This window comes from Nannobrachium achirus (genome assembly GCF_963921795.1).
Source record: "Nannobrachium achirus genome assembly, chromosome: 12".
Lineage (NCBI taxonomy): Eukaryota > Metazoa > Chordata > Actinopteri > Myctophiformes > Myctophidae > Nannobrachium > Nannobrachium achirus.
The window spans coordinates 33,474,076-33,746,610 of NC_137832.1; the positions used below are offsets into that span (position 1 = coordinate 33,474,076).

At 42.0% G+C, this 272,535-nt stretch overlaps 14 protein-coding genes across 17 annotated transcripts; 10 read left to right on the forward strand and 4 right to left on the reverse strand.

The window, feature by feature from the left end:
- Window positions 1-5,040: 5,040 nt before the first annotated feature.
- Window positions 5,041-5,988, forward strand: LOC308295536 (hydroxycarboxylic acid receptor 2-like; the record flags this gene model as incomplete). The annotated part of the gene is made up of 1 exon (XM_080738588.1): window positions 5,041-5,988. The coding sequence occupies one exon, from the start codon at window positions 5,041-5,043 to the stop codon at window positions 5,986-5,988; it is 948 nt and encodes a 315-aa protein (XP_080594714.1).
- A 5,165-nt stretch (window positions 5,989-11,153) lies between these two features.
- On the forward strand, window positions 11,154-47,607 carry hip1rb (huntingtin interacting protein 1 related b). Its single transcript, XM_080739299.1, has 32 exons — window positions 11,154-11,441; window positions 31,525-31,588; window positions 32,142-32,284; window positions 32,794-32,850; window positions 33,043-33,123; window positions 33,222-33,298; window positions 33,693-33,754; window positions 34,510-34,650; window positions 34,811-34,868; window positions 35,554-35,629; window positions 36,335-36,505; window positions 36,657-36,715; window positions 37,110-37,182; window positions 37,680-37,863; window positions 37,955-38,043; window positions 38,152-38,268; window positions 38,365-38,466; window positions 39,096-39,290; window positions 40,308-40,455; window positions 41,309-41,395; window positions 41,504-41,611; window positions 41,938-42,074; window positions 42,270-42,380; window positions 42,477-42,535; window positions 43,091-43,121; window positions 43,238-43,300; window positions 43,444-43,544; window positions 44,672-44,777; window positions 45,137-45,260; window positions 45,354-45,415; window positions 45,768-45,998; window positions 46,421-47,607. The coding sequence occupies exons 1-32, from the start codon at window positions 11,349-11,351 to the stop codon at window positions 46,427-46,429; spliced, it is 3,219 nt and encodes a 1,072-aa protein (XP_080595425.1). The 5' UTR covers window positions 11,154-11,348; the 3' UTR covers window positions 46,430-47,607.
- Window positions 47,608-48,127: 520 nt separating this feature from the next.
- LOC308296027 (RILP-like protein 1) lies at window positions 48,128-55,573 on the forward strand. The gene is made up of 8 exons (XM_080739141.1): window positions 48,128-48,684; window positions 49,186-49,336; window positions 51,567-51,685; window positions 51,798-52,073; window positions 52,224-52,415; window positions 53,491-53,654; window positions 53,746-53,844; window positions 55,007-55,573. Exons 1-8 carry the CDS (start codon window positions 48,379-48,381, stop codon window positions 55,098-55,100), a joined length of 1,401 nt encoding a protein of 466 aa, XP_080595267.1. The 5' UTR covers window positions 48,128-48,378; the 3' UTR covers window positions 55,101-55,573.
- A 1,314-nt stretch (window positions 55,574-56,887) lies between these two features.
- Window positions 56,888-60,354, forward strand: rilpl2 (Rab interacting lysosomal protein-like 2). The gene is made up of 4 exons (XM_080739142.1): window positions 56,888-57,316; window positions 58,255-58,406; window positions 59,340-59,474; window positions 59,987-60,354. The coding sequence occupies exons 1-4, from the start codon at window positions 57,014-57,016 to the stop codon at window positions 60,006-60,008; spliced, it is 612 nt and encodes a 203-aa protein (XP_080595268.1). The 5' UTR covers window positions 56,888-57,013; the 3' UTR covers window positions 60,009-60,354.
- Window positions 60,355-61,342: 988 nt separating this feature from the next.
- On the reverse strand, window positions 61,343-66,035 carry kmt5ab (lysine methyltransferase 5Ab; the record flags this gene model as incomplete). The annotated part of the gene is made up of 8 exons (XM_080738589.1): window positions 65,908-66,035; window positions 65,612-65,700; window positions 64,957-65,095; window positions 64,422-64,629; window positions 63,609-63,696; window positions 63,301-63,360; window positions 61,731-61,921; window positions 61,343-61,553 (listed from the first exon to the last, which is right to left on the reverse strand). Exons 1-8 carry the CDS (start codon window positions 65,915-65,917, stop codon window positions 61,343-61,345), a joined length of 996 nt encoding a protein of 331 aa, XP_080594715.1. The 5' UTR covers window positions 65,918-66,035.
- Window positions 66,036-70,759: 4,724 nt separating this feature from the next.
- On the forward strand, window positions 70,760-130,936 carry LOC308296256 (membrane-associated phosphatidylinositol transfer protein 2-like). 4 transcript variants are annotated; one of them, XM_080739458.1, is made up of 26 exons: window positions 70,760-71,384; window positions 94,953-95,235; window positions 103,591-103,805; window positions 104,939-105,060; window positions 106,449-106,682; window positions 106,993-107,331; window positions 108,566-108,661; window positions 111,741-111,845; window positions 111,946-112,010; window positions 113,597-113,838; window positions 114,758-114,947; window positions 116,028-116,147; window positions 116,289-116,503; window positions 116,640-116,815; window positions 117,333-117,503; window positions 118,599-118,751; window positions 120,228-120,392; window positions 122,621-122,944; window positions 123,593-123,741; window positions 123,925-124,041; window positions 124,252-124,368; window positions 126,275-126,423; window positions 126,812-126,961; window positions 127,128-127,308; window positions 127,557-127,685; window positions 127,927-130,936. In XM_080739458.1, exons 2-26 carry the CDS (start codon window positions 95,158-95,160, stop codon window positions 128,302-128,304), a joined length of 4,380 nt encoding a protein of 1,459 aa, XP_080595584.1. In that variant the 5' UTR covers window positions 70,760-71,384; window positions 94,953-95,157; the 3' UTR covers window positions 128,305-130,936. The 4 variants fall into 4 exon arrangements, with proteins under 4 accessions (XP_080595584.1, XP_080595586.1, XP_080595585.1 ...); XM_080739460.1 differs by lacking the exon at window positions 122,621-122,944; XM_080739459.1 differs by lacking the exon at window positions 118,599-118,751.
- Window positions 130,937-131,108: 172 nt separating this feature from the next.
- arl6ip4 (ADP-ribosylation factor-like 6 interacting protein 4) lies at window positions 131,109-133,558 on the reverse strand. Its single transcript, XM_080739622.1, has 5 exons — window positions 133,290-133,558; window positions 132,360-132,680; window positions 132,098-132,215; window positions 131,915-131,984; window positions 131,109-131,831 (listed from the first exon to the last, which is right to left on the reverse strand). Exons 1-5 carry the CDS (start codon window positions 133,471-133,473, stop codon window positions 131,775-131,777), a joined length of 750 nt encoding a protein of 249 aa, XP_080595748.1. The 5' UTR covers window positions 133,474-133,558; the 3' UTR covers window positions 131,109-131,774.
- A 1,495-nt stretch (window positions 133,559-135,053) lies between these two features.
- mthfd2 (methylenetetrahydrofolate dehydrogenase (NADP+ dependent) 2, methenyltetrahydrofolate cyclohydrolase) lies at window positions 135,054-138,949 on the reverse strand (the record flags this gene model as incomplete). The annotated part of the gene is made up of 8 exons (XM_080738135.1): window positions 135,054-135,202; window positions 135,315-135,440; window positions 135,587-135,679; window positions 135,768-135,875; window positions 136,068-136,220; window positions 136,419-136,541; window positions 136,662-136,846; window positions 138,870-138,949. 8 exons carry the CDS (start codon window positions 138,947-138,949, stop codon window positions 135,054-135,056), a joined length of 1,017 nt encoding a protein of 338 aa, XP_080594261.1.
- A 988-nt stretch (window positions 138,950-139,937) lies between these two features.
- Window positions 139,938-150,906, forward strand: mob1a (MOB kinase activator 1A). Its single transcript, XM_080739196.1, has 6 exons — window positions 139,938-140,182; window positions 140,844-141,010; window positions 141,922-142,015; window positions 145,150-145,283; window positions 146,581-146,744; window positions 149,203-150,906. The coding sequence occupies exons 1-6, from the start codon at window positions 140,169-140,171 to the stop codon at window positions 149,278-149,280; spliced, it is 651 nt and encodes a 216-aa protein (XP_080595322.1). The 5' UTR covers window positions 139,938-140,168; the 3' UTR covers window positions 149,281-150,906.
- Window positions 150,907-153,188: 2,282 nt separating this feature from the next.
- On the forward strand, window positions 153,189-162,711 carry trafd1 (TRAF-type zinc finger domain containing 1). Its single transcript, XM_080739203.1, has 12 exons — window positions 153,189-153,579; window positions 154,083-154,135; window positions 154,223-154,358; window positions 155,900-155,953; window positions 156,070-156,508; window positions 156,902-157,210; window positions 157,336-157,400; window positions 157,549-157,809; window positions 159,491-159,623; window positions 160,296-160,512; window positions 160,631-160,688; window positions 161,918-162,711. Exons 2-12 carry the CDS (start codon window positions 154,101-154,103, stop codon window positions 161,954-161,956), a joined length of 1,746 nt encoding a protein of 581 aa, XP_080595329.1. The 5' UTR covers window positions 153,189-153,579; window positions 154,083-154,100; the 3' UTR covers window positions 161,957-162,711.
- Window positions 162,712-164,109: 1,398 nt separating this feature from the next.
- On the forward strand, window positions 164,110-197,296 carry LOC308295538 (smoothelin-like; the record flags this gene model as incomplete). The annotated part of the gene is made up of 6 exons (XM_080738590.1): window positions 164,110-164,160; window positions 186,708-186,865; window positions 188,984-189,062; window positions 189,629-189,707; window positions 190,171-190,238; window positions 197,162-197,296. 6 exons carry the CDS (start codon window positions 164,110-164,112, stop codon window positions 197,294-197,296), a joined length of 570 nt encoding a protein of 189 aa, XP_080594716.1.
- On the forward strand, window positions 197,167-225,792 carry LOC308295852 (smoothelin-like). The gene is made up of 15 exons (XM_080738919.1): window positions 197,167-197,258; window positions 200,954-201,678; window positions 203,477-203,534; window positions 204,472-205,104; window positions 207,033-207,106; window positions 218,707-218,898; window positions 219,209-219,284; window positions 219,532-219,564; window positions 220,411-220,590; window positions 220,860-220,922; window positions 221,081-221,159; window positions 221,263-221,436; window positions 221,539-221,665; window positions 222,005-222,156; window positions 225,520-225,792. The coding sequence occupies exons 2-15, from the start codon at window positions 200,968-200,970 to the stop codon at window positions 225,674-225,676; spliced, it is 2,709 nt and encodes a 902-aa protein (XP_080595045.1). The 5' UTR covers window positions 197,167-197,258; window positions 200,954-200,967; the 3' UTR covers window positions 225,677-225,792.
- Window positions 225,793-228,078: 2,286 nt separating this feature from the next.
- On the reverse strand, window positions 228,079-230,874 carry selenom (selenoprotein M). Its single transcript, XM_080739028.1, has 5 exons — window positions 230,667-230,874; window positions 229,535-229,570; window positions 229,335-229,369; window positions 229,130-229,208; window positions 228,079-228,872 (listed from the first exon to the last, which is right to left on the reverse strand). The coding sequence occupies exons 1-5, from the start codon at window positions 230,763-230,765 to the stop codon at window positions 228,690-228,692; spliced, it is 432 nt and encodes a 143-aa protein (XP_080595154.1). The 5' UTR covers window positions 230,766-230,874; the 3' UTR covers window positions 228,079-228,689.
- A 6,693-nt stretch (window positions 230,875-237,567) lies between these two features.
- inpp5jb (inositol polyphosphate-5-phosphatase Jb) lies at window positions 237,568-263,134 on the forward strand. The gene is made up of 13 exons (XM_080739198.1): window positions 237,568-237,787; window positions 248,953-249,452; window positions 250,834-250,941; window positions 251,243-251,351; window positions 254,559-254,675; window positions 258,999-259,174; window positions 259,824-259,935; window positions 260,946-261,055; window positions 261,170-261,377; window positions 261,741-261,878; window positions 261,980-262,063; window positions 262,154-262,258; window positions 262,437-263,134. Exons 2-13 carry the CDS (start codon window positions 248,965-248,967, stop codon window positions 262,767-262,769), a joined length of 2,088 nt encoding a protein of 695 aa, XP_080595324.1. The 5' UTR covers window positions 237,568-237,787; window positions 248,953-248,964; the 3' UTR covers window positions 262,770-263,134.
- The last annotated feature ends 9,401 nt before the right edge of the window (window positions 263,135-272,535 follow it).

The following is a 272,535-nucleotide window of genomic DNA, read 5'->3' on the forward strand; positions in this document are numbered from 1 at the left end:
ATTGCAGGGTAGAGAAAATGACGTTAATGACTTTTCCTTTCAAGACGTTCATTGGAGAAACCTACACACCCAATTTGTTGGGGGAGGAAAAAACTGGATATTTCACTCACACATTAGAAGGTCCTTATAATGCGTGAAGGGGGCTGTGAATTTTTCATTTAATATATATATATATATATTTAATATATGTGTGTGTGTAGATGGAAGGAATACAATCGGACAAACACTATAGTCTGGTTGCACACTAATAAACGTTATTTTGCCGCGCTACTTCTCCCACAGTTGTGGTGGCACTCACTTGGGCCATATGTCAAATAGACCAGCTTTATCAGGAATTGATTCCTTGCATTTTTCGAAGAGATACCTTACATAAATTAATTCACAAATTAATGTATATAATATATAAATTAATATTCTCCATGGACTTTAATTACAATTTAGACTTTTCCCAAATATGGAGATGACTGACATCATAGATGTCTGACGACAGACCACACGAGACACATTATGTCCATATATGGGCATTCCAAGATAGGGGCTTAGTATTGACATCAGTGATCTCCATATGAGCATACTGTAAAAGGGACAAGGACGTAATGGTTAGCACTATTCAAATAGGGACAAGGACTGACAGACACAGATATTTGCAAGTATGACTCGCATCACAGCAGAGAGAGAACCAGGTAGTACGCTGTGCACATCTCAAAAATTCTCCAGGTGCTGAGCAAAAAATATATACGTACAGATAAGAGGAATAAGCTCGCACACCGTCTTAAGGCTCCCAGGTACTTTTTATTGGTGCCGTTTTCACCCTAGATGGGTCTTCATCAGGCATGACAGCAACACAGCAACCACACTTGCGATTTCCAATTTCATTTTTGAAGCGGTGAAAGCCGCTTCCAAGGAGTGGCTTTGTGTGTCCCGTAGATGTCCATATATGGTCATTCCAGTCCAGAATGAACAGGCTTTGTCTGTCCCGTACATGTCCTGTGCATGCAGAATTGAGGATTGGTCAAGCTTCACATGACAATTTGGCCCTCCAGATAAAATCATTCATTCATTCAGAATTCATAAAAATATAGAACTAAAGCACATAGAAAGTATAGATCTAGAACACAGAATATATAGATCTAGAACACAGATTTCATAGCTCTAGAACACAGAATAAAAGTTCACCGCTTCACTTCGAACCGAGGTTTGATTATTTTTCTAGTTGTATTTGAAAGTGAAATGTCTTTATCAGGAAACCATAGTGTTAGTGGTCTGAACTTGGCGTTGCCTGGTGTAAATGATGCCATGCGAATGATGCGATTTAGTTTCCTGAACTAAAGGGAACTGAATACACAATTCAGAGCATTGAACCATGTTGAATAGGGTGTTTCTTTGCACAAAATATGTCACACATCCTCATGAAAAACCCATGCGGTTTCAGTACCAGTCAAAGACCAACCAATGGTGGTAAGCAGTGTTAAGGGATATTTCACTTTCAATACAACTTTTGGTCATTTTATCGTCTAATCAGGCTTTTATGAATACCCTGAACAGTTTTTAATTAGCTTCATTCAGTTTTTAGATATTTGATGTTATCAGGCCCTCCCCGTCCAGCGCTCCTCCCCATACACACCCATTGTAACTTAAACTCCATTTTAACCATGATAGATTCACCCATAGTTTTTTCTGGTGACTCATACTACCCTCCTAATATGTGAGCTGGCCATGTTTTTTTCATTTATTTTTTTCATTTATTTTTAATAATTCTTTGGGAGAATGGGATGTGTGTGTGTGTGTGTGTGTGTGTGTGTGTGTGTGTGTGTGTGTGTGTGTGTGTGTACATACACATGAAAAAAGGTTCACGTATTAGTAGTAATAAATAATGGGTATTTTTTTAATGAATCTATCATGGTTAAAATGGAGTTTGAAGTTACATTGTGTGTGTATATACTGTGAAATTTACATCAAATATCTAAAAACTGTCCAAAGTGTGTCAGGCCGGCATAATGACTGAATCACCCAAAAAGAGTATCCCACTCAAAATGTCAATTTTAAATCGTCCATTTTGTAATTTTACAGCTACAGCTGCTTTAAAATTACATTGAAATAGCAAGGGGGCACAGTGGTGCAGTGGTTAGCACTTCGCCTCACAGTTGGAAGGTCCTGACCTGGGTTCGATTCCTGCCGGGGGAAGCTGGGGGCGTGTTCCACCACCCGCGTCATCAGCACCCACACCCTAGGTGGGGTTGGCGATGGGGCCTCTCTGTGGTGAGTTTGCATGTTCTCCCCGTGTCTCCTTGGGCAATGGGCATAGGCCCTCACACAAAAACATGCAGTAGTCCTGGTTTCTATACTACCCCTAGCCAGCCGGGTGCTCCCCAATGTCCCCTGGCGCGGCAGGGGGAGAGCGGAAACCAGGACTACAGGTTAGGGAGTCACCGGGTGAGAAAAATGGGTTGCAAAATCGTGGGATAAAAAACATTAAAAAAAAAAGAAAAGAAAATAGCAATAACAGAGCTTTTCAATTATATTTCTATTAAATTGTATACGTCTGGTCACCCTAATAGATTGGGTTATTCATGTTTACAATTTAGGCATTTAGCAGACGCTCTTAATCCAGAGCTATTTACAATAAGCAAGGTACTGTAATACATCAACTTCAATACATCAAGGGTTCGATCAGGCTTTGAAGGTATGGAGGTGCCATATCTTTGGCTGCTTTGAAGGCCAGCATCAGTGTTTTGTATTCTGTGCAGGCAGCAACCGGGAGCTAGTGGAGGGAGCGGAGAAGCAGGGAGACGTCAAATTTTTGTCTGGTTGAAGACCAATCGCGCTGTGGCATTCTGGATCATTTGGAGAGGCACATGCCCGGAGGCCGGTGAGGAGAGTTGCAGTAGTCGAGTTTTGATATACAGTATGGATGAAGAGCTGGGCTGACTCCTGGGTGAGGAAGAGTGTGATCCTACGGATGTTATGGTGTGTGAAACAGGATTGGGTGACTGATGCAATATGTGCCTTGAATGAGAGCTTCCAGGACAACATCAAGGTTTTTTTTAGCAGTTGCAACCAAAGTCACCAGGGCATTGTCTTTGGAAATAGTGAGATCCTACATGAGGCATGACTTATAGCTGGGAAGAAGAGAAGCTCTGTCTTGTCTGGGTTCAGCTTAAGGTGGTGGGCTGACATCCACTGTGAAATGTCAGCAGGACATGCTGCAAGGCCCTTTTCCACCTGGGTGGCGTAGGGGGGAAGGATGAAGTGTCATCTGCTTAGCAGTGATAGAATAAATATGGTTATTTCTAGTCTAGGTGAGGTCAGGAAACTGCCTGGGCCATAGAGCTGCCAGCTCCAGCTCTTCAGATGCCCCATATACTGTAGCTTTGATAAGGCAGTAGTCACACATCCTCTTTCACTTTCATACATTTCATTTCTAGGAATTCACATTTATAGACACTCCCACTGACTATAATTGTCTAACATTGGCCACAATTTAAAACTTTGACCATACAAGGTCTTATGCTGGGGGGATACGTGTTCATGGTGCGTGTGGCCTCCAGTAATTACATTTAACAATAAGGCACTTAATTCAAAGAGTGATAGCTTTCACGACCCTACTAGCTAGGAGGTTAAAGGGATATTACACTTTCAAAAAAACTTTTAGGTCTAATCAGGCTTGTATGAACACCCTGAACAGTTTTTAATTTGCTTCATTCAGTATTTAGATATTTGATGTAAATGTTACCAGCTCCAACACGCCCAGGCCCTCTCCACATACACACCCATTGTAACTTCAAACTCCATTTTAACCATGATAGATTCATTAAAAACACACATTATTTTTTCTGGTGACTCATAATACCCTCCTAATACGTGAGCAGACCGTGTTTTTTCAATAACCTTTTTCTTTTATTTTTAATAATTCTTTTGGAAAATGGAAAACATTAAATACAATAATATTTTATTGAAAATAAATGAAAAAAGTTATTGAAAAAACACGGTCTGCTCACGTATTAGGAGGGTATTATGAGTCACCAGAAAAAATAATGTGTGTTTTTAATGAATCTATCATGGTTAAAATGGAGTTTGAAGTTACAATGGGTGTGTATGTGGAGAGGGCCTGGGCGTGTTGGAGCTGGTAACATTTACATCAAATATCTAAATACTGAATGAAGCAAATTAAAAACTGTTCAGGGTGTTCATACAAGCCTGATTAGACCTAAAAGTTTTTTTGAAAGTGTAATATCCCTTTAATTCTTTTAAATTGGATACATCTGTAAAGTTACTTTCCATCCCTCATATACTGTGTGCACAGTGCACACCCCATAACCCACACACTGCACATCATTTCAGAGCTCATATCTTTGAACGGGTAATTAAGGCCCCAACACACTGAGCAGATCCTAGTCTAGGCTAAAGGAGCAGAGAGACCCCCCCCCCCCTCCTTCCCTCTCCCCCACCTTGGATGAATGTGTTTGTATGGCTGTGTCCTCTTTTTGTTTTACTTTTAATCTTTATTGGAAAAAAAGCAGACATGTAACTTTATATGATTTATCTATTGTCTTGTTTATCTGCCAAAAAACAATAAAGACATTTGTAAAAAAAAAACTAAAACAATAAGGCACTTGTAAGTTAAACCTCTGTCTAATATTAGGAAAAAGAGCAAGATGACTGCAGTGATGGTGTTGTATGTAAGAGTGTTTAATTAGCCATTATAGAACTTTTCATTTGTTCATTGCAGTTTGGTGCCACCATGCCAATCTGTCTCTCACCTTTCTCTGTGGCTACCTGCATTTCCCCTGTCCTTGCAGATGCAATTCACTAGAAAACAAAAGAGGAAAGAGCACTTATGTGCATGCACTAAGAATTCAGGGGTGGTCCTGCATCCTACCAACATCTTCTAATATGGGTTTCCTGTAACTGACTTAAAGCGTCATCCTTAAACCACAGTGCTTCTTAGCAAGTGCCACCTCTTATAAGTAGCCTACGCAATAAGAATTTGCTTATTTAGTGGACCTGTATCCAACAAACCGAGACATACTGCAAGTGAAAATGAACAACACTTTTTATGAAGATTTGCTCATCCAAGTGGTACCTCCAGTACTTATCACTGAGTTTATTCTGGGTTTTGTCGGTAATGGCCTGGCTCTCTGGATCTTCTGTTTCCATCTGAAACCCTGGAAGAGCAGCACTGTCATTGTATTCAACCTGGCACTGGCTGACTTCCTGCTCATTGTAGTACTGCCTTTCCGTGCAAGCTACTACATCTCTGAGATGAAATGGATGTTTGGAGACACTTTCTGCAAAATATCTCTCTTCATGTTGGCAATGAACCGCACTGGAAGTATCATGTTCTTAATGGCTGTTGCTGTGGACAGGTATGTGCGTGTGGTGCATCCCCACCATCCCATCAATTCTTTAAGTATCTGCAAAGCGGTTTGCTTTGCAATTGGACTGTGGGTGGTCACCATCTCAATGACGGCTCATCTCCTGGTTATACCAAGAAACACAACTCGCTGTGAGAGCTTTACAGGTGAATTCAATCCCAGCATTCTGATGTGGCATAGATCTGAGTTTTTACTCTCCTTCTGGCTTCCACTGGCTGTGATACTCTACTGCACATTCCGAATCATTGGTCATCTGAGAAGGGGACGGCTTGGTCAAAATGCCAAGATCAAAAAGGCTCTGTGGTTTATAACGGTAGTGGTGATCGTCTTCGTTATCTGCTTCCTCCCAAGTAATATTACACAGCTACTGATCTGGATCAAGAGTCACAGGCTTGGAACTGAAAGATTTCATGAGCTGGAGGACACAGCATTTTACATTACCATCACCCTGACCTATCTCAACAGCACGCTGGATCCTATTATTTACTATCTCTCCAGCCCTGCATTCCAGAAAGTCTTCAAGAGAGCTATTCGAGTTCGTCAAGCAGAGGACAATACAGAAGCAGGAGATAAAACTCGAGAAACAGGCTCCAAGTCTCTCAGCCAATTATGACAAGCCACTGTCAACAATGAAAATGTTACACATTGAGTTAATTTGTACATACAAATCGTTTTTCTTTTTCCTTTTGTTTATCAGCTGTACACAAGTGTTGCTGATGTGCTTGTTTCCCCTCAATTTGACAAAATATTTGTAGCCTACCTACATTCCTCTTCTTTCCCCCATATGAAGTACATTTAATTAATACATTTAGCATCTTTCCGGATCTTTGAAGACTGAAGGGTGTTATAAGATTGAGGAAGTTGGTAAAAGGAGTGTATGTGATATTTTTTGTGTGTTTGTTTTTAAATAGATCTACATTCCAATAGCAATCATTTGCAGTACTGTATGTGTTATAAGATTGAGGAAGTTGCATCATTACACCATGTCAAAACAAGATGGACTGTTTTGTATTGCTGTGTGTACTTGTCAGTGTTGCTTGTGTGATTATGTCTGTACCATAAATGTCCTTTAATGGATAATGCAGTACTGACCGACTTATTGTTTTCTTTTCATCTTTTTAGCCTCGCTTGTCTACTCTACATTCATTGGTTCTGATAGGTTAGGCATACTGTATATATTTTAACATATGGCTACAGCTATTCATTGAAATGAAGTAAATACAACATGCATATAAATCAACTATCAACCTATACTGTGACCTTATGTTAAAATAACTTAATAGGGGAAAAAGTGTTTCACAAGAAGAAGACACCTCCATAGGATACAGGAACCTTGTTTGCTTGTGTAGGATATAAAAGTGTTGATTTTAATCTGTAATATAATACAAGTATAGTCAAATGTCAATATTCAGTAATCAGTATATCGGCAATAAAATGATATTAACTAAGTCACTTTTGAAAGAAAGCTCTTATCAATTCAGTTCCAGTGGCCAGTTGCATAAAAGCACTTAGGCTAAGGTTGCCCTTAAATTTATGAAATAAATAATTGCCTTAAATGTATGAAATAAATATTTTTGCATATGGGACAAACAAACTTAATGTATGCAAGTGGAAACGGAGTTTAGCTCTGAGTTTTTATCTTAATCACTTAAGTGCGTGTGTAACAATGTTTGAAAGAGCTTTTATTTTACCAATACTTAAAGAAAAATTATCAAACCATTATTTGGATTGTCAAATTGAATATAGAAATTGCACAAATCATTTAATTGTTATAACAATAAATAACAAAAAATAACATTGAAAGTGAAACAGACAACATACTCTGATACTCATAAGAGGCTGCAAACCTCTACTGCTCTCTAGTGATTCACATATGAAACTACAGCTTAGTACACTTAAGCCCTGACATGAACCATCATCTTGGAGCTTAGAATATGTCTGAAATGACTAGTAATCAGAGGTTATGCTGACTTTTGACCAAGGTTTATTTTTAAGAGGTGAGAATGGAAGCAACATGTTGTGCACAGAATGGTGCCAAGCAAACATTGTTTTGTAGATTGATTAAGGACACCCAAAAATGTAGGTGCAGGCCATCACTTTTGTGAGAATGGAAAAAAAATGTGAAGACGTTTCACCCTGGCACACATGATGACACATCATGTTGCTGCATCCATGCCAGGGACGTCCTGGCTATTGGGAAAAGCGGGACAACTCCCGAACGGCCGGTCCATTCCCGGCCTGTCCAGGCCGGCCTGGCCTTAAAAAAAATAAACAAATATAACTCATGTAATTGGCCCACTGGCTTGTCTCTCATGATCTGAAAAGGCCAATCTTTGAGTAGCAGCAGCGCTATAGAGAGGGATCTCTCTATAGCGCTGAGTAGCAGCAGCCCACAGAGCCATGTCTATCATCTGAATACTCCCTAACTTCCTTGACTACTCCTAGATGGTCTACATACAACATTATTAGAATCTCTTTATACCAGAAAAACGATGAGACCTAAAATCACAGTAACTGCGCATCGGTTAGTATTTAGGGCCTCACAGCGCGCCCAGAAGGCGGAAAAATCTGGTGCGCGGCCGATGGCTGTGCACAATGAGGGCCTCTCCAACTCCTTTTCCGAGTCTGAATCAGGGGCCCAGCTCGTCCCTGATCTATGCAGTATATAATGTATAGCCTATCCCGTTTGCGTATTTCTTTTCCCATTATATTACCTATAGACTATATTTTTCCTCTGGCTGTACCTCAGGCTGGGATCATGCAATTCCAAGTATTATGTGTTTTGTCTATCAATACTGTCGTTTCGTTTTAGTTATTTTACACAAATAGTGTTATGTTAGATTATTTTCTGCACCTCAACACACTGTACACACGTTACACCCCACTCTTCACTTTATAGTTTATTATTAGCCTATATCTTGTTTCATTTTTATATCAATAGTCTATTTCACTGCTCATATTTGGATGTGTGAGTGAAAAAAAAAGTGGGGAAAAAACTTCAATCTTTAATCCTTGGCTGCATATGTGCACATGTATTCCTTCACCCAGAGTATAGGCCTATTTGCTGCAATGACAGTCTCACTTTTAAAAGTAGAACATAGTAACATATAGGTAATAGTAGGCTATTCTGTCATTTAACCACGATGTGATTTGGGCCATACCAGTTTAACCACTTAAACCATACTACTTCCTCCCCTCCCTTTTCCCTTCCTTTACAGTTTACACCAAATGTCTTCCACGTCAACATCTTTTCTACAAGCTCACAGTCACAACAACAAATCATGTTACAACACATTATGAGCTTGTAGATCTGCTATTTATTGTTTGTCAGATGTTTAGCTATTTTTGCTGAATGTTCCACTATATGACATTCCCAGAATAGGGATGCTATAGGGTTCATTGGTTAAAGATAGTCTGTCAATGTGGCCTGTCAATGTTCGGCCATGCATGGGTAAGAATGTGAGAGAGCCAGTTTGGCCAGTGGTGCAAACACATCCCTTTGTTCCATTCTCCTGTTGTCCCATCAGCCCTTCGATCTGCTTCCTTCACCTGCATACCTTGGAACAGAATGCCAGGGTGACTGCTCCAACTGGCACTGTGAACACGAAAATCCAGTCTAGCGAGCATGAAGATGCTACAGGCAGGGCCTAACCAATAATCAATGCTTTTACATCCATTTTAAACCTTATTTTGACTCCATCAAATTGTCACTAGATAAAGACATGGCAAGACATTGGCTTAGGCTTACACATGTAGGCCTAATTTCAGAATAAGCAATATTGTTCACTTTCAATAATTAAGTTAAGTTTACCTGTTGATCCCCATTCCCCTTGGTGAAATGAATCCTCTGTATTTGACCCATCCACCATCCACCTATCCTACCATCCACCTCCACCAGTGAACATTCATGAAGTGCAGGGAGCAAGCTCCAGCTCTAAGGCCAGTGCCTCTTTGGTCTAACTCTTATTTGTTACGATTCTTTCCATTTCTGTGACATGGCTATGATGTTAACATTACCACATTCTTTATTTACTTAATTTTTGCATCCCTATTCCCTAGTCAAAACAAGGGAGACTGTCTTCAAGCACGCAAAGCAATTTCCCCTGGGCCCCTCTACCCTTTCAAATGTGTTTTCAACTTTTCATACATCTTGGCTGTCAAAACTGTGTGTGTTGGCTGTCAAAAGTCAAGTGTGTGTGTGTGTGTGTGTGTGTGTGTGTGTGTGTGTGTGTGTGTGTGTGTGTGCGCGTGCGCGTGTGTGTGTGTGTGTGTGTGTGTGTGTGTGTGTGTGTGTGTGTGTTGGTTGGGGGGGGGGGTTGGATGAGAAAATGTATCTTTTAATACAGTCTACTCCACTCTAGAGCCCGACCGATATATCGGTCAATTCGATATATCGGTCGTTTTGGAGATATCGGTATCGGTGAATTATTCCACCGATACCGATATTTTTTTTTTTTTTTTTTTTTTTTTTTGATTTTGACCCCATTAAATCTAGTAAACATGATTTCAATCGCGATTTTGCATGTTCCACCCCCCATACAACCCCATCTTTCATACAGGGCAGCCATCTTTGCTTACATAACATGAAACGTAAAACATAATGGCTATTTTCTCAAGAATGCCTGAACGGATTTCCAATCTGATTTTTTTGTTTGAAAGCTGTGAACAGCCTGCACAAACATGGTGCATGCTCTGTGCATGGGCGTGCATGATCTGTGCACTATAAATTACATGGAAGTCTATGGAGATTTATGGCAGGGAGAACCCAAAGAAGGCATATTTAATTGGCAGTAACTGAGTTAATTGTCTGTAACGTGTCTGCGGATAGAGCATGAAACCCTGAGTTATATAGGCCTATGTGTGGGCAATAGCAGAATTATCCAGCAGAGTGCAGTATAATAGTCCAAGATGCAAGCCAACACTACTGGAGCTGCTGCCTCTCGTGTGTCGTTCACTCACCACATGCACTGTCTAACTCTGATTTTTCATGTTGCGGTGGAGGAAGGTGTGTAGGCCTATGTGAAAATCCACAGAGAAATATAGATGTCTGACTATAGACTATAGAACTTGTGTTGTTTAATTGCTTGGCAATGCATTTACGTTTGGATAAAAGACACATATTAATTCATAAACGAGACAAAACACAGCAGAACCCCCAAATTAAAAGAGTATTATTATCCAACAAGCAATAGAAATTGATAACTGCGACCAAACTTAAAGTTTGACATGAAAAGCACAAAAAAAGCAATAATCTGACCATTTATCCGAGGGGCGAGCTGTCAATTAAATGATCTTAAATGAATATTTTTTTTTTTTTACAAAACATCGGTATCGTATCGGTATCGGTGCTCTAGCACTCTCCAACATCGGATATCGGTATCGGTCGGAAAAAATGGTATCGGTCGGGCTCTACTCCACTCATATCTACCCTATGGAGACTCTATTGACCCTATGGGTCAAATGCTGACTCATTTGAAATTAGAGCAGTTTGACAGATCAAAGTTGTCACGAGAAAATGCTGGTGGGCAGTGGTGTAAAGTATTGTATGTTGTTTTAAGTAACATTTTGAGGTATTTTCCACCACTGGAAAATAATACTGGTTTGGGTAGAATGTTCGCATTTTAATTATATTACCGTAATAGTGTTGCCCTCTGGTGTAGGCTCTGCCTGCGAGCTGTAGGCACCTTCCACGATTTAGGGGAGGATCCATCCACGTAATGCAAACACGTTTGTCTCGTTCCCACTGCTTCCCTGGCAGTCACATACCGCTTTTCTTCCTTCAACTACGGTGCATCATCTGCAATGAATCCAGTCTCTGCTTCTTCCAAATGACTGAACGACTGAATCGTTCGCTCCCGTCTTGCTGCCACAGGAGATAAGATACATCGCACGTCGCTTGGACAGAATAATACGCTTGGATTTTCAACGTTTTCATTGCTAGATCCGTCGCTATCTTGCGATAACCAACTGAGGATGAATACCATAAGACAGGTGCCTTCGAGGGTGAAAAGTAAGAGGACGGAGAGCAATTTAGGTGCGGAGAGGGAGCATTTTGACAAACAGCAGGTAAATGAATGCTAATATTGTTTGCTTTGCAGGCAGATGTGTTGTTGATTTGGTACCAAAATGTAGCTTAACACAGCAGGTAATACGTCGGGATATTTTGGCCTATTTTGAGACTGTGTGTGTGTGTGTGTGTGTGTGTGTGTGTGTGTGTGTGCGCGCGCGCGCGCGTGTACGCTATTAATACATGATACAGTACGTATGTATTTAGTAAATGATGCTCATTTGTATTGCCTAGGAAACATAACTTAGGCATATTTATACAAACGTAGCCTTGATACAAGAAAGACCGTCTATCCAAGGATAATACAAACGCATTTAACGCAAGGCTGTTTCAAAATTGACAGGAACCCTTAGCTGAGTAAAATGTCAGTGTGCTGTACTAAGCTGCATTATTTATTGTCAGCATTGTGGCTTCTTTAATTTTAGCTAGGCTACTTGACATGCTGATGCCATACTGTAGTGTAGATGAATATTATTTGGCATCTGACTGAACATTACTTTCAACATTTCAACTGCCATTATTACATAATGAACTGAATGGCAGTGACGTTGAAGAAGCCACTGTTAAGTAAGGCATTAGCAAACATCACAAAATGATCCTTTGTCAGAGGTGTGCTTTGTATGAGTTTTTCCCCTGACTGAACATTTCTTTAGTGTTTGACCATATGGATGATGTTGGTTTTCAGCAGCAAAGACAATCCATATTAAGACAACCCTCTTCCTCTGGAAGTTTATTAAGTAGGCTACCCAAATCATAGCCTATTTTCATGTTGTCCTTCCTGTTTGACAACCCTTCCTCCATTATCAGCCACCTCTTTGGTGAGTCCTCCATGTAACCTGTATACTGCTGGTTGGATACCGAGTCAGACGATAATAGAAGTCATGTTCTATTGTTGTACTAGGTGTCCACTGTAGGAATGGGTGTGTCTCATTACTCATACAACTTTTCAGCCTCTTGGCAACTTCAGTCAGTTTAGTCAAAGTCAGAAGGCTCTGGTCAAAGTAAGACTGACTTTATCTCCAGAAACGGCCTAGAGAAAACACTCAAATGTACCTGTTTAGCTGAATGAGACAGTTTATATCATTGGGGATTTTTTGTATTTGTCCAAGATAAATAGAGGGCCATGTCCTACTGTATATCACATATCCAGCTTGGTACAAATATTCAACATTCTCATTCTCTTGACACCACAGCCTCCTTAACAATCAGGGGCGTCACACCAAATTCTGGGCCCTGGGTACAAGGATTCACTGCGGGCCCCCCATGAATGTTAACTATTGAACAAATAGCAGATATACAAGCTCACAGCGCGGCACCGAGTGCCGCGCTGCAAGCTTGTATATCTGCTATTTTTGAAAAATCAGGAAAATGTGTGCAAGAAACCTATGTCAATGACCCCCAAGATGATATGTATTTGGCCACGGACCCCGATCTCAAAATATTTAGTTACAGGGACCCCCCCAGAAGCAAAATTTGAGTTAGAAATGTTCGCTTAAAAAATACATATATTCAAAGATTTTCACACATTTTCATAACTTTTCGAAAATAGCAGATCTACAAGCTTGCAGCGCGGCACTCGGTGCCGCGCTGTGAGCTTGTATATCTGCTATTTTTCAATAGATAAAGTTACTAGGGCCCCTCCACCTTGGGCCCTGGTAACTCAGTCCCACTTTCCTACCCCTTGTGACGCCCCTGTTAACAATGGTTCATGGCATGACACTTTTCAAACAACGAAGTTGTTCTAGTACAGTTACAGTACAATGTCATGCCACATCTTGAAGAAACTTGACTTGTCCTGAGTTAGGAGTACATTAACCTCAGTCAGTCAATCCATTTACCTGATCATCATATTTTAATAAAGGTCAATTCTAGCTTGGTTATAAGACCACAATATTTTTGTGCGTACTGACGAGCCAGTTTATTACTGCTGATCTTATCTTGTAGACAGGAGAAATGTTGAAACAAGACTGGGCTGTCTGGAGAGGCCTTCAGGCGCTGTCTTCTGTCCGTAGATGGTGCTACTGAGTTGTTAGGTGGTGTTTGTTGGTGCATGATGTGTCTGCATATTAAGCTTATCAATTTCTGGGTTTGTTTGTTATATCAACAGAATGAAGCAGGCTTTTGTGAATGCAAAATAAAGCAGATTTGTTCTGCTGCAAATGTGTGTTCTGCTGCAGATGTGCCTTTGAAGTTGCATCGAACCAATATTAGATATTAATATTAAACAATATTAAAGGGCGCTCAGGTGGTGCAAGGGTTAAGTACCTGGCTGTCCACCACTGCCGAGGGAAGCGGGGAGGGTGATCTTTGTTACAGCACATAGTATACTCCTGTGGACTGGGGCGGTGACAGTCAGCTTTTAGGGTGTTCAATGTTAGGAGTAGGACTATGTTCTTCTCACGCTGGTGGGGGCTCCCCACTGGCAGGTGAGCCAATAGGGAACAACAACAGTAGTATTGGCAACAAATGTGTGGGGAGGGCTTAATTGGCATAAGAGTACATTGGAAGAAAAAAAGGGGTAACTAGAAGAAGTGCTCTTCCGAGCACAGGTCTCCACCAGCGTCCTGGTGGTGCTATAATAATAGGCCAATGTAAAAAGAGTGGCATGTGTTCTTCACCAATCTTAGACATTTCATGGTGCCACCATGAGGCTGAACATTTTGTAGTGTAATTTCTTCCTTGGCCTTTTGCGAATGTGCGTGCACAATTTCATTACAATTGCACACTGTGTTTGATTTGAGGCATTTTGTTTGAAACGGATCAATCCTGCAAAGTTTGGAGGCCAATCTTAGCCAATCAGGATGGAATATTTAATATGGGACAGATCTGTCTTGATCATATGACTGTAGAGATACTGTGTACTGATTTTTGTTAATTTAGGGTAAAATCTGAAGGAGTAATATCCAAAAATGTGTCTTACATAAGTTGGCCTCCTGGTGGCGCTATAAAAGGCTGATGTGAAAAATGCAAGGAAATGGTTTTTCCTTGGCCTATAGGGAATGTGCTTACAAAGTTTGAAACTGATCGGTGGAGTTATCGGTAAAACCACAAATTGGCCTGTTATAGCGCCACCATGAGGCTGATTTAAAACATTTGAAGTGGCATTTCTTCCTCGGCCTAGTGGGAACGTGTGTGCGCAATTTCATGTCAATTGCACTCTGCGTTTGTGATTTGAGGCCTTTTGTCCAAAACGGACCAATCTTACAAACTTTGAAAGCCAATCTCAGCCAATCAGCATGGAATATGGACAATCAGACATATCCATGTCAATCACATGACTGTAGAGATACTGTCTACCGATTTGCGTGATTTTTGGACAAAATCTGTTGGAGTACTGGCCATAAGGTAGTTTTGCACAAATTGGCCTCCTGGTGGCGCTAGAACAGGCCAGTGTGAAAAATGTGGGGCAGAGGTTCTGAATTGGAATCCAGGGAGTGCGCTTACAAAGTTTGAAACTGATGGGTGGAGTTATAGGTAAAACCACAAATCGGCCTGTTATAGCGCCACCATGAGGCTGATTTAAAAAAGATTAAGTGGCATTTCTTCCTCGGCCTAGTGGGAACGTGTGTGTGCGCGATTTCATGATAATTGCACTTTGCGTTTGTGATTTGAGGCATTTTGTTCAAAACGGCTCAATCCTACAAACTTTGGAAGCCAATCTTAGCCAATCAGGATGGAATATGCAAAATCGGACAGATCCATGTCGATCACATGACTGTCGAGATACTGCCTACCGATTTGTAGGATTTTTGGACAAAATCTGTAAGAGTAGTGTACAGAAATGTGTTTTGCAAACATCGGCCTCAAGGTGGCGCTAGAACAGGGCCATTTGAAAAATGTGGGGCAGAGGTTCTGAATTGGCATTCAGGGAGTGTGTGTGCTCATTTTGGCAGCGACCGGGCCAACGGCACCGGAGATTAGCTGTACACAAACTCGGAGGACGGACGCACGGACGGACAGGGGCGAAAACATACTCTCCCCCTGCCTTCGGCTGGTGGAGACAATAATAATTACATCATAAAATGGAACCAAACTGGACTAATACTTTTTATGCAAAATATATATATGTGCTTAATATTCAATCATCTTTGAGAGGAGACATACCTCTTCTTCAATTTGATTGATCTCACTTCTTGCAGAATACTGCTGAATCACTCACTAAAATAATTTGATGCTTTCATGCTCTTTTTCTCTTTCTGTCCCTCCCTCCCTCCCTGTTCTTCTCACTCCCTGTTTTGACCTCCATACCAAGGTCAAATGTCCCACACAGTGCCTGGTGTTTACACTCTGTATGTGTGTGGTGTGTTTGCTTTCCCTCATTCCAGACTCTCCGTTGCCTGAGTGAGTGTGTGTGTGCTCCCATGAGAGGAAGGGGGATGGGAGCACTGAGTAGAGGAACACACTGTATTAACAAACTTGATTTTAATAGATACTCTGTGGCACGTTGAACGAAAGATTTTAAAGTTAATTAACGAAATGACGCATCAAGAAGATGCAATTCTGCTGTCAGACTGTCTATGTTTGCATAATTTATCCCTTTGTCATTATAATATTATAGTGACTGTGACAGTGGTGTCAAACAGGGTACATTTCTGTCCTTAGGTCGAACACCCTTAAATTGCTTTGGTCCAACCACCAAAACCTAACCTTAATAGTAGGGCAGGAGAGAGGGGTCTACCAGCACCCCAATGACATGTTTTCGAAACCTGTTTTTTTTGGACCGTTATGATGTCTAGTTATGATTTCTGCTTGTTGCCGTCGCCAACTAATACCCCATGGGGTTCATTTTTAACCTTTTCTCACAACTATTCCCAATCTGAACCATACAATGGTCATAACAGAAAATGCCATAACGCTTGATGTAAACAACCTACAGGGACAAATGAACACACTTTTCTATATGATTTTGACCCAGGGAATTCATTAAAGTGGTTATTTTTTACATTTAAGCACATCTTGACCCTATTTCAGGACAGAAACGGCGAAGAATAACCCAAAAATGTTCAAAACACGTCTATACTTCTCTTTGTACAGATGAATTAAGGTGTATTCTTTTGATACCACAGGTTTTTTAGGACCCTTATGATGTCTAGTTATGATTTCTGCTTGTTGCCGTGGTCAACTAATGTCCCATGGGGTTAATTTTTAACCTTTTCTCACATATGCCCAATTAGTGTGGGGATTTAGGGGAGCAAATGCTAAATTTGTGCAATTTTGACTTAAAGCGCGAAAATTTGCACAGATGTAGCCCAGGGCTTGCTCTAATGATTTAGCTAGGGCGCCCGAGTCTGCGACCTTCGGGTCTCCACAGCGGTCAAATCAAGTTGGGCTTCCATTGACTTTCTATACAGGAGGAAAATACCCAGAAAAAGATTTTTTTCTGGGTATTTAAGGAGGATCTGAGGGGTCTAACTAGGGGTTTGTCATGATGCTGAATCCATTGCAGGCATTTGTTTTGCACAAAAAACATTCTGTGGGCTAGAAATGGCCTCAGAAAACAATACACGTATGGGTGAGTATTCATGTTAGTCGGAGGCCTTAGGGTTTTTTTTTCTTGTGCTAATCAGTCTAAAAGTTCAAAATTTTGCACAGATGTAGCTCAGGGCATGTTCTAATGATTTAGCTAGGGCGCCCGAGTCTGCAACCTTCGGGGTCGCCACAGCACCCACACAACTCTGAAAAGTGATGACTCATCACTTTTCATCACTAAAGTCGATGGGAGCCCAACTTGATTTGGCCGCTGTGGCAACCCCGAATGTCGCAGACTCGGGCGCCCTAGTTAAATCATTAGAGCATGCCCTGAGCTACATCTGTGCAAAATCTTGAACTTTTAGACTGATTAGCACGAGAAAAAAAAACCCTAAGGCCTCCGACTAACATGTATACTCACCCATACGTGTATTGTTTTCTAAGGCCATTTCTAGCCCACTGAATGTTTTTTGTGCAAAACAAATGCCTGCAATGGATTCAGCATCATGACAAACCCCTAGTTAGACCCCTCAGATCCTCCTTAAATACCCAGAAAAAAAATCTTTTTCTGGGTATTTTCCTCCTGTATAGAAAGTCAATGGAAGCCCAACTTGATTTGACCGCTGTGGAGACCCCGAAGGTCGCAGACTCGGGCGCCCTAGCTAAATCATTAGAGCAAGCCCTGGGCTACATCTGTGCAAAATGTCGTGCTTTAAGTCAAAATTGCACAAATTTAGCATTTGCTCCCCTAAATCCCCACACTAATTGGGCATATGTGAGAAAAGGTTAAAAATTAACCCCATGGGACATTAGTTGACCACGGCAACAAGCAGAAATCATAACTAGACATCATAAGGGTCCTAAAAAACCTGTGGTATCAAAAGAATACACCTTAATTCATCTGTACAAAGAGAAGTATAGACGTGTTTTGAACATTTTTGGGTTATTCTTCGCCGTTTCTGTCCTGAAATAGGGTCAAGATGTGCTTAAATGTAAAAAATAACCACTTTAATGAATTCCCTGGGTCAAAATCATATAGAAAAGTGTGTTCATTTGTCCCTGTAGGTTGTTTACATCAAGCGTTATGGCATTTTCTGTTATGACCATTGTATGGTTCAGATTGGGAATAGTTGTGAGAAAAGGTTAAAAATGAACCCCATGGGGTATTAGTTGGCGACGGCAACAAGCAGAAATCATAACTAGACATCATAACGGTCCAAAAAAAACAGGTTTCGAAAACATGTCATTGGGGTGCTGGTAGACCCCTCTCTCCTGCCCTACTATAACACTAATCCTAACCTCAGTAAAACTATGCTTAGCCTTAAACCTAACCCTAACCTCAGTAACCGTGATGCGGGTGATTATCTAACCCATTCAATTATTTGGACGCACCTGATTCCAATAGCTCTAATCTGTATTCATGTGATCTATATGGGTGGTGCATAGGATAGCCATGGGTTGTCACGATTAGGACTTTCTCGATTAGGACTTTCTCCAGACGATTAATCGTCATACAAATAATCGGCGATTGACGAATATATCGTCTTTTTTCCCCCCTTCATTTTATGCCACTATGATAATAGGCTTTGAGCTCATACTCATACTGTACCTTAAAAAGCAATTTAAACATCATTTCAGTGGTGTAAACTGTAAAGTAACTATTAAGTATATTTACTTGCTAACTTTAGCCCTATTTATACCGTAGCTATTTGAAAATAGCCGATCTACAAGCTCACAACGCGTCGCGGTGCGTTGTGAAAATAGCCGATCTACAAGCTCACAGCGCGTCGCGGTGCGTTGTGAAAATAGACGATCTACAAGCTCACAACGCGTCACGTTGCTTTGTGAAAATAGCCGATCTACAAGCTCACAACACGTCGCGTTGCGTTGTGAAAATAGCCGATCTACAAGCTCACAACGCGTCGCGGTCCGTTGTGAAAATGGCCGATCTACAAGCTCACAAGGCGTCGCGTTGCGTTGTGAAAATAGCAGACAACTGCAAAAATAGCCGACAGCTGAAAATAGCGACAGTAGCCTATAATGTTTATCACGACACGATCCAACATCTATAGCTAGTCGCCGACCCGTCTATGTGTAATCATCATCATCATCCACTCCACAGCATAGCAGCAGTGCTAAGCTAAGCTGCAGTAAAGGCATTGACTCCAGTCCTCTGTGTTGAAACGAAAGTGAACGCCTTTTTCTGTATCGTATCAAAAGGAATATAGTCCCGGGATCTGTATGGTACATGTGTCTGTTCCGACCGTCTGTAAAAAGTAATTGATCTAATCGGTTGAAACAAACTTTTAAAGCATTTTTAGTTAGCCAGCCAGCCTGCCTGTGCTGTGTGACGGCAGTGCGTTGTGTTGACTGACTGAGGAGGACCAGCATTGAGCGCTCACGGGTCCCCGTGGCAACAAGGAGGCGCACGCATTCAAGAATGCAAGTGTTGACGTGAAGTTTAACTTGTTTAAGAATGGTTTTATTGTCAAAACTCACTACTTTTTTAATTAAATTAGATAATTGACGATAATCGCGAATATGAAAAATATTCGCGAATATGAAAAATAATCGTGATTAGACGATTATGTATTAATCGTGACTGCCCTATGTGTAATGATCAGTTTGACAGGTGAGGTAACACCACTGTCATGCAAACATTGACAGTCTAGGCTAGGGCAAGCGAAATGGCTCTTCAACTGCGGTGAATGGGCCAGACAGGATAGGTGAAAAGACTCTCCTCCACGGCGAAAATGCCATGTGAAAGGACCAAATGAATTGCAAAAAAATGAAATGCGAAAAAATCATAGGCGAATGTGCCTGACACCGTTTGAGGCACCAATTTGTGCCATGAAAGCTAGTAGGTCTGAATCTTTTGTTAATCTTGATTCATAGATGAAATGGTTATTGTCTTACTTTTGTACTTCACATAGGATATAACAACACATGTGATTGTAATTCACAGTTTCTATTCATATTATTATTGTTTTAGTGTTCAAGTGGCATGTTCCCCATGCCTAAATTACTTAACATCTGTATTGCTATGCTTTTTTAATCCTCAACAGCAATCCTAGAAGCATACTGTATAACCTACAAATCAGTTTATCTAGTCGGTTTCCAAATCCCAAGGGTTGTCCCCATAGTAACTAAGCATCCAGTCCTAAAGTAAAAGGAAACATTCAAGCACCAATAGGGCTGTCACGATATGACATTTTACATGACGATTAATTGTCACTCAAATAATTGGCGATTAACGATTTAATTGTGTTTTTGTCGTTGATAATTACATTTCTGTTTGGCTTTTAGGCTTTGAAGTTGTACATGGTAGATATGACACATAACCTAAATACACAAAGAAATTACTGACATATTTGACAACTTACTATTTAAAAAATAACTTTGGTAGTAGAAATAGCCTATCTACAAGCTCACAACGCGTCGCGATGCGACGCGTTGTGAGCTTGTAGATCTGCTATTTCCACTATTTCTGTCATTTTTCAACATTCACGATTATGACAAAACAATTGCGATAAGGTCAAATAATCACGATTAGACGATTATGTAATAATTGTGACAGCCCTAGACAGAGAACACACACTGCTGAGACTGTTTGAGAGTAAGGAACACATCATGTCAAGTCATGACATTGGCATTGAGTGTTCACAAATTGGGTGCTGGGGAGCGTGGGATGACTTAGCAATTCATAAGGGTCTCTAATAGAGAGCGTAGTCAAGACAGAGACTCAGACATGCTGAATGCGCTCGTAATATCAGATGTTTGGTTTCTGCTGGGAGAGAATGGATCAATTTCTGTATTGAAATTCTTTGTATTAGCACGTAGGCTAGTATATTGAAGGAAAGGGGCAAATCTGATGTTGTTGCATGTTGTGTTAGGATTATTGCCTTAATGGAAGGTTTACATAAAGCCATGTCATTGAACACAGGTAATTTGTTAGGGGGTTTCCAATAAAAAACCTTCACATACCCTGAGGAAGGCTCAAAGAGCCGGATCACGTGGGTGATCCCATTTTTAACCTTTTTTTCAATTATGATTTAGCCAAAACGTATTAAAGGCTTTTTAATATCTAGAAAAGTGCCTTGGTTTTTCCTTTTTTCATTTGATTCTTCAGTTCCCCCAAAAAAGAGCACCTTCACCACACCTTTCTTTATACTTCCGAGCACCCAGTTTTGTTCTTTCTGAACAAAACCTTTACAATTGACAAAATTAAAGTGCTGTTTAACTTGCCAACATGTTTTTGTTTTGCCTGTTGCACTTGATACTGCCATGCCACATTCTGCTGTTGCTAGAGTCAGATGCTAGTGAAAAATACAATTCAAAAGATTATTATTAATAACAACCTCATTACCATTGAAGGGCATCATATAGGTAATGTGTGATAAAGGGTGCTGTAGTGTGGTGTGACCTTGTCAGCGAGCGCTTTAAAGGCAGTCTGTTGAATTAAGCTGATAAGGGTCTACAATAAGTGCTCTTGCTGTAGCGCATTACAGTATGACCAGTGTGAAGTACAACAGATGTAGAACTTCTTGACTTTGTTAGCTGCACACATATATTTCCACCAAGGATGTCCAAGCACATGGACACACTGCTGAAAAGCAAAGACGACAAGGTATGGAAAGACGCTTCAAGGATAGTGTATTAATGCAGGGTGTGATGTGTGTTTGTGTAGTGTCTGTCTGCACAGTAACACTAGCTGGTACTAGGCCTTATGTCAGGCCTCAGGGATTAAGGCAGGCTTTCCATATTTTTCACTGTGTCAGGGGAGTGAGACTGCTGCACTGGACACAAACCTAACTTAACCTTAACCTAACTTGTTTTGCAGCCAGCGACACTGTCGACTATCATTCATTCTTTCTAGTCTAGAAATTCTGGATCACGTTTTGTTAAAATGTTTGGCTTTCACCTCTGTGACTTAGATCTCTTGGCCTGAGTGTGGTTATGATATTTGAGTTTTGCGTTAATTAAGTTGGATTAGGCCTAACGGAGGATTTTTATTCTGAATTCTCATTCATTATTCTTTGTACATTTTCAACATGGTCTCGTAAACAATTGATAGTTGACCACTTCAAATAACACAAAGTACTGATATATTCAGAACATTTTGATTTTGTGCGTATTAAGTATTTTATATATTAGGTAATATAGTATGTATTTTAAATGTGTAATATAGGCCTCCCGTAGCAACTAGAGCGCTAAGAGCGGTACAATGGCAGCACTGTCGACTTGCATATTACCAATTGGCTGAACTGGGAGCCAGTTATAAATTACTTCCAACTTGCATAGTACAACTGTTAAAAATGAAAAAATGCATATCGTACACAAGCAGAAAACATGGCGCTTTCAGCTTGGCCAATATTGCCGGGGTTGTTGGGCAAAACGACAGGTTGATCAGCGTGTTTAGGTTTCGGCACAAGGCATTGGCCATTATTGCATGTTGATAATTAGTCTAGTTACTCAAGCTGTGCTACTTATCAACCTTGTTAATAAAAATAATATCTCAAATGTATATTGCGCCTTTCCCTTTCTGCAAGTACTCTAAATGGGACACTAAATGGGAGCAGGAGAAAAGAAAAACTTTATTAGGGTGGGAAAACTATTATACGAAAATGCTAAGACTAAACAATAAAATAAATTAACTGTAATAGAAAAGGGGGGTTGTGGAGTTGGCTGGGGAAAGCCATATTGAAGAGGGTGGGGGCTTCTCTGAGACTAGTATTGGGGAATGCATTCGACGGGGTTGGGGCAGCAAAAGCTGCCCCAGGTACGGTACTTGGTCCTGGGGACCTCAAGGAGGTTGGCGTCACCAGACCTGAGGGAGTGGGAGGGGATATGACGTTTGAGGAAGAGCCAGATTGTTCAGTGCTTTTTTCTAGTAGTATTTTGAAGTGGATTGACAGGATTCTTTGTTTGACCGGGAGCCAGTGGAGGACTGGTGTAATATATGGTCTCTGGAACGGGTAGTACGGTACTGGTGAGCAGGCCGGCAGCTGAGTTACGGACATGTTGACATTTATTGAGGACTTTGGAGGTGGTGCCATGGAGGATACTGTTGCAAGTCAAGTCGGGAGGGATGTGATGAAAGCATGGATGAGTGTTTCAGCTACAGAGAATGCTGTCATTCTCCAGAGGGCTGGAGATGGGCAATGTACTTGAGGTGGACTGGAAGGTGGTTTACATGGAGGAGGAATGAAAGTGGTGGGGTGATGATGCATCATCCCACCCTGTTCCCATCATCCATGCTTTCATCACATCCCATGATGTGCACCCATGGGTGAAACAGTGGAGCCATCAATATTGAGTGAAATATTTTGGGTACAGCGCCTGATGGAATTTGGGCTGATGGTGATGATTTCCAATTTATAGTAGTTGAGTTTGAGAAAATTAGGATATTAGTTTATGTGGTTGCTATAGGCAACATACAATTGTTCTAGCTCAGAGAACATTTATGCCAGCTAAAGTAAACCGTTTGTGTTAACTGTTAACACAAACTGTTAACTGAAGTTATCTGGGTTGTAAGGCCAGATATCTTGGAAAATATAATGTCCAATCAGACAGGATTGGTCATGCTTCACTTGACCTCGAAATGGTGCCCGATACAGTCAGAAACCCCCCCAAAGCAAGTGCAACAGAAGCCCAAGTTCAAGCAAGAACAGCACATACCCATATATCACAATAGGCCTGCATTTCAGTATGTCCTTGTTGCTGTACCTGCCTATATGTACTGTAAACATAAAAAATAGTTGGAGCTCTTTTTTTTTTGAGCGAAGTTAACCGCTCCTACATTTGGCTTTGTGTTTATGTATGTTCGTCCGTATGTTCGTCCTGCACTTCGCGGGACGCTAAGCACACAACTATAGATAAAAGGCACACACACCCACTCCTACGTCTGGCTTTGTCTTTAGGTCCCTATATCCCTATGTCCGTATGAGCACAAGACTAACGTCACACAAGACCAATGTCATAGAACGTACGCGGAGACCGACAGCACCACAGCTGATGTCACGGACAGAACGGCCCATGCAAGGAGATATGCACGTGTGTCATGTTTGATACCATGCGAAGTGCGCTCATTTGGTGTGATTTCTAATCTATAAAGTATACTTCATGTAGTGTAGTGTGTGATCTGATCACCCTCTATTCCTCCACATGTACTTACTATTCTCTGGACCGATCTCATAGCCCTCTTCCATTCCACTCTGAGTGACAGCCATTCTGAATTTATGAGAGTTTCCCTGTGGCCATGCTGCTCAATGGCCATCTGCTAAGGCCTCAGTGCCATGCTCTGTGTGCCAAAGCGTGGGCCCCATCCAACCCAATCTTCTACCCCAGCTGTCGGCCTTCCTCCCCCAACAAACCCCTCATTGTCATAGAACCCTCCATCCTAGACCGTTGTACTTGCCCTGTGGAAGCCAGAGACTAGCCGTTCATTTGCCTCAGGAGGGGCGGCGAGTCTACTCTCTCCTTTGTCACTCTCACTCTATGCCAGTTGGTTTTGGCCCACAGGAACCCTTCTGTGCTTTGTTATGTTACTGTGTGTGCGTGCGTGCGTGCATGCATGCTTTGGTGTGGTGGTGGTGAGGAGGACTGAGGAGGGGTTGTCAACTTGTGGTCTGTGGTGACTTTCATGTTTCTTGTAAATGAGGGCTTTATGGGTTTTTCTGGATTTGGGGCATGTGCCCCTGAATATCTGATTGCGTATTTGGCTACAGTACACCAAGACATGGCATGAGTATACCAGCCTATGTTTATGGATTGATGACAGTGTTTGATGGATTTATTGATGATGTTTGGATTTATTGATGTTGTTTAAACATATTAAAAACGGTAATGTGTAAACCATTCTTATACAAATGGAAGTAAAGATGCAAAAAGAAAGGCAGAATTAGAATAAGAGGATATGCTGCTAAAAATACTTATGCTGTTATGGTTTGTTTCATGTCACTGTATCATGGATTACTCGGTTATATAATGATTATCTCAAATTAAATTGTGGATAATGGTAGCAGATATTTTAGAGTACATACAGTAGACTAGACAGCAATACAACACTAAAATATTACAAGATGATGAGTCAAACAGAGCTTTTCCAGTACATTTGTTCACTGTCGGAAATAAATGAACATGCTGAAAATGTCAGCATGTATGTAGGTTTCAGGTGGGCACTGTTTGCACATATAGAATTGTAGACCATCAGACTTTGTATAGTTACTGGAAAATATATAAAGGTATGGTATGGAACTTAAGAGGAGATTGAACTGGAGAGGTTAATATTATTGTCATTAGAGATCATCCAATGTGGAACTTTCAAGTCTGAAGTTCCTTACACTGGGAGCGTTTTTTATGTGGTAGAGTTTTCTGCGCAAATCAGTGTGCATGAATGAGGCATTACCAAATTCATTGTTTGACCCTTTCTTGAAAGATATGTTGGAGAACAGGAAAGCCCATAGACCGATATATCAACAGATTATTTTCCTTCTGTCAAAGAAGATAATGTATGTTTAGCAAGTTTGTTTATTGTTTACCATATTTTACATTTCAATCACTTTACTGACTATAATAGCCTAGGTAGGCCTATTTAAAAAGAAACAAGAATTGACACAGTCAATATATAAGCTGGTCAGATGAAAAAAAAAAATGTTTTTTGAAAAAAAAAAAAAATGTTTTTTGGAAAAAAAAAGTTTTGAAAAAACTCGGGCGTGCTCAAACAACAGTAATAACTGCGTATTACCTTACTGTACTTTACTGTACTGTATACTGTACCTCACTGTACTGTACTGTACATATTCTGTGTTCTATATCTATGAAGTCTGTGTTCTAGATCTATGAATTTTGTCACTCCCCCCCCCCCTGTGTGTGTGTGTGTGTGTGTGTGTGTGTGTGTGTGTGTGTGTGTGTGTGTGTGTGTGTGTGTGTGTGTGTGTGTGTGTGTGTGTGTGTGTGTGTGTGTGTGTGTGTGTGTGTGTGTGTGTGTGTGTGTGTGTGTGTGTGTGTGTGTGTGTGTGTGTGTGTGTGTGTGTGACTTTTACTTATAACTGAGTACATCTACAGTGCAGTATTGATACTTTTAAGATACTTTAAAAAAAACAAGTGTAAAACATTTGAGTACTTTTTCCAACAGCTACTTTCCCCCATAGCCTGGAGGACTCCTGCTAAGTTTACAGTTGCCATATAGCCTATTACTCTATAAATCTATCTGTGATGTCTGATTTTACTAAAACTAGCATGCTTATTAGGCAGTAGTGGGAAAAGTACTCGCATTCTTTACTTAAGTATCATACAAGTGGAAGACTTGTATTCAAAATTTACTTGAGTACAAGTATAAAAAGTATTTGTATTGAAATGTACCAAAAGCAGAAAGTACGCATTATGCAGAACTTAATGTAACCAAGGTGTTCAAATAAGTGTATTGATTGTAGGCATTTTCCAAAATCTTGTGGTATTTCACTGCTACATATCGTTCTAAATATATGCTTTCTTGTCATTTAGTACAATGAATGTGTTACCGTGTCTCTAGAAATGTGCTCATTATTTGTGAAGATACTAACTGTAATTCTCAAAGACTCGCATTGGTTCATTCAGCACATCGTTTTTGCTCTGTTTCATTTGATATTAAAATGCAACTCGAATTAATCTACTGTGTGGACACTGATCAGATGACAGGAAGAAGCAGCTCATCAATGAATGTACTTTGTGTTGCTTTTGTAAATTGTGTAGGGTACGATATTTTCATGACTTCACACCAAAGCCCATATCATGGTCATAGAGTTAAATCATTGACAACTTGCATACTCGTTCAGTTCATATGTTAATGCAGATGGTATGCAGATGGTGTGACACATCACCTACTACAGCCTACAACGATGCCCAGGCCAACACTGCATATTGTCTATAAATGGCTCACAGTTTAAATAACGTACGGTTTATTTGGACAATCATCTGTAACAGATGAAGTATAATTAAATACGACGTGATTAACGTTTGTTTGACATCCTCATCACAATTAGCCGATCGCTATGCCCCTCCTAAAGCCGTCCTTGCCCAATGCCACGTTTAGCGACAGGTTACTAAGGCGGGTGCCTTGGCAAGCTGCCATGGCGGCGTGCAGCAATAGCACCCAGCTGCAGACTAACCTGCCACAAACGTCCAGGAAGAAAACAATAGCCTATACTAAAGTCAGATTAACATACAGTACACAAGTGTTACCAGTTATATTTTCTCATGAAGTGCTCCTAAATTATTCCCGTGGGTTGGTTTGTGTAGGTCAGTGCAATCCGTTCTGTTTTTGTTTCAGTGTTTGTGACACGGAAGCGAGTGGGTGGGACGTTCGCGAACGAATCGAGTCTTTTGAACGGCTCTTTGAAATGAACGATATGATTCGGTTCACAGTAGGGAGCCGTTCCTTTCTATGAACAGTGGTGGGAAAAGTACTACATTTCTTTACTTAGGTAAACATATCAATACTGCAATCAAGTTTGGAATGTTATTAATGTAGGCTACTAGAGTAAAAGTAAAATAGTATTGGTATCAAAATGTAGGCTACTTAAAGTACCAATATTAGAACGTACTCATTATGCAGAATGTCCTGTTTCACAGGTTTTCTAATGAGTAAAATGTAGAAAAATCATTTGCAAATAGCTGATCTACAAGCTCACAATGCATCGCAACGTGACACATTGTGAGCTTGTAGATCACCTATTTTCAAATGCCAGAAATGTATCCAATGGCCAAAATGTACAGGCCTATTTGGGTGGAAGTGATTTACAATCATAATCAAAATCTACAAAGTAACCAGTAACTAAAATGAGCCAGTCTTTTGAACGGCTCTTTGAAAGGAACGGATCTCAGAGATCCGGTTCACTTCAAAGAACCATAAATCCCATCTCTATCTAGCAGCCAGACTAGCGGTACACCGATGCGCGCCGCCATGGCAGCTTGCCAAGTCTGCTGCGTTAGTAACCTGTTGCTAACTTGGCATTGGACGAGGACGGCTTTAGGAGGGGCATAGCGATCGGCTAATTACATTGGATGCATCGCGTTGATTAAAGTGAATGGCTGCTATAGTTTTGCTAGTTTTCATCACCTAATCACCTTCCTTTCATAACCTAATCTCTACGTTTAGAATTGAAAGAAGAAAAATAATGTTAATGTTAGTATGAAGCTAATTATAAAGCTTAAATGGATGATGATGTCAACAATGACTTGTGAAAATCAAAGAATGATAGCCGATCTACAAGCAATCATACAAACATTTTGTACTTTGATGCCAATACTTTTGTACTTTTACTCAAGTATAGACCTCTCTTTTCTTCTGTTTCATTTATCACAAGCAGGCTGGCCACAGGCACCGCCTCAGTGTGAAGGAATGGTGCTCCCTGCTGGACAAAATATGTCATTACAGCAGTACAGATCTGGAGGGCCTGGCCAATGGATCATGAGCTCGGTGACCATGTGACATGGACAGCCAATCGGCAAATAGGTCCCCTAGGTCCCCTGAATGTCTCAGGATAATGTAATCTGTTTAAAGAGCTGGTCCTGCTGACCAGCTAAAAAGAAATGCATGATAAATCCTCCATATATGGGCATTCCTGTTAGCAAGTCCTGTTAGATATGGGCTTAATATTGATGACATCAGGGATCTGATCTATTGTGTGTTGGACTAAGGAGCGTTTCTCTTCGGATTTCATTGTGCATTGTACTATGCATTCCAGAATATGTCACAATGACTGACAATATCAATGATCACTTATTTTTTATACCGTTAACTTGTGCTGAACATTTTATTTGCATTGTGATATTATCATTTCATACATTGAATGGCCAATACACGGATGACGTGCCCTCAATCCTTATCTCATGGTGGTGAAAGTACTCTGACATGCACTGATGTTGGCCACAGGCTGAAATGCAGAGTCTTGTCAAGAATGTCAACCCATCATTCACAAGACTGTGTTTAACAACAACATCCATGACTGCAATGACTCCATATTTGGGCAAGAATTTAGCCCAATCCAACCACCATTGGCTTATATTCTAAAATGTAAGTTACATATATAAACTAGACCAGGTCAACCTGGTTGTGCCAGACCCCCTGTCTGTCATCATCATTTATGACATCATGCCTTTTGTAGGCATGTCATCATCATGTCATCATCATATATACCCTTTATATAGAAAACCCGGACAGACCGACATTTGCTTATGTAGGCCTACCCATTTCATGGGTCTGGCAAATATTAAAACAAAGCATATTTGAAAAAGATCCATGGAGGTAGTAGGTACGATACTTCCTTAGCCCACTGGCAGTGTGTGCAGCCGTGCACAAGAGATGTGATGCTGATCAGTGCAGCGGTTTGCGAGCCCCAGATAGACACACCTATGTCTAAATGGCTCACCTCCTACAGAGCGACATCATAAAAACAATGTTGGTCATCTTTTTCATCAAAGTTCTTGCTTTTCAGATTTCATGACCACAATGTCCTCATGTAGTCGGTACAATGGGTTTTGTGTGCACGTCATATTACGTCATATGTTGTGGCCACACCCATGATACAACTAACAGAACCACGGCAGGTCATATCACACCTCCGTTGAGAAGTGTTTTATTATTTTACAGTATGAATACTAAGGCAGGAAACCCCATAGCCTCATTTGCCTTATAAATGATGATGATGATTTGCAATTTTGCATATTGATTGACAGGTCAGTGGCTGGTGCCTAAGTAAGCACTTTGAAATGATTTTACAGACTGACTTAAATCCACTCTGCTGCTAGACTCATCGCCTGTCTCTTATGGCCTTGGTTGTCTGTGAGCATGGCCTTTTGTATTTTCAAAGTCAGGGATTACATCATTTATGCTTATGGTATTGATAGAATTGGGGTGACCATGACAACCAAACTGTAATGTAAGCAGACATGGCTGATGTTGATTCAGGTATTGGTCTTTGTCTATCTATGCTGGTTGTTGTTCACTTAAAGGTCATGTGCTGTGGTGGACACATTACATGCCCACTAGTTTTGAAATCTTGTGTCCCTTCTTCCTTCCATTAATCTACACCTGTCTTACCTGCTGGACTAGGTGCCAGAGAGACCAGTGTAGAGTTCTGTGTCCTATTGTATTGGCGTCGGCGACATGAAGTCTCTTTTCCTTTTCAGTTTCCTTATCGGCTGAATAAAGCAGCCAGATGTAATCTATCAATGCCCACTCTATATATATACCCCCTTTATGTGGTTGTATTAATCTATCAATGCCCACTCTATATACTGTATACCCCCTTTATGTTAGGTTATATTAAACAAATGTAAGTATTGTTCAAAGCACTGGTGTGGTTTTAGGAACATGGGAGCAAGGGGAATGTGCATGTCATGTTTTGTCATACTTTTCGCTCCTATAGTCTGTGTATGCTCAACACAAGGCTATGCTTGGAATGCTATTAACAACATGCCTCATCTCTTCAGAGATAGGGACACACCCAAAGAAACAAACAAACAGGCGATCAGCAGCAATCTCAGCCTACCTTACTTGCGGTGTACTGTCTGATGTCTATGTGAATGTGTACTAATGTACAGGTTCGATCTGCCCAGTTATAGGTAAAATAAATGTGAATGGGCCTGTTATAGCGCCACTATGAGGCAGATTAGAAAAATGTAGGGTGGCATTTCATCCTTGGTCTAGTGGTAATGTCCGTGCAAAGTGAGGCATTCTGTTAAAACTGGCCACTCCTGCAAACTTTGGAAGCCAATCAGGATGTAATATGAAGAATCTGACAGATCTGTCTTTATCAAATGACTTCAGAAATAACATTTATGTTTGGACAATCTGTAGGAATAATATATAAAAAAGGTTTTACAAATATCTGGTGACGCTATAACAGGCAGATGTGAAGAATTTTGGGCAGAGGTTCTGCTCTGGCATCCAGGGAGTGTGTATGTTTCACGCCGATCGGTGCTGGAGATTACCTGTATGTGTGGCTCCCCCTGTAATTCCTTGTACATAATATGATGCAAACCTAAAAGCAAAACCAGGGATTGCCATGTCTACTGCAAGCAATCCACTTGATAATGTGAGGGTGGAGACTTAAAGTATCACATGCTTGAGGAAAACACCCTGCCCCTCCTGTTGTAGAGTCAGCAGACTTAAGTGTACACAAGCGTGCGGGTCAAACAGAGGTGTTGTCTTTTAAAAGTCAAACATGGCTATAGACACACAGGGTGCCTGATACTGACCACATGCTCCATGTAAGTTGCGAGGGCAAATCTGACTCCCGCCTTGTTTTGTATGTCCCCCCTCTCCTTCTGTCTTTGGTTTCCTGTTTCTCTGCGGTTTCCTGTGTCTGCATTCTCCTCTCTAATTAAAGCAATAATTGCCAAAAACATAAAAAGACACCAGATTAGGTGCAGATTTGAGAAGAATCATTAAATAGGCTGATAATCCATTTCCTTGTCCTTGAGCACTCTGTTTTGCTGGATAAAGTAACATGGCATATTATTATAGTATGTACAGTACATAAATGTATCTGGACCCAAAACATTTTGTATAGTTTTTGCTCTAAAATTAACTAACTTGCTTCTTCCCTTCTCCTCTCTCTTCCACTGTAGCTAAGCAGCATCAGCAAAGCCATCAATGCTCATGAGACACCTGTGAAGGAGAAGCATGCACGCCGTATCCTTTTGACAAAGCCTACAAGCCCAAAACTAATCATCAGCTACAGTAGTCCATTGTCCATGTTTTGTTTTTTAAAAGTTAAGTTATAAAAGTTTATAAATTGCCCTTTTACATTTTAAGTGGTTAGATGTCTTGTTAGCCCAATATGTTACTGTATGAACTGTGTTTTCTTTTTAATATATTACGTTGATTTTTCTTTTCCTTTTTAAAGACTGTGACCTATAAATAGACCAGAACTAAGCGGCATATAAACAAAACCCTGAAAATTCGAAACAAAAATAAAATATCCAAATACAATATGGATCTGATATCTGAGGCGTCTACACGGCCCACGTCAAAAAGTGTTTATCTTGAGGATCGATCGAGTCTCGGGATCGAGAGAGGTGTGGAAATACAAGGTTGCCATCGGTTGTAGAAATGGGCAGTAGAACTGTTAAAGGTAATGAGAGAAGACACTACTGACTGTTTCATCTGACCACCTTGATTCTAGAATAAGAACAGAGTGAGCTCTCTTTTGTGGCACTCGTCCTTTCCTTTACAATGAGCACAGGAATCATCCTGGGGACACACCGGGAGAAGGGAGCGTACACCTTCTGGTCCTACGCCTTAGGCCTTCCCCTGAACAGCAGTTCCATCCTCAGCTGGAAGTTTTGCCATGTGTTGCACAAAGTCCTGCGGGATGGCCACCATAACGTAAGTGCTGAACCGTCTATTCCAGCCAAATATGTTGTTGTGGTCGTTTGGCGGAAACATTTGATGTCCAAAACCCACAGACAGGCTTGACCACTCTCAACCTGATGTCCCTATTTTGGGCACGTCATTATGCGTGAAAATGTTCAACGATGTTCTGCATTTTAAACATCATTCAGAATGTTTTAAAATGAGTGGATCTTTAATCTTTATGCTTTTGTGTAACACTGTCATAGGAGTATGAGGGTATTCATTAAAAATGCAACTATAGAAATGCAGTACAAGGTTTCTTCTTGGCGTCAGTGATGATGGGACATTCTGAATGGTCCAAAGTGTACTACGTCATTGTTTTGAATGAACATTGATATATAATAGTTCTTGGTACTTTTTTCTGTCACTGTCTGAGTCTTAATTACTAACATCCGATGGAATTAAGGAAAGGATTATGTTGTATTGGATTATTCTAATGGTGCTATTATGAAATTAATTGACACGTTATTTTACTCTAACAGAGTCTACAAGACTGCATGAGACATCACGGTACTCTGATTGAGATCGGAGCACTATGGGTGAGTTTGTGTTTGTGTATGTTTTTTTCCCCCCACTTGCTTCCTGCTTTGCAAAGAGTTAATTTGAATCTGAGAGAGATGAGTTGAGGCAGATCAAATTGGTAGAGACGTATGAGACCTAATGAGAGATTCTTCTTGCTGTTGATATAAAACTCAACTTAATGAATGTTCGTTGTCTCATCTGCTTTCCAGGGCAACCTCCATGACAGATATGGACAGCTGGTTGCTTTATCCACTAAACTCATCTGTACAAAGATGGAATTCCATGTGAAGGTAAGCGCACCCAGTGCCATGTCGGTGGCACCAAAAATATACTGCGATATTGATATGATGAACTTCAACCATGATACCAACAACGTACTTCATTGCAGCATCCCGAAATACGACCCAGCCTGGAGACGACAGACGAGGTCTTGGAGCGCACTGCGGGGAGTGACATCAATAATGTGTGAGTCTCTCTCTTTCTCTACCCTTCAACACCCCCAGCCCCACACACACACACACACACACACACACACACACACACACACCTGACATGCTTTTGAACGCCATTCCAGTCATCATTCACTGTGCTATGAGGGTTTCTTATAAAATGTAATTGTATTCCCACTTTTGGTTTCCTGCTTCAGATTATCATGACAAAAAAAATACACTTTTTAAAGTTCAGCAGTAAAGTCTCAATTGCATTTATCCCACTACATACGGAAATGTTACTCCCAAGTCCTATTTGTAAAATAAAGAGACCACCAACACCACTGTTATCATTTAGCAAGGACTCATCAGCATTGTGCTTGAGTGGAGCGCTTCTCTGACTAACAAGGGTATCAACTTCTCTCCTGCAGGTTCCAGCTCACAGTGGAGGTATTTGATTACCTGGACACAGAGCTGAGGCTGGCAGAGACAGGTAAAAAGGCCCTTCACCTAACTTGCCTCCGCCCCTCCACTCTACCTATCCAAGGATGGGTAATCTGAGCCACATGGCTTGCTGGCATAATTATCTATTTATGTACCAAGGGCCAGTCAAAGAAAGGTTTATTGTGAGACCTTGCTTGTCCTTATATATTTTCTCACATAGTAGTCGTCATTTATAAATGACCAGGGACTCAAGTGACCAACATGGTTTTAACAAATATTCTTATGTTGATTTGGCATGCATTTGTTTTCATCAAAAAGGAAATGCCTGTAATTAGAGGGCATTAAGTTGATTCCCTTTGATTTGGCAGTAATGGAGTGATTCTCCCTGCCCCAGAGGATTTAGGAACAAGACCCCATTCTTAACAGCCATAAACAAACCTTACAACTGAACTATAAACAACTTCTGCCAGCCCTTTTTACTGACTGGGCATGCTGTTTTCTGGAAGTAGACTGCCTTATTTATTCCTTCACACATAATGCACACCCTTGTGGCATAGTAGCGCTGTTTTATAACCACTTGGAGTGGGTGATTCATTGCCTCAGTACAACATTTTGGTCCAGAGGGACTTTGACCAAAGCATACAGTATTTTGGCAGTTCTTAACTATGTAGATACTAATGTGTGTGTGTGTGTGTGTGTGTGTGTGTGTGTGTGTGTGTGTGTGTGTGTGTGTGTGTGTGTGTGTGTGTGTGTGTGTGTGTGTGTGTGTGTGTGTGTGTGTGTGTGTGTGTGATGTTTTCACAGTGATCCGACAGCTGAACACGTCTATTGCCATCTCCACCCTCCAATCAGGCCAGTGTCGCCTGGCCCCTCTGATCCAGGTCATTCAGGACTGTAGCCACCTCTATCACTTCACTGTCAAGCTGCTGTTTAAGCTGCACGCCTGTAAGACCACCTTCTATTTACTGCACAAGATATACTGTATATATTTTTATATCACTCAAGAAAGGCATGGTGATGGTATAATTCAGTATTATGAATATGTATTTCTCTAGGAGTTTCTCATAGTGTCAACAGATAATTAAATGCCATGTTTCGCATTTAGGTCTCCCCGCCGACACTTTGCAAGGACACCGTGATCGTTTCCATGACCAGTTCCACAGGTACATTTTCCAAGGCCTTAGGCTACAAGCGAATGAGGGCAGGCGCCTCAATAGGGAGAGAGTCATTATACCATAGGGAAGCTGCAACATAATCCTGCCTCACCCTGTCACTGCATCACTCCAATCCAATGCAAATGCTCGCTGTACAGCTGCCCATCCCCCACTGTTTGTAGTGTCATTGGGCGTCATTGTCACAGACATTATTTCTCAGCTGGTAAGCAGAGAGAGAAGTTGGCAGTTCGAGGGAGTCAGTGACAACTTGCAATAAACTCATATACAAAGATGTGAAAGCAGAAACAGTAGTCTGTAGTGTTCTTTATTAAGTGAAAACAATTTAACACATATTTTCTTTTCAGTAATAGAAACTTGTGTGATATGACATGTTACTATACTTTGGTACCAATTTGAACCATAACGTCCATATTCTGGGCTTTTCATAATATGTGAACATTTGTCGAAAATAAATCTACAAGCTCACGCATTGTGACACGTGAGCTTGTAGATTTGCTATTTCCAGCAAAGATATTTGATATAGAGGGGGCAAAAGAAAAAGGAGTCCTAGTATAAACTCCTTGGGGATCCCGGTCAACAAAGTATATTGGGTTTAAGTGGTTCTATGTGAAAATGATTGTGATATGAACATATAATATATGAATAATGTATTTCCCCCCTCTTGATCCCACAGCCTTAAGAGCTTCTTCAATAAAGCTAGAGACATGCTGTTCTTCAAGAGGCTCATCCAGATCCCAAAGCTGCCTGATGTAAGTGATGGGAAAGGAGTGGCATGACCCTATACAGGAACACAGCCTTTGTCTTAGATCAGTGGTTCTCAACCTTTTCAGGCCTGCGACCCCCAAAATAACCATATTTTAACTGGGGACCCCCTGCACTGTGACGAGCACTAAGAGTTGAGGCATTACCGGTACATTTTGTATAACACGGTTCTATTGTGAAAATAGCAGATCTACATGCTCACAACGCCTCGCGTTGCGAGCATTTAGATCGGCTATTTTCACAATTTCTGCCTCTAATATTTGACCAATGTTTAATTTGTCCTTTTAGAGGTATTAAAAAGTCCTTAAATTAAGGACTTTTAAAATTAAATTGTCACTAGAAATGTGCATATACCCTCTATCTATACACTTAAACCTTATGTTGGTTTCTTTACTGTTGAGTGAGAAAACAATGTTGCACATTAAGTTAATCATCTGGGGACCCCCCCAAAATAATTTTGGGACCCAGGGGTCCCGACCCACAGGTTGAGAACCACTGAATTAGATTCCCATGGTCTTAACGTAAACTCTGTATCACCGCTGATAGTTTATAGACCTTGTACAGTATATCCAAAACACTAAGCATATGAATAATTAACAAAATGGCTTTTGGTATTTCTAAACCAACTTCATATCACTTAAAATCAGAGTTGTGGTTGTGATCGATATGTTCTTTTGCATCTGTCCTCCTAGTCCCCTCCTAACTTCTTGCATGCAGCCTCGCTGGCCAAGCATGCAAGGCCTGTGGTGGTCATCCCTGATGAAGAGGAACCAGAACAGCAGGATGACGATGATGATGACCCTGAGCCTCTGATCGAGGTCAGCGATGTCACCACATCCAGCGTGCTGGTGCAACAACCGCAGGTACACATATGCATGCACGGCACGCACATTGTCGTGTGCACACACACACACACACACACACACACACACACACACACACACACACACACACACACACACTGATTGCATGCAGTTGCATTTTTGTGTGTTTTATTTTTATTTTTTCTCCTAGGAGACTTTTGACATCTTTGATCAGACCTTCGGACCCGCCAATGGAGGCTTTGATGATAGGTGAGAATATTTGCTGTCCATGGTATCCTTTGAGTGACTATTAAATATAAAAATTGTTTCAGAAATATGCTACAGTTTGTAAGCTTTATGTCCAACGGAGAGAGAGGTATTTGCAACGTCCAAACTAAAATATGGCAGCGCATCTAGTATTCACTCTGGTGCAGTGCCTACTTTATATAACATTTAAACTGATTACGGTATGTTAGAAAATTTGCTTTAAAAACAAATTTTCAAAGCTATAAAGATGCCACCATTTTGTTACAGTGAGATATATATATATGGTTATTTGATTTATTGCCATAAAGTTATTTGGATAGCCTAATGTTACTTACAGTGATCACGTATGCAAATGTTCATGTCAGACTTCAGAATTTTTTGTCAAATGGTCCTACAGGGATCTACAGATTGAGAACCTCAGACGGGACATGGAGCAGTTGAGATCAGAACTGGAGAGGGTCAAAGCAGAGGTATGCAGACATAGATCGGAGACCGAGTCCTAATAACGCAAGTCTTTTCAGGCTTGTTGTCTTTGTCACAGACTTATGATCACAGAGGAAATTATTAAGGTGCAAGTATTTAAGGATATTTTGGTTATATGATGGGAGGATGCAAATAGTGGCTTTGACATGTGGAATGTAGCAAGTAGTCTTAGAATGGGAAATGACGAGGGTGCCCTGTTCTAACTATGTCCCACATTGAATGTGATTCCAACTGTCTTTTGTTGTGCGTCTTCCCTTTTCTGCCCTTTTTACATATCCTCTGGCAGAGTTGTATCAACGTAGGCATTAGAAATTCCAGAAGAAATAATCTTTCAAAAAGAAAAAGGGGAGCAATGTCTATCGTATAATAAGAGGGATCTTGAGGGTGTCGGGACAATACCAATACAAACAAATAAAATAGCATAGATTGGATAATCACAATGTAATTCATTGGTAGGCTAATGATTTCCCTCACCTCTCTTCAGGCTCAGCGCTACATCACCCAGCTCAAATCTCAGATTAACAGCCTGGAGGCGGAGCTGGAAGAACAGCGGGCGCAGAAACAGCGCGCCCTGGTGGAAAATGAGCAGCTCCGCATGGAACTGGAGGCTACGCGTCGTCGCAACGCAGAACACGAGAGCCTTCAGACCACTTTCGTCGAGGCAGACAGTGAGACAGCCACTTAACTGTTACACACACACACACACTCACTCTCACACAGAATGTTCCAAACGCTAACATTGGCATCTCTCCACTGCAGAAAAAGCCCAGGCCACTGAGCAGCGTTACAATAAGCTGAAGGAGAAACACACAGAGCTGGTGGCCAGTCATGCAGAGTTACTCAGGAAGGTACAGACCACTAATCAATCCAGACCCATTAATTAATTCCGATGTCAACACCTCACTGTGTAATTTGTGTGTGGGAGGTAATGGTTGAGTGTGTTAATGTCCTGACAGAGTGCAGACACTGTAAAGATGCTGTCAGCGACACAGCAGACCCACGAGGAGGTGGAGAGAACCAAGCTGCAGCTGTCCTTTGAGGTGGATCGGATCAAACAGGAAGCTGACATGAAGGTTGGTCATGGGTGATTTTTGCCTTTGCCTCCCAAACCCTATAGCTTGAAAATGTGTGTTCTCCGGATGACACTGCAGTGTTTGTCTTCATGACAGCTGGAGGAGCAGAAGTTTGAGATAGAGAGGATGAGGCGGGAGCTCGAGGAGAGACTGGCAGAAGTGACGCGCATCAAGGCAACCCTGCAGAACACAGAGAAGGTGTGTGTGTGTGTGTGTGTGTGTGTGTGTTTAGATATGGGTAATTTAAGGTTTGTCAAGGTAACGCTAGGGTGACCAGACGTCCCAGTTTTCAAGCTGCGTGTCCCGGTGTCCCGACAAATATCTCTAAAACACTAATATGTCCCGGTTTTCAACATTCACTACAAAATTGTCCCTGTTTTCGCCAGAATTAAAATAATAGTAGCCGTTTTCAGTGGTTGCATAGACGTTTATCATGTTCTTTTCATGAAAACATGCTCACCTAACCAATCAGAAAACATGAACAAATTCATTGTGTGTCTGAATTCAACGCTGAGGCTGTTTGTCAATCACTCACTGCCTGTATGCAACCCTGCGTGTATGTGCGCGTGCGCGAACGTTAGAGAATGGGCATGGGCAACAGTGGTTTGTGTCCCGGTTTGAGCGGCTGAAAATATGGTCACCCTAGGTAACTTATTCTACGAGGCAAAATAGTTCAAATTGCAGGAGTTTCCTTCTGTGGTTCTGGACTTTGAGGCCTTTGGCACCTTTTTGCTTCAAGAGGTAAATTAATCCCCCGGTCAGTATTCTGGTCCGTCTTTCCTGTGTTTCTCATTCCTCATCTGCCCTCCTCTGTCCTTTTGTCTCAGAGCGGGGAGCAGATGAACAGTTCGATGACTGCTCTGCAGGCAGAGAAAGAGCGTCTGATGCGCTCTGTGAGCGAGAAGGAGGCGGAGCTGTCGTCACTGCGCCAGGCTGCGCAGTTGCAGCAGTCATCACTTCAGCAAGAGAGAGAAAGGAGCAGCAAGGAGCTGGGAGACCTGAATGGCAAACTGCAGGAGAAGGTCAGTCAGGACAAAACGGAGCAGCTGGGTGTTGTGAATAACAGTCATGTTTTCCATCCACTACACTTCTGATTTGACTTCAGCAGCGTTTCACCTCTGTCGTCTACCCCGAAACACTTTGGCAGTATGCTCCTAGGTTTATATCGCTACTCTTCAGGCCAGTAGAACTGCTTTTTCGCCCATAGGGGGGAAAAAAATCTACATTAAGTGCATTCATTATTTCTGGGAGAAATGTTGAAAGAAATAAATGCCCCTACAAATTCACAGGAAACAGAGTATAGGATTAAAGGAACGGACTCATTTACATAGACAGATTTGTAAATCTCCCAACTTGACCCACTTGCAATCTGTAATCAATGCAAATAAACGTAGGTGTAGTAGGTCAGGACACATGCATGCTTTGTTTTAAACGCTTTGTTTAAAATAAACTGAGCTCTCAACAGCATGGCACAATACATGAGATGCAGCAATGCTTGAATTGGAATAAAAACGATGCCGGTAACAGTTGGCGGAGCTAAAGGATTGCTCAATATTTTGTCAATCCGTTAGGCCTGCAGTATGTCATCTTTCACTCTTCCATATGACAATAAATGGCAATAAAAACGTTTTTTTTTGTAGAGCAAAAAGATCATCATACTGCTTTTCTTAATATATAACGTATTTGCCACCGCAGGAAGTCTATTATTCCATTTGTGGCTAACTTGGCACTTCTACGTTGACTTAGTTTGGACCACAAACCTATATAATATGGACATAGTGAACGTAAATATGCAGTCATAATGAAATTAATTTAAAATGTTAGCGATACGCTTAGGATTATTGCTTACATATTCTGATGTATAGCACAACTTGTCTAAAAGGTTAACAGAAGCAACTACTGGTCCATTCATTAACGACGGCACAGGTTGCATCGGATCTATGTGGATCTCTGTAATTCTTTTGTTCTCAACCTTTGTACCATGTCTCTGTCCTGTGTCTGATTGTGTGTGTGTTTGTCTGTGTGTCTTTATACTGTAGATGAGTCGCGAAGAGCAGCTGAAGCAGAAGCTGCTGGAGGAACAGTTCGTGTTGTTACAGGGAACAATTACAGAGGCTGAGAACATCATCCAAGATGCTGTGGCCAAGCTAGACGACCCCCTCCATATACGCTGTACCAGCTCCCCAGGTTGGACACCAACAATTACACTACCATTAACTGTTCATAATCATTAGATAGTGCTTATAGTGCTTATAGAGCAATATGATAAAAAGTCTGTAGTGTTTTTACAGTTAATGATTTAGACCAGGAAAACAGTAGAAAGCCCAGAAAGCTGTGCACCCTTGAGTGCAGGTCTCCGGCAGGCCGGGTTGGCAACTCTAACCACCTCGAAACTTTAGAAGTCAATCAGAAGTCGGAATGGAATATGAAAAATACATCTTGATCACATGACTCTAGAGTAGTAGTATTTTTTTTAATGTATATATTTTTCTGACTTTTTCTGCCTTTGTTGATAGAATACAGCAGACTGATAGGAAATGGGGAGAGAGAGATTGACACGCAGAAAAGGTTTTCGTGATCAGGATTCAAACAAGTTGTCGCTGTCAGGCATTAGCAGCCTAGGTGCCCAGACTGCTATGTCAGCCGTCTGGGCTTCAAAAAGGGTGTTTTGAAGAAAACGTCCCGAAAAGATAGTGGCCTGCTGGGATTGTGTGCACATTTTCAGGCTGATCCGTCCAGCACTGCCCGAAATTAGCTGTTCACACATGGACAGACACGTGGACGGACAGGGGCAAAAACTTAATTTCTGGCCTATCCGGCCTGGTTAAGATGAAAATGGTATATAGAATGAGAATAGATGTGGATTCTATTAAATATAGCGTATACAAAATAAATAAATACATTACAGGTAAGTATGAGTTAGACGATGAAACAATCTAACTCTTGTTTGTTCTAAAGCTAAGAGGTTTGAATTGCCGTTTTGTACTGAAGGTATAATTCCTTCATGGCTTTCTTTTTTCACTCTCACTTGTAAACACAGATTACCTCATTAGTCGGGCAGAGGCCACATTGGGCTCCATTGACAAAGTGCAAAGGGGGCATGCAGCCTATCTTCAAAACATGGGAGGTAAGTGTATCCATAGAGCTTATTTATTACTGACCATATAGCAGTTGTCTATAGTTGTGATTGTGACACATTCTCGCTTTGTTTCCCTCTCTGTGTTCTTGTCACCAGATGCTGGAGGACTGCTTCGGGGTCTAACCCAGTTCTCCCACTTAGCTGCTGATACAATCATCAATGGCAGTGCCACTGCACACATGGCACCCACTGATCATGCAGATCGTAAGGCATAGCTCTCACAGCTTTAAATTAGTTGTGTGTGTGTGTGTGTGTGTGTGTGTGTGTGTGTGTGTGTGTGTGTGTGTGTGTGTGTGTGTGTGTGTGTGTGTGTGTGTGTGTGTGTGTGTGTGTGTGTGTGTGTGTGTGTGTGTGTGTGTGTGTGTGTGCGCGCACGTGCTCTGTGTATAACCGTAATGTGTATATTTAACATCAACATGTATGGGAAAATGTTTTCATTTCAATTGTATTCCAAATGACATGGTGGAGTAAAGGTTGTGTACATATTATGAAGACTGTAGCTGATAATTGTTCATCTACACCCCCTGCAGGACTGACTGAGAACTGCAGAGGATGTGCCACTCAGAGTCTGCAGTTCTTAAAAGACCTAAAAGCAAAGGCCACACTCCAGAGTGCAGACCCAGCCTCCATTCGCATAATTGTCCAAAAGATCCTTCACTTGGGCCAGGTAAGTGACTGGGGCTGCAATCTTTCCTGCAAACAGAATTCACCAGAAATGTCAACATTTGGTTTTACTCTGCTTTGAGGTAATGTTAAATATACATTTCTTGGTGCAGAATTCTCTCATCCTTTTGAGGTAATGTTAAATATACTTTTCTTGATGCAGAATTCTCTCATCCTTTTTTAAAATGTTATTATCTAGGAACTGCGGCCAAAGGGCATGGATGTGCGGCAGGATGAGCTAGGAGACATGGTGGATAAGGAGATGTCGGCAACATCAGCAGCTATTGAGGAAGCAGTCCGTAGAATTGATGTAAGTGTTATAACAAGTAATATATAGTACCCAGTCCTATAATGTTATATGGTATATCCGGTGTATCTGATGATTCTTGTGTGGTTCTTTGTCCAGGAAATGATGAATCAGGCACGAAAGGACACGTCAGGGATTAAACTGGAGGTCAATGAGAGGTTGGTTCTTTATAGATCTACATTGTCTCTAGCAAGCTATTCAATAGGGATGTAACTGTTAATTATCGATGCAAACGTGTGTGAATTAAAATGGGTGAATTGAAAAATGGATCGCAACACTCTTTTAAAATATTGATTATGCAGAGTACCTAATCGAGTTTTGAGTTTGATCTTTCACTGCCTGCACTCCCTGTTCTCAGTACTACCCTGCACTCCCTGTTCTCAGTACTACTACTGTTTACTAGATGTTTCGAATCTGGTGGAGCAGTATGTCTGCCTGTGGACTAGGAGGGAGTCCTGTATTCAGCTCAAACTATGCTGTTTTTCTTTTAGGACGTTTCTTACAGCAAGACCAAAGTTTAGTTTGAAAGGGCCTAATGGGAATGGCAGTTATAACAGATTTCTGTAATGACCATGTAGCAATCACTATAATCAGTATACATTAACATTAAGTCTTGACTCTCTAACATTTCTTTGTTTCTCTACATGAATACTGTTCTGTTGACACAATATATAATGATTTGTTAAACTGCATTACATTTTTCTCTGTTACAGAATCCTCAACAGTTGCACGGAACTGATGAAGGTAGGTTGTTTAGTATACAGTTATAGGCATATATACTGTATGCATAAAAGGAATTTCCCCTTTAATGAACATGCTTCTTTTTTTGCCCTAATATATTGCAATCCTTTGTTCCTCAGGCCATCCACATGCTGGTCCTGGCATCTACAGACCTGCAGAAGGAGATTGTTGAGGGTTCGAGGGTGAGTTCACACTGTTCTAATATTGTTTTCAAAGCCAGCAGTTCACACTAGATTGTGTGATCAGATTTCTTCTTGGCAAATTCATATTGGATGTCTCTGCTATAGCGCTCCACAGGGACTAACTTTTCTCACCACCTCTCCAGGGGGCAGCCACCATGAAAGAATTCTACGCCAGGAATTCCCGTTGGACTGAGGGACTCATCTCTGCCTCCAAGGCTGTGGGATGGGGAGCCACACAGATGGTGTAAGTTCTGAACCATAGGCTGTTTTAATATTCACTAATCAGAGTGTAGAAGTAATATACTGGATTTTGTAATTACCTGGTTATGAACCTTGTTATTTTGGTATCCCATTCACCCAAAGGGGAATACAATTTAGGCATTTGGTTCAAGCTTCAAGGTTGTACTTTATTGTTACGTCTTTTGTACAGGTACATAAGAGTAAAATTGTTTTTGTTTGGCATCCTTCAGACAATGCAGTGGTATATCTAAAATAACAGCAAACAATATAATAACCGCAATTTGCAAACCATATCTAAAAAATAATATTAATAATCTAAAGGGGTAATAATAATAAGACATAGAAAGATGAGAAAAGAAAGCGAGTGCAAAAAAGCAACGCGAAAAGAAAAGAGTATCCTCAAATGTACATGTGCATAAAGTTTGGCATATTCTATATGCCAACAGCATATTTTTCCAGTAGTTGCTACTGTACTGTTCTTAACTTTTTTGTAAACATCTTCACAGTATGTTCTATGTGCAACAGGTTAGTATATTCAACTTCACAGTATACATTTATGTACAGTAGGTGCAATTCAACTTCACAGTATCTCTTTATGTGAAGTAGTTTCACAAGGAGGAGACGAAAGGGGGGGCTAGCGATTCCTTTTGCCCTGGATCTTTCTCATTCTTGACAGTTCGTTTATGTGCCTGATTATTCGTGGAAAGAAGCTTTTTTGCAGTCTGTTGCTAGTAGCTTTGAGACTGCGTAGATGTTTTCCATGCGGCAACATCTTAAACAGACTGTTTGGGATGGTGAAGATTTAGGCCATTTAGGCATCTAGTAGACGCTCTTAATCCAGAGCCATTTACAATAAGCAGGTTCTCTCAGCTTCCCTGTGTTGGCTGAGCGGGTGGTGTTGTAGGGATCGATCAGACTTTAGGAGGTATGGTGGTGCCATACCTTTGACTGCTTTGAAGTCCAGCATCAGTGCTTTGTATTCTGTGTGGGCAGCAACCAGGAGCATCCCCTGGCAATGTGAGATAATAGGCTTCTGGGCTACTCTGCTACATATTTCACAGTGCACTAACAGATGTGCAGTTTTACACAGAGAGAAGAATTAAGTGACATGATTTCTCTGCTCCCACATAGGGAATCTGCTGACAAGGTGGTGCTGCACACTGGAAAATTTGAGGAGCTGATCGTCTGCTCTCACGAGATAGCTGCCAGCACAGCTCAACTAGTCGCTGCCTCTAAGGTAAATTAATGTGATCTACTAAACATTGTGTGTTGGAAAAGCAGTAAATGCCACCTGCATCTTTTTAAACCAATTTTGGTAGCACTCCTTCATTATCCAGAGGAGACACGTGTGATGTTCAAACTTGTCAAAATGAAAATCTCATTCACGATTTTCACTGATCACGAGACATGGAGGAGACAAAGACAAACATTGCTTCCATTGTTGTGATCATATTGGAGAATTAACCACTTTTATAACAACAAAGTTTAAAATAGAATGCAGAGCATGCTTCCAAATATGACTCTTCCCCCCGATATGACCCAGGCATTTTATATGTTGTGTCGTCATACAGTATCTGCCCTCTAATCTGTATGCAGGTGAAGGCAGGCCGTGACAGTAAGAAGCTGACCCTTCTCCAGCAGTGTTCTCGCCGTGTGAATGAGATGACAGCCAATGTAGTGGCCTCCACCAGGACAGGCCAGGATCACCTAGAGGAGAAAGGTGAGTTTGACTAGATCTATGTGGAAGACCATGGTTGGCTGTTAGGATTTAATAGGATTATGCAACTTTTTAATGTGTAATTTTCATCTGCAGAGACAATGGACTTCTCTGGCATGTCTCTGATCAAGTTGAGGAAAGAGGAGATGGAATCACAGGCAAGTACTGTTTTGAGAGGGGCTTTGAAAAGCTTACACAAATGTGAACCATGTTTCTTTTACGTTGTGTTAGATCTTCACAGACTTCAGTTTAATGTCTCCATTCACGAAATGCAGTATTATGAAGATGCTTTAGTAAAATATAGCATTAATTTGGATAAAGATTTGACAAGTTGTCAGGTGTGTAATGAAGGGTAGAGAGTGGCTACCTATAGCGTTCTATTGTGCCACAATTTACAAATGTTAGGGTATCTGCAAAAATGGCACGGCATGTATCCAACACTAACACGGTAAAGTAGTTAAGTAATTGCTGATTAATTTCCTGCCCCTTGTATGTGTATTTGCTTCACAGGTTAAGGTGCTGGAACTGGAATCTCATTTGGAGAATGAACGCCTACGTCTTGGAGAGTTGAGGAAGAAACATTATGAGATAGCAGGTGTTCCACTGGCCGAGATCGCCGAAGGGAATGGCCTGACTCCCTCACCAGCTAGTGCTGGCCCTTCCTCACCTAAATCCAGTAAACCTGCCACCATGAGGAAGCCTGCCTTGGCCCAGAAACCCTCTATACCACCCAAAAACATGGTAAGACCCAGGAAGACACAGCTCTATATTTTTATTCAGGAAGTAATTGCAAAAGGATTAATTTGATCATTTATATGCTTTGAAACTGTAGCATCTATATAGTTTTTTATTCAGGAAGTAATTGCAAAAGGATTAATTTGATCATTTATATGCTTTGAAACTGTAGCATCTATATAGTTTTTTTATTGTGTGTGTGTGTGTGTGTGTGTGTGTGTGTGTGTGTGTGTGTGTGTGTGTGTGTGTGTGTGTGTGTGTGTGTGTGTGTGTGTGTGTGTGTGTGTGTGTGTGTGTGTGTGTGTGTGTGTTATATATATTAGTTCCCCATTACACATTATTATAAATGTGTTATTCATTTTGATTCACAAGTTAATTTGTTCATATTCTGCAATAAAGTCAAACTTTTAATCCTCTTCTGTGTATAGTTCAAGTAGATGGCCTGAATAGAGGAGGAGACATCTTCACTGGTGGACGATTGGATTGATCTGAGAAGGACCACCTTTGTGTGAACACAAGGTCCTCTTTAAGCTGCATCCTGACAATCCGCTGTCTCTACTTTCCTGCTCTCCTTGTTTTCTGTTTTGCCAAAATGGAACTCCGCCTAACTATTGACCCTTGATGCCTATGAGCAACTGCTGTATGTAATGTTGTTGTTTTTAAGTTTTTTTAAAAATTTTAATTATGCTGCAACTTGTGCCACCAAGGCAGGCCCCACGTATTTTAGTATATGGCATAAAGAAAATGCACAATTGTTTCTGACAGTGCAAACACCATTGTATCACTGTGGTATTAGATTGATAGTGCTACTGCTACTGCTTTTAGAATAATGATGTTGATTATACAGTACATTTACAATGGCAGCATATCATTGACTTGATATGTTGAATGAATATCAAATATTTAAATACAACGTGTGGGACAACCTATTTTTTTTGACAGCGGAGGCCTCATTATGGAGTGTCACATTAGTTTCTCAATGCACATGTATGTTTATTTTTTGTTGTGTCGGGAACAAACCTTTGGAAGCATGCCACGAAAGTCCAGGTTGTCACAATAGTTTTAGATAGCGCTGGTTTTGCCTACATGAAAGATGACATTCCTCTACGCACATGTACAAAAATAGCTTTCATTCACTACAGTACATTGTTGTCCCTTTTATCCCTTGAAATGCACTGTACAGTACTCATAGCTTAATATTTTTTATCTCTGAGGAAGCACAGTCCGTGAAGGTGTCCACACATCAGTTAATACTGTAATTTATATAAAGTCACTTTATAAAAAAGGAATGTCACTCTGAAGGAAAAAGGGATTATGTAAACACGTATGGATAGAGTTATAATGAAGGCATAGTTATCTCCTAGGCTGAAAAGAAAGCAGGGTTAGTGTATGTACTGTACACCACATTATGAAGGTGGTGAACTCCTTTTGCATCTGGGAGCTTTTCTTAAAGGGTCATAAATGCATCTTTTTATGTTCTGTCCTTTCCTCTGTATGAAACATGTCTTTATACTCTCAGATCTATTAATATATTTTAGTAAAGGTTATGGTGGTTTCTCCTTGTATGAAGTTAATGTCAAATAAATACAATTTAAAATAAACATGTTTTATCATTTATTGGTTCAGTTTGTTTATTCTGTTGGTGTTGGTACATCTCACTGACAGCAAACTTTTCAGGTCGGGACCCAAAAGAGAGACTAGATGTTTGCCTGGGATCCAGACTAGTGAAAATAGCAGATCTAGAAGCACACAATGCAGAAGCGACGTGTTGTTGTGAGCTTGTAGATTGGCTATTTTCACTACTAAATTATTAGGCTATTTTTATTTATGGAAATTCTTAGATTTGTTTGTTAGTTTGTTTTAAAATGTAATTTTATTATTAGGCTAGTATACAAAACATCTTTTGAAATGTCTTTATTTGATGTAATTTGATTTTATTAAAGCGCAATGTCCATGGGCACAACTTCTCCCTTGTGCGTGTGGGGCGAGACATACAGTATAATTTACTCTGGTGTCTGTGGGGTCAGTGAGTGGACTTCACTGGACGCAGATAGAATATGACATGCGCAGTTGCGCCCTAACAATACAAGTTGCAGACTGTAGACCTGCAGTAGTACTTGTGTAGAGTGCAGGCGGGGAAGGGTTTTGCAATGCACGAGTCGAGTACAGGACGAGTTGAGAGACGACGTTTAGTTTAGACTGTCGACAACAAAGTGGAGTTGTGGACATTAACACGTTTTATGGTATGATTGCGACAACTGCGTCAAGTCAGAGTGTCATTGAAACAGCTGGGATTATAATAACATGTTAAAACGACTATCTATGGCTATGAGGGGAAAGTTCTAGTATTTTTTTTAAAGTGTTAAAAAGGCTCGCAATCAAAGCAATGCAGAAAACTGGCATGGAAGGCGGCTGTGTATCTGCCCTGGACAAAACCGCCACGGACTTGACAGTGATGGATGTGTATGATATCGCCGCGGTCGTGGGTCAGGAGTTTGAGCGGATAATCGATCAGTTTGGCTGCGAAGCACTGCTCCGGCTGATGCCCAAAGTGGTGCGGATCCTCGAGGTCCTGGAGGTGTTTGTCAGTCGCAGCACCGTCAACCCAGAGGCCGAGGCACTGCGGCGAGAGCTGGACAGCTTGCGACAGGAGCGAAATGACAGGCTGGAAAAGGACAAACAACACCAAAAGGCATGTGGAAGCCAGTGGTGTAAAGTAACTAAGTAGATTTACTCAAGTGCTGTACCTAAGTAGGCCTACAATTTTGAGGTACTTTTAATTTAGAGGAGTATTTCCAATTTTCAGTGCTTTTACTTCTACTCCACAGTCTCCACTACGGCTCAAAGGCAAATATTGTAATCTTTACTGCACTGGAGTAAAAAGTACAACAACAAGTAATTTACTATTATTAAAAAACATACAATAACGGTTAACCACAATTGTTTGTGCTGTTTTATTATTGCTTTGTTTTTGTTTAAAAATAAGAACATCCAATAAATATATAAGCTATTATTTAAAAAATAAAATAAACGGTACAGAGGTAACAATGTAACAATAATTAGAAATGCATGCAATTGCATGGTCTCAGGACATTCACATGTAGACTCTCTCTTTACAGACATGCATACACACACACTTTATTGTGTTGTGATGTTTATGTTTGTGTGCCCTTGGCCAATATCCATCCTTCAGGAGCTGGAGTCAGTGGAAGATGTGTGGAGGGGGGAGGCCCAGGACCTGCTCCTCCAAATCACTCAGCTGCAGGCTGAGAATAAGAAGCTATTGATGAACCTCTCCCTCAAAAACTCACCCATCACAACAGAGGAACTACAGCAACACGAGGGTAAGGTATCGGCTACAACAGGGGTCTTCAACGTTTTCAGGCCAAGGACCCCTTAGTCGAGAGAGATGATCATGAAGCAGGGACCCCCGACAACCCATAGATACCATATAGCTTCATCGTTTGACAGCACAATCATCAGTGTATTTTGGGTTCATGTAAATTTGTGTTTCCAGATATTTAACCACTTGAACCGTCAATACTTAATAAACTTGACCTTTCACTCGGTACTTAGTCTGCTCTTTTTCCCCTCTACACCAAACCTCTTTGCGAGGCGTTGTGAGCTTCTATAACACAAAGATTTGGAGGACCCCCTGTTTAAGACCCCTGGGCTATACAGAGGACACAGAATAAAGCTATCAAAGACATGTGAACATCTTACATGATCTGTACTTATGTACCTATTGGTACAGAAATTCAAGTTCCAAACGTATGCATGATGTGTAAGTGAGTGCTTGAAATGCTGTCATAAAATGAAACGTATGCGACTTTAAAGCTTTGATTATGAGGACGGTTAGTTAATGAAAAATACTTTTATGAACTGACATTGCGTCCTGTAACATAACATTATTAAAGATGTGCTCATCTCAGTACATAAACGTTTTACTCAAAATCACTACATACTGGACTGGTATCAACAATCTGCTCTGTCCTTTATGTGGGATTTATACTAAAGGGTGACTTTATAAATCACTGATTTATAATTAGTCATGTCACTCAACAATAAATCTGGCTTTAAGATTGAGAAGAGACTTTGGCTGTCCTTCACAAGTCCCGTAAACTCAATTTCCACTTGGGATACTGAATTACACATAGGTGCTTACTTTTTTTTTTTTAAAGATTTGTTTGTGGGCTTTTTATGCCTTTATTCGATAGGACAGTAGACTGACAGGAAATGGGGAGAGAGATGGGGAATGACATGTGGCAAAGGTCGTCCGGATCGGGAATCGAACCGGCGTGGCCAGCAGGCTTCATAGCCTAGTATATGGTACGCGCCTTGACCACCAGGCCAGCGGGCGCCCCCATAGGTGCTTACTTTAGCACTTACTGTGATACTGTAAGTTGGACAGCAATATGATATTAATAGTGTAATTACAGTCTTATAATTCACGCTGCAGCAAATCAACCTTTACATGTTATAATGTATAATGATTCATATTCTCAAACTACATGTCTAATAATATTGAGGACAGTATGCTTTCTGTGTTGTATCTTGGTATACACTACCAAGTGCTCAGTGTATTACTGAGTTGTTGGAGACCTCTATTTAGAGTCTAAAAGAGTCCAGCTGCAGCTGCACCTAATAGAATAAATACATAGGCTATTTATCTATTTATTTTTGCTCAAAGCTGCAATCCATAATTTATCTGTGTATAGGCTATAAAACGGTATTGAACACAACTGCGGTGGTATAGATGTACAGCATATCCTATGGTCTTCGGGTAGGACTACGATTGACGGTTGACAAGGTATTGCATCAAAGTCAAAACACAATATATCCTCTGCTCAAACAAGCTGTTTGTTAAAGTTGTGTTCACACAGTTTGAATCCCGAGTGGATACTATATTTAACTTGTGGATTGTAGCTATAACTAAATTGATCACACACTATATGAACTTGTGAGTGGAATATTTACATGCAAGTTGTGCTAGTGACTGATCCTATGTGTCTCTGCATTGATTTGTTCTGCCTCTGTTAAGGGGTCTTTAGAGACAGGAACTGAGAATGTCTAGCTTGTACATGTTATAGATTTCTTTTGCACTTGTGATTCATCTGACATGCATCCTCCTATGCACTCACGTGCAATTGTATATGTTGCACACTTAAATGTTGACATAAGAAGGGGGGGGGTGTCAGTAGCAGCATCAGGTGACATCTTGTAAAGGACTATTTTTGTACTGGACAAAAATATAACCCTTGTGTGAGACTTTGATGGTGGCTACAGTTATATTTACTCTCATGGGTCAAATATACAAAGCAAAAAGAAAAAGAAAAAAAAAAAGCTCTGAAATTATTAATTTGGTATTATACTGTATGCATTCAGGATATGCAGTAACAGAGAACCTGGAAACCAAAAAAAAAAACTTTTTTGTGGATTACATACATGTACATTCTTTTGCACCGGATGTTCTGTGATACTACAAACTTTAGTGCTTTGTTACAGCTTGTTAGATTGTAAGTGTATATACAGTACTTTTGTTTTCAGTTTTTGTCCTTTACATAACATCCACAGGTATGTCAGAGAAAGAACGACAGATGATGAACAAGCTAAAGAACATGGTGGACAAGCAGAGAGATGAGATCCGGGCTAAAGACCACGAGTTGACGCGAAGGAATGAGGATATTGAGGCGGTGAGGGTTTAGACTGTGTCGAATTGGTCTGTGGGATAAATTTGATTAAAGGCTTAATCGCATTAACCAGAACCAAATGAGAGACACTGACATGTATTCCCTCCACATACAGCTTCAGATGCAGCAGCACCGACTGATGAAGATCAACCAGGATCTTCGTCACAGGACCGGTGTGGTGGAGGCCCGGGGAAAGGCTTTGATCCAGCAAAAGGCTGAGCTGGAGGCTGCAGCCCAGGCACGGCATCAGGAACTGGGGGCTCTGCGGCTTGAGGTGGCTCGGCTGACAGAAGAGCGTCTTGAGTGGGAGCTACAGAGAGAGATTGTGGAGAAAGTGGAACCCTTTCCCACAAAGGCAAGGATGTCCCCACCAACATCAGCACAGAGAACCGTAAGTAAAACAATAAACTCCTGTCATATCATGTGAACCATACTATCTTACAAACCAAAAATACATTTTGAAATGCTGATGTCAATAGAGGCAGGTAAATCTGTTTCGTTTTCAGTTTTTTGTTTTGCCTTTGATATGTCCCAAATATAGTCCTTCGTAGCAGAAACATCTGACTCAATCAAGCAAAATTCAGTTTGGGTGGAATGCGGAGGGGACCCTGGATTCCTGGCTGACTGCTTTGAGTCAAGGGAGGGCCCATCCCTCCTCCCAAGCTCAGCAAACAAGAATGGGGAGGATGACTGTGATGGAGATGAAGATGTGGGAGCAACAGCGTTGTCATTGGTAACACCTGCTTAAACCTAGCTTTGTACACTGGTTTGTTGTGGTATAACTGAAGCCCAGTGTCAACTGTTTACAGAAAACAGAGTGCATTACCTACTTCCCTGCCTCATATGAGGCATGTTTTGGGTTGATTTCTGAACATTTATAACTCAACTTATAAATCAATTTCAGTAAATACTCAGTATGTTACGCAAGTAGTAGGCTCACTCTGGAATGCATTCTGTTTATACTCATTAGAAGATAATTGTTAATGACATAACCAATGCTGTGCATGAAGGAGAACAGAATTAACGAGAAAGGGGTGCTCAGAGGAGCACATACTGCACTCTGCCAGGCCGGGTGACCTAGATTCCAAAAGATCTAGGTAGGTGGGAATGGACGTGGCCTATATTTTGGTTGTGTCATGACATTTTAGTCTTATTTGCGACCATAGGTCACAGTTTACTACCAGAACCGTCACAGCTTGACCGTATCCGTCCGTCCGGACGGACGGACGGACGGACGGGTAACACCTGACACTGTGGTTCCCCTGACACATCACTGTGACATCACAGGTGACATCATAGTGATTTCAGATACTCAGAGCAAGGATCTCCATATATGGGCATAAACAGGTGACATCACAGTGATGTCAGATACTGTACTCAGAACAGGCACCTCCATATATGGGCATAAAAGGGATTCTGTTAGGGATCTCTATATATGGGCATAAAAGGGATTGTATCCCAGATGAAACCACACTAACAGAATCCATTTATGACCAAGACAGATGTCCAAGACAAATGTTGCGGCCTCGCTTTTTGCCCTTAGGTGCCTTAAAGTTGGCTGTTATAGAAAATATATTTGTAGGTTGAGCCTACAAAGGTTCATTATATTAGCCTACTGGCTGCATGGCGAAATATATGACCCACATCCGTGTAGTTGTTTTCAAGATTAGTTGAGGACGGAGAGATAAACATACTCTTACACACAGGCAGGGGTAAAAACATACCGTCTGCCCCCAGCCGTTTTGGCGGAGCAGACAGTGTATTTTTAAGATATCTACAAACATAGTTGTTTTGTTTTGTTACACCAGGAGATATATGAAGGGGAACCAGAAGAGGTGACAGACAGCCTGGAGCAGAAGGAGTCCGAAAAACCTCGCTTTACCCTCCAGGAGTTGCGTGACGTCCTACAGGAGAGGAACGAGCTCAAGTCTGAAGTTTTCATGCTACAGGAGGAGCTAGCATATTACAAAAGGTCACTTCTTTATTCATAGAATTTTAGCTTGTCAAGAAATTCAAATAACAGTTGTTAAAAAGTTAACTATCCTCTTTTTGCCATCCCATAGTGAGGAACTGGAGGATGAAGGTAGCTTGGTCCATCTTATTCCCTCTCCTCCATCGTATCCTGCTCCTGTTGATCAGCCTGACTCTAGAATTAAACGCTTGTAAGTAATGAGACTGACATTAAGTAACCCAGCCTTGCTGTCACAGAGCCATTCTCACACGTCACATCACATAACATCACAACACAACATTCTCTTGTTAGTCTGGTGACACACCCTGACCACAAAACTACTGTACCATCCCAGCTATAAAACTATAAACACTATTCTGCTTTTGTTCCTGGTCACACCATTTATATTTTTTCAGGGATTATTTAACTGACCATATATTAATACATATTTTTAAGTATTACTTAGTACTATAATGTATAATGTAGCATTGGTGCAGTAGTGCTGTATTTTAACAACAAACAAACAAATTGTACAAATGATTTTAAAGAGAATAGAAAGAAAGAGATTCTTACAATTATAACCCACTTCTATCCTAGGTTTTGTTTAGCAACATTCCACTTTAGTTAAAACTGTAATAATAAACCTCCACCGGCTGTCCAGCAGTCTGTTTGTCACGTCACACATCACACTTTTCCCCTACTCATATCTCCGCCACCATTGCTCCTATCCATGACAAACTTTGCACACACACTCCTTGCCTGCCAAATCACAACCTCATTTCTCACATGGCCCTCTTCTAGCGCCACCATGAGGCCGATTCTTGCAAAACACATTTTTGGACACTGCTCCTACAGATTTTGCCCTAAAATCACGCAAACCGGTACACAGTATCTCTACAGTCATGTCATCAAAATGCATCTGTCCCATCTAGCGCCACCATCTGGCCAATGTTTTAAAAACACATTTTTGGACACTGCTCCTACAGATTTTGCGCTAAAATCACGCAAAGCAGTACACAGTATCTCTACAGTCATGTCATCAACATGGATCTGTCCCATTTCCCACATTCCCTCCTGATTGGCTACCATTGCCTTCCAAAGTTTGTGTATGCGACCTGATGATCTCCCGATTTAGGGAGTCTTACTGGTAATACACTAGATTATACCATGGTTATATACATGTAACATATATACATGTAACATGCCTAAATTTTCATCAGTGATGTGTGGTTATGAAATACTGGACCTGAATTCCAATAATGAACTCTTTTTAAGACCAATGGTGTCTGTCACTTTGTATGATCACAATATTTCTCTTATGTACCCTCTTCAAAGTCAACACTTACGCCTACTTTCTTTGCTTCTCTGGACAGGATTTTCACGGCCATAATGCCAATGGTGGCAGCAGGTTTGATTGGAGATGATCCCACGCTGTTGCCAATCAGGAGACTTATTTCCTTTGTGTGACCTTGGATTTAATGTGGTGTATTTTATTGTAGTTTTGTTCAAAGTTTTTGAACACTAGCAAAGACAGACATTTTTTAAGACATTTTTTAAATCTTCAAAGCATGAGGAATCCAAAAATCATTTTCACAAACACCTGCTTGCCTGCTATTTTCTAAGTTTAAAATGGCCACCAGAAAACACATTATTTACACTACAGTGTATCTTGGCTTCTAGAAACATAATTTGTCAATCCTCACACTGTGCCATGGATCTTGCAATGGTGCCCCCAAGGGGTGGCCAGGGAAATAATAATGTGCTTATAACTGATATATTACATTAGGTGCTATTCATTTAAAACAATCTATAAAAATAAAACTTGTTTGTGAATGAAAATAAATGCATGCTTCCCTGGCTTGCTGCTGCACAATGCACACTGCGAAATGACAATTTTGGTCAGGATTGAAATGTACAGATTTGTCAATAAAATAAACTAATTCCTGTGACTATTAGTGAACTAAGAATGTATTTATTTGATGATAGCTATTCATTTTCTGCCACCCTCTTCTAACTGCTTATTTGAAACAATTTTATTTGACAGCACCTATTGATTATGTAGCTATTTTACACATCTAAATTTGTTATGTAACAGTACAGCTTGATATACATGGCAAGGCATGGCTAAGCTAGAAACCATTCTAGGCCATTCTCTATTCATACATTAGATTCTCATAAAAAAATGAAACAATTCTAAAAATGTTTTAGTGTTTACTGGTAGTCTTGTCCCATCGGTTAGTTGAGGTGTAGGAGGTTTCATTTATAGTGAGCCATGTTTTTTGTTATTGTAGTTAAACTGGAAATTGTAAGAATTCAGTATTTATTTATTATTAATAATATTTGTCCATGTCTCTAGTACTACTCCCCCCCTCCCCTATTAGGCTATATACATGAACAAATATATGTACAGTACACGTATGCACTGTCACTGAAAATGTCAATAGAAAATCAGTTCCATTGGTCTAATTTGGTTACAGGATGGAGTCATCAAGTTAGGATGTACAGTAAGGTCAGTCTGTGTAGTAGTCAGCCACATTTTGTTATAAAATGGTCTTTCATCCACAATACCAAGAACATATCACAGCCTTCACAGGTCATCTGAGCAGACTAATGTTGATAGGACACCTTGATCCATTTACTACTATGTACTTTTGAATATGTTGTGAATAAATGTGCCCCAACAGTCAATTAGTGTTGGATCAGATGCAGATCAGGTGCTAAGTTGACATAGAACAAATCCCTCCTTAATAAATGTGCTTTTTGCCTTTCTTTCTCTAATGAGTCATACCTCTCTGGCTCTCTGTCCTCTCAAATAGAGCCCTTGTGTACAAAATGTAATTCCTGTATTGTGGCAATATTTTTGATAATATTCTTTATATCATACATTCTTTAATTATCATCTTTGGTTTATATTATATGGACATGTTATTGTCAAGCATGTGTAGGGAGACTCTTTCTTTATTTCTCTCTCTCTCTCTCTCTCTCTCTCTCTCTCTCTCTCTCTCTCTCTCTCTCTGAGACTCTTCCTCTCTCTCTCACTTTCTCTTTCTCTGACTGAAAGAATCAGAAAAGTTAACCTTGATAATAACCACGTCACGTGCTCTGTCACCTGATCGTTCGCTGTGTTTTCACCATGGTTTTTCACCTGTCGCCAGGGATACTTCGCCCTCCTCCACTGGGCACCAGGCACGCTATTGGTTGATCCCGCTGGGGGGGAGTAGGGGTTGGCAATGAGGAAACGATAGACGCAGTGGTGGAACCTGGAACACAGTGCTCATCATCCAAGAGTAAAAGTAGGATAAACAACCAATTTTGTAGGCAAGTGCTTGATTTTGAATGGTGTAGTAAACCACCCCGATTTTGAGGAACTCTGGAAGTCTATGACAGTAATGGAGTTACGTGAAGAGTCCTCTCCTGCTTTGGCTTTCGAGAAGGACGCGTTCCAGCTCACAGTTCAGGATGTGTATGACATTTCGTACGTAATCGGCAGAGATTTACTGAAAATAAGCAACACGGGCGAGGAGGTTTCGGACCTGCAGTTCAGAATCGTCAGGGTTTTGGAAATGTTTGAGACTTTAGTCAATAAGTACAACTTGTCAATAGAAGAGCTGAAAATGGAGCGAGATAACCTCAAGAGCGAATTGGACAGAATCATAAAAGAAAGTTCCTCTGAGCAGGGCACGGTGAGTGAACTTACGTTTGCCATACAAGCTATAGACTTAATACTTTACCTTAGCCTTAAATTGCAACACTAGATTTTATTTTAATCGGATGAATCTAGGGTTGCAATGCCTCTCATAGGCAGCCAATGCATCAAAACAGTTTTTTGCTATCTGATTGTAATAAACAACTTCAAACTCACCTATATTGGGGCTCTATGGAAAGCTCGGAGTATCCTCTTTCTATCTGCAAAGAGTTTCTTTCATAAAACTCCACCATAGACATGTTATGAGCTACTTTCTGTCAAGAAATCCGAGCAGACGTGGTTTATTTTCTAAGTGTTGAACTTCGGAAGCGCTCGTCTTCTATTACGCAGCGTCCCGCTGCCTCCTGCATTATGTGTCATTTAGAACCAGGTGGTACACAGGACCGCTGAGTGACTTCCCACAAGCGCTTCCAAACTCCAGCACTTAGAAAAAATAATCACCCGAAGCCAATTTCTTGATAGAAAGTAGCTCATACGGTGGATGTTTATGAAACAAACACTTTGCATATAGAAAGAGGATACTCCAAGCTTTCCATAGAGCCCCAATATTGGTGAGTTTGACCCCGTTTAATAGTCTACAATCAGATAGCAAAAAAATGTTTTGATGCAACTATGGGAGGTATTGCAACCCTAGATTCATCCGATTAAAATAAAATCTAGTGTTGCAATTTGCGGCTAACTTTACCTTAAGATATAGATCTTATGTGGTTCTCAAACTTTCATGACAAGAGTTGGACCCCCCCCCCCCCCCCCCCTCACACACACACACACACACACACACACACACACACACACACACACACACACACACTCTTTGAGAACCACTGCTGCTGTACATCACTTGTGCATGCATTTTTCTAATAATAGCCTATAATTAATGTTTAGGATGAAATGTTGTATTTGCTCTCCTTACAGCAAATGGCTGGACCAAACCAATTAGTGATAGACTTGAAAGATCCCAACAGACCACGCTTTACAATGCAGGAACTGAAGGAAGTTCTTCAAGAAAGGAACCAACTAAAGGCCCAGCTTATGTTAGCTCAAGAGGAGCTTCAGCTATACAAGAGGTGAACATTTTCATTCCAAGATAGTAAAAAAAAAAAAACTAAGTTGAGACCACTGTTCATGTGTTACTTTACAGTCTGACCTTGATTCGTGCAAATCACTTTAATAAATCCTACAATATTAACTTGTAGCAACTGAACAAATCTAATAAGAACAAAACCCAGGTGGTGAGATGCACTGCACTGACCGATATTGATTGTTATCAAACATAATTTTCCGAATGTCTGTCTGTCTGTCCGTCCGTCCGTCCGTCCGTCCGTCTGTCTGAGTGTCCGTCTGTAACAGTGTTTCTCCTCAGTGGCTGGAGCAATTGATCTGAAATCGCATCACCATTAGCATATGAACACACCTGACATAACTGTGAAGCCTGTTTGTCACTTTCACAAATCGTATGCTGTATATTAGCATTTTTCTGGTGTATCTACTATCTATTCTGCATCTAAGCATGAGGCATATCTATTCTGCATCTAGCATGAGGCAACATGTTTAACCAGCTGTGTGTGTGTGTGTGTGTGTGTGTGTGTGTGTGTGTGTGTGTGTGTGTGTGTGTGGGGCGCGCGGGGGGGTGGGGTAGGGTGGGGGGGGGGGGGGGGGGGATGTTTGTCTGGCCCTGTTACAGATGTTGTCCAAAAATCATGCAGATCGGTACACAGTATCTCTGTAGCCATTAAACGAAACGGGTATTTCTTACATTGATGCTCCTACATATTATAATGTAAGCACCAGTAACCACACACTGCACATCATTTCAGAGCTCATATCTTTGAACGGGTAAGGGCTAGTATAATATAATTACTTGTTAGTGGCAATATCCAGGCTGTTCACTGACATCATAGGATCACAGGTGAAAGTCTATAGTTTTGGGGGGAGGGGGGCTCTGAGCCTAATACACACTATGAGCGGTCTGGATCATCTGGCTGTATATTCATTTCCAGTGGGATTTTGCCAAAGGCTGAATCAGACATGGTGGAAGTAGACCTGAATTCATCACCCTCCACAAACTCTATTCCCGACGCAACAGATGATTTAAAAGAGGACCCAAAAGAGGAGAAAACACCCATCAGTAAACTGTGAGTAATATGGTTACCTGTTTTATTAGATTTAGATGGTAAAATAAAACAAAACAAAACAATAGAACTGTGACAGGTCAGAAAGGGCTCCATCCTAGTGGTCACAATAATAATACAAGATGTTGCTGGACAGGCAGATTGAAGAGCAAAATAATGATTTGAACAGAGCATTTGGCCATAGCAACATGTGTGCACCCAAATGGCAAGTATTCAGGGAAGTTCTCAGCCATAATCACATGATGTGATGTTAAACCAGCAGGGAGATTCTTCTCACCACCCATCACTGGTCTCATAATGGTTAACTTGTGACAAGCAGTATTTGTGCAAATGCTGAGAATCATTGTGAATGCTTGAATGAATGAGCAAACTTAAACTGGCCCTGGCCTGTATCTGACTAGTGGGCTGTCATGTCTTCCATCATGACCACAGTCCCTTGCTTCTACTGAGACTTGAGAACTGTTGATAATATAGATTTGAACACAGAGATTAATTCTGGATTATTCTCTTTCTAGGTTTTCATTCAGGCGGAAATAAAGAATAACCTGTGACAAGGACTGGCCAAGCCAAACAGGATTTGTATGCAGATATTTTTCTAGCCAGCTGACAACTTTTATAGCTTTATTTTTTACAATAACAGCACTATTTTGTAATTATGACCCACATGGGTTATTACCACAGTAGAAATAGTATATTTACATGAACATGTGATAAACAGTCAAACACAGTAGAAATAGTATATTTACATGAAAGTGTGGTAAACAGTCAAACACAAACCAGACAGTATTATCTAATTAGTATTTAATCTGAAGTTTGCACTGAAGTTATGTCTGACTATATTATATTTTTAACATACAGAACCCTCATTGCAAATAAGGGCTGTCAAACATTTGAATCACTAACTGAAAAAATGCTTACTAATTATTTGGATAAACTGATTATGAAAACACCCACATGTGCAAATTAATTTGTTCTAATGGGAGATGGAGCCACGGATTGGCATAATTTATACTGTAGAGCTTGGTCCATTACTTCATGCCTGATGTCCATGCTAGTCTTATTGGCTGTAACCTGCTTGGTTTTGCAGTGGGTAAAGGATTTCAGTTTGCCTCAATGTCCATTTCTGCTGTGCACTTGTGAAGGTCCTCTTAAAGAGTACACTTATTTTGCCTCCCATCAAGCCATCATGGGTGTTTGTTGTGTGTAAAGGTCAACATCACTGTGTACAAACAAGCTACACCTCTTAAAGTGGATACAATTTGATTTGTGTTGAGCTTGCTCAATGCAATGCAGTATTTCTCTGTCTGGATAGGATGATTCAAGGGCATTAACAAAAACAGGAAGCAAGCCATACAGGCATTTTTAAGTGTGCTCATTTTTGGTCAAGTGTGTACCAAATACTTTTATATACAATTTCAGTACAATTGACAGTATGAACAATTGAACATTCACTCAGCTCTTGTCATTTAACCATATTGCTAGTCTAAATTAGCCATGTAGCAGTTTGAAGAACTCAGGACGATTTATTCTTCAATTACAACTCATTTACAATATTGAAATTGAGGTTGCAGAGTTGACATCAAAGAGAATTGGTAATAGCAAACACCCCTAATTAAAGGTTGACACTTAACCTATTACATTTAGAAAAACATAAGTATAAAAGCTTTATAAAAACACTAGTACAGATGCAAAATACAAATTTCATGAGAGGAAGCCCTCATGAGTGGAAGCTTTATCCTAAATATCTATAAAAACAATTGATACTATATAAAAACAAACATCTGGCCTGCATTTTGACGATTGCACTTCTCTACATACCGCAAATAAAAACACTTGTACATAGGGATACTTCAGTAGGATATATCAACAGTTCAATATTTGAGCCAGGGATGAGCTGAGATGGAAGCTTTGCTCCGATCACCATAGTCATATAGTAGCTCCTCTTCTCCCTCGATGTCCCGGGAGGCCACCAGTATCAAATGAGGTCTTCCGTCAATGCCATGAAGCTTTGTCTGGCAATTACCAATTTTACTGTGGTTGATCAGTCGTCCCAGGCGTTTGGTTTCCTTGGTAGCATCCACACTTGAAATGAAGGAAGATGATTTATTTTATATAATGTAAAATCAAAGTTAACAAATTATTATTTTCTCCATCTATGGAGCCACTCTCCATTTTTACGCTCAAATGTGATCTGGACCTAAGACAATAGAAGTAACCTTAATTATGGTGATACTTGGCAATAGTAACATTAAGAATTACCAGAACGTTTTGCAGTGGTACTGGAAGTAGTACATGTAACATCCTGTGGTGGGATCCTGGGCATACTGGGCCTCTCTCTCCTTAGCATCAGCTAATTCCAGCAAGTCTCCATGATACTCCACTACAAAATCTCCCTTTTTGAACCGCCTGAGGGCGAACACTCCTCTCCCTTTTCCTTCTATGTTTTGGACCTGTTAAGATTTAAACGCAAACAAGGTAAAAACGATGAGTTTAATACAATTATTTGGTCAACAATGGAGGCCTTAATTACATTTGCAACACATTAAAGCTATACTGTGTAAGATGCTCAACTAGTGGTCAGTAGCCCTATAGCAAACCGCGTCCGCGTCTTTCGGCCGTTTTTTCGCGTCTGCCTCCACCTCGTCTGCCTCCACCTCACCGAGATCTATCTTTAGAGGGGTCCCTGGTTCCTGTGCGCTCAGGCATTCCGGAGAAACGGACTCCTTCACCCTGCCTGGTAGGCGAGACACACGGGCGACTACAAATATGGCCACCATATCGACCCCACTTCAAGATACGCTGTGATTGGCCGGCAGTGTATAACCCTCGCTGTGATTGGCCGGTAGTGTGATGACGCAATTTTGCCGCGAAATTCTCCCCCCCTCACGGCTCATAGAAAACATATAAAGAGAAGGCTTTAGAAGCTGAAAATAACGGAGTGGGTGTTCTAAAACTTTAGCGATTTAACAGTTAGGACAATTTTAAGATTTGTTTTATAAAAAAAGTTACATGGTATAACTTTAACATACTGGGCAATAATCAGTGACTTGAAATTCCAGACTACCCATTTTCTTAACTATGTGAAAATATCCCAGAACAAGTGGTACAAGTGTTTTAATACAGAGTCCACCGCAGTGCCGATTGCAAGCAGTTGGGTTTATCTGTAAATTGCCTATTTGTATCACTTTTTGGTAAATAAATAATAATGACTAGATACTCTCCAATGTTTGTTTTAAAGAAAATGCAAAGTGTTGGAAATGTGTTTGGCACAATTGACCACAGTCTATATGGGGAGTTGAGTCCTAGGAATCTGGTTAAAAAAATAAAATAAAGATATAATAGCATATTGATGAGAGAAGATCTTCATCTTTGAAAGTTCTATGCAATTGGCATCCATGTTTCCTGCACAACAGTCTACCCCCAAATGTAGAAATGACTGCCTTTGTTTGTTGCAGATTGTAGGTGTAATGAAACACATTACAAATCTTAACCACATAATTGTCGTTTAAGACAGTTTGCACAATTCATCTAGATGTAACATATGCCGTGTCTTACAAGTAGGGAATAGTTGTTTACTTATAGCATTCATAATGTTAAATGGAATCTGGGGCACTTTTGATTTTGTTGCTTTATTAAAGCATATCAAAACCTGCATCTCAACAGAGCCCTCAAGAACATGGCAGCTAACTGCTAACTGTTGTGCTGCTCAGAACTTGGAAGCATTTAAAATGCCAGCCCACTACATAGAACTTAGTTGGTTCTGAGTCAAGACCTAGGACAAAGGCAATTTCCATTGCAGCACAGTTTGTAACCACTAAAACCAACTCACCTGCAGCCCTTCTTCAACTCCATTCTTAATAAGGTCATCAAGGTGCTGGCGTTCTTCAACCTATTTACAATGAATGAGGAAAGAAATAAGAACTCATTTAAGTGTACATTTTCCAGTTAATTAGTATGGTGCAGCAGATAACAAATGAGGTGCTGCTTATGAGTATATGCACAACATATTTTATTTTGCAGGCAATTTTATTTTTGCATTGCAAATAACCCGTCTATTGGTGTGTTTTTTTAGGAAACTCTTATTAAACACTGAAAGCTATGCATTTATGTAGATTATGTCCTATTATGCATACCAACCTTGAGCTCAGCCTTTGTTTTTCTGGAACTCCGTCTTATGGGGAAATAGTCTGTGACCTTTTTGTTTTGGGAAGCCTTATTCTCAGTTCTGAAAAGTGGTTAAATAGTTAGATTTAGCCGCAAATTGCAACACTAGATTTTTTTATAATGGGATGAATCTAGGGTTGCAATACCTCCCATAGGCAGCCGATGCATGAAAACAGTTTTTTGCTAACTGATTGTATTAAACGACTTCAAACTCACCAATATTGTAGCTCTAAGTGTTTGTTTCTGAAAAATCCACCAAAGAATTGTTATGATTTATTTTCTGTCAAGAAATCCGAGCAGACATGGTTTATTTTCTAAGTGCTGAACTTCGGAAGCGCTCGTCTTCTATAACGCCATGTACCGCTGCCTCCTGCATAATGTGACATTTAGAACCAGGTGGTCACAGGACCGTTGAGGGATTTTCCACGAGCGCTTCCAAACTCCAGGACTTAGAAAAAATTATCACCTGAACCAAATTTCTTGGATAGAAAGTAGCTCCTAACATGTCTACTGTGGATTTTTCTGAAACAAACACTTTGCAGTTAGCAAGAGTAAATTCCAAGCTTTCCATAGAGCTACAATATTGGTGAGTTTGAAGTCGTTTAATACAATCAGTTAGCAAAAAACTGTTTTCATGCATCGGCTGCCTATGGGAGGTATTGCAACCCTAGATTCATCCCATTATAAAAAAAATCTAGTGTTGCAATTTTCGGCCAAGTTAGATTATTTAATATCGAGAATAATTCTGGCAGACAGCTGATCAGCTTCCCTGGAAGATTAACATACTTTTTCTGTCTGATTTTGTGACGTGTTCCTCTCCCAGTTTTGGGCACTGAAACATTGTCTGGTGCAGGTCCAGGGTTTATTTGTGAAATTGAAGCCTTCTCCTGCTGTTGTTCAAAGACAGGCTCACTGGAACCAGGAACCGGACATGTCCTTCTTGAATTCTGCTCTTTGGAGTCACGACTCTCACAGCTGACTTCATTAGGTCTGCCTATATTGAGGAAGAATTTAACATTTGACATACTCACTGAGAACTAGATTACACATTGGGATTGAGGAAGAGAAAGGGGCTCCTTTTAAACAATTACGGTAGGTTATGTCATAAGATGGCATGTCTGAACACTACCTCCATTCAACACACAGTACATTTTTCTGGGATCATGCAAACTCAACTAGATCTGCTGACAAGTCCACAAACTCAGAGGTAAACAGCCATAGTCAGAAATTGCAAAACATTTGAGAGAAATGGCAAACAGAAAACAAAATGTAAACTTAAATATCTTCTGTGAGATTTAAACCATGTGCATGAAACCCATACCTTTCAGATTTGAAGTGTCAATGTGGCATTTATCAGACCCATTTCCTTCCTGGATCAGCACATATGAATGGTCACTCAGAGGGGATCTAGATTTTTTTGGACTCAATAGACTCTGGATAGGTGGCGCTTTGCCTAAATCCTAAAAAAAAAGGGGGGGAAAAGTTAATTCAGTAATAAATGCATTAAATTAATCATCACTAAGGTGATTAATAATTGCCGTAATTGACCTTTTACAGGCACAGCTTGAATAATGCACAAATAGTTTGACTAGATGCAAGTGACCCATTATTTCCCCCATGCTTGCTATAGGGACAGAATTCCAGAGGTAACAGTCCCCCCCACTCAGGTAACCTAGCATGGGAGCGTGTCGCCTCTTTGCCTAAATCTAACCCAAACCCTGACGCTGGTGAGTAGCTAACCTGCCGACTCCCGCAGTCGAACTAATGACACGTAGAAATAACGAGATTTCACCACCTAACATGACTTTTCTCCTACTGAGAACTTAAGTTACAAGTTGAATGTTACTCGGTAGCTTTCTGCAACTGTTAATACATACAACATTGTAATTATACAATACAAATATTTTGGGGCCTCCTTTATCTGTAATGCAACGTTTTAACACTCACACAACTTAAAAGGCAGTTATTAACATTACCTGGCTCATTTCGGGCTTGTTTTCCTTTGTCTCCTTTGAGCTGCCTTTGTGTTGTGTCTTCTCGAGTTTACTGCAGGTCTTTTTCTCCCCTTGAAAAAAAACACAGACCCGTGTTAGCAGGTCTATTATTGCATACTTGGAAAAACAGTGTTAGCAGGACCATAATTCAATAATTGAAAACTTCATTAAAGGGCTCGCGTGGTAGCTAGCGTCACGTTACATTAGCAAACAGTCGTGCAAGACGTACATGTGACTCGAAGTACCTTTAACGCTAGCATTAAGCTAGCAAACCTTACCTTTGGCCATTTCAGTTTCCAAATACACGACAAAGAGGACGAGGTGCCGCTTTCGGTGTCCACTCCGGAGGGTTTAGGTATGTAAAAGTTAACTGTTCACTCGACAACCATCACACGGACTGTTCCTCTGTTTGTATACGGCTGCTGCTGTTAGGTGCTTCTTCTCTCTGCTTCTGGTACGGTGAATTTAAAAAAACTTACTGCATCTCTGATTGGCTGTTGTATCGAACAAGGAGCGTGAGACCGTATGGCAGCTCTCTCATTGGTCACCGCTTCTCACTTAGCTACAATGCTCTTGGTGCTACGTTGGTGGGGGCGCGAGTTTAGAAACTCTAGGCTTGCTAAGGGAAGGAGCGCTCGTTTTCAGTTATTGTCCACGACATTGCAAGCGGCGCGAAGGCCAGCGGACCTTGGTCCTGCTCTTCGCGCCCGAGCGCCGCAGGCGCGAGTGCCCGCGAAGAGCGGGCCAGGGCCTACGAAGCCGTGGTGAATGCAATCGTTCTATTTATGCCCAGGCCGTAAGGCCTGGGCAAGCGCACGATAAACGCAATGATAATTGGGTTTTGGTGCACCTCGCGCGGTCCAAGTGACTACAACGGAGCGCTCCCAACCTCCGGTTCAGCCAATCACAAGCTTCAAAAATGAGTGCGGGGCGTGGTTTCCCTTAGCAAGCCTAGAGTTTCTAAACTCGCGGTGGGCGCAGGGGGGTGCGTGTTGTTTTCATTCTGACGGTACGCATGGGCGCTGGGAGCCAGCTCAGCTCAATAATGCTCGTTTATCGTTTCAGTCTTCAGTGCTGACCACCAATGACGCCTACCTGTGAGTTGAAAGTAAAGTAAAGTGAATCAGAATCAGCTTTATTGTCACAACAGAGCAGCTCCATGTTTACAATTTTAATTGTGTCCTGGTTCCTCATCCAGACTCTGGCATTGATTGTTTGAATGAATTCATCCACTCTCTCAGATCTGAGATCTCACTGAACGTTTTCTGAGTGAGTGCTGACACCTAGCGATACACACATACATACATACATACATAGCGATACATACAAGTATGTCCCTAGCGGGACATACTTTAACTGTTACTACTAATTATATTGCCATATATTTGTGAATTTTCTGTACCTGGATGGCAGCAACCTAAGCTGCTTAGGGCTAACCTATTCTGATATCTAATCATGTTTTCATATGCATATCATTTCAGGCATAGACATTCAGAATATTTTATGAAAACACTATTTATTTCTGATTTACTAGGAGAGAATAAATTAACGTGGTACTTTTTGGCATGCAGAAAAACATAAAAGCAGACATGAATCACAAAGAAGACAAAACCACAGAACAATAAAATCAGGATGGCAGTTCAAGTTATCAGTGAGTGCAGGTAACCCAAGCAGGGCCTAGCTAAAGTAAAATAGCAGCAAGTCATTATTAAGGATGTCTTACTTTGCTTCAGTCATCATCTGTACACCTACATTTGGCATTTTAAGGCTGAAATTGTACCCATGCTAGTAAAGCAAGCCTGATAAAAGTATCAAACATGCACAAAATTCAACAGAACACAGGAAAATATATATCTGGAGAAGTTTTGGGGGGAGGACCACCAGACCCCTGTTGGGGAGTTCCAACCCTAAAAATAAATCTCCTGGATTCTCCTGGACTTACAGTCCAATGTTGACAACCCTGCTCATTGGCGAGGTGTCCTAGCAAGTTGATTTGGCGAGTTGGATTTTTGGCGAAGTGACCTGTATTCCAATCTATAGGCCAGACAGGACCTAAAGTAGCATTGAAATTCATAGCAATTCATAACAACAACAAACTTGACGTTAAATCGCACAAAGAAGCAACAGATTATCTCTCAACTGCATTTAAAGCCTGTATAGAAGCAGGCACAAAGGAGAATGTATGCCTGTTTGTTGTGGCCCCTGGAACTTTCAGGCAAAGGCCAGAAGGAAGCAGCTTGTACTCAAGGCTGAGAGTTGTCAATACAAAATGGACTTGGCTTTCGTTAGCACTTGTTTTTGGAAGACGTGATCCAGGCTACTGAAGTTTACTCCAGCTGTATTTGAAGCCGTTCTCACAATTATCCTAAGGTGGTTCTTGTCTAGTTTGTTGAACAGTGACAAATAGAACCTCTTTATACTTTAACCATACAGCCCTTCAACGATCTCTCGGCCTCCTGGTCTTGACAGCCCTCCAACTATCTTTCTGCCTCCTGGTTTCCTGTTTGCTTCCCAGAAGAGCTGGGAGGGTCATCAACTGATGTGGCCACTGGCATATCCAGCATAGAGGCAGGAGTGGTGGCCGCCAAAAAAACACTGACTAGTGGTCACTGGTCGCAGAGGCACAGTTGTATTGTGCCACATCGTGTGGCACAAAACAACTGTGCCTTGTGGCCAAGCTTATTTCACACATGCACTTTTGCAATGTCTCAGACATTGTCCAAAGTTCATATGTGTGATACTGATAACAGCTTAAGTCACATCAGCACTCTTGCCCTCTCTTCCCCAGAGGACACCCACCACCTTTTGAGTTGCTGCATGGTTTACTTTTGTTCACTCACTCATACATTCCAACTACGGATTATAATCACCAAACATGACTTTGTACTAGTCTATAATATAGACAAAAAGTGATAAATCCTACAGTTTCTGTATACATAAACATTACATTATCAAATGCAGATGGGAATGTACAGTAGACTACAAAAGTCAAGATTCAAATATATATTTGTATTTATTTTACATTTCAACCCATATCAATCATTCTGCTTTAGAATCTGATGTCAGTGCTTCTTTAAACAGTCTTTTCCTCTCCAAATTTTCACCTGCCTTCTTCCTCTTCTCGTGTTTCCTCCGCATAGACTCATTTTTCCTTTTGAGAATTTCACTTTCTTCTCCTTTATATATAATTTCAAGTTTTTCTCTCATAATGTCCCGTGCACGTTTTCGGTTTGTATCCACTGATCTTGTTTGATGACACTGTATAGGGAAAGCAAAAAATGTATATATTACATTAGATTACTTAGAATGTCTGTGATCTTACACATGACACATTCGTGTATGTTCCAAGACATACACAGACATTCTAGGGTTATAGTCTATAGCCCTAGAATGTCTGTGTATGTCTTGGAACATAGTATAGTAATATATAGCCTATAGATTACTATGAATAGTTGTGTATATGGCAAGACATACACAGACATTCTAGGCCAATGTTTTCAGAAAATAGTTCTGTATATTGGTGATTACAGACAAATGCACAATGATGAAATCTATTATGAAACTACCTTCACTACAGTTCCAGTGGGGATATGTTTAAGCACCACACAGTTGCTGGTTTTATTGGTAGCCTGACCACCAGGGCCGGAACCTCTCACAAACTGCTCGTCAAGTTCATCTTCATTCAGGACTGGGAGGTCTATGAGGTCCTTTTTACCCGCTGCAAAAATACATGGCGTTCCGGCCATTACTGGCGGCAGTCTGAAGAGTGCAAATACACTGGGAGTGGGAGTTCTCCATGGAACTGTCCTTGTCACGCTGTAGATACAGTTGATGAAGGGTAAAAACGAGGGCATTATTAGCCAGTAGGCCTATACGATGTAAAGCACGGACAACACGCTGGTGAAGATGAGAAACTGAATAACTTAACTAGACTATCAGCATCCCACAAAAACTGTTCTCTTTCGACGAGGATTCTTCTTCTTCTTTGGGGTTTATCCATGAAGGTTTGTTTACTGTTTTTTGTGCGTCTTCCTTTCATCAGTCAGCCAATGAAGTGCCGTGAATTTCTTCTTCGTCGTGGCACCGAGCGACTATTTTGAGCCACTGTCGCCATCGCGTGGAGTTCAGAGAGAGAGAGAGAGAGAGAGAGAGAGAGAGGGGGAGAGAGAGGATGCAATATATGAAATCAACAATGGTATGTGGTGACAAAGGTGCCTTCAACTACGCCTTATAACGTGATGTTATAATGTTGTGACGTAAACATCTCCCCGTTTCTGTCCTTTAACGGTAACATAGACATAACCTACTAATTGATCAACATGACACTGCTTCCCGTTGCTCCATTGAGCTTGCTGAACGCATATCGTTTTAAACTGAATAGCTTGTGTTATGTTACTACACATTATTTATCATGTATTACCCCGGCGGGTGGCGGGTGTCACGTTTAGAAATGATTGAACACAGCACCACATCGGTGTGTAAACCTGATTGTACCCTACGATTTGAAAGCACGGGTGTGCATTAGCAGCACTAGAATGTCTGTGATTATACATATGAAGTCATGTATTTATGGAATATTAGACAAATGTCTTATATCTAATATCACCACAGACATTCTAGGGCTATTGTGCAATGACAGACATGACCGTTTAATTCATATAAAGCAACGCTCATTCAGTGGTGTAATAAGCAACTAAGTACATTTGTACTTTTCTTGACAATTTCCAATTCCAATAGTTTTACTCCACTACATCTCGGATCCAAATATTGTACTTTTACTCCACTACATTTATTTGAACACTTCAGTTAGTTAGTTACTTTGCAGATGTAAATGATTATATTAGAAAACATACATTAACCACTTTAGCCCTATTTTACGAATTTATACCTGGGCTATTTCTATTTGTCGTTGTGAGCTTGTAGATCTGATTACGAGTACTTTTTCCACCACTACGCCCATGTTATCGTCTCTAGAAAGACGAGACATGTTGGCCAACAGGAGGCGTCATACCATTGAGCACCAACAGGAGGCGTCCTACACTGAGCATGACAGTCTGCTGTGTGACTCCCCGTATCCGCTGGATCGTGTCTGAGGACTGAAAAGCTACTCGCGCTGTGGTAGGAGTGACAACAACTCAGGATGGCGAGTCATCTTCATCCGTATTTTTTGCTGTAATCCTTGGCTTTTAGGAGGTTGCAAGAAGTCATTGCCTGATGTCGCAACGCTGTTCTCCGGGCGGTTAAAGGAAGTTACTCATGTGGACTGTGGCTTGGAAATTCAAGGACATTTACATTTACCTAGGGCTACTTTGGCCTTTTCTTTCGATTGAGGAAATTCAGCGTGTGTCTCCTCAGTGCTACGATGTCGTGAACAAGATGTTGTAAACAAGGACAGACCTGGACCTGTATGTGGTGATCCAGATCCTCTAACTGCACAAGGCTGATGATGTTTCTCTTCACATCGTCATTTGCTCTACATGCAGGACTACCTTTTTGGACTGGTCAAGCGGCGACGTAAAGGAAATTAAATTGGTTATTGATAGGTTAGTCGATACTATGGAATAGAATCTAAATGGGACCATCTCCCGTATTCACCAAGTACCGTTTATCTGAGACACATCTGCTTGTTCTAAAGAAACCGCTGCCGCATGTGGCACAAAACACAAAGAACAACCAATGAACTTTGATTTGGTGAATGCTGGAGTGTTCCATATCGCCATATGTCCATGCATGGTGCTACCCATCACAGGATCAGGTATGTGATGAATGTTGCAAGCCTTCAATTTGTGCTTACCATGCTGCCATGTTGCTAGGTAACTAACTGACCGGTTTGGTGTAAAGATGGTGGTTCTATTTATTCGTGTATATAGTTATTAACGAAAGTGTATGGTTCTTATTTATGTACTGACTGACCATTGTTTGTATAAAGTGTTGTTGATCCTTAAATAAGGAATTGGACTGAACTTTTAAATTGGCTTATGTTGCAAATGCAATGCACAGCATTTATTTACTCTGCTTCACTGCCATTGCTCTTCGTTCCACTCATACTGTTGGTCCAGTTATTAAAAAGTTTCGTATAGCATAGATTAAGAACTCTTGCAGGCCAGGCTGATCATTATTAATATCTTTATTTTTGTTGTTGTCATTACAGTGTGGACAATATAGAAATGTTTCATGCAGTATAGAATCATGAGGATGCCATGTTTCTTGTTATCTGATCTTTCAATTGCATGGTCTCCTCCCTTTGGGTGTATTTGTGGATCTTTATTTTATAACCTCATTGATTCCTCTTAATCCTGGATAAATGAGTAGTTGACTGTCTGACATGTTCTTTTTCTGGAGGTTATTGGAAGAATAAGTAGCCTGTATGTGGAGGGCAGAGTGGTCTCATACCTTGCAGTTGCTTTCACAAATAGCTGTGTGAGTGTGACACTGAGGTCAGCTGCTGTAATGAAGTGGTAAAGGAGGAGAGAGTGCTACAAGCAACAAAAAACCCTCTGTCTCAAACTCACTTCTCTAACCTTCAGGCTAACACCACCTCATTCAAGGCTTATTCTGTGTTTATGAATTGAGATTCAGACCTCTTCAAGATGAGGCCTGGGTGCATGAGTCATTGAAGCTGTTCTGACTGTGTCCCCTTTCCTAGACCTAGGTGATTTTTCTGGGGGCGTCAGCTGAATCAGGGATGTTTTTCTCAAAGTGCCACCGCCATGACCCTCTGCTTTATTTGCAGTATACTAAAATGCATAGAATAGGAGGACTACTCTAATACTCATTCTGAGACCAATTTGCGCCACAGTAAGATTGAATGACCAGTAAAATAACTGGTCTACAGTTATTTTGACAGAGGAAGAATTACAAAAGAGTGGATGTTGCAGGGCATTCTTGTCATGTTGCCAGAGTGGTAGAACATTGTGACTTCTGTAGGGTAATCTGAGTCTGACATGTCAAAACTTGCCATGCATGTACTTAACCGAATTTTAACGGCTGCCTGCATTGTGTAACACAGTATATTCGCTGCATTACCTTAAAGTCTCTTATCTCTCATTATCTTAAGACTCCTTATTTGTGTTGATTAACTCTAAACATAGAGTAATAAAGTTAACTAAAAGTGTAGTGCAGGCTCTTCTTGAAAAATACAGAATCCTTTCATTATTTTGACGTACTGAATTAGAGGCCTACCTGTTCACAGTGTGGCCTGCATCTGTTTATGCGTAATTGCTTATGCATGCAACACTGATACTTTTACTCTATGTTCATTTTAGATTTCAAACATGTATGACAGCCAGCATTGTTAAATATTGCAGATTTCAACTATTGCTGTCTTGCAAAAACTCAGTGAGTCACAGGATACCTCATCTTTCTTACTATGTGTCAAGACTCTAGAGGAAATATGTCATAAAATTATTATTACTACATGTTCTTCAACCAGATGTGTTGCCCTGGTGACACTTGGGCAGATGACTTGAGCTGAAAAAGATTGATTATATAGTCATCAATTTCACAATATTCTCTGACCTGGAACAAAACATATTTGTCTCTTTTAACTGTATGCAGCCATATCGATAGATGCCTTGACAGTTGCTGTTACTTACATGTCATGTACTTGATTTTAATCGTTGCACTTCCACTGAGGTATGCCTACAGGTTTTGCATGGGGGACTTACATAATTAGTAACATAACCAGAGGATCCGCCTATAACTAGGCATCTATTTAAAATTTAAATGTTCCTGTTTGTGATGTAGCTTCTTTATGTGGGCAGGCAGGGCTTTGACAGCCTGTTATAGAACCTTGTGGTGCTCTGTCTTGTCTGTTTGTCCTGCCCCTTTCCTCTGTTGACTATTGGACAAATGTCAACTGTTGAAAGAGATCAAAGCCTCTTTTCTGTTTCTTTTTATGTGTTTGGAGTAAAAATACAAGTTTTTACTTCTACTCTAGGGGGAGAAGACTACATTATGTACATGTTAAACTGTTACAATCTTTAGGCAAACTCTCTGGGTCTAACACAGGAACCCCTCTCATCTAATTGTCATTATTTCTGTCTCTCCTTAAACAAATAGTTTGGATTTATTTTTTAGCCAAAGTAATTTTTAATTACAGGAGTATCCATTAGAGCCCCTGGTCTGAATATATTGGGTGCACTGGCATCAATAACCAAAATTAGATCTCTGAACAGTCACATCAAAACAAAATTTACTATGTAGTTATTACAGTGAGTACACCTCTTTGTTTGTGGTCCTGTAAAAATGCTGATTTGAACACCCTGAATGTCACTACAACATGAAACATAGACAGGGATTCTCCCCCAAGTCTACTAAGTAGTGCCGTCTTATTCAACTCAGACTTGTTTCTGAGTTACCTCCTGGGAACCCACATGTGTATGTATGTATGTTTTAGCATAACAGCCAAATTCATATCCAAGTTTTTTGTTGATGTTTGATCCCCTCAAGATCTAGTTCAAATCATGCGTTATTTTATCAGTTTGCTGGAGGATATGGCTGTTTTGCAGATCTGTTAATATTTTGATTATTTAGCAAAATCCCATGGAATAAACTTGATGGCAGCATTTAAATAAATAACAAAACATGAAGCATCTTACAGAGGGATTGTTCTACAGGAGGGCATTGATGGAGTGGCTGGAACTGGGTAGCTCTTAAAAGCTCTGCTATACTGCCATGGTATGTTTTGCAATAATCTAGTATAACAGAGATATAAATCTGTACATCACATCATATAAACGAAGGGAATCAACAAAAATAGTTTGGGATAATAGATCAGAAAATGTTGCTTTGCAGCTAAAAGCAATTATTATGTATACATTAGGCTTTAGCCTTTAGCTGTCAAGAAGACAAATTACACCTGTGTATAGAGCATTTGCGTAATCTCATTTTCAGCTCAGGAAACAAAACAAAGCCCACTTCCTGTCAGTCAACTAACTTTCTTTTGATATCAGGCTTTCTGCAGGTTTTGGTTCCTTTCAGTGGCAATTATTTAAGCTGGTTGTTTTTTTCCCTTGTTTTTCTTTTCCTTATATATATATAAAAAGCTGATCCGAAGTATATGGTAGAAAGCTGATAAATCATGGCAGTAGGACACAATAAATGACCTAGGCTACCTTCCTGAGGAACCTATCTTGAATTTGGCCTTGTTGGAACATCAAATACAAAAACATGAACACACAACTGTTTACCACAGCTTCTCCAGCCTCACCTGAGGTTGTGGGCCATCTTAATCACACCCTAATATAACCAGTGCTGTGTTCTACCTGTAACGCACGTATACGGCGTCTGCTGTCGGAAATACAAATATGAATAGCGTCTGCCCTCGTGAACCTTTCAAAGTAGCGTTTGATAGGCATTATGCACTGGCGTATGCCCTGGCCACACGAATAGCCGCGGATCATAGATTATAGTATGCCCTCAAAAAAAGTCTAGAACACACCACTGAATATAACGTACGTGTGTGCACGCGTTTGTTTATTAATACCTTTGGTAACGACATAATATCCTGGAAGACCTCTATATTGTGGTGTGTATTTTTGGCACAGAGGTGTTGAATCTCTCGGTGCGTATTCAGTGCAGTGAATGTGGTGAACAGAATAAGAACTAGAAGAGCCACTTGTGTTTTGCTTGGACCAGATTTTGAGCTGATTAGGAAGCCTCTCACTTCCTGATCTATTAAGAAGCCTCTCACTTCCTGATCTATTTTGTACTGCCCCCCCCCCCCCCCCCCCCCCCCCCCCAACATGAAGAGGTAGTAAAATTTGTGCCATGGGCCAACTGATAAGATGACGTGGATGCCACCGGAGATGGAAAGCATTAAATGGATCTGAACTACAGTTGTTAAACCGTTAAAGACAAGCAGGCCTCCGTGTGACCTTTATACAGTAGAGTTTGCATTACTTTATTGATTGATTGATTGAATACTTTATTAGCAGCAGTTTGCAAAAGAACAAGTACAGGAAAGTACAGTATATATATATGTATACTACTGTATATATATATAGAGAGAGAGAGAGAAATGCAGTAATGTACTGTACCACTGGTGGTGCGCAGAGGAGTGTCCCAAATAATATATATTTATATTATACTACAGAACTTGGTAGTTCTGAGTGACCAAGCACTTGGTTGAAAAAGGCTCTCAAAGTACTGTATTTCTCAATGTACAGTATGTCTCAATTTCTTGAATCAATGGCTGTCTCAAAGTCTGTCTCAGTGTCAGTGGCATTGTGTGACAACTGCAGGAGTTAAAAAAGGAGTAGTTCACAAAACAAAATTTCTATGAGTTGCAAAGCTTTGAATTCATCACTAATTTGATTATTATGGTGGTACATGGTAGATATTTTCTGAGGTGGTACTTGGTGTAAAAAGGTTGAGAATCACTGCTATAGAGCAACCCAAAAACATTGACACGCTATGCACAATTTTGGCGGCACACAAACAAAATTTGAAATCGACCAGCTTCATCGGGAATCGCATGCTTGCATTTTGCTATGTGATTTGTTGTCCAGAAACGTCAGATCGATTGCTCTGCCTCTGCCCATATGTATGTGTAGCAGTTTTGCTTAGAGCACCTGCCTGTGATGACCAAAAAGCCAAATACCTAACTTGCTTGCTCTCTGTGCACCTAAACCCTATCTATCCGCAGAGAGCACTTGGAAGTTTTCCTATTTGAGAGTTACTTTCTTACTTATTCTCTTCGTCCCGGTTGGGACATCATACACCGCCACTGAACCCTGTCTTGTGCTTTGGCCTGTGCTTCCTCCCATGAAAGACCCATCTCCTTCAGCTCCGTCATCACTGTCCTTCACCAGGTGTTCTTTGGTATGAGCCTCTTTCCTGGGGCCCATTTCAAGGCAACTTTGAAGTAACCTTTCATTGGGCATCCTCAACATGACCGAGCCATCTTAACCTGCGTCTCATTATCTCAAGGGACATATGCAAGCTACTGGTCTTTAAAGTTCCTTATTCAAGGTTCTAGTTGGCCAAAAGATGTTGCAGATTTTGTGTAAGCAGCTGTTGTGGAAGACATCAGCCTTTCTCATATCCTCTTTTGTTACTCTCCAGCACTCTGAGGCTCTGAGCCATATAGCAGGACAGCCTTAACATTGCTGTTGTAGAGCCTGAGCTTGGTTTTGAGGCTATATTGTTTGGACTTCCAGATGTTCCCGAAGTTGGCTGAAAGCACCTCTGGCTTTGTTGAGACGCGTCTTGATGTCTTTTTGCGTTCCACTTTCACTGCTTATAAGGCTACCAAGGTATGTAAAGTCACACACACATTCCACATTCCAACGGGCTAGTCCCGTTTGGGCGGTGTAGCGATAAGGCTTCATCCCATTCATGCGTTTATCGTGCGCTTGCCCAGGCCTTACAGCCTTAGCCTAGCTGAGCTAGACATCCCAGCCATGTTAAAACAAGGTAGGGATGATACTGCAGTTAGTTAGCTAGCTGCATTAGTATCTAGGCTGGTTATACCAGGCTATTACAGCCTAGGCATAAATATAACTATTGCATTCACCACGGCTTCGTAACTCGCGCGGCGCTCCGCCGGCCGCGTGGCCCTGGCCCGCTCTTCGCGGGGCTCGGGCGCGAAGAGCAGGACCAAGGTCCGCTGGCCTTCGCGCCGCTTGCAATGTCGTGGACAATAACTGTGACATATAAACATTGTAGTCCACTTCGCCTTATCGCTACACCGCCCAAACGGGATTTTCCCATTCCAACACCTGGGTCTTTTTCTGGTTGATATACAGAGCAGTTTGCTTTGCATACTTAGTTATTTGAGAATTCATTGTCAGTAAATAAAAATGTATATGCCATAATACGATGGCGTCGCTTACCGACAATCATTTTCAAGCAAAATCTTCACCTTTGTGCGATGGAAAATACATTCATTTTAAAGCACAGTCTAGATAATTATTGTCTCTTGATATCACACATTATCACAAACTCAGCCTTTATTTTCCCTTTGTGAGGGGAGTGATAAAAGGGGCGGAGGGGATGATAATTGATTATAAGCCCTAGGGATAATAACAGCAGTATCTGGACAAGCTAAAGCCCACTGAGCAGTAGCCGTGAGGGTCTTTGCGCAGGCAAATCTAAGCATGTCAACTGCCACGGTTGCTGCATTGACCAATGTGACCGTTGATCAAATGCAATTTGACTGTTGTCTTTGTGACTAAATGGCTGATGTGATTAACAAATCATCACCCAGGTAAAAGCAAATGCCCAGGTGATAATCTATACATACAATGTTGGGACTTTGGAATTTGGCTTGGGAAGAAGTGTTTTTAAACTATATTCATTAACCCATTAAGACCTGAGTCAGATTCTACAAAATAGCAATCAGCAGGCTAGTTCTAACACTTTCAAGATTTTTCGAATTTCTACTCATTTGGGAGGGGTAACATCTGTAACCCCATAAGGACCCTTACAGGTCCCCAGATCCCACTTTAAAAATCGAACCTCTGTTCGAAGTGGAGCTGTGTGTGAGGACCCTTACAGGTCACCAGATCCCACTTTAAAAATCGAACCTCTGTTCGAAGTGGAGCTGTGTGTGTGTGTGTGTGTGTGTGTGTGTGTGTGTGTGTGTGTGTGTGTGTGTGTGTGTGTGTGTGTGTGTGTGTGTGTGTGTGTGTGTGTGTGTGTGTGTGTGTGTGTGTGTGTGTGTGTGTGTGTGTGTGTGTGTGTGCAACAGCGCCCCTCCCTTAACATGTGTGGTCAGAAAAGGTTACTGCAGGCTACAGACAGACAGACACGGAGACAGGCAGACAGACAGACAGACCCACACACACGGCCACGTATAGGGAGCTTGTGTTCCACACAGCTCCAAAAACTGTTGGTCTAGGCTGTTGTGTAAATGCTTAGCTGCATGTTCCTCATGACTATTGTGCAAGTTTCTTAGAATTGTGACAGGGCAGTCAAGCTTGAGAGTGTTTCAAACAAGCCTTTATCATAATGTACTGGGTGCAAGTTGAGGACTATTTTCTCCTATACCCCAAGATGTACAGCCCCCAACACAGTCCTGCATCCTCAGCCCCTTTAGAACAAAACTGAGATGCTGATGTTGATCCGTTGACTGGGACAACCTGTCCTCACGCATCCCTGATGAGCCAGGTGATTAATGACACATTGCTGCTAATGCTCCCACATGGTGGACAGGCAAATGGAAAAGGGAAGAAGAGTAAGTGTTTGTTCGGGTCTGCGTGTGTCCCCTTCCCTACGGGCACTGCTTGTCCTGGATAGGTGTGAGGGACTACAAAAGTTCATGGAACAGGAATTGAGTGTGTGCACACTGCACTGCATCCTAGTTGGGGAATGGATAGGTTGTGTAATTCTAGAAGGCCGGTGGGCGCAAGTAGAGAAATTGTGTGTGCGTGTTGGTGTGCGTGCAGTAGAAACGCAGGAACAGTGATGTGCCTGGTTATTAAGGCAGAAAAATGCAATATCTGCTGCTCAAATTAAATGAAGCAGATGGCCATTGTCTGCTTTGAATTAGAAATGTTGCCCTCCCAAGCAACATGCAGAAGTGCTTGCTTAGTCAAATCCTCTCATTTGTATTTTGTGCGCAAGCATTAATTGTTTGTTCACTGGTAACTGGGCTGCATATGCTGCTCGCAAACTGTTTGTGTTGCTCTGTACCTCCATCCCCCCACCACTCACTGCCTTACACTGTCTGTCAGCACGCTCTGACTCACAGCGTTCATGTAAAATGAAAGCGACAGCGCTGCTCCTTGTCACTTTACCCACGCGACTCGTTCTTTTCCACTGGCCGCAGACGCCTGATTTCTCCACGTCTAAAAATAGTCACTGTCAGATGCTAACCCCCCCACCCCACCCCTCACCTTCTCTTTTTTTCACTGGCAGGCTGCTGTTGGAAGTCTCTGCATTATGCCCTCCCTTTGCCAAGGACTTCCGTGTCATGGAGGTCTTCCTTCATCGCCATTCAGTGTTCTGTTGTGTGTGTGTGTGTGTGTGTGTGTGTGTGTGTGTGTGTGTGTGTGTGTGTGTGTGTGTGTGTGTGTGTGTGTGTGTGTGTGTGTGTGTGTGTGTGTGTGTGTGTGTGTGTGTGTGTGTGTGTGTGTGTGTGTGTGTGTGTGTGTGTGTGTGTGTGTGTGTTGGGGGAAATTCCCTGTCAATCCTGTTGACAGGGAAATCCTAAGGGTGCCTGCTCTTCTACCTATTTTGAAAATACAACTTCAGAAGATCCCATTATAGAAATATATATCAGCATGTAAATAGTACTGCTGAGAGTTGCCATTTATGGTCAATGTGAGAGAGCAATGATCTCTCCAGCTGTGAGTAGAAGACCTTTGGGAAGAATGCATGAGTTGTACTGACTGTACAAGAGAGTTTGGTGTGTTTGTTTGCACACTTTCAAGTGATGCAGGATCCAGGAGGAAATTGTAGTGTCATCATGAGACGTGTTTTGAGGTATCCTTGGTTAAACTTACGGACTTGCACAGGCAGTGGGGTGGTTTGTGAGTTCATTTCTGTGGTTGGTGAGCTAGTGGTACAATTGTCAGAGTACTCGTTGTACCCGTTTGTCTGTCAGTGTTCCTTTTGACAGTATACCCATATGTGAGATCTCTGTGTCAGTCTGTCTGCCCGAGTCCCTTTTATGCTCATATTTGGAGATCTCTGTATCTTTCTGTCCTTGTCCCTTTTATGCCCAGATACGGAAATCCCTGATGTCATCAGCATATGCCCATATAGGGTCATATTGGTCAGATTGGTGGTTCTGGACAACCGACTATCTGACTGACTCAACTCTGGGCATCGCGTTCCCTCTGGTTCTCTGCAATGCGGGCACTGAGTTTAGAGTTGATCAGTCTGACAGTTTGTGAGATACGTGAACGACAGACAGTTTGCGTATTTATAGTAAGATATAACTTGACATCACTATACTCTACTGGGGGCGAGATGTAAAAGGAGATAGCCCTTATCTAACATTCCATTTCTTGCTCTCTCTCCACATTGCCAGCTAGCAATATACAGTATAGCTACCCTTCAGTCCTGTAAAATGAATACATAAAATAATAGACTATAAGCAACTTAAATCAGTGTTTAGCAAATACTACCTTGACTTTCTAATGATAATAATTAAATAAACAAACAAAATAAATTATAAATCTAACTTAATCATTTAAATGGTATTAATCAATTACAACTCTTATTATTGATTAACAGTTAAATGGTTAATGATTAACATCCCTGTATGCAAATGTATTTCCTTTAGTCAATTAGTACCATACAAACATTTACATATTTTGCACTGTAATGTAACTGCTCATAAGGTGTTCCGTTTGATACTGGGCTGTAATTGATATAGTTATATTCCTAGAAGTCTGGTAGATGGGGCAGAGCGTTGTGATTAATTTAGAGCTGAGCCATAAGGCAAAGCTCTTGATCTATCGTTCAGTCTTTGTCCCTACTCTCTATGGTCATGAATGTGGGACTGGGACATGACCGAAAGAAGGAGATCACGGATACAAGCGGACAAAATGGGTTTAGTCAGGATGGTTGCTTGTGCGTATCCCTTAAGGAAGAGGTGAGAAGCTTAGTCATCCGTGAGAGACTCGAGAGTAGGGCCGCTGCTCCTTTGCTTCGAAAGGAGCCAGTTGAGGTGGTTTGGGCAGCTAGTAGTAAGGACGCCTTCTGGTCACCTCCTTGGGGAGGTATTCCAGGAATATCCAGCTGGGAGGAGGCCACAGGGCAGACTGAGCACCAGCTGAGATTATATCTCCATGCTGGCCTGGGAACGTCTCAGAGACTGCCAGACAGTGTTCTCTAATGTGGCCAGGCAAATGGAAGTCTGCTTGAGCTGCTATGTCAACGACCCAACTTCGGATAAGCGGTTGAAGGTAGCCTCGCGTAGCCAGGCTTACTCATCTACGAAGAGAAAAGCCTGGTGACAATATGAGACAGAGACTGTTCTAGGAGGTGGGGCTGAATTTTCCCAGAAGTTGTATTTTTTTCATAGTGCGGTGTTCCTGCAAACATATTCCCCGCTGGGAAAAAAACCCATTGATTCAGGCGATGTTACACCTATTAAGAGCGAGTTAAGAGCTACAATCTATTTTTGTTTTTTCGCTGGGGAATGTAAACAGACCCGCAACTTCCGTTAAACGCAGCACTTTCGCTAGAAATCTTGGAACCAAGCGGAAGTCATATTGTGGCCAGGGTGGGTTGAAGGTGGATGGATGGATGGTTTATTACTTTGTTCATAATTATGATAAATTATGAGACATTATAGTGGCACAAGCCATTATGAGCCACTATTGCATCACATCCAACAGTGGGTTTTAAATAAGATTGAATAGAATAGAATCCTGCCATGTATTTAGGCTTGCGTTTGGATGAAGTCCAAGCCAAAAACACATTGGGTGACGGAAGGGAAAGCAGAGATTCTCTTCGTCACTCTGGCTTCCATCTTGGTAACCAATAAGGAGGGGGTGCTGTGTCTCCATGGTAACCCCCTGTTAAAGCAGTGATGGAGAGAATAGGTAAAGGGTTTAGGGCTCAGAGGGAAAATATATTTTCTCCACAAAGATACGTTCCTCACAACATAATATACAGACAATGTTATTTCACATTAACAAGGCTGACTGCCATACTACTATTATCTGGACAGATATGATGGATACCCTAGAGATGGGCCCTGGGAAACATCACTTCAGCTTAGGTTTTATTCTCTATGTATCAAACTATGCAGTTGACCCCATTAAAAAAGATACAAATAACTTTTGTGTGTTCGAAAGTTTTCCTTTACTGCAGTCTTTTGTTTCAAAAAGTATCACATTGCTAGCCCTCAGACTTCAAACTACAGAGCTGTGACCTCCAGTCGTTTTGCTTTACATGGTCTTAGTTTTTAGGTTTTGTTGCTGCTTATTCCAGTTTGCATTTTACTACATACTGTGTCTTAGCATGGAATGCTTACTTACACAATTAACACATAGCAGTCAGCCATGAACATTACCAACTGTATGGTTCTCCCATCTCCTGGGAACTGCATCCCACTCTGGCAATCATAATTATTTTATTTCCATTCACAAACCCCAAACTAAACATGTAATACAGTGCACAGTTGATCTACACACACACGCACGCACTCACTCACTCACTCACTCACTCACGCACGCACGCACGCACACACACACACACACACACACACACACACACACAGATACACACATACAGCAAATAGCTGATGGCAAGAACATAAACTGTCAGTGGCCGGCAGGCCTGCCAGAGCCATGGGTTAATCTCCCACATAATAGCCGGTTAAGGACTGTGTAACTAAAGTGTTGAGTATGTAATGATTTATTCAAAGCTGAGTTGGCAAGATTCTGAGGCATTCCTGACAAGTTACAGGCTCCACAGTGTCAGATTCATTGGCAGCATATTGTTGCTGAAGCCGAACAATCTTCATGCAGGTGTGGATTATGTAGATTGTCTCTCTCTATTATGATTTTCTGCTCTGAGGCAGGTTCACAGCTTGAATTAGTAACGGTATTGACAAAATGGTGGTACGGATAATAAGTTCTCTTTCTCCTGCTGGTGGCGTTACATAAGACTGTTCTCTGCAGTTGATTCAGACTGTCAGAGCATGCTAACCAGACAGAATGACAGTGATGGGAGCTCTCATTTAACCCCAGCACTTCACTGATTAATTCAAGTTTAATTTGCATATAAGGTCTTATAATCTTGTATTTCAGGTGGAAGTGTTGTGTTGATTAGAGAAGGATTCGGTGTGTAACCGGTCCATTTGGAAAAATGATGGGCTGATAATCACCATATGACCCATACACAAATGATGACCCTACTTATTAGGGCTGCAAAGCTCTGCACTCTAATCAGTGGCACAGCTGGGAGCTGGACTGGTCTCTACAAACCAATCACAAAGCTGGTAGCAGGCTCTACAAACCAATCACAGAGATGGGAGCTGGTCTTTAAAAACTAACAGAGCTTGTCCTCAGGCCTAGTCCATACTACGCTGGGGAGGACTGCCTTCGTTTTTCAAACATCTCCGCGTCTACACGGCCCGTGTAGAAAAATCTCTTCCCACATGACATTGGCAAAACACTATAAAACCCCTGTCAAAAGCTAGCCTCGCGTAGCCAGGCTTACTCATCTGCGAAGAGAAAAGCCTGGTGACAATATCAGGCAGAGACTGTTCAACTTCCGCCGTGAGAATTTCAACGGAAGACTACAACGCATGATGTAACTTCCGTTAAACACAGCACTTCCGCCACTTCCGCTAGAACCAACCGGAAGTCATATTGTGGCCAGGGTGGTCAAAAGCCTGCCGCCCCCATTCTCATCACAGCGCAGCTATAACTATAGGCTATGTGACTATGCCATTGTCCAAGTTTCACAATCTTCAACACTTTAACATGGACAGTGCACATGCACATGCACAACATGAGCAGTGGAGGGGAGAGGTACCGAGACAGTAGACAAATATATACTGTATACCTTTAATGAACTGTTTGGCTTGCATTACGCGCTATGCACTATGCGTGCCCTTTTCTCTCTCCATTCCATTGCAATCATTGTTGCATCGATTGCAATAATAGCCTATATCATTCCAAATCATCAATAAAATGTATATTCCCAGACCCAATATGGTAATTTCTCAAGCGATTGCTCTAATCAAAACATTTGATGTTTGATGTAACTCCCTTTCTATTATATGCTATTAATCAAAAATCACGGCAGTGGTGCACTGACGGGCCATCAAAAAAAGTGGATATGATGCATTGTGAGCTTTATATGTAGATTGGCTATTTTCAAACAGCCTAGGGCCTCTTAAGCCTAGGGCTTAAGAGGTGGTTAATTTATGTTTTATTGTATTATCTGCAAAGTAACTAGTAACTAAAATAAAGTGCTGCCAATAGGATACCTAAAGAATTATACTAACTTTAAGGGGAAAACCACCCATTTTCAATATTGAACTATGTCATTGACATACCGTAGAGGAGTTGTATGGAATAAAAAAAGAAATCCCCCCCCTTCTGGGTTGCCTAGAACTGGAGGATTGATTTTGGGGTTTGTATTGCAAAGTACACTGTGATGACGTCACACCGGTGTACAGTGAATGTACTTTACTTTATACCACCCTACAGAGACCACAGACTTCTCTCATTGTAGAAAGGAGGATGAGCACAAGGTGACGTAACCAGGCAAATAATAACTCAGCCGTTTATGGTGTCCACACAACGCAAGAAAGACGGCTGTGTAAGAAAAATACACTGTGGCCGGAGTTTTTTTAACCTATTCGCTTACGTCCCCCGTTTCGCGCGTTTGCGTGTGGACACCCATTGGCAACCACAGATGAACATCCCCAGGCATGGATTTACCCGGGCTGGTGTGGGCTAGGCCTCAGTGCTCCAGTCCTCACATTGTCAATCAAAACCATTCAGAAACCTATGTTCAGTAGATCTCGACTGTCTGGCATAGTGAGGCAGTCTTCTGTGTGGCAAAATGATGTCGTTGATGATGAAGTCTTTGGTCATTTGTAGATGATCAATAAATGTATGTGGCATAGAATATTTTTCTTCAGCACTAGGCTTGTCAATGTGCTGACAAAAACAATTCAACAATCATTAATATCAATTGCCACTGCACCGTGGCAAGCAGCACCGTTTTGCTCTGATGCCTCCTGGAGGACATTAAAGTTTAAAGTTTTCTAAATATCAAAGTCACTTTGGCTATTATTACTGTGCCCTGTTCTCTACTGTTTACTGTATATGATACTTGGTGTCTTTTTGTTTTCACACTCTGTAAACTAGTTTTATTTTAGAAACGGCTCTGACTTTCAGGGCTAGATGAGAAAGAGGAGGAGGACGATGGAATAGCTGCTCACATGGTGGAGAGTATTTTTAGCTTTTCCCTTGTAGCACAATGATGAGTACAAGGGCCAGTTGAGTATCCTATTCTCTGGGTTGTAGAGGAACTTGGGTCATAGGGACTTGAAATACATAGGCCTCGTCCCAGGGATTTTGTATATTTATGTGTATCTTCCTGTATCGGCTGAATGGCATGTTGGTGTGGTTATCCACACAACATTACTCCACTTGACCTGCAAAGTATGGTTTGACGCTGCGTAAATAAGGTAAATACTGATTTGTGCTTTTCCAATCCTATTCACTCATCTCTTACATTTAACATGATGGATGGATTGGATGATAAAAGTTTGTATGCATACATTTTTAATTGATCAAGTGTTTGTGGGCATTAAGCTGCATGCGCTCTCTTGTCATGGCAGAAGGATTGAAGCACTCCCCCCTGTGACCACAGATCACACACAGGCCAAACAACATTGTCTTAAGCCTTTTGACATTTTAACAGGATCGAAGGATAAGCCCAGAAAGCCAATCATGGGTTCTCATCACAGACATAGGCTGTGTTTGTAGTGGTTGTCATAGCTAGAGCTGCTTCTGCAATGTCAAAGCAATGTTGTGTGAAAACGATATGTGGTATTTTTGGCAGACCAGGGTTCAGCATTTTCCATTTGTATTTTGAAGGGATCTTATTATTGGCCAGCCTATTGGTCTGTCAGTAATGAGGGAACCCCTGCCCTCCCTCCTGCTCCGCTGGGTGTTACAATCTCCTGTGCAACTCCTGTAGTAGTGCCTCTCTGAGACGTGGATACGATACGGCTAAATTTAAAGGCGTGCCACCAATGTGGACTCTAGGAAAACGCCTCCGTGAGCCAACACCTCTTCCTCCCAGGATTATTTCTGACTGGTTCTCCAAGAACCACGCCACGTATAAGCTGGTTTGTTTTCTTTGTTTATATATTATAGCCTTTAGACAAACCAAAAGGAGAAGCTTTTGAATAAGGTCTGATTAATTTTAATACAGTGCTACTAGAAAATCGACGTAGGCGTAGGCCTATAAATGCCCCTTTTCGACTGCAGTTTTAGCACCACACCACACCTCACTACACCACACCACACCGCACCACATAAAAATATCTACATTTTCCATTACAAAAAAGTACCCCTATCGGTAAGAAACAAATTGACCCTTTTAACTGTGATTATAATACAATATACATTTGTATTACAACTATCCTAATTATAATGCACTGTAATGGATTACAACTGTGATTATAATACATCATAAAGTATTAATGTATTACTATGATAATTAAAATACACTATAATAGATTATAATTGCGACCGTAGGTCGCAGTTACTTGCACACTATCCAAACCTCCACCGGCTGTCCCTCCGTCACTCCCTCCGTCACTCTGTCACACGTCACACGTCACACTTTTGCCCTGCTCATATCTCTGCAACCGTTGCCCCGATCCATGCCAGATTTTGCACACACACTCCTTGCCTGCCAAACTACAACCTCCAAGGACCCCCGGAGTTTCGAGGACCCCCAGGTCCCTGGGGGACCCCCAGGTGTAAAAAATTACCAAATGTGCAAAAATGACCAAATGACCACCCCAACGGGGCTGCTCTCTCTGTGTCACACACACACACACACACACACACACACACACACACACACACACACACACACACACACACACACACACACACACACACACACACACACACACACACACTCTCTCTCTCTCTCTCTCAAACATAATGTGTGACCTGCCAAGTGGCAAGGAATGTTGCCACTGTCCTCTCTCTCTCTCACACACACACACACACACACACACACACACACACACACACACACACACACACACACACACACACACACCCCTTCACACCAGGGAGTCCAGGAAGGATGAGCCTCCATGCTTAAATAAACACCCTGCTCCTACAGATTTTGCCCTAAAATCATGCACACCAGTACACAGTATCTCTACAGTCATGTAATCACAACGCATCTGTCCCATCTAGCGCCACCATCAGGACGATTTTGCACAAACTACTTTTTGGCCTATTTATGGAGATAAGCGACCAACGGTCGCTTATCTCCCGATTAGGGAGTCTTACTGGTAGTATGTATAACACAATAGAAGCTATTATCAGGTATTACAACTATATCCTGGTGGTCTAAATGAAAGGTCAGTGAGTGATCAGTCATTATGAAGTGTTTGGCCTTGTTTGGCCTAGCTCAGACCTACTCTAGAGTGGATACTTTTTAGTACCCTGTTTAGTACCACTTTCACACCACTCTACCCAGGTCCTTGTAGTGGAAAACCTGGCACAAGTGGGCGGTGTGGTGTGGAGTGGTGTGGAGTTGGGCCAGTGGAAAATGGGCTTATTTGTGAGCATCATGATCTGTGTCAGTGTGCTGGCCAGATCAACATATCTATTACAGATGGTGCCTTGCCGGTGCCTGTGGTAGGCCTACGTTATGTTAATGTGGACTTTTGAATGATTTTCTCTTTTAAAACACAATGGAACTGGGGCTAGCTCATCACACCTGTGCAGAAATTGTTGCATCTGCACTACAGTATTGTTTTATATTTATGTACACTAACACTAGCCTTGAATTAATAAATGCTGAGTGACACCACTAACTGTAAATGACTCTCTTGTTGTCTTTTTCCATAGCGCGACCGTGTACAGTAGCTGCGGTGTCGGCGCACAGCCACACACACACACACACACACACACACGCAGTTGTGGTTGCTGCTCTGAGAAATCGGTCTATAAGCTCGCAGCGTGTCACATCGTGATTCACCGTGAACTTGTAGATCTGCTCATTTCGTTATTCTTTGATGAAGTACGTAGCGCGTCTGTGATTAAAGTGTGGTAGGCAGAGGTAAGTCTAAAACGTGTTACCTCACGCCCTTTAATGTATCATGCATTGCAGACATTGGTAAGTTACATTTTGTGTGCAGGAGCAAAGCCTTCAGGTTCCAGATCGTTTCTCTGTGCTGTGGCATGTGCACTGTGCACAGCTATTGCGTCACTACTCAGGGGGTAGCAGAGGCTGTATTTTTAGAAGGGAATGAGCATATTCTCTGTACGCACAACGTCAAGCACTCTGCTTACGTATGGTAGGATTATTGTGACCAGGCTATTTTTAGGTTCTGTGTGAGAGCGTGTTTTTATTTCTAGGTCAAACATGGTGCCAGTGCTCTCTCTAGGTTGCTGGTGGGACATTCGTGGCTGCAGGTTCCATTCTGTCCACACAGCATCTGTAATTCATACTTTGCCTTTTGACTGCATTGCTGGATGAAAATAATAGATATTTCACCAGGAAAACAGAGACATCTTTTTTCCAAAACTAAGTATAAATTGAGAGACACGGGAATCATGAGGACATGCTTGTTTACATTCTGCATCTGCGTTAAGAGAGATCTTTGTATGGCATAATGTAACTGTAATATTGAATTATTAAGCCATGATTACATTGGTGGATCAGGAAGCTGAACATTCCCCTAATTGTTTTATGTAATCTTGAAAGGTCACATGAATTTGTGTTGTAACATTGTGTTTGGAGAGTCTAACCCAAGCTTGACCATGCTGTTTTTGACCTCTGTGCTTAAGTTACTGTATCAGGCCGCTGTATCAGGCTAAGTCACGACTCACAACCTGACACTATTTACAACTACCAGATGGATTACAGATGGAATTTGTCGGAGGCTGTTTGGGTGTGTCAGTTGTTGCTTGTGGCTGGTGGTGGTACGTGAGTTGAACTAGGGACAGACAGACAGACATAGATAGACTGGGACAATGGGGGAGAGAGATTGAGAGAAGTTACTAGAGAAAATGCTAGTGATGAGTGAGGACTAACGTTGTGATTTTTCTGAGTACTAAATGGGAGATGAATACATTTACCTCACTGATAAATGTAATCAAGTTTCTCACAGCTGATTAAAGTGAAGACTATATAATAATAATTACTACTTTAAAACAGTCATGTTGGGTGGGACATTTTTTATTGCATTTATATTTATTTCTTCCAAATATGAAAGTAATCTATGAAAGAATCATCAAGGTTATATTTATTTCTTCCAAATATGAAAGTAATCTATGAAAGAATCATCAAGGTTATATTTATTTCTTCCAAATATGAAAGTAATCTATGAAAGAATCATCAAGGATTGTTTTTGTTTTTCCGGTTGTAGGGAATGCACCTCCCTACAAGGTGTCATTAGTGCATTTATTTTACAGTTTTAACCCCTTTCAAACCAGGAAACCATTTTAAACATTATTTTATACTTTGTGTGCAAATCTTTGAATAGTCTACATATATATTCGAGTCCTTGCCTGTTAGAACATAGAGTATGTGCTCCGAATTATGTGCAGTTTGGGTTATGGGGTGTGCACAGTATACGAGGCATTGAATGTTGGAGTCTCAGAAGTAATGTTTTTTTTTTTTTTTTTTTTCATTAAAATCTTTGCCTCTGGGGGTCCCTGAAACAAAATGTTTCTTTTGAGATGGGGGTCCAAATACATACTCTATCATTGTGAGTGGTCCATTAGATGAAAAAGTTTGAGCACCACATTCAGAAAATAGAATCTGCTAGAGGTCACAGTCACATCTACACAGTGTGCTTCGCCAGTGGCCTGCGTTGTTAGGCAACGGTTTCTGTGTGTGCACCGACCGACCATCAGTGGCCTATATGGAGTACTCTGTCTGATGTCTGATCAATATGACGAAATAGTACTGACGTCGTAGTCTGGCTGGACTCTATATTTGGGCATGGCTATGGGCATAAACCACCAATCCATTAGGCAATTTTAATATAGGACGAATGAAGCCAACAGTTCTGTTGGGAAAATTAAAGTACAAGACTATACTCAGTCTCACTCTTCTCTCATTCTTCCCTTGTCCTATTCTTTCACCCTTTTGTCTCCTTAATGCTTTCTATTTCTTTCTCCCACAACCTTGCTTTATGAACCCTTTCTCTTACTTTAAGATTGTCTTCTCTTAACTCATTCTGAGCCCAGGACATTAACGGATTAGGGGGTCCAGAGTGCCCCCTCCCGGCCCCATTAACGGCCGCTGTCTTATTTTGAAGGCCAGAAGTCTAGACCGGAAGTACTTCCGGTCTGACGTCATCGGATCGTGCGCCGGAACCGATGCGTGTCCACGTGGAGTTGTGTAATGGCCGAACCGGGAGCTTTTATAACTGTGTAAAATAAGCGAGCATCTGCCTCCATCCTAGCTTCTAAAGTGTAGTTTTGAGATAATGGACATTAAAGATGAGATCGGCCGTCCACCTCAATGTTATGGGATGACTATTGTGTGCTCGTGGAGCCGTGATGATGACAAATCAGCGCGGATTTCGTCTCCGGAGCGTCGGCCATTGTACTAGGTATTTTTACTCGCCGTTACAGTAATATATTACTTTTCCCGCGACATCGCGTGGATGGCACTATAGATACTCTATTACTTTTCCCGCGACATCGCGGGGTTGGCTTTTAATGAGTTAACTACAACTCCGGCAATTCTTTGGTTGACAATCAGATAGTAATGATTCCCCATTTCCCTGTTTGGTTTAATTGACATCCAGTAAAAGACAGAAGGCTCATTTCCATTGCGGTCCTCAACAAAAGGATTAAAAAGAATAGAAGTCCACACAACAGCTGATGCTCCACAGTGTTTATTAAGTTTTAAAACAAAGTTTGACGACGTTTCGTCCATCAGCTGGCCTTCATCAGGGGTCCTCAACAAAAAACACTAAACAATATGACGAAAGACCTCACAACAACAATACATAACTTTACATGACAGATATTAATACACTACATAACATCAGAAGCTTCTAAAAAACAAACAAAAAAACAATGTGCAATTTTTTTTACAATTTCTTTGTCGCATTGAAAGACTTTTTGATCGGGCAGCCGTGTTTTACTTGGTGGTACTTAAACGTGTCCTCTCAGTGCTTTGTTGTTTGCTGCAGCACAATACCCTTTTACAGCCCTCGTTCAGAAGTACCCATGATGATGTCACATTGTCATAACAGACTTCAGGTAGATTTTCAACAGATTGAGTACTAGTCGGGGGCGTTAGGGAGATGACATGGTAATTTCGTGCTAATTAGTCTAAAAGCGCAACATTTTGCACAGATGTAGTCTACATCTGTGCCCAGGGCTACATCATGTAGCCCAGGGCATGCTCTAATGATTTAGCTAGGACGCCCGAGTCGACGACCTTCGGGGTCGCCACAGCGGCTAAAATCAAGTTGGGCTCCCATCGACTTTCTATACAGGAGGAAAATACCCAGAAAAACACTTGTTCTGGGTATTTAAGTAGGATGTAAGGGGTTTTTCATGATGCTGAATCCATTGCAAGCATTTGTTTTGCACAAAAAACATTCCTTGGGCTACAAATGGCTCCAGAAAACGATGGTTTAGTGATGAAAAGTGATGAGTCATCACTTTCAGAGTTTTGTGGGTGTTTTCTGGAGCTGTGGCGACCCCGAAGGTCGCCGACTCGGGCGCCCTAGCTAAATCATTAGAGCATGGCCTGAGCTACATCTGTGCAAAATTTTGCGCTTTTAGACTGATTAGCACGAGGAAAAAAAAACTTAAGGCCTCCGACTAACATAAATGCTCACCCATACATGCATCGTTTTCTGAGGCCATTTGTAGCCCAAGGAATGTTTTTTGTGCAAAACAAATGCTTGCAATGGATTCAGCATCATGACAAACCCCTAGTTAGACCCCTCACATCCTACTTAAATACCCAGAAAAAAAGTGTTTTTCTGGGTATTTTCCTCCTGTATTGAAAGTCAATGGGAGCCCAACTTGATTTGGCCGCTGTGGCGACCCTGAAGGTCGCCGACTCGGGCGCCCTAGCTAAATCATTGGAGCATGCCCTGGGCTACATCTGTGCAAAATTTGGCACTTTTAGACTGATTAGCGCGAAATATCCCTAACGCCCCCGACTATACTGTAACCTCCTATGGCACCGTCTAACCTGTAGAAGCCCTTCAGCCTCCACTCCCTGCATCTCCAGCTAGCCTAGTTTTAACTCTGCCCTCCCGAGAGGAGAGTGTGGTTATTAATAAGCAGAACATGATGTCCCGCTCTGATTTTGTCAATGTGTTGTTCTATATGTTCTCTATAACCATGCACAGTATACGTTGCTTTTTTAGAAAGAAGGGAAGAGAAACTGAACACTGTGCTGTCACACTCCATGCTCTCTGAGCATGCATGAGAAGCTGAACGGACCCTGTGTCCATCCCTGAGCTTACCTCATTACTAGGGATGGGACGATATGAAAATGTCATATCACGATTATTGTGACAAAAGAAATCGCGATTTACAATATTATCGCGATAATCGAAATCCATTATCCTTGGGCGGAACATTTGCCAACATATGTAGATCGGCTATTTTTTGGCTAAGACATTTGATAGAGAGTGAAAAAAAGACTATCAAGTACGTATATTATAAGTACCTTTTACCAATAATAGAGGGTTTAAGTGGTAGCAGTGCAACTCGGCAAATATAAGGTGAATTGATCTCAGTGCATGACGGAGGAGGATATCGCGATCAATTAAATCCCCACGATATGATCATTGTGAGTGTTTTTTATCACTATAAAGTTTAAACGATAATATCGCTTATCGTCCCATCCCTAGAGCTTACCTCATTAGATGAGTGTGTCTGGAGTAGAGTGGCTGTGGGCAAGACCTTGACAGGCTGAGAACCCTGGGCACTATGGCGACACTGGCCCCCCCCAATCTAAAAAGCCGTCTGAATGACGCAGTGGGAATATTAGTGCGATTAGTGTGATTAAATGGGATGGCCGCGCGCCAAGAGAAGGGGTGCAGTTGCTGCCATGGCCTGGAGGAGAGAGAGGGAGAGAGAGCAGTGGGCTTATGCAATGCTATGTAATCATAAAGTGAATGACCACTGGCAGCCAGTGCCAGGTTTGTGCCGTTTTCTTCCCTCAGGCCCACCCCCAGTCCTGAGATAGGTATTGTCAGCTGGGCTTTGATTAGTGTAATAAATCTAAACAGAGTGTCTCTGGTTATGGCTTATGGAAAGTATGCCTTCACAACCAATCACAAACAGACATATCGAACCCATGCTTACTACATTCATTACATGGTTAGAGTTATGGTATAAGAAAGACATTGTGTTTTTTTGTTGTTGTTGTTTTTTTTAAGATTTGTTTTGGGTGTTTATGCCTTTATTGACAGGAAAGTTGACCGTCAGGAAATGGGGAAGGAGACGGGGAGTGACACGCAGCAAAGGTTGCCGTGAAACGGGAATTGAACCCGCGACACGCTGTCAGGCATCAGAGCCTATGTGGTATGCACCTGGACCGCTAGGCGAGCGGGCACCTCCCAGGGTGCCATTTAGACGAGTCCCTTGCTCAGTCCACATTTGGCTTCTGACAGATATTATTTTCCTAGAGGTCACAGAAGGGCCTCTCCAGCTCACACACTACATTGAGTGTTATGTGTGTGTGTATAACCAACACCTACCCCTACCCCAGCGATTCCAAAACAGCTTTCTCTCTGTATAATTCCACGGAATGCTGTTTGTGAAGTTGCAAGCAAATATAGGGGGTTCTTAGAAGGTTATGTAATGCTCCTCCCCTCTCTGAACAATTGTAATCCCTCTTATGCTGAGTGAGCCCCCCATGTGATGGTGCTAAAGAGTCGGGAGAGGCAGGGTTACTGGTTGTGAAGCACGGGTGTTCTCCATGAAACTGGTCAGGTGTGGGCTCCAACCCCCCCCCCAACTGTTCGTATATAAGAGCCTATCTTTACCGTAGGCAGGGCCTTACTGGGATCTAGGACGCTGGATGGAGCCGCAGCACTGATAGTCTTCCTCAGAGCCTAGCCTTGGACCTTACAAAATGATGCCAAGCATTATGTCCTGAACGACCCTGCCTCTGTCTCCTTCTATGCTGCTTTGTCTGGGTATAACTGTAAACCTCTAGAATGAGACTTATCTTTTTGTTATCGCTTATATATATTGCAATGGAACAGCATCTGGGAATTTACGTTTGAATGCTGCACTGTTTTTGTTTTCTTGTTTTCGGCATGGCTCCATTTTAATGTGGCTCCATAACAATGTCCCAGGGTTTTAGGATTTAATATCTTACCGATTTAAGAGGAGTGTTGTTAGCGTGGTTGCTATAGGCAACACACCATTGTATTCGGTTCAATATTGTTTTGCCAGCAAAGTGAACCTTTGTTTTGTAAACTTTTTGAATGCTGTTATCGGGGGTTGTAAGAAAAGCGAAGCTTTGGTCATGCCTCACTTGAAGTCACAATATGTAATGTAAATGGTAAGACGGAATTCATTTCCCAGCGAAATTCCTTGCGGCTCGCGCCAGTGCATCCACACTTGCGATTCAGAATTGCAACTTTGTTTTCATATTCACCATTGCTTACCTTATTCTGTTTTTCTCCCCTCCTCCACAGACACCATCGATGAGGACTTCAGCTGGTGATTTGACGAGTCACACATAGGAGCCCCCCCTCCCCCCTGTCCCTCCCATCCCATTCCCTGTCCCTACTTCCTTCCTTCCTTCCTTCCTTCCTTCCTTCCCCATCTCCCCTTCCCATTTCTTCCCCTTGTGGATGTCCTCCTCTCCCCCCGTCTCCTCCACTACCTCAAAGATTGACCATGCTGATTAAGGAGTACCGGATCCCCATGCCCATGAGTGTGGACGAGTACCGCATCGCCCAGCTCTATATGATCCAGGTGAGCAGGGATGTGCAGAGAATGTTAGAGAGGCAGGGGCTGAAATATCTAAAAGGGCCTTTTGGTGGAAATACACTAAACTAAGCATAATCAAGTCAACACTGGAGATGTGGCGTAACAGCATGGATTTCTACACAGAGAGGGCAATTCTTTCAACATTAGATGCTGCATTCAAAGTTCAGGAGAGTTTGGACAAGGCAATTCTCTTGAATGCTGCCTTCAGGTATGGCATGGAAAGAAGGCATTTGCATTTCTTTCACCGTAGTGAAAACTGCATTTTTACAGATGGATAATAGGGCAGGGGCTCAAGCCCCCTTTGATGTCTATGTGTGCAGTCTGTGCACGTGCCTGCAGGTCACAGGTGAGGCTGTTCACACATGGCCAGGCCATGCACGCCACCAGTGAAACGCCTTCATCCGGTGAACAAGAGGCTAGTGAATTGCAGACTAAGATGGGCTGTGGGAGTGGAGTTTGTCGCAACAGTTGGGATTTTCCAAAAGAGCCAGTCACGAAAGTTCTTAATTATGTAGTGATTGGTCACGCGGAGTCTTTAAGACTGGACTAGTGGAACAAAAGGAACAGTGTTCTGATAGATTATCCATTTTAACACTCTGAAGCTACCTGTTTCCACCCATAAAACGCTGTGTGTTATGGGCGTAAGTTCGGTTTCGGAGAGAGTATGGACAGGTCTTTGGTTGAGAGATAGATGAAACACAGCTGTCCTGTACAGAGACTCAGAGACTCTGCGTACTTTCTATGACGTTAGTCTCGTCAGACGTGTGACGTTGGTCTCGTACTACGGACAAAGGGACATACACACAAATCCAGAAGTAGGAGTGGTTGGCACCGCTCAAAAAAGGATAAATATTGTCTAAAACGGTTACTTTTATACCAATATTGTATTTTTAAGGCCTCGTCAGCCATCTTCGCACCCACAAGACATTGTGAAGTCACTTGGTCATCTTCGCAAAGCGAAGGATGAACTTGGATCTCAAGAGTGACAGCAGGATGAATGACTTCCAAAAGCACCATGTGCAAACAGCGTGAAGCAAGACACAGGCACAGAATGTCAGGAGAGGTGTTAAAACTCCTATCTTTTAATTAAAGGTTTTAGGGTGATGGACTGTGAAAGCAGTTAGATTAGTTAGTTTATTTTTGGGTACAATCATGTAGCTGTGTACTTCTACATCTAACCCTTAAACCCACGAATCCCTCAGACCAATAAGATGAAATCGAATCATTTAAAACTGAGATACATAATTATATAATAATGAAAACTAAATAAAATATTAAGAAATTAGAATTATTAAAATCATTTTTTTCAGCAAATGTCAGGGAGGTTTGCCAGATAAAATCTTAGTATGAACCCTTAAAGAGAATATCTCATCTTCTCTTGTTTGATATTGCTTAACCTCTTTGATTGAGAATAAGTCTATATGAGAAGTTTCACCATTTTTCAAATTTCTAAGAATGTTTGTATTATTTACATTTAATAATATTCAAGTTATTTAGGTGACTTTTTGGTCTATTATTAAGCACATTGCTATCTTGCACCAACTCCTCGTCAGTACATGTGCAGCAGCATTCTAGACCAGCTGGAGAGTCTTTACAGACTTGTTGATAATAAGGAGTTGCATTTTTCAATATTCCAGCCTTGAGGTAACATATGCGCAGAGTAGTTTTTCTGCATCTTTTTGAGACGGGATGTGCCTAATTTTTGTTGAAGGCTCTCAAGGCAGTCCTTGAACTTTGAGTGGGATTTGGTTAGTTGTCTCCACCAGCCGAAGGCTGAGGGAGAGTATTTTTTCCCCTCCGTCCGTCCGTCCGTCCGTCCGTCCGTCCGTGCGTCCGTCCGTCCGTGCGTGCGTGCGTCCGTCCTCGCAGTTTGTGAGCAGCTAATCTCAGTCACCGTTGGCCCGATCGCTGCCAAACTGAGCACACACACTCCCTGGATGCCAATCTAGAACCTCTGTCCCACATTTTTCAAATCAGCCTCATGGTGGCGCTATAACAGGCCGATTTGTGTGGCCTGGTTGTTACCAGCAAATCTCCGGCGCCGTTGGCCCGATCGCTGCCAAACTGAGCACACACACTCCCTGGATGCTAATTCAGAACCTCTGCCCCACATTTTTTAAATCAGCCTCATGGTGGCGCTATAACAGGCCGATTTGTGTGGCCTGGTGGAGACCTGTGCTCGGAAGAGCACTGCTTCTAGTTTTGTCTGAATCGTCTTTGTTCTCAACTGTAGTCCCAGGTTTTCAGAAGGTTTCCTGTACCAGTTAATTTCCCATAGCTTCGTTTCATTGGATCGGCACAAGGATTATGTCAGAAGGATGGGACAGAAACATTACTTTCCGGCTGGCAGATTCGTCCGTCAGGCACTGGGAGACAAACTGGAGCTGGTAGTTCCACGGAATACATTGAAGTCAATGAAAGACGAGAATATGAATAAAATAAAATAAAGGTTTTATAGTTGCAACCTTTGTTAAATAATCTGTTGAGAAAAATAAAAGAAGACATGTCTCACTTCGCTTTCTGGTCTCTTGTTTTTCGATGTGCACACTTCAATTTTATTGAGGTATCTAAAGAACATAGAGTTACTGACTGGGTTGTCTAGGCTGATGAAATTTGATGAATCTGCGAGAGCAAATTTTGCCCAGTCAGAAATGTGCTCTGTGCTCCCTAAATACCTAAGTAAAATGTTATAGTGTGCATGTTGAAAAACAAGAGATGAGAAAACGTGATGTGTTCTTTTATTTTCCTGAACCGATTTTCTGAAAAATCACTTCACTTCCCATTGTAAAAATCGCTTCACTTCCCAATGTATGAATGAATGGACCATTGTAAAGCGCTTTGAGTTTGCAACTTGCTTAGAAAAGCGCTATAAAAATGCTATCCATTATTATTATTATTATTACCTCAGTGCATCTTTGGTGTATGCTCTGGGGTAGAATGTCTGTCCTATCATTATCCTCCTTTACATAATCCTTGGCTTGGAGCAGGTTTGAACTGAAAACATGACACCTTCACTTGTCTTTCCAGTTCAAATTTGCTGCTGGCCCAATCAAACAAAGTTACGGGAAAATGAAGGTATGCCACCTTCTGAAAGCCTTTGCTGAAAACGTCACATAGAATGTTTCAACCACATACGTACATGTGACCACGTGTTTTGCCTACAGCGCTCTTTATAAAAGTGCCAGGACATTTTCTTTACTGCCTTCAATGCCTTGTCAGTTGTTATTGTTCTGCTATTTATGATCCCCCTGTTGTCCCACACAGATGGATAATTCGGTTGAGCTGCATCGCTGCAGATGAGTGGGTGTACATGCCCCCGAGCAAGCAGACATTTTTAGTCAATACAAACTAGTTAAGAGCGCCATGCTCTCGGAAACCATGTTTAGCCTGTCTTTTAAATGTTTATTTATTTTCCACTTTATTGGTCATCTTGTTGTGTACAGTGACCTGGAGACACATGGCATCATATAGGGCATGCGGCAGACTTAAGGCTAATTTACACATACTGTAGTTGGAAGAATGTGTTGCCTGAAGAAAATAACACATTTTCATCCGTAAACTCAACTGATTTTCAATTTCAACTGGGAAAAGTGTTTGAGTGACAAAGTTGATAGTGCGTGTACTGAAGATTCCGTGATCCATAGAGCAGGGGCTTTCAAAGTGGGTGACGGGGCACCCTGGGGTGCCGTGATACCAGTCCAGGGGTGCCGCGAGATAATTTGATAATATTTGGAATTCATCAATATCACTACATCAATATCACTTCACTATGCTTAGTAAAACAGACCTGATTTGCACTGTACTTGATGAGTTATTTACGACAACTCTCTTCACCAAAAATCGCCGATCTACAAGCTCACAACGCATCGCGTTGTGACACGTTGTGAGCTTGAAGATCGGTTATTTTTGGTGAACCTTCCCCCCAGAATAGGCATGCTGGGGTTCAAGTGGGTAAACGTCGAGTATAACATTATTTTCTGTCAGTTCTGATGTAAGATTCTAAAACATAACAGTGTAATTCAGGGGTGCCGTGGATGGAAAAGTTATTTACAGGGGTGCCCTGACTGAAAAAAGTTTGAAAACCCCTGCCATAGAGCACTCTGTGTTGAACAGTCTGACAGTACATTATGCAATGAATAGTGGAGCTGATGCAGTTCTCTGCAGCTCTAATAACAAAGTCTTTCTAAATTAATTATTCCAGACAACAAGGATTTATTGTGTGTGGCACGTGATGAGAAGCAAAAGGAAGACAAATCTTTCCATTAGTGACCCGTAGTTACCTTTTCCCCTGACCTCACCCTCTCTGTACAGCCTGGTTGCTGTGAGGTTTCCATCACTATGGCAACCGTGACATCAGCAGCGTGCCGGTGGTCAGGTTTTGTTAGAGAGAAAGGGAATGAGAAGAGGAAACGGAGGATGAAAAGACAAGCTGTAAATGAGGAAGGTGGGGGGTGGGGATTTCAGAGTGAGGTGGAGAGAAGGAAAAATTAAGCTATTTGAGTGGTCGGCAGAAAAATGAAACCACGCCAAGTATGGTGGTGTTGATTCCCTTCTCTTCATTACTGTACGTTACCAGGGCAACTGTAACACGCAGACCTGCCGGAGTGTGATCCGTCCCCTATATGTAAGTCTGATAGATGAAGTCAGGGTCTAAAGGACAGCCAGGCCATATCTACACTAGAACAGGCAACACCCAGCCCACCCCAGTCAGAGTCCATTTCATTCTCACGTTGCCTTGCTCAAAGGAAACCGCTTTCTTGACTGATGGTTAATTGTGAATTCATAATAACAATGATGGGGTTTGCAGAGAAATTCAGTGCAAATGCCATAAATGAGAGACATGCAATACTAGTCTCCCTTAGAGATGCTCCGTTTGCGCTTTTTGGGGACGATACCGATTGACTGGAATCAGTATCTGCCGATACCAATATTCCTGATCACGGAGTCAAATCCATACATTTTTCTATTTATTTTATTACTGTAGCCGCATTTTTATATTTAATGATTCTCTTACAAAACATTGACATTGTATATTAAGTATAAACATTAGGAGATGAGAAAGTATCATGAATTGACAACTGTTATATTGCAGGCTTTAGTATCCAATTCAACACTTGGAATTGTAGGAGTTGAAGCTGAGGTTACATTCAATCCCACAGATAAATATTGTGAAAATAGCTGATCTAGCTTGTAGATCGACAAAGCCGATACCGATCAAAGCCGATGGAGGCATTATCGGACGATCGCGATCACTCACCGATCATCTCTAGTCCCCCTCTCACTCTCTCTATCTTGTTCTCTCTCCCATAGACAAGCCAACATACACTGTACTGTATGTTGGCTTGCGCAGGCCTGCCAGATATTCAGTATGAACCCCATGGACCGACTATAAGCTTTCTGAGTGAGGGAAAAGCAGCATCTCCACGGGAAACATGTATCACTGAGCTGTGTGGCAAGAGGAAAATACCAGGAAATGACTGTTATCCTGTCACAGCAGTTGGATCAAAGTTCATTCAGTGGATTTTCCTGGGGACAACATATATATCCTTTCTTTAAAAAGGGTTTTAGCCATTTTTGGTTCAATTCAACAACACTGTTAAGAGAGTGACATTAAAGGACTTGAGTTGAGTGTCGACGCAGTGTTGATGTCACTGACATAACATCACGCAAGTCAGCTTGTTCACATCATCTACTTAATAAAAAAAACAAGTCCTTGTGTTTTTAGAACGGTCAGATTAGTGAAAACAAGAATACATAGACTGCAATCTGCAATGGAACTTTGAAATAAACAGAGGTTACCTTACTGTGTTGCTCCATCTAATTTTCGATGGTCTGTATCACGCGTCGCCAATCCAAAATAAAACCGAGCTCTGAAGGAAGTATTAAGAAGAGCTTGTGAGTAAAATAAGAAATACATTGGATCCTTTGGAACACAGGTTCTGTTTTCCATTTCCTGAAAAGTTACGGTTTTGGAAATGTAAGGTTTCCACCCGACAGCGATATGCACCTGCTTATGTGTATAGGCTGGTGCATCATAAACTGTATGTTTGTGTTGTATGCATCACAATTGGCACAACGGTGTTCGAGCATGTGTGTTTGCAGAAATGTACGTACATCACGGCACGTGCAGAGTCTGTTCCCTGGTGCTTGGGTGTCTGTGCTGTGTCTTTGGAGTGGTATGGTGGCTGTTGAGAGCAGGGCGGGTGGCTAATGAACGACCTGTCAGAGGTAATGAGCTCTGGAGGGCCGGAGGGTTGGGCTCCTGATGGCCCTCTCTTCCCAAGCCACTGATTCACTGCCTGGCCTGCACTGCCTCTCCCCTCTGGACTGACTGGAGAGATCTACCTTACGCCAAACATCCTATTAGTGTAACAGGCCCAGGGCAAATACATCCTCTGCTTCATGTAAAAAGATTTAGACGAGTTAGGCTAATGTCTGTTACAGGAAAGGAAGAGCCATTGAACGGGTATTGCAATTTCTGTTATATTTATAGAAATTCAGTCTTTGTCCTTTGCACTCCCTTATAGCACTTGGACTCTGCACTGCCATCGTGCTTCTTGGTTGATCTTAAATGATTTCCTAATAACTACAAAGCTCCCTCTTGCATTTCACACATTCTTGTCTTTAAACTCCCCACGCCTTGGGGAGTTGTTTGTCATGGTACATTTGCACATTCGTGAAATGTATTCACTGCATTTTACCCATCCTATGACGACTAGGAGCAGTGAGCAGCCTTATGTGGCGCTCGGGGAGCAATTAGGGGTTAAGGGTCTTGCTCAGGGACACATCGACACATAGCTGCCTGACCGATATCGTACCTGCGACAACCAGGAGCTCTGGCTCCCCAGGCAGTCTCCCTACCTCTCAGCTACGGCCGAAATGCCAGCTAATGAAACAAAGTTCCCACCCAGTGCTCTTCCTGCATGTACCTGGAATGTAAATATGGAAAAGGTGTGGCTCTGTGAACTGGTTTGGGGGCTTCCTGCTTTGCAAATCTTATGTCATAGTATTGGTCTGGATGGCGTTGTTTTAGAACGTGTTTTTAACATCAAAGAGGGCCATGTCTATTATTTTTCTTTTCTTATCTGGTAAATCAATTGAAGTTATGTGACAATCAAATGTTAAACAAATTATCAAACAGTACTAAATTAGAACTGAAAATGTTCTCCTGTATAGCAGGGACACACATTTCTTGCTTTTTTTTAAATCCATAGTTAAATAAGTAAAAGTTGGAGTAAAATATTTAGTGTTGACATCAACTTTGACAGATATGACACATAACCTTAAATATACAATGAAATTACTGACATATTTGACAACTTTATACTTAAAAAAAGAACATTGATAGTGGAAATAGCCGATCTACAAGCATCGCGACGCGTTGTGAGCTTGTAGATCTGCTATTTCCACTATTGTTTGACTTTCTTAAAAATATATGACAATTTTTCAACATGGAAACGATTATGACGATTATGAAAAAGAATCACGATTATGTCAAATAATCACGATTAGACGATTATGTAATAATTGTGACAGCCCTAATCCCATGTATATATATATATATACATGTGATGAATATGAATAAGATGTATTATTTATGGATACAGGAAACGGTGTCAATTCTACACAGACAGGCTTCCAATTACAGCAGAAACAGAGCATTACTTAGCAGGTTTCTTGGCTCTGCTGGCCTGCCATCTGCAGTCTCTGTACCACAGTCTGTTTACATGTCCTAAGAAGCTTTCAAAAATAACGATACAGAAATTGACACCTACTGCAAACGGGTGATTATTTGTGTCAGCTCCTGATATATCATTAGTTTAGTCATGTATGCTTTTTTTCATACACGGAACATACAGTAGATAATTGAGCATCTCTCGTTCTCGTCTACTACAATATCAGATGTGCTTGCTAGCAGTCCATAAACATTGTTGGGCATCTACTACACCACTTACCGTATATATTTTTTTTTCTTTACGACGAATAGCTAAAACAGCCTCGGCTACAAGCTCACAATTTGATGTGACGAGTTGTGAGCCGCTATTTTCAAAAAGACCTGGAAAAAATGTAAAGAATTTTTAAAATGTTCCCAAAATAGGGATGCCAGGGGGAATGTGTTTAATGACAACAGTTAGGACGTGTGTGTGTGTGCGTGTGCGTGTGCGTGTGTGTGTGTGTTGAGTTTGCATGCTACAGAGCAGTAGCTGTCCTTCCTGCTTCTGTCACCACACACACACACACACACACACACACACACACACACACACACACACACACACACACACACACACACACACACATACATTTTCATCATATTGACCATTGCTGTTCTCCTGACAGAAAAAGAGCAGAGAGGAGAGCTATGGTGAGGGCAGTGGGGTGGAGATCATGGAGAACAGGCCCTACACAGACGGGCCAGGTGGCACGGGCCAGTACACCCACAAGGTCTACCACATAGGCATGCACATTCCCAGCTGGTTCCGTTCCATCCTGCCCAAGGCAGCGCTGAGGGTCGAGGAGGAGTCGTGGAATGCGTACCCTTACACCCGCACAAGGTGAGTCCCCCACGTCTTCCAGTGAAAATCCCATGAGAAGAAATTAACTACACAGTATCTACATCAGCCATTGGTTTGACAATAATGTCAAAATGTTAATCTCTAGGATATAGATTTTCAAGGAAAGGGGAGAAAATAAGAAATATACTGGTGAATGCAATAAATCATGGAGGAAAACAACTTTTTAAACCTTTTATAAAATATCCCAATATAGCAGATCCACAACCTCACAGCACATCATGATACAATCCAGATTATTATTTAATGTCAACATTAAAGTAGAACTATCAGAATGTTTAACCCAGGTAAAATAATGTGTCCCCCTGCAAGTTTAGCTATAGTTTTCCACCTGTCATTTCTGAGACTTGAGACATGAAAGAAATATTAGTGAACATTACCTTTTGTAACTGTCCTCTTGTGTATATAACATCTAGCGTATACAGTTGGATTGCATAGATGATGCGTCACTAAGAACCCCAGAGTTAAATGAACACTCTGGATTTTACAACGTGCTTCAGTGTCTGTGGTTCAGTGTCTGGCAGACTGGTACCAACAACTAGCATCGATAGTTTTGCTTCCGCACAGTAAAACACACTCTGGTGACTGAGCCTTTTCCTGTGCAGGTGTTGAGCTGTGTTTGTTGCATGTGGGTGCTGAAAAGAGGCATGCCCCTGGCTGCATACTGACAAGATATTGATAGACTGGAAGTGCCTGTTGGCGCATTTATCCTGTCCAACCAGTGACAGCTTTGCTGCAAATGTCTCAGCTGCAGCATAAGGACCCGTCTCACACATCTACTACCCTCAACGGTGTGACCAGAGAGGAGGGGGGTTGTGGCACTCTTGCTAAAATAGCTCTGGTTTTATAATTAAATTGACAAAACATGAAGACCTTCAAATAGGCAGTTTTTTTTATTCCTAACACAGTCATTTAATTTAACTCTTGAGTGTACAGATGTAACCATATATATTTATATTGTATATGTATATGGATATCAATATACATTTTTACACTCTCAGAGTTGCAAATGGATAAATTATGTTATGTTATTTGTTGTGTAAAGAAAGCTGTGCCAGGCCCTGGTCAATGTGTTGTCAGTGACGTTGATTGTGCCAATGTCATTTCTCCTTCAGATACACCTGTCCCTTTGTTGAAAAGTTCTCCATCGATATTGAGACGTACTACAAGCCTGACACAGGCAGCCAGCCAGATGTCTTCAACATGTCTGCAGTGGAGAAGAGGCAGAGGTCTCTTGGTACGAGCCTGTGGTTTCAACAGAACAACACCTCTGATGCTCTTGTTTTTATGTTACTGTTATCAACATGTATTCCTCTGTGGTTATTTTGAGTCTGCTACTTATTAAGTGTTTGTTCAGTCACAAAGAGAACCCTCCCTGACACCAGTGGTTCTCAACCTGTGGGTCGGGACCCCCAGGGGGCGGTCCCCAAATGATTTTGGGGGATCATGGCACTTAATCTTTAATGTGAAACATTGTTTTCTCTTTCGACAGTAAACAAACCAACATAAGGTTTAAGTGTACAGAGGGCATTTGCCCATTTCTAAAGAGACAATTTAAGGACTTTAATACCTCAAATTAAACATTGGCCAAATTGTGAAATATTAGTGGCAGAAATTGTGAAAATAGCAGATCTACATGCACACAACGCCTCACGTTGCGAGGCGTTGTGAGCATACAGTAATTAGCGAGCATAATTAGTGTGAGCATAATTAGCAGACAAACTTGGAACTGGAACACTATCAAATTGAAGCTGATAAACAATAATTATTATAGGTTCTCTCTCCTGATTGGATAACATTTGTATCCTGACCTGAAAATATATTTTCTGTTTACTAAAGAGCTGGTGAGATAAGGAGAACCGTTACTGAACAAACACTATAGCAATGAGCAATGAGCTTTTGACACTTTTTTTGTTTTGTTTGTTTGTTTGATTGATTTTCTTTTTAAATACTAAAACACACTTACACCCCTTTTAAGCAGATCATGTTCAATTATAGTCAACAGTAATGTCACATAGTTTGTACTGGAGAGCTTTTACAGAAAGCAATTTCCTCCACCTACAGTATGCTAGTTAATCAAACTGTCAGGCCAGTAGGGTTGCGTTAAAGACATGTTATTCAAGGATTGGTGATGAATGACCTTTTCTATCTTAACTCAAGCATCAGTTAAGGCCCACTTACTTGTGGCTGTTTGTTGACACTACACCCATGTTCCCAGTTGCTGGTGGCATTAATATAAGCTTGTCACAGTGACACTGCTCAGACTCATGGTTTTAGGGCATGTGGCAAGTGACCCGATTAGGCCTACACTGTTCACCATCAGTGTTTTTCCATTGCTACATATGACTTGCAGTATTACTTTAATCTTCCTGGTCACACTGAAATTCAAAGGGAAAGCTTTTGTTTGATCAACATGAGCCTAAACACCTTTATACTTTGTCGTATGACGGTGTCACACAAAAATATAGCCAGTCTAACAGCTTGAAGATTAGCTATTTTCACAATAAAAGAATAAAAGGTTTGCCTATATGATATGCCAAAAATAGTGATATATGTTAATAGTAACACAGTAAAAAAACACACGTTGCTCCTTGTCATGTTCTGACTTTAAACTATTTCTGTCAGACCCCATTGACATAGTGACAGATCCCATCGCCACTCATGAGTACAAGGCCGAGGAGGACCCACGGCTCTACACGTCTGTGAAGACCCAGAGGGGCCCCCTGCAGGACGACTGGATAGAGGAGTACAACAACAACCCAGGGAAGACCCCCATCATGTGTGCCTACAAACTATGCAAGGTGGAGTTCCGCTATTGGGGCATGCAGTCCAAGATCGAACGGTTCATCCATGATGTAGGTGCGTATGGGTTCTTCAGAGTCACACAGTCGTCTATACTACGCTTTGTCGATCGACAGAAGTGACGTACTTTCAGCTATACATTGTCAGTTGAATCATCACTTTTGTATGAATAAATAATTAAATAATAGTAGGCCTATGATAATAAATGAGCCATGACCACATTAATCCTGGCGCCCCAAGCTGGAGCAAATTACCGATCTCCAATCTGTGTGACGCGGTGTGAGCTTGACTGTGCGTTGACTATTTTCAAAATAATGTAGAAATATTAGTGGTTAACAAGATCACTTCTCCTCTTAATCTCCCCAAGGGCTGAGGAAAGTGATGGTCCGCGCCCACCGGCAGGCCTGGTGCTGGCAGGACGAGTGGTACGGGCTGACCATCGAGGACATACGGCAGCTGGAGCTGGAGACCCAGCTGGCCCTGGCCACCAAGATGGCCCAGTTCAGCCAGGCCGAGGAGGCCACCGAGGCCAACGGAGGAGGCGCGCCGTCCCCGGACAAGGCCCAGGAGGCCAAGGAGGCCATCAGCGGCATGGAAGCGGAGGAGGCAGCGGTCAGACCGGGAGGAGAGACTCTCCATGCACGAGGTGCGCTCACCAAGCAGTGGTCCACCTCCTCCAGATCCTCCCGCTCATCAAAGAGAGGAGGTGAGGAGAGGGCCATTTTTCACCCTGTTAATGTCATCACCCATCTACTGTATGTGCGGTGCTGAAACATTGCATCAAACCGCGTTCATTATGCATTCACAACAATTAATTCATTAATTAGGCTTTTATTTAGCCCTGCCTGTTTACAGTGAATACATTATATAAATTATGCAATTATTGACTCCAAATTTGTCAGATATGTCATAGATAACTGATGTCCTAGATGACTGATGTTATACACCATCAGTCCAAGATCCACAATGGAGCCCTGCCGTTACCCTGTGGACCCCAAGATCCTTATAATTAGATTTGTAATACAATTTTGTTATGGTTTGACTCTTTACATTTATTGTGCTGTCCAGTCTGCCTCATTTCACCCCTACAACTTGAAAGCACTCACCTGGGTCATTTTTGGCTCTCATATTGACGTCACGAAACACATGTCCTGACACACTCATCTGACAGAACAGGTGTCACCCCCACCACAGAGCACCATTCTTCCTGCCATTCTTCCTGCCTCCCACCTGGACCCTGGTCCGACCTCTTACACCCTTCCCTAAGTTATAACCCCCCCGTGGCTCTCCTTCACAGGGCTAATTTTATCTGCCGTGTTGACATCACAGTTCAGAAAGGGCTGAGGTGCTCTCACAGTAACCCTCCCCTCGACCACTGCTCGTCCACTCTGTACGCTGACAGCCACAGCTGTGCCCCCTCTCTCACCAACCTGCCCCTAACAGCATCCAGCACGGCAAAGGCTTTCTAAATTACCTTCTGTTCCCATCGATGCTAATGATATACAAGGGTTACAAGAAAGATATCTGAAAGACATGGCCTACTTTTAGCCCAGCATTTGTCTTTCTTTCTGGACAGTAATTGACTGTCAGTGAGCTTGTAGCGCGTCTGTGAAACTCTCTTTTATGCTTGCTCCTTGGCCACCATGCAGTCCATCTGGGATAAAGTAACCACAGAGACTGTTGCATTTATCGTATAACACAATGTTATATGTTTGTGAGCTAGGATATTGTGATGCTTTTTTGTAGTATACACAGAATGGTGTGCGTGCGTGTGTGTGTGCGTGCGTGCGTGTGTGTGTGCGTGCGCGTGCGTGTGCGTGCGTGCGTGCGTGTGTGTGTGTGTAGACAGATGCCCATGTCCCGAATTAACTGGCTTTCTTTTTTTGGAACATTCTCGAAATAACTGGAATTCTTTATGCTCCTGTCTTCATGTGCGTCAGCGAGCCCTTCACGTCACAGCATCTCGGAGTGGAGGATGCAGAGCATAGCGAGGGACTCCGAGGACAGCTCGGAAGAGGAGTTCTTTGACGCTCATGGTAACTTCATTTATGATATGTGCACTAGAGCGAGGGTCTTCAACAGGGGGTCCGGGACCCCTAGGGGGACCTCAGAGTTACTACAGGGGGTCCTCCAAATCTTTGTCTCCTTTTCTAATACAAACCACTTGAACCCTAGTGTCCATATCCTGAGAACTCTGGCCAAAAATAGCCGATCTACAAGCACACAACGCCTCGCAGCACGAGGCGTTGTGTTCTTGTAGATCGGCTATTTTCGGCAAAGAGGTTAGGTGTGTGGGGGGGAGGGGGGGAGAGAACAGACTAAGTAGAGAGTGAAAGGTCAAGTTTATTAAGTATTGACGGTTCAAGTGGTTAAACATCTGAAAACACAAATTGACATGAATCCAAAATACGCTGATGATAGTGCTGTCAAACAAAACTATCTGTTGTGGGGGTCCCTGCTTCATCTCTCTCTCAGCTAAGGGGTCCTTGGCCTGAAAACGTTGAAGACCCCTGCACTAGAGTGTTAGCGGTGTTTCCATCTCCCCACCAAGACCCGCTTGCTCCCTTCTCCCCCCCTGACTCTGCATGCATCTCTTTAATACAGATCATTTCTTAAGCTACCCAGAGACCCATCGTTCTTTGGGCCTGCAGTTGAAATAAGGTGGGGTGATGTGACACGTGGGCTCTGTCCTGGATGAGCCTCTGAGAGGACGCGGGGCCGGGTGACTTTGTCCTGAAAGCCCTGCCTGGACAACATCCTCCTCCGCTGCTTATGCTACCTACCACGCGCTGTACTGTATATGGATTCTAGAATATGCTGAGAATGTGTAATTTTAGTTCTTTATTATTTATTATATTACCGGGCTAGATGTCAATCCGCAAAATGTGCCCTTTGAAGGATGATTTCACACACCTTTTGGTTATGATGCTAAAACAGTAATAAAATCATGTATACTTTTTGTTATTTCTTAAAATGATGCTGATTTTTTCCAGCTTTCATCTCTTTGAACTGCAATAAAACTGTGCATGTGACATTATGTATGACTGCAAATTAATTCAACAGGATTCATGGTCTCATTTATTTTTTTATATATTCCAACATTTGCATCTACGTGGATTGAATGGATGGATGGATGTATAACAGTTTACAGTACATGACTTTAACATCGCTTCATCCAGACATTCACAATAATCGTTTAACTACATGAATATACCCCTGCCATATCACTTAGTAGCACGTTAAAGGTCATTATAACTGTTATGTTGCATAAGCACCCATCTGAGTTATTTTATAACTGTTCCATGTAGCATCCTTCCAATAGTGAAAACAACTCCACCAACTGGATTAAGCACAGTAAATGTACAAGCCCCCTACAGTAGAAAAAGGACCCTGTTTCAGCGACTTGCTGTACAGTCAAGACAAAGGGACAGCACTCTGTTATGTGTCTTGGTGAATAGACGAAAGGCAGCAAGTGTTGACAAACAATCATAAGATATGATCATGTAGCAGAGGTTGCCTTTGATAAACACTACAAGCTCTAGTTGTTTTTGACCTCTTACATTATCCATCCATAAGATAAGGATTTAGAGGCATCTAGCTTGTCCCAACGTGATAGAGGATTGCAGCAACAACCTGCAGGGTCACATTCTGTTGTGACTAGATTCTTGATACAGTGGTGGATAAGTAAAATACAGTTTTAATTTAACGCAGAGTTGAAATGGATAAATGAATTTTGAGGATTTTACGGTGTAGTGGTTCTTGTGATAAGTAATGGTTTTATACAAACATTCCTTTCTCTAAGACACATTCCCTTGAAAGTTGATTATGCGGGGGTGCCCGCTGGCCTACCGGTCCAGGCGCATACCACTTAGGCATTGCCACATAGACATGGATGCCTGGCAGCGTTGTCAGTTCGATTCCCGATCCGGACGACCCTTGCCACGTGTAACTCCCTATCTCTCCCCCCATTTCTTGTCAGTCTACTGTCCTATCAATAAAGGCATAAAAGCCCAAAAAAGAAAGTTGATTATGCTGGTACACGCTTAAATTACGTTTTAATTTATTTTAAAGTCTGGTAAACTTGTACATAAGTACTGTAATATCTAGGAAAGCAACTTGAACGCTAATCTGAGAATGGTTCATTTGCTGGAGACTATAGTAAACTGGTGGCCACATTTCAGAGAAACAGACATTGGCCATAAAATACAAAGAAGATTCATTAGTATTCAAAAGATTTAAGCCTTTCAAATCCTCAACATTTCCTTATATAACGGAACATTATAACGATTTGAATAAATGGCATCTAGTCATGCTTTTCCATTTTGTGTACATGAAACAGAATATAAGTACCGGTATAGACATTGTAAATAATATTCTGTTCATAAAAATAAAATAAAATACCAGTGGAGATACTCTTAGGACAGATACCTTGATTTTGTTTTACTTGATGCAATATTTAGTTTTCCTGAAATTAATGACAGATCAAATTTATGTCAAATAATACTGATTTATATTTATTATTATCCATTATTCTTTCCTCTGTCTTGTAATATACTGTAGTCGCAGGCCTGTGAGACTTGGCACTGGGGGATTAAAATAAATCTCTGTTCATCTTTTAAAAGCCTCTGGACTCTAAAGGATCACAGTTATCTAGTTATGAATGGAATAAACAAGTCATATTTAATCCCTACTTTTTCATTTGACGTAACTATTTTGTGAGTTGGAGATCACGCTGGCGTTTGAGGAGACAACATATTGACACATTTTCATAAGACATTTCACAAGACACTGCAGAAATGTCTGTGGACACCATTCAACCATCCAATGCAGCTGGGCTGCTTAAGAATTTTTATTGAGACAATATATAATAGAGTATATCTTAACAGTATTCAGGTTACAGAGAACACTGCCCAATACACCTTTTAATCCTCAGTGTTAAGTTATCCTTTTCTAACTCCAAAAGTGTACAAATGTAACAAAATGGACAGGCCAGGGTTACATTTGTGAACTCTTGGATTTAAATCAACACAGGTACCCAGTCAGTAATTGCACAAATGACAGTCACACTTAATTTCCAATGGCTCTTGACCTGATGTCTTGTGTTCCCATTCGCAGAAGACTTCTCAGACAACGAGGAAGTCTTTCCCAAAGAGATAGCCAAGTGGAATTCAAATGACCTCATGGACAAGATAGAGGCTGGGGACGACGAGGGAACATCTGGTAATGACACAACACAAGTGTTCCAGAATGATAGGAGACCATTGTCGATTAGGCTTTACATAATATCAGCCTTTGTCTCTGACTGTGTTTGTCTTTGCAGGTGAGCTGTATAAGGAAATGGCAGTGAATTATGAACGATCAGCCAGTGAGGAAAGACTAGATGAAGTAAGTGTCATGCTGTTCTAACCAACAGGGTTTTTTCTTTTTTCAGCCCATCAACCTTAATGATTGCACAGAGTTGCACAGTGTCTCGTCGTTTTTCACAAAGCCTTTAGACATTAGGTGATGTCCGTCCGTGAGTCATGCCTCATGTCACGCTCCATAGCCAAGACATTTCCATATATGGAGCTGGCCAATACCTCTACATCTGACCTCACAGACTGCAGATATGGATATAGCTGACCTGTTCTGACATCACAATGATGACTCGACCAGCCAGATTAGTTTAACTCTTGCTTTTTAACTGTGCCGTATTAAGAAGCTCTGATGTTGCAGCACAGTTGCTTCTCGCCATCTTACTGGTGTGCTTATTTAAGGTCAATTTAAGGTTCCCTATTATTTACCACAGCTGAGAAAATATCTATTAGAAACCTATTATTTACCACAGCTGAGAAAATATCTATTAGAAAGAGACCACTCACAGTAAGGCAGTAAAAACTAAGTGCAGACTTAGATTGTCCAGATCAGGAAACTGCATGAGACTATAAGACTGGGGGATTGGAGACCAGCCTCTCCCTCAGCATCTCTGTCCTCTTGTGTTCAGATGCGTGGCTCTGTTAGCGGCCAAGCCGATAGCTCCACTATTCCCATCATCACCGTAACCAGACACCAGTCAGTAAGTAAACTTCCTGGCCCATTGCATTGTGGGCTAAAGTAGATCCACACAGACCCCTTTAACAGACCCAGTGCTAATTGCCCTGCCCTGCCCTAGTCCAACCCATCTGCTCCTCAAACCTCACCTCCCTGTGTGAAATTCCCTTGTACTTGTAGCTGTGACGTGGAGTGAACCGTGCGGTCTGTAAAAATGTGGAGTTTTGGGTAAAAGATGGCAAAACTGCACATTGTTTCCCTCTATTTAATGTGAGTATGGTAATGTATATCCATTTGTCTATGGGAGGTAATGTCATTGTTTGCTTGATGGAATCGTTGGCCAGGTGCAATAATGGTTGGCTCTGTGCTGTTATTGTATCATGTCCCAGTCTTCCTGGTGCAAAAATGAGAGTGGAACAGGCATACTGGATAGACTAGAGTGGCTAATGATTTATATTCACTGTATATCCACTAGCAGGTGTTGCAAATCACCATATCCTCATTAAATTATACTGGTAACAGTTGGACACCTGCAGGGGAGGTTTATATTATCTGGAGGAGTGGGGTTGGGTATCGAAATTTGGTTCCAAGTAGGATAAGAACGGAATTGATTAGCAAAATCGGTATCGATAAAATCCTAATGATACTCATCCCTAAGCAGGTCTAGCATGAAAAGTACACCCCCCCACACACACACATGCACACAGAGGTCTTACAAGCATCCGCCGTGTGTGTTTTTCTTTTCTTTTTTGTCATTCAGTGAGCATGTAACCGTAACCGTAAATGTAGCTGTAATGAGCATGGTTTGTTTTTTTATCACTTGAGCCCTGTTTTTAATGTTTGCCTATAAGGATGCCAGGGTGCCAATGTGGATAATACTATAGCCCTGTTTGAAGCAAGCCCATCAACCAACAACACCTCCTTCATTTCCCTGTTGTCAGGATGGTTCCTCCCAGCAGTGTTTGCAGCCCTCCAAGATCCATGTGCTGATCTTGGTTCTCCATGGAGGGAACATCCTGGATCCAGGGGGGGATCAGAACAGTAAGCAGGCTGATGTGAACACCATCAGCACAGCGTTTGACACCGTCATGCAGGTTCACTACCCTACCGCTCTGGGAAGGATCGCCCTCCGCCTGGTGCCCTGTCCTGCCATCTGCGCCGAAGCCTTCTCCCTGGTGTCAAAGTAAAGGCACACACACCCGATAACCGAATGTCTGAAATCTCTATTAGCTGGCTGCTTATACTTATTGATTTGATTTATTGATTGATGGATTTCATTACGTATTTTCATTGTGGGCTCGCTGAAAGGCGAGACCAGTATGTTATACCAAATCTTTCTGGGTCATGTTTATTCTCCACAAAAGAAAAATTACCGACAGTACAAAGGCAGGGCCCTTAGCCAATGAGGAGCAGCGTTCTTTCTTGGTGACATCACCACCAACAAGTGCGACCTGATATAAATAACAACAACACGTGTGCTCGAGACCAGTATGTTATTAACCTGACTTTCGCCAGATGGTGGCAGCATTGCTTATGCATTGCTTTACCATCTGGGCTCGCTCCAGCACAGTTGATAACACTCGTAAAGTCCCGGGCCGGACCAATCAGCGGCAGCTATGGGCGGGCTCTGAGCGGCTCTGAGCCAATAGAGTCTGATTGCAGACCACGTGGAAACCCAGGAGGCGGATTCTGGGTGCAACGTCATGCAGACAGGCCAATATGAGTGGTTGGAGTTGGCACGGCCATATCCAATCACCTGCTTTAGAATTTGAAAAAATGGCCCGCCCCTTACATCGGTTGTGCTGGACCGAGCCCAGATGGTAAAGCAGAGCGTTATGCAGGCATACGCAATGCTGCAAACCATCTTGCGAAAGTCAGGTTAGTATACCAAAACTTTATAGACCAAGGTTATTCTCCTCAATAAAATACAGTACAAAGGCATGGCCCTTAGCCAATGAGGAGCAGCCAAAGGGTAGATCTTTGTGCCCATACATGGTGTTCCATGCAAGCCCACACTGTTTCTTAGAAACAGTATTTCTAGTTTTTATAGTAATTGTTATTATACTAAGTAGAATTGTATTCTCTTTGTTCATGTGCTGCAGCCTCAGCCCATACAGCTATGACGTGGGCTGTCTGTCCAACAGTCAGGACCACATCCCTCTTGCAGCGCTACCTCTTCTGGCCACCTCCTCTCCACAGTACCAGGAGGCTGTGGCTACAGCCATCGTCCGAGCCAACCAGGTGTATGCTGACTTCATAAGGTCACTGAATGGAGCAGCCTTTTCTGGACAGGTGAGGTAGTGCCCTGCGATCTATCCACACTGTTGGAATCTTAGAACCCGTCCACGCTAGACTGGTGTCTTGGGCTGCAATTACTGTAGTCGTGTGTTTGTGGATTTATTGTCTCCGCCGGGCCGAAGGCGTTGCAGAGACTATGTTTTCGTCCGTGTGTGTGTGTGTGTGTGTGTGTGTGTGTGTGTGTGTGTGTGTGTGTGTGTGTGTGTGTGTGTGTCCTGTGGAGAGATAATGTGTCCCTCTGTCGGTCTGTGGAGAGCTAATCTCTGGCCCAAATTGGCCTGTTATAGCGCCACCAGGAGGCAGATTTTTGCAAAACACCACTTTTTACTATTACTCCTACAGATTTCGTCCAAAATCATCTCATCTCCTCATGTCATGTCATCAAGATGGACCTGTCTGATTTTTCATATTTCATCCTGACTGGCTAAGATTGACATCTACTACCTTGCCCTAGCGGAGAGTAGACCTGTGCTCAGACGAGCACATTTTTCTAGTTTGCAAATGTGAACAAAGGTCTATGAGGCCTCTAGTTTGAGGTTGGTAAATGGTTATCAGCATAAAGCAATGGGCCTCATTCACTAAGCTGGTCATAAATAACATGTAAATAAAGTGACTAAAGGGGTGTGTAGATTCTCTATGCATAATCTGATGTGTGATTCACGAAGGCGAGTGTACAGCCTTGATTCTGTGTATCGCAGGTGTTCCTCATTTTTGTCTGAAGGTCACTGTACAAAATGTGTAAACAAGCATATTGATTCAAGCCCATTGGGCCTAATGAAAAAGATCAACCAACCACAAGAACACTGACTTTTACTTCCATTTCATTATCTGTCAGAATATTACAGACATACACATCAGAAACTAGAACCAAAACTGCACCAAGTAATGTAGCTGCCAGTTTACCACTCTCAATCTAGAGGCCCAAATCTCACATACCATACTGTATCAAACCGTTTGTTATTAATAGTAGTAACAGTAGTAGTTATTTCCCCAAAATGCCTTTTGGAGGTTATCCATTGGTTTGTGTTTTACTGTACTAGTGCTTGGCCATTTAGGAACTCTTTGCCTCTGTAGGTGTGTCTCATTGGCGACTGTGTGGGAGGAATCCTAGGGTTTGACGCGCTGTGCAGCAGCAACCAGACAGTGAGCGAGAGCCAAAACAGCAGCCGTAGGGGCAGCATTGTGAGTGTGCAGGTAAGAGAAAAACCATGCTGTGTGCCTGTGTTAAGAACTCCCGTGTCAACTTCGTATTCACTGGTACAAAACTATTCTTACTAATGAAATCAAACCTAAAAAAAAAAAACATTGTAAATGTTCCTTCCTTCACCCCTGAAGGACCAGGACCTTCTTTCTCCTGGCATCATCATCAATAGCGGCCATGGATCATCCTCTCCTAACCTCGAGGGCAGCCGCCACCTCAGCCGCAGTAACATCGACATCCCTCGCTCCAGTGTAAGTGACGACGGCAGGCGGCAACTACCCCGTAAGAGAAGCGACTCCTCCACCTATGAACTGGACACCATAAAACAGCACCAGGCCTTCCTGACCAGGTGAGTGTTGAGGGGCAGGCATAAACAGGTGTTTACATACAGTACACTGATTCAGTTCCTTTTGTTTGAGGGACACATAACTTAGGAAGGGTATACACAAGGAGATGTGAACTTCATGTCCTGGTTGTCCTTTCAGCTTGCATTCCAGCGTTCTGCGAAACGACTCCACGTCACGCAGGTCCAGCAGTAGCACCATGCTGGAAGGAGGCGTCCTGGGGAAGTTTGACTTTGAGGTGTCTGACTTCTTCTTGTTCGGCTCCCCCCTGGGCTTGGTACTGGCCTTGCGGAAAACTGTCATTCCAGTGTTAGATGGTAAGTCGACCACGAATTCTTTCTTGGAGATTTTCTTTTATAGCTCAGCCTCAGAGACCTTAGTTCAACAGGGGGTCCGGGACCTCTAGGGGGTCCTCAGAGTTACTACAGGGGGTCCTCCAAATCTTTGTGTGATAGAAAGAAAAAAATTAAATCTCCTTTTTAGCCAGATTCTTAACCAGATTCTGAGAACGTTGGCCAAAAATAGCAGATCTACAGGCTCACAACGCCTCGCAGATCGGCTATTTTCGGCAAAGAGATTTGGTGTAGAGGGGAGAAGTATTGACAGTTCAAGTGGTTAAATATCTGAAAACAGAAATTGACATGAATCCAAAATACCCGAATGATTGTGCTGGCAAACAATGAAACGAAATGGAATCTTTGATGGAAGGTTATGGGGGTCCCTGCTTCATCTCTCTTCAAACTAATGGGTCCTTGCCCTGTAAATGTTGAAGACCCCTACCACAGAGTATATTCTGTCCACTCCCATGGCTTTTGGCTCTGTGTCTCCCCCTAGTGGCCCTGCTGCGACCGGCCTGCCAACAGGTGTACAACCTGTTCCATCCTGCTGACCCCTCAGCCTCTCGCCTGGAGCCCCTCTTGGAGAAGAAGTTTCACCTTCTACCACCTTTCAATGTGCCTCGCTACCAGCGTTTTCCCCTGGGAGACGGCAACTCCGCTCTACTGGGTGAGTCCTTTCTACTGAAAAAATAATAATAGCGTACTGGATACAGGCCCCGTACTGGATACAGGCCCCACTCAAACCAATACATTAAAGCACTTCATTAGGAATGACTAAGCAGAAAGTTTCACATGTACACAGTGTGGATTTCGTGTGCACAGACGTAAAGGCTTAATACATACATTAAAACTGTTAACTGGTAACTTTAGACTGAAACAACTAGAAACTCTAGATTCTGCTTCGCTGTCCTGTTTCCCATGGATGCATGCATTAGGCATAACCTGTTACCATTGCTGTTTGTTGGTCTTGCCATCACACATGGAAAAGCCTTCCCACAAAGAAAAATGATGAATTTTTCTACTTGCTGTGCTTTAAGCCATTTCTGTGAAGCAATTTATTCATCTACTGTAAATGTGTCCATAGTCCCACTGTTGGTTACTGTTTGGAAGCCTCGGCCTACCCTTTTTATGCTTTAATGTTTTAACAGTAAACATATTAAGAAATTCACATGTACAGAAAATATTATTATTTTCTATAGCTGACATACTGTAGATATGCTGAATTAGGGACTCATTTGGAACATCGGGAGGAGATGCATGGAGGTTAACAAACTGTAGAATCGTGAAACGAAAAGAGTCTGTAATGACTGCACGCCTTGGTTTAGATTGATTAGATTGTGATGGTTTAATCAAACGAGCTGTCGTTGTATGCCCACAGGTCCACTAAGTCTAACTAATTAAGTTTTAAATATTGATAATGTTTTAAAGATAAAAATCATGTACATTAATCACTTCATGCAGAAATTATTATGAATAAGAGCTAGCAGCGTTTGGTGACTTAAACATCCTAATATTAAACGTATTTAAGTGCCAAAATTGACTCTTCCCGTTCCATTTGCACTCTTTCAGACTTAAAATGACCCTCACGATTTCAACTGGGCTCTCTTGTCTCACATTCACTTTTCCTTGTTATTACTACATATGTTTCTGTCTTCCTTGTCTTCTTTTTCCTGCCTCTTGGCTTCCTGTCCCCATATCTGCATCCCCTAAACCCCTTGACCTCCGACCCTTGTGCCTCTTGCCCCTCCGCCTCCCTCTCTAGTGGAGACGGTCCAGAGCAACGCTCAGCTTCTACTCGATAGCGGGCCTCCTCTGTCTCTTCGCTGTCAGGAGACCATCAGCGAGACCTGCATTCCTGTACCTGTGTTAAACTGGCAGGACAGTTTCCTCAAAGCCACACCCGCCACTCTGGAGTGTGTGTAGCCTCTCCCTTTCACCTGCATCTATCCTCAGTGTCATTGACTGTGTGTGTGTGTGTGTGTGTGTGTGTGTGTGTGTGTGTGTGTGTGTGTGTGTGTGTGTGTGTGTGTGTGTGTGTGTGTGTGTGTGTGTGTGTGTGTGCGTGCGTGCGCGTGCGTGCGTGCGTGTGTGTGTGTGTGTGTGCGTGTTCTATGTTGTGTCCATACAGCACCACTTGTCATATGTGTATGTCTATTGGGGCTTTTCCAATGCATGGTACCATGCCAGCTCTACTCAACTCGCCTTTTCCACAACTTGAAAAGGTTGTGGATGGTACGTGATAACACTGCAGACTAATGACTATTCAGATGGAACCGTCACCAGCAGCATTGCTTCATGACGGACTCTCCTATAATTGCATGGAAGCTCCTGATTTATTGTTGATAAACGTTTAAGCCAGCCATTGTAAATGTGAAATGATTTGATTTTGATATCTGCATCACCTAAAATCAGAAACTGTTTTTGTTGGACTGTAGAGATTACAGACAATTCATCATTGTTCTTGTTCTGCTACATTGAAGGGGTACTGTTTACAGTGGAATATTAAGCAGCTGGTACCAAAGCGAGCCGAGTTAAGTTGAGCCGGGAACCATTCAGTGGAAAGATGTCATGTATCATGTTTCTTACTCTGAGCATTTCCATTGCTGTTGTTATGGCAAACTGAGAATATACTGGACCTCCAACAAGGATCTGAGGGTGTCACATTTTTCTGAAGGCTGCTATTTTCTGAAGGCTGCTATGCTTGTAGTTCCTGCAGCCTTCAGTCCTACAGCTGTGAGCATAGCTGATTCTGTTCTGTTTAATGAATTCTCTCAGGTAACGACCCAATATGGAAATGTGATGAAAACCTAAGAACCATTAGTTGTTGTGGTGATCTATTTAGTTGTTGTCGTCATTCGTTCATATTCACAAGGTGCTAGCATTTGTGTTTGTGCTGTGATTTTTAAGCAATATTTCAATGTCTACTATACATTATTTCCATAATGACATAAAAGTGTGAAGGCTTCTCATGTAGAAAATGTTGAACCCTGATTAGCTCCTTTGTGTTTGCTTCTGATCTTGTGATGATGGTCAAAGGTCATGTGATAATGTAAAATCAAGCAGTTTTTCCTCATGTCAACTAAAGTAAGCTGCTGTCACATTCACTTAAATGTGGCGCTTTTCCTCATTCACAAGAGGAAAAGGCGGAAAAAGAAGTGTAGCAATTAACAGTCAGTCGTGATCTTTCATTCATTCACTACTTTGTATTTTCATGAAACCCAATCTGCTCCAGACATCTGGCTTTGGCCACCAGGTGGTATAACCATGTGGTTTCACATACTCGCTGAAACCATGGCATCTGCTGTTGCATCTCAACCCCTTTCCCCCGTCATTGTCTGCTCCCCTTACCTGTGTCTTTGTCTAATGGGATCTCCTTGTTTCGGCTCAATAGCGGATGTTGTTCAGTCTCATGGTGGTGTCTTCATGGACAGTTCGTACCCCTCCTCCCCCATAACGGGCCCCCTCTCCCGGGGCCTACGGAGGGCCAGTGAGGCCAGCATTGCCAGCCAGGTCTCAGGAATGGCAGACAGTTACACTGCCACCAACATAGCCAACAGTAAGTGTTGTTGTTACCACCAAATCTCTCTCTCTTGCCTTCACTCTTACAAACGCTGATCCTACACTGTAAAATCCTGAGTGTTATTTTAACTTTGAGGGCTGTATTTTTATTGTCCGAAGTACCAGCTCTTATGCCTTAACTTAAAGGCCTGTCCATACTGTCTCCGACCACCTAACTTTTCATCAGTGAGTTCCGACTTTACGACGGGCAGCTTTCCGAACTCTAATTCGGGGTAATGCTTTTCAGAAGATGCAAGTGACGTCATTTTGTAGTTGAACCGGACCATTCAGGCGAAAAGTTCTGTGGTCAGAGACAGTATGGACAACCCTTTAAGTTAAGGCATAAGAGCTGGTACTTAAGACAATCAAAATAGAGCCCTGAGAGTGTTCAAATGTAGGTCCATTTGGTTACATTTGTATGCTGAGGATAACACTGATGATTTTACTTTGTAATCTCTTTCATTTGATTTCTCGTTCGCTGTCCAATCTGGCCTCTTTATTTATTTTACCCCTCTCTTCTATTGCACTTTTTAACACACACTCACTCAACCCCAAACTCTGACTCTCACAACTTACACTCTCAACTACACACAACTTACTCTGAGCAACTCATTGAGCTAGCTACTCAACTATGTGTTGCGCCTACCAACAGTTACAACCTAATTCATAATGAGACACTAACTTCAGATAAGTTTAGCGGAGAGTAGCCCTGCGTGACGCCTAGAAGCCTAATATATCCCTTGACCGGGGGGTTCCTCTTTAGCTGAAGATAGATATTTGGTTTCCCACGTGGGGCCCAGGTTGTTACACCAAGGGCTTGTCTGGGATCAGGTTTCCCATTGGGGTTCAAAGGTGGGTGAATGTTGCAGAGTAACTACCGTATGTCTGAAGACTGGTTGCATAAACTACCGTAATTTTCAAACTTAAGTTTGTCCCTTATGCAAAATATGTCCTAAGCTCAGTGGTTCATTTCGGAGCATTACATAAATCTTCTTAGGTTGTCTCCTTGCCTCAGGCTTTCATTGTTACTGTCATAATACAGCAAATGTGCAATTCAGGCCATGGTTAGGCTTAACTCACATCATCTTCTTTTAATGTTAATGTTACTTAATACCACTATTTTCAGTGTAAGCTAGCTACTCCAAAATGGACAACGAAGATATTAAAGAAAGAGAAAGCCAAACTTAATGAAAGATAAGAATGTAGTTCTCTTCTAAGATTATGGAAAGCAGAAGCTAATTACCCAAAGTAATTTAACACAGCCCTAATGACTAAGCACAAGACGAAATTGTGGCAGGAAGTAACTGACAAAATCAATGCTAACAATCTTTCTGTAGTATTAATCGCAGACAAAGTTATGATGAATAATGAACATTACTGTGACAGCAAGAACACAGCCAAACATTCACAGGAGTTTATCAAATTCAGCCATTGTGTTACTGGTATGTTCCACAAATTAACTTTTAAGAGGTTTTTAAGAGACTGGTATTGGTAATTACGATTTTCTGAGGAGAATGGCTACTAAGGACCTTTGCATAAGGGAATACTTAAGTAGCTAAGGGCTAACATTTGCAGATCAATGGGCTTGACGATGCATGACAAATTTATGCAACTGGTGGGTGACCAAGTGCGGGGTTGGGGGTGTTGTTTGGTTTCCTTTGACGGAGACCCAGGTTTGAATGCAGGTGGTTACACTTACACAGTATTTAATTACAAGAGTCAAGACATTGTAATGAAGAAGACTTGAGCTTAGATTCACTTTTCACTCAATGTCTGTTGTAACTCTTACCCACTGTCTCAATGTAAATGCAATGAACGAGTCCTGCATTTATCTAATGTGTGTAAAGCATGTAAACCTGCTTGATTGAGCCACTCCTGCATCATCCCTTCCCTATCACAAATGTCAGCCCAAAAGACCAGTTCTCTGTTGTGATTTATGTGAGACTGTCTTTCCAAAGTCACTGCTTTCGTTGCTCTTTTACATCTTTTACCACAGTGTTTCAAAATATCAATATATCATATTTATACACTGTACCAGCATACTCTTCCCCATCCTTTACAGCTCTGAAGTTCATCTCTGAGCACTAGTAGCAGCTGTTTGTTTTATTGATTGAAACCAGAAATATGTATAATAGCATCTTTTCCAAACTGTTTTTGACTGTCATAACTGTTTTTACCACCATTCATGAGTCACATGGTTTATATCTTTTGTTTTCTTTCCCATAGCGCAATCATCACAAATTAACCAGTCCAAAATGAGCAGCCTTTTGTCCCAACTTGCCCTGTCATCCCAACTTGCCCTGTCAGCCCAAAGCAAATTCTTCCTGAGAAGCCCTCCTAAGTCCCGTAGAAAAGCAAAGGCTGTCGAGGCCCCTGAATCTCCAGAGCTAGATCTTGGAGACAATCCATTGGCAGAGCTGGAGCCTGAGGCGGAAGCTATTAGTGAAGGTCTTAGACCTTCTCACCAGTTTGAGAGGTGCCTGTCAACTGGTCTGGACTGTGCTATATCTGACCTAGTGTCATTGGACTCCCAAGCTGAAGTGGAGCAAGGTACTCTTCTAAGAGAGGGAACTTAACTAACTTGGTGGAAGGCTACAGTTTCCTCTTCCCACCCCCCTCTTGTACTGCTCATATTATATCAAATTCTATGTCTTGTATAGCTTCTTTTCTCCAAAATGTCTCTGCTTATAATGATCTCCTTCACTTCTTTTGCAATGGGTCCTTTACATTCTGTTTAATAATGTAGTGCTCAAGATTGTATCCTCTTCCTCTAATAATGTTGAAGGTGTCTTCAACTACATAGATCTTCTTGTTTTTCCCCTGACAGACATTTCTTTTCAAATCTGCATTCCATCTTCTTTTAAGAGCATACTAACAAAAATAGAAATGCTGGTTTGTCACCATTAACATAAATAAATACTTTAAAGTAGTGGTTTTCAATGGCTTTCTAACAACAAGCATATTTTTCCTTCCTCTCATGCTTGATTATGTTGGCAAATAAAGATTGACTAATGACTTACCTTTTCTCTAGCTGCAGAACTGCTGGGATCTGTGCTGATTGTGGTTTAAGGTGGAAAACAACCTTAAGTTTAGGTGGTTGAGAATCAAGGGTCTGTTGCATCCGTCCCTCACTTCATGCTCCTCACAGCAGCTCTCCCAGCTTTGTTCTCACTTGTGTGCCCTCTAATCCGCTTGCAGTTGCAGCACGTTGGTGGGGCACCAAGCGAATGGACTTTGCCCTCTACTGCCCTGATGCTCTGACAGCTTTCCCAACCGTGGCTCTCCCTCACCTGTTCCACGCATCTTATTGGGAGTCCACTGATGTTGTCTCTTTCCTGCTGAGACAGGTGCGTCTACTGCATAATACCTGCTCTGTAAAATACGGTTATTTTAACTCTTAAGAGTGTGAAAATTGACCCTTTCATTTGGGTACGTTTCATAGTTAAATATTACTGCTTACTTATGACTTGTTGGTGGTCACACCTCTATGAAGGCATTGGTGTATGATTTAACCTGAACATCTGCTGCAGGTAATGAGACATGAGAACTCCAGCATTCTTGAGCTGGATGGCAAAGAGGTCTCAGAATTCACTCCGTCCAAACCCCGAGAGAAGTGGCTCCGGAAGAGGACCCATGTGAAGATCAGGGTTAGTAAGGGGAAGATCTACAAAAGTGTAAATTACTGCAGAACTAATTAATAATGACCTACATTTTTATACTTTGATGCATGGTGATCTTTTGGTCTGTGATAAAATGAATAGAAATGTGCAATTCAATATGCACATTTTGTATATAACACTGCAAAGTTTCCACCCAACAGTGACCATATACTGAATATTTTTACACCTTTTATCCAGAATGTGACGGCCAACCATCGTGTTAACGATGCCGTGTTCATTGAGGAAAATCAGCAGGTTGTGACGGGTCGCTTCATGTATGGACCCCTGGACATGGTGACTTTGACAGGGGAGAAGGTAAACACTCTTTAATCATTACAATATAGAAAAACTCAAATGCCAACGACAACTGGTTGTATGGCTTCAATGGCCTCTTGTCACTGTGACATAATAATAATGAGTTTCTTATCCTTAATGTATAAACCTTATGAGTGTCTACAGAATTACGATGTATATCTGAACAGACTTGCTTTTATACATTATTTTATTGATGATAATTGGTGAAATAAATGCTTACCTGTCTCATTGTCTCACACGTGCATGCCGGTGCATGTGCAGGCGCTTGCTTTTGCTCAAAAGACTGGTGGACCAGTGTGTGAATTGAGCACTACAGCTCTGGTCCCATACCTGCAGATAGCTATTTATTTATACATACGTAAGTGAAGCCTGCCACACAACGGCATTGCTTGACCATTGTATTAGTACTGCTGGTGCCCATGCTATTCTGCCATCTGCGTAAATTATTTATGATACATTTTTGTCTGATTGTGTTGATAGTCCTCCTGAGATGACTTGGGTCGGGTGGATTGGGCCTCCCCTCTTGAGTGATGTAAACGATACATCAGTATATCCAATGGTGTAATTATTTGCTCTGATGTCAATTGTAATTAAATGTCTCACAGTTAAGCCCTCTGTACTACTGTACTTTAATAATCCACACAACATCAAGCCAGGTTGGAATAAATAAAGCATGTGGCTGCGCATCAGGCAGAAGCTAAGGAGGCATTAAAGGCAGGTAGGCCTATCCTACCATAACTTCTACCATACATAATAGACCATATTCACCAGGCGGCCATGTTTGAATTTTGCTTTGAAAAAACAGGGTGTCAACGGGGTGGCATTTAATGGCAATATAGCTGCCGTGTGAATATGTTCTATTGGTTGGTAACAGTTTGAACCCGGGCTCCCCGAGTTGGTCTCGAAGTGTCCTTAATAAAATGATGAATGTGTGTGAATGTAATGCACATTGCACATCATTTTAAAGTGCCTTGGATAAAGGTGTTTTATAAATGCACCATTTAATGAAGCAAGTAGATCAGATCAAATGAATGCAGAGCACCTCAAAGTTGCAGCTGTTCTTGCCATTTGTTTTACTGGTTTTATGACTTGTGGTATGCTGCCAGATTCTGTGTTGCCCGTTACTCTTGTTTGTGTCATCAAGGACAAAGTTGGCAAGGTTGGGAATCTGGATAAATATAGGCTATATTCTGCTAAATTTGTCTTGCCGTTGCAGCAGCATTGTATGTATCACAAAGGCAAACCGAGCAAGGTAAAAGGGACAATAGAGTTTCCTACTTTGGCAAAAGTCAAGTAGTTTCTGTAAAGTACTATGACTGGGGGAGCTATTTCACCAGCCCTCTTTAAGGTGTACACTACACACATTATTTATCTGAGCAACTTGAGAGGCTGCAAAACTGGTTGTATGATATGCTATATAATGCTAACAAGACATGCTCCTTTAATGCATGGCTTCCCTGTGTGTGTAGTCTGTGCCCAAATATGGAGGGACGTGGATCTGAGATTATTAATTCACAATGATAGGACAAAAGGGGATCCTGGCCTCAACTTTTCAGATGTTTTATCTGTCAAGTGCTTTGTGTTTGTAATAAAACAAAATATCTGGGGCAAGCTTTACATTTTAAGTCTTTAGACTGAGAATACTTCACTCTATACTGCCCCCTTGTGGGCCAGGTTTAAAAAGGCAAGCTTGCATCATTAGCTTGATAGTAGTGGTATTACTATTTAGCTTCCTTTTGTGAATATGTTTCTGTGTTTTGTTTGTGCTGTGAGTGTGTGTCGTGTGTTTAGTTTTATTGGACTATCAGTCAGTTATAACATTAATGATGATATAACGTGTGTGTGTGTGTGTGTGTGTGTGTGTGTGTGTGTGTTCATATTTTGTTTGTTTTCCAATTCTGTGCAGGTTGATCTTCACATCATGACCCAGCCTCCATCAGGAGAATGGGTTTACTTTGATACAGAGGTGACCAACAGTAGTGGCCGTGTATCCTTTATCATCCCAGAGAGCAAGCGCCTGGGCATTGGAGTCTACCCAATCAAAATGGTTGTCAGGTGAGTTTAGCGTCTAACAACTCTTATTTGATCAATTATTTTATTATTATTATTTTACATCTGTTTTATTATTATTATTTTACATCTGTTTATTGGGTTGTCCTCATATAAGGCATGTAGAATAAAAAGAAACACAGGATTTAACAGATACAAAATATACCACAAAACTTAAATTAAAGACAAGATCAAAGCATGTTTAATGTACAGTATAATCTAGTATACACACGTCTGAGCTTGGAAACAATAGTACTCCATGCATTAATTCCAAGCTAAAAAGAGGTAAGACATATTGTATATTATATTATGCAAATGTTTACCAAGAAAGAGCATTATTTTAATTCCCTCTAATTGTACGTTTCTCTCTGTCTACCTTTCTGCTGCATCACAGGGGAGACCACACTTTTGCAGACAGCTACTTGACCGTTCTTCCCCGTGGAACTGAATTTGTGGTATTTAGCATTGATGGCTCCTTTGCTGCCAGTGTGTCCATCATGGGCAGTGACCCCAAAGTGAGGGCAGGAGCAGTGGATGTTGTCAGGTAGCAGTCTCCTTACTTCATGGGAATTACTGGCCTCACAGATTCAAACATATGTATCTCACACAATTATTTATATTTCTATTCCCTTATGTATCAACTAGTTCAAGTCGAGTAAAAGCTCTTTGAGACTGTGACAACTTATTTTACTTATTTTCTCTCACTTCAGACACTGGCAGGACTTGGGCTATTTGATCATCTATGTGACGGGACGTCCAGACATGCAGAAGCAGAGAGTGGTGGCTTGGCTGGCTCAGCATAACTTTCCTCATGGCATCGTCTCCTTCTGTGACGGTCTGGTCCATGACCCTCTGAGACACAAGGCCAACTTCCTCAAAACCCTTACAGAGGTAGGAGCCACAGGGAATTGGAGGACGTGTGTGTGAGTGGGGGGGGGGGGGTCACTTTTGTATGCAGGTGTTCTATGTGCAAAGCTCTTGATGGAAAGAATACAGAATGTGGTTTTAGGTATGAAATGAAAAATGTGTGTGGCTTATGCCACAGCTTAAATATAACCACATGAGCTAAACGTTCTTGAGTCATACTGTACTGTACAAATTAATTAAAAATGAAAACCTTTTCATTTTACTGCTGCCAGGCTCACATGAAGATTTTTGCTGGCTACGGTTCAACCAAAGACATCTCGGTCTACACCGCCATTGGCCTTCCTCCCTCCCAAATCTATATTGTTGGAAGACCGTCCAAGAAGATGCAGCATCAGTGTCAGGTACTGCTTACAAATCAAGAAAACATAATAATGAACGCATAACAATTCAGATCCCATTTGTCAGTCTTTGTAGGAATGTGCAAATACTCCGCTCATTCAACACATTAAAGCAAGATAACGTAAATGTGTAAAAGCACTGTGATTGAATTCGCTCTTTGGCTTGTCTAGTGTTAAACGCTGGTATGTAACAAACCGTCATTAATATCCATGATGTGAATGAGCTCTTGTTCTTACTCCCCAGTTCATCACGGAGGGCTACGCAGCCCACCTGTCCCAGCTGGAGTACAACCAGCGCTCTCGGCCATCCAAGTCCAGCAGTGCTCGCATGGTGCTGCGTAAGGGAAGCTTTGGCCTGGGTGCCAACAGCGAGTTCCTGAGGAAGCGTAACCACCTGTTGCGCTCAATCTCATCCCAGCCGGCTCCCACCTCCCCCACAGGCTGCAGCCATAACAGGCCGGAGCGCACACAGAGCCAGTCAGAGAGCGATCGATTGGAACGGGAGCGGCTTGAGCGCACTCAAAGCCAAGGAGCTGCCCAGCGCAGCATGAGTATCACCGCAAGCTGCTGGGGCCGAAGTAGCAGCACCAAGCTGGAACCAGGGGTTTTCAGCACAAAATGAGGCTAGGGTGAATGAAAGACCAATGAACAAGCTTTTGGGAAACTAAGTGATTCTGAGATGAAAGTGGGATCAAGTAAATAAAGAAGACGGACAGAGAAAATGCACAGAAGGAGGATGGAAAAGCTGCGCGATTGCACCAGATGTAGATAGATTGGCAGTGGGGAAAAAAAGAGAAAATACAGCGTTGGGATTATTTGGTGCTATAAACCAGTCTTTGTAAAAGCAATGCCATTAATATGCTAGACTCCACCAGAAATGGCTATGGACAGAGGTTATCCTCTTATTGTCAAGACCATACATGCATTTCAAGAAGCATATTAATTACGTAGGAATACACGCAACATAAGGGTTAGGTAGATATCAAGACTGTTTTTGTTGCATAATACTTAGTATTTATTTATCTGATTCAGAGATAAAAACCTATTTATCTGATTCAGAGATATTTAAAAAAAAATGCATTCTGTCATGGTCCTGGAGAAGAATGGGCTTTTAATTTTTTAGAATCTCTGTTATGTACAGTTTTAATCGAAAATGGCCAAAGACAGCACATGTTAGGTTTCATGAGGTGAGCGTTTTATTGCATACAGCATTGTGACTACTCTTATGTGGTCATTTCAAACACACATTAACACAATTACAAACTCAAAACACAACTACAAAATACAGGTAATCTTGTCTATAAATGAACTGTTTTATAGGCTAATATCCATTTGTATGTGATACTTGCTATGTTTTGCCTGATAAAAGCCTTAAAAGGCAGGTAAACTTGGAAAAAGGTTTCTTTTCTGATAAAAGCCTTTTAAAAACATTCTGAATTTTCCTTGACTCAAGGCATTTTTAATTATTAATGTTGATTTGAGATGAACAATTTTAAGATTTTTCAACTTTTGAGATTTGTACGGCTATTACCAGAGAACCAATCGATGCATTCCAGTTCTACATGTTTCTTAGATTACTCTCAGGCCGAAGAACCATCCTAATATCAAAATGTGAGAAAACAAAATTACCCTTTAAATATAGATATACTGTTTAAAGAGTTCCTGGTTTGTTATGACATTTAACACATTACACAATTACAGTGACCTGCTGTTAAATCTTATTACTGTATGGTTTGCTGTATGTGCCAAAGTGAAAAATGTATAATGATATGTTGTATGTTAAAGGAGAACTATCAAATGTCCTTTTGTCAATGCCTGTCCTGCTCTGAAGACTATATTGTAAAATTATACTGTAGTGAATGCCTAAAGCCTAACGTATACTTTCACGTATATATATAAATAAGTAGAAGATATTTTCAACTGAAAAAAAAAGAGAAAAAAAAAGTTTTTCACTTGAAAATCCTTTCTTTTCCTATCAAAATGGTCATACGATGAAGTATGCATTAGGCTTAATGCCTTTGTATATAATGTTATGTTATATTGTAGTATATGATCATGGGCAGGCCACTTTCAAGTGTCTTCTTTACTCTGGGGGAAAACCACAATCACTTTCAGGATACACTTTTATTATTCGTTATTATTTACAGGGGTACATATATAAGTTAAAGAGTATATAGATTTGGTGAACGAAACCTTGTAAGGTTATTTTAGCTATGCTGTGGTTAATTTTAAAATGTTTCATAATTTCATAAAAAGCAGCCAATACGCAGTAAAACTCTGCCTGGCATAGTATTTTATTTTTACCACTTTGACCCTTCAAATAACCTGACTTTTATCAATGATATATTGTCATGTATTGTGCTTATGATATATTTTTTAAATGTGGGGGCATTGCCTCTTGTTATCCTTAAGCTGTAAATGAGGCATTGAATGTGCACATAGGTAATAATATTTAGGTTAAGGTCACTTTGCAGAACCCTCAATGGAAAGAATCTGCAAAATGTAAATTATGTACAATATAAGTGTAAGTAAGTAAGTGCCCAGAAATTGGTGAGAGTTATGCGTGACGCTGTCAAGTCTAAAAGTAGGAACAGTCAATGTGCATACTAAATCATGATTTGCATTACACGTTACCTCTTATCAACACATTTGCTCAAGGTGAGTTCAGAGATTTCAAATTGTTTTCATGCTAATATTTGAAAACCTTGGCAGCACCTCATAAAATAAAGTAAGATATAGGCTATTGTTTAAGTTACAATCTTCAGACATTTTGATATTAGGTTTCAGACTTGTCATTAAAATATTGCCCGTTATATTTTGTAAGATTGATAGGGATTTGAGAATGGATAGACAATGTGTAAAACATTCACTCTTCTAAAGATGACAATTGAGGTGCAGTCCCCTTTCAAAGATCTGAATTACCTGGATATTAATCTCCAGAGAATGTATAGATGACCCTGCACAATCATCATTGGAGTTTCTGCTTCTGATAAGATACCAGGGGCCTTACATTTCCCCTTTTCTGCCTTATATTGAGCGTTGTTGCCCGAGGCCTAGACTGAACGCTGCTATTCTGAGTTGACCTTGTATGAAAAAGAGTAGAATACATGCTGGACGTGCTGTGTGGAAGTACAGTAGGAAAAGGCCATATTTTCTTAAGGCTTTGGAATATTAACATTTAAATTAATGGAAATACCAATTGTACAAACAAATCTGTAACAACTTAAGATACTTTACCAACATCTTATGCTCTACTCCCCTGTTAAATGCAAAGCCCTGCTACAGTGTTTGTTGTAAATACAAAACACCTTGGTAAAAGTGTGGGAAATATTTTCATTGTACAGGGTGTATCTTAGTTTTTGAATAATGTAATTTCCTTGTGTTTTTATGTACAGTGTATAAAGAAAAATATGACAAACAATGATGTAACTTGTTCCTTTTTATTTCTAGTTTTTCGGATAAATCTAGAAAGTATCCTTAATCACGAGACTGTTCTGTTGAATGCTAATTTTTCTTCTCCTTTTTTCTCATCAGTCCACACAAATGCAGACATCTTTATGTGAAAACAAGAGGAGATGGAGTAAGTGGTCACTACATCAGAGCTATTTACAGCAACATATCAATCAAATAAAATAAAAAGAAAGAAAGAATACCAACTTAAGACACCCTGAGTCACATTACATACATTATTAAACCACTGGCATTCAAATATGTGGGTTAACCGAATACAGGTATGGGGGGGAAAAAGACATGTTGATACTGTATACAATATGTATGCATTTATTTTGACTCATTTGAAATTCAGCTAAAGTTCATGCAACTCAAAAAGTGTTATTGAAAATATCCTGAGAACTGTGAGAAGTTAGGTTTTTGGATCAGTGGTTTCTTTTTCTTTATTTTGGAGAAAAACGAATTTTCCTCACAGCTTTTTGGAACGAGGAGGTATACTGTGCTTCGCTCGCAAAGCAAATGATTGTGTCTATTGAAGTGGAATGCAACCATCATCACACAAAGCACACTGATTTGCTTCATTATTGATGACAAGCACAGCCTTCACGTATCAGTCCTGGAAATATGTGGTAACCTAGTCTTCTACCTATTAATTCCTAGTTTCTTCTGGAAGGCATTTCCATCTCCCTTGGTGGCTTGCTGTAAGAGGAGAGAGAACGTTTTAGAAATATTCAATTATTTCCAAGAAGTTCTTGTTACAAATTTCCTTTTCGTTTTCTTACCTTGTTTATTTCTTTGTGTTTTTCTCGACTGACCATCTCCTCAATGATCTCTCCCTCACCTCTCACCAACCTGAAAATTAAACAAAGCCTTGAACTGTTGATACAATAAGGTATGACAATTTTTTGTTCTCAAGCCCTCTGTATACTTGTACAAGTTAGTGTACTAGAAGGCTTATAACATACCTAGTGCGTCCCGACTCAGGGTCCACAACTCTGCGGATGATGCTCTGCCTGGCATCGTACTCCTCCTTGGTAAGGGGCCTCTTTGTGGAGAGTCTGGCTTTTTGTTCATCGGTCATGGCTGTATAAACAAAACAAAGGTAGGCAAAACATAAGGACAAAACAAAATAATTGGAAGTTCAAACCAAAATTAGTTGCTCATGAAAGCAACAAACAGGCATTTGGCAGAATCCTATGCTTTTATGTTCACGTGATCAAATCATACCGGGTCCAAGCTCGACTGTAGCTTCATCACTCTGCCACATCTCTAAGATTGATGGAGTCTTTTCTACTGATGAGGTGGTTATTGTGTTTGCAGTCTCTGCTTTCTTCTCCTGCTTCTTCAGTTTCTTCTCTCTCTTCTCCTTTTTCCTCTGCTTCTTGAGCTTTGCCTTTTTCTTCTTTGACTTCTTTTTCTTGCCTTTGCTTTTCTTTCTCTTTGCCTTCTTATCGCCTGATGATGAAGATGACGAGGAGGACGAGGAGGAGGATGAACTGGACGAGGATGTTGAGGAACTTCTGTGTCTCTTTCTTCTTACTTTAACATCTGCACACAACAGACGCACAGTCAGTTGGATCTGTTTACAATCATGTACTCCAGTTGATACCAAACCTAACGCAGTGGTTCTCAAAGTGAGGTCTGGGGACCCCCAGCCCAGGGGTCCTTGAGGGAGTTCCAGGGTGTCCCCAGCTAAATCATAGATAGGAACCAAGTGGACCCTTATGGGTTTGTAACTCAGAGAGTGTACACATGTACCTGGCTGGTTCCCCTCTCCCCCCCTACTACACATGTACACTCTCTGAGTTACTCTGAGAGCGTACCATTTACACTCTCAAGAGTTAAATTATGTTTTAGAATATAAATTGGGGTCCCAAAGATAGAAATGCCATTAATGGGGGTCCCTAGCCTAATGCATGTCAAACTGGAGGTCCTTGAAATTAAAATGCTTGGGAATCAGCGAATCACTGCTAGAGTCGTAAACATATTCTCTTGTGGGGGACCCCTCTCCCTGGCAAATCTTTTCAAATCGGCGGGCGAATAATAAGTGTCAATTTGGGGTCCTTGTCGTGAAAAGGTTTGAGAACCACTGGCCTAACGTTAATGTATGAAACCCGTTAGGATGAAGTGTAATAATAGCTCAGTTCATAACGCCACCTTGACTCTTGGTCTTGTGTGAAGTTTTCTTGGAAGACCTGGGACTGGGGCTCCGACTGGAGGAGGATGACGAGGTGGACGAGGATGAAGAGGACCGTCTCCTTTTCTTCTTCTTTTGGTGTTTCTCTCTCCCGTGTCTGCTGGATCTTTCCGAAAGTTTGTCGCGTGATCTGCTGCGGTCCATTTCTCGGTCAAGAAAAATTATCTATGGTGGTTAAATTCATAAAACTAGTAATATTCCAGAGTCCAGACTAGACTATTGCCACCAAATTAGTAGTCTTTTCCGGTTTAAGCGGAAGTGTGCTTTTCAGAATGTGTTCCGTACGAATTGCTATGCGGCCATTTAGTTCCTTTTGCGTACAGACAGGAAGGCGTGATATGAAATCATGCACTCTACACTAGTCTACGCCAGCTTTGTCTCTGCACTACATCATGATCTACATACACACAACACACACACACGCGAAAATAGCAGATCTGTTTTACGTATATATTGTTTTTATTTTAAATAAAATGCAACTTTTTTATGTAGGAAACAAAAAAGGGACATTTACTTAATGGGTCTGTGACAGTAGTCTCGCGTGGCCAGACTGTTGCCTCCGCGATTTGGTCAAATGCTCCCAGCAAATGGGTCCCAAACATAGAGTTATAATAAGAAGGTCCCAAACCACTGTTTGGTTAACACTGATGCACACACACACACACACACACACACACACACACACACACACACACACACACACACACACACACACACACACACACACACACACCATAAATATCTCCTATTTCACTTTATTAGCCTACTTTTATGACTGCTTTTTTATTATTTTCCCCTTTTGTTCACTTGTTCAATTCACTATATGCAAAGTAGGCTACTGTGTTCTATCCGTGATATTTTAGGGCTACTTTTTCCTATGCAAACTTCTTCAAACAATCAAACGTGTGTGTGTGTGTGTTATAGATATAGATAGATAGCTCTTTGTATTTGCATTGCTCTTTGTGAAATGTATTTGCTCCCTTCAGCATTCACTTATACAGAATAGATATCATATGACATGTCAAAGTTATTTTCTCCCCTGGTATTTGGACAGTTACACAGTGTCAACGACAAGACAGAGCTAGGGTAGTTAGTGTGCAATGTCTAAGGGCAATGAACACGAGGAAAGAATATTTGAAATTAAAGTAATATTTAAATTAAATGTTCACCAAGCAAAGGAAAATGTGAAACAAGTCACATTGGCGATATTTATTTCAAAAGATATTTACAAAGGCATTTGTGATACATTTTATTTGTTTAAAGCTTAATAAATATACTTTTCCCGTCCAAATCCACCGGCACCTTTATAATGTTAAATAAAAGCATAATAGAAGTAACTATCATCCATGCACCTACATACATTTCTTCTTGCCAACTTTAAATTACAAAACATAACCCCTTCAAAGATTTCATGAATATGGAGATAAATAAAAAATAAAAGTATTTTGACAAGCAAAAACAAAAGCCGTCCCATGAGAATGCATAGCAAACTGAAAACTGTTAAATTAATGTGTAACAGCAGGAGTATAATGTAACAGTCAGACATGGCTTGATGTGTTAGGATACAGGAAAGGCGTCAGCGCCACAGGACGCAACCTCTAAAAGCTATCATGTTTTAAGTCTGTATCAGTGTGCAAGGGAGCTTGCCAGGTTTCTCTTAAAAAAAATGGGTTAAGGGTATAGGGGTGGAATGTGTCACTGTTGAAGGAATTCAACATGGCTCATTATGAGGCTGCTGCCAAGCGGATCCTCTCAGGGGGAAACAGCAGAATGTTCTTAGCAGCTTTGATAGTGTTCTTCATTAGCATTGCCACAGTCATGGGCCCTACACCGCCAGGAACTGGGGTAATGAAGCTTGCCTTTTTCCTGACACCTAAATGTGGGCAGAAAAACAAATTTATATTATAAGGTGAGATGTGAGAGTACAATATAACTGTGGAAATGACTGAAGTAAAAAAATAAAATAAAAATAAGTTACGAACTACCTTCAAAATCCACATCTCCAACTAGTTTGTGTTTGCCAGTGAACGGATCTTGCACCCTATTTATTCCAACATCAATTACTGCTGCTCCCTCCTTGATCATGTCTGCAGTGATAAGGTTTGGTATTCCTGACAATGACAACAAATACATTTTTATGAGATCCAAGAGAAAACACATTTGAACAGCGACATTTTTAAATTAAATTAGGGTCGGCCCCAGTCACTTTTATTCTTACAGTAAGGAAAAGTAAAAACCAACAACAGAAGACTCCTACCTGCAGCAGCAACAATGATATCAGCAATTTTTGTGTGCTGGAGGAGCTGCTCCTTTGGAGTGTAACGGTGAGAAATGGTGACAGTGGCATCACCTGTAACAACAGAAATTGGGTTGAGCATGATGTGACCAGCACTCTGCATCTCTCACCTCTTCAAGTATCATAGAAAAACTTGACCTACCTCCAGGTCTCTCATGGCGTCCATCTGTATGTAGCAACATGGCAATAGGCATGCCAACATTCTTAGAGCGCCCTGCTACCACAACATTCTTTCCAATTGTAGGAATACCTTAAAAAAAAAGGGGGGGGGGGGGGGGGGGAGTTATGATGGATACTTTTGACAATGCTGCTGGTTTCTGTAATAACTTTCAATAACACAAATAGACACTTTGACTAAGGATAACACAAAAAGGTCCTGGGGACCATATGTATTCAATTAATCAACATGGCATAAAAAACATAATACATCATCAACAGATACCTGTACGTTTGATAATTTCCCAGACTCCCCAGGGAGTGGCAGGCAGCATGGTGGACTGATCCAGGCACATTCGGCCAACATTCACAACATGGAATCCATCCACATCCTTGCTAGGAGAAACGGCATTACAGACTTGGCGCTCGTCAATGTGGTCTGTGAGGAACCAAAATGGAGTTACGGTCAGGAGGAAAGGATGATTTCAGTTAACATGATGCCACATCCAAGCACATACTGTACATGCATGGACGTTTATTACTGGCTCTAATAGTGACAAGAACAACAGAATGCTATTTTTGGATGTCACAGCAACACGCCTGTATTCCCCATCCACTTGGCTGGTAGCCCCTTTACCTGGTAGAGGTAACTGGACCAGTAGGCCATCCACATGGTGGTCTCTGTTGAGTTTATCGATCAGATCCAAAAGTTGCTCTTCACTGATGTCTGAAGGTTTTAGGATGGTCTCACTGCTGATTCCTATGATAGAGGTAAGGGAGAATAGAATTCACCTAAAAAACAAGTAACAGCTTCCATGTGCCCCATGCATGTTGTGCATTTCTTACATGGGAGTATTGGAGGGCATGGGTCTTTTCTTACCAACATCAGCAGCGGCGCGGGTCTTATTCAGAACATAAGAGTGGCTAGCAGGGTTGTCTCCAACTAGGACCACACTAAGATGGGGTCTCCTGTGGCCAGAAGCAACCCACTGCTCCACATCAGCCCGGGCCTCCTCTCGGATCTGACGTGCTAGTGTCCTTCCTGAGATGATCACTGCCTCCTGCCTGAGAATAGAAAAGAGGCTGAGGTGTGAGGGCTGGTTGATCATTTACGTTTTAGGAATTCAACAGAATAAATTATCTTTTATGATGATGGCAAAGCACAATCTGGTAAAAAACAGTCTAATAAAAAAATTAAAATAAAGCTAAAACAAGAGATGAGGTCAGAGTTGATGCTGGCCAATCAAGGGTGGTATGCCCCTACGCGCCCACCTATAAAATCGCCACTGCCTGTGGCTCCTGGATGTTAGCCATGAACAGTTAGGATGACTAAATATAGTGACATGTAAGCGACAGCCCTATCCCCTATCACTGATAGGGGTGCAAGCCAATATGGCACTGGTAACTTTCAAAGCCTCAAAATGGACAGTGCTTATGTAATAGCATGTACAGAGAAGAGTAATAACTGAAGAGTAATGAGCCATCAAGAGTGATGTAACCATCCCTTCATTCTTCCATGAGTAATTAAACTCCATAGAAAATCATCCCATCCACTGACAAAGTACGTCCAGTAGTAGGGGCCCGTCTACAAGGTTTCAGAGAAATTGTTGAAGCTACTGTAGGTCTTGTCAGGAAATCTCTACCTGCTTTTTCAATCTGCAAAGACACCAAATAATTAACATCCCATATCCTCTCTAATAGGGAATGATCCAATTGACAGTCACTCAACAAACCATGAACACAAGAATGTCAGGGTGTCTGGTTGGCATAGAGGAGCAAGTAACACTTGCTGTGCTGACCACCGGCTCAGGTTTAACTGTAGTGCCCCCGGCATGGTTCAGCAGGGAGGAGAAAGGGGGAAGAACATCGTGAACCTCTGTCATCTGTCACCAATGAACTTCTTATGTGGCTGGTTGTGGTTGACCCCATGGGTATCAGAGGAGCAAGTGGTAATCTACACCCTCCACAGGCAGTGTGGGTGGGTGGGCAGCCGGGCAGGCTTGTCATAGTTAGATAGCAATGCAGCTTAAAGTAATACTGTCTCTTTAGTGCTTCTCTGTGTTCCGGCATTAAGCTAACTGCACAGAAGTTGTTAGACAGCAACACCTGGAACATACCCAAAGCCTACTCTTATATAATAACATTATGTTATTACCATGTTATGCATTTACCATATTGCTGCACACCAACTAACACAATCAATATTGGCTTTACCTTCTGCTGTATTTACATAATATGACATAAAGTGTTCATTGGGAAAAGGTTGCAGTAATGATATTGTGAAGATGATAATAACTGAGATCAGTTTCACAGAATTCACACACCTGATGATCTATTATTTCCAATTTCTCGTGATCGTCACCTTTTAATTAAGTGATGTGCATGTACGGGACACACGAGGTTTGTGTTTCTTGGCGATGTGCAGAGCATTACCTCATTAGTTTGTTCTCAAACTCAATCAAGATGAGTAACAAGCTGCATTCAATGAGTCTCGAGAAATAATGGCACGGGATGCTGAACGTTTGGCTTTCTGAACTGCAAATGCAGTAGCCTCAGCTACATTTCAGTTTCGTATCTTTCTAATTCCTATATATATTGAGAATATTTTCAGGACATAAAGAAAACAATGGTAATATTGATTGAGTATGCAGTGTGCACTGCACTGCAGCAGCAGCCTAGACTGAGTGAGGACTCGAGGAGGGGTTCGGTCTACTGTGGGTGCCAGCCAGACTCCACTGAATGCAAGCGCAGTCAGCGATTTCATCAGCCAAACATTCGCAATGTTACCGGCAAACCGCTAGGGGACGTGAAACAAACTATCGTATATTAATGCACTCTGAATCTATCGTTCAAAATTAACCTGATACATTGCAGCCGAAGAAACGAGCAGATAGACCTATAACGTTTACAAAAAAGGTTTATTACGGAGCAATGAGCATGTTATTCCTGCCTGTAGCAATTAATGTTAGGGTTAACTGGTGGTGGTGGTGCACTGGTTCGAAGCAAGCGACAGTACATTCAGATCATATTGATCAATGATCAACGATCAGATTAATCATGTTATAAGTTACTTGTTAGAGCCGCTTACCTGGATGCAGACACATGCAGTCTACATACTTGAAGTTGGGAATGTTGGCATAATTTCTGAAGAGCCCTGAGCGTTGCCATTCTGATTATTACCATGGACAAGACAGGAAAAGAACACCACGTTAGAGAGGAGAGCCAGGAGCTGGAACAGAGCCCAGTGGTTTTATAGACCAGCCCTCCCTGGTCTGTAACGTCATACGCACGGTCGCGTCAACGGCGGCGGTCACACCCATAGACACACCTCCAGTCCATCCATATGCATCATATTCATATTCATCTGTTCTGTTCTATCCGTCTGTCTTTCAATGTTATATGAGATACATAAAGAAAGTGGTCTAAGCCGAAAAGCTTACTAGGATGTCATGTGACCTTGTAGGCCTACAAGTGATTTGTACTGTCAATTGAACCGTACTTTTTCCTATGCAACCTTCTAATAAATTCTTCAATAATTTCTTCAAAGCCTAAAGGCTGGTGCTGATTGTAGATGTAGATGGGGGGGGCATCAGGAGGATGGCATTTGCCACCCCCTAGTGTTCACGTTTAACCAAAATTCAGTCAAATTCAGTTATTTTATGCATATTTGTCCCCAACTCTTTAATTTGATTCCTGTCCTTCTACATGTGTGACATGTATTATAGTTTAATGCAACTATTAATTTATTAACCACTTTCAACGTGGCGTTCCTATTTTGGGAATGTCATTTTATAGGCAAACATGTTCAAAAATGTTCTCTTTTCGCTCCCAAAGAAATAGCAGGCAACGTATTGAGAGCTTGCCTTAAACATAAACTATTTCGCAATTTTAGAAATGTTAAAAATCTTTTTCTTGCGGGGTCCTCCCTATGTTCCCCAGGTTCTATGTTTGGCAACCACCCTGACTTTTGGCAGCGCTCGTTTCCCAAACATCGGTTACAGCGGGCGGGTGGGAGATCTTTTGAATAGCCTAAATAATTATTATAATATTGAAGATCCAGTACTGTCGCGTATTGTTTGGAGAACATGACGTGCACGTGTTTTCGAAGCGCTATGCAAGACATTAAAATTAAGAACACTATTTGAGCGATCTGGAACTTGACTTGTACTAGGCAACATTACGCGTGACAACACTGCAGACGGACCCAACGACGCAGCATAGTGAAGGCGACAGACAGGCGAGCACAGCAGTGAGGAAGAGGATTTTTCAAGTTTAGCACCAACAACTAGCAACAACACTGACAAGTAGTTTGTTGTTGAAAACTTCCATACTATAAACCGGAGTTCGAAGGTGTATTTTCAGTTCATCAACCAACGAGTTCGCGACGATGAGCTTCCTATTGTAAGTATTTTAATGCACTGTGGGTTAGCTAGCCTAGTAGCGTTAACAGACGCATTAAAACCAAAGCAAGACAGTTAGCTTTAACATTACTTAAAGCTAAACTGGAACTAGTCTTTTCTCGACATTGAACACTGCCTGTTGACACGTTATACCCTTTTTATGATCGATAAACTATTAGAGTAAAGCAAATTAACGGTAAACATTTATTTTCTGGGCATGCCATCTAGTTTACTGGCTTGGTAACGCTAACAATTAAAGAGCCAGCTAACTTTGAGTTTTGATCGCCAACGAAACTATTGGTTTCTTTACTAAATATTCCATACAGAAACGGATCACCAGAACGCTCTTTATCAAATATAATCACTGGTCAAGACTAACTGACTGTCTGGATTAATCGTGATATAGGCCTACCTTATTTTGAAAACAAGTCAACCCAAAAGTTATGCAGCCTATCTTTAACTGAATTGCATCCATGGTCTTATTGTATCAATTACACATAAGTTTAATCTTGTATTGAAGGCTTCTGGTCTGGAACAGCTGTGGCTGAGAGAGCAAAGAGGAAGGGGTCTTCTTCGACTCCTGTCATGAGACAAAAACACCATCCACTGCTCGAACCCTGCAGTTTCATAACTTGTTTGCCCTCACTGATGTTTACTTGCAGTGGCAGTCGCTCATCCAAGACCTTCAAGCCGAAAAAGAACATCCCAGAAGGCTCCCATCAGTATGAGCTGTTGAAACATGCTGAAGCAACCCTAGGGAGTGGGAACCTGAGACAGGCTGTAATGCTACCTGAGGGAGAAGACCTCAATGAATGGATTGCTGTGAACAGTGAGTTGATGCTTATAATTAAGAATTAGCATTCTATTGGGTATTGGCAGGGGTTGACGATAAAGGAAATGTTACTTTTCAAGATCAATGGCCCCACCATTTTACCATTTGACAAGGAACATTACTTCAACAAATTACAGTGAAGTCAAGAATTGAACCTCCTAATGGAAATAAGCAATATATATTTTAAAAAGCATTCTAAATTGAAAGATATTTTCGTATTTTTGGAAGCCTGTAACTGTCTCACATTGACATGTACAGGCTTTTCACACGTGTATGAGAAATTGTTTTTATTGGGGTGGAGTGGACTGGAGGCCGAAATGACTGCCAGGAGTGCCCATCATGTTTTTGAGCGGTGCTCCTGGAAGGAGCTAAGCTCCAACGACCAACAACTGACTTTGTCTGGGCTCTGAAGCTACACAGACGTGTCAGAAGAATAGCATTCATTGGCTCTGTGCATAACTTTAATCCCAAGTTTTCAGAAGGTGGCATACTCCTTTCCTTTTTTTTTCTATACCTTTGTTTGATAGGCTCAGCAGCAGCTTGAACCAGTGTAACAGCCAAAAATATTACACCTGCCAAACTATACCCAGGGCTTAAAGTAGGCTAGTGTAGTGTTTTATACCCTATATTCTGGGCTTGTCCAGTTTATACCATGGAGGTATAAAACACAGTAACACACTGGCCTACTATAACCCCAGGTATAATTTGGCCTTGGGCATATTTTCCTCTGTTAGACCTGAAACACATGACCTACACAGACAAAGCTTTTAGTATTCACAAGCAGTGCTTTGACTTGTAGCCAAATGTTCTACCTTGTGGTGTGGTTGGCATACGAATTAGTGAAGTTGACACAAGACATCATTGTTGTGTGTGGGATGGTTCTTAATCGTGTTTGTCCTCAATTTCAGCGGTGGATTTTTTCAACCAGATCAATATGCTTTATGGCACCATAACAGAGTTCTGCACAGAGACCAGCTGCTCTGTGATGTCTGCTGGACCAAGGTAACCACTTTGAATACAATGCTTTTTGCAGGTTGGCAATGTTCTATTTCACATTGGCAACCGTTGTCTGCTGCGATCACCCAATTTAGAGGATATGTAATCTAACTAATTTAGTAATTGGGAATGGTTTTCTTTTGCATTGCTACTTTAGCCTGGCAGTAGACTTAGGCCATGGCTACACGGAGCTGGATATTTGTGAATCTAGACATTTTTTGGTGCTGTTGGGGCTTGCAGCCACACGAAGCTGGATATTTTGGCAGTGAATCTCGATATTTTTCAATCCGGATAAATAAGTGGAGACATTGAAAAATATCTGGATATCTGGATCCGTGTAGACATGGAACCCGGATATCTCTGAAGACTTTACTGTGTGTGTGCTTGTCCCCCTAGTGGAGGTCTGGGGAATCAGATTATTTTAGACCTAGATATCTTTGTCGTGTGGACATAGATATTTTTCTATGTGGATATCTGAAAAACCAGGATATATGAAAAATCCAGCTCCGTGTAGATTGAGTCAAGCAAGCTCAAGCATGCCATGGACAAGTGGTTTGGTTCTCTGGTAATTCTTAATGTTGAGGACAGACAGTTCTTAATCCCTTGTGTTTCCAGAGCATGTACTAAAATAAAAATATCTAGGTTTGTAATGTATTACTTATTAGTATATTATTATTTTCCCTGTCAGTGTTTGCCTTTGCCAGCTGTCCAAGCCCATACAATGAATTGAAATGTATCTAGACTAGAGATATCCGATCCTCTGGTTATGCAAGACTAATTAATGTATGATGTCTTTTTCTCTGGGAGCTTCTGTGAATTTAAACAAATTTTACTGTCACATAGTCCGCTGTTTGTGACAACATTCTTTTGGTTAAAAGCCATTAACACTACTTAAATGAATGAACGAATGCCATTTGGGCAGTTCCCCGCCTTGCATTAAAAGTTAAAATACTGATGCCGATATCAGTACTCTGCATCGGTGATAGTTGTGGACAGACGTCACATGGTGGTCTGCACAGGAGTAATTTTTCTGTCTACATCGACCTGTCCATGGGAAATGTTGGGGTTGTGGCTTTGAGTACATGAAAACCATACATTAAACCATACTTGTACCTGAAACTTGAAAAAGGAAAAAAAAAATGTTTCCCTCTTTTTGACTCAGTCCCAGTCCAACCAATGGTGCGCAAAGCAACCTTTTGTAACTTGCAACCCGTTGCATCTTGCAACCAGTTGCAGCGGTCTGAATTGACCTATTGCAGGTCTGTGCTGATTTGGGATTCTGTTGCAAGTGGTTGCATTTGCAACTTCTTGTGTTGTGTGAGTCATTGGTGTGGACTGGGCTTACGTGAAACAAGCCAGTATCTTAATACTAAATATTAAGACATACCTGTAGCTAATCAGCTCTGTTCATAATTGTAGTCCTGTTCAAAAGGTTGCCGGTTCAGTGTTTCATAGTCTGTTTTGATTGGATCTGCAGCAGATTTGAACTGGAAACACATGTGACACCTTTGTGTGTTTACCTGGCTAATCAAATGAAGCTATGGGAAACAAAACTGGTACAGTATGCCACCTTCTGGATACCTGCAACTACAGTTAACATAACTGTTGTCAGTGCCTAATCACTGGGCAGGGTCTCTTCAGATTCTGAGGCTATTGATGGGCGATAATAAACTATTGTAAGGAGGCTGTCTGTATGTGGGTGCTATGTCACTCTGTCTGTAAATGTGTCCACCTGTGTGCTGAAGCGGTTCAACTATGTATTTACACCTCTAAGTTGCAATACAGTTTGTGCTGTGTTTTTTACCAGCTTTCAAAGCTGGTCAAAAGATAAACAGCCGATGATAATATATATAAATATATTATTTGCGACCAAGGTCGCAGTTAACTATGAAAACCGTCACATCTTGTCTGTACATCCGTGAGTGAATAACGCGTCAATGTCTATACTGTAGCTGCTGACCTGTTGTGACATCACAATGAATTCCGTCCTGTGCGAATTTGTGCGAGGTTGCTTTTCGCCCATAGGCGTCTTACTGGTTATAATATGAATGGTAGACAGAATCCAGTTCGCAGTGGATTCCACAAGGCCACTAAACTGCTGACTTGTTCTTTCCGGAATGGTGTCAATGACACATAATTAAATGATCCTGTGAATAAAGAACCTAAACGGTAGCTCACCGTGATTCTTTTACCGAAGTCACACAGCCAGTGTGCGCCAGCTCTAATTCAGCACATCCTTAAAGGCCCTAGACCTCTAGTTCAAAATGTAAAAATGTTATTATGGCATATGATTCCACTTTTGGGGGATTATCCGAGAACCAAACCATGCATTTGCCACTTTCTGTGATTTTAGACCATTCTTGAGGTAGGGAAGCATCTGAACATCACATGAACGAAACAAAAAGGTATTATAGCTTGCATGCAGTTCCTGTAGACTAGAGTCTGTCTTGTTAGAGTCTTGAGTTGGTACTTCCCCTGTTTTCTGGCCTCCCGACTGTAATCGAGAGGAAGAGACCTGGCTTTGCTTCCTGTTGACACAGTCACAATGAAGAACGTCACTGTAGATCCTCTTCTTTCCTTTCTTTGCTGTTTTTAGCTGCTAATATAGCACAACAAATGTCTTGTGTGCTAACTAAGTCTGCAACCAGTGTATGTTTTGCATGTGGAAATAGAGGCATGCCATGTGTTGTGGAGAATGGAACTTTTTTTAAAATTTTATGTGAAACAAATCTCATATCAGAATAGAAATTTGATTATAGCCTTTTCATGCTGTAATCCCTCTCTCCTCTTTATTTAAATTGCTTGAGGGCCTCATGTCCTGTTTCCAGTGTTTTATTTTGTAAGTATTATAATGACAGACGCAAGCTGTTTAAAATATCACAGTATTCTCTTCGCAAATCCAGTTCATAGTTGGTAATTAGTATCTATATAGTTATTGTACCGCATATTTACAATGGAATGATAACACCACAAGCCAATGTCGAATCATTCAATGCTCAATTTTAGGAAACGATAATGTCTTGTTTTACATTGTCACAATCAACCATAAAAAGTGTCTGATGGCATGCCCTGTGGAACAGTAGTAACCTTGTTTGATGGCTCCATCTTTCATCTGAGACCTTTTCTGTCTTTGTGTCTAGATATGAATACCACTGGGCTGATGGAACTAATATTAAGAAGCCCATCAAATGCTCTGCTCCCAAGTACATTGACTACTTGATGACCTGGGTACAGGACCAACTGGATGATGAGACACTTTTTCCTTCCAAAATCGGTGAGTTGTATTCAATGTTTAGATTAAAGGAATACAGCTGCTTCTAGGAAAATGAAATGGTTATTGGTTAATAATTGCGACTGTAGGGAGCTACTTACTGTAGAAACCTCCACCAGCTGTCCGTGGCTGAGTCAGTCAGTCAGTCACACTTTTGCCCTGCTCATATCTCCACAACCGTTGCCCCCATCCATGCTCAATTTTGCACACACACTCCTTGACTGCCAAACTACAACCTCCAAGGACCCCCGGAGCCCCAGGGACCCCCAGGTCTCTGGGTGACCCCCAGATGTAAAAAATGACCAAATGTGCTCACACGTCACACTTTTTCCCTGCTTATATCTCCGCACCCGTTGACCCGATCGATGCCAGATTTTACACACACACTCCTTGCCTGCCAAACTACAACCTCCAAGGACCCCCGGAGCCCCAGGGACCCCCAGGTCCCTGGGGGACCCCCAGATGTAAAAAATGACCAAATGTGCAAAAATGACCAAATGACCACCCCAACGGGGCTGCTCACAGGGAATTCCCGGGGACAACCGACTCCTGGTGCTCCAGAACGGATGCAAAAGTGGTGGCGCCCCCAGTGGAGGACCCCCTGCCACTGCAGCGCACATAAAATGCCGTAACTCGGGCTAGGAGCGTCCGGGAGAGCCGGGGCCGGTACCTATTCGTCCGCCAAGGCAACGCGGAGACCCCACCCCTCATTTCTCACATGGCCCTATTGTAGCGCCACCTTCAGGCCGATTTTTAAAACACATTTTTGGACACTGCTCCTACAGTTTTTGCCCTAAAATCACGAATATCACTACACAGCCTGTCTACACTCATGTCATCAACATGGATCAGGAAGATTTTGGAAAAACACATTTTTGCCCTATTTGTGGAGATAAGCCACCTACGGTCGCTTATCTCCCGATTAGGGAGTCTTACTGGTTATTGTTGTGTAACAACTAGGCTACATGTTTAGTTCCATCCATCTTCAACTGCTTATCTGGCATTGGGTCGTGGGGGTAGTTGCTGTACCAATTCACCTATTTAGAATGTTACAGTAGAAGAAGTGGACCATTGTAAATTTCTTTTTGCAATACCTTTATCGATAATTCAATGAAATTATCTGATTTACCTGAACATACTCCTTGCTTGTTTAACTTAATTGTTTTATTTGTTAATTGTAAAGCATTTCCCATGATGGCCTATGTTCCTGAAGAAATGAACATCCAGGAACAACACCAGAACTCTTCTTCAACCAGCTAAGAAAATCAGACCTTAATTGACATAATCATTCTGTCTGTAGGAGTGCCGTTTCCCAAGAATTTCATGTCCGTGGCCAAGACCATCCTGAAACGTCTTTTCAGGGTTTATGCCCACATCTACCACCAGCATTTTGACTCAGTCATGCAACTGCAGGAGGAGGCCCATCTTAACACCTCGTTCAAGCACTTCATTTTCTTTGTTCAGGTGAGACTACCACACATTCTAATAAAGTTTAATGTTTGATTTGATGTCATTTTACAGGCTGAAAGTTAGCATCTCCATTTACTATTTGGTGTGTAGTCCAAAATCCCTATGAAACTACAATGAATGGAACTTTTTGCATGACTCATAGGGGGCCTCAGTAAGACTTTACGATCAGAGTGGGTGACAATGTTATCCCTAGGAAGAGATTACCTATCTGACCCCTCAAAAAAAAAATCTTTACTACCTGTGTGTGTGTGTGTATATATTTTTTTAAATAATCTTATTTATTTCTGTTTTCACCCAAGTGTTTCCTTATTGTCCGATACAAAACCGAAAATAATTTCCCTATTCCGTACCCTCCCCTAAATCCCCCCCCCCCCCCCCCCTCTGTTTTTCTGTAAATATACTTTTATTGCTCCTAGTATTGATGATTTATTGTATGGTATGTCTTTATTTTTATGTCTTGATGAATTGAACATAGGACTAGGGATGTTAATCGACGCAATATTTGCGAATCGACGCGTCGTGGCCGAAAATCGGCGCGTCGATCGACTTTTTTCACTTTTTTTCCGCTAAGCAGCAGCTGAGAGGAGAGCAGCACAACGGCGCATTACTTTAAACAACACAACGTATGCTGCACCCATCAGAACTTGCATCAATAATGATAATACATAATTGCTCTTCCTTGTTAGCATGGAGTCTGTTCTCTAGAGACTAGAAGCGGAGTGACAATAAGTCCATGGAACGTGCGGGAGCGCTGACCGCTCGCTCTCATATATCCCCGGTGTGTCGCATTAACGTTAACGACGAGTAGTGTGGTTTGATCATCGCACACAACGGCGACGCTGCCATTAACAAGCGAGCTTTCGTGTCAAGCATGCATGCAGAGGCAGGAGGTAAACAAAACGCATCCAGTCCATAGAGTCGCACTGCTATGACGCGCGCATCATCCCGGTCCAGCAGTGTTTCTCAACCAGTAGTCCGCGGACCTGACTAGCGCCGCATGCATGCACAACAGTCTCCGACACAGACACACACACCCGGTCCTCTCACATTTGGAAAACATTAACGCTTATAACCTTTTTGAACAACGATTAAAACAGTCATTTTTGGGGGAAAAACTTTAGAAAAATAAAAAAATATATATATTTTTCGATTTTTCGACTCGTACTTTTTGAGTCGCGGTGAGCATGAGTCGATCGACGCGTCGATTTTTTTTTTCACATCCCTACATAGGACCACAATGGAAACAAGCCCTCATAGTTTTTTGTGTTCTCCTTTTTAGCATTATTGTATAATAACTGTACCTCTGTACTTTTTGGAAAGTATTAAATCAATCAATCGATGTCCCAAGTTCTTAAAGGGCCAGTTCACCTTTGGGACAACCCGATCTTATTTGAGAAGGTCATCCACGCATTTATCTCATCGAGATTGGACTACTGTAATTCTCTGTATGCCGGTATAGATCAATCACAACTCAGACGCCTACAGTTGATCCAGAATGCAGCAGCACGCCTCCTTACCGGCAATAAGAAGCGTGACCATATTACCCCAATCCTAGCTTCGCTCCACTGGCTTCCTGTCCGCTACCGAATTGATTTTAAAATTTTAATGTATGCTTTTAAAATCAGGAATGGGATGGCACCCCCTTCACTTGCTGATCTCATCTCTAACTACTCCCCAGCCAGAGCTTTAAGGTCGGCCGACCAGCTGCTGTTGTCGGAGTTAGCTACAAATAGAGTAACAAGGGGCGATCGGGCCTTCGCAGCGGTAGCTCCTAGGCTCTGGAACAAATTGCCCATATATATCAGAGCCGCCCAATCAATAGCCATTTTTAAATCCCTGTTAAAAACATATTTTTTCTCCCTGGCTTTTAGTGACACTTGATTTCCTTTATTGCTGCTAAATGATTGATTATAATTTTTCTACTGTATGCTATTGTCTTGTATGCTACTGCAATGTTGCTTTTTTGTTTTTAACCTGTACAGCACTTTGGTTGACTTGTCATGTAAATGTGCTATATAAATAAAGTTGAGTTGAGTTGAGTTGAGTTATTTTATTGTTGTTTGGGACACGATCAACACAATCCTGAGTTATTTTTTGTGTTCAATCTGTTTTTTTTTTTAGATATTTTAGTAATTCTGCATGTACTATTGATGTGTTTTGCATCATATGATGCAAAACGCATCACTGATGATGCAAAATGCATCACTAGTCATGCTGAAATACTAAAATATCAAAACACAGATTGAACACAAAAAATAACTCAGGATTGTGTTGAGTGTGTCCCAAACAACAATAAAATAAGATAGGGTTGTCCCAGAGGTGAAATGGCCCTTTAAGTCCTAATATGGTGGCACCAATGGGGTCATTTTTATTTAGCCAACTATACAGACCCTCAATACTATATTTACAAATGACAATCTTAAAATCTGTGTATTTGTTTGTCAATTTGTAGGAGTTCAACCTCATTGATCGGCGTGAGCTTGCTCCCCTGCAGGACTTGATCGAGAAGCTTGGATCCAAGGACAGATAAACACATGACGCATTTCCCTTTTTTATGCTTTGAATTTCATCCTCTCCCTCTCTGCGACTGCTACCTCTGACTTTTGGTCTCAAATCTTAAACTTAGTGCCTTGTTCTTTTCACTTCCCTTTTCTGGATATTTTACTGTACGTTCTCTTTAATTCTTGTTTTTCTTTTTTCATTCTAGTCATTCTAGATGAGATATCAGAGTGTAGTATAATAAAGTATTTTTGTCAGGATTTTTTGGTTAACAATTTGGTAATAGGGACCTACTGATCTTTTCCGTTGGACCAAGGGATTTCAGGATTTGAAATAAAACGGTTTCTGTTTTGTTTTTTTAGTTGGCATATAGTGCTTGAATTAGCGGAATAATTTTACATTGTAATTCTAATGACCAAAATATTCCATTTCAGAATATACCGTTATATCTGCTTTCTTAGTGAACAATTAGCGAGCAACAGGGAAGATGTAGAGGGGGGATGATTATGTCAATAGATATTAGACACGGTTCACACTCATGGCATTGACATTTTTCTTTCTTTGACTTGAAGTCAGATGGTTATGAAAGATTCCACTTTTAGTTTTTCATCTTCTAGTTGATCTGTTGTGATCTAATGATATGTCTGATGCATAAGTGTTACCTCGGTTCATTCATAGACCAGCAGTGATGAGATCTCTCATCCATTCTTTCACTTGCTGGCACACTCCTTGCACAGAGTGAGATGCAATAGGTAGACGGTTGCTACAGTAAGTTGTTAATGGCTCTGCATGCTTCAAACAAACCGTTCAGGAGTCATTTAAAAATCTTGTTTCCGATGGTCAGACTGGAGGGGTGTCTGCATCTAAACATTTTTGTAACTTTCTAACTTGAGTGTGGCAGGTGAGCAGGGGTTCAATTGTCTGCAAATTCTATCTGTTCATTCTTGACAAAGCTACAGTATTTCCCCACAATGTAGACTGCTCATGTCTCAACATGAATAGCTTCTTGGAAAAACACTTGAGTGTTTGCATTTGTCTGCATTTATTACAAAGGGGATCAGAGCTGGTGGAATATAGTCAAGAAGAGAGAAAAACTAAAATGTGGGAAAAGATTTACTAACGCAAAGATGAGACTGTGCCCACATTGTACCCAACTTTCATGGCTGTATCCTTATGTTAAATACCCACCCCTCTGGACAGCTTTTTGTCCTACCTTCTACTTTAGGTAGTTCTGAATAACAAAACTGTCCAATGTAGACGGACGATGGGTCATAAAACAAAAGTTAGTTTGAAGCATTTCTTCTGAATTTGGTCATGCAATATTCTTAACTCATTTAGTGCCACCCCTTTCACCACTAGAGGGCGCCCAGTGGCCAGAGAAAATCCCATAGAGATATGCTGGTATATGCAGAAGCCCTGCAGCCATGACTTGCCTGAACACTTTCCTTTGTGCATGACTGCATGTACAGGAAGAGGATGAAGTTAGCTTGAAGTTAGCTATTGGCTACCAAGCATTTTAGAAGCCTTATTTTCGTCAACTTAGCCATGATTAAACCTTGCACACCTCATGCATGGGAAAAAAACAGAGAAGAATGAGCTCTGAAAAATCCAATGCAATCCAGAGTGGATTTGTGCAGTTTGTTCACAGCTTTCAAACAAAAAAATCCGATTGGAAATCCGTTCAGGCATTCTTGAGATAATCGCCCTTATGTTTTACATGTAATGTAAACAAAAATGGCTGCCCTGTATGTTAGATGGGGTTGTATGGGGGTGGAACATGCAAAATCGCGATTGAAATCATGTTCACCAGATTTGATGGGGTCCAAAAAAAAAAAAAAAAAATTCAAAAAAATTTTTTTCAAAATTTTTTTTTTTTTTTTTTTTTTTTTTTTTTTTTTTTTTTTTATATCCCGAACTTGTTCGGGATAGGCACCCTGTGATACGATCATATATCCCGAACTAATTCGGGATAGGCACTCAATGAGTTAATAAATGTGATTGAAATGGCATAACAAAAGGATTTATTAATAGTGACACTTCAGAAAACGATATTTTTGTTCGTTTTTTACTATGAAAAATATATTTACCGTACCCACTTAAAGGTTATATCATCATAAACCTAACAAGGTGTTGAGTGATTTAAAGGAAAAGCTTATGTGAAAATGAAAAGTCACATTGCTTAATGCGAGATTAGTTTTTCAATCCATTTCTGGGGTGCTTATTAATTATGGGACTCTTGATTGTCTGTCCCTTGAATGCTGGTACTTTTTAACATTTTTGTTATTCCATATAGATATGTTCCCCCACAGTCTTCAGGTATGTGAAATCCAGTAACAACTTATCTTGCAACGTTGCATAACGGATGAATGACATGAGATGTATGTAGTTTTTCCATGGATGTGTTATTTGTCCAGTGCAATTGCCATTGTCATTTCCTGTGCTCAATTCTGGCTAAAACAGCAGGACTGTTTGCTGTGCCATTTTAATGTAACTTTATTTCTACAGTCATCAATCCCACATTTGAATGTCTCATTTTATTTGCTGTGTCCCAGGAGGGGAGAATGAACAGGTGCATTATGCAAAGTCGCATTGGAATCAATGTCAGACAATCATGGGTAACATTAACAGATTACAAGATGACTTAAATGTGTCTAGATAATTCAGTAGCCTACTCCACAGAACCCAAACAATGTGACTAAATTGTGCATTTAATATCATTTTGTGAAAACCCCGTCTTTAGGCCTGATTGAAACAGTTGTTGAAAAGATTATGAATATTTTTGTGTGTTGGTCTTACCTTCATTTTTATTGGATGAAACTCATTTCAAACAGGGCAAGGTTATTTTCACGTTAATATATATTTATATATATATAGGCCTACTACATATCCTATATTTTAATCTACAGTGGTCACTGGTCATAAAGGAAATGTATTGCTTTTCTCCCTAAATTTCAATTGAAAACTTTGCTCTGTGACTCGGAGTTACATTTCAAATTTCACAGTAGACTTATTTGATTGAGACAACGATAAGGGCTTTGAAAAATATTAAATGTTTTATATATTTGCAAGAATTGTCATATCTTTGGTTATTTTGATGGAAGAGAATGGGGCGCTTTTGAACTGTGTCCAAATATTTGCTGTAAATATGATCAGTGTTTTATCTGAACAAATCTGTGCCTTAGAATAATAATTACAATGTCGAAAGTGACAGTATTTGTAGACTGAATTCGAGACATTAATAAACGCTGAAGGACGCAACTGCACTTGTGTGTGTGTGGTGCACTGGTGCTCATGGACCCTAAAGCAGTGGTTCTCAACCTTTTCAGGCCGCGACCCCCAAAATAATCATATTTTAACTGGGTGCCACCCTGATGAGCACTAAGAATTGAGGCATTATATTTTGTATAACACTCTATTGTGAAAATAGAGGCGTTGTGAGCATGTAGATCGGGCTATTTTCACAATTTCTGCATCTAATCTTTGACAATTAGGCCAATGTTTAATTTGTCGTTAGAGTATTTAAAAAGTACTTAAATTGTCACTTTAGAAAAGTGTATACTCTCTAGTGTCTATACACTTAGACTTTATGGTGGTTTGTTAACTGTTGAGTGAGAAAACAACATTGCACATTAAGTTAATCATCTGGGGACCCCCCCTCCCCCAAATAATTTGGGGACCCCCTGGGGGTCCTGACCTGACCCACAGGTTGAGTCTGAGAACCACTGCCCTAAAGGGTGGTGCTTCTGGTTCTCCTCGGCTACGTTGACGAACGCCGCGGTCCAGAAATGTGTTGTCTGGGCGTGTGTGTGTGTGGTGCTCCTGGTTCTCCTCGGCTACATTGACGAACGCACCAGAAATAGGTTTCACCCTATCAGATGACAGACAGACAGGAGGAAGTACGCCTCAAGTTTTCATTTTCTACCCAGTTTACCTAAGCTAGCTAACGTTAGTGTTGGTGCTAGTTGGAAACATCAGTCACGTTTACATTGACGTTACAGCGTTAAAGCGCAGATTATTTCACTTGGAGTCTTGGACTAAGTACTGCGACGAAGCGGGCGTCCTATGTGGATAGTTAGTTAAAAGGGCTGTTCGGTTACATTTGTTACCAAATAGTTCGCTAAGTTTGTTTGACAGACGACATCGACTCGTAACTAACGCTAAGCTAGCGACCACCGCCGAATAATCAGTACTCAGTCAGTAGCATAAATCTACATAACATGATTAGATTTAACCGATAGAAATGCTGCACCGCAAACAAGCTGTTTGATAAAAAAAAATCAGAAGCTAACCAGTTAGCCACCGCTGCTGGCAAATCACTTGGAAAATAAAGGTGAGCTAAATGAAAATAGTTGCTTGGAAATTAACATACCAACGAAGCTAGCTTGCTAAAAATAATCAACTTACCATCTCAAATCGATGGCTGTATTTGTTAACGAAAGTCTGATAGCCGTTAACGGAGTTATTGGCCTGTGTATTTAGGTGAAGAAATCGACGATCTGTTTGTGACGGATGTTTTTGTATATATTTTATTGATTAACCATATGTGATAATGACAATATAACACATTGGTTAGTCACAACAAACCTACGTAGCCTTGGATCACAAGACTGTCATCTGTCATGATGACTGTCATGTATCAGGGCTACAACAAACCTTGGATCAAGACTATCAGATGTATTTTTTCGATTTTTACATTTTTATTTAAGTGTTTCAATCTATAAAATACATCTATTATTGTCTTGATCCAAGGCTACAACAAATCATTCTATACATGTGAAGTGAAACAGCCTAATTTGTACCATTTATGTCACTATTTTCTATGTGTCCATATAGGCCTTAAATTGGAGCACAATGGCAGATGAAAGTACTCAGTTCTGCGCAAATTGGTAAGGCTGAAACCATTATTTGTCAAATCTGTCAAAATCAACAACATGGTTAATAATCAATGCCCTCAACTTTCTTTACTTCTCTAGCAAACATGACATCCCAGAGGCTAATTTCACCACTCACGAGATTCATTGTCGAAGGAACATTGCCCTGTGTGAGATCTGCCAGGAACCAATGCCCCGGTCAGACCTACAGAAACACAACGAGCAGGAGCACATGCAAGTAAAGCCTGAAAAATCCTGTCGAGTTGTGCATTGTGTCAAATACATTATATAATCCTCAGTGTTAATGAACTGTACAAATATGAGTCCAGTTGGTTACATTTGTAAAATCAACACAAATTGTTTTACCTTGAGTGGTGCCACAGGACAGCATTAAGGTTATTCACTAGCTGCAAATTGCAGCACTAGATTTTCTTTAATATGTTGAATCTAGGGTTGCAATACCTCCCATTGGCAGCCAATGCATCCAAACAGTTTTTTTTGCTCTCCGATTGTATTTAACAATGGCTGTATGGACAGCTTGAATTATCCTCTTTCTGTATGCAAAGTGTTTATTTCATAAGAATCCACCGTAGACATGTTATGAGCTACTTTCTGTCAAGAAACTCTGTTCAGTTGATTATTTTTGGAGTGTTGGAGTTTGGAAGCGCTCGTGGGAAATCACTCAACGGTCCTGTGTACCACGCTACCACCTGGTTCTAAATTGCACATACCGGTAATACAGAGGCAGCGGGATGTTGCTTTATTGAAGACGCCTGCTTCCAAAGTCCAACACTTGGAAAAAATAATCACCTGAATGGAATTTCTTGACAGAAAGTAGCTCATAACGGTGGATTTTTATGAAACAGATAGTTATTGAAGATAGAAAGAGGATAATTGAATTTCCATACAGACGCAATGTTGCAGAGTTTGACATTGTTTAATTAAAAAAAACTGTGGCTGCCAATGGGAGGTATTGCAACCCTAGATTTAACATATTAAAACAAATCTAGTGTTGCACTTTGCAGCTAGTTATTCACAAGGTCTGGTACCAGCCCCGGCGCCTCAGGGTTGCTGAGTCTTGCTAAGCATCCTCAGTCACAACCGGTTTGTCCTCAGTCACAACCGGTTTGGCACACGCTTGGTATGCAAATGTGGTCTTTTGTTTTTACTCGGCGCCCATACAGTATATGTATATGTATATCCTTCACTTAAAGCATAGCATCCTTAGCCATGCTCGCCGGGCCTGTCTGTGGTACAGTACAGTGCAATCAATATTGCGAATGTGTTTCTCAAAGCCAAAACCAGATAATGTATTACTTTACCCTTAACATTTTTACAGCAGTATTGTCTTGTTATTTTTAGCACAGTCTGCAGAGCATGCCACACCAACATGTCACTGTTTGTAAATCCCACTTGATTCTTGACTGGAACACATGACATTAAGAAGAAGTAAAATGTGGAAGGCAAAAGGGGACTGGTTTTGTGAAAGAATTGTTCATGTGAGAAAACGGTTTCCTCACGCATTACAAGGCCAATACCAGTCTCCAGAACCAAGGACCGGTGTTTTCAATGAATCTGTCATGGTTAAAATGGAGTTTGAAGTTACAATGGGTCTGTACAGACTTTTGTTTTTCTTAAGCTATTCCACATGAAACTGTGAAATGTACCTTCAGCCTAGAACCTACATATTGTAGTATTGGTTATAACCACTTGGTTATAACTATTGCTCAGGCCTTGCCAGAGAATCTACTCCTCAAAGCATCTTCACTTTCATTTCAGATTAAATGCAAATGTGGCTTGAAGATTGAGAAGAATCATTTCGATATCCACCAGGTATATCTAATAGAAATATTTTATAACCCTCATAACTGTCAGTTACAAAAAAAGCCTGATTAACACCATGGGATTGATTTTCTTTTCTTTTTGCCATTGTTGTAATTTTCTTACAGAGTTCTGAATGCCCTCAACGGTTGGTCCCTTGTCCGTACTGTGACCTGGAACTGGGTTTCAGTCAGTCTAAAGAACATGAAGAATATTGTGGCACGCGCACTGAGCCCTGCCCACGATGCAAATGCAATGTCATGTTGAGGGATCAAGCTGTCCACCCAGCCTTATGTGGCAGTCTTACTCCACCCCAAGAAAGGAACAACAGCCGTGCATTTCAGAACCCAGCTGAACCACAGTCCCCAGGAGCCTGGTTTGAAGCGCATTCCATCCGAAACCTTCTGAGGGCCCAAGATGGAGGTCCCAAAAACAACAACTTAAGTGCAGCGGAGACTAATGCCTTTCCCCAGTCATTTGATAGCAGATTTTATAACAGTACATGGGGTCCAATAGGCCCTGGGGACAGGAAGAACACTGCCCCTAGGAACACAGCATTTAGCCACTGTGAGTTAATCAATGATAAATCAAAGCTATATCTGTTCTGATCCATATTTTTCTTCCAATGCCCAAACAGTTGATTGAATGTTTTCTTGTGACATGTTGCAAGCCCAGTCACACAAAGTGATGGCAGCGCTCTAGAAAACGTTAGGTCAATTTCACACATTCTTAGCTTAAGCCTTCATCAGTGCATACAGTAGTTGTATCAATGCAGAGGCTCTGCTTTGCTGTCGCTGTCTGTTTCTACTGTGGGACCTGGCTTGCAGAATATATATTTTATGGCAGAACACCCAACCAGAGGTTCAATGAAGCTAGATTCACCTGACTGCCCCCCATTGTACTTTACATATGATTGTGTAAAGTATTTGATTTTTATTAATGGAATTCAACTTCCTGTAGTGCTAGAACAAGATGAACTTCTGCGCAACAGTGGCGACAACAATAACAGCAGTCCTTGGTCACACGTGGACCAATCATTCGGAGAAGACTCCTCCAGCCTGGACTATCTGTTGGCCCTGAGCCTGCAGACTGATGGAGAAGCAGGGGACCATGGCAGTGAGGGGGCCTTGTGGACTGATGTCTGGGACCACAAATTTGGGAGGATCTCCAACACCACCACCACCACCTCCTCTCCTCTCTCTCCCCCCAACAACAGCTACCAACATCTTGCAGCTGGCACAAGTATCACTGAAGACCAGGATCAGACAGGTCAGATAAGTTTAATAAAACATTTAATATAGAATATTTGATATCTGTTCATTTGTTTTGGGCTATTATTAATGAGGATTAGTGTGTCAAGTATCTGGAGAAAATGACAGTAATCTTTTTTGTAGATGCCATGCTCCCTTGTGAGTTTTGTGAAGAGCTATTTCCAGAAGAGGACCTCATTTTACATCAGGTTTGTGTTGTTTTATTTATAGTAAATGCCTTTATGTGGCAATTATATTTTCAAACACTGTCTCAGTACTCATGTTTGGTGGCACATGATTTGTGAATATTTTAGCATTCAATCTTGTGCATTTGTGTTTTTGGATTTGTTTTATCAGACCAATTGCAGTCCAGCCTCAGCCTTTGCCTCCTTTAGCAAGCGACCCCCATCTCCATTCAGTGAGGACAGGATGACAAGAGGTGCGGGGGGGCTGATGCACACCGTACCTGACAACCTGTCCGCAAACTTCCCTACGTTCCCTCGGTCAGTGTCCCCACCCTCCTATAGTCCCCCAGCCAGTCCACTGGAAGGAGATGTGGTCATTCCCTGTGAGTTCTGTGGTGTGGCTTTAGAGGAGGCTGTCGTCTTCCATCATCAGGTATGCTCCTTGTCGTTCCCAGGATTAGTAAAGCCCTATTGAAAAGACTCAGATCTGAGAGCGGATTAGCCTTACCTAACTTTAGGTTTTACTACTGGGCAGCTAACCTTAGAATTCTACAACACTGGTTGATGTCAGAGAGATCTCCTTCGTGTCCCATGTGGATTAAAATAGAATATTCCTCAGTTAGGCCTGCCTCCCTGGCTGCTCTTGTCCATACCCCCATACGGTTTTCTCTTTCCCTCTACTCTAAGTACATTATTGTTAAATCCACACTAAAAATGTGGAATCAATTCAGACGCCACTTCGGCCTACAAGCTCAATTCTTCTCGGCCCCAATTGCTGCTAATCCCTTATGCCATCCCTCCTTAATTGATAATGCATTTTCTAGGTGGTCAACTCTTGGTATTAATACTCTCAGGGATATGTACATTGATAAGGTATTTGCCTCTTTTCAGCAGTTATCTGAAAAGTATTCCCTCACAAGTCAACACTTTTTCCGGTATTTGCAGATTCGCAGTTTTGTGCGTGATATTAGCCCTGCTTTTCCAGATCTCCCAGAGCCCACGCAAGCTGATTCTTTTTTTAACTCCACTACTGAGCACCAAGGGCATAATATCTACTATCTACAGTTGTATTTTATCTCTGCGTCCCACCTCAATACAAAATATTACGAATAAATGGGAGGAGGATCTGGGCGAGGAAATCTCTGAGGATATTTGGGAGGATATTTTGCACCATGTTCATACTTCCTCTATTTGTGCAAGGCACGGGTTAATCCAATGCAAAATTGTCCATTTACCAAAGTTAGGTTATCTAAAATATATGTGCTGAGGTTGACCCCCTGTGTGATAGGTGTCGTCCGGCCCCTGCCACGCATGTTCATATGTTTTGGTCCTGTCCTTCCTTACGTAGGTATTGGACTGAGATCTTTGAAACCAGTCAGTGTGTGTCGAGGTACCATTTGAACCAAATGCAATGACGGCTATCTTCGGAATCCTTCCCCCTACACTGTCACTCCGAAACAGTGAGCCCACTTGGTGGCTTTTACCACTCTTTTATTCTGATGAGATGGAAGTCCTCTGCCCCCCCATCCCATCCTCATTGGATTAGGGATATACTCCACTTTATTAAATTAAAAAAAATTAGAAGCACTTTGAGAGGCTCTGTGTGTAAGTTTGAGAAAACCTGGGGTCCCTTCCTTATACTGGTAAACAACTTACGGTTCCAGACTGTCCCAGACTAATAAATGTTTATACCCTTTGCTTAATTGGGACCCAATCTCGGATGCAGCGGGGTATCCCTAGTATACCTATTATTGGGAAGAACTATGTGGGGGTGCTTGTTCATCATACAGTATATATTTTAATGTGGGGCAACCAAGCAATGTCTTGACAGAACATTAGCATTCAGTATCTTCTTCTTTCGTGTATCATCGTCCTTGATGATTGGTTAACAATATTTTATTTCACAAGATTTCTTGTTACTTAGAGGAGGCCATGGAGCTGGCTGTCTAAGGCACTCTTTGGGTCAAAATGTTTTTTAAGAGCAGCTTACAAAATGCGTGCTTGAGTTTTTAACAATATTTAATCAACAGCTTTCCAGAGCATATGGCAAAAAAGTCTTACATTGTTTATTTTAGGTCTCCTGATTCTTTTGTATACATTTTTTCTGCCTTCAGGATAAGTGTGACCTCCGACCCCACACTGCTCAACCAGGAGATAATAGATCAAAAGCAACCTTTCAGAAACCATTGACTCCAGCAACTCTTTGCCAGACTTCTCCAGATTTACAGAGGCGAACAAAGCACCAGGGTATGCCATTGTATTATATTTTGAAGGGGCCAATGTTTTTTTTGTCATTCAAGGGGCCAATGTTGATCACTTTAATTCATACACTAGTGTTAGAAATCTGTTATCACATGCTCCCAAAACACATACTGTAGATAGATATACGCACATTGCTATCACCCTAGTGGTCAAAGGACACCTGGGTGAGGCTGGATGCTGATTGCGGTGGAAATCTAATGTGAATGCGCTTAGACACTATTCTCTCAAACTACCAGCCCACATTGCTAGGGTTGGGATCCTCTAGAATTTTAACAATTCCCATTCCTTAACAATTCCCTCTTAACGGTCCGATTCTTGAACAGTTCCCTTTAACGATTCCGACGGGGTTCCAAATGATACCTAAAGGCCAGTCCACACCAATGAAACTACAACCATGCGACATGGCCTTAAAACTGATTTGTTGCAAGGATTTGCGACTATTTGCATTGGTGCGGTTTAGCCTTTACAGGACTGTAACTCTGAGAAATGGAACCAAATGGATTTGGTACCAGCTTTGACAGTGTGGCAGGTTCCAAATGTAATGGAACCAATTCCGGTTTTCTCAATACCGGATCCCAACCCTATACATTGCTGCAGATACAATAGATCTGTCTTTGGTCACATGTTTTGTTGTTTGTATTCTTGATGACATTATAGCAGACCCATTGGATCAGCTCTTTGGAATGGACAGGGAGAAACCACCAGTGCGCTATGTAAAGGAATGGCCGAGGGCATACAGCCAACTGCCAACTCCAGGAAAGATATCAAACTGTGATATTGGACTGAAAAACAGACCCCAGCCTACTAGGGAGGCAGTAGGTGCTCAGCCACCATTTAGTGACACATCCAAGCCCAGCACTACAACAACTAAGGGGTAAGACCAAAGGCATAATCTCTGATCTGCCAGCTAGCAACGGCTGCAACTCAGACTGCATTTCATTTTAATCCCTGTTAATTTGTGATGTGTATTAATGGCTTTATTTGCCTTCCAGACTACATACACAAGAAAATAATGAAGTGCAACGAAAAATGAGGAATCCAGGAACAAAGGTACCCCGGTCTATCGTTATTTACTTGGCATGAATAAAGGACATTGTAAGAATAAAGCATATTGAACACTTGTTTTGACTATATTGTGTATATTGAAGTGTTGCATGAGTAACATTAAGGTTAACCCTAACCGGCAAGCAACCAACAACATAATGAATAGGACAGCAGCACTTGCAGATAAGACTTGTGGATATAGGGTTATAAGCTTGAGACATAAAGATAATTACTAGTAAGACGCCTCAGGGCGACATGCGACCCCGCCCTAAAAAGCGAGGTCGTGCCAATTCTTTGCCATCTGGCCAGTGATGTATATCGGACCAGTTACCCATATATGGAGACCCCTAGTACCCATATATGGAGATCCATGTACTGTATATGGAGATATGCTGTGAGCCCAAAGATGCTTACTCAGTTATTCGTTATGTGAAAGTCCTATGATGTCTGTGACATCTGACATCATACCCTTTTATGCCCATACATGGAGATCCCTGTCTGTAGAACCAGACACACAGCTATGGGCTGTCTTGGCCATCTGTCTTGACCATATATGGATTCTGTTTGTGTGGTAGGTGGCCAATGTAGCCTCCATATATGAGCATTCTCATATGAAGTCCTGTTGGATATGAGCTTAATATTGATGACATCAGGGAACTCCATATATGGGCATAAAAGGGATTCTGTTAGTGTGCCATCACAGTGAAGCCAGAGCGTGATGTCAGAGCAGCAAACCCATTCTGTTAAGAGGTGGTTCCCCAGCATGATGTCAGACCGACAAACCCATAGACCTGTGATGTGTCAGGGGAACCACAATGTCAAGCATGACCTACAGAGATATGTGGACATGTGCCGGTTTTCATAGCAGTCGCAATCATACTCTGGTAGCCATTTGGCCGAGTACAGGTATGCAACAGGTCCAACTCCTATCCAACTACTTTTTTTTATACATTGTCAAGTTGGAGTCTGTTTTTCATGACGGTCAGCATCATGAAAAACGGTCAACGAGGATGCTCGGTCCCTCCAGGCTTCATGTCGCCTGTTTAACTGTCTACAGGTTAACTGTATTGCTGGGGCAATACAGAGGTGTAATTTAACTTGGGGATCACTACAAATACCTTGCATTTAAGTGGTGGTTGGACCCTGTCAGGCTGTCACCCACACATAATTACTTCTATATACTGCACTCAGCTCATGTGCATTCTTTGCATCTTTGTCTGTTTTTCAATTTTCAGTTGCCTAAGAAGCAAAACGAAGAGCAGGAAGAGGAGTGAGAGCAAGAATCTCTGGAGGGGAAGAATATCCACCAAAACATTTATCTTTTCTGAATTCTCACATTTTTACTCCGCAATCAAAACGCATACTTACCTGCTAAGTGCCTGTATAAGTGCTAGGTGTTTAGTAGTGGTATTTTATGACAATGTTTAGCTTTTTGAAGTCCCAACTGAATCTTTTTAGCAGCCACCATCTTTAGCCTTTGTTTCATTTAAAAAATTGCATGTATAAGTCTTACATGTCTGTCAGATTTTGCTTTTGTGATTTTAAGAATTTTCCTCAGTCACCTGTCCACGTTTTCATGTAATACTTAAAGACCTTCATTTTCATGTCTGTTCTTCTGACTCCTCTAGCTAACAAAGGTCTATCAATGTCCTATTTTTGTTTCTGCTTTAAGTAAAGCACTTTGATATAATGACATGGTTTGGTTAAAAGGGCCTAACAAATGGATTTGATCAGTGTAGATCAATGCATGTCTGACTAAGAAATATTCAATTACGTGCTATTGGGCAATTGTCTTTCTTTTTTTTTGTGATATCAATGTTTTGTTTTGTTTATTATACTGAAGGACTACAAGGGAGTGGTGTTGCTGATGTCATGAAGGTTATAAAAATGTCTCCAGTTAATTACCTTGGAAGTTGTATAAAGATTTAAGTAAAGATAACTTGAGCTCATATTAGATTATAAATCCAGATATCATTAGGTTATTTTTAGAAACACTTCAAGGAAAGGGGTTTAATTGGGATGTTTTGGCTTATTAACAAATGCTTTTAATTAAAATATTGAATTAAACTGACATTTCTAGACTGAGTGTTTATGGATGTTAAGAGTTGATATATTTAACAACCCAGCAGCCAACGCGAAAAATATAAATGGAAACAAAAACGAAATAGGCTATGCTATTTAGCATGTTTGGATACATCCGGTGAAATGACAGAATTTCAGTGTTATCCTTTTGGTCACTAGCCAAGGAGCCTCCTTGATTCCTGGTAAGACATTAATAAAGCAGGTTAGAGCTTAATAGATAAAATATTCTTAATTCTTCTATGATGTGCCAGTGCGTAATTGTAGATAGGCTATTTTCAAAATATTTTGTATATGCCTACATGTGAAATGTACATTCTGCACAATGAGTATACTTTTACTTTTGTACTGTAACTTAAAGGGGAAGACCACCCATTTTCAATTGAACTATGTCACTAATATAACTTGGAGGAGTTGTGTGGAAACAGAAAAAAAGTTCCCCCCCTTCTGTGTTGCCTAGAACTGGAAGATTAATTTTGGGGTTTGTATTGTAAAGTACAACGGTGTGATGTCATCAAGTTGTACTTTACAATACAAACCCCAAAATCAATCCTCCAGTTCTAGGCAACACAGAAGGGGGGAACTTGTTTTCTATTTCCACACAACTCCTCTATGGTAGGCTATACAGTATTAATGACATAGTACAATTTTGAAAATGGGTGGTCTTCCCCTTTAAGTATAATTTGATACCAATACTTTTGTACTTTTCCTCATTACATTTTTTTCCCAGACTTTTACTATTCTATATTGTAGTAGACACTTTTACTTTTTTCACTTGTAGCCTACAAAATGTGAGTAGCCTACTTTTTCCCACCACTGTAAATAAGCATGCACATTGCACAACCTACAGTCCACTTCCACTGGTCCATCGGAAGCCAGTAGGTGGCGTAGTTTCCATTAGTGACCAAAGCTGTAAGAGCTCTTTAGTGCCATGCGGCGCGCTATGTATGAATGTGGGAGAAGTTTGAGACCAAGGGGCGGGCCTACAACTTGGAGTGGGAATTCTGTATTCAAAAACTCCCAGTACCAGCCTTTATTGTGTGCAGACCTGTACTGTTAGTGTTCCAGCGTTAGCTTAACTGGACGGGTCTATACAATATTACCGAAATATGTGTCCCATTAACAGCTCACGCTTTCACGTCTAATAGAAAGGGGTTTTTGGGTTGTTGTTGCTGCGCGCCGTGGACTGAGCTGTTTATTTCAAATAGATAACAAACGGCAAAGAATCGTGCAGGTGGTAGGCTTGGCCGCTTGGCTACAACAACGTTGACCAGTGGAGAGAAGAGTCGCATAACAGCTGATCCTTGAGTCCTTTTCGGATCACCTGTGTTTCTTCAGAGAAATTAAAATGTCCCTGGAGAGGTTTTCAACGCTGGACGAGTCCTCGCTACGAGCCTTGGTGAGTAAATGAATGGGATGGGATGCTCACTGTGTAGCCAGGTGAAGTGGCTTCTGTTCTCAGAGGAGAGGACTAGGAGATCACAATGTAACTGAGCCTTGATACAAGACAAGACTGTATGACCGTCTTCATCCAAGGTTATTGAGACATTATATGGATGGGGTAAACAAATTGACGCTACAAACTCCACCTAAACATCCGAGTGAATTCAATTCAATAAATATTTTCCTTTCCCCTTTCCTTATCTTATAGTTTGGTTGACCCTTTAAGGTTTTACACGTGATGGGACTGAAGTGATTGACTGAATGTCAATACATTATGTCAGTCTCACTTGTGAGAGGGGTGTAAAACACATTTTAACTGACACCTGACCTGTGTGGCTGTGTTTGTGTAATAATAATAAACATACCCTGGGTCCATAATAATCTATTTTTCTGTTTTGACGTTTGTAACATTGTCATCATCACGTTGACAGTCAATAAACCTTTCTCTAACACTACACTTGCTGTTTTGACAGCAGCACCGATGAGGCAGAGGGAAATCACTTTATGAATGAAACACACACTTGCCTGATCACACTTCATAATTATCTGTAATATAGACAAGGATTATAAATCATGGGTAGACATAAGCACTCTTGCTCACTCTTAATCATAAACATTAGACACTGGCACTCCAGTGAGTCAAATCCTTTTATTTCCTGTTTATACTGTCTTGACTGACAGTTGTTGCACATGTAGTGACTGTGTATCATGTAGCCTGGTTATTCTATTCAGGTGGCATAAAGTCAGTGATCTCACATTCCTAATCCCTGGGCATAATCCTAAACTCCCTCTAATTACTTTTCTATTATTGCGACCGTAGGTCGCATTTACTACCAAAACCTCCACAGGCTGTCCGTGAGTCAGTCAGTCCGTCAGTCACACGTCACACTCTTGCCCTGCTCATATCTCCGCAACCGTTGCCCCGATCCATGCCAAATTTTGCACACACACTCCTTACCTGCCAAACTACAACCTCCAAGGACCCCCGGAGCTCCAGGGACCCCCAGGTCCCTGGGGGACCCCCAGATGTAAAAAATGACCAAATGTGCTAAACTGACCAAATGACCACCCCAACGGGGCTGCTCACGGGGAATTCCCGGGGACCACCGACTCCTGGTGCTCCAGAACGGATGCAAAAGTGGTGGCGCCCCCAGTGGAGGACCCCCTACACTGCAGCTCACATAAAATGCCATAACTCCGGCTAGGAGCGACCGGGACAGCCGGGGCCGGTACCTATTCGTCCGCCTTGGCGGCGCGGAGACCCCACCCCTCATTTCTCACATGGCCCTCTTCTAGCGCCACCATGAGGCCGATTCTTGCAAAACACATTTTTGGACACTGCTCCTACAATTTTTGCCCTAAAATCACGCAAATCGGTACACAGTATGTCTACACTCATCCCATCAACATGAATCTCTCCCATATAGCGCCACCTCCAGGCCGATTTTTAAAAACACATTTTTGGACACTGCTCCTACAGATTTTGCCCTAAAATCACGAAAATCACTACACAGTATGTCTACACTCATGTCATCAACATGGATCAGGAAGATTTTGGCAAAACAAAATTTTGCCCTATTTGTGGAGATAAGTGACCTACGGTCGCTTATCTCCCGATTAGGGAGTCTTACTGGTTACTATTATTCTTGAAGCTTAGATGTACATGTCCTGTGTTTCATATGGCAGTGCTGCTGTAACTGAATTTCACCTACAGGATCAATGAAGGTCTATATCTATCTACCATTTCATGCTGAAAAAAATTACACTTTTCAAGCAATGGAAATTGTATTTTTATTATTTTTGTATTAGAGCGACGGGTACATACTGTAGTTGTCTATGACCGGCTTTAGAGTGGACCTAAAGTTCTGCATTCTTGACTTGATTTTATCAAGTTGTTATCCTGATGGGTGGCTTCCAAGGAGTACATAAAATCTATGAATGCAGAATGTATGCACAGAGAAATTGCCATCTTAGAATAACATTTTGATTTCCTTTTCCTGAAGATTTGGTGAACTTGATGAAGAAAAGCTGATTGTTTTTCATGTAGGTTAGGGAATAATGTTTTGTTGACCTTTGCTTGGCTACGTAGAGAGAGTAGTTTACTGAACCCATCTTTTCTCAGAGGTTTCAGGGAAGGAATTGTCTTGGCAAGAACTCCAGTCACTTCCTTTATATCCCTGAAAGGTCAAAACTTTACCACAAGTGAAAATAGAGCTACAGTACGGTACAGGACATATTATTTTCCTTGATATTTCTGTTTGATTATAATACATACTGTATTCAGTCTGGTGTGTGGTCTATTGTGGAAGTATTGATATTACACAATGTTTGTCCCCATTCATTAAGAAAGACAGAAAGACAAAGAAAAGAAAATCAGGCTGTGGATTTATTTCCCATCTAAATACTTCAAATGGCCATCACAAAACATTTGTTAAAAGGATTGTTGACAACTGAAAACTACAGATCAACTAGCATTATGAAATCACATCGTAGTTATAGAATAATACATTGGTATCTCATCATGTAAACTGGGAATGGAATCCATTGGCTACAGAATGTTTATTATACCAACATTCATGAACCATTCCCAAAATAAATATGAAATATTATGTCTTCTCTGTGCTGTGCAATGAATGAATCTTGGTTGTGCATCTCCCCCATTACTTCCTCCCTTCAAATATGACCACCAACAAGGGTCATTCACATCCCACAAATTAAATGACCAGCTTGAAGTCTTGTGGTGACTTAAAGTGTCATGTTTTTCCATACTAGAGTTGGCTTGGTTTCACAGGAAACCAACCCTGTCTGAAGATTATTTCTACATAGTAGTTTATACAATATGGAGTTATTGGATTTAATTTCTGTTAGAAAAAGAGACTTTGTTTCTACAGTATCCAGATCCTGTAAAGAAGAACATCAGTATGAAAGTTGCATTTGCATTGCAATTCTTGAACAGAGAATTGTTAACTTTTGCATCTCAGGAAGTTGGTAAAAATAAAATATGTCAGTACAATTTAGAGTGGCTTGTATGCAACAGGTAGTTGTGAAGTCTGGAGCTTTTGCTGTAAAACGACCTAAGGATAACGCATGTGAATCCAAGGTCCATTGTGTTGAACAAAATACATATGGGAGCACCTGTAACCACACTAATCTCATGATTACACTTCCATTCAGCCCACTGGCTGCCTGCTATATTGCCCATTTATTCCCCTCTATGGCAACCAGCAACAACCCTTTCCTTTTGGCCTCACCCACTTAAACACACAGACTTGTCAGTCGGTGAGTCCGTTTCTTTGACCTTTTTGCTGCTGAGGAAGAGAAGTTGTTGAGAGGATGTTTATTGGAGTCCATCTGTTTGAATGGTGCTTAATATTTATGCTTTCCAACCACAAAAGAGAGTGAGACAGCTGCCACTGAAGACTGTTGAAGCCAACCACCACTTCCCCACCACTCAACCCCAGCAACAGGGACGTGCAGAGAATGTTAGAGAGGCAGGGGATGAAATGTCTAAAAGGGACTTTTGGTGAAAATAGCAGACCTCCCAGCTCAGAACGCGTCACGCTGCTTGATTTCTACACAGAGAGGGCAATTCTTTCAACATAAGATGGCGCATTCAATTTCAAGAGAGTTTGGACAAGGCAATTCTCTTGAATGCTGCCTTCAGGAATGGCATGGAAAGAGGGCACTTATGTTTCTTTCACCATAGTAAAAACTGCATCCATGGTCTGGAGAGGGCACTTTTTACAGACGTATAAAAGGGCAGGGGCTCAAGCCCCCTCTGAATGTCTGTGTGTGCACGTGCCTGCCCAGCACTAACCCACAGTCTAGTTACATTCTAATCTTAAAATGATGATTATAAAGCCTAATTTAAAAAAAATCTGTTTTGAAAAGTCTGACATTTTTTACATTAAGCAATGCTAGGTGTATGACAAAGTATATTAATCTTAGTCATTATGTCCTCTGGATGTGATGTGTTTGGGTGAAGGCCCTGAAAGTCTACAGGTGTTTCTCTGCAGTGGGAGGTTTTCTCTATTGGTAGGCAAAGCACATTTTGCCTGTTTCAGATCAGAGCATAGTAGTTGACTTTGGCATCTGTCAGCATAATAAATCATTGTCACTGCTTCTGAACATTCCCCCAAGCTTATAATTATGTCTAAGTGAAATCCGCCCTGAGCCTGGGATCAGTTGGCTTATGAGTGGAGGTGGGTTCCAGTTAACTGACATTGACCAAAACCAATAATCAAAAAAAAATAATGTACTATGTTCAAAATAGGCAAACAAACTGGAGAAGGGTGCAAAAGTTGCACACTCATATGCAGGATCATTTATTGATACCAACATTTTGACCTGGAAAGGTCGTCTTCAAGGATTAAGTTATAGTAGCATTATATGGCATATATGAGAGAATGGTAAGAAACTACAAAGGGAAGTTGCAACTACAAGGTTCCTAAATATGAGGTTAATTTTCCTTTCCTTATTTTTCCTTTCCAGGTCAAAACGTTGGTATCAATACATTATCCTGCATCGTGGCTATGAGTACCTAATGGCCAAAATGGGCCATATTTAATGTTATACTTTCACCTTTTTTTATTGTGGAAATAGCTGATCTACAATACTGTATGTATTTTGAGCTTGTAGATCTGATATTTCCGCTTTTCTTTCTACATGATAATGATTATGACAAATATGCTAAATCAGCGCTATTCAACCTGCGGCCCATGGGCCGCATGCGGCCCCTGCGTCATGTCTATGCGCCCGTCATGGTCATACCAATAAAAATATATTTTTTCTACTTTCCATGTGGACAAAGTAATTTTTCAGTTGGTCCAAAACCAATAGGAAACAATTTTTGTCTTGTTTTATACAAAAAAAAATCCTATTCATTTGTTCCAAAATCATTAATGACATGTGACAATCTTTTTGTTCAACAAGGTTTGGCCTTATAGATGGAAATGTGACAGTTTCCTTAACCTTTAGACTACTCATAATTGTCTAAAAGTCCAAAATAGTATCGTCATTTTTAGCTTGCGGCCCTTGGACTTTTTATATTTTGCTGAGTGGCCTGAGCTTTCTTAAGTTGTGTAGCCCTGTGCTTAATGATTGAGACTATCTCAAATTATTGCGATCATTGGGACAGGCCTATAGACATGATTTCTCAGAGCAGTCCCTGTCCTGTGTGCATCTGTGGGCTGATTTTGTATGTGGGAATGTCTCATTCTCAATCATAATGATTTGTAGCTGGTCTTGCTGTCCATGTGACTGTCCTTTCTCCCTGGTGGGCAGGAGACTTTCACACATGTTTAAAATAGAGCTATTGCATTCTGTGGCTAGTATGGGACCCCTGGGCCCCAGTTTTATGGTTCTCTGGGCTCTTTGTGTGTTGACAAGGGCTCAACGGTTACAGTTGGGCAAAAAGAATAGGCTTGTTTTGAAGTCTCCCACTGCAGTCCCCAGGTCTCCTTGCCCCCCAGAGACGGGGTCCAAATGTCAGCCTCGTCACGAGCAGAGGGATAAATCGGAACAATTACGCCAGATTGCATAACCTCTGTCTGGGTCTATTTTCAAATGTCGTGGGTTCATCTGGACTTTTATACAGCTTGTCTTGTACTTAAAATATACTGTGTGGTGTCTGTCATCACAATCATCATATTCTGTGTATTGCAGTGTTTTGATGATAACTCACCAAGTTAAAACTGAATGGAAGGGCATGTCTGGTCATTCACCACAACATGATTTTGCAAAGCTGCACAGAATTGAATTGAAGGATTTGTTCCAGCATCATGAAAACCACCTCCCTACCGACATAGAGGGTGCAGTTCATTTGAATAAGAAGTCCTGAATGCAAGCTGCTGCATGCATCTCTGCTCTTAGCACAACCTTTACCTTATACATCTATCGTAGACATACAACATATTGTGTGCTGCAGACCACTGATAACAGTTGTTGACTCAGGGTTTATTGTAGTCAATACAATTCAGTATAGTAGAGGACGGGGTACTATTGACCCCTGTCATTGTTTAACCAAAACCCTATATAGTTGGCCGGGATCCCCCAAGGATAGATTATCTAGTATTTTCCTCTGAACCAAATCTCTTCACCGAAGATAAGCTTGTAACGTGACACGTGAGATTGTAGATCTATTTTAGCCGAATATTTGTTTACCCCAGAATAGGGACGCTAGAATTCAAGTGGCTAGAAGTAATTTATGGTGTATATTAGGGCTGCACAATATAACATTTTATATCTCGATATTTATGCCAAATATTTTGATATCGATGGGATATATAATATTACCAAATATCACACCCAGTGTGAAGTGAGCGGTGCCTTTGAGTAGTGTTGAACTATCCTCCTGTTTCCACAGGAATCTACTGTAGAATTATGTGTGGGACACATCCGGGTATTCTGGGTATTACGGTTATCGGTTACGCCGCATTCGGCTCGGCTGGGACGCAACTGTGAGACGGAACTGCCACCCACTTTCTGCGCAATGCACGATGGGACGCTGGAAACTTGTGGATATGAATTCTTCTGTTGTCCATTAATGTCAAGGCTGCTCAACAGCACCACTTGGTCACCCAGCGGTATTGCAGCTGTTGCTACTTGCAAGGCTTATGAGTATACTGCAAACAAATATACATGCATACATATTACATAGGGACATACACCCTCGGTCAAGCATGGGAGTGCTTGCACCGCTCGAAACAGCATTATCACAAGTCAAAATCACTCTTGATTTTAAGTGCTATTGGGTTCCCACTTCCCACACTTGTTATAAGTGAAGCAAAAGGCAACAATATGGGCAAAAATGTGGCCTATTTGTCGCCCAGCGTGATATATTGCCCATATCTTGCCTTTTGCAATACTTACTGATATTGCACATGGTCATACCTCAATAACGATATATTGTGCAGCACTAGTGTCTATTTGCCCTCACCTGGAGCAACAAAGATCTATACGCTCTACTTTTTAGTTTACGTGCACAGAGGTCACAGTGCACACCTGATTCATTCTGCTAGGCCTGTCATCCTGCTCGTAGGTATTTACTCCCTTCATATTTGTATGAAGCCCTTTCCCTTGTGATTATCACCTTCAGTTTTAAAGATGTCAGGAGGTTCATTGTGGGGGACGGGTGGGTGATTTCTTTATTTCTTTTGGCTGCTTCATCTTTCCCACTCTGGGGCTGACACAGTACAATTTATTTACACTGTAATTTTCGATCGCTAACAGCAGTATTTGGATATTCAATGCCTTCAGTGACTATCCAAACACACAGCCGTTTCATGCAGATAAGAGCGTGTTGTTTGATAAAACAGGAAACTTCTGTCATTGGCTACTGCTAAAAATAGCCTTGTGTTTTGACCAAATGTTCTGAGAATAAAGTTGAGCTTTGAGATGAACTACTGTACATACAAACTACTGTAAGATTAATATTTAGTGTATTGTTTTCTTAAAACAATTTGGATTTTAACACATAAACACAAATGAACACATAGATACAGTACATTTATTATATTTTGGAAATTTGTAGAGGTATAGTATAGTCTCATCTCATTATTAAAGATCAAATCGGGAATTGTTTTGGCATTTTACATTTAAAATGTTGTAGAATATGACTATCATTGCAGTGATGTTTTTATAAACAAATAATTTGGTTTACTCAAAGAGGTTGATTACTGCTTGCGTCAAACTCGGTATAGTCATCTGCCTGCATTCAAGCTAAAACTGAATTTTGATGGCATGTTCAAGAATACGTTGCTGTGGAGATATAACCACCGCCACATAAAGAACTCTTTAGACTGTTCTCTGGATGCCTGGCCATTTGTGTGAATGCACCATGTGAGAGTATATAGCATGAGTAAGTGACTGCATCATGTGCATTCAGATAACAGCAGTCTGGTCCACTGACAGAGAAATGTAGGTTGTAAAGCAGGGGCATAAGGCTCTCGCTGCTCATAGCCACTTATTTCAAGCACATTGTGTGTGGCATATAGCCATGGAGGACTATAAAAATCAAACCTCGGTTCGAAGTGGAGCGGTGAATCTGTGGGTGTGTGTGTGTGTGTGTGTGTGTGTGTGTGTGTGTGTGTGTGTGTGTGTGTGTGTCTGTGCCTGCACAACAGCGCCCCTCCTTTAACTTGTGTGGCCACTCAAGGTATTGCCATGCTACGGACATACCCAGCCAGCCAGCCAGCCAGCCAGCCACATAGCCAGCCAGCCACATAGCCAGCCAGCCACAGACATACCTGTCGATTGGGAGCGCTTTCACCGCTCCAAAAACTATATGCCTTCTGCCTTCAGAAATGTCAGACAATAATTCAATCACATTGAAGTTCAGATTTGACATCCTGCTGTCAAAGCGTCTTCCTTCTCTTTCTCTTCCTGCATCTCTCGCTCAAGTGAACCAGCACACTTCAGCAATTAGTCCCCATCTGTCTTGAAGCAACACTCTGTCAAATGGAAAGATCTGGAAAGAGACTTAAAGGTGTGCTCTGTATCCCCAGCTGCCCACTGTTCTGAAAAAACATCTGTTTGTTGCTTCTTGTCACACACCCTGTGGCCTTAGTCGGATGCATGTAGCAGGTGCTTTGGACTCGGGAGAAAGATTTAGGGGATCTTTAATCTCTTATCTGACTGTGTTAACAGTCTATCTATTCATAGCGTCTCACTACGGATGGTGAGCACCTTGGAGATCGGTGTACATAAGACTTATGCACAGCACGACTTATTAATGGTTGTGTTTAGGGCTGTCACGATATGGCATTTTATATGACGATTAATTGTCACTCAAATAATTGCGATTAACGATTTAATTGTGTTTTTGTTGTTGATAATTACATTTCTCTTCAGCTTTAGGCTTTGAAGTTGCACATGGTAGATATGACACATAACCTAAATATACAAAGAAATTACTGACATATTTGACAACTTTCTTCTTAAAAAATAACATTGATAGTGGAAATAGCCAATCTACAAGCTCACAAGCTTGTAGATCTGCTATTTCCACTATTTCTGAAAATGTTTGTAAATGTATGAACATTTTTCAACATTCCCGATAATGACGATTATGCCAAAATATTTGCGATTATGTCAAATAATTGCGATTAGACGATTATGTAATAATTGTGACAGCCCTAGTTGTGTTTGGCCTTTTCTAAATGCCAGAGGAGAAGTAACATTCCGCAAGAGAGAAAAAGAGCAGCATGGGTAATTAACTACGGGCCAAAACCATCATGGTGGGAAATGTTTGCTTTAACTGAAATTTATTTCATAGCGGTTTTGATCTTTTATATGTTCTCTTCTAAATCACAAAACACTATAAATTTGTAGTAATAAATAAAATGTACTTGGAAGGCAAATCTGAAGTATGGTCTTAATGTTGTTCAGGAGAGGAGCATGCAGAGACGTTCATTTAAATCTGCCAGTGCCAGCACCAACTGAAAGTGGCCGACTATTATAAATCTTTGTGTACTATACCAGCACACAAACATACCTAACTGAACTGTGACCACTGACCAGTACATAATGGAAAGATATGTTGCACTGGGCCATTATTGGCTCTTCTGCAGTGGAACAGGAAAACATGGAAATGACACTGTGGTTTGGTTTCTTTCGAGGAGTAGAGTGGTGTAGTCAAAGATGGAATAGGACTGTGTTTCTTTCTTTGCCTTCCTCTCTGAATCCCTCCGGACACAGGCATTTCCTGAGATCCACCAGAAATTGTCCAACGGATGTTGATGTTTTGCTTTCCACCCTGCTGTGTTTAAAGAGGTGGATTTCTCGAAATATACACAGATCATGTATTAAAAGTTGTTTTACTTTGTCTGTCTCTTGCACTGTCAGTCTAGATAAGAGGAGTTGGCATTACGGAGTCTGGTGAATGTACAGTGTAGCAGGATAAAGTGTTCCAGTTCTTGAGCATTACATTATTTTCAAACTTGGTATTTCATACCAAGAAGGGATTTCTTTCCCACCTCCATGCTTTTCACTAATTAAACCAACAGAGCCAGGCAGTCACCCACAGCTTTAAGTTAGACTTGTGAGCAATGTGCCATATTTGGAGTCAGTGTCACTTCATCATGTTGCAGGTCTGGGTCTGCTCCAAGAACAATGTCAGCTCAAGTGAAGAAATGGACCAATTTAATGCCAACTGGCTGTCTTGTATTTATGACTGGCATTCCACATGGCTGTGTGTGTTCTGTTATACTCTGAATATGTTATGGTGTTAGTAAAAGCTAATAACACGTTATAGACAGCTTATCTGTCATGTAGATGACTTTGGAAAAAAGGAATACTCAAAGGCTAGGTAGGTACGGTGACAATAACAAACCAAAGCTTGAACAACAAAAGAAAATGTAAACGGAGAACTTGGGAGAGCTTTTTGTAGCAAAAAGTGAACTGATACCATAGACAAATGGTAAGACGGTGTCTATAGAGGTGGTCTAATGTTGCCCATCTCAATGTCATCAATAGAATACATCTGACCATGTATAAATATAACCACCTGATTCAAACCCTGGCCACCCTGCATGGGAACCTACCTCATTCAAAGTGGAATCCCTTCCCCGGCCAAGGGCTGACTTAGGCTTAATTAGGCTTCTGATCTTCAGGCATGCATACTCAATTAGTTAAAAACACAAGAACATGTCATTTAAGTTGGAAATACACATTTTTGAACATAAATATCTTAAGTTGGTGTTTTAGTATTTTATTGTATAGTTTTTCATGACTAATGCCTCATTCACACTACAGATATATAGTTGAACGTTTTGCTTGGTAATTCAATGCAATCTCAATGGAAACCAGCTTTAAAGATGCAGCACACAGAAAGAACAAAGCTTTGAAAGCTTTAAAGCTGGTTTCCATTGAGATTACATTGAATTACCAAGCAAAACGTTCAACTATATATCTGTAGTGTGAATGAGGCATTAGCCTGTTGAAAGTGAATGAGCATTTGATTAGTAGCGGGTGAGAGTAATGATAGCAAACTGAGAAAACAAACCTGTAACACATTGGATAGATTGAATGAAAAACATAGAGGGCGCCTTGTGCCTCGTGCCTTGTGTTGACCTATATATATGAAACCAAATTTTGATCAGACCAGCAACAAAATGTAGGCCAGACTCGTCTAAACAGTCAGTGGTCTGACCTGGATCTGTGCTCTCTCTCTCTGGTCTGACTTGAGAGAGAAAACAATGTGTGGAGCCATACGAACGGTAGAAATGGGTCAGTCAAGTCTAGTTTGACCCTCTCTTATTCTTCAGAAGGTTCCCTGCTAGGGTTTCTTTTTCTTCAATGATTAGACAACATGCCATTGTAGCGTATGTGACCTGTAGGACTGTCAGTCACATTTGCACTAGTCTCGCGTAGCCAGACAACTATTCCACAATCTCCGAATGCTATATAGAGTCTGGAACTACACCTCCTGAACAGAAGCTGGCATTTCCATTCATGAAAATATATTTTAAAATGTCATTTCTGCTAAGCAGAGCTAAATATGCTTAGATGATTTTTATTTATATTGGGATAAATGTGCGCGATGTTAAAAACTAAATGGAAGTGGGGAGGAGGCTTCACTTTCGCTTTAACCGCCTACTCATCGTTCTTCTTACGTTACCCCAGACCCGGAGCATTTGCAAATCGTGGAGTAAACAGTCTGGCCTCACAAGACTATATTTGCCCTAGAGTCCACAATGATGCACAACGATGTTGTCAAAAAAGTCACATAATGGCTGATATATCGGACTAACCGATACATTATTGGTCAGGCTCTAATTCACACATTGCTTGCAGGAGGCTCAGATCTGTTTCCAATGCGTCATTGCCATCCTATAGTCAGTGCATTGTTGATGCCCCATACCGTACCCCCCTCCGACCCACAATGCATTCCTGTATCTGTCCTTTCTTTATGTCTGCTCTTTGAAGTGTAAAGGAGTCATTGTTTTCCCAGGTTTGTTCTGGGCCTCTGGCCTAACATCCTAATACTGAGTTCTTAGTGAGAGGGATAAGCTATCCCACACACACGTCCTACTGGAGACGGAGAGCTCAATCCCAATGCTTTTGTCTTCTTGTGCCTGTTTCTCTATTTCACACTGCCACTCTTAAAATGGTTCTTCTTCTTATCCTCTGCCAGTGCCACAGACACTGGATAGGCCTACATACACCGGGCAGAATAGCAACCTAAGCTCATTTCTTCTGATTCAATTCATAGGTTTATTTTTTCCTACCCCAGAGGCTACTGAAGCTATTCAGAAAATCCATCAGTCTCATACAAAGTTATGCTCATTATATGATTATATTCCCATCTAGAAGGGTGTGGTGTTTCTTTACAGGCCACTGTATGCATACATGACATTGTTTGCCTGTGGTGTTGGGGATATGATGAAGTGAATGTTATGATGGACTTGAGTTTTGTCCTAAGATGCCAAACGGGTAGCAGACAGCTTTATGGGTTGTTTAGTGACAAGAGCAGGGCAACATGAACTAGGCAATCAATTTTTTTGTTTATTCACGTCTATCTCCTGTACCAGTCCGGCTCCCTCAGTGGCAGCTCTTAATCTACTAGAGCTCTGTTACAAGGAGTGTCCTGTGTCCATATACGGGCAAATTCACCCGTGGTTCTGACACTGGAGCTTTAAAGCTCTGATCCGATCTGCTGCCTGGCTGCACTCTAACCTCAGCCTGCTCTGGAAATTATTACTCTCACCCTCATTTCACACACACACACACACACACACACACACACACACACACACACACACACACACACACACACACACAGGCACGTGTGCAAAAACACACACACAAGCACGTGTGCGCGTGCACACACATGCCTTTTTTTTTTTTTTTTTTGCAACAGTAGAATGATACCTAAAGTATGTCCATACACATGCATGTCAACTGACAGTTTACAAAGTGGTTAACTACAAAAACGGCAAGCGAGGCAGGCACAAATTGGACACCGCTGTCAATCAAAAGGTTGGGACAGAGCCTGCCGCCCTGAAGGTTGTTATTGTGCTTCTAGATGGGGTTGGAAGGAAGGGGAGGAGGGATTCCCTCCGTGCACCAGGCGGTGATGTAGCCTGTAGTGTGTGTAGGGTGACTCGCTCTATATAGCAGAGGAGCAGGTTGCTGGTCTACCCATGTGACTGTGACTCAGTGCCACAGGGAGACTGGTACTCTGACCTTTTCAACTGCTCAGACCAGTAGATAGTGATTCTGACAAACACATACTGTTGTATTGTTTTTACTATTCACCCTACATTGTACATGGAGATAAGAATAAGCTATTGTCTTTGTATAAGGACAATGGATTGTAGGTAGCTTCATCTGTGACTGACCTTCCCCTCTGCTGTGGCTCTGGGACAGTAAGGACTAAGGATCTGGCTGATGGAGTGACCTGTTTCCATACAGAGAAAGCTACAGATAGGACCAGACCAGACTGAAGCTCGCTTATAGTTGGCAAAATGTGTTTTCCCTGTTAGGGCAACCACACTAATAGAATCCTTTATGCCCATCAATATTAAGCCCGTATCTGGGAATGCCCATACATGAATAGAATCCCTTTTATGCCCATCAATATTAAGCCCATATCTGGGAATGCCCTTATATGGACATATTGTGTCAGTCTAACCAGTGTGGTTGTGCGACATGAGTCACACTTGCAAATGAATTCTCTATAGACACCATCCTTGTCCCTTTTATGCCCATATATGGAGATCCTTGATGTCATCAATAATAAGAAGTCATCTGGAGTCATCTTTACTGAGTGGCAAACTGATGACATTTGGCTTACAACTGGCAGAATATTTAATTGAACCACTTCCTTGTTACTCGAGCAAGTTTGAGGTTTTGCTTCCAAAGAAAACATGTTTTCTTTTCAGAAGAGCACTGCATAACATCCCAAGTCCATTTATGCAACATAAAAATGACATCTACTCTTAATCACAGTGTGACTTGGCAAGATTTCTTTAATTCAGTTTTATCTAGGTTTTATTAGTGATAATGATTTAAGTGGTTACACTGAGTGGACACAACTTATTTGTTGAAATTCCCTAAAGTAATTTAAATGTCTTATAGAACAAAGTACAGTGGTAGTTATTATTGCTAGCTTTCGTAAGATCATCATCTTTCTAAATCATCATCATCTTTGATTATATTGTGTTTTCTCTAGATAGATATCCATTTACATTGTTATATTGCTGTTAATGTACTGACATATTATCTTGTTTATTATTGTGATGTTGTATCTGCTTATTGTAAGTCGCTTTGGATTAAAAGCGTCTGCTAAATGCCTAAACTGTAAACTGTAAACTGTAAATCTTGCCAAAAAGCACTGATCTAACAACGAGCTTGTTGTTGTTAGCTTGTGCATCAATTCATTTCGGCAAGCAACAACCTTCAAAAGTTCAAAAATGGGCATTAGGCCATACTGTCATAACCACGCGCCTCCTCCATCCTGTTTGCTAATTGTCCCACTCATTGACTCAGGTGACTCTAGTACCAAGGCCACCTGTGTGACAACTGAGGAAGTTCCTCAGTTGTCTAGACTGTAATCACAACGGGACACTTGTGTGAGTCAGTGGACTGACAGCTTGACGATATGTGTTAATGCGGGTGTCTTCTTCAGCGAAACCTGCTGCGTGACCTGCTTTGTTTCCTCAGTTACCTGACTAATGCATGTTTCCTGCCTGCAAAGTTCAAACCGTGACAGGGTGTTCCTGTTTCCTTTTGTTCTCACCGCCACGCTCTGGGAATTCTAGGGGCGCAGTGATATCAAGAGGTGGTACACAGTAAAATCCTGGGCCTTCTATGTGTTAAATGAAAACTCAGGACTTTACCATGTAGGTGCTCAGTGGCTACAGTAACTGCTGCAGTACAAAGTGCTGTTTGTCTGGCTCAGCAACGGTCACCTGTGTTTTCGTACTTTTTGACCATAGTGACGGTTGGTTACCCAGAAGCCTTTGGTTGCGTTTGAAAAATGCTGTCATTGGTACGAGGTGGTGTCAATGTGTAACTCAGGACTCTGACCTTTTTTTTCCCCTTTCTATCCCTCCCATTTGCCACTTTTTTCCTCTGCCACTGCCACAGCCACAGTTAGCTCTCTGTACTGGTTAGCCTCATCAGGGGATTATGTCAAAAGGATTCTGTGTCACCATGAATGTGTTTCCGTCTCTGGTCCTTTAACCGTTATTTTATGTTTTCTTTGGCAGAGGCCCACGTTAAAGGTGTGTGTTATTATGTGCTTTGATTGGGCGATCCTCATTACTTTCCTGTGTAGGGCCAAAGTTATTGGCCAGATAAATCCCTCCCTTTTAAATAGTTGGAAGGACGGCCATCTACTACTGCTCTGGACGTGTGCCAATCAACAATTGCGTCACCAGCAGCAGCATGCATGTCACACTCGCATAACCAATCAGAGAGGACTTGAGATTAGGCAGTTATGAACTGATTGGTCCATCTGAATATTTGTTGTAAAAGTGCCATTATTGGAATATGTGCTGTTGGGGCAGGGTAATTCGGTGTTAGAGATGGGATTTATGGCTCTTTGAAGTGAGCTGGTTCTCTGGGATCCGTTCCTTTCACTCATACATTTCCGGCATTTAAAAATAGACGATCTACAAGCTCAAAATGTGACGCATTGTGAGCTTGTAGATCTGCTATTTTCAAATTATCTTTCTACGTTTTATTAATTGGAAAACTTGTGAAATGGGACATTTCTGCATAATGAGTACTTTCTACTTTTGGTACTTTAAGTACATTTTGATACCAATACTTTTGTACTTTTACTCAAGTACATTTTGTCAAAAAGGAAAAAAGGAACGGCTCCCTCCCTATACTGCGAACCGGATACCATCGTTCATTTCAAAGAGCTGTTCAAAAGACCGGATTCGTTCGCGAACATCCCACCTCTATTCGGTGTACTCTGTACTGATGATCACAAGTTTGGCATTCAGTATGATCATTAGCATTAGCTTGTGGTTACCTACCTTGTGGTAATACCTTTGGTCTGCTAGTGTTGGAAAAGTTCCTGTAATTGAGTTGAACAGCGAGTTGTTGGCAGCCTATCCCATGACAGAGGGATGATCTCGAACTAAAGTCCCAACCTTATGTAATTCTTTAAATCTTTTGTTTGATTGTTCCAGACTGCTGATCTATTTGATTTAGCTCTCTGTTTACTACTCTCTCTCACATTATGTATCTCAACATAATGTGGTCTGTTGAGAAATGCCAAGCAGCTGTTAACATTGTTTTGAGTAGGTTGACTCACTCATCTATTTCAATAACGAACAAATGAATCAGTTAATTATAATTCCTAAATGTATACTAAGCTATACGACACTGCCACACATGCTGACAATTGGCTGACAAATTTCGGGGCTGTACAACTAAGTATAAGTCAGGCTTAAGACTTGGCAGGCTGAGGATATAGGCTATAACCAAGATCATAACCACAAGTGTTAAATTGACACTCAGGATCTTTGCTGTGTACTCTGAATTCACTAGGCTGTCTCTCCTCGTGAGTCAGCAGGAATGTGAAGAATGACCTGTGTGAGGCCTGGTCCTTTCCCACCCGGTTCTCGGCTGCCCATTTTTAGGCATGGCTCAGTCAAAAATGTCGTAATTCCTCTGTCTTCCTCTCTGCCTGCCATCCTATCTTATGTGTTCACAACTACGTTTTGCCCCTCCCTTGAATCCCTTCCTCTGTCTCATATCCTCTGTTCCTCCTTGCCTCTTTTCCCTCTTTTTTTCTAATTGCCTTCTCCACTTAGCCATTCTGTTTTTTAGTCAGCTCAGCCCTCTGAATTTCCGCAAATTGCAGCATATAGGAGAGCCCCCTTGAGCTAGCGAAGCTGGGGTTGTGTATTTTACCAAACCACAGAGACCTCAAACCCGCTGACCCTTTCCCTCTCTCATGAGAACTCCCCCTCTGGGCCTGGCAGGGGGTTCACTGTTCCCCCTATCAACTCTTCAGATGTGTGAGGCTTTTGCCTAAAAGCCCCAAAAAAGATCCTAGACACACACAATTAAAAGGCAGGAGGCAGCTATACCACAAAGTGCTGTGCTCTGTCTAGCAGGTGGGTAGCATGAATGCAGTGAGTGTAGAGATGTACTGTAGAGATGTACTGTATGTGTGCTGTCTGTCAGAGGTGAAGGTTCTGTTCATCTGCATGTGTTGACAGGTTCCTGCTGTCAAACCACTGAGATCTGTCTCCCACATGACATGACACAGAGAGAGAGCTCCCTCTACCCTCCCATGCTTCAGGCTGTCACATTGAAGCAGCTGGTGTGTGTGCGCGCGTGCGTGCGTGTGTGTGTGTGTTACAGACATAATTCCAGACACACACACCTTAATTATTCTTCTGCTCTTTGAAAGAAACAACAACTTAAAGCTACAATCCATACGTTTTATGTCTACCAAGTTGGACGAGACATGTTAGGAGTCCCAACAGAGAGAAGTAATTGCAATGTTTGAAGATGTAGATAGATGGTGTTGCAACGATTTACATAGTGTCCCATCCAGTGAAGCTTGTGCCGTCTAATTCAAATAACTTTATAGACATTGTCTGTCAACCTGTTAGTGCAAACTCGGGTTGAAAATGCATTGGTGGAAGAGTATCACTGCAGACGTGCTAGTAATATTGTATTAACATGATCTCTACTATAAAGATTTGTCAAAATAACGTTTTATTCATTCAAATGAGTCCTGGATTGTGGTGTCTGAGTGGCAGAATCCTGTGGTGCAGAGGTAAAGTTCTGCCCACCACCACAGAGGCTAGGGGTTTGAATCATCCATCAGGTATATTGGTCGTGTTCAAAAGACTGAGAAGCCAAGCAGGGAGGGTGATCTCTGTGCTGCATTACGACTCCTACAGGTTGGAATTGAGAAGAATAACCATTATGCAAGCATCAACATCCTCCCTGTAAACCTCTTCACTGTCAGTTGAAAAGAAGTGGCTGGCTGGTGACTTAGTTGCGACCGTCAGGTCACAGTTACTATCAAAACCTCCACCGGCTGTCTGTCCGTCCGTCCGTCAGTCTGTCCGTCACGTCATACTTTTACCCTACTCATATCTCCGCCACCGTTGGCGTTGCCCCTATCCATGCCAAACTTTGCACACACACTCCTTGGCCTCATTTCTCACATGGCCCTCTTCTAGTGCCACCATGAGGCCGATTCTTGCAAAACACATTTTTGGACACTGCTCCTACAAATGTTGCCCTAAAATCACGCGAATTGGTACACAGTATGTCTAGACTCATGTCATCAACATGGATCTGTCCCATTTAGCGCCACCATCAGGCCGATTTTTTTCAAACACATTTTTGGACACTGCTCCTACAGATTTTGCCCTAAAATCACACAAAGCGGTACACAGTATGTCTAGAGTCATGTCATCAACATCCCATTTAGCGCCACCATCAGGCCGATTTTTACATGTGACCTGACGGTCTCTTATCTACGGATTAGGGAGTCTTACTGGTATGTATTGAAGGAGACGTGATTGTCTATCTATATCCTCCCACATGACCAGCTCTAGGTTGGCAGAGAGAAAACTGGGTATTGGCATAAATGACCAAATTGAAGGGAAAATGGAATTTTAAAAAATCCCACATTGTAGCATTAAGTGTCCCTTTAAAAAGACGTGAATGTCTCAAAAGTAATTTTGAGCTGTGAGTGTGCCAAGTGGGCCACTTCCTCTGTCTCGTGCTTTTTCCACAAACTAGTTAAGCTGTGAGGTTGAGTGTCTGGCTCATAAGCAAGGCAGCAGCTAGCTATACCATCTTTAGAATGTGGCCAAACCTGGCTCCACCACGCACAGTAGTCACATTTCACAACCTCGCCAGACAGCCGCTATTACTGGTTGAAGCTGGCCACAAACTTGACACTTAACAACAAATCATGGCTATTTAATCCAGGACAATGATTCCTGTATACTATGTTTAGTGTGTCTCTAATTTTAATTATAAAAGTTATCTTTACATCAGAATAGAGACTCCATGCAATATTGTAATTTTTGGTGTGCAGATGCCAGATTTACAGTTTATCTTTAAAGAGCCAGCACAGTGTGAATAGCCAGAATAGTGTGCAGTATTTGGACTTGGACAACAGGGTGCATCTAGCTTCACTCTATAAAAGCAGACACACTCTGCTGCAGGCTGCTATTTCTGTCTGTTTTTCATTCACTGCATGCTCACTCAGGTGGTCCTGTCCTCACACTTTATTGAAGCTACTTGTCGCTGCCAAACTAGTATAAAACTTTGCTTAAATTTAGCTGACTTCCAGCAAGGCTCTTAAAGCTCAATTAAGTCTTGCTTAGCCAGGCGATAAGATCTCCACTTACTGATGATAAGTTGGGGACATCTAAATTAATTAAACTAGCCCTTACCCGTTCAAAGATATGAGCTCCAAAATGATGTGCAGTGTGTGGGTTATGGGATGTGCACTGTGCACACAGTATATGAGGGATGGAAAGTAACTTTAACTGGTGCTTGCATGATGTACTGTAGGAGCATCAATGTAAGAAACCCGTTTCGTTTAACGGCTACAGAGATACTGTGTCCCCCCCCCCCCAGCCCGCCCGCCCACCCGCCTGCTCGCCTGCACACACACACACTCCCCCCCCCCCCCCCCCCCCCCCGTGTGTGTGTGTGTGTGTGTGTGTGTGTGTGTGTGTGTGTGTGTGTGTGTGTGTGTGTGTGTGTGTGTGTGTGTTTGTGTGTGATTGTGCATGGCCTGAACAACAGCGCCCCTCCCTTAACATGTGTGGTCACAAAAGGTACTGTAGGCTAAATAGATATAGATACACCATAAAAATGCTAATATACAGCATACGATTTGTGAAAGTGACAAACGGGCTTCACAGTTATGTCAGGTGTGTTCATATGCTGATGGTGATGCGATTTCAGATCAATTGCTCCAGCCACTGAGGAGAAACTCTGAGACAGACAGACACTCACTCACTCAGACATTCGCAAAATTATAGTATAGACTAGCCCTTACCCGTTCAAAGATATGAGCTCCGAAATGATGTGCAGTGTGTGGATTATGGGATGTGCACTGTGCACACAATATATGAGGGATGGAAAGTAACTTTAACTGGTGCTTGCATGCTAATATGTAGGAGCATCAATGTAAATACCCGTTCCATTTAACGGCTACAGAGATAGTGTGTACCGATCTGCATGATTTTGGACAACATCTGTAGATTTTGGACAACATCTGTAACAGGGCCAGAACCCCCCCCCCCCCCCCCCCCCCCCCCCCGCCCGCCCGCCTGCACACACACACACACACACTCCCCCCCCCCCCCCCCCGTGTGTGTGTGTGTGTGTGTGTGTGTGTGTGTGGGTTTGTGTGGGATTGTGCATGGCCTGAACAACAGCGCCCCTCCCTTAACATGTGTGGTCACAAAAGGTACTGAATAGATATAGATAGACCATAAAAATGCTATTATACAGCATACGATTCGTGAAAGTGACAAACGGGCTTCACAGTTATGTCAGGTGTGTTCATATGCTGATGGTGATGCGATTTCAGATCAATTGCTCCAGCCACCGAGGAGAAACGCTGAGACAGACAGACACTCACTCAGACAGACACTCAGACATTCGCTTAATTATAGTATAGATGGGCTTGGACGTCCGGAAAAAAAAAACAGTGCGTGAAACAGCAGTAACCAGGCCTGGAATTTCTTCATTTTAGGGGCAAGGCCACTTGGCCTTTGGTGTTGTCCATTTTTTAGGGCTCAAAGGCCAAATGCCAGGGCAGGAAGGCCATCAAATACAACAAGAGTTTAGTCCATTGAATTTAAGGGATGAATAGATAAATAATAAGAATGAAACTGAGGGGCAACAACGGCCATAGCCTTCATGGCCTCCCTGAAATTCCTGCCCTGGCAGTAACAAACTTATTTTATTTTTTGCAATCAGCTTTGCATTCAAGTTTGAACACATTCATTGAATTTAGATGTCACAGATGTATTAGTCCTCAGTCAATCTCTCGAGACAGAGTCAATGATGGCTACGCAAAGGAAGAGAGACAGACCAAGTGGGCGGCGCCCTTTCTTTGATCTGGGTTCCCAGATTGGTCCAGTAGGAGGAAATCTACTAGCTACAAAAGATTTAAGCTAAAATATACTCTGTCGAATGGAACGGGATACATCGGCTGCATAATTTCCAAAAAGGTCAAATAATGGTCGATATATTGGTATATTGGTCTGGCTCTATCTATACTATAATTTTGCGAATGTCTGAGTGAGTGAGTGAGTGAGTGAGTGTCTGTCTGTCTGTCTGTCTGTCTGTCTGTCTGTCTGTCTGAAACAGCGTTTCTCCTCAGTGGCTGGAGCAATTGATCTGAAATCGCATCACCATTAGCATATGAACACACCTGACATAACTGTGAAGCCCGTTTGTCACTTTCACAAATCATATGCTGTATATTAGCATTTTTATGGTGTATCTACTATCTATTCTGCATCTAGCATGAGGCACATCTATTCTGCATCTAGCATGAGGCAACATGTTTAACCAGCTCTCTCTGTGTGTGTGTGTGTGTGTGTGTGTGTGTGTGTGTGTGTGTGTGTGTGTGTGTGTGTGTGTGTGTGTGTGTGTGTGTGCAGGCAGGCGGGTGTGTGCGCAGGCGGGCGGGCGGGCGGGCTGGGGGGGGGGGGGGGGTAGCCATTAAACGAAACGGGTATTTCTTACATTGATGCTCCTACATATTATCCTGCAAGCACCAGTTAAAGTTACTTTCCATCCCTCATATACTGTATGCACAGTGCACATCCCATAACCCACACACTGCACATCATTTTGGAGCTCATATCTTTGAACGGGTAAGGGCTAGTACTGTATATGATGCAAAGCAAATCAAGAAAATGCAAAGGAAGCGTTTGTCTAGGAGTCAATCAGATGCACTTTTTAAAATGCACTGTACTTGATATGTAGCTTGACGGCCATGCGTGTTTGGTGGGGCAGAGAAGCCAGATGTCTGCCCTCTCTTGTAAACGACTGAACGACTGTCTTAACAAGCTCGTTTTGTGAGGGTTAATTACAGAGGGCGGACGAGAGGGTGACAGGGCTACAGTGGTACCGTGCGAGGAACGCCAGACGATTGCAGGTTGGCTCACATACTTGTTTCTCAAGAGGATGTTGAACTTCCAAACAGAAGACCTCTGACGTGAACTGTGTCAATACGTCTTTGTAATAGCAGTGTGGTTGGTCCATGCTTTTCAGCAACACAATTTATAATTACCACTTTCTTAACTCTTAAAATAGTCTGTGACCTCTTTAGTCAGTTTTGGAATCCGTCATTTTGATGTGGTGTTTCAAATGCGACCATGCACACGTGGCGCTCTCATTCTGTGATGTGGCGGTTGAGTGTGAAGGTCATGACCGTCAACTCTGTATGCCATGTGGCTGTCTATCTTGCACACACTGTCTTGACACCTGCAGGATACTCATCTTTTTCCCCCCTGTTTGTTTGCCATGTGCCGGTAGTTGGATGGAACGATGGATCTGGACGAGAGGCGCCTCATCCGTTCAGCCATCCGGGATCTGAGGAGGAGGGAGATCGAAGACATGGAGGCCGCCCTGGCAAGCAAGCGTTTCCGTCCCACGCGACTCAACCCCCAAGAGAACAAGGAAAACCAGCACAGGTGTGCCTCTAAACACACACACACACACACACACACACACACACACACACACACACACACACACACACACACACACACACACACACACACACACACACACACTGTCATGCACAAACACACACACACACACACACACACACACACACACACACACACACACACACACACACACACACACACACACAGACACACACACACTGAAGCACGTGGACCATCCTGTCGTAGTGTAATGACAAATTGCATTAGGCCAGGTGAGCTGGAGACTTTGGAACAACACATAGGCCCAGATGCAGAATTCCCCAAACCCCTTAAGGGAAAGGAGGTTGCAGAGTGGGAAGTCTGGGAAAGTAATGCAGGAGAAAACAACACCACAGAAGATTTTCTATTCCTTTATTAGGTAATACTTATTCCTTTAATGTGTAACTCTACTGCATCTTCAAGTCACATTGCCATACTTGACCTCATTAAGTTACTCTATTAAACAGTTAAAACAAATCCCATGAGAGAAGTAGTTTTGTGCCATTCATTTGTTTGTCTTTATTGGACCATTTAGAGGCGAATTAGCCTTTTACCGGTTCAGCGATGCATAGCCAACAGGAGTGGTCGCTCAGCTGTTGTAGTTGGAAAAACTAACAGTGTGACCTCAGTGACATTGTCATCATTCTGCCTTTAAACACACTCATTTTTCATTGGCTCCTGTCATTGGAAGCAGAACTACCAGGCTCTGAATGATCAAACAACACCTCCTTTGTGTTGCTCTCTAATCATTTTCATTTTGTCCTATTTCTTTTGATGGTCTCCAGTTCCGTCGCGGTATATAGAAAATATCACGTTTCCTTGGTGGCTTTGTTTATCCAAACATTGGTTACTGCATTGAGGCCACATGTTTACGATTGCTTCATCTTTAATATTTGGCTTCAGGTTGTTAACCACTTTCAATCTGGAGTCCCTATTTTGGGCATCATCATTGTCAGAAATTTAAATTAATGAAATAAAAAACATTTTCAACAATAATACAAAAAAAAAATCTATTGTGAAACTAACTGATCTACAAGCTTATGTGATCTACAAGAACATTGTGAGTTTGTAGATCAGTTATTTTCATGCGATACCATACCGAAGTCCTGACAGAGTGTAAAGGGCATAAGTGGTTAATTAATGACTGGCTCTAGTTTAAGGCCAGGGGCAGCGCCCTAAGCATATGGTCCCAGGGATAGAGCACAGATTTCACAAGGCTGGGATGGATGTGAGAAGGAGTATCCAACCCTCCACTTCCCTCCCGTTGCTACTGGATCCCATTAAGACCAGTGGCTGCTGGCTAATCACTTCCATTTGCCACTGTTTCCAGATTACTTGGGTTACAATAACAACTGAGGTGCCTCTCCAAAGCTCCTCGAGAAATTGCACATGGCTGCACGTGCACACATGTTGTTGAGGGACACTTATCCACACACACACACACACACACACACACACACACACACACACACACACACACACACACACACACACAAACAAACCCCTTCTGAAAGTTATATTATCCTGAACTTCACACTGACAGAATTTGAAATATTCCTCTGCGACATTCCACACATCCTTTAATACCAATGAGGCGAGGAGGAGGAGAGAATGAAAGCAAGCGTATGAGTAATAGAAACCGACATGAAAGCAGGACCCCGAAAAATGCTAAATGTGAGGATAATAAGTAGGAGTATAAGACCCTTTGTCAGGAATGATGTGTTTTCTCCTTCATTCCTGCTAAAGTGTCACTTTTTCCACACTGGATTTGGTTATAATATCTTCCCAATGTTGATGGTTTTCTCCTGGCTCAGAGAATACTCTGCTCTCTTGGAATTTTTGTCCTTTAAGTTTCTGCCATATTGCCAGCTGAGCATGGTGTCGCTAAAAGCACCCACTGTACACAGTAAAAAATAAAGTGTAAAAATGTAATCTCACTGGTCTATTTTTACACACTGAGAGTTCAATTAACACACCGGATTTGACTGTGTAGTGTGTATGTACATGTGTGGCAGCCCCGGATGCAAATTCATGGTCAGCCATGAGTGACCAAAGTTCTGCACTTTGCACCATAAGATCTGTTTAATGCCTTTTTCACAGGGCAGAATGCAGTGACTCCTTAGACATCCTCTCTGGGAAACTGCAGGCCATCCAAGATGTTGATGAGCTTACGAAACTGGTGAGTGCTGAGAAGAAACTGGACACAGTACTGTACATACTGGCACATGGTAATTGGATAATATTTCCTGTTATGTTTTGCATTTGGATATTGCCCACCCTGCACCAAGTGTGCACCTATCCGCTCTGGAAGGAGGTCCCCCTGAGGAGGTCCCCCTTGGTGTTTCTTTTCCTCTTTGCCTGATCGATTTAATGTATACATAATCAAACTATATCAGGCGCATAACCACAAAAACACAAGCCAGAGGGGTAATAGAGGAGGTAAGTAGAGCTATTAGGGAGCATTAAACGCATGAATGTGCCTGCAACTGTTTTGATTTAAATTACATTTGCCAGACAATAATACAATACTACAGCACAGACATTCCACCTTTAATTTAGCATTTCGGAAGTACAGATTTATAATTTCTGGGTGCCTTTCCACACCATGATCAAAATAACGTTTTAAAAAGGTTTTGGGAGGAATGGGGAATATATCAGAACTGAAACTGAAGGTCAGCTAAATAGTGTGTATTTTTTGTTTTGTTGAATAGAGTTGAGTTGGTTTTGATGTGCTTTGTCGTGCAGCTCCGCGGGGCCAGTGAGTACGAGGAGAGGAAGCTGATCAGAGCAGCTATCCGCCGGCTCCGGGATGAGGAACAGCAAGGTGAGTTGTCATGGGGAATGGTGGAATGTGTGCGTGCGTGCGTTTGTGTGGTAGGTACCGGTGGTAACTGATGCAGATTCTACCTGTGATGCCAGACCAGATAGTGAATTCCTACCATTCCTGATCTCTGTCTGGTCTGTGTGTGTGAGAGGCCCTCACCACTGACTCACATTGGGATGCATAGGCCCTCTATCACACGTGTGCGAGTGTGCGTACACACACACACACACACACACACACACACAAACACACCCTTCAGCGATGACGTCTGTGTTATCCTGCTACCTGATACAGGGACATGTTGGAACCACTCGGATAATCCTGTCATCTGAACGCTCTGTTGTGTTGGTTTCCTCAGCTCCGATCTGATACATCAGGATGATGTTGAGACGGTCACAAAACACACTCTCTAGAACCACGTCCTAAGTAACCTTTTCCTGCATGTGTGTGTCATTGTTTACAGGGACTTTAGACAGGAGTAAAGCCTCCGTTCACTACCTGGAGACGCCGCAAACCAACATGGGAACTGGGGTAAGTACGTATGTAAGAAGGACTACTAGAGAGATGGATAAGATTCATCATTTAAGTAATACATGAAGCAGGAATCAGCATTATCATTCCAATGTGGATATTACACATTGTGTAAAAAAGTTGTTAAAATTGGACTGTATCGCAGTGTGCACATGTCAACTTCTATTTGTAAAAATAAACCCAGCACAGACCAATTTGCGGGTGTTTGAGTACATGTTTGCACGGCAACAGTGGCCACAGTCTTTTTTTCCCACTGCCACAATGAAAGAATTCAGCAAACAACAGGCATTGTGACTCAAATCACACACTTTGTCGTGACCATGGCCTCACTACTCACATCCATGCATGCACTGGCTGCCACGAAGCCAGGAATGCGTTTTGTTTCTTCTGCACCATCATTTTTGGCTGAGCATGTGGAGAGAAAGAAAGAAATGTATTCAGTCAGTGCCTGACATGCAGTGAAGGTAGTAAATCCTCGGTGATGAGGACAGTGTTCCAGTCTGCACTGCCATTTTTCACATCCCCGTCTACACAGGCAGTAAGGGCCACACTAAATTAAAACATTAGATTAAGTGTGGAGGTATTTATGTCTGTGTGTATATAACACACGTAATGTCATTCCTTCTGATTTGAATTGTTTCATCATGAAACAAAATCATACAAATGGAATTTACACTTTGTGGGCTGGGATATTCCTGTCTGACACTTCTTTCTTGCCTCCTTTAATCAAGCACTGATACAAGTCTTATCTCTTTGGTTGACAGGCCCTCTAGTGGATGTTGAGGTACTGTGTTTTGCCTTTGGTTTCTAACACTATTTCAGGGTTAAACTCAAGTGTTCATTTCAGATCAGATGATTAGTTTGCTACAGTGATAATAATGTATTGAAGTTCCCAGTTCCCAGTATAATGATTTATTGGGCAGAGAGAGCGTGCCTGAGGCTACATTAGATGCTATCTTATCTGTTTGTTTGATCATTGTTTGTATGCACCCACTTTGATAAATGGTCCAATGTCTGGAGACAGGATCTCTATGGGGAAAACAAAGTTAATGTCTACTCATTACTACTGAAATTATGCTGATGGATGATGTCAGTTGGGGAAAAGCTATGCTTGAATTAATTGTACTGTCATTAATGTCAGTAAATAGTCGGTCCATAAGGATATACTGCTTTCTCTGGAGTACTACTTTGACCCAAAAAGTGTAGATTTGATGGCTTTAAATTTTGTATCTGTCAATGATGGGATGGGGATTTCCACAAGTAATGTATGACGTAAAGCAAAATGGCCACTTTGTGAATTATTGTCAGTTGCACGCACTCCTTTGTGTCACAGACTCACAGACAGTCTTTTTAGATAGGAAGTAGCTGTTGCAAGTTGAGGTCATAGGACATTCAAACAAGCCTATCTACAGTACCTCACTTCCTTTTGAGCCCTATTTTATACTTTTCCCTACGTTGGCGTCGTGCAGTGAAAATAGACGATCTACAAGCTCAGTGGGCTTGTAGATCGGCTATTTTTGTTCGATTTTCTTTTGAAAGACTAAAACACCTAAAAAAAGAACACCTATAACTAGAAATACTGTTCCTACGAAACAGTGTGGGCTCGCATGGAACACCATGTATGGGCACAAAGATCTACCCTTTGGCCGCTCCTCATTGGCTAAGTGCCCTGCTTTTGTACTTTCGGTAATTTGTTTGAGGAGAATAACCTTGGTCTATAAGGTTTTGGTATAACATACTGATATAACATACTGGTCTCGAGACCACGTGTTGTTGTTATTTATATCCGGTCGCACTTGTTGGTGGTGATGTCACCCAGAACGCTGCTCCTCATTGGCTAAGGGCCCTGCCTTTGTACTGTCGGTAATTTTTTTTAGGAGAATAAACTTGACCTATAAAGATTTGGTATAACATACTGGTCTCGCCTTTCAGCGAGCCCACAATGACATGCTGAAAATAGGGATGCCAGGTGTTTAGGTGCTTGGACTGTAGCAGTGAGTGAGCCACAGGTGGTGGTGGGGGTGTGCATGGTGGTGTGGATGTAGTGGAGGAGCAGACAGACAGACAGGCCACCAGCTGTGGCCCAGCAGTCCAGTCTGTGCAGGAATGGGGACGTGGCCAAAACCAACAAGCAGCCACCGGCAGCAAGACTCCTTCTATTCACATCACATCACAGCAGCGGATCTCTTTGAGTCGTGTGTGATTGTCCCCAGGCTGATGGACGTCCCAGATAGGACAGCCAAATACGCACATGCACGTACTGTACATCACACACGCAGACTGTGTCCAACTTTAGAAACAAAATACTGTACTGGTGCAATCAAGACACAATGCAGTTGTGTCTACATACGACTCATTTTGTTATATGATACAAAAAGATTGTATCATATTCAGGTGAAAGACACAGTGTGTACACTACAGTATGCAGCATGTGTATGTTTCATCAGTGGTTGAATGTTCAGGCAATTAGTGGTCGGTCTCTGCTTTTGCCTAGAAGACCGCGGCCTATTGGTGGATATCGATGACTGTGTGTTAATGCACGTTGTTGATTTTGCGGGGATAACTGAAGCAAAGTTTTCCATCTGCCTAAGTTTGGGGGGAAAAAAGCATACTACACACATTGCTTAAAACGGTAATTATACGTATGGCTGAAAAAATGTTGGCTCTCCTTGCTGTGGGTAAAAAAAAAATACACGATTGTTCTAATTTCTTTTAGGAAAGTCTGAATAAAAACAACAACATAATTATAACTCCAGTTGGAAAATGATTTCTGTCAAATAATGTGGCAGTTCATATCTGCCTGTGAAAAATAAAATAATAATAATTAAACTGTGGCCAAAAACAAAGACAGTGTGTCAAACGTTAATGTGTCAACCAGGCTGAGGCTACCCATTAACCTGCGTGCGTGCGTGCGTGCGTGCGTGCGTTAGAGGGTGAGAGCCCCGTGGAGACAGAATGGGAGGGAAGGGAAGTCAAGGGAGTGGCCTGTTGGTATTATGTGTGTGTGTGTGTGTGATGTGGCTGAGGGAATACAGAGGCAGAGTAGAGGACGTCCTGAGTGAGGGATATAGCTGAGAGAGACCAGCAGCTCAGGCCAAGGAGAGAAGGTAAATGGCATTCAGATATTTATTTTGCTGTCTGTCATGGACCTAGCTCTCCTCTCTCAACCTGATCCCTTCTTTTGTGGAGAGTGTCATTTTTCAGTTTTCCTTTCAGGTTTGTCTTTGGAATGAGAGACCTTTATCATTTATAATAATACGACTCGGGTCTGAACTGTATTTAGTTACTAAACTCTGTGCGGTCATCAGGGTTTCTGACTAGGTGTGCATGTAGACTAGGTCAGATATATGGTTTGGTGGGTTGCACAGTGTCTTTTTATCTTTTATTGACCTTTTTGGGTCCAGCACCCTGTCTTAAATACATTTTGGATGTGCGTGACTATTATGAACTTTTTGATGCATAGACGGACCAGATTGCTATTTGTCATCTGATCTCATCATAAACATGTTGTAAGATACCTGAGGCATGAGCAGCTTAAGGGAGAGCTGTCTGGACTGTGCCCAGTATCCGTGACAGACAGGGATTAGTAGACAGAAAGGTGAGTGGATTGGGTAATACTCAGGTAAATATCTGACAGACAACAAAAGCTGTGGATGGTTTTAAATAAGAGAACTGAGTCACAGAGTTGAGTAGATTTGTGTGTGTGTGTGTGTGTGTGTGTGTGTGTGTGTGTGTGTGTGTGTGTGTGCGTGTGCGTGTGTGTGCGTGGTTTGCTACTGTACTGTATTTCAATTGGAGGTGGGCTTACTGTGCGGTTCCTCGTGTCTTAGAGTGCAGTAATGGAAAATGAGCTACCGGGTTTCTCCTCTCTGATGCACGTGGAGGCAAGAAGATCCTGACCTCATCAGTGGAATGATGGATTTAGCTTTCTTGGAAAATGGGCCCATTGGAACCGGCCTCATTAATCCCATGGTGGATCCCAGTCGTCCTCGCTGGCCGGTGAAGGGAGGCCCGTGTGTCTTGGTGACGATTTGACCTCTGATTCATTGTTCTGTGGTTCTGAGGGTTCAGAGCATTCCAGATGGCCCACGCCTTGCTGTGGTCAGGAGAGAGGACAGTTGCTGTTTTTGTGTTTACGGGGCTGAGCTTTTAGAATTATAGTCCGACACAACCGGTCCTCTTGTGGTCAGACGGTGATGATCTGTGTTTCAAGCCGCGAGCTGCCACAGGGGGGGACTCTCTGAGAGGCTCAGAGGAGCCGCCACGGGGGGGGGGGGGGGGGGGACTCTCTGAAAGGCTCAGAGCGCAGAAGTGGGACGTTGTTGGTCTTGGTTTCGCTCTTTCAGGTCTCCGCTGTTTAGGGGCCAGGGGACAGCGTGAAGCCACTAATGACAGCATGGAGGTTGGCAGCCCATCCTGAACTCTTCTCCAGCTCAAGTTCCACTTTATCTCTCCACCCCCACCCCTATGCCTTGGTGTCTGTGAGAAATATGTTCCCTGTGGTTTAGTGGGAGCTGTGAAACGATTACCGGCTGTCTCCGTCTCTTGGTAGCTGCAGAGGAGCGGAGATAGACAAAGGGAGGTGGTGGTTTCTAGACAGGTCATTCGCTTTAATTGTGTTTACAGCTGAAATGCCATTATGCCCCTCTGACTGTTTAAATGAAGAAAACTCAGAAGGGGGAGTGTCATGGAAGTGACCTTTCTCTGATGACACTTTTATGTTGAGGGCACACACAGATCCCTGTTGTTTGGTCTTAGAGTCTATCTGCCTTCCCCAGCCTCATCATCAAACACAGTTAATGACCCATTAGTAAAGCAAGCTAGAAATATGAGAGTGGAGTTTGTCCTGCACCCTAATCTGTGATTTCACGTTGATGGAAACGTGAATGGAAGCCTAACAATGGAGATGCTCAAGGCTGCGCGTTGCTTTGACGTCACATTTAGTGCTTCTACTGTTCTCTGATTTCTTGCTCTTGGGAGAGAGTTGTTCATTAGGCTATAATTTTTGGTCCGTCCTGGGTGTTTATAGCATGTTATTCACAGTCACATATTGTGTGAAATATTAAATGTGTGTCACCTTCCTGCCTTTTTTTAAGCTGAAGGGTAATAATATAATCCTGAGGCGAGGCACCTATCTCGTGTTTGTGTTCCTGTCTATTGTGAGTGTGTCTTGATTACATTTTGTGTTGGGGCTGATAGAGTCATTCCACCCTGTAATCAGCTCAGGTGGAGAAGGAGAAGGTCATAGTCAACAGAGCAGAATGCATGGGATCTTTCTCACCTCCACCTTTCAGGTGTGTTTAACTGGAGCAGGTGTTTTGTTTGTTCACTCATTAACATACCGTCATTCAAAACAACCGCAATCACACGCTGCATTGATTATTTAAGACCCTTTCAATGCGCTGCTGTGATTTTATTTTGCACTCTGCTGCCGACACCCCTGCTAGGCTCTGATCAACGATAACCTTATTTACAAAGCTGATTGTGCGTGTTGGTGGGTGTGTGTTGAGTGTATGTGTGATTGTGTTTGTGTGTTTGGAAGATCGTTTTCAGCGCTTTTGGATGCTGTGGAAGGCAGTAAATCTGGCATAAGTATAGTTAGATTGTTTAGTTTCAGTGTATTTAAGGTCATGTCCTGTATATTTTTACAGAATCAAGCCAGGACCAAGCCCAAACATTGGTTTGACTATTCTTACACTAGGTGCATCTTGCCAAATACGATTTCAGTACCATTTTGAATTATAGAAGTGTGCACAGTGTGCACAAAACAGGCATTTTCACTGGTAGCCACAAATACGGACACACACAAAAAGGTTTCTCAGGCGGTGCAGCCTCGTAGATTGTACATGTGTGCGAGTGTGGTGGCACGCATGTGTTTGTGCAGCTGATTCTGCTGTGGAGTTGGTCCAGGTTGTGCTCCAGAGACCAAACATAGTAGTGGCACTGGTAACAGTGTGCTTCTCTCACCACATCTCCCTTTTCCCCTCCATATGCCAAAATGTTGCTGTGTCTCCAATCTCTCCATCACTCTCCTGCTGTTACTCTGCTTTATTAATGCAGATTAAGGCCAGACTGCTATACTTTGACCTTGCCGAACAACACGACATGCTGATTGATGCTCCACTCCACACAAACTGGATTTACGAGGAGCGGAGCTTGCCAAAGCTAACACGGTTGTGGGTGCATCTCAGGTGCATCTCACTTGAGCCGTAGCACAACGGACCACACAATGGATGGTGTTGGCCCGCTTGTTGGTTAGGGAGAAAACACAGCTTTTATTATGTCAGCTGGCCAGCGCCGGCTCTCACCATGACCTCATCAAGGCTGTCTCTTGTTTGTAAGGTGCTTGACCTTGACCTCCAACAAAAAGCTCTGTTGACTGCTAATAAACTTGCAGAAGATAAAAGGCCTCCTGATTAGGGCTGTCACGATATGACATTTTACATGACGATTAATTGTCACTCAAATAATTGGCGATTAACGATTTAATTGTGATTTTGTCGTTGATAATTACATTTCTGTTTGGCTTGTAGGCTTTGAAGTTGTACATGGTAGATATGACACATAACCTATAAATTACTGACATATTTGACAACTTACTAATTAAAAAATAACTTTGATAGTGGAAATAGCCGATCTACAAGCTCACAACGCGTCGCAATGGACGCGTTGTGAGCTTGTAGATCTGCTATTTCCACTATTTCTGAAATTTTTCAACATTCACGATTATGACGATTATGACAAAATAATTGCGATAATGTCACATAATCACGATTAGACGATTATGTAATAATTGTGACAGCCCTAGTTGAGATGGGTAATTTGGCAGTGACAGGGACACTCCTTATCAGTACGGCTAAGAAATTGAAACACGTAATGCCTTTTGCGTATTGAAATGAACTAATCGTGTATTGTTTATACAGGACACTGAACGGGAGAGCTTTTGCGAGCGGACCAGATCACAGATCCTGGAGGTTCGCAGCCACCAGACACATCAAGGCAGAGAGCTGCAGAGGACAGGTGAGGAACAGCTGTTCAGCACCAAACACTTCATCTGACTATCCTTCAAATTAGCAGCCAGTTGTTCCTTCTGTAGCATGTCTACACAGAACGTACATGACCATAAACACCTACTGTCTGGCTCTGTAGTTCCTCTCATGTTTAGCCATGCCACACTGTTAGGACCGTTGTACTAGTGAAATACAAAAGCATGTGTATACTGTAAACCTTCACCTAAAGGTCAAGTTCGGATAGGAGCGAATAACTTAAACACAACACTGACCACCTCTGTTGCCTGTACCTACCACCACACATACATGATCCTCTGCAATTTCCTCTGGATTGCTTGTTAAAATAGCCTGCCAAAGGAGGCATTCTCCTGAGGTGTTGGTCATGAGGTCATATTCGTGTAGGCTGTTTTAGCTCTTTTACAACTTTATTAACTTTTTGTGTGACACCCACAGTCACAGACTTAAAACCTCTGGCTTAAAGTGTGACACCACTTAATGAACTAACTGTCTCTGTTAGCCCAGCTATAAATAAAGCAGAATGAATACTAGACTTCTGAGTGAATGAATGCACTTCGTTCACTCAAAGCCTTGTGACTTGTACACACACCTACGTTAATACAACTAGACTGTACAGAGACCAAAATACATTGTTGATGACTTCTATACATGGCATGAATTGATAGTTATCGCCTGTCTAATTACTATGCACAGGCCAGCCCAGAGCCTGAAGTATTTATTGCACAACTACTGTATGAAGAAATACTCCTACCAGTTACATTTTGATCATCTGTGGTTCATGGTTAGAGTTGTTGTTGTTTTTTCCCTCTTATGTGAGCCCAGCCCTTGCTGACCTGAGCCTGGTTTTTGCCTGTTGGGATCTTGGAGTTGCAGCCATAATAATGGCATTCTGTGTGGCCTGGTCTGCCCTTCACTTAGCTCCCAGTGTCCTGCTGGACCAAGGGCTGGTAGTGTGTTTACGGGATAGCAACTGAGGGAAGCCCATAGCCACACCTCTGCTATATAAAGCTGATACCGGAACAGAACTAAGGCCCAGAAACGTCCCACTCCCCTCCTGATTTATCCTTGCCTTACAATTAAGTAAAGGGTGAAACTACGGCCAATGTCGAGGGCCCACCTTAGAACAGCCATAGAGTTGTGGTGGGAAGGAGCCTTTTGAAATAGCTGTTGATACACAAAGACACAGGACGTTTGTGGCTAGGAAAAGGACAGGATAGGTGGGGCAGGCCAGTGGTACTTGAGGGGTGGTTGTCTTTTGATCAGAGGTAAGATGATGGAAATAAATATGGTACATTTGAAGGATGTGTAGGGCCTGTAGGGCAGTGATTCTCAATCTGTGGGTCGGGACCCCCAGTGGGGTCCCCAGATGATTAACTTAATGTGCAAGATTGTTATCTCACTCAACAGTAAACAAATCAACTTAAAGTTTAAGTGTATAGAGGGTATCTGCACATTTCTAAAGTGACAATCTAAGCACTTTTTAATACCTCTAAAATGACAAATCAAACATTGGCCAAATTGTCAAGTATTTAGAGGCAGAAATTGTGAAAATAGCCGATCTACATGCTATTTTCACAACAGAACCGTGTTATACAAATTGTAATGCCTCAACTCTAGTGCTCGGGACGGTTAAAATATGATTATTGGGGGTCGCAGCCTGAAAAGGTTGAGAACCACTGGTGTAGGGTACTTATATAATACTGTACCATCATTCTATACCTTTATTTAACAAACAAAATGAAGCTCATCCTAGACAGTTTTGCAGACTTTTGCTCTTCGTCTTTGTGCTGTACAGTATGTGGCAAGGCTGTCATTTAGGAAATGACCCGTTTACAGAGTTTCTCATTGGAATGTGCTGACCTTCATTCAAGTTCCCAAGGGTGGTAAACTTGCTCAACTTTGAACCTAAAATTAAAAAGACCCCTGGGTGTTGTTTGTTTGTGCACTGTGTGAGGAGTGCACAAGTGCAGGCTTTTTTTGCATGGTTATTTTAGAACACAAAGCAAGTCTCTCATTATCCAATAGAAATGGGGATTTTCCCATATATTTCTCACAATGGACCTGACGGTGCTCCAGTGCCAAAACCATAAGGCAATGGAGTGATTGTTTATAGAAGGCTGTTTTGGGTCTCACTTCAGCTGATGGTTAATTGGACTTGAATGAAGCCCATCGTTTGTTTAAAGCTGTGTCTGTGAAGTGGCCCATTCAAAAGACCTCATAGAAACTAAGCAGGCATGTTGTCATAGAGTTATCACGTCTTACATAACCATAGTAATCAGCAACCTTGACCAAGCATATTTTTTTGACCAAGCACATTTCTGACAAGATTGTTGTGCCTGATTTTCTTTTTAAATACACTATTTATGCAACCTTCTGTAATCTGTATCAAACAATCATCTGCTTTAATTGAAGAAGTTTAAGAAAGAAGTAGTTGAATAGCCAGTCTTGACCCTGTCTTTTTAAAGTTGAAAGAGGTTGTGGCTGCCTCGAGCCAGAATGGAATTTTCCCTTCTAGATTTGGTTTGTAAATGACAGGCATGCATACTTTGCTAGCCCTATTTGGTTATAAGGACAGTGCCATCACATGATGCAGAAATGTTTTCACACAATGGTTTGTGAAGCAGCATAGTCCCCAGGGGCTGCTAGAGGAGCTTTTAGACCAGGGGTCTTCAACGTTTTCAGGTCAAGGACCCCTTAGTTGAGAGAGGGATGAAGCAGGGACCCCCACAACCTTTTCATAGATTCCATATAGTTTCATTAAAGTGGTTACTATAAAGAAAATAAGAAAAAGGTTTCTACCACATAAAGATTTGGAGGACCCCCTATAGTAACTCTGAGGACCCCCTAGGTGTCCCGGACCCCCTGTTGAAGACCCCTGTTTTAGACCATTTGTCTTGTTTTACTTCAATCAAAATGCAAACCGCTGATTTATATTTAGTTGCACCTGATTTATAACTAAACCGTTGGAGAGTGGTTTCAGATGGTCAGTGGGCACTGCTGTGTTATTTGGAGTAGAATTTCCTGAGGAGAGAAGGAGAAATGACGGCTTTTGGACCCAAGTCATGGTCAATGTTTTCTTTATTAGGGCCCAAGGGTACTAATAACTTAAGGATACCTTTGTTGTACAGACAGGAGCTTTAAGCAATCCAGAGTTAAAAACAAGACATCACACAGCAATACAGTTTCAAAAGAAGGGGACGGGAAGTACTTGTGCTAGTCTCTATTTCACCCCCACTTCCTTCTAGACTTCCTGTGCCTGCCTTCCACTTATGGCTCTTATGTGTGTTCCTGCTCTCCTTTTGTGCCCTTTCCTACTGCTTTACGCACATCCATTCCACCAACAACAACAACACAAATCTTGCCGAGGAACTGAAGTAGGTTTGGAGGAAATGCCTATATCCCCTCTACGTCTCCACGTGCCTCCTCTGTGATCCCCAGTAGATATACTTGTCTCCAGCCCTTTCCCCAGAGGCTTTAGGGGCTGCAGGAAGCATTTTGTTTCCATCAAGCACTCCAGCTTCACCACCTACTTCTTCCTGCAACATAACACCACATTCTGTTCTGTTCAGCACAGAAGGAAAAGTAACTGATAGTGAAACACAGGAATATATGATGTCACGCAAACCTGTTTTGATCAAAATGTGACCAAGTATAAAGTATCTTATCATTGTGTTTTTGCTGCTGTAGGCTCCAACTCCGGTATGGTGTTAGTTCTTGACACCCTGGTGAAAGATGAGGGTCCAGGACCAATGCTGACCCAGTCCCAACAGGAGGCTGTGCCAACAGAGCTGGACCTGGTTCTGTCCCAGCGTCAGAGGTCTGACTCGGGAGCTTCGGATAACAGCCTGACCTCGGTGCCACGCAGGGCCCTCATGGACTCCGGGCCCTCGGAGAAGATCCTGGGCTCTGCTTTCCGGGCCAGACTGGACTCCGGGTCCTCAGACAGGAGTCAGGGGTCCCCTCAGCGTGGCCGCCTGGATTCCGGGGCCTCTGAGCGCAGCATGGGCTCCCAGTCACGCTTCCGACAGAGGCTGGACTCGGGCGCTTCTGATTCCAGCGTGAGCTCCAGGCCCCGCCTGGGCTCTGGGACTTCAGAGAGCGCCAGTCTGTTGTCTCGGAAACGGCTGGACTCAGGGATGACTGACCTGAGTGTGGGCGTGTCCTCTGTTGGTAGGGGTCTGGTGGCAGATGCAGAGATGGCCATGAGTGGCTCCTGCTCCAGCATTGACTCTGAAGGGGATATCGGCAGCCGCCTTCCAGTTGGCCTCCAGGATCAGCCCAGCCACGACTGCTCCACCAGCATCACTGAACAGGAACAGCCCGATGGGTCTGTCTTGTCTAGGAGACAAGGCTCCCACAATGGCCTGGTTAATGGCAGTGCCGTGGTAAAGGCAGAAATCCAAGAACAGAAGGTATGAATCCCACTCAAGCTGTGTGCATGGGAGAAACCCATGGCTATGACACAGAAAAATCCTAAACTCTGAGAGTGTAAAAACTTATTTTTTACAATCTCTGAGTAAGGCTACAGTACATCAACACAGGCCATTTGCCATGTAGCTTGCTAATCAGCTGTCTTAACCACACAACAATATTTATCTTAACATCACCACTGGAGGGGGATGTTGAGCTATACAGTTTCCACAATGTGCACTTGCAATCTGAGCTATCTCTCTCTCTCTCTCTCTCTCTCTCTCTCTCTCTCTCTCTCTCTCTCTGTCTTTCTCTCTATTCCCCTCCCTCTATTTCTCTATATGTCAAATAACACATGACACCTCATTCTTCTGTTACTCCCGGAGCTCCCATTGGCATCTATAAACACATCGTGTTGAACTAATGTTAGGTGTTGTTTGGTTACTTTGGTTACTTGAAACACAAACAGCCTCTGCATTCTGTGGATTGTTAAAAGTCCTTTTTGGTTCTGCTTCGCCTCAGAGCTGTGTTAGCCGCACCTACAGTCAGAGAGGTATGGTCACTAACATACTGTAGGACAGCAGCTCTGCGTCCCTTCATCTCACTGCACCTGGAACACAGAGCACATAAACATGCACAAGGCCAGGTTTGTTCCTTCTCCTTCGTCAAGAAAGATGTTCTGTTCACTTGGGGACTCATGACGCCACCGTGTCGTCCCTCTAGATGTGTTTACCCAATGAAGGCCCCAGACATCTTTATAGTTCCCTGCAATATACTCTGATACCCAGCCTCCTGAGAGTACTGTAAACATACCGGGGCCCATCACGGCCCCTCTGCTAAAAAAAGAACAGAGGCCCACACCGCCTCACTCCAAACACCAGTGTTACATAATGAAAACACTGCATGTGTATTCTTTTGTGTGTGTGCGCGTGTGCGCTTTACCGTGTCCAGTGAACCCCTTTATGCCAGTGCAGGGGCGTCATGAACTTGAATGTGTTTTGCTGCCCTGGGAAATGCTCTGTATAGCAGTTTGACAATGACTTAAGGACAATGCATGCTTCTTCCCACGTCCAAACCTTTCTGCTGAAAGGGGGTTGATATAACTACGAATTGACGCCACTCCGAACTTCTGATGGGCGGTCTCAGAACCTGTGCACCCCCACATGTCCTGACTCCGAACTATAGTTTGGAGAGCCTGTCCAAACCAGAACGTTGTTCAACGTCAGAAGGAACATGTATTGGCCTTAAGGATCCAGACCTGTGTACATGTCAACTGCTCTCATTTAGGGGTGGGCGATAAGGTGATTGAGACGATACAATGTCTCCACGATAGGCCTTTTCAGAGATATTGTGATACAATGACGGAGCCATATCAAAATTCCTGTTGAATTGTTAATACAGAGATTCATTTCAGAAACCTGCATTTGGGTCTAAACTCTAAATCAGTAGTTCTCAAACTTTAAAATGTCACAGAGTTACATGTAAGGGTCAAGAGAGTCCCTGGACCCCACATTGAGGACCACTGGTCTAAATGGTCTGTTACTCCTTTTTCTTTTAGTTTGTGTTACCTTGTAGGTGGTTATACTGTTAAGTAACTTGAAAAATAACCATAAAAACCAACATGAAAAAGAATCATGATAAGATTGTGTATCGTGATTCAGCTTGTAAAGATATCATGATATTGTATTTTCCATATCTCCCACCCCTATGCTCATTGCTCATTGTTATGATCAGAAAAGTCTTTAATTATTTTCTTGACATTTTCTTTGTTTTTTTTACAAATCATTCTTTCTTTCTCAGGTCAAACTAAATAGAGATCTGACCTTCCTCACACCTCTCCAACAAGTGAAGGACTCTGGTGAGCAGCATACAGTATATATTATAAATATTTAGAACCATAGCCAGAAGATTTATTCGGTTGACTTAAGCGATAACTTTGCTGTGTTTGCCTTCAGCAATAGCTGAGGAGAGTGAGATAACATCACACCAGACAGGCCTAGTGGTTATTAATACTAAGTTATTGCCGCTTCTCAAATATCAAGATTCCCTGCACTTACTATCTGTTCAAGCTTAATGGCCTCCATGTGGAGCTCTTGCAGTCTCAGGGCCAGCATGACCGTATAGGGCCAGTCACACCACAGAGGGCTAGAAAGAACACTGTACAGCATCTTCTCTCTCCTCTTTCCCTCCAATTCTGTCTCTCACACCTCTCTCTCTCTCTCTCTCTCTCTCTCTCTCTCTCTGTCTTTTGCCTCAATAAGGGAGCCCTTTTTAAATGTCATCAAAGCTAATCACAAATAATTTTCCATGGCACTTTTGTTCTTTGTTACTGTTGTCTCTGTGTACACAGTAATACTCAGAGCATTCATTTAACTCTGGAAGTGAACCCTTACAGAGACTTTCACAAGGGATTGTACCTCTGAAAGACAGCAGTTTTATAGAAATTGTGGATGACACTGTGTACAAATACTGAGCATCTGAGAATGTTGTTGGTGGACAGTAGAACGTAATACAGAAAGAAAGAATGGAAAGAGCAGCGATGAGAGAGGTGAAGTCAAGGAAAATAAAAAGGTCTGGAACCCAAAATAGAGTGGGGAAAAAAGCAAAAGGGACTTTTAGAGAGCTTTTTGAGGAGGTGGAGACAGCAAGGTTGAGAGTGAGATGCTTTAAGGCTTATGAAGTCATTCTGTGAAGCAGAAGGGGCGTGTAGGTTTTAGGTTCTGTGTGTTTGTTGAACAGAATTATTAGAGTTACTCTACAGCACAACAAACATTCAAGCTGTCTCTGCTTTACAGCACCTGCGAAGAAAGCGGTTGTGCTGGAACCATTCAGCAGCCGGGCCAACTCTGTACGGGACCGGATGCGCAAGTTCACAGAACCCAGCCCAAGTCCTGGCCCAGCCCAGAAGAATAGGGTGAGGAATAGGACTGCCCCTGGCACTGCTGGACAGAGCAATTTCTCCAGAGTCAACCAGTTGTTTGCAAGCAGAGCCGCAGCATCCCCCAGTACCTGTGGAGAGAGGCCAGAAGGTCCACGTGCACCCTACACATCTCACACCTCAGTCTCCTCTAGCACAGAAGTCCCGGCCCAGAGTAAGTCCACGCCTCAGCCAGTGGGTGGGACCGGCAAACCTCTGTCCTCAGCTACCCAATCACAGAACGCCACAGGCGGGACGAGGCATCCAGCTGAAAAGCTCTGGAGCGCCTCGGGGGACTCAAAGGAAGACAGGACCCCAGGGAGACTAGCTGGACAGCAAGACAACCAGGGAGAAGCAGACCCTGACATGAAGACCTTCCTCACCATTGAGATCAAGGATGGGTGCACCACCACCTCCTCATCCTCCACCTCCGCCTCTAGGGGCAACATAGTACCCATCACCAACATGGCCCCACGCATCAATGCCATCAACGCTATGGGGCAGAGAGCAGGTAAGAGCATTAACCTTACAAAACTTGGTGGCCATGATCAAGTGATGTTACTTTTGATTAACGCTTAAATCAATGCAGGTCCATTTTGTTATATGAATTATATGAATTAAATTAATTTTACTGTGTAACATAATTTGAAGTTGCACGTAAAACTGTGAACGTACTCGATACACCCTGCATGTTGGAGGTTGTGTATGTAGTCTATTAAACCGATGTCAATGCCTTCGTTCAGTGTGCAGCATGGACACTGTCTCTGTGTGGAGGTGGTACATATTCACTACCGTAACTCCAGTATAAATATTCATCCTGCTCCGCCTCCCAAGCATCTCAGCAGCACTCAGATCACACAGCAGAGACACTAAGAGACATAAGTAGGATGATGACAAGGAGCTGGAGTCAAGCTAGGCTATGCCGCTGCCAGACTGGTGCATGGGTGTGTGGGAACAGAGGAAGAATTGATATGAAACACCATTGTTAGCTGTGTTGGGCGTTTGGCATATTGTACCAGGGGGTGCAGTCAGTGGAACACAGTACTGTATACTGTATGTCTTTAGACAAATGCAACAATTGGCTGTTGTGTGAAGGTAAATGGAATATTACTGCTAATAATCACACACTGTAGATATTGTTCCCTGTCTTTCTTTATCTCAGTCACATGTATTTACGCCCTTAATACACTCTGTACACTCGGTAAAGTGCAATCAGCAATACTGTAGCATGGAATAAAATACAAATAATGGCACCAAATGCCAGAATGACTGTGCCTAATACTCTGCTGGAGAGCATTTGCACGAGTGTGATCACAGGTTAAGTGTGTTTCTTTATGGCTGTGAATCTCCGTCATTCACAGAAGCAGCATTACAGCAGCTGCTGTAAAGTTCTATCAAAACAAGATGTCTCGGGCTGCGGTGCTTCCCAACAACCGGGACCTCCAACCCAAACAGTTTACATAAGACTGCGTGGTTACAACCCCCAGCCAATCCCTCTCACAACCTTGTGGACCGAGCCTTGACATCTCCACTGGGCTTCTTCACGAGGATTCAACTGTTGCTTTTTAAGCCCAATTTGCATCAATGGCCACAGGCTCCTTTTTTGGAAACTCTTGTCTCCCTCTGACGGAAGGCAGGCTGGGATCAAACATCTCCTTCCCTCAGAAGCACCTATCTACAGTACCAATAACGTCTAATAAAACAATTGTATGAACTATGTAGTTAGTTTTGGCAAGCTACACCATTGTGCAACAAAGTATAAATCAGGCTTTACGGTACCTGCACTGGTATGCATCAAACCTAGTGTGTGTGTGTGTGTGTGTGTGTGTGTGTGTGTGTGTGTGTGTGTGTGTGTGTGTGTGTGTGTGTGTGTGTGTGTGTGTGTGTGTGTGTGTGTGTGTGTGTGTGTGTGTGTGTGTGTGTGTGTGTGTGTGTGTGTGTGTGTGTGTGTGTGTGTGTGTGTGTGTGTGTGTGTGTGTGTGTGTGTGTGTGTGCGCGTGTTCGTACATGTAATGCGTGCAGGCAAGCATGTCACATGAAAATTTGTGTCTGTGTACTCTTACCGGCAGATGACCAAGGAGTGTTTATATTAAAGGTGGCGTAATGCATATTTGAGGCTCTCTCATAAGACATGAGACCCTGCTGTTTATGACACTATGGCAGCTTACATAACTGACAAATGGCGACGACCGGAACACTGTGGACCCACACACATTTCTCAATTATACACATAAATATACAGTACAGTATACTATGTAGATTTCTGTGTTTTTTTAGTCTTGTGTTTGTTTTCATGGAAAGTAAAACCATTTACTGTTTGAGAGAATAAATATCGCCTGCTGGGTTTTAATGTTTAGATATTATCTAATCTGAGTGTATTGGACGTTTTAGATCCATGTGTCTCTGTCTCATTTCCGCCTTTGTCTGTGTGTTAATCAGACTTGACCCTGGGCCTGAGAGCAACACCATTCAAGATCTCCTCATCCAGTCTTACCTCAAGCTCTTCGTTTAAGGTACGATCTTGTCTTGGGAGTGTCATAGTTGTCTATGTTTGGACCGCTGGTTTCAACTACCCACAGTTTGACATGCATACAAGATCAAGGACCCCCATTTACAATCCTCAGTGTTAATTTTACTCTGAGTGTACAAATTTACACTCTGTGTTGTAGGTACATTTGGTTCCTAAGCTTAACTATCAGTCATTTTGGTGGGGACCCCCTGGCACCCCCTCACAGAACCCAAGTTGAGAACCTGCAGTTATACACTTAAACTGAAACTTTCAGAGAGTTTCTGTTTCAAGTCCCCGCATCACAAAGCATGTATTCTAAACTCCTGTCTTGACTTTAATCTTTTAGTTTCAAACGTATTCAAATGCATTGCATAGAACGTTCTAGCACATTGGCAGGGCTTCCAATAGCAAGTCACCTAACCGCCTTAATGCGATGGGGGAGCAAAGGGAAGAACAGTGTTTATCAAACACGGAGAGGGTAGCTGGTCACATTTGTCCTTGTAGGGTATGAGAGATGGACAGAGGGAGAGGGTAGGAGGTGCTCCAGCATTCCTCATTTCCCCTCAGTAAACCATGCCCACTCACAGCTATCTAGCAAAATGTTTCCCAAATCACACCTGTCTGTCTTCATCTGCACCAAGTCCTCTCCAGCTGCCACCACCCCACCCTTTAAATGGCCTACAGTACAGTACAGTACATGTTGACACAAGTTCATTATCGCATCCAGGGGTGTCGCACCAAATTCTGGGCCCTGGGTACAGGGATTCACTGCGGGCCCCCCATAAATGTTCTTCATACGCATTATTTTGTGCTTTAACTATTGAAAAATAGCAGATATACAAGCTCAGAGCGTTTTGTAGATCTGCTATTTTTTTTAAATCGTGAAAATGTGAAAAGTCTTTGAATATTTCAAATCTTTCTAAGGTTTTTTGAAAAACATATGTTTCTACGTCAGTGGTGCTCAAACCTTTTTGTGTGAAGGATCTACAAGCTCGATCTACAAGCTCGCAGCGCGGCTCGCAGCGTGGCACCTTGTATATATCTGCTATTTTTCAATAGCTAAAGTATAAAATAATTCCTGGCCCCTCCACCTTGTGCCCTAATAACTCAGTCCCACTTCCCCCCCCCCTTGTGACGCCCCCGATCGGATCCATTCACATAGTTCTGAAGCCTTGAGCTGCGGCCCTCGCTCTTGCCATGTGCATTGTGGCTAAGGGAGTCGTCTGGCTCAGACCCCTGACCGTCATGGTAGATAATAATTGTTGATCTCCTCTCGTGCAACCCGCTCCACTCCCCCCCTGCCCCCATGGTGACCTCTAGAGGAGTGAGAGAAGCCAAACGTGGCCTTGGCTCACTTAACTCTGTATCCTTTTCTATGCTCTGTGAAAGGAAGGAATAGTCACGATGAATGAAGAGGAACGAAGAGTGGTGGGTGGAGAGCAAAGACGTGTTTAGTCCACACACACCCCCATGCTGAGCACAGCAGTAATCTGGTTATGGGATCAGGGCACTGGTTAATTAGTTAGGAGGAGGCAGCCTGAGGTTGCAAGGTGGATTTAAGGTGTTGGACTGAGATCATCAGCATCAGTTTAGGCTTGCTTGAGATTCAGCAGATTCAATGCTCCACATACAATAGAGAGACCGGCGTTCTCCACGCCCCTTCTGCTTCACACGCTCCAGGGACGTTCATTCTGCAGAAATGAGTTGTATGCTTCACTGAACTAAGACTTATTGCACTAACTACGCCCAGGTAACTTTGTTGTGGGGAACTAATGTGTGATTTAACAGATAACCTTGTGACTTTGTGATTTGGTTTTGGTCAATCTAATCTACATGTCTATTTACAGTATGCAAAATTTGAATTATTGTTCATCGTGCTTTTGGCAACATTCCCTGCCTTCCAAGACCAAACCAATTGCATGGTATAGAATACAGTAAGAAAGATAAATCAGTTGCCGATCATTGGTTAAGCCTCACGTTTTTGCGGTTCAGCTAACTCTGTTGTTATGCATAGCTGTTGAAGATGAGGGTTAAGCCAGTGAGTTTAACACAAGCTCTGAATTATAGTCCAGGGCATGGTTGCATGTTCCCACAGCTAGGCTGTGTTTGAAGGTGACACATCCAGTATACTGTAAGGCTGTCAGGCATCAGTAACAATAAAGGGCATGTGCATCCTGATCTTCAGCTCTCTCGCTTATACTCTGTTATATGTCGTGCTCCACACTGCGGTGCATTGCAAGCTTGTAGATCTGCTGAGAAACGTGCAGCTTTTGCATTTAAAAAAAAGGGCAAGCTAAGAGGAAGCTTGGCTAATGAGATTGTGAGCAAGTATCTAGCAGACACTGCTGGTTACCATCAACCACGGCTGGGATACGTTTAGACGCTGATCCAGAGACCACCACCTGTTCTCTGAGCTTTCTCTTTCCTAGTGAAAGTTCAAGGTCGTTTCAGTGCTTTGTGTGCAGGAGGAAGCAAGGGAGTATTTGGATTGGACTGCACAGACAATTTAGTACATTGACACATTTCTCTTCACATTTAGAACTTATTTAATGATTGTGGTTATGCAAATGCAAGTGCTGTATACATTAAGCCTAATTTATACTGTTTGAGCCAAGCCGTGGCTTATGGCGCATAGTTCTGTACTAGTGACCGACTGACCAACTACTTTCTAGATTTGAAAATAACAGATCTACATGCTCACAACACGTTGTATGATGTGATATGTTGTGAGTTTGTAGATCCCCTCTCTCAACACAAAGAATCCCTATTGGTCAGACACTACTCTGTACTAGATATTATTAGGGCTATGAGCCCTGAGCCACAATCCATTGCTTGGCTCACACAGTACAAATTAAGCATTAGTTATTGCCAAAGACAGCAACAATGAGGGAGAAAAATATTAAAACCTTGCATGTTATTTTAATGAGCTGGGTAGCTCCTCTCTGGGACTTTGTGATCTGTTTGGGTGGTCCTGACTTCTCCTTGGTGGTCTCTTATCAGCTCTCATCCTTCTATCATTTCCTTGGTAATAATAGCGTGTGTTCTGACAGGTTCTCATTCGTACAATACATTAAATACAAATGCAGCCAGGAGCTTTGCATCAGCATTAATGAAGGGAGATAAAGCTTTCTGAATTACATAAAAGGAAGGAAAGGAATAAAAGAAACTTCATCATCATGGAGAGAGAAAGAGAGAGAGAGAGATACATTTAATGATGTCAGTAAAGATGCTTGAGGTGCTTCAGGATAGTAGAGAAAGTGTGTTTAAGATGGGGAGACCGACCGTTAACCTCTTTCATTGTTCCAATTGCCCGCAGGTGTTCTGTTTCTTGGCCGTACATTCAGCCTGACCGCTGGCCTCGTGCCATGAGACGGCTGTGAATATAAATAATGCCATCACTTGTACATCCAGGGTGATGACAGGACAGCTAGTCTCTCTCTCCTGCAGCTGCAGATATAGTGTTACTTATAGTGTTAGAGGGTAAGGCACTGTATGATGGACAGACTAGTTTAGCCATAGATAACTGGTGCACATCTGTTAAAGTGTTTTAAGGATAAAAAAATAAAATAATCATCATCAGAATTAAACAACCATAGCCCTCCTTCGACCAACCGCCCAGCCAATCAGACACGTGCCTGTCTAGGAAATTCTGGATATGCTGACTTGTGATTCAGACCCACATCCCTGGAAATGATGACCATGTGGGACTACTGATAAACAGAGTATTCTCACGGTGTCCGATTTGCTCTCCTGAGTCCTTTCATACTGGGGGGGGGGGGGGGGGTCTTCCCTACACCAGCTCGCGTAGCTCCCTCGCTTCCCCCGCCTTCCCATTAGTCCTCCCTGTCTGTCATCATACAAAAACATGACACCGTTACGATGCAAGATGTAATTGTAAAGGAAATCCTTGTGATTAACAATTTAACTGTGTTTACATTTGGGGGTTAAGGCGCATTCCCACTGGGCCAGATAACAGATATCTGGAGATATTTCTCCAGATATTTTTCCATGCAAAGTGGATGGTAGCTACAGATAAAAAAAAAGTCTACCACAGATATTTGCCACAGATACTTTTATCTGTGGCAAATATTTTTTTTATCTGTAGCTACCATCCACTTTGCATGGAAAAATATCTGGAGAAATATCTCCAGATATCTGTTATCTGGCCCAGTGGGAATGCGCCTTTAGGCTCTAATATTCGCTATAGTCTATAGATATTGAAATTGTAATGCAATTAGGAGGTTATATAGCCTCTAATATTCCGCTACACAGTAGCCTACATTTCTATCTATCCTTGAAGAAAATAGAGAGATAGATATTGTAATTTTAAATAATGCATCATAGACGTGGTGTTTCTCAAAACGTTTTATTTGCAAAGACCACCTTTCGGGTCCATTTGGTTCATGCTTTTCATTCTTATTTATAATGTTCCAATGTTCAATGCCAAAAACACATTTAATTTGTTAATCACAATTATTTCCTTTACATTTAAATCTTGCATCTTGTCATGTTTCTGTATGGTGACAAAGGTTGACTCTGTCAATTGTCACATAGAAGGATAAGCACCAGGTTGTTATCATGCTCCTGTACGCTGTCACATACTGGTTACTCAAATAGTCAGACTGTTCCCTGGAACTTGACCTGGGGGGTCTGTGCAGGTACAAAAACAACCAGGGAAACCTTTTGTTTTGGATTAATCACGTGTGGATTGTATGAACTCAACAGCCCATTAAGGCTGAACCATCATGTTTTTATCCCTGGTGTCATGTTATTACCAGTTACATTTTAAATGAGTTCCCTAGCACTTATCTCATTGTGGTGTTAGCTCTTCACTGGAGTTGAGCCAGACTGAAGTTCCTGCCATGCTTTATTTCTGTGCTCTGAAGGAAGCCACACTGGTATTTTTAGATGCTATTCGGAATAGCAGTGGAGGGGTCGCAACGGCCAGACATCTTCACTTCACCGCCAGGGATGGATGGTATTAATTTATGTACATTTACAGTCTCTCGCTCTGTCACTAGATTTATTGACTGCTTGGATGTACTGTAAATGGTACATAAATAAAGGTAGGCCCCATGCCCGCTGGGGATGCATTCCCCTCCGGTTATGCAACACCCATCATATTATTATACTTGGAGGACAGTCTATGACGTCAGCTACTGTGACGTCATATTGAGATCTCCATATATGGACATAAAAGATATTCACAGAGATGGACAGACAGACATACAGAGATATTTTGATTTTTGGTTACCCACTTAAGATAAATAGATAGACAGGGAACACGCAAGTCAGGAACAATGTCAATCAGAAACCATGCATGGTTCCCTCAGGTCCTCTGCAATCCTCTGCAATGTGCCGAGTTTGAGGTTGATCGTCGGGGGGGGGGGGGGGGGGGTCTAAGATGCACGAAGGACAGATACACTCACTCACAGATATTTTGTGAATTTATAAAAGGATAAAATAAATATTATTAAAGCGCCCTGGCCTAGTCGGATTTCTTCTGTTCCCCCCTCTCTCTCTCTCTCCCTGCCCCGATTCACAGCAGCCCTCGACTGCTACGTCATGTTGCTCTTGAGGTTTGATCCATGTGCCCTGGTCAATGCATTTATATTATGGTGAGTATTCTGTCTACTCAATATGGGGCTCAGATTCTTCCTGGAAGCTGCTCTGCCTTCCTTCAGTAGAAGTACCAGGAAAGGCCATTAATGTCCATGGCCACTATTTCTGTCACTCTCACAGACAGTTTTCCACTTCGGGATAAAGTCAAGCATGAGGTGTTTGATTAGAACGCTGAATCAATGCCAGCCCTGATTAGAGCTTAGATGATTAGTCCACAATGTAGAGAGTCGGAAAAATACTGTTGGTGTAAATGTTGAATTAGCTAAGTTGGGGGTTCTTTCTACAAGATGTAAAACATGTATTTGATCTGTTGCTATACACCAGTAAGACTCCCTAATCGGGAGATAAGCGACCGTTGGTCGCTTATCTCCACAAATAGGCCAAAAGATTTGTTTTACCAATTATCAAGACATACGGGCAGTTGACAGTTTGCCATGGTTACTCATTGAAGTTGAATCTCCATATATGGAGATAACCTACGCATCACACTAAGTCTGACCTCACCAGCCCATATTTGGGCATGAGCAACTTATGTCTCCATATATGGAGATATGATGACATCACACAGTCCTCAGCCGATGATGTGGCGTGATGTCATACAATACACAAACGAGCCCTACAGTATAAAGGGGCAATTCTTGCCAGGAAAGAAGCATTTCTTCGACTCAGACCTTATCGCCAGGGTTGGCTTATAGCAGCTGTCGGTAGGACCATATATGGATTCTGTTAGTGTGGATCTCCTAACAGGGCATCATCTGGGATACAATCCCTTTTATGCCCATATATGGAGATCCCTAACAGAATCCCTTTCATGCCCATATATGGAGATCCCTAACAGAATCCCTTTTATGCCCATATATGGAGATCCCTAACAGCATCCCTTTTATGCCCATATATGGAGATCACTAACAGCTAACAGAATCCCTTTTATGCCCATATATGGAGATCCCTAACAGAATCCCTTTTATGCCCATATATGGAGATCCCTAACAGAATCCCTTTTATGCCCATATATGGAGATCCCTAACAGAATCCCTTTTATGCCCATATATGGAGATCCCTAACAGAATCCCTTTTATGCCCATATATGGAGATCCCTAACAGAATCCCTTGTATGCCCATATATGGAGATCCCTAACAGAATCCCTTTTATGCCCATATATGGAGATCCCTAACAGAATCCCTTTTATGCCCATATATTATGGAGAAATCCCTGCTCTGAGTATCTGACATCAGTGTGATGTCACCTGTTTATGCCCATATATGGAGATCCCTGCTCTGCGTATCTGGTTGCTATGGTAAACAGTTGGTTGCTAGGGTAAAAAAACATGGTTGCTATGGTAAACAGTTGGTTGCTAGGGTAAACAGTTGGTTGCTAGGGTAAAACCATGGTTGCTAAGGTGGTTGCTAACGTACACTAACAAACCAGCAACAACAGACTGTTGCCACAGCAACGTACACAAAGGTTTGTGTACACATGTGGTGTGATGTCATACTGATGCGGAGATATGAGCAGGGCAAAGGTGTGACGTGTGACGTGTGACCGACCGACCGACCGACGGACGGCCGGTGGAGGTTTTCATAGTAAACTGCTCCCTGACGGTCGCAATCAACACCAGTAAGACTCCCTAATCGGGAGATAAGCGACCGTTGGTCGCTTATCTCCACAAATATCACAACCTCCACCTCTCACGTCATACGGGTAGCCATAGTTACACCTGGAATGTTGAATCTCCATATATGGAGATAACCTACGCATCACACAAAGTCTGACCTCACCAGCCCATACTTGGGCATGGACGACTTATATCTCCATATACGGAGATGGCCATATATGGAGATACGATGACATCACAGAGTCCACAGCTGATGATGTGGCGTGATGTCATACAATACACAAACAAGCCCTATATAAAGGGGCAATTCTCACCAGGGAAGAGAGCATTGCCTGGAATGTTGAATCTCCATATATGGAGATAACCTACGCATCACACAAAGTCTGACCTCACCAGCCCATACTTGGGCATGGACGACTTATATCTCCATATACGGAGATGGCCATATATGGAGATACGATGACATCACAGAGTCCACAGCTGATGATGTGGCGTGATGTCATACAATAAACAAACAAGCCCTATATACTGATGCGGAGATATGAGCAGGGCAAAGGTGTGACGTGTGACGTGTGACCGACCGACCGACGGACGGACGGCCGGTGGAGGTTTTCATAGTAAACTGCTCCCTGACGGTCGCAATTAAGCTCGGTGTGCATTGCACACTGTTACGTAACCCCATTCCCCTAAACGGTTGACTATTCTGATAGACATATGATTTGGTTTTGTCCACAAAGTACTTGAGGCATGCACATTTAATTCACAGGGGCAGCTGGTTGGATCACCACTTCTGGTTCTGTTCTGTCAGTCAGTCAGTCAGTCCCAAACACAGTCCAGCAGGGCTGATCTCTCCATCTGCTTGGCATAACTGGACACAAGTTCTCCCTACCATGGTACCTGATCTCATCAACTAACCTCCCCTTGGAGGTTTCTCTTCTGAACCAGAGTTATGCAAATCAATAGATCCAATTTGACAGGCATTAGGCTGCAGTTTGTCAGAAACGTTTTTTTTTTTTTTTAAGAAGAGTCATACTACATTGTTCATCTTTCAGGCTGAGCACCGGCCATAGCCACATTTAAAGAGGTAGTCACATGCAAGTCGAGGTGTGAAGGACAGGGGCCCTAAATAAAAGGAGAGTTGAGGGGGGCGGGGGCACCAGTATTCCCCCTCAGGCCCCCACCAGGCTAAGGGGCCTGCCTGGCTCTGTGGAATAATGGCTGGGCCAATGATAAATAGACAGACATGTCTATGGCACCTGAGAAAAAAGGGGGCTGGGACCACTGCTGCCCTGGAAACGAGATTCTTTGTGTGCTCATTGGTTGTCCAGCCCAGGCCACTGAACAGGGGTATAAAGTATGTGTGTCGCTTTGAAGGGTCTCTATGAACAGACAGAGAGGACATCTTCTCTTACTGTCCTCTGATGTTCATCATATTGTTATTTCTTAGCTATTAGATAACAGTTTTAAAACTTTGACACTTGAGAGTGGAATTGTAAAAAGAGAGCTTATATATATATATATATTTTTTTACATCATTCAAGAAGGACTAACTTCGAGTGCAGCTGGCCTGGCCATGCCTGGGGTGAACCTAGATTTCGTCCCAGCCTCAGAGGCTCCAGCAGAATTGGGTAGTCCTGACAGCTTGTGTGCCGAGTCTGGGCTGGAGGAGGCGATCGGAGACCTGCTTGTCCAGGAGCAGGTGGAGGAGGAGGAAGAGGTCACGGTGCGGAGTTTGGAGCTAACATTGCGCTGTGCCGTAGGGGAGATACACAATGAGCTGCAGGCCTTTGGAAAACAAGTGGATGCCCGGCTTGAGGAGGCAGCTTCCCAGGTGGCTCCATTGGCCAAAGCCCTCGCTGATCTTCAGGAGGAAAACGTGAGGCTTCAGATTCAGCAGGAGAGGCTTGGGAGACAGGTGGAGGCCCTCTGCCAGGCAATGGGCCTACCTGCACCCTCTATTCATGTACCACCCAACACTGAAAGCTTACCATCCATTCCCTGTGACCCCCACACTCCATCCAGCTCACATCTGGATATTCCTCTGGATACTTTATTCACAGCACTCCCAGATACTCCATCCAATACACCACCAGGTTCACCCAGTCTACCTCTGGATTCTCTATCCCGAAAACCCCTGGATACACCATCTAGTATTCCCTTGAAGCCTGATCCCTGCTTCCAGGAATCAGAATCTGTACTATCCAGATCAGAATCTGTACTATCCAGTGGAACAAATGAGGCAGCCACTCAGAAGTCTGAAAGTGAAGCAGTGCCTGTCCCTCACCCTCCCACCTTTGCAACATGTCGCTCTGCGTCTGCTCCGTCTCTCATTGGAAACCTTTCTCCCGGGAACAGCATGGTATGGCGTACCTCATCATCACTACAGTTTTAATCCACATATTTTTCTTGGAATACTGTTAGGTAATGAGGTATATTTTCAATAACTGAACCAGGCCAGATCTTCCGTAGGAAATGTGTTCCAGTGGGAGAACTGAAACACTTCCTGGTGTGTGGAGAAGCCAACTGTCACTATCTTTACACTTGGTTCCAGAATCCTGACCAAACTTTTAAAATGGCCATAACTTTTACTTTTTGTGGAAAAGTATGTAAACAGGTTCTGCTTTCAATGACCTTTATGGCTCTCAAATCGCTCTCCAAACAACTCTTTAATAGGGAGTGTCACTTTGTGCTTCTTTCTCACTATTCAACAAACCATCTAACAAAAATAGTGTTATAAATATAATGCATGTGTGACATTTTGAAGGATATTCAATGGAATATTTGTTGCATTATCTGTAGTTATTCAGCTGGAAAGAATTCATAGTCCAGTCTAATGCTGCATGCATACACAGCTGGATCAATCCTTTACACCCTCCACTGATTCTTTCATGTACTATAACTATGAAGATATGAAAAAACTTCCAGAGTTCCTGTTAATTCCCCTTTTTGAAAACAAAAACATGATGATCTTTGTATCAAGAGAAATTCTCTCACATTTTATCTTCGCTTCACTAAGAGGCCTTGTTTGGCCGGATTGTGTCCAAAAACATTCCTCTGGGGAATAACTCTGGCCAGATATCTCTCAAATCAGGAGCCACACTTGTACAGAACACTGTCCATTGTCCATCCATGGTTATAGCCAGAATGTAAGACAGGAGAGTTTGTGACGGAGACAGAGCCAACTGTCTGGGCTATTTCTGGACCTGGAGCCAATAACAACAACAGCAATAATAGCCACCAGACCAAACCATGACCCTTCAACAAGCATCAGCACCATGGACATTTACAAGTTGTCATGTATACATTTGTATAGTTGCTCATAAATAGTTAGATGGTCAGGTCTTTCTTAGTGATGTATACTCCTTCTTTATGTACATCTTCTTTCCTCAGCAGTAGTTCTACAGTACACACTAATTCAACATTCTCACTCCTACATTCTACTGCACAATAACCTCTCCCTGGCTGCACAGCTGCTCATTCTGTGGTATAAATTCCAGCATCCTGACAGGAAGACTTGTGGACAGTTTATGTATAGTAGTGCAGCTATCTGGCCTTGTAGCCACAATGGGGTCACCTAAACTCTTTGTTCATGGCAGCCTTGTATCCTTATACACAGGCTATGTCCGTACTACTGAACCAAGATACGTCTTAACAGTCTGAGACCTGTTTTGTGACAGTATATTGACTCTCAGCAACTAAGCTGGAGGTCAGAGGAGGCCAGAGATGATGAGGATTGTCTTGGTACAAAAGAAAGCAGGTCAAGGGAGAGTATTGAAGGGAAGCCGTATGACCAGTGACTTTTTAGATTAGATTAGATTAGATTAGATTAGAGTTTATTGTCATTGTAACAATACAGTACAACGAAAATGTATTTGTGCATTTAAGGGAGCACGCTGCTGCCATACAGTACATACAGTACCACGGCGCTGCTATAGCCCTTTACACCACCCCCACACACCAGGAATTGTCCCTCTTGTGCAGGAAGTTTTACTAAAATCCTGTTTCCATTCATTACATCCTAAACGTCAGCGAGCGTCAGTGTGTTTTGTAAACACAGCTGGAGAGTGGCGTCCAGCAGGGAACTTCCTTTCAAACACAAATTTCTTACTCAGAGTAAGCTTGATTGGCTGTTTGGCTCTTAGGATGCTACTGCCATTTCCATCAACGGGGAACCTGCACTCACAGCCAGCCAATAATACACTTTTCCAACTAAACAATAAACTTGTGCTTGGCATCATTAATTTGTTCAGTTCTGAGTTGAACTGAACTACATCTTTTGTCCTTCTCTCCAGCTTTCATTTTTCCTGTCTGAGACTAATCAATTGTCATTTGTATTCCTTCCTTGTGTACGTTTGTGCATGGGCAGATGGAGACGGAGCCAGTTGTGGCCTCTGAGCCTGCTTTTTCTGTGGTGCCGTCGGTGCAAGTGGCCTGTCACTCCCCAGCCATTCCTAATGGCTCATCCACTACCGCTCAGACTAAACCTGATGAGCACTCCGGAAAACTGACCTCTGACCAGCTAGCTGCCATAGAGGATGAAGAGCTCCTTGACAAAATGGTACTTGACACACTGATAGTATGTCCTATCAACGAGAAGTAACTTTATTGTAACAAATACAGCCACTTAAACTGTGACATAAATAAAATCTACATTTTATAGGCTTTGAGAGTATATTTGGAAAGGTCATTATGGTGACCTTTCCTAGTTTCCTTTGTGTGCTTTGTTCCTGTACAGTATGTATGCTATGTTAACACTGCATGCATATATAGAGCTATGCTATGTGACTTTTTCTGAGGACTGACCTCTCATTCTTTTGATTCATGTTATGTTTTACTTTTTTTTCCTTCTTCTTTCTTTTTTTTTTCAGCTTGATGAGTCAAAAGACTTTGAGGAGAGGAAGATGATCCGGGCTGCCATGAGAGACCTTCGTAAGAGAAAGAGAGGTGAGAGTGAGACAAATGCCAAAAACAGTCTTATCTCATACGCTTTCTGTGTTCAAACTGTTATTCTTTTGTTCGGCTCCCTCATATGTCTTTATTCTTTCTGTTTATTCTGTTTGTCAGTGCTGTCTTCTGTCTTGTACAGATCTAATCATAACACTGTCCAGGGACTACATTTACCTGTACCAAATAATTTCTCTCTCATTCCCTGCTCTCATTTCCACATTATTGCTATCCATTCTGTCCCCAGAGACCAGGCTGGGATGTACTCAAGAAGAATTAGGTAGGACAGGTTGGTGTGCAGTGTGGATTTACATTGTGTGTGGCGTTTTTGTAGCATCCCGTAATTGTCAAACCAGAGCAATTCTGCAGTTTAATATCTGCAAAGCAATAGAGGGAAAAAAAAAAGCATGAATATTTGAAGAATCACACATTTAGTTTACAAGGAAGGATATTGACAAAGAGTGTTAAACATGCATGGATGTAGATGTGTGTATATACCTGAGTACCTTGCACTCACCTCAGGATCACTGATTAAATGTATATCATGTTTATTGTCTGTCTTGTGGCAAGCACTCAGTCACCATGCTGTAGGATCCACCTGGTAGTACTAGTGTGTGGTGTTGAGCTACCTTCTGAGACTCTTAATGGGATTCTGAGCTCTGAGTTAGATCTAGAGAGATCTCTGAAGGTGGCGTGCACTGCACGCACTGCTGTTAGAATAACGTTATAATGTATTTGTATAAACTCAGGTAAGACTGGGATCAGCCCAGGGGTAGCAATGGAAGCATTAACATATCAGCATGCTGTGTGCAACATTTGTTGATCCTGGCTCAGCTCTCAGCAGGCAATAATCAATCTGTTTGCTCTCTTTGATGACTGGCACTATTACTCTGCAACCTTGGCTGGGCTGTCTGCCTCCCACCTGGGGGCGTTTGTGTGTGCAAAGGCATTTTATGGCACCGTGGAAAGAATCCTGAATCGCCACAAATATGGGAACCCTTGTTTAATGTGTTCCCGTTTCAGTCAGATAAAGTGCTGTCAGCTTGTTTAGGGGCCCCCTTTGTCCTCCTCCTCTTTTTCCACTGACATCATCCCTCTATCTTCCCCATCTCTCCATCCATCTCAGACCAGAGAGAAAAAGAGCGTGAAGGCCGTCTGCAGGAGCTCCGTCAGCAGAGAGATGAGCGTGCGCAGAAAGGTCGCATGGCGGGCGGCGCTGGAGAGACTGTGATGCGGACGGTGGAGAAGTCGGTGGATGGCTCCACACTCAGCCAAGTCACCAAAACGGACCGCTTTTCCCAGTCCGGTAGGTCAAAGCACTTCACTTGGTTATTAGATGCACATAATTTGGTATATCGCAAAATATGATTTAAGACCTCTATTACTGGTGAACATTATTTAAAGTGTGTGTGTGTGTGTGTGTGTGTGTGTGTGTGTGTGTGTGTGTGTGTGTGTGTGTGTGTGTGTGTGTGTGTGTGTGTGTGTGTGTGTGTGTGTGTGTGTGTGTGTGTGTGTGTGTGTGTGTGTGTGTGTGTGTGTGTGTGTGTGTGTGTGTGTGTGTGTGTGTGTGTTTAGATGATGGCAGCAAGTCAACACGCAGCATGATCATGGAGACGAGTTACGTGCAGAAAACAGACAGTGAGTCATAACTGTACTCTTGTCCATGTTTTAGAAAGACGGCTTTGTCATTAGTATTGCCAACTACTTTAGTCTTTCGTTAATGTGACTTTGTGTTTTCATTACACATCATCCATCTCTCTCTCTCTCTGCCTCTCTCTCTCTCTGTCTCTACTCAGGGGGAACAGTCCAGTCCAAGTCCTACAGCTACTCCTCCTCCTCCTCTTCCTCGTCTACTACGACCAAGAAAGTGGGCAGGTGGGGTTCTGGAGCTTCAATAATGATGTTCAGTGTTACCAATCATAATGAAATAAATTGCAGTTACAAAGTATTTACCAGTGAAATCCCTCCATGCCACCAGTGTGTTCGACCGCGAGGATGACACGTCGTCTCGCAGTGGCGGAAGCCTGGCTGCTATGGAGCGAAGGCAGGCGGAGAAGCGCAAGGAGCTGATGAGGGCCCAGACACTGCCCAAGACCTCCGCCATGCAGGCCCGCAAAGCCATGATCGAGAAGCTTGAGAAGGAGGGCGGGGGGTGAGGATAAACAGACAAAGAAAAGGGCACGGCTAAAGAAAGAAAGGGAATATGTCAAAGCATGTAAATATTAACACAACCCCCTCCCTTTTTTTCTTTTAGCCCCGGGAATCAGGCAGTGGCCAAGGTAAACAAGGTCCAGCGTTCCACTAGCTTTGGTGTGCCCAACGCAAACTCCATCAAGCAGATGCTGCTGGACTGGTGCCGTGCCAAGACCCGCTCATATGAGGTGAGTCAACGGGCATCAGCACTCACTCTACAAATTACATTCCTGTGTTAATTTAACTCTGTTACAGTCTTGCAGAGGTAAAGTAACACTGGGGATTTTGCCATGCACAATGTCTTTGCTTGTTTTCTCTGATGCTGATCGATCAAGACCGAGATTACACATGATTCTGCTTACGAATTATATCAGTCCAGACGCAAGTAAATTACACGAGCCAGTGATTCCTGGACACTGTTTTATGACCAAGTATAAACCAGGGATTAAGTGATTCATATTTACAGCTCTTCCTCGTCACTCCTCCCTGTACCCCCATCACTGCTGATCACTTGTCTTTTCTTGCAGAATGTAGAAATTCAGAACTTCTCCTCCAGTTGGAGTAATGGCATGGCGTTCTGTGCCCTGGTCCACAACTTCTTCCCTGAGGCCTTTGACTACGATTCACTGAGCCCCAGCAACCGCAGGCAAAACTTTGAGGTGGCCTTCAGCACTGCAGAGTGAGTAAACACACACTCTACTTGGATTACACTGTTTGTCCTGTATATTATATTCGCTGAACACATCACTGAATACAATGTTGTGAGTTTTGATTACAAGTGAGACCATCATCAACCATGTGACCTTTTACTCTTCAAGAACCCACATCAACAGGATCATGAGCTTGGGTTCATTTAAGCCTGGCAGACAAAAATTAGAAGAAACAAGCGGAAGATAATCTTGCATGCTACTACGGGCTTTATCTTATCTCTAGGGCTGGAGGATTTCAGATGATATCTTTGATTCCGCATACTCACGCAAAGAGATCAAAGTAAAGGATCTGCTGTACAACCCAAAGCCAAACATTTTATTCCTGGCTACATTGTGCTCAAAACTGTCCTGTGTTTGTGTTGGACAGATTGGTCCCTGTCATTTATGAACACAGTACATGTATTTGATTCATGTAAGTAATACACATTCCACTCTCTCTCTCTCTTAGTGAATACTTGAGACTCCATCTTGCTGGTCTTCCAGCCAGCCTCTGTAATATCTATTTAAGAATTAAATACAGAAACAAGAACATTTTTTCGTTAACAATGAAAAGAGACGCCTAAACACTTATTCATCACAGCAAGAAGACTGGAAATCCTGGTTTGAACCAGTAAGACATCCTTCCGTGGACAGTTGCCGCCCAGTTCATATCGAAGTGTCGTTTTTCCTGTCTCTCTCAGGTGTACCATGTTACCTCAAGGATGAGTGTCCACTGATCCTACTACTGCACTATTTACTTCACCTCTAAAAACCCATCTGTCCTCCACTAAGTGTAACCCTACGTCTCACCCCTGACTTAAACCAAGAGACCTACTATGAACAACCCCTCCCCCAAGCAGCTATCAGGTCAAAAAGAAAAAGGGATGAGCGCTCAACTGCCACTCAGACTATCTCCATCTCTTTCTACCATTAATCTTCCTCTCCTCTTTTCGTACAGTACTTGCGCTACCTCAACCCTCTCGCTCTGTTTTTCTTTTTTGGATGACGTTACACCATTTCAACGACTGTTGTTGCACCCACCACCAGTGTATGCTGTATTCACATGCTGATCGTAGGATTGTGATTCTGCTGCTGCTGTTGATGATGATGATGAGAATCACCATACCCTCCACCCTCAACACTTCTTGTCTTATGTTTTGCACTGCATTCACTTCACGGGCACTCAATGCACCACTTAACTTGTTTGCAGTGATCTTGAACACACACACACACAGACACACACACACACACACACACACACACACACACACACACACACACACACTCATCCTACATGCACCAGTGTGTTTTTTCACCACCCCGTGGTCCATATGTATGTTTCCTAGTCTCTAGGATCATTGTTGTTTTTTTCAACGTGTTTTGTATTTGTCTGTGGGGGAAGCGTAAAGCTTAATTGATACTCCATCACACAAAGGTTGGAAATCAGTTATTGTTGGCAAGCAACACAGAGTATAAATTAGGCTTACCACCCCCTGTACCTTTGTCTGAAGTCTTGTATGTCACAGAAAAAAACAACAACCGAGCAAACAAAAATGCTAAATGAGACATCACCTGATGGTCCCATTTGACGTTTTGTTGTGTCGTAATGCGTGTGCCACGTACTGTATGTTATCATGAAGTTCATGAAGCATGTCAACTCATGGATATATCTGTCAACACAGAGAATGTAATGTTGTTATGTATTTTTTTGTGTTTTTCTCTCTCCCCTCTCTTGTCTTCTCACCCTGAATCTCTATGTGGCTGCTCACGGCTTCGTCCCCACTGTCTCCTTCCTTCCTGTCTGTCCTTTCATTTCATTCTTTGGTTCCCCTCCTGTCTCTGTAATTCACTCTTGTCCACCTCTTTACCTTCACCTTTCATTCCTTGCTGTTGGTCTTCCTCTCTCTCTGTCTCTTCTCTCTCTCTCTCTCTTTCTCTCGCCCCTCCCTCCCTCCCTCCCTGGCGGCGGGTGCAGGAAGCTAGCCGACTGTCCCCAGCTGCTGGATGTGGATGACATGGTGAAGATGCGTGAGCCCGATTGGAAGTGTGTGTACACGTACCTGCAGGAGTTCTACAGGGGTCTGGTGCAGAAGGGCCTGGTTAAAACCAAAAACTCCTCCTAGAGTCACACCCAACCTAAATTAAACTCATGGTGAGAGGGGGACAACACCCATGAAGGAACCTCACAATGGTGCTGAGACTTTTGATGGGACCGGAAGTGTCTGTATGTCATGTTTTACTGTCTTTGTGGGGATCAAAGTCACCACACGGATAGTAAAGCCAAACAAACATTGTCATTCTTTTATTAGAGCTACAGTTGTGATAGAGGTTTGAGTTAAGGCCTGTCTATACTTCGACCGAAACCGCCGTTTTCGGTCAAAAGGTCCTTTTCTACCATAACATTATATCCCTCGGGACTTCTGAAAAGCATTGGACCGAACGAGAGTTCGGAAATTTGCACGTCGGAAAACACAACTTACCGAACATTTCGGTCGAAGTATGGAGAGGCCTTTAGGGTGAGGTGCTAGTTTTAGGTTACATTTTATGGATTTTTATGTTGGGTTAGGTTGGGGCAGCAAGTAAAAATTGCATTTCTAATATACCTTAATATACAGTTGTTAGATTATGTGCGTGCATGCATTTGTGCGTGTGTGTGCGCGTGCGTGCACATGTCCATGTTTGTGCATGTCTTGGCCCAGGCAGAGGGCCAGACATCAGCACTCCCCATCTGCAACTCCACACTTTAAAAGGAACTGTGGTATCACCAATGTTTCAAACAAAGGGATTAGAAACAACACAGAGAGGAAAGAAAAGTTGGGTATTGTCCACTGACAAGAAGCAGTATTACAAGGGTTTATGGGAGTTGTAAGGTTTCAAGGCTTTTAAAGCATGTGTTGTAATAACATACCGGTAGGTTTAAATTACTGGCCTTTTAAATATCTAAAGTGACAAGAAGACATTTTAATGATGTTAAAAAAAAACTTTTCTTTTTCAATTGCTTGTTCCAATTGATTTTCCACTGTCTCCCAAAATGCTACCGTTTTTGGCCATTGCTAACAGTGAGTGCTGCTAGGTTCATGTGAGGATAGTGCCACCCTGTGGCCATTGTATGCAAGACATTCATTGGCATTCTATGTCATTTGTTAGGATTGCTGTTAATATATGTACCAGCCTTCTTTACTTCAGTATGATTAACACTAACTCTCTATTGGGTTCCTGTTGCTTTTGGTTTGTTGAAAGACTGTATGACTCTGTATGAGCAGATGACAGAAAACTATAACATTATGGGAATCCATCACCCGGGTCCATCCTCACACGACTCACTCTTACAGTTTTGTGTACCTGTCCCTCAGGACCTTTGCCAACTGCATGCCCCTCCTGGAGGTGGAGGACATGATGATTATGGGTAACAAGCCTGACTCCAAATGTGTCTTCACCTACGTGCAGTCTCTGGTCAACCACCTGCGCAGGTACGAGCTGAAGACGCTGGGTCGGGCCTCAGACCTCTGATCCAGTCCTGTTTTCAACGTGTGTTTACAACCACCCTAGCCCTCTTTGTCCCACCCAGAGTAGGGTGCACCCTAACCCTCTATGCTACCCACAAACCCTGGCCCCATTAAAATCATCGTCGGATGACAGCCAAGACTCAAAGTCGAGAAGGAATGTCATGCATGTAAGCATCTCCGGTGGACAGTTGGGGGGGGGGGGGGGGGATAATGTGTGTTTGTGTTTATCAGTTTACTGATTATCTTTGTTTGCAATGGTGATGAGTTTGATATATCCTTCATCTCTTCTGGATGCACGTGTTCTTAATACAAAATCCTTCAATCTCCAGTAAGAGAGAGAGAATAATTTTATCAGCAAAACTTTTGAGCTTTAATGGTTTTTGATATATATATTTGTATTATTATTTGTTCATTTAGTGGCGTTTACTGAGAGTACAAATGTACAAGATAAAAATATTTTTTAACATAGTCCCCTTTTAAATTAAATATTAATACACTTTTTGATACGCTTTTTTAACTATTGTAAGTTATTCGCATATCTGATGGTGATGCCATTGGAAAATATATACATGCATAACGCATCTCTATATTGTCAGTCTCCATTCTGGTACTGTCATTGTTTCCGCCAGGAGATCATGTGTGTCTATCTTGTCCGTGTGCAGATATTCTCTCATACTATTAGGCCGATCCGTGTCATATTGCATATGCATGCTGACAGCACAGTTGTATATTTTTCAAACTGATAAATGATAACTACCGTATGTCATTCTTTTAATCAGCACCAGGCTGGCCATTCTCAAAAAATACTAAAATACTCTAACCCCCGAATTATGAAGGACTTTATGTCCACACGCATTCAACACAGTCTTTAACCCATTTTAAAGAGTTTAGAGTGACGATGTTCGGCAAAGCATTCACCAAAACTACTATAGCCTAATAGCCTTTGCTTGAAACCACAGACATGACGAGTGCATGCTGGATTTGAAAATAATGTATTTTGGGTCATGTGATAAGGACATCCCCAGTGAATTTAATGTTAAATATATCATGTATGTGTATAGGTTGAGAAAGCAAATTACATAGCAGTAGACATTTTGACAGACATCAGAGACAAATATGGCGCGAGGCAGACAATGAATGTGTATGAGAGGCAGTAGAGATGATGTACAACTGGTAATCACATTCTGTGCTACTCTTTCATGACTATAGGTAAAAATCGAACCACATACACCGCTGTTATTAGTAGGGCATGCCTCCTGGTGGAGATTTGCGCTCTACTGAGTGCACTTTTTTTTCTTTTTACCAAAAACTGCATGCTTTTTAAAAACACTTACTTGAATTATTTAAATAGTTATCCTATTGATCATATTATATTTAATTTCATTCATGAGCACTGGGATGTTTTCATGTGTTGTTAAAATTGTTGCCTCAGTGTCTTTGCAGTCCGATACTCTGTCTGTAATGCTATTAAGACCCAGGTTCAGTTGTTGTAATAAATTATACTATTGTATTATGTTTTATGCAAACAGCCTAACACTAGCTAAATGTATTTGACAATGAGTCACTATTCATGACTGAACTCGCATGCATTTTTCAGGTAGAAGTGGTCCCAAGTCCCAATGCCTTTCAAGTAAATATTGTTTGTTTCATGTTTTAATATTTTACTGGCTATAGCTTGAAAAAACAAAACACTGCCATCATCGCCATCCTATGTGACCACAGATCTGATCCTGCAAAATACACTCATACACAGCCCTTTCACAAGGCATATTATTTATGTTCTGGTAGAGATTTAAATTTGTTTCAATGTTATTGTTGTACATTAAACTTCATTTTGTTTGAAAAGACATCTATGAGCCTAAAGTAGCACAATTACATTATTTGTAAAATGCAACGACTATTTGGGCCCAATGAAAGCAGGCTTTGCTGAATACAGTAGGACATGTTAAATGTATATGTTCCAACCTTAAGCTAAAGAAAATATCTCATGAAACATTTTCAGTTTGTAATTAAGTCCCATTGCAAAGAATTATAAAATATTTGTTGATTTCAGAACTGATTTAATCCATTTAGTCATGCTCTAGTGTTTAATATTCCACTGTCGTCAACTCTGCTAAGAGCTTGCACAAGCTAGTGAATCCTGTACATAAAAGCTCAAAAACAGTCATAATTTCATGTTATTTGGCACCACAATTAAATGTGAATAAACCAACTTAAATTTAGACATTTCTTTGTGACTTAATTTTTTCCTTTTCAGAATCTCCCTTTTGTACCGTTTAATGCAGCTTCACATATAAAGTGATATGTAATTTTTTCCTTTTCAGAATCTCCCTTTTGTACCGTTTAATGCAGCTTCACATATAAAGTGATATGTAAAAAACAAAGGTTCAAAATGTATACGTTGAATTTTAGTTTTAATCATTTAACAACATTTTGCCAAACCTTTCACTTAAACCATCTTGGATTTGTAAGTCCCACCCACTGGAACAAATAGCATCAGCCCCAAACCAATCAAGTGATTTTACGCCTGGGGCTTCATTCAGTTTCACAGTGGACAGGAAGTTATCAAACACAATGAAAGATTAAGTGAGGAAAGACTCCTGAGGACATTATGACAAAATAGAAAGAAATATGGACACAGTACTGCAAGGCCCTCTATAAAAGCACCCACAACATGTCATTATGCTATTGGTCTTACAAAACAAGCTGACAAATAACAGTAAAAATCTATGTGCAACTTCAGAGTATGGACTGTCAGCTGGATGCTGATTGTAACGGACTCCTATGTGTGCTGGTTCATGATCTGTTGTCACTTTCCAATTATTTGATTATGAAGTGAACAATGATAAACTGATCATGGACAAGCCACATAGGAGACTGGAGCTGTGGTTTTCCCTTTTGTTTTACTGTCGAGTTGAGCCTAATCTATACTTTGTTGTACAACGTGAATGTACATTTTGTTCAGATAAGAAATTATTTTAGGTGAGCAACACGTACAACACAGTATAAACCCTGCTTTATAGGTCGGAGTGCTTGTCTGTTGGGGGAGTAGTGGAGGTCTGAGACTGTGGCTCTTCTTTGGCAGGGGAGAAGCGGAACTCTTCTGGCACCTCATCATCAGCTTTAGCCTTCTTGTAGAAGCCCAGCTTTGCCAGTAGTTCATTGATCTCAGAGCGGCTCATGTCGGATAGGCCTATCCGCTGAGGAGGGTCACACAAACAAGGCTTAACATTTTAGAGATATCCCAAACTCAAATGTGTCCCAATAATGACCGTCATCACACATAACCCTTGTGATCGTAGGTTTATCAAATTTCTATTGACAAACTTGCTTGGGGGTAGAAAAGATATTCTGCTAATATCTGTTCCAGGCTCCTGGCTATAACTGAACAAATAGGATGATGTAACATTAGCCTGCCGTCATGAGACAAATAACAAGCATACAACAAGACACTTACATCCAGTTCCTCGTAGTAGTGGTTGAGGAGGACAAGCTCAGGGTCAGCCCCAGGAATGTGCTTCATTACCAGGTTGTGGCTAGGTGAACAGTGGTCAAGGATCAGAACCGGACAGACAGAAAATACTGGAGGTCTTGGTTTACAATTTTGTAACTCTTCTGCATGTTGTAACAATTAAAAGCAAAACACTTGAGGTAAAGGATACTAAAGAGGAATGTCCTGGGTCACAAAGGCTTTGACCTGTGGGAAAGAGTTGAGAGAAAATATGTTCAATCATCTTGGTCAGTATTGGGTGTAAATAAAGTATTTTTCAAGTTCTTTAATGATTCTCTGTGGGACGGGGTTACTTTAAAATGTGCAGTATTTAAACATGTCTTTTCCATAAAAAGTTAAAATTAACTTTACCTCAACCAGCCTGTTCAGCTGTCATCCACCACATGACTGGGGGGGGGGGGGGGAGAGAAATATTGCATTCAGTGATAAAATACTGTACATTGTAACAGCATTTTACACAATGCAACTGAAACATTTATTCTCACATAAGCCTCTTCAAATGTTTATCTTGAACTTGAAGAGTCAAATTAGTTGGATGCCATTAGTGAAGTTTCTGCAGTACATTGGTAACTTGCTCAAAGGCACATTGGCAACAGTTATGGACCTCATTAGTGAAATTAATCATCCAGTTGCTATGTCACAACTGGAATATACCACCCTTTTGGTATTTTAATGTGGCCTAATCAGTAGTAAAGGTCTTTCTGTGATTTGTCAATGACACGGGACAAACTTGCTGTTGCCTACTGTTGTTATTTTGCAGAGTAGGCTATATATCTTCTTAACTATTCATTTACAAAAGGCCTTAATAGCAGTCAGATTATATCCTATGCCAAACCCAAGCTTTTGCAGAAATGTGTACGATCACGCAGGTATTCTCTTCCAGGTGTGAAATACATAACAATTGAAATGGATACACGATGACAGGTGTGGTGTTTGAGTGACACCCTGGGGGATACCTGCATGGTCTTTCACAAAGAACAGAATAGTTTCAGAAACTTGTGTATTGTTCGCATGCACTGCAACCCGACTCTTCAGTGGAGCCTCCTCCTGTTACATAGAGCGAGCCCTTTGTCCATATTTGATTTTAGATTAAAAGAACGGACCTCTCATTCGGTTACAAATATCGGTTTCTGGTTATGTATTACATTACATTAATTAAATTACTACCATAGTTAGTTTTGAAAAACATTTCGCAATTGTTCTTCTGGCCTGCCATGCGTGCATGCAAACGCTAGAATCCAACGCATCATCATCCACACACAATTTACACATGCGTGAACACAGAACGCGGAAATGTGTGAAATAAATTGGAATGATAGCGATATGAAGCTTTCGCTATTATGCAATAAGCTGCATTTAAGTTGAACGATTTCTAATCCTATTGATAATATGAAACGATAATAGGCTCCAAGTCTCGCCACAGACATCCCCCCAAACTTTATCTAATATAAAAGAATCAGCGAAAATATAAAGCTTACTGTACCTCCACCTTCGCTTTTGCGAGACCTTCTAGTTTCTTCACGTCCACATCATACGTCGAAACACATTGAAGCACGGTGGTCAAGACCAACCACCACATCATTTCTCCCTTTTTTCGGGGGGACGATCAGAGCTGCTGCTGTTCTTGTCCACAAACCTGCAAATCTGAGTGAATTACGGTAGGTGTAGTAGGTGAAGAGGAGGCTGCAGAGATGATGTGCACAACAATGTCACGTCCGGACGCTCTGCCACGTCAAACGTTTCCCCGGTCTGAAGAAGGAGGGGTGAAGAGACGAGCCAATGAGCATAGCCTACATCAGAAAATAATATTATGTTCACTTCCCTACGCATTAAATTCTAGGCAATGCATTGGCAGATTTCAACAACAAGGCAATTAAAAGTGCTTTGCATAAATCAACCAGGGACCACCTCTCCACCCCGTGGCTACAATAATAACCCTGGGGATGGAGATGCCACAGTCCAAATAAGGATAAATGTCCCTTATTGTACTGATATACAATTTGTGAATTCATCAATGACATACATCTTACAAGTTCAAACAGCTCAGTGAGATTTCTTTTTTCTTTTCTTTTCTAGGTGTCCCTTATATTTTTCTTCAGGGGCACCTGGCTAATTTGAATTTCAGCTATAGTGAGCTATATGAGGTCTAGGATGAGACTCTTGAGTTGCACAGTCATGTTCTGGCTCCAACCTAGCCCTGTACAGTATTTATTATTCAGTATCAGTAGGGTCTATAAGAGGCAGACCGTGTCCAAAAACATTCTCTCAGAGATATGTTGACACTTTGCTTTTACTGTAAGCTCTGCCTGCTCTGGGAATTCTGCCTGACAACTCATCCAGAACTTCACAAGGGACTAGTCCCTTGTGCCTATAACAGTCTCTATGTTTCATAAAATGGAAATAAAATGGTGGGGCCCGTACATTGATGACATTCTTTTGTTTTGGACTGGATCAGAGGAGGAACTTCTACTATGATTTCTTGAATACTAACAATAGAAATATACAATTTGCCATTGAATATTCCAAAACCAAGGTCAATTTCCTAGACTTGATTATCTCAAAGGGTGAAGAAGGTAAACTCCATACCACAGTTTATGGAAAGCCGACAGTATTAAAATACTGTGCAAGGTTGAAGGCCTAGAAACCATAAAAAATAAAACATTAGGGAGGCCTTAAAAACAAGGCTCCAAACATCCCAAAACAAACTGTTTAGGCTACTGCTTGGCCTTCCATCTCAGACTCATCTTGTCCCTGATCATTTTGCTATGGTGGGATGGTTGAGGGTAATTGACAAAGTACAGCATCTCGTAATGGGGACCTGGTCTGCAAGATTGATTGATTGAGTTATTTATTAGAAGGTTTGCATAGGAAAAGGTACAGTTTCATGACAGTACAGTTCACTGTCTGATACATGGTCAACTAATAGGAAACTCAGGTAAGACAAAGCTTATTTCCGTTGAGATCCTTCTCTTTAATTCATATAACATTGAATGACAGACGGATAGAACATAGTACTACACTACACCACTAAGATACCCATGTACCTGTCAAACTAAGTGGACTGCAACTCGAAACTGGCCCCTGTAAAAAGTCAAAGCCTGTTTATTGTACATATTTACTGTAAATGTATTTATTTTTTATTTCTGATTTCTGACTCTTACTGTATAATGATGTGTTGCATAGTATTGTTGTATATTTGTCTTTCATTTAATGTCTCTATGAATTGAGGACCCCAATGTAAACAAGCCACAGCACTTTCTTGGGTATAAATCGGTATAAATCCTATTACCTTGGATCTACTGTCATGTGCTTTTCCTATGTGAACTGCTAATAAAGTATTCAATCAACAAAACCAAAAAAGACCACTAATAAATAGTAATGATGATACTCTTTAAAAAAACAACAGTCTGTGGTATAATTACATTTCATTCTTTCTCTAAAATCTTTATCCCAGGATTTTGTAACCCATTTTTCACCCAGTGCCAATTGCTAAGCTGTAATCCTGGGCTCCGCACTCCCTCTGCCAAACCTGGGAGGAACACGTTTTTCCAACCAGTTCCTTTCCCCTCCATCAGGCACCCCGGCTGGCCAGGAGGAGGCATTATAGAGACCAGGATTCCTGCATGTTTTTGTGAGGTCAGCGTACCTACCCTAGGAGACACAGGGAGAACATGCAAACTCCATAAAGAAAGGCCTTTTCGCCAACCCCACCTAGGGTATAGCCTAGTAAACGACCAACTTCCATTCTCCAGGAGGATTATGAAATGGTTTCCGGAAGAGGGCGGGTACGAGGCTACCTAGGGTATGGGCACTGATGACGCGAAGGAGAGAACACTCCCCCCAGCACCCACAGCGTTCCTTAGCAGGAATCGAACCCAGGACCTTCTAGCGTTGAGGCGACAGCGCTATACCGACTGGTCCACCATTCCCCTCGGTCTAATTACATTTCTCCAAAACAAAATATCCTAATGAGTCAATGAATACATAGACCTATGTACATACATAAAATATTCACTTTCCTACATTACTGAATGTAATACATTACGGAACCAGTGGTCCACAGACCAAGAGTTGAACATGAAAACCCCCGGATTCATACAGAATTACAAAGTGTTGATAGCAGAAGATTACACATGAACAAAACAATATCTCAACTCGACCCTCACCAATTTGCATACCGTGCCAACAGGTCAATAGAAGATGCTATCAGCCTAGCAATGCATCATACACTTGGTCACTTAGAAACTCCCAATAAATATGCACGCATGCTGTTCATTGACTTCAGCTCAGCTTTCAATACTATCTCCCCAAATAAACTGTTTTTTAAATTTCAGGACATGAACATCAACCCGGCAATAAACTACTGGATCCTAGACTTCCTCAGAAACAGAACACAAACTGTCAAAAATACATAACCGGATGTCCCACCCACTGACCCTAAGCACTGGCGCACCCCAGGGGTGCGTCCTTTCCCCCTGGTTCTTCTCCCTTTTCACAAACCAACTTACCTCCCTGGACAACTCAGTTAAAATATACAAATACGCGGACGACACTACTATTCTTGGCCTCATCAAGAATAACGACGAATCAACATACAGACGAGAAGTGGAGAGAGTAGCAACATGGTGCTCTATCAACAACCTCCTGCTCAATACCTCCAAAACCACTGAAATAGCCATAGACTTCAGGACTGCAAACATGACCCTCAAATCTCCACTGACAATATCCAACCAACCCATTACCCTCGCAGACTCTTTCAAATTTCTCGGAACCCACATCAGCAATAAACTCAAATGGGACCTCAACATCACCACCATCACCAAGAAAGCTCAGCAGCGACTGTACTCAACTGAGGAAGTACAGGGTGAACCAACGACTGTTGCTCCGCTTTTACTCTGCCATCATACAAAGCATCATCACCTCATCTATCACTGTCTGGTATGGTTCAGCTGATCAATTCTCAAAATCCAACCTACAGCGTATTATTAACAAGGCAGCAAAAATCATTGGTTGTGACCTCCCCACTCTGGACTCTATATATACTTCCCGAACCATCACTCGTGCCAGTAAGATAATTAAGGACCCCTCCCACCCAGCCCACTGTCTGTTTTATCTCCTACCATCAGTCAAACGCTACGGATCAATCCATGCCAAGACCTCCCGCTTCAAAAATAGTTTTTACCCTACAGCCATACGAACTCTAAACTCCCTCAGTACCCCACTCCCTCCTCAGACTAGCTAAATGGTTGTCTGTCCTTTTTCTGTTTTTCATGTTTTTATTGTTGGTTGTGGTAATGGTGCAAATGTCTACATGTACTTGTTTTTGTTCCTTGTTTCTGTCAGAGCTGCAACATTATATGTACTGAAACTAAATACCACCAACCTGGTTGTGTGGCAATAAAAGTAACTTGAACTTGAACTTGATGTCACGGGTCTCACAGCACATGGTTGGTTCTACAGACTCCAACTTTTGCACACGGATAGCTCCGATTTTTTCCTACGTTCTTAGCTACTTCCCCTGCCGTTACTGTTCTTGCATGTTGTATGAAACAACATTTTTCAGTAGAACCGCCGATCCAACCAATATGCCCATAAAAGGGGACAAGGAATGAGAGATAGAGAGATCGATATATGGGCACATACAGATATCTCCATATATGGGCACATATGCAATTTATGTCACAAATCAGGGATCACTGACAACCTCTAGAATCCCTGATCATAACCTCAAGTTGAAAGTTGGGGCACCAGACATGCTGATATAGAAACCTGCAAGCAGGTCCTGACCGCACTCTCAAGAATGGCACCAGAATGGTGGTAATGCAAATGATGTGATGGACTCAATGACTTTGTCATTGAGTGTGAGAGCTTCCCTTCACCTTCATTAGACGACAGTTCCCTATCCGCTTAGCTTTCTCTGTTACGACAGTTCCCTATCCACTTAGCTTTCTCTGTTACCATCAATAGAATGAACACGTTTTGGCATCTGCCTCAACCTGTGTTTGTTCATGGCCAACTCTACACAGCCTTCTCCAGAGGAAAGAGAGCCAACGCCGTAAACGTTTTCATTGTGGATAATGACTGGCATTACGCATGACAACATTGTTTATAGCGAAATCCTTTAATTAGCCAGACAATCATTCAAACAGTCATTTTTTTTTACATACATAAATGTTACTCTGCTGTTTCGGGTCAGCGTCAATATGCCGACAGGCCGGTGTTTCAACAGGCCCGACCACCTAAACCTAACCTTGACCCTAACCCTAACCTCAGTCAAACTATTGCTGATGAATGCTAACCTTGTGAAATGCTAACCTGTTGACGCTGGTGAATGCTAACATGATGAAATGCTAACCTGCCGATGCTGGTCAATGCTAACCTGGTGAATGTTAACCTGGTCGGACCAACGGGTTGTCAAACCAATGCTCAGTCCCCACTGTTACTACTGCTATAGAGACACTTCTCAGACTATCATTCTATTTTGCCTACCTCACACACTTTGCATCTGCTACTATATGGATGCATACTGACAAATTACTTTCATTCTTCAACAGATCTCTGCCATTTCCCCCCTGAAACAACACACTGATGCTCCTAATTACTGCTTCACTGTTAATGTTCATACTACATACTATCATTCTGGATATCATTTAATTTTAGTACTATTTCCTTTCTTACTTGCATGTTGCAACAAACACTGTCCTATATTACAAGCTGACTTATGACTAAACCATGACATCTTACAAATGCTATCTCATTTCCATCAACAACTGCCCATGTCCACATGCATCATTCATAGGCTACTCATTGCTCAAACTAGCAGTACAACATAACTGTGAGGGCCATGTAGCAATAAGGCAAGCTCTTTCACTCTCAATACATTTAAAATGTAATTGATTGATTGATTGACTGAAGAATTTATTTGAAGTTTGCATAGGAAAAGGTACAGTTTCAAGACAGTACAGTTCACTGGTACAAGGTCAACTAAAAGGATCCGCCCAAGAAAGCACATTGCTTATTTAAATTGAGATCCCTTTTTTGAACTGCAGATTTGCAGAAGATATCATCAGAAAAACAGTTCCGTCTTAAAGGAAGGTAGGGATTTACATCCCTTTATGGCATGGGCAACTGGCGGCCTGGGGGCCACATGCGGCCCCCACCTTCACTTAATGCGGTCTACAGGTTAATATCGGAATACTGATATATTATATTAATTCCAAACATACAAAACAGGACCTCCTTTAATTACTTCAGTCCATATTAGTAGTTTTTGATGGCTAGTATTAAAATTGTACTATTTTATGTCCAACTTATTTGTAATAAAGTTCATAAAGTTTACATATTGTAAGTAGGCCTATAACTAAATAAAGAACACGCCGCTTTGCGACACCTTTAGCGCTTGCAGACTGGCTATTTTTAGCTACTTATTTGTGACAGTAGAATGTGTTGCAACATGATGGAGTAGGACATCAAATTACGAAATAAGTTACGTTCAAATATGGAGATAATAGGTTTCTGTCGACAGCAACAATATGCAACGTGGCCCCCTGGAGTGAGTGTGTAAATACAGTGGCCCCCTCTATCATCAAAGTTGCCCAACCCTGCTTTATGGCCTTCGGTAGGGTGTCCCACATTTTAGCGGCATAGCAGGAGAACGCATTTGACCCTTTTTTGTGCCAAATCTGGGTTGGACATGATCTGTGGAGCTGCCTCTGTTTCTTAGTGGTGTAGTGTATCTTGTAGGTTACACCAGGCCCATTGCAGCTACTGTTGACAGCATCACATTTATTTTAGCCTATTTCATATATTTCAAAATCTAACATGTATGAATGATTTTTGGGTTTGTATTGTAAATCACACCGGTGTGATGTCATAAGCTTGGTGTGATTTACAATACCCAAAATCAATCCTCCTGTTCTGGCCAACACAGAAATGGGGGAATTGTATTTATTTATTTCCACACAACTCCTCTATATAGGTATATTAATGACATAGTTCAATATTTAAACTATATGGGAGCGTTTCTGGGTGGTCTTCTTCCCCTTTAAGTTAACCTTCACGGTTGCTATGATGATAGGCTACGCACTTCACAACATCGGCCACTAGGGAGCAGCACTGTAGCGTTTTCCTTCCCGTATTAGCCTAGTACTAAATCAACTGAAGTGGAGCGGTTGGTAGGTAAATGGTTCGCTTACGGAAGCGAAAGCGATCACCCAGGCTATTCCCAGCCATAGTGACTTCTTAATTTTGAAGGGCACGGGTTAAAAGAGAAGCTGTCAAAGCATTGTAATTGAGGCACAGTTCCGTGGGTGGTGGATCGTTGAAGGTGAAGGGAACAGTGGGTGACATGTTTTGAAATGTAGCGCTCGTAATCTGTCTCCAGTTCAGCCAGTAACCTGCTCACTGTGACAGCGTCAGTGTGGAGGAAGGCACTGGTAGGGGATGCCAATGGTTTCGTTTGGAAAGGGGCTGGTGGCAACTTCACTGTTGTGACATTTTCTAAACATTTCACCCTCATCCAAGAAGCTGAGCTGTGGTGGCTATACGGAATCCTTTTCATCCGCTGGACAGCAAGGTGTTCCATCAGTCATCTTCAAAACAGAGGTAACAATAAAGACAAATGCATGTATGTGGTGGTGTTAAATTATAGTCCTATAAAATGTCACGATTTGGAATATGTCGAAAGGAAACATGGCTGTGAACTATCTATGCAAATAACAACATGTCAGCTAAGGTAATTACGTGAATTACGTGACAGGAAGGTTGCTGCTCCCACTGTCTGCCTGCCTGCCTGCCTACAAGTCGCTATGACAGACTAATAAACAGAGTGGGTCATAAATCAACAGCAGGACATCCGACATTCGTACACACACTCTGTGTGTGTGTGTGTGTGTGTGTGTGTGTGTGTGTGTGTGTGTGTGTGTGTGTGTGTGTGTGTGTGTGTAGTATTTTATATGACGTGTTTTGTTTATGTCTTAAGACAGACAGGGCATCATTTGGTTGTAAGCTTGTGTGACTCAACATAATAATGTCCTTTATTTATCACAAGGAAGATGATAATGTAGTTGAATGGTATTGCATCTATTTTGACCCTTCCTAGTAGGCTACTGTAGCTACGTTAATGTCATTGAAGAGCGAGACATCTTTGTCAACAACAACAACAACTACATTTGCTACTAATGTCTACATTAGCAGCAGCATAGATGATGTATAGATTCTATATGGACATGGAGCAGTGAGTGAATGACCCCCAAATTAATTTGGTGGTTTGCTGATCTCTATTAAACGATTCTTTATTATTCTGTACCATGATATACTGCACAGTTCCATGATACCATGTGTTTTGGAGGTTGCTATGTGGAAATAATAGTCTGTACCTAATTTTACCATATATTTAATAAATAACATAACAATGCCATGCCACACATAACTGATACCTGTATTAGATGTACACACAGTCAGAGCCTTCTTTGCCCTATCTCTAGTGCGCATGCGGACGGACACACACACACACACACACACACACACACACAAACTGTCTCTCTCTCACACACGCACACACGCGCGCGCGCACACACACACACACACACACACACACACACACACACACACACACACACACACACACACACACACACACACACACACACACACACACACACACACACACTTGTCTGAGATAACATCTGATGGCAAAATACTGAATTAAATTGACCTTCATCTGTTTTCCACCAGAAACTGTCCTTGAAACAGGAGCATAAATAGGCCAGATACTTACTGCTGCTGTGCTGTCCTCATTCAGCTTGAGCTAACAGTCATTTTTTGAAGCTCATCACTAGCCATACATACATACATACATACATACATACATACATCCATCCATCCATCCATCCATCCATCCATCCATCCATACATACATACATACATACATACATACATACATACATACATACATACATACATACATACATACATACATACAATACAATACATCATCCATCCATCCATCCATACATACATACAGCAATACATCCACATCATACATGCACAGTTCTCCGGCTTCTGTAGGCCCTATCACCTAACAGGTCTGTCTAGAATAGATTGATGGCATGCCAACCCCACTCTTTCTCAATCTTTCTTTCTTTCGTGCACGCATGCAAGCACACACACAAACATAACTGTAAAGGTGACCACAACCTTCAAATGCACACAAAATATAATTGTCCTCTCTTCCATTTTCCATTTATTTTTTATTTTTTTGGCAGGTTCTTTGATAATCGTATCTGTCTTTACTAACACAACATCCGCCATAATATGGATGGCGAGAAGTTAACATCATCTGATGAAAAAAACTTTCTGAAGTGCTTTACGGCTGAGGGCAGTACAATTCCCTTACAAGGCGGTAATATAATCTGTTAGTTTGCTGTCAGTGGTGCCTCTGTACACAGCCTGTAGTGTAGCATCTTGTGCCCCATGGCAAATGTCTTCAGTCGCCTGTGAAAGAATCATGGCTTGTGTGCTTATGCCAGTTGATGTCCACAGTGATGTGGATTGGACTCCATTGCAATGCCTTCGATGTACAGATAGGTTCAGACAGCTGTCTCGGCTCCTCCTGAAGCACAGGAGGCGATATCTCTTTTGGTGTACATAAGGGTCTTGTCAGCAGAGCCGTCCATGGAAAGTTACTCATCATCTTTTTTTTTTGAGCGGTGGTAAACCGCTCCATAGAGTGGCTGTGTGTGTGTCTGTAGCCTTTTTCCTCAGCGTGTTGCCATAGTAAAACGTGTGTGTGTGTCTGTAGCCTTTTTCCTCAGCGTTTTGCCATAGTAAAACGTGTGTGTGTAGCATAGCCTGTACATCCTAGACTCAAATCCTAGTCTGAAGACGTTATGCAAGCACGACCACCGCTCACTTCACATTGGGTGTGATTTTTTAAGTTATGTTTTGGGGCTTTTATGCCTTTATTGATAGGACAGTAGACTGACAGGAAATGGGGAGAGAGATGGGAAGTCACACGCAACAAAGGTAGTCGGGAACGGGAATCGAACCAGTGACACGTTGTCAGGCTACATTGAGCCTATCTGACATGCACCTGGACCGGTAGGTCAGCGGGTGCCCCGCTTTTACTCATCATCTTTGACTTGGCACTATGGAGAGATTAATTGTGAAAGGGAGTGGTTCCACTCACCGTCATGGTAGATAATGATTGTTGATATCCTCTTGTGCAACTGTAGCCTAGCTGCAGCTAGACATCCCCCCGTTAAAAAAAGGAGGGGATATACTATAATACTTCAGTTAGTTAGCTGCATATATAGGCTGGCCCCAGGCTAGTGCAACTGCTCCACTCCCCCCCCCCTGCCCCCATGGTGACCTCTAGAGGTGTGAGAGAAGCCAAACTTGGCCTTGGCTCACTTAACTCTGTATCCTTTTCTATGCTCTGTGAAAGGAAGGAATAGTCATGATGAATGAACAGGAATGAAGAGTGGAGGGTGGAAAGCATGCTGAGCACAGTAATAAACTGGTTATGGGACAAGGGCACTGGTTAATTAGTTAGGAGGAGGCAGCCTGGGGTTGCTGGTTGTCAGGGTGACAGAGTCATGACAGGTTTGGAGGTTAAACATTTGCCCTGCACTCTCATGAAAACACAACACATTTGTTTCATCAAATCCTTTCACTCTTTCTCCCTATATAATGTGAGTGGAACCAGAACTTAAGTGCTGCTTGCTGTCAGCTTGTTCATGAGTGTTCCCTGTAAACAGTGGCCTTACTGTAATTGGTCCAGTTCATAAACTAACACACAGGATTTAGCTTTGCAGGAACCCAAGAAGGCTCTGGCTGAAATGGAATGAGAGCAGATTGGCCCACAGTATTCTGAACTAAGAGAATTGGGAATTCACTAATAAAATGCACAACTAGAATGCGTTGTACATTATATAGATGTAATGTTAATGTGTGAAGTTTAATCATTTCATTTGTTTTCCTTCACTGTCATCTCCACATTCTGTAGTCCTAGGAACTTCATACAGCTGCTTCAGCAGTTTCTGTCCTATACTGTAGCTCTCTCACACATTCTCTCACTCGGTCACTCTCTGCCTCCCTCCCTTCCTCCCTTATTTCCTCCGTGTCTCTCTCTCTCTCTCTCTCTCTCTCTCTCTCTCTCTCTCTCTCTCTCTCACTTGTACAGACACACAAAGCCACTACCACTGATAATGATCTATCTCTTGCTGTTGTGACAGCAGCCATTGGGACGTCACTAATTGCAACGGATGTGGTTGGCTGAAGGAAACAATACAGAACACGTCAGTGAGTGCACCACCACTGACCACTTCAAAGCACAGAAGAGATGTGGAGGGGAAATGAGTGACTGGACTGAGATTTTGGAGCGAGAGAGAGAGAGAGAGAAAGAGGGGGAGAAAGAGAGAGAAAGATGAAAGAAAAGTGGAGATAAGAGAGAGAAGAGGATTAAGGCTCAGGAAAACAGTGCCAGGGGGAAATGAGCGAGGATCAATTTGGAAAAGATACAGAGCCGTGACTGAATGTGTCTGTCTTGTCTAGCTCACTCTCTTCCCTCGTTTTGCACCCACCCACTCCCACGTGTGACAAGTCGCCCAGCCATCCTCCTCCCAGTCCTCCACAAAAATACCATACATGGACGCTGCACACTGTACACACACAGGCATGGCACCAAGCTATTGGTCCACAAATAGACCAGCATGTTACTAGCTGGGCACATGTGACCAGCGCTGTCCTCCCTAGATTCAGCAGCAATCCTTTTCTGCATGAAGGTCATGGCCCTGTCTTTTGAAGGTTACGTGAATATGTATGCAAGCTCTATTGTTTTCATCGCCTTCAGGGCTATCTCACTGCTGACATAATGTGCAGGTCTACAGAACATCCATAGCAAGAAGCAGTGTGATGTAGTAGACATGTTTGAACTATGGGTTAATGGTGTAATGGCATGATGAATTGGCTGGCCTGGGTTATTTCTTGGCTAGGGTTTTCCTGTCTATCCTCAAACACAATTCTTCCACCACCACTGACCAACTGATCTGGAGTTCTGGCCAAGGGTCGTGCACATCCCTGAATAAGAATCAACCAGGGGACCACTGTTGTGTTGGTTGGGGATATGGGCTAAGATTAGGGTTATTGGTAACACTTCTATGCATCCCATCTCTGTAATGCATTATAATCAGCTTATAAAACACTGTATAATTGTAGTTACCTGTAAGATGCCCTAAGGGCGAGAAGCGACCTAGCCCTAAAGGGGCGAGGTCGCGCACATGAGTGCGTGCACATGGGCGCGTGCACAAGGCTGCTTTGGCATGTATACTCTTCTGTTGAGCTGGTCGAGTCATCACTGTGATGTCAGAACAGGTCAGCTATATCGATATATGGAGTCCGTGAGGTCAGATGTAGAGGTATTGACCAGCTCCATATATGGAGATCTAGGTGATGATCCAGTCGTCTCCATGTATGGATATCCAGCGTTTGATGAGGTCAGTGTCGTGATCTTCATATATGGAGATCCAGGTGATGATAGTCAGTCTTCATCTGCAAATGAATTCTGTCTTGGCTATATATGGAGTGTCCATATATGGGCATTGCCAAATATGGACATTGTCAAATAAGGGCATTCCCAGATATACACTTAATATTATTGATCTAATATATGGGATCTCCATATATGGGCATAAAAGAGACAAGGACGGAATTAATTTGCAAGTGTGACTCGTGTCATGTCAACCACACTGGTTAGACTGAAACAACATGTCCCATATATGGGTTTAATATTGATGGGCATAAAATGGATTCTATTGTTGTGGTTGCCCTAACAGGGCATCATCTGGGAATCAGATGTACTGTAGATAAGAGGTCAGCTCCATGGAGATGATCCAGTCGTCTCCATGTATGGATATCAAGGGTTTGATGAGGTCAGTGTTGTGATCTTCATATATGGATATCCAGGTGATGATAGTCAGCAGTCTTGATTTGCAAATAAATTCTGTCTTGGCCATATGGAGCGTCCATATATGGGCATTGCCAAATATTGTCTTAGTTAATATTGCTGTATATCTCCATATGATTGCCAGAACAGGCTGTCTTGGTTATTGAGTCAACAATGTAATGTCACTACAGGTCAAGCTATAGACATTGAGGCGTTACTGACCCACTCACTCACGGACGGACAAGATCTGCCAGGTTTCATAGTAAACTGGTTTCATAGTAAACTGGTCGCAATAAGAACAAAAGAATAAAATACGCATAACCCTTTATAAGAAGAACTGTTTCTCAACCAATTGTTCATGGACACATGTTCTTAAATAATTACTGAAATAGTAAGCTAGTGAGCCTTGTGCCCATTGAGAGCATTGAGAGCCTGGAATCAGACCAATCCGCCAGTGCAAAGAATCCTTGGCGCAGTGACATAGTCTGGCTAAGCGAGGCTAAGTGAGCAGAGCCCTTTTGAGTGATGAGAATTTCTCTTACTTCCAGCCTTCTGTATTAAATTCATGTTAACTGATTTGTAACTTACTGTGCAACTGTGTTGCACAGTAAGTTGGACATCAACTGGCAACTGTGTAACTTACTGTAATGTATGAGTATCAGTATCAGTACACTTCCTCTTTGCCTCCCTTTTCTGTGGAAGTTCTTGATCTACTACTTCCCAGTAACTGCTGTCAACTATATTGACGTGTCATCTTAGGTCACCAGGTCACTGAGTGAACTGTTTCTCATGGCATGATTACAGGTGGTCCATGTCTGACTCTTCTTGACTATAATAGTGGAGTCTCATTTCTCATGTAACTTTTTGGCTTGAACCTTGCCCTATACAGTACATATTCTTCAGGAGTCAGGACTGGTATGCCAGCATGAAAATACTACTGTCACAGTGATACGTAGTTAAAAAAGATAAAATGCATTTAGTTTTTACTTTAATTCTGCCTGACAACTCAAGGGACTGTGAAGTTCTTCACTTTCCTACATTACTGAATGCATGATCAGGGACCACATGCAATACCTCCACGGACCACCAGTGGTCCACGGACCACCAGTTGAAAACCTCTGGTCTAGACCAATCAATCACAGGAGGTGAAAAATAGGGAAACACAATAACACTTACGGTATGTCTGCTCACTTATCGTATGTCTGGGGGGGATTTTGAAATGCAGTTGTTACAGATTACTGATTACTTAAAATTGTAGTAATAGTAAGTTTGATTGCTTCATCAAAGTAATGAAGGACAGAGCACAGAGGACATAGCTTTATCTTTATGGCTGTGCGCCTTGAAGTCTTGTTGAGAGCTTCCTTGACCTTTGCTCACAAGATGGAAAATGTGATAGGACTAGATTGTGGAAATATAATTTTGTAATCACATGATTAGTAACTGTAATTGTGCACGCTGTGCGTGCATTGTGTGTGTGTGTGTGTGTGTGTGTGTGTGTGTGTGTGTGTGTGTGTGTGTGTGTGTGTGTGTGTGTGTGTGTGTGTGTGCGTGTGCGTGTGCGTGTGCGTTTCACACTCACACTTCTTTCTTTATTTATTCAGGGGAGCCCATTGAGAGCAAGCTCTCTTTTTCAAGGACGCCCTGATCACAGCATATAAGACACAAGCAATGCAAAATAAACTAGAAGCAGTGCTCTTCCGAGCACAGGTCTCCACCAGGCCGTGCGTCCTGGTGGTGCTACTGTATAATAGGCCAATGTAAAAAGGGTGGCATATGTTCTTCACCTTAGATCTTTCATGGCAATCGGACGCTGCATGCATGATTTCAAGCATTGTGTTCCAAAAATGTGTTTTGCTAAAGTCTACCTGCTGGTGGCGCTATAACAGGACAATGTTAAAAAGGTAGCATTTGTTCCTTGACCTAGTGGGAATATGTGTGGCAAATGTCACGGTAATCGCAAGCTGCGTTGATGATTTGAGGCATTTTGTTCAAAAACGGAGCAATCCTGCAAACTTTGGAAGCTAATATTAGCCAATCAGGATGGAATGTGAAATATCAGACGGATCGGACTTGATCACATGACTATAGAGATACTGTGTACCGATTTGCATGATTTTTGGATAAAATCTCAAGGAGTAATATCCAAAAATGTGTTTTACATAAGTCGGCCCAAAGGTGGCGCTATAAAAGGCTGATGTGAAAAATGCAGGGCAAAGGTTTATCCTTAGCCTCTAGGGAGTGTGCTTACAAAGTTTGAAACTGATCGGTGGAGTTATAGGTAAAACCACAAATCGGGCTGTTATAGCGCCACCATGAGGTTGATAAAAAAAAATTAAGTGGCATTTCTTCCTCGGCCTAGTGGGAACGTGTGTGCGCGATTTCATGATAATTGCACTTTGCGTTTGTGATTTGAGGCATTTTGATCAAAACGGCTCAATCCCACAAACTTTGGAAGCCAATCTTAGCCAATCAGGATGGAATATGCAAAATCGGACAGATCCGTGTCAATCACATGACTGTCGAGATATTGCCTACCGATTTGTAGGATTTTTGGACAAAATCTGTAAGAGTAGTGCACAGAAATGTGTTTAGCAAACATCGGCCACTAGTTGGCGCTAGAAAAGGCCCATTTGAACAATTTAGGGCAGAGGTTCTAGATTGGCATCCAGGGAATGTGTGTGCTCACTTTGGCAGCGACCAGGCCAACGGCGACTGAGATTTGGCGCTCACAAACTGCGAGGACTCACGGACGCACGCACGCACGCACGGACGGACGGACGCACGGACGGACGGACACACGGACGGAGGGGAAAACATACTCTCCCTCAGCCTTCGGCTGGTGGAGACAATAACACAATAACACAACAGGCAATCGAATCACAGTATAACGTTACAGATGCAAAGAAAATTAAAAATATATATATATTGTTGTTACACAAAGCATGTATTGTACAGTCACCCTGCCCTCAAGAAGCACTTTACATATCTCAATAAGCCCTTTTGCAAATCCCGCCCCATTCTGCCCTGTTACTATGATAGGACATTTGACCCTGGGCAGATTGTTTTTATAGTGGCAGTGAATGGGATTTTTTTTTCCCTTCATAGCCTCATTACAGCTATATAAAGTACCAAAGGAAAAACATCTAGGTGATATTAATAAAAAGGGAAGACAAAGGTACAGTAGTTACATTGCAAAACAGGGGGTTTACCCGAAAATATATGTTTTAATTTGTTTAATCCCAGTGGGACAGAATCCTCTTTGCAGATTCTTTTATAGTGGTAGTGGATGGGATTTTTTTTCCCTTCATAGCCTCATTACAGCTATATAAAGTACCACAAAAAACACATCTACGTGATATTAATAAAAAGGGAAGAAAAAGGTACAGTAATTACATAGCAAAACAGTAGTTTTCCCCCCGAAAATAAATGTTTTAATTAGTTTAATCCTCTGGATCAGAAAGAGAATAGACCGCGCATTGCATCCTGGGTAGGAAGAGGACAGAACTATAATCCTAACCTCACATAATAGGCTGGCTTTTCGTAATTCTGCCCATTTAAAATATATGTACCCAATCGTGACTCTTAGACCATTGATATGGTCCATGTGAACTAGTTTGTTGAAGCTTATTCATTATGATGAGCGAGATCACGGCCGAGATCGCGGCCGTACCGGGCGATCGCCGTGTCGCGCACTGCGGACAGTTTTGAAAGCCACATTTAACATTCTCCACTGCACAAACTCCACCCCCGATAGCAAAAAGTGAATGTTTTTTTCTGGTTGGCCAGTCAGGGAGTCTCAGGGACCAATCAGAAGGCTGACAAACGGTCTATTGAGACCAATCAAACCAGTTTCAGAGAGTCCTGAAGTCTATCCCACTTGTGTGGAGCATAATACATGACGGCAGTCTTTCCTTGCTCACTGTTCATACTTGGTGTTGTTGTTAACTCCATGCTGAGAGTTGGTGTTCTGAGCTGTAATGAACAGACTGATCATCTCTGTGGTTACCAGCAGAGTGGCAAGTAGCTTGGGTATAATAGAGAGGCTGATAAGCTTTGTGTTTATTACATTTGTGCAGTTACAGTGAAGTGTAAGAAAGTTTGAATAACACAGTGAAGTAGTGAGTGCTGTGCACTGATTCCCTCCATCTTTGTCTCCACCAGCCGAAGGCATGGGGGAGAGTATGTTTTCCCCTCCGTCCGTCCGTGCGTCCGTCCGTCCGTGCGTCCTCGCAGTTTGTGAGCACCTAATCTCAGTCGCCGTTGGCCCGGTCGCTGCCAAAGTGAGCACACACATTCCCTGGATGCCAATCTAGAACCTCTGCCCTAAATTTTTCAAATGGGCCTTTTCTAGCGCCACCTAGTGGCCGATGTTTGCAAAACACATTTCTGTGCACTACTCTTACAGATTTTGTCCATAAATCCTACAAATCGGTAGGCAGTATCTCGACAGTCATGTGATCGACACAGATCTATCCGAATTTGCATATTCCATCCTGATTGGCTAAAATTGGCTTCCAAAGTTTGTAGGATTGAGCCGTTTTGAACAAAATGCCTCAAATCACAAACGCAAAGTGCAATTATCATGAAATCGCACACACACATTCCCACTAGGCCGAGGAAGAAATGCCACTTAATTTTTTTTAAATCAGCCTCATGGTGGCGCTATAACAGGCCGATTTGTGGTTTTACCTATAACTCCACCGATCAGTTTCAAACTTTGTAAGCGCACTCCCTAGAGGCTAAGGATAAACCTTTGCCCTGCATTTTTCACATCAGCCTTTTATAGCGCCACCTTTGGGCCGACTTGTGTAAAACGCATTTTTGGATATTACTCCTTGAGATTTTATCCAAAAATCACGCAAATCGGTACACAGTATCTCTATAGTCATGTGATCAAGTACGATCCGTCTGATATTTCATATTCCATCCTGATTGGCTAATATTAGCTTCCAAAGTTTGCAGGATTGCTCCGTTTTTGAACAAAATGCCTCAAATCATCAACCTTGCTTGCGATTACCGTGAAAATTGCCACACATATTCCCACTAGGTCAAGGAACAAATGCTACCTTTTTCACATTGGCTTGTTATAGCGCCACCAGCAGGTAGACTTTAGCAAAACATATTTTTGGAACAATGCTTCAAATCATGCATGCAGCGTCCGATTGCCATGAAATATCTAAGGTGAAGAACACATGCCACCCTTTTTACATTGGCCTATAATACAGTAGCACCACCAGGACGCACGGCCTGGTGGAGACCTGTGCTCGTTTTGACTTGCTATTGTTTCCCCTCCTTCAAACTTTTCAGGCCAAGGAAGAACTGCCACCCTGAATCTTCTAAATCACACTCATGGTGGCGCTATAACTGGCAAATTCATGTTTTGGCCTATAACTCATCAGGATCCTGATGAAAGATGAAGGAGAGTGCGCATGTTGATTTCTCCATTCAGTAGACCAAATTCAGATGGCACTTCAGTGCACATTTATAGCAAGAGTCTTCTCATCTTGCTGATGACTGAACCAACTTCATGATTATGATCAGTGGCAAACAAAAACGGAATTCCAGAGTTGATTCTATATGTTTTTTGTATATGTTTTTTGTCATATATCAAGGAAATAGCACAAATAATACCAGTAAGACGCCTCAGGGCGACAAGGGACCTCGCCCTAAAGGGCGGGTCGCGCCACAGTGATGTGGACATCAGGAATGTCTCCATATCTCCATATATGGGCATAAATGTGTGTATAAATATATTTATATATATATGCATATTTTGCCACATATCTCTGCCATTATAAATATGCCAATTGATTTCTCTACACAGATACTTTAGGAAATGGATCTAGGTGATAAGAGCCAAAGCCAGATACAAGCTGACAGCCAATCTGGAGCATCAGAAGTTTCAACAGCCACTGAAGTGCTGCCACCAGGTACAGAGGCACCAGCCAACAGTCCCGCTCCTGCCCAGCCTGCTGCTCCAGCTCGGCCCCGGCGGCCTCAGAGAGTCCCCAGGGTAGAGGACTCTGTGGATGTTTCTGAGCCCAAACCCGAGCCTACACCGGTGGCCAACGAGGACCAATCCGTTCCTGATGGGGCCGCGCCCAGTCGTTCCAAGTCCCCGCAACCTGCGGCGGCCAAACCCATAGGAGAGCCCACTGTGAAGGCTGGCCCTAAAGGCCCAGGCCACCATCCTGTAAGGGCCGCTTCAGTTCCACATCCGCAGCCTCCCAGGCCTCTGCCTTCCCACCTCACCTCCCATGCTCACAGGGCCTTCTCTGTGGCAGGTACTGCAGACACACCGCCCCAAACAGTGGAAGACTTCAGGCAAGTTCCATGTTCTATATTATGGCATATTATTTTGAAACAGACGTAGCGAAGAGCAAGACAGAAGTCTGTGTGTGATAAATTATGTTTTGAGTTTCACCACATTGTTTTACACTGCAGGCCTTGAGTTTCTCATGTCTCAATACCGGTATATGCATCTCAGACAGTTTCATTTCCAGACAACTGACATTGATTAATGTTGGAACAGAAAGTATGATATACTTAAATGTAATGGCTACATCCTAGTCATCTTTTCTTACAATTGTATCCTGGAGACTTTAATAGGCTTCTGGCTACAGGACCGTATACCAAAGACCAAATTCATTTTTTGCCCATTAACTTGTTGAATTCCAAGTAAACTGAGAAAGATTAAGTGTAGTAGTAGATGAGTGAATTTAGAGATTCAAGTGTCACACTGACCTATGAAGTCCTATTCCCACTGATTATGTTTATATTCATCTGATAGTCTCACAAATTGGTAAGAATAAAGATAATAATGTCGAAAATATACTTATTGAATATAGGATTTCAAAACTAGATCCCGAATTAACTGATATTTTTGAGTGAAACATCTTTTTCTATATCCATGCCAGGCAGGTTTATGACATCTGACTACATTGCCTATGCTTAGGGGTCTGCCCTACAGCTAAATAAATATATTAACCACTTTCACTCTGGCATCCCTATTTTGAGCATGTTGTTATACTGTACATTAGGCGGGCATTTAAAAAAATAGCAGCTCTACAAGCTCACAACATGTCACATTGAAATGCGTTCTGAGCTTGTAGATTGGCTGTTTGTGAAAATGATTAAGGCCACATACAAAGCACATTAAGTCTGTGCTTATCGTATGAAATGGACTATCTATCTACACTATACATTCCATAAGTCCTCCAGGATAACATCCTCAGACTCAGAATCACCTTTATTTACTCAGCAATTTATTTACACAAAATTTGACAGGATGTCAGTAGCTGCGTTTCCATAAGCCTTATCGAAAATAGGAAGCAAATTGTCAGAAATTCGAAGAGACCTCTGCGTCTGGAAGGTGGCCGATCTGCAAGCTCACAACGTGTCGTGGATGCGAGGTGCTGAGCCTGTGAGCTTGTAGACCGGTCACTTTTGGCACGCAACACGGTGTGTCGACAAAGTGTTAGCCAGGATTTACTTGGGTGATGTGACGGACGAGGCTTGCACTGCACACAGTGCACACAACAGCGCCGTAAAATAAACGGGTGCATCTCTCCATTCAGACATGCTGCCATTCAGACATCCCCCCATTCCGACACTAACCCTACACCTAACCCTAACCGGCTTTATGGAAGCGCCACTATTGACATATAGTTAAATCAAGGGATGCATTCACCTTCGACTTTCGCAGGTTACACTTGATCACTTGGAATGTGGGCTCGGCCATGCCACCTGATGACATCACCTCATTGCTTGGCTTGAATATCGGCGATGGAAACACAGATATGTACATCATCGGGTGAGTGTTTTGTTCATGTTGATGGCCAGCCAGCTGTTTCCTCAGAAAAGCCTGATATTCCATTAATGTTCATTCTCACTGTGGTCCATTTAACTGAAATACAGTGTTGAACTACAGTGATTCCGTAGAGCTACTTTCTTTGCAGTTCCCATTACTTTATCAATGCCTACTCTCTTTTTTCAATTTCCCTGTCAATGTTGACTGTATGTGTGTGTGTGTGTGTGTGTGTGTGTGTGTGTGTGTGTGTGTGTGTGTGTGTGCGTGTGCGTGTGCGTGTGTGTTTTTGTTGTTTTTCTTCAAGGTTACAAGAAGTGAACTCTATGATTAACAAACGGCTGAAAGATGTCCTCTTTACGGACCAGTGGAGCGAGGTCTGCATGGAGCGTCTCAGCCCCTTCGGTTATGTGCTGGTCAGTAATGGTTTGACTATACTAGTAGTACACAGTAGTACATAAATACATATTCAGAAATTAAAACTATTCACACATGAGTGTTGAATGAGTGAGCCTCGCTTTCTGCTGCTGTTTTGGTGCGTTTGGTTTTCAGAGCATGTGATTGTGTTATATAGACAGGCTGATTCTTTTTTTAAATCTATTATCTGCCACTGTTGAGCAAGCTCATGAGCAAGCTCACAACACGCAGCAGAATACTCCAACTGTATTGGTTGGTCAGGGGAATTTCACTTACATTTGATCGATTTAACATTCTGTCCATTCATGCCATTTGTGTGTGTGTGTGCGTGCATACACGTGTGTTCATATGTGTGTCTTTGTTGGAGACGGGAGTAGTGATTCAGAGAACATGAATCAGCTGTTGAGTGTGGAGAGGCAGAAAAGAATTGCTCCCTGAGTGCTGTGTTATTTTTGGATCGCATTGATAGGTCGTGTTGATGGACCTCTGACAGTGAGACTGATGCTGTCCTCCGGCTGTCTGTTGGCTTGCTTGACTAGCTTAAACCTTCTCATAATCAATGATGAGTGCGCCCTCCGTGACCTTTATATATATACTGTGTGTGTGTGTGTGTGTGTGTGTGTGTGTGTGTGTGTGTGTGTGTGTGTGTGTGTGTGTGTGTGTGTGTGTGTGTGTGTGTGTGTGTGTGTGTGTGTGTGTGTGTGTGTGTGTGTGTGTGTGTGTGTGTGGAGAGAGAGAGAGAGAGAGAGAGAGAGAGAGAGAGAGAGAGAATTCCCCTGACCAATACAGTTTACTCCAACAAAGTAGAACGATGAGTCATCTTAATGTCTTTATATATTTACTTTTTTTTATAGATATTCCATATGAGAAGAAAGTGGTCTATGTACAGTATGGTATGAATACTCATTATATAGGCCTATATATAGTCTACTCTCACTCCGTCCGTGAGGTAGTCTACTCACAAGATCTTTCATGTGTGTACTGTGCAAGTACAAACATACTAGAGTAGACCAGTGAGAATGTGCATGCACACACACACACGCACGCACGCACGCACGCACGCACGCACGCACGCACGCACGCACACACACACACACACACACACACACACACACACACACACACACACACACACACACACACACACACACACACACACACACACACACACACACACACACTTTTTTATGCTCATTTCTCATTCCACACACAAGAACAAATACCCTAGGTCAGTCTAGTTTATGGTTCAGTGGATGCTGTTACGCAACCATATCATCCAAATAGCCAGTGAGTATACAAACGAGAGGTCCTTCTCTCACGTGGGTGATGTGTGCCCCCATTTCTCACACACAGCGAGTGTGATTAGGCCTCCCAGCCCTGGGGTTGGGGGATGGGGTGTGATTTGAGCACCATAAATATCTGCCATGAACCTATGACATGTCCTCTCTTGTTTCTATGGCTGTCTCCTTGTACAGCCGAGTCATAACACTGCAAACACACGCACACATGCACATGCACACGCACACGCACGCACGCACGCACGCACGCACACACACACACACACACACACACACACAAGCACACACACACACACACACACACACACACACACACACACACACACTCGCATACATTATGTAACATGAAATACAAGACAAATGTCAAGGCTGTATAAAAGGAGAGACGGTCTGACTCAAAGCCAAACAAATGGATGCAGTGTGGGAATTGTTGTCATCCCCAGGACTGTCAATTCATACATCATGTTTCCTCCTTAAATGCACTTCCTGTTTAGACAGCAAGGGTGGACCGCTAGCTGTGGCCTCCTTTATGTTCAGCGCATCATGCAAAACAGCGGGCGAGCTGGGCCACAGCGTGCTGCAGGGCACAATGGAAATGCAAAAGAGAGAGATAGTGGGAGCGAGGGAGAGGGAGAGAGAGCTGAGATGGACAGGCAGTGTGCTGTGTTGCTCAGACTATTTGCTTATAGAAACATGGACTAGAGCTAACAACCAATGACAGACCTTTGGGTCCAATGCCTTTCTAGATTTTGGAGAACTACCAATAATTGATTTTTTTGCAGATATTTTGTAAAAACTAAAATAATGTAAATGTAAAAGGTCCAAAATGTACACAATGTTTACAATTCAGGCACTTCTTATCCAGTGGTAAATAACAAGGTAAAAAAGTACTCACATAAGTAGAGAGAACAATGAAGAAGCTTGGATACCGTAGGTAAACAATTAACCTAGAATCTAATCAACATGCTCACATTCTTAACATTTGTGGTCAAGAAAAATATTTTTTCAAGAACCAAACCAAGAGAACAAATAAACTCGAAAAGTGCAGTCCACGCAAACTTTGGAAGCCAATCAGAATGGAATATGAAGAAAGAAAACTGACAGATACATCTTGATCACATGACTTGAGGGAGGTGTACAAATTTGTGTGGGTTTTGGACAAAATCTGTAGGAGTTGTAGCAAAAAGAAATAGGCATGGCTTATATGGAGTGTTGAAGAGACGAGTCTTCAGACTAAAAGTAAATTGGGAGTGAGTCTGCAGTTCTGACTGCAGTGGGAAATTTATCCCACAATTGTACTTATTATATTTCTGTTTGCCTTTAGGCTTTTTAAGGCTTTTTTTGTACACAGCAGATATGATAAATAACGTAATTATACTAATAAATGTCATATTTAACAAGCATACTTTAATAACAATTTAATAGTAGAAATATAGCTTAAGCTTGCAATGTGTGGCGATGCAAGCTTGTAGAGTCATTTTATTGAACAACTTAACTATTAACAAATGTTCAAAAAAATAGCCAATCTAGATGTGAGCTTGTACAGCAGATCAGCTATTTTGGAATGTTTTTCCTAAACTACTACTACAGTACTACTACTACTATGCATATGCTGCATAATTGCCTTGTCAAAAAAAGTGAAATAATGGCCTATATATCGGCCTGACCAATATATCGGTCTGGCCCTAACACTGACCTCAGATAAACAGATGATCATTACTGAAGAGCCCCCTATTTTAATATTGCTTTATCAAGAATACACATAAAGTAGCAGCAGTCAAATTACTTACTTAACTACCTTCTATTCCTGTTCCCATGGTTCTTGTTATTCCTCTCTGTCTATTGTCATTCCTTCATTTTTGTCTCTGACAATGTTTGTCTCTATCATGTCCTATATCTGTTTCTCAGGTGACCTCCCAGAGGATGCAAGGTGTGTTGCTGCTGGTGTTTGCTAAATACTACCATCTGCCCTTCCTCCGAGAAGTCCAGACCGAAACCACCCGCACAGGCCTGGGGGGTTACTGGGTGAGATACCTACTGTCACCCTTTTCTTTAAACTGTTACTGAGCTATGCAAGGCATACACAGAGGGTTTGACAGAGGAGGGCTTTCTTGGTCAGCAACTTAATCAACAAACCTGCTAGATACAACCAGAAAGGTAATACTCTTTTATTTATTACTAGAGATTTGTGCCCCCTTCACCCGTTTTATAGTAAGATATTATTATGTCATGTGAAACTTGACTAATCATGGAGATTGGCCCATTTATTGTCTGGTTGGGCGAAATGTCATGTGAAGCTCACCAATCCCACAATCCTCAAGCTATATCAGACATATGCCCTTTTATGCCCATCTACGTGCATAGACGGCCTCTCTCGTGGCCCTTATATATGCCTTGATATTTTGACGTCATCCTTTGCCCCTCTCTGATTGGCTTCCGTGATTGGCTACGGGCTGGGACTTCTGACATGCGTTATCCTTTGCTAAGCGTATCTTTCTGCGATCTCAGGACATCTGTCGCTATTGATGGAGCTTTTTTTTACCTTTCTATTTCTCTTCCCGCTGACTGTTATGACATATATTTCCCTAGTTTATAGTTAGCTGTACTGTAACAGCATGGGTTGTCTTAGGACACCTTTACCCACTACTGTCAGGGATGTCTGCTACATCTAATGGCCAGAAGGTGGTGCTCTAATTGAATGGAATGAAGGGTTCCAACCATTGACTGCTGCAACACAATTTTGCTGTGTTGCTTCTCTGAATGCATTTGCTGCTGAAGTATAGGCTATCTACTGCAAAATCCAGAGTGAAACTGGATCCATATGGGTCACATCCACAGAATATGCACTGTGCACTGTGCAGTGTGCACCCTATTGCTAAGTGTCCAACGTGTATTGACAAAGATAGGCATCAGCAGTACATTCTGCAGATCTCTTTTTCTGTCTCAAGTAATTCAGTTGGTCAGAAGAATAGCAGAGGGAGCTGTGGGAGGAAATCTACAATCTCTTTCTGTCTTCACACTGAAAACCTCCTTAAATATTTATTCTGTGAATCATTCACTGGTCCCTGGTGTATGTGTACACTTCCTGTCTTCAGACACAGCTCTCCCATTGCAGCCATGGGGTCAGCCAGGTCACACGGCACTGAAACCACTCCTACATGCAAGACATCCTCTCTTAATGCCACATTTAATCACTCATTCATTCTCTTTTTTATTTTATATTACTAGAAGCTACCAGCGTCTAGTCGGCGACCTGGCCAACTCAGAACAATGTAAATAGGGAATGAATGCCCCGCCCTTTAATGCAAACCCCATTATACCTGTTTTTTACCTGGTCATAGGACCCGTTTTGACCATCTGTCTGCCTGTGTCCATTTATGCCCATATATGGAGATATTTGTATCTGTCTGTCTGTCTGTCGGCGTCCATTTTATGTCCATATATGGAGATCACTGCAGTTATAGTTCTGGGTCCATTTTATGCCCATGCATATATGGAGATATCTGTCTATCTGCGTCCATTTTATGCCCATATATGGAGTATCTGTCTGTGCCTCCAACTGTGTTGCAGACACAGTGCCGGTTCCCCCTTTAATGCAAACCTCATTATACCTGTTGTCATAGGACCCGTTTTGAACATCTGTTTGCCTGTGTCCATTTATGCCCATATATGGAGATATCTGTATCTGTCTGTCTGTCTGTCTGTCTGTCTGTCTGTCGGCGTCCATTTTATGTCCATATATGGAGATCACTGCAGTTATAGTTCTGGGTCCATTTTATGCCCATATATGGAGATATCTGTCTATCTGCGTCCATTTTATGCCCATATATGGAGTATCTGTCTGTGCCTCCAACTGTGTTGCAGACACAGTGCCGGTTCCCCCTTTAATGCAAACCTCATTATACCTGTTGTCATAGGACCCGTTTTGAACATCTGTTTGCCTGTGTCCATTTATGCCCATATATGGAGATATCTGTATCTGTCTGTCTGTCTGTCTGTCGGCGTCCATTTTATGTCCATATATGGAGATCACTGCAGTTATAGTTCTGGGTCCATTTTATGCCCATATATGGAGATATCTGTCTATCTGCGTCCATTTTATGCCCATATATGGAGTATCTGTCTGTGCCTCCAATCTGTCTGTCTGTCTGTCTGTCTGTCTGTCTGTCGGCGTCCATTTTATGTCCATATATGGAGATCACTGCAGTTATAGTTCTGGGTCCATTTTATGCCCATATATGGAGATATCTGTCTATCTGCGTCCATTTTATGCCCATATATGGAGTATCTGTCTGTGCCTCCAACTGTGTTGCAGACACAGTGCCGGTTCCCCCTTTAATGCAAACCTCATTATACCTGTTGTCATAGGACCCGTTTTGAACATCTGTTTGCCTGTGTCCATTTATGCCCATATATGGAGATATCTGTATCTGTCTGTCTGTCTGTCTGTCGGCGTCCATTTTATGTCCATATATGGAGATCACTGCAGTTATAGTTCTGGGTCCATTTTATGCCCATATATGGAGATATCTGTCTATCTGCGTCCATTTTATGCCCATATATGGAGTATCTGTCTGTGCCTCCAACTGTGTTGCAGACACAGTGCCGGTTCCCCCTTTAATGCAAACCTCATTATACCTGTTGTCATAGGACCCGTTTTGAACATCTGTTTGCCTGTGTCCCATTTTATGCCCATATATGGGGGCATTCATTTTATGCCCATATATGGAGAACGCGCGTGCCCGTGGGACGGAACGCGCGTGCCCGTGGGACGAACGGTTCTCGGAGATCTCTGAATCTGTCTGTCTGTGTCCCTTTATCCATTTTATGCCCATATATGGGGGCATTCATTTTATGCCCATATATGGAGAACGCGCGTGCCCGTGGGACGGAACGCGCGTGCCCGTGGGACGAACGGTTCTCATATGGGGGCATTCATTTTATGCCCATATGGAGAACGCGCGTGCCCGTGGGACGAACGGTTCTCGAGATACGTGGATTACCTACATACATACACACTCACAGAGATTTTTTGTTGACTCATGTGGCGTACGTTATGTCAGAGCCTTTTATGAAGTGATGTCACAATGAGTCAGAGCTTTCGCCGATTTCCTCAGAAACAGCCTGATGTCAACAATCAACCCCGCATAAGGAGATTCCGAACGTTTCGCGCCGGTTTGGGAAAACCGCGCGTCGGGTCGGGTCGAGACCCGGCACTGCACTCCGTGCCGTGGCCATATATGGGGGCATTCATTTTATGCCCATATATGGAGAACGCGCGTGCCCGTGGGACGGAACGCGCGTGCCCGTGGGACGAACGGTTCTCGGAGATCTCTGAATCTGTCTGTCTGTGTCCCTTTATCCATTTTATGCCCATATATGGGGGCATTCATTTACGCGGATTACAAACACACACACACACACGCAGAGACTTCTCGCATTTATAGATAGATAAGTAACATTCACAGAATACAGAATGGATGTAAGAAGTTGAACAAATGTATCATCAATAAAGAAAGAAGTAAAATAAAATAAAAATCACAAGAAGATACATGTACAGGGGTGCATACCACTTAGGCATGGATGCCTGCCGGACAACCTTTGCTGCGTGTCACTCCCCATCTCTCCCCCCATTTCCTGTCAGTCTACTGTCCTACCAATACAATCCCAAAACAAAATCTTTAAAAAAGATACATGTACAAACAACATACACACATCATTCTCTTTATTTAAAATGTATTTAATACAATCTGTGAATCCATTTGGTAAAAAGGTTTATTGATAACGTTACATGTTTAAGTCTTGAGAGATTATATTTAATATAATATGTGTATATAATCAGTAATAACCACATGCTAAATCAATATTTCAAAATAATCCTGTCTCTTTCCAGCCTTTGCACTCTGATGGTGAGTTCAAACCTGGATAGTTCGAGCTGTGCGTTTACATACAAAGTGAATGCAAAGACGAGACGACGAGCGCGGTGCGACCGGGCGCGAAAGCTCATAACGGGGCGGCGCGAACGACACGAATGGTCGCCTCGGTATCTTCGCCCCAACTGAAATCCAACTGAAGCGACCTTCGCTTCCCCCCGACTCCACCCATCGCGTCCTGACAGCCAATCAGCGCTGATGTTGTCCGTAGACACGGAAATGTTTTGGGTGTTGGGTTTTGGGCCTCAAAAAGTTTCCAGGTGTTTTACCTTGATTCTGACGTGACCTAATTAATTTCCAACACTGACCAGCGCGAGCGATTGAAGCGATATCTCTTCAGGTTTGAATGCACCATGACTCTCTTTATTATTATATCATCATTCCCTCTCCTTTCCTCTGTCTTTACTTTTTGTAGGGGAATAAAGGAGGAGTTAGTGCTCGCATGTCTGTGTTTGGTCACACCATCTGCTTCCTGAACTGCCACCTGCCGGCGCACATGGAGAACTCAGAGCAGCGTATGGAAGATTTCGAGAGTATCCTGCAGCAGCAGCAGTTTGAGAGCCATGCTGCCACGGGGGTGCTCGACCACGAGTGAGTCAGCAGCCTACACCAGTCTACACCAGTGGTTCTCAAAGTGGAGTCCCTGAGGGGGTTGCACTCCCCAGCAAAATTAGTTGATATAGCATTACATTGAAAATAGCTGACCTACAAGATCTGCATTTTTTTTTTTTTTTTTTGAAAGAAATTCCAAAAATCAGGAAACAATTTTGAATCATTTTGAACAAAACAACACAAATCTTCTTTTATGGGGTCTCTACAACATCTTTTCAGATGGGTGTCCGACGTCTTTGGCCAAATAAATCCACAGTGTTCATTTAAGAAAATAGACCCACAAGGGTCTAATTTTAAGATTTCTGGGTTGAATTAACATTAATTTTTTTCTGCCTCAGTGCCTCTCTCTCTCACATGGTCGCATACGTACGTGCACGCACGCGCACGCACGCACACACGCACGCACGCACACACACACACACACACACACACACACACACACACACACACACACACACACACACACATAAAACAATCATGTCTGCATATGCACACTCATTTGCATGCATGCACATGATTATGTATAATGTTTACTGGCATGTGTCATGTTTACTGGCACTTTCATTCATCTGTGGTGAGAAAATGTTAGAGGATGAATGTGGTTGCTATTACTGTACTGTTTTCACAGTGTGGTGTTCTGGTTTGGGGATTTGAATTTCCGCATTGATGACCTCGAAATGCAAGTGGTGAAGTCAGCCATTGATAACAACAAACTCTCCATGCTGTGGGAAAAGGATCAGGTAAAATAAATAGTTAGAAAGAAAACCCAACACAAAAACTGTTCAGACTTCTTGTTAGCATGTGTGTCATAATGCCTTGCCTATCTGGCTGGAAACGCATGTTGAACTGCATTCTACTCTGTCTATCCCGCGACCGAGTATTTCCCGGTGAATCTGTGCGCAAAGGTGGGGGCCGATGGCTAAGGAGGGTTGCGAGCTTATGAGAAACAACTAAAATAAGACCTTAAAACCTGGCGAAAACAGTTGCGTTCATTAGCGGAAGATGACGATAAAGGAAATCATTTAATGGAAAACATTAAATTAACTTCTGAAAAGCATACATGGCCTTAAAACATGGCAAAAACAGTTGCGTGCATTAGCGCAAGATTAGATGAGGATAAAGGAAATCATTAAATGGAAAACATTAAATTAACTTCTGAAAAGGCTTCACCCACCTCGAGTCTATAGCCTACTAAAAACTAGTGAACCGCGATCTTGCCACACGTGAATAATTGTGGTTGTAAACAATAACACAGACAATATAAATCCTTGTTGTGGGAAGAAAGGATATCATCATGGCCCCAAATACATTTTAAATATCTTGCAATTGGCGACGAGTCTCTTACTAAATCGGCAAGATTACATTACATAACATAATACATAAAAGCTAAGCTATATAACCTCTCCATCATCAGCAATAGTCAGTGGTTAGTGTCCCCCACACTCCCAAGCCCCCACCGTTGCGCACAGATTCACCGGGAAATACTCGGTTGCGTCTATCCCACCACACATTATTTTATATTATTCATTCATATGTATCTTATACCACCAGAGGGCAGACAATGATTGTTCTTGTGAGTAAGTAAAGAATATGTGAACGACTCCCCTGTGATTGTGACAGCAGTGTGTTCTAACCTAGCCTGGCGGGCCAGCTTCTTTCACACACTTCGTTTTGCACCGCCATGGGGTGGTTTTGTGCGGTCTGGTTTTTACCAGGCTAGTTCTAACCTATGTCACTGTCATCCCTGCAGCTGAACATGGCTAAGGATAGTGAGACTGTCCTGGAGGGATTCTTAGAAGGGCCGCTGAAATTCTCACCAACATACAAGTTTGATGTTGGGTCAGATACATATGATACAAGGTTGGTGAATGCAGATTGCTTTGTCTATCCACGCTGACACAACGTTTCATTGATATTTGCTGGTAAATGAGGGCATTTGGTTACTACTCTTCTTTCTCTCTCTTTCCTGCCCAGTGGTAAGAAACGTAAGCCAGCATGGACTGACAGGATCCTGTGGCGTTTGAGGGCCACAGCGCCTGCTGGCAACCAGCACACTGCAGGGAAGCGCAGCTCCATGTCGGGGCTGACCAGCGGAACCAAGGTGACACAGCACTGCTACCGTAGTCACATGGAATACACTGTCAGTGACCACAAGCCAGTCTACTCCATCTTCACCCTACAGGTGAGACATCCAGAAAGGGACTGTGTGATGTTGTAAACATGACTGTCTGACGTTTCAACCTTGGTAGATATAGGGCGGCATAGCTCACGGGTGGAGATACCGTCATTAGAGCACGAAGGGTTCCCAGATTGAATCCGGGCTCCTCCTGAGTTAATGTCGAAGAGTCCTTGAGCAAGACTCTGAACCCATAGTTGCTTCCGGTGAGCAGGTTGGTGCCTTGCATGGTTTCCTCTGCCATCGGTGTATGAATGTGTGAGTGAATGTAATGCATAATCTATGTAAAGTGCCTTGGATAAAAGCGCTATATAAATGCACCATTTGATTCTTTATTGATTTGATCGCCGTTGTAAATGTGCTCGTCAGTTCCCATACAAGGTGGACGTCCCACTGGTGACGCTCATGGTGGAGGATGAGTGGAATACTATTGAAGAGGCCAAAGCTACGTTCAAAACGACACCGAACTTTTCCCGCAGCTCTTGGGATTGGATTGGGTTGTACAAGGTAACTAGTCTTACTTTTACTGTATCTAGATTTGAATGCATTAACAATTTAATGTAAGAATCACGGTACATGCCAGCGATTTTTGATCTGTGATTTTCTAGGTGGGGTTCAAACACCACAAGGACTATGTTGGGTACATATGGGCCAAGCAAGATGAATCTGATATCCCTCGACAAGAACAGCAGGTAAGACTGGAGGAATGCAAGGTTTTCTTTTGTGGTAATTTTCTGTTGCATTTGATTAATCATGCCCCCTCTTATTGGCCTCTTTTCCAGGTGGCATTTACAGAGGAGGAGTTACCCAAGGGCTCAGGGGACTTTATCTTGGGTTACTATAGCAACAACATGAGCACAATTGTGGGCGTATCGGAGCCATTTCAGGTGATCATGATAATTAAGTTGTCCGTTTTCCTGTTCATGTCCACCTCCTCATAAATTTAGAACACCCTTATGAACCCAGCCGGCTATTTCCTCTAATCACATTTCATATTTCTTATTTCCCTCTGATATTTTGATCTCTCGTACTCATCTGCTTTTTCTACCTTGGTTTTTATTTCAGATCCAGCTTCCCTCCGCAGACCTTGAAGCTAGCGCTTCAGACAGCTCTGATTTCAGCTCTGAGGACGACAGTACTGTTGTCCTCATGAAAACCGGGTCCCGCAGTCCCAGCCCCGGAAGGGGGAAGCACCGCAGCCATCGTAGCCGCAGTCGTAGTTGCAGTCGCAGTCACAGTAGCAGCCCTGTGAAGTCCCAAATGAAAGGCCTAAACCTTGATGAAGCCTCCCCAACCACTGAGAACAATTCCACAATTTGTCCAGCAGAGGGCAGCTGCAGTCAGGAGTCTGCCCATATGGAGAAACCCAATGCTGAGGCTGGGAATTCAGGATTGTGATTTGTGATGCAGCAGGGACAACTTCTTCTTCACTCACAGGCCCCTCGTGGCCAGTCCTGTTTTATTTTTACATGCAATGTACTGTATGTTTAGGTTTTCAGTGAAAATATACAATTTATGTTGTTTTTTTTTGTTTTGTTTTTCAGGACTACAGTCAACAATCTGGTTTATTAAGGAGACTTACTCTGCCTTGAGTGTTTTTTCCTAAGCAATTAACTAAACACCCTCTTTTTTGTATACCTTCCCTTGTTTCGATCCTCCTATCTTCCCTTTTACATCTGTACCCTTTCAATGCATAGCACATATAGCACAGAAAGTTGCCACTTGGCTTGATAGCATCCTCAGATCAGATTGATGATCTAATGGTCTTGTGTACAAAATCCCAGTCAAAGTAATGTGGTCGATTAGTACTTTTCAAAAGCTGCATTCCTCACTCACATTCTACACATTTTGAAAATTCTTATTGGCATACCAAATGGCTGTATCAGCAGATACATGTGAGCATGAGAAAATGCTCTCACAAGATTTTTGACTTTACAGGCAGGGAACATTCCTTACAAATAGTTTCAAACCTGTCTTTAGTTCTTAAAACCTGTCTTACATTTCAAGTTTTCTTTTTCAGTTGTAGCCACTGCTAAATTAATGCAGTATCTGTCCGTCTGGTATGAAAAATATCCACTAGGACCAAAGTATTTGCTCAAGGTAGAGGGGTCATGGAGACATGGTGATAAATGAGAAAATGTTTTATTCACACAGTATCCTTTAATTTTCACTGTATAAAGATCTCTGCCTGTTAGTCTTATGTCACTTGTGTTTTTCTGGAAAATGGTGTTAGAGGACAAGAACAAGAACAATTTGATAGAGGTTGTTTTTCAAATAAAAATGTCAACTTCCTGTTGATTTTACCATTTGAAGATCCGGATCTGCAAATCCAGTCTGGGATTTCATCCCTAATAAAAATTGCTAAATCAACAGGAAGTTGGCCTTTTATATGTATATAGGCCCTATATATTTAAAAAAGAAAAAACATTTTTTTTTGTGTAATTAAGTCAATGAGGAGCATATTATTGGAGCTATTATTTTGTATTTCTTGTCCACCTTTTAGTGGCAAGACTACACTACTACACAACCCAAACCTCTACCAAAGTGTTCTTGACTTGTTAAAGTTAAAGTGTCAACACCTAAAGTGATAATTGACCCTGGTGAAACATTTGTGTGTGTGTTGATTATATTGCTGTGTAGATCATATCCATGTGAGAAAGCTGTTTGGACTGTAGATGACTTTTGACAGGCATGTTACACATGATAAAAAAAAAGTGATAACATTTTCCACTCAGGTGAAATTTTGCTTAAATTGCTGAAGCTTTAGAGTATTACCATTGTCCTTTACTTTATTTTACTTTCCCTTCTCCAATTACCTTATTTATTGTTTAACTAGATCACCTATTCTCTATTTGTATCCTTCTCTACCACATATCCTTCTCTGTGGGTTATGGTGATTAGCTGACTCTGTTGTCAATAGTAGTAACGTGTTGGATTGTTATAGCTTGTGACCTGATAAACCATCCTAAGACACGTTCTGTACCAACAGATTGTTAGCATAGGGCAGTATATACTGTTGTACTGTAACCTCATTCTATGTGTATGTGATAGTGTTTGTTTGTTTGTATGTCTGTCTGTTTGTATGTATGTTTTATTAAGGTGAGTGTGCGTATGTATGTAGCTAGCAATGACTGAATGATGTGCAAATGTGTTTGCATGGTTTGCTGCTGGACATTCCGGTACTGTGATTTTGTGCCGTTAAAAGTGCTGTTTTTTGACTCCTGTTTATAATATGTGTGGCTATTGAGAAGTATTAGGTAAACATGGTAAGGACAGTGTAAAATGTGGACAACTGACTTTAATGTCAGGTACAGAAAATGCAGGATAATTTTGTTTGTAGAAGACTTATTTGATTTGGTTTCATTGTGCAATTTATGATTATTCAATATTATTAATTGAAAAAGAAAAAAATCATTCGAACTTTGTATAGAGTGTCGTGTTTCAAAAGATAAGATTGAGTAGATCATATGAACTTTGTCCTTTAGTAGTCAAGTATATCAATGCTGTACACATAAGTAACTTCAATTCCTACAGTGTGGATATGTGTCTACTCTCAATATTTGATATGAGATATTATGGCTATTGAATGTTATTGTATGATTATTGTGTTTAAGATGGATTAGAATATGTATGTAAAAGACCTGTGAAATACAGTATGAAATACAAAATAGATGACAATCTATGCCAAAAGATTATTATATTTACATTATTGTATGTATTTATTTTCATATTTTATTCAGATGAGCCTGAATTCTGCTGGCCAGTGAGGGAGAATTACGAAATGATACACTGATAATATATTATATTGTTATTTTCTTTCTATTTTAAAATATATAGAGAAACGTTATTTTCACCAGTCGGCAATGGTAAATTCAAATCAGATTTTACAGTTTTTTTATTGTCAACAGTGGTTTATCTTTTCAAGCTTATTGACATGACATCAAGTGAAACATTTGATTTAAAATGTTTGTATGTGGTGTCTGCTACTGAGTCAATGGGTCAGGTGTTGAGGATTACATAAGAGGCTGAACCATCTTTTGTTGTCCAGTTCACCATCAGAGTACTGTCCAAACAATATATGTTACTTCCTTTCAATCTGTGCTGTCTGACTGTTTTTTTGTTTGTTTGTTAGTTTTTTTTTATATATATATAGGCCTATATATAATCTCTGGAATACATTTTGGTGGACAAGAAAGAACAAATAATAAACCATTCAGCTGTCATTCATTATAAACATGGTCCTGACCATGGATGCTATAATGAACAAATTCCATTGACTGCCTCCCTGTGTTTTTTTCTCCCCCTTCTTTTTAATAACACATGGTGACTGTATGCGACTGTGCGTGCATATTCTGTTAGGTGACTTTGTATGCCAAACATTAACAATAAATTGAGAGAGGACTTTGAAGGGTATGAATGCACGTCTTCCCTTGAGATCATGTCTGAACTAGCTGTGCATAGTAAAAGATAGGAAGATAGTGTAGAGCGGTGCAAGACTATTAATAATTATAATACTATCTACTTTGACCTCTGTTATGTAGCTCAGTATGAAACATTGGTGATAAAACTGGATAGTGTACTGTGCCTCCACCCTGAGTGAATTTGGCTAACTTATGTTCTTATGGTTCTCGTTTACATTGAGAGCAGATACTTGATACTAACATAAAAGTTACAATGTTGACAATGTTAGTTCAAGTTTAAGTTACATTGTAATTGTAGTTACAGTGTTTATAGGGCAAGAGCAGACATGCCTTACATCACACCCCATTGCCCCAGGTCTCTGTAAATATACTGTCCACCTCTGCTAATTCAGAGCTGCATATGACTGATGCAATACCGGCAGGTTATTGGGCAGCTTGTTTTAGTGGGCACATACAGTACAAAAGCTACATAAATACAAATCATGACAAAGTGCATCACAATTTTGTACAACTCTTATATAACTTGTAGATTTCTTATCTTGCATTTTATTTAGATAATAATCTAAAATGAATATGTTGGACCTTCTGGAGTTTCCATGGCATGTGGCACACTGTGTCAGCAACCTTTGGTTTATCTGAGTGGATGATGATTAACGTCATTGAATGAGATATTCAAGAGTGTTAATAATATATTCATAATAAAAATCACATGACATGCTCCATTTCATAATAAGCCAGTAATACCACTTCTGTAGTGTACTGTATCTCTATAGGTTCAGGAGGCATGGACACATTTAATATTTTTTTCATCACTGTCGTGCAATTATTTAAATATTGTTCTCTGTGTTTCATGATGCAATACTGGGCTTGGGTTGACTCATTTGGGGAGGTGGCACCATTGTTATGTCTCTGTTGCATGCCCAAGCATAATCCCTCTCAAATGCTTTTGTCACAATGACAAGCAAATAATATGAAGCAGGATTTTTGTATTTACACATGGCTTGATAACAGGATGATGATTAGATATTCATAAACTTGTTCTTTCGTTGTTTGCTTCTGCCTGTTGATCAACATTTGCAGGCATGCAAAGACAAAATAATGCTTATATATGATTTATATTAATGACAAATCTGTGATGGTTGTACACAGGATGGTGAAATAAATGAATGTGCATTGAAACAGAGGAACACATGCTTCCTGGTTGACTCCTAAATACAGGTTTATGTCAGCATTTTCTCATGCTATTGATCTAACATTTATTTCCAATTATTTTTGAGAGCAATGTTACAAAACCGAAAGATAATATGGTATGATGTTTTTCAGAACATTGTCTTCAGGCAAAAGAAATGTCAGCTTTACCAAACCGGTCCTGCAGACTGTGGGCTGAACCGCTACCCCATGTACAAAGTCAAAGCTTGCGATTGAGTTAAAAAACAGGTAATCATAGCCTTAAGGGTAAGGGAGAGATGGGAGATTTTTGAGTAGAGTAAAATTAAGTTATGTGGTAGATAATATACCCTGTTGGTGCTCTTTTCTCCATTGACTGTGTTGGTCTATATCCTAAACCTATTTCCAGGTCTATCAGGTTGTTTTGTTGAGGTAGTTAATGTTCTCGTGTCCTTGTTATAGCAGAAAACAGATTACAATATCTTCAAAATGGTTAATAGAAAATACCTCATTGCACTTTATTACACGGTACACTCCAGCCCTTGAACACATTAATGCACACTGGGAGGATCATCTAAAATATAATATAGGTGGTAGGTAGCCTTGCAGATATAGTACAAGTACATGTATTTATCCCATGTACTGTATGTTTGGTATATTTAGTTTGGTTGCCCTAAGAGGGCAACCAGACTATAGTACTTGTCCAACTTTCTTTATTTCTTTCCGGATAAACACTATGTTGCCGCGCCACTCCTCGCACAGTTTTGGTGGCACGCACTTGGGCCATATTGTATGTCAAATCGACCGACTTTATTGGTAAATGATAAATGGTGCATTTGTATAGCGCTTTTAGCACCTTCTTTATCCAAGGCACTTTACATAGATTGTGCATTACATTCACCCACACATTCACACACCGACGGCGGAGGAAACCATGCAAGGCACCAACTTGCTCACCGGGAGCAACTAGGAGTTCAGAGTCAAGGCTCAAGGACTCTTCGACACTAACTCAGGGGGAGCCCAGATTCGAACTGGGAACCCTTCAGGAACCTTCTGCGTTCTAATGATGGTTCCTCTACCCCTGAGCCAATGGGACTTTTCTGCTTGCATTTTGCTTAGAGATACGTATAGCTTAATTTATTCATGAATACATTTTCTCCATTGACTTGAATGGGAAAATGCAAAAATTTAACTTTTCCCAAATATGGAGATGACTGACATCATAGATGTCTGACGTCATATAGACACACATGAGACAGACACAGTATGTCCATATATGGGCATTCCAAGATATAAGCTTAATATTGATGACATCAGGGATCTCCATATATGGGCAAAAAGGGATAAGGACAGAATGGTTAGTACTGCTCAAATAGGGACAAGGACCGACAGATACAGAGATATCCAAATTATATGGCCATGATAAGACGGAATATGTTTCCCAGCGGAATCCTCGCGTCAGGGCAATCACACTTGCAATTTCCCAGAATTGCATCTTTCTAATTAATAATTATATCTGCAAGCGTTTTACCTGTTGATGGAAAACAAGCATTACAGAAGTTTTTAACCAATTGTAACTCAAGTGCCAATCATGCCCAACCTAGAGTGTAAATGGTAAATGGTGCATTTATATAGCGCTTTTATCCAAAGCATTTACATAGATTGTGCATTACATTCACCCATTCACGCACACATTCATACACCGCCGGTGGCGGAGGAAACCATGCAAGGCACCAACCAGCTCACCGGGAGCAATGTGGGGTTCAGAGTCTTGCCCAAGGACCCTTCGACATCAACTCAGGGGGAGCCCGGATTCGAACCGGGAACCCTTCGTGCTCTAATAACGGTTTCTCTACCCCTGAGCTATGCCGCCCCAGAGTGTAGTATGTTGATCTATGTTTTGGAATGTCATTGTGCACAATCTTGTTCCTCTCTAAGATAAACGTATGCTTGCATGTTAACCAGTTAGGCAAGCATCCTCACAACCTAATCAGAATGGGGTAGTGTGTGTGTATGTATGTATGTGCATCTGCAACTCCACGTTCAGCAGTTGTTCAATTGTCTAAAAAACATAATACAAAAATCAATAACGCATATTCCTTGCTGACCATCAACTTTTCCACCTTCATTGGCCTCATGGTGGCGCTATAACAGCCCAGTTTACGTTTTGGCCTGTAACTGTTGAACCGTAGGTCGGAAAATTTAAATTATTTTTTCCCTGGATTCCTTGGGTCAAGACGCATCTCCCGATATAGGCCACGCCCATTTGCGCCAGGATAGATTTTCCGCCATCTTGAATTTTCTCCAAAACACACTTTTTGCTCCTTTTCCTACATATTTTCGTCAAATGTCTTAAAAACCGGTACACATCATCTATGAAGCCATGCGATAAACATAGTCAAAGGATATTTCGATAGTCCATACCGTTCGTTCGTAACGCGCTTCCAAAGTTAGCGGGAGGGGCCCGTTTCGCAAACAATAGCCATAAATCACAAACAATCGGTCGAGTCAACACTGAATTTCAACCACAGGTCGGGGGTGGCATACTCAACGAATCCCCAAAAGCATTTCCACTTCGACCCCTAGGGGGCGTCACAAACGCGCGAAACGTAACCGTTTCGTGCCAGAACGCGTTTTTCACGGGGGCCGATCCTCTCACAACGAAACGCAGACGACTTGGCGGATGGTCTCACAGTCCAAACCGCTACACAAGGTCGCGCATGGCGGTGAAGGCCGCGCAGCGGCCTGAACTCTAGACTTTTGCGGCCCGAAGGGCCGCAAACTTCTAGTCACTATAAATAAAGTAAGTGAGTAGGCTCTGGAACAAATCATAGGTCAGGAGTCCTGACCTATGATTTGTTCCAGAGCCTACTCGGTCAGGAGCCTATCTCATATTTCATTAGCGTGAAGCAGCTTGATGAACACTGCCTTGACATGATGCTATATGCCATATCCCAAATTCCAATACAATTTGAGCAGTGTTCACTTAGCATGATAGCATACACGACAGACACACATGCATACATATCTCCTTGTATGGGCAGTTTTGTCTGTGACATCAGCAGTGGCGATGTCAGTTTCTGCTCACTTTCTATGACGTTAGAGTGCCAACTTGCCCACCCACATACACAGATACCACCGATCGGCACCGAAAGTAGTACTTGCGCGCTCTGCTGGCGCACAAGTAGGCCATATGCTGGCGCAAAAGTAGGCCATATGCTGGCGCACAAGTAGGCCATATGCTGGTGCACAAATAGGCCACGAGTGCACAAGGTGCAAGTTGGAACCTCGACAGAGTGCAGTCTAGTTCACGTTTCTTTGGAAATTGCAGAATTGTAGGAGCCTCAATCCATTGCCCAAACATTGTGAAAGATTGATTGATCGATTTTATCCTATATTAAAAGCTTAAGGGAGGCGGGCGGGCAGACCTCTGACGTCACATTCATGACTCAGCCATAACCAGAGTTAACCAGTAGTTCCCAAAGCAGCTACGCCCAAAAATGGAGTGTGTTGTTAAACCTCATCTATCTATAAATGCGAGAAGTCTCTGCGTGCGTGTGTGTGTGTTTGTAATCCGCGTATCTCGAGAACCGTTCGTCCCACCGGCTTCAGATTCGGCACGCGCGTTCCCCGCCGCGGCACGGAGTGCAGTGCCGGGTCTCGACCCGACCCGACGCGCGGTTTTCCCGAACCGGCGCGAAACGTTCGGAATCTCCTTATGCGGGGTTGATTGTTGACATCAGGCTGTTTCTGAGGAAATCGGCGAAAGCTCTGACTCATTGTGACATCACTTCATAAAAGGCTCTGACATCACGTACGCCACATGAGTCAACAAAAAATATCTGTGAGTGTGTATGTATGTAGGTAATCCGCGTATCTCGAGAACCGTTCGTCCCACGGGCACGCGCGTTCTCCATAGACAGATATCTCCATATATGGGCATAAAATATGGGCATAAAATGGACGCAGACAGACAGATACAGATATCTCCATATATGGGCATAAATGGACACAGGCAAACAGATGTTCAAAACGGGTCCTATGACAACAGGTATAATGAGGTTTGCATTAAAGGGGGAACCGGCACTGTGTCTGCAACACAGTTGGAGGCACAGACATATACTCCATATATGGGCATAAAATGGACGCAGATAGACAGATATCTCCATATATGGGCATAAAATGGACCCAGAACTATAACTGCAGTGATCTCCATATATGGACATAAAATGGACGCCGACAGACAGACAGACAGACAGATACAGATATCTCCATATATGGGCATAAATGGACACAGGCAAACAGATGTTCAAAACGGGTCCTATGACAACAGGTATAATGAGGTTTGCTATAACTGCAGTGATCTCCATATATGGACATAAAATGGACGCCGACAGACAGACAGACAGACAGACAGATACAGATATCTCCATATATGGGCATAAATGGACACAGGCAAACAGATGTTCAAAACGGGTCCTATGACAACAGGTATAATGAGGTTTGCATTAAAGGGGGAACCGGCACTGTGTCTGCAACACAGTTGGAGGCACAGACAGATACTCCATATATGGGCATAAAATGGACGCAGATAGACAGATATCTCCATATATGGGCATAAAATGGACCCAGAACTATAACTGCAGTGATCTCCATATATGGACATAAAATGGACGCCGACAGACAGACAGACAGACAGACAGATACAGATATCTCCATATATGGGCATAAATGGACACAGGCAAACAGATGTTCAAAACGGGTCCTATGACAACAGGTATAATGAGGTTTGCATTAAAGGGGGAACCGGCACTGTGTCTGCAACACAGTTGGAGGCACAGACAGATACTCCATATATGGGCATAAAATGGACGCAGATAGACAGATATCTCCATATATGGGCATAAAATGGACCCAGAACTATAACTGCAGTGATCTCCATATATGGACATAAAATGGACGCCGACAGACAGACAGACAGACAGATACAGATATCTCCATATATGGGCATAAATGGACACAGGCAAACAGATGTTCAAAACGGGTCCTATGACAACAGGTATAATGAGGTTTGCTATAACTGCAGTGATCTCCATATATGGACATAAAATGGACGCCGACAGACAGACAGACAGACAGACAGATACAGATATCTCCATATATGGGCATAAATGGACACAGGCAAACAGATGTTCAAAACGGGTCCTATGACAACAGGTATAATGAGGTTTGCATTAAAGGGGGAACCGGCACTGTGTCTGCAACACAGTTGGAGGCACAGACAGATACTCCATATATGGGCATAAAATGGACGCAGATAGACAGATATCTCCATATATGGGCATAAAATGGACCCAGAACTATAACTGCAGTGATCTCCATATATGGACATAAAATGGACGCCGACAGACAGACAGACAGACAGACAGACAGATACAGATATCTCCATATATGGGCATAAATGGACACAGGCAAACAGATGTTCAAAACGGGTCCTATGACAACAGGTATAATGAGGTTTGCATTAAAGGGGGAACCGGCACTGTGTCTGCAACACAGTTGGAGGCACAGACAGA

What these genes read in the sequence shown, in the direction of transcription:
- hip1rb (XM_080739299.1), top strand. Translation starts at nt 11,349, where the DNA reads ATGAATACCATAAGACAGGTGCCTTCGAGGGTGAAAAGTAAGAGGACG. An exon ending in TGCGGGATGGCCACCATAAC is followed by an intron (nt 32,285 to 32,793) that starts GTAAGTGCTGAA and finishes TTACTCTAACAG; the next exon opens with AGTCTACAAGACTGCATGAG. An exon ending in TGCTGGTGCAACAACCGCAG is followed by an intron (nt 36,506 to 36,656) that starts GTACACATATGC and finishes TTTTTCTCCTAG; the next exon opens with GAGACTTTTGACATCTTTGA.
- LOC308296027 (XM_080739141.1), top strand. Translation starts at nt 48,379, where the DNA reads ATGCAGAAAACTGGCATGGAAGGCGGCTGTGTATCTGCCCTGGACAAA. An exon ending in GGAATGAGGATATTGAGGCG is followed by an intron (nt 51,686 to 51,797) that starts GTGAGGGTTTAG and finishes CTCCACATACAG; the next exon opens with CTTCAGATGCAGCAGCACCG. An exon ending in GAGCAACAGCGTTGTCATTG is followed by an intron (nt 52,416 to 53,490) that starts GTAACACCTGCT and finishes TTGTTACACCAG; the next exon opens with GAGATATATGAAGGGGAACC.
- rilpl2 (XM_080739142.1), top strand. Translation starts at nt 57,014, where the DNA reads ATGACAGTAATGGAGTTACGTGAAGAGTCCTCTCCTGCTTTGGCTTTC. An exon ending in GTTCCTCTGAGCAGGGCACG is followed by an intron (nt 57,317 to 58,254) that starts GTGAGTGAACTT and finishes CTCTCCTTACAG; the next exon opens with CAAATGGCTGGACCAAACCA. An exon ending in GAGCTTCAGCTATACAAGAG is followed by an intron (nt 58,407 to 59,339) that starts GTGAACATTTTC and finishes ATTCATTTCCAG; the next exon opens with TGGGATTTTGCCAAAGGCTG.
- LOC308296256 (XM_080739458.1), top strand. Translation starts at nt 95,158, where the DNA reads ATGCTGATTAAGGAGTACCGGATCCCCATGCCCATGAGTGTGGACGAG. An exon ending in CACACCCGCCACTCTGGAGT is followed by an intron (nt 118,752 to 120,227) that starts GTGTGTAGCCTC and finishes TCGGCTCAATAG; the next exon opens with CGGATGTTGTTCAGTCTCAT. An exon ending in AGATGCAGCATCAGTGTCAG is followed by an intron (nt 127,686 to 127,926) that starts GTACTGCTTACA and finishes CTTACTCCCCAG; the next exon opens with TTCATCACGGAGGGCTACGC.
- arl6ip4 (XM_080739622.1), bottom strand. Translation starts at nt 133,473, where the DNA reads ATGGACCGCAGCAGATCACGCGACAAACTTTCGGAAAGATCCAGCAGA. An exon ending in CCTGAGTCGGGACGCACTAG is followed by an intron (nt 131,985 to 132,097) that starts GTATGTTATAAG and finishes TTTAATTTTCAG; the next exon opens with GTTGGTGAGAGGTGAGGGAG. An exon ending in AACACAAAGAAATAAACAAG is followed by an intron (nt 131,832 to 131,914) that starts GTAAGAAAACGA and finishes CTCCTCTTACAG; the next exon opens with CAAGCCACCAAGGGAGATGG.
- mob1a (XM_080739196.1), top strand. An exon ending in ACTTTTTCCTTCCAAAATCG is followed by an intron (nt 145,284 to 146,580) that starts GTGAGTTGTATT and finishes TTCTGTCTGTAG; the next exon opens with GAGTGCCGTTTCCCAAGAAT. An exon ending in ACTTCATTTTCTTTGTTCAG is followed by an intron (nt 146,745 to 149,202) that starts GTGAGACTACCA and finishes GTCAATTTGTAG; the next exon opens with GAGTTCAACCTCATTGATCG.
- trafd1 (XM_080739203.1), top strand. Translation starts at nt 154,101, where the DNA reads ATGGCAGATGAAAGTACTCAGTTCTGCGCAAATTG. An exon ending in ACTCAGTTCTGCGCAAATTG is followed by an intron (nt 154,136 to 154,222) that starts GTAAGGCTGAAA and finishes TTACTTCTCTAG; the next exon opens with CAAACATGACATCCCAGAGG. An exon ending in GAGGCGAACAAAGCACCAGG is followed by an intron (nt 159,624 to 160,295) that starts GTATGCCATTGT and finishes ATGACATTATAG; the next exon opens with CAGACCCATTGGATCAGCTC.
- LOC308295852 (XM_080738919.1), top strand. Translation starts at nt 200,968, where the DNA reads ATGGTGTTAGTTCTTGACACCCTGGTGAAAGATGAGGGTCCAGGACCA. An exon ending in CCTTCGTAAGAGAAAGAGAG is followed by an intron (nt 219,285 to 219,531) that starts GTGAGAGTGAGA and finishes TTCTGTCCCCAG; the next exon opens with AGACCAGGCTGGGATGTACT. An exon ending in ATGTACTCAAGAAGAATTAG is followed by an intron (nt 219,565 to 220,410) that starts GTAGGACAGGTT and finishes CATCCATCTCAG; the next exon opens with ACCAGAGAGAAAAAGAGCGT.
- inpp5jb (XM_080739198.1), top strand. Translation starts at nt 248,965, where the DNA reads ATGGATCTAGGTGATAAGAGCCAAAGCCAGATACAAGCTGACAGCCAA. An exon ending in TGCTGTGGGAAAAGGATCAG is followed by an intron (nt 259,936 to 260,945) that starts GTAAAATAAATA and finishes TCATCCCTGCAG; the next exon opens with CTGAACATGGCTAAGGATAG. An exon ending in GCGTATCGGAGCCATTTCAG is followed by an intron (nt 262,259 to 262,436) that starts GTGATCATGATA and finishes TTTTTATTTCAG; the next exon opens with ATCCAGCTTCCCTCCGCAGA.